Genomic DNA, 288,358 nt, shown 5'->3' with positions numbered 1-288,358 from the left:
CATCACACCCCCTCTCCTCCATCAACTCTGTCTACACCTCATCACATCCCCTCCCCTCCATCAACCCCAACTGCACCTCATCACACCCCTCCCCTCAATCAACTCCATTTAACCTCATCACACTCCCCCTCCATCAACCCCATCTACACCTCCACACCCCCTCCCCTCCATCGACTCCATTTAACCTCATCACACCCCCTCCCCTCCATCAGCCCCTTCTACACCTCATCATACCCCTCCCCTCCATCAACCTGTCTAGACTTCAACGCATCAACCTCACCTCCATCATCTACACCTCTTGACCACAATCTCCATTAGTACCGGAGTACCAAATGTCTGCGTTCCTAGCCCACCGCTGTACTTACTTTACACCTATAACTATGTGGCTCGGTATGACGACAGCACCATCTGCAAATTTGCCAACTATACCACGGTAGTGGGTTGAATAAAGGAAGGGGATGAGACACTATGCAGGAGGGAGATTGAAAACTTGGCTGAATGGGGCACCAACAACAACCTCACACTCAATGTCACCAAAACCAAGGAACTGATTGTTGACGCCAGGAAGGGAAAACCAGAGGTGAACAGTCCAGTGATCATTGGGGGATCAGAGGTTGAGAGGGGGAGCAAATTTAAGTTCTTGGGAGTCACTATCTCGGAGGATCTTTCCTGGACCCAACACATTAATGGCATCATGAAGAAAGCCCATCAGCACCTCTCCTTCCTCACGAGTTTGCGGAGGTTTGGAATTACACCAGAAACCCTGGCAAATTTCTACAGAGGTGTGGTGGAACGAGTGCTGACCAGCTGCATCATGGTCTGGTATGGGGATACTAAGACCCTTGAGTGTAAATCCCTGTAAAAGGTAGTGGACACAGCCCAGGACATCACAGGCAAACCCCTCCCCACCATCAAAAACATCTGCAGGGAACACTGCTGTCAGAGAGCAGCAGCGATCATCAAGGATCCACACCCCCCAACATACACTCTGTTCTCGCTGCTGCCATCAGGAAAGAGGTCTTGGTCCCACGAGACTCGCCCCACCAGATCCAGGAACGGCTGCTCCACCTCCACCATCAGACTCCTCAACGACAAACTCAGTCAGGGATTCATTTAAGGACTCTGTGCACTTTATTGATTTTTGTACTCTCTGTATTGCACAATCAGTTTGTTAATATTTCTTTATTTGGTTACATGTACATGTATCTTCTTGAGAACAGTAGTAATTCGGCCTGGCCCACAGGAAAAAGGAAAAAGAATCTCAGGGTTGTATGTGATGTCATGTATGTATTTGACAATAAAGCTGAACTTTGAACTTTGAGAATTTGTTGTCATGAACATGTAACAAAATGTGTTGCTTTGCAGCAGCATCACAGGTGAAAAATTGCTTTAAATTCCATTTTTAAACAAATAATTTAATGCAAAGAATAAAAAGTGAGGTAGTGGCTGTGGTTCACAGTCTATTCAGAAATTTTGTGGCAGAGGGGAAGAAGCTGTCCTGTGCCGCTGAGTGCTCACCTTCAGGCTCCTGTACCTTTTTCCCCGATGGTCACAGAGTGAAGAGGGCATGGCCTGGGTGGTGGGGGATAGAGGCTGCTTTCTTAAGGCACCGCCTCTTTGAGGCCTTTGGTATGTGGGGATGGAGGTGTATATTGATTGGTTGTCCATAATAAAGATGAGGCTTGAAAGTGGGATGAAGCAAAGGGGGAGTTATTGAGGGTGAGGACTCTTCATACCTAGAAGAAGGCCTCCAGGCCCAAAACGTCATCCATATATCTTTACCTCCTATGGACCGTGCGAGACCTGCTGAGTTCCTCCAGCATTTGTGCGTTTTTATTCCAATCTCAGCGCCTGCATGCTTTCGTGTTTCACTGCAGACAGGAAGTGCAGAATCTTCTCAAGTGACCCCACAAATGGGAACAGTCATCACACGACGATCTTATTCTCTGCAGAATGTAGCCTGGTTTTTATTTGCAAAGATTTACAAAGGCATTGACAATTCCAACACACAGGAATGCCCAGAATTGGCTAATCGGGGAGGTATTTGGGTTGTGGTATTATGGAAAGAACTTTAAAATAAATGAGTTAACAATTGTATTAACAGTGCAGCCACAGGAACGCTCTACAAATGTGTTGAGAGTTTGACTACTGACATCAAAAACTGTCCTTCCCAAGCTGGTACGCTTGTGGAGGAATTGAGAAGTTATAGAGAAGCTCTTACATTAAACTCTTCACACAAGAACAGTGACCCATATGGAATAAAATTTCCCAAGGCACTTCATAAGGATATTACCAAAAAAACTGACTCTGATCCATGGAAGAAGGGATATGGAGAGGGGACCAACATCTTGATCAGAGAGAGGAGAGAGGAGTAGGATAAATCAATTCAGGAATGGTGAATCAGAATCAGAATTTATTGTCATGAAGAAGTCATGAAATTCGTTGTTTTGCGGCAGCGTCACAGGGCAAACATTCATATTATAACCATCTTACAACATTACTATAAAAAGTAAAAATAATAGTGCACGAAAAGTGAGGCCGTGTCTTTGGTTTATTGATCATTCAGGAATCTGATGGCGAAGGGGAAGAAGATGTCCTTGTGCTGTTCAGTGCTCGTCATTAGGCTTCTGTATCCTTTTCCTGAAGAGAACATGGCCTGGGTGGTGGTGGGGGGTGGGGTTCCTTGAGGATAGAGGCTGCTTTCTCAAGACACCACCTCATGTTGATGTCCTCGATGGAGTGAAGTCTGATGTCTGGGATGTCGAAGGCCGAGTTAACAACCCTCTGGAGTTTATTCTTGTCCTGAGAGTTTGCGCCCCAGTACCAGTCAGTGATGCAACCAGCCAGAATGCTCTCCTCGATACACTTGTAGAAGTTTACAAGAGTCTTCGGTGATGTACCGAATCTTCTCAGACACCTCACAAAGTCTAACTGCTGGCGAGCCTTCGTTGTGATTGCATTGACGTGGAAGCTCTAGGACAGATCATCGGAGATGTTGACACCCAGGAATTTGAAGTTCTTGGCCTTCCCCCCTACTGAGCCCTTGATAAGGACTGGGTCGTGTTCCCCGAATTCCTCCTTGGTTTTGCTGACGTAGAGTGCAAGGTTGTTGCCATTACACCATTCAATGAGCTGATCTTTCTCCCTCCCGTACACTTCCTCATTGCCATCTGCGATTCTGCCGACGACTGTGGTGTCATCGGCAAACTTGTAGATGGCATTGGAATTGTGCCTGGCCACACACTTGAGGGTGTACAATGAGCAGAGCAGTGGGCCAAGCACGCATCCTTGGGGTGTGCCTATGTTGATGATCAGTGAAGAGGAGATGTTGTTTCCAATTCATACTGACTGTGGTTTTCCAATGAGAAAGTCAAGGATCCAGTTGCAGAGGAGGGGTACACAGGCCTAGAGTTGTAACTTCTTGACCAGCACTGAGGGGATGATGGTGTTGAAGGCAAAACTGTAGTCTATGAAGGGCAGCCATATATTTGAATTGCTGTTTTCGAGGTGATCCAGAGCTGAGTGGAGAGACAGTGATATCGCATCTGGAGTGATTGTGACCATAGGCGAATTGCAGCAGGTCCAGATCTTTGCTTAGGTACGTGTTAATTCTGGCCATGATCAGCCTCTCAAAAAAGTCAGAATTGGAGGAGATCTGATATCTTGGAGAGCGGTTGGGCTGGCGGAAAGCAAGACCATGGTTAAATTTAAAAAAAAGGATTATGAATTTTCAGATTGGGCTGTTGCTTACTGGTTGTCAGAATTGATCACCAAGCACAGAAGGGGTCTTGGGACTTGGTGTCAACTAGGAGACGAGCAATAAAATTTGGATGAGCTCATTTATGAATTGCAGTAAGATAATAACTCAGCCTTCTCAATTTCAGACACACAAGGCAAGTTATTTTTAAGTTCATTATTTTAGCAGTTAATTCACAGGACTGAGGCATGTTGTCTCATTCCTAATTAACCCATTTCTAAGCATAGCTGAGATGCTGGAGTTACGTATAGATTTCAGATTGATTGTCAGAGGACATACATGGCATCACATCCAACCCTGAGATTCTTTTTCCTGTGGGTGAAGCAGAATTGCCACTTATTGGTAGAAACCAAAAAAATCTGTTCACAAAGTACACATGTAAACAAGTAAAGAAGTGTGAACCAACTGAGTGTGCAAACATAAAAGTCCTTAAATGAGTCCCTGATTGAGTTTGTCATTGAGGAGTCTGATGGTGAAGGGGGAGCAGCTGTTCCTGAACCTGGTGGGGCGAGTCTTGTGGTCCCTACACCTCTTTCCTGATGGCAGCAACGAGAACAGAGCATGTGCTGGGTGGTGGATCCTTGATGATCGCTGCTGCTCTCCGACGGCAGTGTTCCCTGTAGATGTTCTTGATGGTGGGGAGGGTTTTGCCTGTGATGTCCTTGGCTGTGTCCACTACCTTTTGCAGGGCTTTACACTCAGGGGTATTGGTGTCACAAGATCACAAAATAAAGGAACCAAAGTAGGCCATTTGGCCCATTGAGTCTGCTCTGCAAATCCACCCTGAGCTAAACTGTTCTCATGCCAAATTCTGGCCTTTTCCCCATATCCCTTGACACCCTGACTCATTAGATACCTGTCAATCTCCCCTTTAAACTCCCCCAGTAATCAGGCCTCCACACCTATATGTGGGAATGAAGTCCACAACCCTCTGGCTAAAGAGATTTCTCCTCATCTCAGTTTTAAATGGATACTTTCTAACTCTAAGAAGGTGCCCTCTTGATCTGGACTCACCCACCAAGGGAAACATCTTATTCACATCGACTCTGTCCGATCCTTTCAGCATTCCAAATGTTTCTATGAGATCCCCTCTCATTCTTCTATATTCCAATAAATATAGTCCAAGAACTTCCAAACATTCTTTATATGTTAGCCCCTGCATTCTAGGAATCATCCTGGTAAATCTTCTCTCCAACATCAGTACACCCCTTCTAAGATACTGCACACAGTTCTCCAAACGAGATCTCACCAGTGCCCCAAAGAGCCTCATTAATACCTCTTTACTCTTATACACTATTCCCCTTGAAATGAATGCCAACATAGCATTTGCTTTCTTTACTGCCAATCCAACCTGGTAATTATCCTGCACGAGGGCCTCCAAGTCTCTTTGTACTTCTGAATTTTGAATTTTCTCCCCATCCAAATAATAACCTGCCTGTTTATTTCCTATTCCAAAATGTACAACCGTTCATTTCTTAACATTGTATCTCATCTGCCATTTCTTTGCCCACACTCCTAAACTGTCCAAGTCTCTCTGCAACCTGTCAGTTTCTTCAACCACTTCCTACTCCACCACCCATCTTAGTGTCATCTGTAAACTTCGCCACAAAACCATTCATTCCATAATCTAAATCATCAATATACATTGTAAACTGAAGCGGCCCCAACACCGACCCCTGTGGAACACCACTAGTAACTGGCAACCAACCAGGACAGAATCCGTTTATTCCCTCCCTTTCCTTTCTGCCCATCAGCCAATGTTTCACCCAATCCTGACCCCCTTACATAAGGCTGGGTAATTGTAGCAAATGTCCTTTCCATCCAAATTGACAAGGATTAACATGAGTGGATCATATGGGTTTTTACCACAATTCAGTAAAGTGGCAACTCTGGAGGAAGCTAGACAGAGAGAGATACACGCCAGCGATGGTAGGGAGTGCAGGCCATTACAGGCTACAAAGCGAGGGAGAACACTATAGATGGCTGTGATGCCTCACTACCCGATAAGCTGAACACCTTTTATGCCCACTTTAAGAAGAACCAACAGTGCCTACTAGAATCCCTGAAAAGGCTGAGGACCCTGAGACATCTGCCTCTGAGGGATTTTCAACTCCTCATTGCTGCAGTCAGAGGTTCCCAACTGCTTCAAAAGGGCATCAATCATCCTGGTGCCCATGAAGAGTAGCGTGAGCTGCCTCAACGACTCCCGCCCAGTAGCACTAACTTCTACTGTGATGAAATGCTTTGAGAGGCCGGTCGTGGCCAGAATTAACACGTACCCAAGCAAAGATCTGGACTCGCTGCAATTCGTTTATCGTCACAATCGTTCCACAGTAGATGCAATATCGCTGCTCTCCACTCAGCTCTGGATCACCTCGAAAACAGCAATTTGTACATTCAGCTGCTCTTCATCGACTCCAGCTCAGCCTTCAACACCATTATTCCCTCAGTGCTGGTTTAGAAGCTACAAACTCTAGGCCTCTGTACCCCCCTCTGCAACTGGATCCTTGACTTGTTCATCAGAAGACCACAGTCAGTACAAATTGGAAATTAAGCTTCCTCCTCACTGATTATCAGCACAGGCGCACCCCAAGGATGCGTGCTTAGCCCACTGCTCTGCTCATTATACACCCATGACTGTGTGGCCAGGCACAATTTCAATGCTATCTACAAATTTGCTGATGGCACCACAGTTGTTGGCAGTATCACAGACAGCAATGAGGAAGTGTACAGGAGGGAAATAGATCCGCTCATTCAGTGGTGCAACAGCAACAACCTTGCGCTCAATGTCAGCAAAACCGAGGAGAAGATTGTGGACTTCAGAAGGAAGTCAGCGGAACACAACCCAGTTCTCATCAAGGGCTCAGTAGTGGAGAGGGTTAAAAACTTCAAATTCCTGGGTGTCAACATCTCCGATAATCTGTCCTGGAGCCTCCATGTTGATGCAATCACAAAGAAGGCTCACCAGCAGTCAGGTGTCTGAGATTCGATATGTCACCGAACACTCTTGAAAACTTCTACAGGTGTTCTACAGGTGGAGCGCATTCTGGCAGGTTGCATCATTACCTGGTATGGAGGCGCCAACTCTCGTGACAAGAATAAACTCCAGAGGGTTGTTAACTCAGCCTGCAACTTCACAAGCACCAGACTTCACTTCATCAAGGTCATCGACATGAGGTGGTGTCTTAAGAAAGCAGCCTCTATCCTCAAAGACCCCCCCCCCCACTCCCCACCACCTAGACCATGCCCTCTTCACTCTGCTACCATCGGGGAGAAGGTACAAGAGCCTAAATGAGCACTCAGCGGCACAAGGTCAGTCTCTTCCCCTCCGCCATCAGATTCCTGAATGATCAATGAATCACAGACACTGTCTGACTTTTCATGCATTATTATTTTTATTTTTTATAGTAATGTTGTAAGATGGTTATAATATGAATGTTTGCGCTGAGATGCTGCCGCAAAACATCGAATTTCATGACTTGGGGTGGATTTGAACTTGCGATACTTTTTAATCAATATATTCAGAATCAGAATTTATTTTCATGAACACGTGTCACAAAATTCGTTGTTTTGTGACAGCATCATTGTGTATTACAGATGTTATAAATTACATTTCCGTAAGTACATGATTTTTAAAAAAATAGTATAAAAGAAGGGAAAAAGTGAGGTGCTGTCTGTGATTCATTGTCCGTTCAGAAATCTGATGGCAGAGCTGTTTTTGTACCATTGGGTGCTCGTCTTTAGACTCCTGTACCTCTTTCCTGATGGTAGCAGTGAGAGGAGGCCACGGCCTGGGTGGTGAGGGTCCTTGAGGATTGAGGCCACTTTCTTGAGAGACCACCTCTTGTAGATGTCCTCGATGAAGACTGATGTCCATGATGGCACAGACTGAGTTAACAACCCTCTGTAGCCTTTTCTTATCCTGTGCATTGGCACATCCAATTTGCAAGAGTCTTTGGTGACATCCTGAATCTCCTCAAACTCCTCACAAAGTCTAGCCGCTGGTGAGCCTTCTTCATGATTGCATCGACATGGAAGCTCCAGGATAGATCCTCAGAGATGTTGACACCCAAGAATTTGAAGTTCCTTACCCTTTCCACTGCTGACTCCCCCCCCAATAAGACATGATGAGAATGCAGCCAGCATTGATTGCCCATCTCTAATTGCCTGGGAACTGAGGAGGCAGTGAAGAGTCAAGCACATTGGTGATCTGGATTCAGATGCAGGCCGATAGGTCAATAGTAAAGTAGAAGGGTTTTTAAAACTTTTACTGTATCAGTGACAAGGCTTTTTTTTCATAATTCCAGGTTTATTTCATTACTTGAATTTAACTTCCCCAGCTGTGATGGTGGAAATTTGACACGTCCCTCGATCAATGGTCCAGAAAGTCTGGCTGCTACTCCAGTTACTTAGCACCACATTGGTAGAAACCATCTCTGGATGCTAGTCCAGCAACTAAATTACTCCTGCCTTGTCCCATTGCTTGAGTGAGTCAATATTTTGTCAACCCAATACAGTTACGGTCCTGGTGTCAGAAGCCTAAAATGTGCAGAGGCCAGGGTGAGAAAACCAACTCTCTTGAGACATCAGTTCAAGTGTTTGTGGCCCCAGTCCACATCTCTTTGCATTGATGTCTCAAGATAGTTTCATCGGTTCAATTGGGAGGGCAGAAAAACAATGGAAGATTTTTTTTTTTAAATTTTTTATTTTTCACACCATAAATCACATTAATCATGATACACACTTTTTCCTTTTCACACATATACAGTGCCATTTTCTCCCCCCCCCTCCCTCCTCCCATCCCACCCTCCCTACCTCCCCCCTCCCGTCCATTTAAGGTACAAAATCTAGGATACATTAAACCAGTCAGACAATATTGTCATTCAATAAAAATACACCAGAAATTCCACTGAGTCCATTCTTTTCATTTCCTTTTCCTTCCGTTAACTTAGGTAGTGATTGTCCCCAGTAGGTTTTCGCTATTGTGTTTCATGTAAGGCTCCCATATTTGTTCGAATATTTCAATATTATTTCTTAAACTATATGTTATTTTTTCTAATGGAATACATTTATTCATTTCTATATACCATTGTTGTATTTTCAAATTATCTTCCAATTTCCAGGTTGACATAATACATTTTTTTGCTACGGCTAGAGCTATCTTAACAAATCTTTTTTGTGCATCCTCCAAATCAATTCCAAATTCTTTGTTTTTTATGTTACTTAGGAGGAAGATCTCTGGATTCTTTGGTATATTGTTTTCTGTAATTTTATTTAATATCTGATTTAGATCTTCCCAAAATTTTTCTACTTTCTCACATGTCCAGATTGCATGAATTGTTGTTCCCATTTCTTTTTTACATCGAAAACATCTATCAGATACTGTTGGGTCCCATTTATTTAACTTTTGAGGTGTAATGTATAGCCTGTGTATCCAGTTATATTGTATCATACGTAACCTCGTATTTATTGTATTTCTCATCGTTCCAGAGCATAACTTCTCCCATGTTTCCTTTTTTATCTTTATATTTAAATCTTGTTCCCATTTTTGTTTAGTTTTACCATTTGTTTCCTCATTCTCCTTTTCTTGCAGTTTAATATACATATTTGTTATAAATCTTTTGATTATCATTGTATCTGTAATCACATATTCAAAGTTACTTCCCTCTGGCAAACTCAAACTGCTTCCTAATTTATCCTTCAAGTAAGATCTCAATTGGTAATATGCCAGCGCTGTATCTTGAGTTATATTGTATTTATCTTTCATTTGTTCAAAGGATAATAATCTATTTCCTGAAAAACAATTTTCTAATCTTTTAATCCCTTTTTTCTCCCATTCTCTAAAGGAAAGGTTATCTATTGTAAAAGGGAGTAACTTGTTTTGCGTCAATATTAGTCTTGGTAATTGATAATTTGTTTTATTTCTTTCTACATGAATCTTCTTCCAAATATTGAGTAGATGATGTAATACTGGAGAACTTCTATGTTGTACCGATTTTTCATCCCATTTATATAATATGTGGGAAGATTTTTTTAATGTCAATTTAAAGCAAGAACAAAGTTTGTCTGTAACCCCTCCCGCCCCCTCCCCATTTACATTTGTAACAAATTGGGCTTCCAGTGAAGAGAAATTGTTCAGTTTTCAGACATAGAATCAGTCAGGACTAATCAAAAATACCCTACAGTCCTGGCCACAAGATTAAGCAGGGAAGGAGCCTTTGCTTGATGTAATCCATGCTATATCTTTGCCCTTTGACTTGTTTAGATATTTTCCACATCACGAATGGGATACAGACTTTGTCACTGAAACACCACTACGTGATGTGCATATTGAAGGGCTCCTCATTTCTTTCTTGGCTCTTCAGAGAACTTGATGGGACTCTTGGTGATCTGGTGCCCCACCCTTTCAAAGGTATTTTCAGTGACCCAAAGGGAATTAATGCTCTCATTGCCAACAAATGGAAAAGTAAATTACTAACAATGCAAGCCTTTTCAGCTTTATTGGTGGGTCTTCATAATGGAGTTTGAGGACACCAGATGTGTGGACAAGCACTGGAAGGAGAGGGTTAGACAGATTGCACTGGACAAGAAATTTTTTCAAAATGTTTGCTTCCTGAAAAACAATTGGTAATTATGATCGAAACTTCAAGCTGAACACAGAGAATTTCAGATTTTCTGTATCACGTAGGAAGTTGGAGAAAGAGAAACATTAAGTGAGCTTTTTTTGAATTCAGGATGTTTAATTGCATAATGATATTGAATCAGAATCAGGATTTATTGTCATGAACAAGTCCTGAAATTCAGGGATTTGCGGCAGAATCACAGGGCAAACATTCAGATTATAACCATCTTACCACATTACTATAAAAATAAAATAAAATATAATAACAATAAAAGTGCACGAAACATCAAAGTGAGGCCATGTCCGCGGTTCATTGTCCATTCAGGAAGCGGCTGGCGAAGGGGAAGAACCCATCCTTGTGCTGCTGAGTGCTCGTCTTCAGGCTCCTGGACCTTTTCCCCCGATGGTAATAGAGTGAAGAGGGCACGGCCTGGGGGGGGGGGGTCTTTGAGGATAGAGGCTGCTTTCTTATTGAGTATTTTATTTGTGATTTTCCAAACTTAAACTCAAGTTATCAATCGTATCAATATTAATGTCGACAACATCAACATTGATTAAAGTTTTCAATGATAAATTCTGTACAAGGTTTTCTGTAGAGTTCAAAGTTTTTCTACCCCCTTCCTTTCCACCCCCCCCCCCCACCCCCTCACCTCTCCATGTTTAACATTTAACACTTAACTAACCACACTTACACACAACATTCAGGACATTCACAACAAAGGTGTGAAACATATATCAGGGGTTTATGGGTTTGTCACGTCATGACATCCTTGGAATGTTGAGGATGGAGCGGAGACAGTGCTGATGGAAGCGTTCTAGGAGCCTTAGGTGATGCCGGTAGAGGACCCATGATTTGGAGCCGAACAGGAGCGTGGGTATGACAACGGCTCTGTACACGCTGATCTTTGTATGTTTCTTCAGGTGGTTGTTTTTCCAGACTCTTTTGTGTAGTCTTCCAAAGGCGCTATTTGCCTTGGCAAGTCTGTTGTCTATCTCGTTGTCGATCCTTGCATCAGATGAAATGGTGCAGCCGAGGTAGGTAAACTGGTTTACCGTTTTGAGTTCTGTGTGCCCAATGGAGATGTGGGGGGGCTGGTGGTCATGGTGGGGAGCTGGCTGATGGAGGACCTCAGTTTTCTTCAGGCTGACTTCCAGGCCAAACATTTTGGCAGTTTCTGCAAAACAGGATGTCATGCGCTGGAGAGCTGGCTCTGAATGGGCAACTAAAGCGGCATCATCTGCAAAGAGTAGTTCACGGACAAGTTGCTCTTGTGTCTTGGTGTGAGCTTGCAGGCGCTGTCTCCGCTCCATCCTCAACATTCATTGGAATGACTTCATCACTAACATCGAAGTACTCGAGCTGGCAGAGTCCACAAGCATCGAATCCATGCTGCTGAAGACCCAACTGCGTCTCCAGAATGGAGGACCATCGCCTTCCCAAGATTGTGTTCTATGGCGAGCTCTCCACTGGCCTCCAAGACAGAGGTACACCAAAGAAGAGGTACAAGGACTGCTTAAAGAAATCTCTTGGTGCCTGCCCCATTGACCACCGCCAGTGGGCTGATATCGCCTCAAACCGTGCATCTTGGCGCCTCACAGTTCGGCGGGCAGCAACCTCCTTTGAAGAAGACTGCAGAGCCCACCTCACTGACAAAAGACAAAGGAGGAAAAACCCAACACCCAACCCCAAACAACCAATTTTCCCTTGCAACCGCTGCAACCGTGCCTGCTTGTCCCGCATCGGACTTGTCAGTCACCAACGAGCCTGCAGCAGACGTGGACATATCCCTCCATAAATCTTCGTCCACGAAGCCAAGCCAAAGAAGACATCCTTGGAGTGTGCCTGTGTTAAAAATCAGTGAAGAGGAGATGTTGGTTCCAATTTGTATTGACTGTTTTGTCAAACTTTTAGGCCAGTCAAATTAACATTACGTTAGTTTGACGGACCTAAAATGCTTTGCCACTGATTTTTGTTTGTACTCAGTACCTGATCTCTCTCATGTCAGTGTCCAACGATAGTTGGCCAGCATTGATGGATTCCAGTTGCCCTGATACCGATTTACCAGGGTCGCAATATCCTGGTGAAACCTTTCACCGTGTTCATCACTGACGGCACCAAGATCAACCGGGAAGACGTCCAAGTGCGAATGCAGAAAATGAATTTTCAATGACAGGTTGCACTTCGTGCTTTTATATGCTTGATACTTCAAATATAAATCAAATATGATTTAACATATGACAGGAAATCACAAAACTATGTTATATCTCAAAAATGGTACGTGATAGGAAAATTATAAGATGATTTTCATGATTATCAGCCCAAAATCCATACAATACACCCAAAAGTGTTCAGGAAGCAAAATCTTTGTTGTCCAGATCAACAGTTACCTTTTGCCATTTGTGAGGGAAGAATTACCCACTGATGTTTTTTTCCCCAGTGTGGGACAACCCACAGCACCAAGGACCTTCAACTCACACTAGCTTGTTCATTGATCACACTGGCCAATTCCACTTTGTGTTCCCTGTCCCAATGCATCACAATGAAAGGAAAACTCTGCTGGCTTGGTTACAAAATCTATCATCTATTTTGGACAATGGCATGGGGAGCACAAAATGGAATTGCCCTGTAAAATCTGAGATTTCAACATTCGATTAATTAATGAGGATCACACTTTAATTTTTTAATGTTTCATTTTAATTTTATTGGCAGCACTGCACTACAGCCATTAAAACCCCAATTTCACCCAAATTAACCAACAACCCCGGTATGTTTTTGAAGTGTGGGAGCAAATCAGATCACCTGGAGGAAACCCAAGCAGACAAGGGGAGAACATACAAACTCCCTACAGCCAGCGCTCGATTCAAACCCAGATCGCAGACGCTGTAAAAGCGTTGCAATAACCGCTACACTAACCGTGCCATCCCCTTTGCTTTTATACTCTAGTCCTCTCAAAGTGAATGCTAAATTTGCATTTGGCTTCCTTGACACGTACTCGACTTGCAATTTAACCAGTGGAGAATTATGGATAAGTATGAAGTGATGTGTTTCTAGCTTCCTGCACTTAGCAAAACTGTGAACATTTAGAGTCTGTCTATCTTTTGTATTTGTTGACTCTTTTTAATTCAAAATATGTACACAATTTTAGTCTTTATTTAATGAAGTACCTGTTTGACTGCAGAAAGTAAGAATTTTGGTGCATAATGTTAAATTTAAATTAAATTTAGACGTAAAACATGGCAATAGGCCCTTTTTCAACCCACGACCCCGTGCCGCCCAATTTACACCTCATTAACCTACAAACCCCCCCAGTACGAATCAAACATTGGGAGGAAACCGGAGCCCCCGGGGAAAACCCACACTGATGTGGGGAGAACGTACAAACACCTTACAGACAGCGCCGGATTCAAACCCCGGTCGTCAGCACTGTAACAGAGTTGCGCTAACCGCCATGCCAACCGCGCTACCTTGTTCATGACAATAAACTCGTTATTGTACCCCAGGAACACAGATATGTCTCCGAGCCCCTGAGTAGATCTCATTGCCTGACTTGCCTCTTAAAATAAGTGATATTGTTCATGAGATAAACAATATTGAAATAATACTGAAAATAAACAGCTTTGTAAGGGGTAAGCCCTATGAGATTAAATGTTGGATGAACTGTCTGTTGGAACAAATTTTGGTCGCTCCTTCGAATACAAAACGGCAGCATTTTCCTCAAATCCTGAACAACACGTGCACAAATGCCAATATTATTTGGGTTTCTGTTGAAATAGCTTGTACCACAGTAGATGAATTTAAGAAGCAAGCCCATTTTTAATCCACTGAGATGAGCCAACATCCATTTTAAATGTTCATTTTCTCAATAGCAACTGTGCTAAGTTTGACGGTTTTCCCCTGGTTGTTTTAATAATATTTTTGTAATATAGCACTGACATCATTAAGGCAATCTGATAAGTTGTTCAATTGTAACTTCCATTTAGAACATCGAACATTCCAGCAAAGTACAGGCCCTTTGGCCCATGATGTTGTGCCGACCCACACAACAAACAAAACCTTCCCTACTCACACCCATAATCCTTCTATTTTTCCTTGCATCCGTGTGTCTGTCTAAGAGTCTTTTAAATATTCCTATTGTTCCAGCCTCCACCACCAATGCATTCCGGGCGCCCGCTATTCTCTGTGTAAAAAAAAACGTGACCCTGACGTCTCCCCAAAACTTTTCTCCCCTCACCTCAAACAGATGTCCTCTGGTACTTGCTGACTGTCTACCTTATCCATGCCTCCCATAATCTTGTAGACCTCTATCAATTTGCCTCTCATCCTTCTACGCTCCAAATTGAAAAGTCCCATCTGTGCTAATTTTGCCTCATAAGACATGTTCTCCAATCCAGGCAACATCCTGGTAAATCTCCTTTGCATCCTCTTCATAATTTACTGATCCATCCTTCTACTTCTTTATCTCAGTCATTTATAAAAATCACAAAGAGCAGGGGTCCCAGAACAGATCCCTGTGAAACTCCACCAGTCACTGCCCTCCAGGCAGAATCCTTCCCATCCACTACTAATCTCTGTTTTCTCCAGGCAAGTCAACACTGAATCCACACAGCCAAGGTTCCATGGATCCTTTCTGAATGTTCCTGTCATTGCCCCAACAAACCATCAGGGTGTCTATCTTGCATCCTATCTGTACCTCTAACTATTAAATCCTCTATCACTCCGCTCTCTTTTTCTCTCTCCCCTTTGGAGCCTCACAGCCAGGGTCAATGCCAGAGACCCCGTCACTGCAGCTTTGTCCTACTAGGTTGTTTCCCTCCCCCTCCCCCCAACAGTATCCAAAGCAGCAGACTTATTATTGAGAGGAATGGACACAGGGGTACCCACCTGCTTGCTTTGACTTTCCCTCTCCTGCCAGGCACCCAGCTCCCTGCCTCCTGCAGCTTTGATGGGATTCAGTCGGCTTCACCGATCAGTATTTTAATTCAGTCCCGTCACAGTGCTTGCATCTATCCTGCTCATGGTTAGATCCTGGAAGTCATTGTCTGTAAAGGTGGTGAAAGCAGAATCAATTGGAGCTTTCAAAGTGAGCAAATATTCATAAGTCAACACTAAAATGGGAAACTGATTTGAATAGAAAGATAGATGAAAATGATTGGAGGAACTTAAGTGAAGACAATATGACTAAGGTTATGTACCGCACAGATGGCAGTCTCTTCAATCTGAGGCGCCTGCAAGCTCACACCAAGACACAAGAGAAACTTGTCCGTGAACTACTCTTTGCAGACGATGCCGCTTTAGTTGCCCATTCAGAGCCAGCTCTTCAGCGCTTGACGTCCTGTTTTGCGAAAACTGCCAAAGTGTTTGGCCTGGAAGTCAGCCTGAAGAAAACTGAGGTCCTCCATCAGCCAGCTCCCCACCATGACTACCAGCCCCCCCCACATCTCCATCGGGCACACAAAACTCAAAACGGTCAACCAGTTTACCTATCTCGGCTGCACCATATCATCAGATGCAAAGATCGACAACGAGATAGACAACAGACTCGCCAAGGCAAATAGCGCCTTTGGAAGACTACACAAAAGAGTCTGGAAAAACAACCAACTGAAAAACCTCACAAAGATAAGCGTATACAGAGCCGTTGTCAAACCCACACTCCTGTTCGGCTCCGAATCATGGGTCCTCTACCGGCTTCACCTACGGCTCCTAGAACGCTTCCACCAGCGTTGTCTCCGCTTCATCCTCAACATCCATTGGAGCGCTTTCATCCCTAACGTCGAAGTACTCGAGATGGCAGAGGTCGACAGCATCGAGTCCACGCTCCTGAAGATCCAGCTGCGCTGGGTGGGTCACGTCTCCAGAATGGAGGACCATCGCCTTCCCAAGATCATGTTATATGGCGAGCTCTCCACTGGCCACCGTGACAGAGGTGCACCAAAGAAAAGGTACAAGGACTGCCTAAAGAAATCTCTTGGTGCCTGCCACATTGACCACCGCCAGTAGGCTGATATCGCCTCAATCCGTGCATCTTGGCGCCTCACAGTTTGGCGGGCAGCAACCTCCTTTGAAGAAGACCGCAGAGCCCACCTCACTGACAAAAGGCAAAGGAGGAAAAACCCAACACCCAACCCCAACCAACCATTTTTCCCCTGCAGCCGCTGCAACCGTGTCTGCCTGTCCCGCATCGGACTTGTCAGCCACAAACGAGCCTGCAGCTGACGTGGACTTTTACCCCCTCCATAAATCTTCGTCCGCGAAGTCAAGCCAAAGAAAGAAATGTAAGGTATAGATTAATACAGTCTAATGTTTTGCATCAATTATATCTAACCCCTCAAAATTAAAGAGATTTAACTTAATGTCTTCAGACTTATGTTTTAGATGTGGTAAAGAGATAGGCACATTTCTTCATTCGACCTGGATCTGTCCTAAAATCAAGACCTTTTGGATACGTTAAATTATTTCTGGAAAAAGTATTAAAAGTTAAACTTCCATTTGATCCAGTGTTGTTTTTATTAGGAGATATTAAAATGATTGGTCAAAAATTGAGATTGACCATGTATCAAATTGAATTTTTACAATTAGCTTCAGCTGTAGCTAAGAAATGTTTAGCTAGTAAGTGGAAGTCTGATCTGGTTTTGGAATGCAAAGTTGGCATAAAATGAAATCTTGCATTCCTCTTGAAAAGATAACATATAATATGAGACAAATATAATTTTTTCATGAAAGTATGGAGCCCATATTGTAAAATTGTTGGCTTGAAGGTTTGAGCTCTCAGTCCATTCTGGTGATGATTCTTGGTTCCACGGCCGAGGCATTGACTTCGATATGTAATTGATGATCTCCTTTTCCTTTCTTTTTTAGGGGGTAGCTTAGGGGAAGGAGGGTGGGGATTAGTGAAAAGGGGAAGGGAGGTTGGGGGGGTGTGTGGTTTCTAATGTTATTCACATATATTTTTTCTATGTATGAACTTTATCAGATTTTGATGTAATTGTGGTTTCAGAATTTTAAAATAAAATTTTCCAAAAAAAAGTGAGCATGGTGGGGTGGGGGGGGGGGGAGATAATTTACAGAGCCACGAGGAAAGCGCGGGGGAATGAGACTGACTGGATTATCCTCCAGAGAGATGATATGGACTTGATGGTTGGCCTCCTTCAGTGCCATAAGATCTGAGATTTCAGATTTATTGTCAGAGTACATCACATACAACCCTGAGCTTCTTTTACCTGTGGGCCAAGAAGAATTACCACTAAGTGGTAGTGAAAAAAAACCCTGTACTCAACATACACATGTAAATAAATAAAGAAATGTAAACAAACTGACTGTGCAATACAGAGAGAAAAAATCAATAAAGTGCACAAGTCAGAGTCCTTAAATGAGTCCCTGACTGAGGTTGTTAAGCAGTCTGATGGTGGAGGGGGAGCAGCTGTTCCTGAACCTGATGGTGCGGGTCTTGTGGCCCCTAGACCTCTTTCCTGATGGCAGCAGCGAGAACAGAGCGTGTGCTGGGTGGTGTGGATCCTTGATGATTGCTGCTGCTCTCCAACGGCAGCGTTCCCCATAGGTGTTCTCGATGGTGGGGAGAGTTTTTATTAGTGTTGTCCTGGGCTGCATCCACTACCTTTTCCAGGGTTTTACGCTCAGGGGTACTGGTGTCCCCATACCAGACTGTGATGCAGCCGGTCAGCACACTTTCCACCACACTTCTGCAGAAATTTTCCAGGGTTTTTGATGTCGCACCGAACCTCTGCAAACTCCTGAGGAAGTAGAGGCGCTGACATGTTTTCTTCACAATGTTATTAGTGTGTTGGGTCCATGAAAGATCCTCCGAGATAGTGACTCCCAAGAACTTAAATTTTCCCATAAGGGTTCTATGATTCAGGAAACGTATGGTCTTACCCCAAAAAAAATTGAAGGAAGATAACTTGAAAATTGCTTTTAAAAAATGTTAAAGCTAAACACAATTCAGTAATTGTTTGACATTAGAACATAAGAAATAGGAGCAGGAGAAAGCCATTAGTCGAAGGATATATCTTATCGGCAAGTCATGTGCATTTATCACTCATGGCTTTGTGTACAGTTTGCTTTTGCATCCTGTATGATCAAATTGCTGATTTCATCTATTTGGCTGTGGAGTGGATTGGGAAAAAGAAACAGACGTGTAAAGCAAGTCTTCAATCAGGGAAGCACAGATGAATCAGAGAGCTGGTTAATATCCTCCCTGGTCCATCATGATCCAATATGTAATGGGATACAATACAGTAAACACACGAGGCTGGAGAAACTCGGCAGGCCAGACAGTGTACTTTATGTAGCAAAGATAAAGATACATCACCAACATTTTGGGTTTAAGCCCTTGAAGTTTTTTTTAAGTTTTAAATTTAGACCTACAGCATGGTAACAGGCCCTTCTGGCCCACGCCGCACAAATACACCCCATTAAACTACAATTCCCGTACATTTTTGAAGGGTGGGAGGAAACCAGAGCCCCCAGGGTAAACCCAAAGAGACACAAGGAGGACATTAAAAACTCCTTACAAACAGTGCCAGATTCGAACCCAGGTCACTGGCACTGTAACAGCATTGTGCTAACCGCTATGCTAACCGTGCTGCCCCAAAAGTGTTTTTTAAATTTAGACTTATAGCACAGTAACAGGCCCTTTCAGCCCACGAGTCTGTGCTGCTCAATTCACACCCCATTAACCTACATCCCCGGTATGTTTTGAAGGGTGGGAGGAAACCAGACCCCCCCCCCCACCGGGATAAACACGCAGACACGGGGAGAACGTACAAATTCCTTACAGACAGCACGGGATTCAAACCCCGGTCCCGATCGTTGGTGCTGAAACAGCGTTGCACTAATCGCTATGCTGACCATGCCATCAAGGAATGAGCAAAACGTAGGCAGGCACCTGAATAAAATGGTGCACTTAGGGGCAAGGGGAGGAGCACAGACCCACAGGTAATAGGTGGATAAGGAAGGGAGGGCACACCAGCAAACAGGGGGAGGGGGGATGGCTCTGTTAATAGAGAGGGAAAGGCGTAGAGATCTGGAGGAAAGAAGACAGAGGGATGGGGAAGAGAGGGACAATGGGGAGTGGGTTAACAGAAACCAGAGAGGTCAATGTTAATGTGATCTGGATAGGGAGTGGCCAGACAGAAAATCAGGTGTTGCTCCTCCAATTTACAGATGGTCTTGGGGCCATGGACAGACATGTGAGTTTGGCAGTGGGGCACTGAATTGAAGTGGTCAGCCACTGGGAGATCCCTGTCACTGATGTGGACAGAGTGAAGGTGCTCAGTGGTTGAGAGTGAGGTCAGTGACCCCAGAAAGAGGATTGGATTGGACGAACTGACCCATAGTGGCAAAGGTCTTGCACTGAGGAATCCGCTCAGGCTAGGTCTTGTGTTGAACTCTTCTTAAATTCTATCGAGTTAAAAACTAATTTTCTTCAGGCTTTTCTCTTACGACTAACCCTCATCCCAGGAATCTATTCTCTACTTCTTTCGGTACAAAGACCAAAATTGGCGCAATCTCACCAAGGCTCTGGCAACCTTGCCAAAACTTCCTCACACTGTTTTTAATCCCCTTGTAATGTCTTACATTCAACCTTCCTAACTTTGTTGCAAATGCCAAGTTTTACATTCTCTGATTCATGAACCACTGCCCCGCTGTGGACTATTTTACCTTCTGGTGAATAAACTTCACAGTTTCTGACATCTTATTTCCATTTGCCTTCAATCCACCTGTCTCCCTTTATGTCCTGCTCACAGCCTATTTGCCCAACAGGGCTTGTACTGTTACCCACCCTTTCAGCTTCAAGGCAGTTTGATGCCCCTGAGAGGTGCATTTTTGGGGGATCCTGATGAGTTTCGGTTACAAGAGACAAGTGTGTTCCCTATCCACTGGACTGGCTATCACATCACAAAGAAGGCTCGCCAGCAGCTATATAATGAGAGGTGTTTGAGGAGATTCGGTACATCACCAGGTGGACCATGGAGAACATTCTGGCTGGTGGCATCACTGCCTGGTATGGAGGCACCAACTCTCAGGACAAGAATAAACTCCAGAGATTGTTAACACGGCCTGTGACATCACAGGTACCAGACTTCACTCTACCGAGGACATCAACAAGAGGCGATATCTTAAAAACGCAACCTCTATCCTCAAAGACCCCCTCCACCACCCAAACCATGCCCTCTTCACTCTGCTACTATCGGGAAAAAGATCCAGGAGCCTGAAGACGAGCACTCAGCAGCACAAGGACAGCTCCTTCGCCTCTGCCATCAGATTCCTGAATAATCAGTGAACCAAAGACATTGCCTTACTTTTTGCGCACTATTATTTTTTATGTTGTAAGATGATTATAATATGAATGTTTGCCCTGTGATGCTGCGCAAAACACCAAATCTCATGACTTGTTCATGACAATAAATCCTGATTCTGGTTCTGGCTTTACAAGACTAGGTCCCAAAGAGTTGCTTTTTCTACGATGAAACAACATGAAAATATCTGGAACTAAAATTTGGAAATGTTCTCAGCGTAGAGATTAGTGCAGGATGAATTATCCACACTATCACATCCCATGATCTCAACGTTTAAGGCTCATGTTTCCTTTTATTGTCATGTAGTAATGCATGTATCATACATGATATACTTCTGCCTGCTGTAAGGCAAAGTTGTCATGAGCATTGTCCGACGGCCCTAACAATAGGAGAAAGAGAAGCGAGAGAGGGTCCCTTTGAGGCACTGAGTGTCCGTGGATTCGCTACCAGCATTCCCATGGCTTCTGCAGCAGCCCAGACCCCTGTTCAAACCCTCAGCAACCCGAGCTACAGTTCCAACACTTCTGACATGATGAGGAAGCCTTCAGTGCTCAGGGCCTTTCGGGGGCCCTTCTTGCCCTAAGCCACCCTCTTGAATCCCGGTTCTGATACCTAGTTCCTATCAGCCAGACTCCAGCAGCCCGCAGCATGTGTGAGCCCTTCATCCATTGAGTCCCTCGCTGGTCCGCTGCCATAGGGTCGTCGCCACTGCTTCTCCTTCTCAATGGGGTGCGGGTGTTCTCCCCATTTCTGGTGCCCTCCGCTGGACCGCAGTTCCCACGGATTCTACAACACCCCTCCCCCCCAACCTGTGGTACGATGCCCAGCACTTCTTGGGTGCAGGCCCGTGATGCAGATCCATCACAGGCCAGAGAGCAGAACCCTGCACCAAACAAAATGCCGACGTCGGACTGGAAGTTCCTCAATGGCAGAAAATGCATCAAAGTCGCTTTGGGGGATGCTTCAATCAATCCACTTCTCACTCTTCTAAAGAATGTCCTTCAGCCTTGCCCCATCACACAACTCCCTCATTTCAGCAATCAACTGAGTGAACTTTCTCCGACTGTCTCCAAAATAAATACAGGTGCTCTTCAACTTAGGATGGGGGTTACATTTTGAATAACCCATCGTAAATGGAAAAATCGTGAGTCGAATACCGCACCTTCCGAACGTCATAGCCTAACCGAACCTTAACAGCTGGGCAAATTTATCTAAAACAAAGCCAATCTTTTTAAAAATAATTTTATTTAATATAAAACCATTTAACAAAAATATCACAGTATTTGAAACTTAATCCAAATACTTGTGGTATTTTATATATAAAGAAGGGAAAAAATGTAAAAAAAGAAAGAAAAACTTCCTCTAAATCCCCCCTCCCACACCTCTCCCCAACCCTCTAAAAACTAAAAAAGAAAGAAAAAGAAGAAAAGGGACAAGAAAACCACAAGACTTTCCAATACTTTTAAACTTTTATATATATATATATATATATATATATATATATATTTATTTATTTATTTATTTATGCATGTATATGTATATTCATAGGAGAAAGGGAATGTTTGAGATTCATCTAAATTTTAATACCAATAGTTTGTAAATATGGGCTCCATATTTCACAAAATATATATTTCTCTCTTAAATTGTAAATAAGCCTATCTTATAATTAAATGTTGAATACCTTTTATTCCACACTGAAAAAAACAAGTTTTAATCATATAATATAGCGCCAGCCACAGTTTCTGTAAAGTCACTGTGGACATGAAGTCTCTGCTTATGCAGAGCTCTTGAATTTTAAATAAGATGTCTTTTGTGAAGTGTTACTGAGATGTCTGCTTGTGAAGTGTATCTAAACTAATTCCCCCACAATTTATACCTTTTAAAGACATATTTAATCATAATTTTATTAACCCAATCTGTAACAATGGGAAATTATGTCCCACAAATGTGATTGAGTTTTATTGAAGGGGATGGGCTGGACCAGGGCAGTGGATGTAGTCTGTATGGTCTTCGGCAAGGACTTTGATAGTGTCCTGCACAGTAGGTTTGTTCAGAAGGTCAGATTGTGTGGAATCCAGTATGTGTGGACCAATTGTATTTTCCCAGGGGATTCTAAATATAGCGGACGTGGGCTTAAGGTGATAGGGGAAAGTTTTATAACGGACCACTTCCCTGGCTTGCCATCTGCCCGCCCCTCCCATGCTAGCAGATCCCATGAACCGCTAATTAGATCTCTTTGCTCCCATCTCCCACAACTTCCTCGACTGCACTTCCTCATCCCCTGTCCCCTGCAGGGATTCTATTCCCTTCTCGAAATTCCTCCGTCTCTGCCACATTTTGTTGCCAAGATGAAGTCTTCAAGTCCAGATCACCTGAAACGTCTGCCTTCTTCCACAAACATGGCTTCCTCTCCACCACTGTCAACTCAGCCCTCACCTGCATCTCCTCCATTTCCTGTTCATCTACCCTGGCCCCCTCTGCCCCCAGATGCAACAAACATAGAATCACTCTCATCCTCACCTACCATCCCACCAGCCCCCATAACCAACACATTATCCTCCGGAATTTCTGGCAATTTCTACAGGATCCCTCTCCCATCTTCCTCTCTCTGCCTTCCGTAGGGAGTGCTCCCTCCATGACTCTCTTGTCCATTTATCCCTCCCCACTGATCCCCCCCAACACCTTCCCCTTTAGTTGTAGATGGTGCCACACTTGCGCCCACAGCTCCTCCCTCACCATGGTCCGAGGACCCAAACAGGCCTTCCAAGTGAACCAACACTTCTCTTGTGTCTCCACAAGAGTGATCTACTTCATCCGGTGCTCCCTTTGATGCCTTCTCTACATCGGAGAAACTGGGCGCAGACTGGGAGATCGCTTCGCTGAGTGCCTTCATTCCGACTGCACCAGTGACAGGGACCTCCTAGTGGCTATCCATCTCAATTCTGTGTCCCACTCCCATACAAGGCCACCCATATACTGGAGTAACAACACCTGATTTTCTGTCTGGGCACTCTCCAGCCGAATGACATTAACATCAACTTCCCCGGTTTCTGCTCACCTGCTCTCCTTTCTCCGATCCCTCTGTCTTCTTTCCTCCAGCTCTCCACCCCCTTCCCTCTCCAGTCACAGAGCCATCACCCTCCCCTGTTTGCTGGTGACCCTCCCTCTCTTCTCCACCTATTACCTCCTGCCTTTGGGTCCATGCTCCTCCTCCCCCCCGCTCCCTCCTTACCTTTTTATTCAGATGCCTGCCGACATTTTCACATACCTTGATGAAGGGCTCAAGCCTGAAACGTCAGTTCTGTATCTTTATCCTTGTTATATAAAGGACACTGTTTGACCTGAGTTTCTCCAGCCTTATGTTTTTACTTTAACCGTGGTGTCTGCAGACTTTCATGTTTTACCTCTGGGCTGGAGAAGTTTGCTGCAGTGCACACTGAGATCAGTAATTAAGAAAACGATCGTTATTAAAATGTGATTTAATGCCATGTGTTAAATGTTTAAAACGTGTAAATGTGTTTTTGTAGTTTTTAATGGAGACACGTGAGACCGCAGATACTGGAATATGGAGCAAAACACACACTGCTGCGGAAACTCAGAGGCAAAGCCGGATTCAGACTTGGTGAGGCCCTTCGAGGCCTCTTGTTAATAAATTATGCCAGAAGGTCTAACAAAACTTGAAAACATATATTTCAATTATTTAATAGCAAGGCAGAACAATATAAAATAAATGTGAAGCTCTAAACAGAAAGTTTTTGCGTGGGCGAAACACACATATACATATCACACACAGAAAGTATGTTACGAGCCCAGAGGACCCCAAAACCCAGCAGCAATAGATATTTACCAAGACAAATGGTTACTTAAACAAAAGTTGCTTTTAATTATCTTTAAGCACGACAGTAGAATCAAACTTTAACTTATCTCTATTGACTTACTTAACCTAACTTTGCCGCCTTCTAATTCTAAGCGCACGTGTATGCAATATGTGTGTAAGTTCAGAAAAGTTATTTAGTTCACAGTCCAATCTCACTTCTCATTCCTCCAAGTTCACTGGTTGCAGGCAATTCTTATATTGTGCACAGAATTTAACATTTATGAATCTTCACCAGTCTTTGGTGCTTGAAAGGTAAATGGTTATCTCTCAGGAAGGTTCTTGTCAGTTTTCAGAGAGAGATTTGTTGCTCGTTGGACACCCACAACTGATTCCTTCAGATCAGCCACTTCAGTGTCTTGCCAAAGAAACTTACCTCATCAGGGTTTTCCAGATGATAACCTCTTTCTTTCAGATCATCACAGAGTTCCTTTTTGTTTCTCTTATTCCAAGTGAAACATTAGACAGCCAGTCCTCTCCTCTTGCATGGGCTTTGACCAGGCCATCTTCCAAAATAAGGGGCTTTCCATAAGCTTGCCAGCTTGTTCTGTCCTGTCCCAGCTGCTGTCTGCTGGCTGTAACACTGAACAAGTGATCTCTCTGTGTCTCTCCCTCTGACTCTCTGAGAGAAAGCCTATTTGACTCTCTCTGCTTGCAAAACCACATGACCCTCTCAGAACAGCAAGTTCTCTTCCATACATAGCGACTCAGACATGCTCTTTCATCTGTTGCCTTTTGTAAACAACAATCCATTAGTGAAGTCTCTTGAGCACTCTTCAAAGCTCTTGCAAAAGCTCTGGTGCCGACACATCTAGCATGGGGCAGAGCTCCAGTATTTTAAACAAGATCTGTTTTAAAATGTTTGTATGTAACCTACTCTAACAAACATTTCCGCTACGAAAGGAAAAGGGGGAGTTGTGACCACCAGTCGTCTGAAAGGACATTCGCTCTGGAGGTAACTCTTCAAGGTTTTGCGAGTTTGCGGCCATCTGTCTCTCAGTCTCTCCCACTTCATTCATAATCACTTCCTTGCCTCAGTTTATGAGTCTTCATGTCAACACTGGAATTTCTAAGACTGACTTTGGAATAACTTTCCAGAATTATGCCTAAGCTGTAATGGTTTGGGTATCACACACACACACACACACACACACACACACACACACGCACACGCACACACACACACACACACACACACACACACACACACACGCAATTAAGTAGATTTGCGCATAGTTGGGGATAAGTTTAGATAAGGTGTTATATTGTTAGTAATTAATAATAAAAATATTATTTTAAAAATAATACTGTCTTGGCGATTTTCTGTTACTGCTGGCCTGTGATGTAACATAATTCTATCTCCTTCATAACAGAAAAGGGTCAACATCTCTGAAGATCTGTCCTGGAGCCACCATGCTGATGCAATCACAAAGAAGGCTCGCCAGCAGCTAGACTTTGTGAAGTGACTGAGGAGATTCGGTATGTCACCGAAAACTCTCATAAATTTCTACAGGTGGACCATGGAGAGCATTCTGGCTGGTTGCAATCACTGTCTGGTACGGAGAGAGGAAATCTCACTGAATTCTTTTGAGAGGGTTTGATAGGCAGATCCTGAGAAGCGGCTGACTTTGATTGGATAGTGAGGAACCAGGGCTTCGTTTAAGGGTGGATTAGTTTAGCTAGAGATAAGGGTTTTTCTTTCACTCAGAGGTTTCTAAATCTTTGGAGTTCTCTTCCATTGGTGGTTGTTTGTTGAGTAAATGAGTGCTGATGGATTTCAGACATGAAGAGGTTCCGTATATATTCGTGAAATAATCCACCCAAATATCTAGTGTTTTCTGTGTGACTCGTGTAAATGTCGACCCCCCCCCCACTAATTTTTAGCCCTGACCGCTCGCTGATCTGAGCTCCTGACACCCTGACTGTGGATCCTCACCCCAGCTATCCCCCCATCCGAGCTCCTGACACCCCGACCACAAACCTTCACCTCAGTCGCCCATCCACCAGAGCTCCTGACACCCCAGCCGTGGATCCTTGCCTCTACCGGCTGTCCATCCTAGCTCCCGATGGCCTGACCGCAGATCCTCGCCCCAGCTGCCTGCCCATCAGAGCTCCCGATGCGCGGCCTCCTGCTCACACGAGCTCCCAACGCCCCAACTGCCCGCCCATCCGAGATCCCGACAACCCGACCAAGGATCCTCATCTCCACCGCCCACCTACCTGAGCTCCTGACAACCCGACTGCGAACCGTCACCTTGGCCACCTGCCCATCCAAGCTCCCAACAACCCAAATGCGGACTGACCACCAGGCCATCCGAGCTCTGGACGCCTTGAACGACGCAGTTACCTACCGCAGTCAAAAGTAGTATATGTGTAAAAGTCAACCCCCACCCCACATTTGACCTGAAATATTGGTCCAACAAACTCGACTATGACATGAGTATACACAGTATCAGGGAATACTGGGATCAGATTTGAAGAGCTGAATAGCCTACACCTGCTTCTACTTAAGCCTTTTGCCTCACAGAATTGCATCTAAAACGACACAAGGAGGCATTTTTGATCTCAAACTTGAGAAAAATGTCTCTTTCCCTGGTCCCTCCATTTCCCCACTTTTTTTTCCTTAACATTTACAATTGAAACTTGATGAATGCACAGGATTTGCTAACGAGTTTTATCCTTGGATCAAAATTTTGCTTGGATGGGGATTTCCATGAAAGCTGCAGATGAAGATAGCCAATTTGCAAATATTTGCTCCAGAGTCCATATCATCATTCTTGTATTCAATCTAAACAAAAATAATATAAACATTTAACAAAAACATACATTACACCAAAATGATTAGACTCTTGAACAGTGCTCCTGTTTCTGTATCTAGTTTGGCATTGAAGAGTCTGTGTTTAGTATGTTGACATAAAGAACACATGTGTCAGGCAACATTTTATTCTTTAGTTGAAATTGAATTCTATATGAGTTATTGGGACATGCTTTGGTGCTTTGAAATTCGGTTCTTCAGTTCAACATTCAGCAGATAGAGTCTTTTCCTGTGCAGTAATAGAGTATATTCATCATGTTGAGGAACTTTGGGGGACATCCGATGCGCTCATGATTATCCAACTGCACGAAAACCAATAAGGTCGGGTCAGATACAGCAATGAGCTCTCTGAACCCTTCTCCATTAACAATGGCGTGAAGCAAGGCTGTGTTCTCGCACCAACCCTCTTTTCAATCTTCTTCAGCATGATGCTGAACCAAGCCATGAAAGACCCCAACAATGAAGACGCTGTTTACATCCGGTACCGCACGGATGGCAGTCTCTTCAATCTGAGGCGCCTGCAAGCTCACACCAAGACACAAGAGAAACTTGTCCGTGAACTACTCTTTGCAGATGATGCCGCTTTAGTTGCCCATTCAGAGCCAGCTCTTCAGCGCTTGACGTCCTGCTTTGCGGAAACTGCCAAAATGTTTGGCCTGGAAGTCAGCCTGAAGAAAACTGAGGTCCTCCATCAGCCAGCTCCCCACCATGACTACCAGCCCCCCCACATCTCCATCGGGCACACAAAACTCAAAACGGTCAACCAGTTTACCTATCTCGGCTGCACCATTTCATCAGATGCAAGGATCGACAATGAGATAGACAACAGACTCGCCAAGGCAAATAGCGCCTTTGGAAGACTACACAAAAGAGTCTGGAAAAACAACCAACTGAAAAACCTCACAAAGATAAGCGTATACAGAGCCGTTGTCATACCCACACTCCTGTTCGGCTCCGAATCATGGGTCCTCTACCGGCACCACCTACGGCTCCTAGAACGCTTCCACCAGCGTTGTCTCCGCTCCATCCTCAACATCCATTGGAGCGCTCACACCCCTAACGTCGAGGTACTCGAGATGGCAGAGGTCGACAGCATCGAGTCCACGCTGCTGAAGATCCAGCTGCGCTGGATGGGTCACGTCTCCAGAATGGAGGACCATCGCCTTCCCAAGATCGTATTATATGGCGAGCTCTCCACTGGCCACCGTGACAGAGGTGCACCAAAGAAGAGGTACAAGGACTGCCTAAAGAAATCTCTTGGTGCCTGCCACATTGACCACCGCCAGTGGGCTGATAACGCCTCAAACCGTGCATCTTGGCGCCTCACAGTTTGGCGGGCAGCAGCCTCCTTTGAAGAAGACCGCAGAGCCCACCTCACTGACAAAAGGCAAAGGAGGAAAAACCCAACACCCAACCCCAACCAACCAATTTTCCCTTGCAACCGCTGCAATCGTGTCTGCCTGTCCCGCATCGGACTGGTCAGCCACAAACGAGCCTGCAGCTGACGTGGACTTTTTACCCCCTCCATAAATCTTCGTCCGCGAAGCCAAGCCAAAGAAAGAAGAATAGAGTATATTCAACGTTGATAGACATCAGGGTTTTTTTTTAAATCATTGAGACAAACCACCCAGTCCCACTGCCTTCAGTTATGTGCAGGCTTTAAACGAGCTGTTAAAGGTGGTTTTATTTAAAAATATCACGACCGCAGGGTCTGCGTCCAAGATGGCGGCACCTATGATCGGCAGCAGCCTCAAGGGGTTGCAGTCCCTGGGGAAGCAGGGGACCAACGCAGGGCACCAGAAAATAAGAGCACCGCGACCCCCCCCCCATTTGAGAAGGAGAAGCAGAGGAGACAACCCACGGGATGGTGACCACAGCGGCAGACCAGCGAGGGGGTTCTGCGATTGAAGAGCCACACAGGCAGCGGGCTGTTGGAGACTCGAGGCAAGGAATCCACGCAGGCTACGGGCTGCAGTCTCCAGGCAGTGGGCAGCTGGAGATTGGCTCGAGAATGGCTGAAGGGGCACCTGGTATAGTGTTGTAGAACAGAGGGATCTGGGAATGCAGTACATAATTGCCTGAAATTGGTGTCACAGGTGGATAGAGAGCTTTTGGCACATTGGGTGTTTATAAATCAAAGTACTGAGTACAGGAGCTGGGATGTTATGGTAAAGTTGTATAAGACATTGGTGAGGCCAAATTTGGAGTATTGTGTGCAGTTTTGGTCACGGAACTACAGGGAAAATATCAATAAGATAGAAAGAGTGCAGAGAAGATTTACTAGGATGTTGCCTGGACTTCAGGAACTGAGTTACAGGGAAAGAACAAACAGGTTAGAACTTTATTCCATGGAGCGTAGAAGAATGAAGGGAGATTTGATAGAGGAATTTAAAATGATGAAGGGGATAGACAGAGTAAATGTAGGTGGGCTTTTTCCACTGAGGATACGTTAGATACAAATCAAAGGACATGGGTTAAGGGTGAAAGGGGAAAGGTTTAGGGGGAGCATTGGGGGGACTTCTTCACACAGAGTGGTGGGTGTGAATCGAGCTGCCAGTTGAAGTGGTGAATGCAGGCTCAATTTTAACATTTAAGGAGAATTTGGACAGGTACATGGATGGGAGGGGTATGGAGGGCTATAGACTGGGTGCAGGTCAGTGGGGCTTTGCAAAAAATGATGGTTCAGCACAGACTAGAAGGGACAAAGGGGCCTGTTTCTGTGGTGTAATGTTCTATGATTGCATGGTGCTATGGAACTGGGATGTGAGAGGGTGCTGAAAAGCGTCCCTGACTGTGTTGGAAGTTCAGATCTAGAGCTCAGGTCGCCGATGGTTTGGACTGGACTCTGTGTGGCTGCGGGGGCTGTGGAAGCACTGGAGGCAAATCTACAGATACTCAGTGACTCTGGGGGGGTACCTCTCATTTGCTTCTCTTCCTCTGACAGTAAGAGGCGCTTCAGGCAATTTCGGCCGATGGCGAATCTATTTGCTTTTTGTACAATATTGCACTGTCTTTATTACATGACAATAAATTAACCTTGAATCAAACAGAAGATAAGAAGTTTGGGCAGGAAAGTAGACTGAGCCACAGGTGCCTGCCTGCTTTTTTGTTTATACCTTGAGGAAGGGCTCAGGCCCAAAACGTCAGTTATATTTCTTTACCTCCTATGGACACTGCGAGACTGGCCGAGTTTCTCCAGCATTTACTGTGTGTTTTTATGACAATCACAGTATCTGCAGACTTTCACTCCCACTGAGCTACAGGATTAACTGCAATTGTATTGAATGGTGAAACAAGTTCATGGAGCCTAATGGCTTTGACCTGCTACTATTCCTTATTGCCGTACGCTATCCTGATCCTGATGGAGGGTCTCATTCGAAAACATTCACCATCCCTTTGCTTCGACCTGCTGGATTCCTCTGGCAGTCTCTTTGATCCAGATACCAGCATCTGCAGACCCCATGCCTCTTCTTAAAGCATCAGCTCTCTGCGATATCAGACCAAAGAGACTCTCTGTCCAAAATTCTCCTCCGTGGATGATTCTGGCCTCCAGGAGGACACTGGCTCACCACCACCACCTAGTGGGAGTTAGCAATCATCAAAATTCAAATGGCATCTATGAATTTGCAGATGAAACCACAGTCGTTGGCAGAATCACAGACGGCAACAAGGAAGTGTACAGGAGGGAGATAGATCAGCTCATTGAATAGCGTTGTAACAATAACATTAGTAAAACCAAGGAGATGATTGTGGACTTCACGAGGAATTCAGGAGAACACGACCCAGTTCTCATCGAGGGGTCAGCAGGGGAGAGGGTCAAGAACTTCAAATTCCTGCGTGTCCACATTTTCAAGGATCTGCAGCCTCCACTTTGATGCAATAATGTAGAAGACTCCACCAGCGTCTATACTTTGTGAGGAGTTTGTACACCTCTGAATGAAATACCTCTGAAATGAAATGCTCATGCAATTTTTAAGAACAGAAACTATTACCAACAGTGTCCTGGTCGAACCACAAAGAATGTTTTTTTTAAACTTTATTTATTCGTTCAAAATACAGATAGTAAATAACATATACAACAATAAACCAAAAACATGAACATTATATTTTATAGAAAAAAAAACAAAAAAAGAAAGAAAAAAAAAGAACCACCCCCTCCCCCTCTTCAGCCAGCTCTCCTAAGGAGAGTCATAAAGAAAGGAAAAAAAAAATTAAGGAAAAATTAAACATACATATTAAAATCTAATCAACATAAATCGAAATGTAAATATTCTGAATATAACAACCACTTACTAATAAAAAAGCTATAGTTATCACGCGAAACATATATAATTTTTTCCATTATTAAACAGTATGACATCTCATTATGCCATCTATTAATATCAATCATATTTGTATCTTTCCACATACTAACAATACATTTTTTCTCTACAAATATTGATCAGCAGCCTGAACTGATTAGAGGCAGAAAGTTATTAATGACAACTTTATCAGTACTGCCGCACCTTGAGAGGATTTAAAGCAAGTTGAAATTTATCTAATCCCAAACCTTTCAGAGGTTACAAACTGTCCAATAAAGATACTATCAGATCTAAAAGTATTTTAATCTTATACAGATTTGGATTTATCCCAACCCTTTTTATCCATACCATCCTATAATATTTAATACATGAATACATTAATACATAAGAAAAGTCTCAAATTTAATCATTTCAGATAAAATCATATCGCTACCAAACACACGTTTTTACCAAAGATCAAATTTAAAAATAAAGAAACAAAGAATTCTTATCAATACCATAGCTGTCCCTCATCATTACGCTTAATCGAACTGTTTAAACCTCGAACATTAAAAGTAGCAAACCTCAACTTTAACATATCTACTAATATTACTAAAGTCCAATAATATCTTTATATAAAAACTCAAATCATCGTATATAGGCCCTCCAATAGGAGAAAAAAAATCACAAAGTAAAAGCTAGATAAAATAAAAATAAAAAAAAGAAAACAAATAATTAACAAAAGCCCCCCCAAAAAAAAACTACCAAAAGGTAGTAATTCCTAAACAAAATTTGGGTGTGGATCACCCACCAGTGGCTGATGACTAATAGAACCTAGAACAAATCTCTTCCTCCCCAGCCGAACAAAAAAAAATAATCTCAAAATATCATAATAACATAAAAAGTAAAATAAGAATAAGAAGATTCTGCTATTCATCCAAGAGGTTCCAAACTCAAAGATCCCATTTCAAAAGGAGTTGGACTCTTTCCATTCCAATTTTTCCCATTTCTACCATTTCTTCCATTTCCAGAATAACCAGATTTTTCTTTAGGAGACAATGGTGGACTACGTCTTTGTCCTCTTATATCAGGCAATGAATAAGCAAAAATCATTGCTTCTTGATCATCCTCAAAAAACCGAGATTGATAGTCTCCATAAAACACCTTCAACACTGCCGGATAACGAAAAGTAGACTTATAACCTTTACGCCACAAAACTTCTTTAACTGGATTAAATCGACGTCGATATTGAATGACCTCCTGACTCAAATCAGAATAGAAAAAAACTCTGCTGTTCTGAATCAATAACGGAGTTTGTCGTTTTCTCTCATTTTGCACCGCCAGTCGAAGTATTACTTCTCTATATAATTAATAAATAAATAAATAAATACATAATTCGAACATCGATTTATTACAGGTCTCGGTGACTGACCAGGTGATCTCCTTAAAGTTCTGTGAGCTCTTTCCAATACCAAGCCTTCAGAAAATTTTTTTTGCCCTATTACTTGTGGGATCCAATCTGTAAAAAAATGAAGAGGATCTCATCCTTCCATACCTTCTGGCAAACTGACAATTTTCACATTATTCCTTCTACTTTGATTCTCCAAATAGTCTATTTTCCTCTCTAACTCCTTCTCACATCCTTGCAATTCTCTAACGGAATTTTCAACCTTCAACACTTTTTCTGTATTAGAAGCCACTTGTTGTTGACATTCCAAAAAAGCAGACTGAAATTTTAAAAATCTTCACAAGATGCCTCTACACGTGTTTTAAATGTATTCAATTCTGAATTTATCCTTTGAGCCAACTCATTCATTATAGGTTGAATGACAGCATTTAACTGGTTACTAATTCAGAAAAGCTCAGCCCTCCTTTCTCTAACATAGTGGCAGAACCAGGTAACTGCAGCTCCTGCTGCAACTCAACAACAGGCAGTTTAACGGTCTTACTGCGGGTCTGGACTCCCAGCGACGGCACCCCGACTTCCTCAGGGGGTCAATGCTGGTCTCCCCCTGCAGCTCGTTTTTTAAAAAAATCACGGAAGAGGTCGAAATCTTCAGGTTTGAGCATTGCCAGAAACGCTTCAGACAATGGAGTCATCTTCCTGCGTGCTCCCTCCGTTAAAATCGGCAGGCTGCCAGAATCGGGATCCACTACATGGGAACACGCACCTTCTTCCAGAGAATGGGTAATTCCAGCGCTATCCTTCATTTGGTGAGTAGTAGACTTTTTTTTTCAGCTCCCACAGGCAGGCTTTGTAGTTTAGGCACTGGAGAAATTAAACCTGAGGCTGTAGCAAGTTGTTTAGGCCCCAAATCTTCAGTACTTTGAAAATGTAACTTCTTCTGCACTTGAGGTTTAATCTTTTTACCATTAATGGTCATAATAATTCCTTAATACTTTAAACTAAAATTTAAGAAGTTTAAACTTGAAAACAAAGGGTTAAAAAACGGGTACTTAAAAGTCCGGCCAGAGAGGTTGAGATTACACGTCTAGACTCTACACCATCTTGCCACGCCCCCCACAAAGAATGTTAAAGATGGATGAAGGTTGACAGGATGATTCACTATTTAAAGAAGCCTTTCAAATGTTCTGGGGCAACATAGTAAGACCACTCACAACCATGTTACCCTGGATTATGGATGATTAAGGCTTTGTTGTGACACCCACGTGTCGTACACTAGGTTAGACCACATCGGAAGAAGATGAGCAAGCTAGTTGCTTTTTAAACAAATCTCTGGTGAGACCACATTTGGAAGATTGTGTTCAGTTCTGGTCACCTCATTATAGGAAGGATGTGGAAGCTATGGAGAGGGTGCAGAGGTGATTTACCAGGGATGTTGCCTGGATTGGAGAATGTGTCTTATGAGGCAAGGTTAGCAGGGCTGGGACTTTTCTCTTTGGAGTGAAGGGAGACTTAATAGAGGTCAACAATCTTCTGAGAGGCATAGATAGGGTGGACAGTCAGCACCTGTTTCCCAGGGCAGGAATGGCAAACATCAGAGGACATCTGTACAAAGTGAAGGGAGCAAATTTGTTTTTTTTACACAGAGTAGTGGGTGCCTGGAAGGCATTGCCAGCAATGGTGGTGAAGGCTAGAACATTAGGAGCATTTAAGAGAGTCTTAGATACATGGATGGAAGAAAAATCGAGGGTTATGAGGTAGGGAGGGTTGTTATTTTGAGGGGGTAGGTATATGTGGGTCAGCACAACATCTAGGGCTGAAGGGGCTGTACTGTGCTGTAGTGTTCTATGTAATCCAGCACTTTCGTAGTCACCCTTCCTAATACTCAAATTTTATTGCAGATTTATTACTTGAATTTAACTTCCTTAGCAGCAGTTTTGAGATTCGAATTCATGATTCTGCAAGCCTTTGGAGACTTTTCAACCTCATTATCACTGTTGTCCAGTGTTACCTTACACATGTGCTAATCTTCATATTTGAACATAATATCATAGAATGTGAAATAAGTTGAAGCAATCTAAGAACATTCCTAAGTGCCCAATTCGTCACAGTAAAAATTCTCTCTCTGCATTGGCATCTGCCATCCACAAAATGCATGGGAGTTATTCACCCAGGTTACTCTGACAGCCCCTCCCAAACCCACAACCTTTACCTTGAAGCAGGACAAGAGCAGCAGGTGCATGGGAACATAGCCCCCTGCAAGTTACCCTCGAAGCTTTCACACCATCCTACCTTGGAAATATGTCACTGTTCCTTCATTACCATTGGATCTAAATATATTCGACAACAATATTTTTCAAAAGGTGTGCTTCCTGAAAAGAAATTGTGGATTTTGATTATCAACTTCAAGGCGACAAACAAATATCATTTCAAATTTGCTGTATCACGTAGGAAGTTGGAGAAATATTAAATTAACTTTGATTAAATTTAGCATAATCACATAATGATGCTGACACATTGTGTCAGTTCAACTGACCTAAAAATGTTTTGTCGCTGATTTTCATTTCTACTCAGCATCTGATGCCTCTCATGTCAGCGTCCAACAATATATGGCCAGCATTGATGGATTCCAGTTGCCCTGATACTGCTTTTCCATGGTTTAAATTTTCATACCTGGCGACGGCAACCCCCATCCTTGCTGTCTTGAACCAAGTCATTCTGCTTTTGTTTTTGACAAACCTCAGTCCCTCACCAGGTCATTTAATTCTGGCTGTGTTATCAGATGAGGATAACCAGGCATAAACGGTTCAACGTTTGGATCAGTGACATTTTCCACATCTGGTTGTTGCATTGTGGCATTTTCGTCTGCCTCATCTGCTCCATGTCTCTAGTAGCTTCGGATCTGCAAACTGTCATTGTGCGACACTGGTCTCACTGCTGAAGGCAGATTGGGGAATCCAATAGATTTCTTATTTTTAGCAGAGAAGCCAGATACATCGGCCAGACAGAAGTAACAGTGTGTCACGTGATCCTTCTGTTCTCACCATATCTTTGGGACTGCAAATGGCATTAACTTCCGAGTACCTCTGAGCCAAGCACTCAGGTTGACTGCACATGTTGCACAACAAATGCGAGGAGCCCAGGGTTTGTCTTGGTCACCAATTTTACAACCAAAGTAGAGCTCATAGGCTCTCTTAATGTGCAGTATACACACCACAAATGTAATAGAATGTATCACAGCAGTTGCAACATTGACAAGACATTTCTGCTGTATTGAATCTTCCTGAAGACAATTAATGCTGTTGTTAAGTACACTCACTCTGCTATTGCCTAAGGAAAATGTGCATCAACATGCATTCGATCTATATCAATATAATGCACAGCATCTATACATGTGACCTGCTTTTATGGTCTGCCTGCATCTATCCTGATCAGGCCTAAGACAACATTTGCATAGCACTTGCACCAAGTTCATGCCCAGACATGCTTGGACTGACCAAAACAGCTTGCTTGTGAAATCCAGTCTCAGATATGATGACCATGAAAATACATTCGGTTGCCCAGTTTTTAAACTATACACTTGTCCGTGCATTTTGTTCTGACTTCAAATATCGCTGCTGTGTCCATCCAGGTACCAGAATAAGTATGGTCACTGCAGTAGAAAACTTGAAATGCTCTTTGTGCAGAAGATCTCTTCCATCCTAGAAACTGCTGCTGGAAACAACAGTGGGTGAACACTGAATGCATTGGTACAATATTCTGTCATTGAGCTACCCAGTCATTAAGATTTTCCATTAGCAACCAAACCATGTGAATACCCACTTACTGATATCACCAACAGTCATCAATATCTTGATGTTTTGAGGCGGTTGAATCCACTGGATGTTTTGGCTTCCAAACTGTTCCCATCTCCTGTTTGGATTCATCTTGGATTCAATTTAATCAATCCTTTCTTTTTCAATCTTTTTATTAAAACATATTATAAGTAAACAAGACATGAGGAGAATAGAATCCAGAATCGAATAGTAAAGCACAGAAACATCACTATTTTGCAATACTTAATACAATGTATAACATTATAACATATTGAACAATATTGTCCCTTTCTCCTCAATTTAGAATATTCAAAAAAGATTTTAAAAATTATTGTTAAAATCCCATCTAACCTACCAAAATAAACAATAAAAAAGGCTGGGCAGCCTAAACTGAGAATTCCCACCACAGATCAATACAAACTATCTATCTAGTCCTTGCCAATAAAAAAACACAACAGAAATCCAAAACAGTCTGGAAGGTAAAGTCAAAATACAGATGAACATACAAAAATAGTTTATAAAAGGATACCAAGTCTCTTCAAACTTAACAGAGGTATCAGAAGAGCAAGTTCTAATTTTTTCTAAACTTAAACATGACATAATTTGAGAGAGCTATTGCATCAGAGTCGGTGAATTAGGATCTTTCCATTTAAATAAAATGGCTATTCTGGCCAACAGTCCAGTAAAGGTGACCACCTGATGGGCAGAGGTGGGAACTCGACCCACCTCTGGAACTAGAATTCCAAAAATAGCCGTCAATGGATTGGGTTACAAATACCCAGTATAATCGACAAAGCCTTAAAACTATCTGTCCAATACTTCTCCAATACAGAACAAGACCAAAATATATGCGTTAGTGTGGCCACTTGTGAATGACCTCATTGGACAGATTAGGAATTGAAATCTGTACAGGGGTATTCATTAGCTTCCTTATTGGAAGCTGCTCTTCCTTTTACAATTTCTAAGCTTAGTAGACATACCTTTAGTTCAAAACTTAAACATACATATTATGGATTTGGTTTCAATTTTGCAATTTTTTTTATTTAAATTTTTTTAGTTTATCTCGTACTAAAATTTTTCTCATCATCTATAATGGATTGAACCACTTATTTTTGGAAAAGCAAAGGAATTGTCTATTTTGCGGATCTGTTTATAGATGGATGTTGAATGTCTTTCGATATAATATCTAACAAATATAATATCCATACATCATATTTTTTTTAGATATTTCTAAGTTAGAAATTTTTTATTACCTAACTTTCCTATATGATATCAACCTGATTTGGTTGATACTCTTTTTCATTTGAATCCTTCCCATAAGAGTTTAATCAGTAATATTTACATTAATTTATTAAAATTGCAATCAATCGCTAATGATAAAATTAGAGGCACTTGGGAATTGGAATTTCAGTCACTTCTCCTGGAGGAACTCTGGGAAAAGATTTTTTGAATGGTTAATCATTATGTGCTCGACATGCATTGATTCAGCTTAAAGTGGTGCATTGAGATCATAGGTCTAAAGATCAATTGGCCTGTATCTTTCCTAATGTTAGTCTTATGTAAGATAGATGTAAATCAATTTAATCAATCCTATAGCCAAAAACTGCTTTCAAACTAACAAGGCCCTATTTCCCTCACATTTTTCTTGATGTCAAAGCACAAAAAAAGCCTCAGAATCACATAACAGTCTCCTCATTCTCTGTTCCCAAGCTGATGACTGGGTAATATCAAACAGTCTATTTGCATATAATTAGGAATAACCAGGGATGATGCTAGCTTTGAAATATAACAAGACATTGAAGTAAATTATATACAAGCATGATCATTGTTTGGAGAGAATATATTTTCTTTCTAAACTTGGAGAATGTTGTAGCTTTGTGAGGTTTTTCTAATAGTTTTGATTATTTAAAGCATAGTATTCTTTGATTGCATCTTTCTGTTTATTGAAAGTTTTACTCCGCTGCATATTTTTGGTAAAGAAACACATTCTTAGCAGTACTTTACTAAGTGAATTCATATAAACCATACATAGAAAGCCCAAAATTGTTATTTTTAAAATGTTAATCAGTCCATCGTCGCTTCAGGATTAGACATTGTCTTTCCCGAAGATGAGAAGCATACACGGAAAAATTAGAAGGCCATGAAAAATGTTTGTCCCACAAAGCAACCACAGTTTTATCAGATGTTCCTGTCGTTTGAGAAGTAATCATCCTGCACCAAAATTAGAAACAGATTTGGGTTCAGACAGAAGTTTTCGACCACAGCAGAATATTTCAATGGCCAATTCCATGCCATATAAAGAGATGGCTTGAGTCTCACCAACAAAGGTTTCATGTTGAAAGATGAGTTCATTATTATTAACTAGATCCCTGTACTTTGTTGGTAGAGTATAATGACCTTGATCATTGATCTTTTTAAAAAAAATTTAAATGTACAGCACAGTAACAGGCCCTTCTGGCCCACGAGCATGTGCCGCCCAATTACACTCCATTGATCTACAATCCCCGTACGGTGGGAAGAAACTGAAGCTCCTGGGGAAAACCCACACAGACATGGGGAGAATGTACAAACTCCTTACAGGTAGTGCTCAATTCGAACTCGGGTCACCCTAACCCTACTGTAATAGCGTTGCGCTAACCACTACGCTAACTGTGCCGCCAATTAACTACCACCAAAGCAAAGCAATCAAACTCCTGAAAGCTTCCCTGTAAACGACAACTGCAAACAATTGTTTTCTTACAGGTCCCCATTGGAATTAATTTTAACTGTGCATATTTGCAATGGTTGAGGTGCAAAAGTATCTTTCTTCAAGCTTTTGTTCCATTCAGAAGGTGAAGGCCAGAGGATTGGTGACATTACTCTGCAGTGATTTTCCCTCAGGCCAATTATTAGGTAGATCAATCAGAAGTGGAGTGGTAGGGGTAGGGTGGGGAATGGATAGGTGAAGGTGGGGTTGGCGCTGAATGGATGGGAGGGTAGTGAGGGAGGTGAAGGTGGGGGTATGGGTTGGCATGGTGGTGGAAGGAAGGCAGATCAAAGTATTCTCAGGCATGACCCTTACAGCTCCTGGACCCTTTTTGCTTTTTTTTCACTCATGCTTTCTCTTCTTCACAACTCTCTTTTTCTCTCGTGAGTGCGCACACACACACACACACACACACACACACACACACACACACACACACACACACACACACACACACACACACACAATATCATGGATTAAGATGCATACATCAGCTTGCTCTTTATCGACTACAGTTCAGCATTTAACACCATCATCCCCTCAGAAATGATGAGCAAACTCCAAGACCTAGGACTCAACACCCCACTCACAATCAGTGAGGATTGGTAGGAACATCTCCTCCATTGGTACTGGAACAACACAGGGCTGCATACTTAGCAGTACTGCATTCTACTCACTATACACCTACGACTGTGTGGCTCGGTACGACAATAACATCATCTACAAATTTGTTGATGATACCACGATAAAAAGGAAGAGGATGAGTCAGCGCACAGGAGGGAGATTGAAAGCTTGGCTGAATGGTGCACCAACAACAACCTCACCCTCAATGTCACCAAAACCAAGGATTTGATTGTTGACTTCAGAAGGGAAATCCAGAGGTGGACGATCCAGTGATCATTGGGGGATCAGAGGTGGAGAGGGTGAGCACATTTAAGTTCTTGGAAGTCACTATCTCTGAGCATCTTTCCTGGACCCAACACACCAATGGCATCGTGAAGATAGAACGTCAGCGCCTCTACTTCCTCAGGAGTTGAGAACAATAGAATACAGGCTCTTCGGCCCTCAACATTGTGCCAAACCATATATTCCTTTAAAAAAGTACTAAACCCTCCTTACCCTGTAACCCTCTATTCTTCTTCCATCCATGTTCCTGTCTAAGAGTCTCTTAAATGCCCCTAATGTTTCAGCCTCCACCACCATCCCCGGCAAGGCATTCCAGGGACCCACAACTCTCTGTCTCCTCTAAACTTTCCTCCCTTCACTTTGCTATTCCTGCCCAGGGAAAAAGGCACTGACTGTCCACCATATCTATGCCTCTCAGAATCTTATCAACCTCTATTAAGCCTCCTCTCCTCCTTCTATGTTCCAAAGAGAAAAATCCCAGCTCTGCTAACCTTGCCTCATAAGGCTTATTCTCCAGTCTAGGCTACATCCTGGTAAATCTCCTTTACATCCTCTCCATAGTTTCCCCATCCTTCCTATAATGAGGTGACCAGAACGGAACACAGTGTGGTCTCACCAGAGATCTGTAGAGCTGCAACATGACTCGTGAAATCAGTCCCCCTATTAATGAAGCTCAGTATCCAATAGGCCTCCTTAACTATCCTATCAACCTGCCCGGAGACCTTGAGAGATGTATGGATTTGAACCCCAAGGAATGCAAGGGCTAACATAGGAGGAATACTTAGCGGCTCTTCGACTCTATTCATTGGAGTATAGAAGAATGAGAGAGGATCTCAGAGAAACATTTCGAATGCTGAAAGGATTGGACAGAGTCAATGTGAATATAATGTTTCCCTTGCTGGGTGAATCCAGGCCAAGAGGCCACGGTCTTAAAATTAGAAGGTACCCATTTAAATCAGAGATGAGGAGAAATTTCTTTAACCTTAGGGTTGTGGATTTATGGAAGAATTCGTTGCCACTTACAGCTGTGGAGGCCCGATCATTGGGGGATTTTAACAAGGACATTGATAGGTATCCAATGAATCAGGGTATCAAGGGATATGTGGAAAAGGCCAGAAACTAGATATGAGAATGGTTTAGCTCATGGTGGAGTTCTGGAGTAGACTCGATGGGCCGAATCTTGTGATCTCGTGACTGGCTCATGAGAACCAGGTATCGGTATTTAAGAAAGGTGCTGAAGGCAAGAAGGGCTCCCAAAGGAAGGTTTCCTCATCATGTCGGAGGTTTGGGTTGCTGATGGATTCAACTGAACTGGAATTTTGAGCGGCTGCAGAGGTTGTGCAGGACTGCTGGAGGCAAATCCACGGGCACTCCGTGACCCTTCCGCTGACTGTAATGCTAATGACGAATCTTTGTCTAGACAAAAGGCAATTTCGTGTCATATTGCACTTCTGTTTTATTACATGACAATAAATGGCATCTGACCTGATCCGATTTGCCCACATGGTTTACACGTTCTGCCTATGCACTATGTGCCCCAATTATTCCTATCTTTTGACACGTCAAGGCTCAATAATGGGTGGTAATCAAAAATAAATGAACAAAATCTATCCTGTTCAGGCGCATTCTATTGAAATAACGATTATTTAATGAAAAGTATCTTCCAGTCTAATAGCAACAGGTTGTGGTATTCAGGAAAGATCAATCATAGCTATACTTCAGATTAAGACTTCCTCCCACTTCAAAGTTCCACTCTTAAATGCCTTTACAATGTGTTTTATAAAAATAGAGTTAAATTTCCTGTAAAGTTATTATGACTGGCACCAACTTCATAAGGGATGACATAGCTTGTGTAAAGCTCTTATCAAGCCAGAATCTATGATTAGTAACATGCCAACCATCTGTTTTCAGAGTTATTAAAAGTCTCTCTAATACTTTAATCATTTGGCTTGTTTTTTTTAATTCTGTGCGGGAATGAATTTCGTGCTCATCAACAGATTACCCAATAGTGACTGTAACTTGCCTTTGTTGCTAAAAGACCAGCCACAAATAAATTGCAGGCAAAGATGATCTAATCAGCTCAGAGGACTGTTGAGGTGAGATAACAATTAAAAGTGATTGGCCTTACCTGAATAAAAACTGGCTTGTGTTACGAGTTTTTTTAAAAAATATGATTCATTCATCCTCATCATTCATCAACAGACCATCACGGAAACAGGTCATTTGTCCCACCAACCAATGACACTGATTCCATTGTATTCGCTACACCAGGGCTTCCCAAACTTTTTAGCTCACGGAACCCTTTGAGCGAGCACTTGGAAATGCCAGAACCCTAATTATCATGTACAGTTTGCAATACTTGGTATATTAAAAAAGTAAGAAAGTAAATAACTTGCCATTCTCCAAGTTGAAATTATTTGGGAGGAATGAAATTGTTTCTTGTCGTCACAGATCGTTGGGCACAATATTACACCATTGAATCCTTATGCCAGGAGTGGCATCAAGTCAATTTCTGTATTTTGTTTTCGATCTATGGTTCATAATATTGCACATGTGGAACATCGGTAAAATATGGCCAGCTCCTTCGTCGGCTTCGTGCCAGAAGAATTTGGATTCTTGTTGGTTAAAAATGATGTGCAGGCCTGGCATCTGCACTGCTGACATCAGGCGTCATGTCGCTTTTTTTTCTGGGAGTGGAGTGCACAGTTTGCTACTGTCCCAGAAACAAATTGAATTAAGGACAGAAGAAATAAGTAAATAAAGAAAACAGATCTCACATTTTATACCCTGTCACTTCCATGAAACCCACTTTGGGAAACCCTGCTCTACATGTTCTCATCAACTCCCTCCAGAGATTACTACCCACCTACTGAATAGGAGCAATTTACAGCAGCCAATTAACACACCAGTCAAAACATCTTTTTTTAAATTTTATTTTATTTACAGCATGGTAGAAGCCAATTCCAGCTATTAAAACCCGTGCCGCCAATAACATCCAAATTAACCTGCAACCTGGTACACTTTGAAGGGTGGGAGGAAATCGGAGCACTTAGGCTAAACCCATGCAGGTCAGAGGGAGAATGTACTGTTACAGGCCCAGTGGACCCCAAAATCCAGTAGCAATAGAAATTCACCAAGACAAATGGTTACTTAAACAAAAGTTACTTTTGATCAAACTTTAACTTATTACTCTTAACTTAACCCCCTTCTAATTCTAAGTGCACGAGTATGTAATGTGTGCTTAAGTTCAGGCAAGTTCTTAGATTCACAGTCCAATCTCACTTCTCACTCCTCCAAGTTCACTGTTATCAGGCAATTCTTAGACTGTGCACAGAATTTAACCTTGATGAATCTTCACCAGGCTTTGGTGCTTGAAAAGTAAATGGTTACCACTCAGGAAGGTCTAAAGGTCTCCCCACCTCTCACTGGCAAGAGGTTCTCACTAGTGCCTTACACTCCATCCGCTCCCTCCTATGTACTGCAACAAATGCCACCCCCCCACGAAAGGATGTTCCTTTTCCCGAGGAAAAGGAACCAGCATGGCTCACCGTCCCTGGCCCCGTCCTTTTGCGACGCCACGTCCGACACTCAAAGAACGACCCCTTGGTCAACCGAGTGACTCTACTCCACGCGAACCCGCATTACGCCTACGTTGAGTTCCCAGACGGGCGGGAGGACATTGTTTCGGTGCGGGACCTAGCTCAGGACGCAGTAGGCCCAGCAACCCCCCCAACCCGACCTTCCCCAACTCTTTATTCCCCAAGCCCCGTGCCGGAACAGAAGGACCAACAGCACCCCAACGACCCGGGCCACCCTGCCGACAACACGGCTGGGGAATTGAGCGAAGGAGCGGTCGCACCCGACGACCCCGCTGGCGACACCACTCCAGCGACCCAAATCCCAGCACCACGGCCAGCACCACCCCAGGGTCAGTTCTCCAAGAAGGGGTGAATGTGATAGTACAGACCTATCATCAATGTATATAGTTACAGTATCTAGAGTGTAATGATTGTGCTTACAGCGATTGGCTGAGAGCTTAGCCATGCCTACTGTCTGGGCCTTAAAGGGTTGTGTCCCAAGCCAGGTCGTATCATTCCGGACTGGTCAGCCACCTATGAAGAGCTCCTGTCTTTTGCTAATAAAAGCCTTGGTTTGGATCAACAAGTCTTTGGTTCTTTCGACAAGTTCTACAATACAGCCAGCCATCTCCTCTTGTATGGACCACAAGAGCTTTGAACTAAGAATTCACAACCTGTCTTCAAAATGGGGTTTCAAACAAGCTTCCAAAAGCCGCTGCAGAAAACCAGCAGTTTCTCTCTCTCTCTCTCTCGCTCTCTCTGTGCTTGCAAAACCACATGACATTCTTAGAACAGCAAATTCCACTCAGACACAATACGACACCGGACCCGATCTTCTGAGTTCGTTCATCTGTTGCTTTCCAAAACAATAATCCATTACTCCACAGCATGTCCAATTAACACCTGCTCATGAAGTCCTTCAGCAAAGCAGTTTCCATTGTCTTTACAAAGGCACTGGGAGCCTGGACTGTTTGGCTTGAGTAGAGCTCTGATATTTTAAATGAGATCTGTGTTGTGGAGTGTTAGTGTTTGTTTGTGACCTCCACAAAAAAACCCCCACGATTTATCTCCTTTAAAACATATCTATATACAATATATAATATAATATAATCCGTCACAATACAAACTCCTTACAGACAGCACAGGTTTCGAATCCAGGTTGCCGGGACATGGGGGGGGGGGGGGTGGGGGCAAAGCAGCCATAGGGAGAAATTCCATACACACAGCTTTGCATTACACAGGACAATGAAGATTTTCCTTCCTGAACACTTTTGGGTATATTTTATAGATTTTGAGCAGCTGATCATGAAAATCACCTCAAGATTTTCCTATCACATAGCTTTTTTAAAAGATATAACCTATTTTTGAGATTTCCTGTCATATTTTAAGTCAACTTCAAGCAAACAAAACCAGGAAGTGCAACATGTCGTTGAAAATTCATTTACAACTGGAATCCATCAATGCCGGCCAACTATCGTTGGACACTGACATGAGAGGCATCAGATGCTGAGTACAAATGAAAATCAGCGGCAAAACATTTTTCGGTCAGTTGAACTGACGCAATGAGTCAGCATCATGATGCGATTAAACAGGTTAAATTCAATCAAAGTTCATTCAATGTTTCTCCAACTTCCTACATGATGGAGCAAATCTGAAATTATCTTTGTGTTCAGCGTGAAGTTGTCTATCATAATCCCCAATTTTTTTTCAGGAAGCAAAACTTTTGAAAAAAAATTGTTGTCCAGAGTTATTTGTCTGTATGTGTGTTATATCTGATTGTGTTGTTTGCATGTTTTTACACCAAGAACCAGAGAATACTGCTTTGTCAGGTTGTACTTAAACAATTGGATTATAATAAACTTGAGCTTAAGCAACACGATTTAAATATTTAAAGGAATCAATTAATGGAATGATATTGACTGTGAGACCGGTTGAGGTCCTCCAGCATTTCTGTGTTTTTAATGCAATTAGTTTCGACAGACTTGCATGTTTCACTGCAAAATTACAATGCCCAACCAGTACAGATAGGCTTTGATACCCCTCGCCTAAACAGATTGATGGGCAGAATCTCAGTGTCCCATTACATGGACAGTCAACAAAGAAATTGCCAGAAATATTCAAAAGGAAAAGCCACTTCAAAGTATTGTCCAACAATTTTGAAATATCGGCTGATTCATAGATGAAACCATTTCTGTTTAACAAGGTGATCAGTGCTGTAACATTTTTCTAAGTGCTTTTATACACGACAGAACTCAGGGGTTTGACAAAAATCCAATGAACCAGCTGAAAGCAAAATGCAGTTCAGACTTTGAATGAGGTGAAGGTTTCTGATGAAGTGGTCAAGCCTGAAACGTTGGTTCTGTATCTTTATCTTTGCTACATAAAGGGCACTGTTTGACCTGCTGAGTTTCTCCAACGTTTTGTGTTTTTACTTCAACCACGGTGTCTGCAGACTTTCGTGTTTTACTCTTATTAATGGTAGCTAATTTGTATATTCATGTAAGGAGGAATGTTTTTTTTTTCTCTCAGAGCTGTGTATCTCTGGAATACTCAACCTCAGAGAGATTTGGAGAATCTGTCAAGGAAAATAATCACAGCTGTGCTCAGGCAGGACAGACCAGAGGGCTCGTCTACTGAGGCCATATGGGTGCAGCTGAGGAACACGAAAGGTGTGACCACACTCATGGGGTTGTATTTTAGACCGCCCAATAGTCAACAAGAAATGGAGAAGCAAATGTGTAGAGAGATACCAGACAGCTGCAGGAACACAAGGTTGCAATAGTGTGGCAGCCCTTCGCAGCTCCCCCGCGGGGCCTCACAAAATGAAGGACGAACACGACAATCCAGCAGGCTGCACGAGGCCTGCAGCCCTGCCCTCCAATTGGCCACAACACAAAAGAGCTGGACTGGCCTATCAGGGAAAGCGGATCACAAACACACTAATTAGTGCTGAGAGGGTTTTGACCACGCCCCTCAGCTTGAGAATAAAAGCAGGGCTGTGAGGCCAATAAACCTCATTCTTTCTGGGAACAGTGTGTTCTTTCTGAGCTAACCTCCATGCAGCTATAACTTCTCCTGCGCTATAGGATCCATAGAGCCATAGCTTGTAGCAGCTAGCTACAATAGTAGATTTTAACTTTCCACATATTGACTGGGACCCCTATAGTGTCAAAGGGTTGGATGGCTTGGAATTTGTCAAATGTGTTCAGGAAAGTTTTCTAAATCATTATTTAGAGAGAGTGCAATACTATTAGGGAACGAGACAGGACAGGTGACAGAAGCATGTGTTGGGGAACATTTTGGGTCCAGTGATCATAATGCCATTAGTTTCAAGTTAATTATGGAGAAGGATAGGTCTGGGCCTTGGATTGAGATTCTAAATTGGAGAAAGGTTAATTTTGAGGAAATGAGAAAAGATCTAGAATGCTTGGAATGGGAAAAGTTGTTGGCAGGCAAGGATGTTCGAGGTAAATGGAAAATCTTACAAAGGAGAAATTTTGAGAGGGCAGAGTTTGTATGTTCCTGTCAGGATTAAAGGCAAGGTTAGCAGGTATAGGGAACCTTGGTTTTCGAGGGATATTTGGGATCTGATTTGGAAGAGAGGTGTGTAAACAGGTATAGGCAACATGGAGCAAATGAGGTACTTGAGGAGTATAAAAAATGTAAGAAAAACCTCTATATTAAATTCCATCTGCCATTTTTCAGCCCATTTTTCCAGCTGGTCCAGATTCCTCTGCAAGCTTTGAAAACCTTCACTGTCCACAATGCCTCAAATCTGCAAACTTGCTGATCCAATTTACCATATTGTCATCCAGAAATCAGGAAGGCTAAAAGAATTCATGAGGTTGCTTTGGCAGATAATGTGAAGGAAAATCCTAAGGGTTTCTACAGGTATATTAAGCGCAAAAGGATATTAAGGGACAAAATTGGTCCCCTTGAAGATCAGAGTGGTCGGCTTTGTATGGAGCCAGAAGAGATGGGGGAGATCTTAAATTTTTTTCTCTTCAGTATTCACTCATGAATAGGGCAGAGTTGTGGGAAGTAAGTAAAACAAGCAGTGAGGTCATGGAACCTGTACAGATTAAAGAGGAGGAAATACTTGCTGTCTTAAAGTAAATAAGGGTGGATAAATCCCTAGGGCCTAACAAGATATTCCCTCGGACCTTGAGGGAGGCTAATGTAAAAGCTGAAGGAGCTCTAGCAGAAATATTTAAAATGTCTTTAGCCACGGGTGTGCCAGTTAGTCAGGAAGGTTCAGACATTAGGCATTCATGATAAAGTAGTGAACTGGATTCAACAATGGCTGGACGGGAGAAGCCAGAGAGTATTGGTGGATGATTCCTTCTCAGACTGGACATCTGTGACTAGTGGTGAGCCTCAGGGATCGGTGCTGGGACCATTGTTGTTTGTCATCTATATCAATGATCTGGATGACAATATGGTAAATTGGATCAGCAAGTTTGCAGATGACACTATGATTGGAGGCGCTGTGGACAGCGAAGAAGGTTTTCAAACCTTGCAGAGGAATCTGGACCAGCTGGAAAAATGGGCTGAAAAATGGCAGATGGAACTTAATGCAGACAAGTGTGAGGTGTTGCATTTTGGAAGGACAAACCAAGAAAGGACATACCTGGTAAATGGAGGGTACTGAGGAGTGCAGTAGAACAGAGGGATCTGGGAATACAGATACCTAATTCCCTGAAAGTGGTGTCACAGGTGGATAGGGTTGTAAACAGAGCTTTTGTCATATTGGCCTTCATAAATCAAAGTATTGAGTATAGGAGCTGGGATGTTATGGTGAGGTTGTATAAAACATTGGTGAGGCTAAATTTGGTCACCTATCTAGAGAAAAGATATTAATAAGATAGAAAAAGTGCAGAGAAGATTTACTGAGGAAATGAGATACTGGGAAAGGTTAAACAGGTTAGGACTTTATTCCTTGGGGAGAGATTTGATATTTAAAATTATGAGGGGGATAAACAGAGCAAATGTAGGTGGGCTTTTTCCATTGAGTGTAGGTGAGATACAAAACTAGAGGGCATGGGTTAAGAGTGAAAGGGGAAAAGTTTAGGGGGACCATGAGGGGGAACCTCTTTACACAGAGAGAGGTATGAGTGTGGAATGAGCTGCCAGCTGAAGTGGTGAATGTGGGCTCAATTTTAACATTTAAGAGGAATTTGGACACGTACATGAATGGGAGAGGTATGGAGGGTAATGAAGTGGGTGCAGATCAGTGGGACTAGGCAATAAAAAATGGTTTGGCACAGACTAGGAGGGCCAAAGAGACCTGTTTCTGTGCTGTAGTGTTCTATGGTCATCAAATATTTTGAGAGGAGAGATGAAAAATTTTGGACTCCAGGATTATCCAGTGATATGTAGGCAAGTGAAGCTGAGGCCAAGATTCTCTCAGAAATGATCTTACTCTGTAGTAGAACAGAGTCGAGCGGCAGGTATGGCCGACTCTAGCACCAGTTTCTTAATATTTTTATGTTCTCACCACGCAATGCTCTGCAGGGTGGTAACTTGCCCAGTTGCGTGACAGCACCTTTTGCCCATGGCAGATTGAGGGACTGTGCCTCAGAGCAGGTATGCACTTGCAGGAGAGGTGGGGCAAAGACAAAGGAGAGTCTCCAAATGAGATCTGGACGTGACACGAATACTGCTGTCATGTCAGTTGACAGGAACAGAGTATTTCACTAAAATATTATACCTTTTTGACAGGATATCATCTTCATTACAAAATACTATCAGTCAGCTAAGGATATATTACAAAGCATGAGTGGGTTCTTTATTGGAATTGAGCTTGTATACACACTTGTGTCTGTCTCATTAATATCCACAATGGCCCTAAACCATCTTTTTGTCTGAATGGCTCTTTGTACTCGACCCCTGACCAATGGCCATCCATTGTTGTTGACATCTTTAAAGGCAATGCTGGACATGTCACAGGCACAGGGTTAATTTTTTTTAAGTCTCCTTTTGAAGCTGAGAATGAGTAATAGAATGCCATAAACCTGACACAACGCCCCAGAGACTGCTCTAGGACTTCCAGCTGTTTGATCTTACAGACTTACCTGTGGTTAGACACAGGCTCATTCTATTGTGGGAAAGCATTGCAGAGTCTCCTGGTTACGGAATACAAATTGCTTTTGATTATCGGTGGGGGACAGGGAGTGGTTAAAAATGTGAAAATCGGCCCTTTGTTGTCAGCCAGCGCATTTTAATGTTCACCTTCAGTTTTCAGGAAATTTGCAGATCAGAATCTCTTTCTATTGTCGCGAGATTGTGTTAACAATTGAAGGCAAGTGGAGGAAACGCTGAATGCACTTTGAATTTAGGAGCAAGGAGGTTCTGCTCTAACTGTACAATGTTCTGGTGAGGCCGCACCTGGAGAACTGCGTGCAATTCTGGTCTCCTTACTTGAGGAAGGATGGACTGGCTTTGGAGACAGTGCAGAGGAGGTTCATCTGGTTTATTCCAGAGATGAGGAGGGTTGGCCTGTGTTGGAATCTAGGGGTTAAAACAGTATGAAATAAATGATTAATCAATAAGTTTATTTGTACTGCATGAGTCAGGGAAAGAGGAATGTGGCTAAGTGGCTGTCACAGCATGGAGCAAAGTTGGCTGAACAAAATTGGCTGCTCCCAAGATACAGGGAGAGGATATGCATAAAACGATTTAGGAGGAATGCTCAGGGAAGTAGCACAGGAGACACAGGCCAGATCAGAACAAAGAATGGCCCGCAAGAATCAAAGGGAATGGAAAACCAGTCTAGGAGGAAGATTAAGGCACGAGGAGGTGTTAAAGAGAACAGCAGAAATTGGCCAGACAGGGACCGAATGGTGATTAGAAATATCTGGGGATGAATTAATTTCAGATCTAAACAACAGGATAGTCTGGCCTGGAGGATTAACATGGGAATGCTACACCCCAGAAATCTGCAAAACAGGAGATGACTTGTGATAACCCTTATGCAAAAAGATCTAGCAGGGAAAACAACTTTTGTTCTGTGTGATAAGATTGACCTATATAAACTGTGCCAACTGGACAATAGGGGTCAGTCTCGGGGAGTAGCTCACTGGCAGGTGACCTATGAACTAACAGACTGACCCAGAGCTCTGTTAAGTTTTATTCTTGTGCTGTGTAATAAATTGACTGTTGAACCGAATACCTTCTCCTATCACTTCATTCAAAGAACGCGCTGGACTCAGACTACACATAGACTAAATTAAGAGTAAGTTAAAGCCAGAGTCCAACAATTTGGTGACCCCGACGTGATGAAGATGGAGAAGTGACGGAAGAAAAGATACGAAACACCGGTCGATTGTGGTGTGATGATAACAGCAAGTGACCATTCAACAGAGTGAGGTAAGCAGACGCCTGTTCAAACGAAGTTCTGCTATTGGCAAAGATAAAATTGTGTGTTGTCACTACTCTGCAAAAGACCTAGTTAAAGACAAGAATAAAACAAAAGGAGGTTGGAATCCCTCTACGGAGGTTGAGGTCCCTCTAGGAAAAGGAGGTTGGAATCCCTCTACGGAGGTTGAGGTCCCTCTAGGAAAAGGAGGTTGGAATCCCTCTACGGAGGTTGAGGTCCCTCTAGGAAAAGGAGGTTGGAATCCCTCTACGGAGGTTGAGGTCCCTCTAGGAAAAGGAGGTTGGAATCCCTCTACGGAGGTTGAGGTCCCTCTAGGAAAAGGAGGTTGGAATCCCTCTACGGAGGTTGAGGTCCCTCTAGGAAAAGAAGGTTGGAATCCCTCTAAGGAGGTTGAGGTCCGGTTGGAATCCCTCTAAGGAGGTTGAGGTCCCTCTAGTAGAACGGGGTTGGAGCCCCTTGTAGCAATCTCGAGAGGTAGATTTAGACACTTGGCCAAGTAGTATAAGGTGTATTGTGTTATAGTTATTTGTTTCTATAGTGTGTAATAAGTATTTGTTTAAGAATCGTGTACCATAGTAGTGTATAATAAGTATCTGTATAAGGTGTATTGTGTTATAGTTATTTGTTTCTATAGTGTGTAATAAGTATTTGTTTAAGAATCGTGTACCATAGTAGTGTATAATAAGTATCTGTATAAGGTGTATTGTGTTATAGTTATTTGTTTCTATAGTGTGTAATAAGTATTTGTTTAAGAATCGTGTACCATAGTAGTGTATAATAAGTATTTGTTTAAGAATCGTGTACCATAATAGTAATAAGTATCTGTATAAGGTGTTCGGCATTTAACTGTTTTTTCATGCACGCTGGTATTGTTGCTGTGTATATCACTGTATTACTCTCGATGTTTTAAGTACTTCTGAAAAAGGGGTAGCAGAGGTTACAGATTGTACTGTTTTACAGGGTAGAGAGGGCATAGAGGCAAGGTATTTAGAATACGGACCAGGGAAACACAGTGGGGATAGGCAGTCACACAGTGAGGCACCTGTGTACACAGACTAACCGCAAAACAAACAATGTACATTTCACACAAAGGGGGAAACTAACAAGCTAACCGCAAAACAAACAATAGACACTTCACACAACCACGAGACACATAATCCCCCACCTGGCTCTCTCTCTCTGATCATCCCTGAAGGGGAACACCTGTTTTCAGGGAGCTGCTGGTCATCTGGTGGTTATAATAACGTGGAAAGGAGCGAAGTAGAGTGCAGGGTGTCAAAATCCTACCAGGAGAGAGAGCCAGGGAGTACGAGGTCTAAAGGGATTAAAAAATCGGAACAGAGATGGAAGGAGTAATAAGGGAGATAGGGCAAGAGTTCGGGGAAGACAGAGGAGTTCCCCCATCTGTAGACAGACAGTGGGAAAATACAAGGAATCAATTACTGGGAGGATTACCGAAGGGAGAGAAGGACAGGCTAGGGAACGGTACGAACAGATTTGGAAAGAGCTGCAGAGTCAGGGGAAGGTACCACGAGGGTTTGAAAAAATCCGGCTGTTACTGTACTTAGGAGAAGCAGAGAGGGAAGCATGATCACACACAGAAGACAGGGTCAGGAGAACCCTCGCTTCCCTTTGGGATATGCGTTGCGGGAAAGGGGGGAAGTACGGCTTCCAGAAAGATATAGACAGATGCCGCTAATTTATGAGGGTCCGCAAATTGGGGAAAGGTATCAACCCTTCTCATTCACTGACATGAATTGTATTTTGGACAAAATGCCACCTCCGACTGAGGGAGGTGGAGCGTGGATGGGAAAGTTCTGCCAAGTTACGATGGGACATAAGATAGCCATAGGGGATTGGAGAGCATTATTGGGGAAACAGCTTGGGCTGTGGGAGATTCAGCAGGTAGAAATGATCGCAGGAATCACTAGGTGCCTCGATGCTGAGCCATTTGCCAACCATGTTACGGCAATAGGAGGGGCAATGCGGGATAAGTTTCCCGTTTCCCCCCGGTGTCATGCAGTCCCTGACCTTTTCCATAAAGGAGGATGAGGAGATCTCTACTTTTTTGAGTCAGTGTAAGGAGTATTGGACCAATAAAGCAGGAGTACACCCGGCCGCAGATCCCTTGCAGACTACTCTCTTTAGGGCGGCAGTAACAAGCGGACTGCCAGCTGTTGTGAGGGAGACGTTAGATAATAACCCTGATATTCCTGGCTGCTCGAATGAGCAATGGGAAAAACATTTGACCCATCACCTGAAACGTTACAGGGCTAAGCAAAAGGAGGACAAACAAACTACGGAGTCGGCACAAGTGCAACTCCTTAAGCTTCAATTAGCAGAGGCTAGGCAAAAGGCGAATGAGGAAAAAAAGATTTCCTCAAAGGGTGCGAACCAGATGATTCAGCAGCCACCGCAGCCACCACAAGGGAATGATACTAATTGGCACCCGGCCCCATATTGGGCACCGGGTCCCACCGATGGGGGCAGAATGGGAGGTCCAATGGGGGGATTCCGAGTAAGAGGGAGAGTTCGGAGTGCTCCACGAAGGCAGCCAGCCGTATGTTTTGGATGTGGTCAGCCAGGACACTTGAAGAGAGACTGTCCCCTAGTTTGGGAGCCTCGGGACCCGGGGGCAAGGGGCTATGGACCACCACAACAGGAGCCTTGGGTCCAGCCCCAGAGATCGTCAGTGCCACCCCCGGTACATCAGGCACCCTATGCGGCTCTAGCTCCGAGGAGACAATTCCCTTTGCTGACAGAGGAGGAGCAATATTGCCCACAGTGACGGAGCCCGAGTACCCACGAGCAGGCTAGGTTGGCAGACCCTTTCCTGCAGATGAAAGTCATGGACATGAAAGTATCGTTTTTAGTGGATACAGGAGCCAGGTTTTCAACACTCACTGGCGCTGAGTTTCAAGATAAAACATCATCCTCTAGCGTCCAGCTGATAGGGTTCTCGGGTACACCAGAAAATCTGCCGTTTTCTACACCACTAGTCACTTCTGTGGCAGGACAGACTTTTACACATCAGTACATTTTGTCAGCCAGGTGCCCTACCAATCTTTTGGGCAGAGACTTGTTGTTCAAGTGCGGAGCATCCATCCTTTGTGGACCCGACGGAATAGAGGTCACCTTTCCAAATGGATTTTCTATGAACTGTTCAGTAACTACACTTCATTCCGGTTCTCAAATGTTGTTGGCAGCAGCTGGAGGATCCGTGTCTGAGGGACAATGGGCTGACATTTACTGGGGGCTGCTGGAAACAGAGGACCCACAGAAGGTAGGGCTGCTAAAGTTGTATAATCAATGGAAGCCGTGGATTCAGACGTTACACCCGTATACCCCTCCCTCGGACCCTCCCCATATGACCCTCTTTTACGATAGGGATGGGGATGAAATGTATCAGCATGCCTTTTATGAAGAGGTAGAGGGCAGGCAATGGGAAATTAATTCGGACTACATAGTGATAGGAAAGGAGGGAGTGGCCGCTGCGGTGGCACTGACATCTGAACAGCTGGAATGGTATGAGATGGCAGGTGAGGCCATTCCTCATGTCACCCTTGCAATTGGCACTACTCATCAGGCAAAAGATTTGGGACCGATGTGTCGGAACTTGAAGTCCCTAAGGGACTGGTCTGACACCCAAATACCGACAGTGCCGTTCTCCTCATCTGGTCAGGCATACAGAATTTTGTCTCCGACACATGATCAAGTCCTCCTTGAGCATAGACAGATTGAACGCTTTCATGGTAGAGAGAAGATGGATCACCCCGACTCGGCCCCTATGCTAGATTCTCTCCCTGAGAACCTGTGGTCAGTGGGACCAGCAGATGTGGGTTTTTGTCAGCAGGTTGATCCCATAACCTTCGAACTGTCAGATTACACCCCTATTTGGCAGATGCAGTATCCCCACAAACCTGAAGCTGAGGAAGGTTTGGCAAAGACCATTGATGGCCTTATGTATTCAGGGGTGTTGGAACATTCGCGTTCTAGTTGGAATACACCCATTTTACCGGTTCCTAAACAAGACACGGGCAAATATCGGATGGCCCATGATTTAAGGCGCATCAATGGTATTGTGAGTACACCCACAGTTCCAGTACCTAACCCATATACTGCCATGACTGCTTTAACCCCCAACCACAAGTGGTTCTCTTGCATAGATTTAGCGAATGCTTTCTTCTGCTTGCCGCTGGCAGAACCATTAAGAGATGTGTTTTCGTTCACGTATAGAGGTAGAAAGTTGCGGTATACTAGGCTTCCACAGGGCTTTATTTTATCTCCAGGGATTTTCAATCAGGTGTTGAAAGAACAGCTGGGGGGGCTAGCACTGCCAGGTGGGGTAGTTCTGATCCAGTATGTAGATGACATCCTATTAGCTGCACCTGATCCCACTTCCTCTTTGGAGGCCACCTGCCTCCTGCTGGCGCAGCTGTTCAAGGCAGGCTTTAAAGTCTCTCGCTCAAAGCTGCAATGCTGCAGGCAGGTGGTCACCTTTTTAGGGAGAATGGTCTCAGCGAAAGGCACAGGGATTTCCCCTGCACATCAAACAGCGATACTACATCATACAAAACCAAAGACAGTTAAAGAGATGCTTTCGTTTTTGGGTTTGTCAGGTTATAGTAGGCAGTTTATCCCATCGTATGGTGAATTGACACATCCACTGCGAACTTTGGTGAATGAGCAGGAGATGAGGAACCTGGGAGCTACACTGGATTGGACTGCACAGGCTGAGATGAGTTTTATTCTATTGAAGCAAGCTCTTACAACAGCTACAGATTTGGCGATTCCAAATTATAAACTACCTTTCTTTTTGGATGTTTCTGAAAAAGCACACACAATTGATGGTGTTCTTTTTCAGAAAAAAGGGGGTGGAAGATGTGTGCTCATGTATGGGAGTATCACACTAGACCCAACGGAAGACAGACACCCACCATGTACAAGACATGCAGCAGGAGTAGCAAAGATTCTACAAAAGGTGGCACACATAGTAATGGGACATGGCCTGACAGTATTAACAACACATAGTATTGTAGCATTTGTGAGCTCCACAGCATTTACAATGACTTCGTTAAGGCAGACGAGACTAGAAAAGATCCTGAATGCTCCAAATGTTACGTTTACCCATGAAGGCATTAACATGGCAGAAAATAGTGGAGAGGATGAACCAAACAATAAAAGGTAAGATCGGGAAAGTACAGGCACGGACCAAACTAAATTGGGTGGATGCGTTGCCTCTGGCATTAATGTCAATAAGGAGTTCGGTAAGTTCTGTGACAGGATTCACTCCATATGAACTACGAACGGGGCACCAGTTCCCGGGACCGGGAGCCGGAAGTCAGACTACGAAGAATGAGGTAAGTTCAATGGGATGCAAGCTGTATTATGATAAACTAACGGCTCTGGTGTCAGATTTTTCACAACAGGTCACAAGTCCCAACAGAGAAGGGGAAACACCGATACCTTCAGTCGCGGAGTGGATTCTGCTAAAGGTCATCAAGAGAAAGTGGTCGGAGCCCAGGTGGACAGGACCCTACCGAGGGGTGGAGAGGACGTCCCACGCGGTTCGACTACAGGGAAAAGGCGAGACGTGGTATCATTGGAGTCAGTGTGCAGCCACGGACCCACCAGCACGGACACTGGAACAGATTCGTACGGCGGCGACTGAGAACCTGTGAGCAACTACGGACTAAGAACTTTCTGAACGGGTCCCTTTAAAGAACATATTGGACTCCGGGGACTGTTGATGGTAGAATCTATTGTTGTTTAAAAATCGATGACAATGGGCAAGCAGTAAAGGAGATTTCTTCAGGTATTCGCAAATTAGCTCACGTCCCGGTTCAGACCTGGCGACCCTTGGGCAGCGAATGGCTGGGAAATTTGTTCTCTGGAGACTGGGGATGGATACATACTATAGTGCTAGTTGCTGGATTTGTGGTTTTGGCGTTGATTCTGATCCCATGCATCCTTCCCTGCCTCCAGTGCCTCATTCAACGAGCGCTGTCACAGAGAGACATCCCCAGACCCCAAGGCATGTATTTGTCCCTACTGCCCTCTCAAGAGTGTAATGATTACAAGGGATCAGAAATGCCAACCCTGGCATGTAACCCGGATTTCTCTATCTAATAAGTTAACTGGTGGTTGGTCTCATTTTCATGAGACCAAAAGGGGGACTGTTGGAATCTAGGGGTTAAAACAGTATGAAATAAATGATTAATCAATAAGTTTATTTGTACTGCATGAGTCAGGGAAAGAGGAATGTGGCTAAGTGGCTGTCACAGCATGGAGCAAAGTTGGCTGAACAAAATTGGCTGCTCCCAAGATACAGGGAGAGGATATGCATAAAACGATTTAGGAGGAATGCTCAACTGAAGGAGGTGGGAAGTAGCACAGGAGACACAGGCCAGATCAGAACAAAGAATGGCCCACAAGAATCAAAGGGAATGGAAAACCAGTCTAGGAGGAAGATTAAGGCACGAGGAGGTGTTAAAGAGAACAGCAGAAATTGGCCAGACAGGGACCGAATGGTGATTAGAAATATCTGGGGATGAATTAATTTCAGATCTAAACAACAGGATAGTCTGGCCTGGAGGATTAACATGGGAATGCTACACCCCAGAAATCTGCAAAACAGGAGATGACTTGTGATAACCCTTATGCAAAAAGATCTAGCAGGGAAAACAACTTTTGTTCTGTGTGATAAGATTGACCTATATAAACTGTGCCAACTGGACAATAGGGGTCAGTCTCGGGGAGTAGCTCACTGGCAGGTGACCTATGAACTAACAGACTGACCCAGAGCTCTGTTAAGTTTTATTCTTGTGCTGTGTAATAAATTGACTGTTGAACCGAATACCTTCTCCTATCACTTCATTCAAAGAACGCACTGGACTCAGACTACACATAGACTAAATTAAGAGTAAGTTAAAGCCAGAGTCCAACACCTGTGAGGAGAGATTGAGTCATCTGGGACTGGACTCGCTGGAATTCAGAAGAGGGGATCTTATAGAAATGTGTAAAATTATGAAAGGTATAGATAAGATAGAATTTAGTAAGTTGTTCCCATTGGTGGGGGTGACCAGAACTAAGGGACATAGCCTCAAGATTCAGGGGAGTAGATTTTGGATGGAAATGAGGAACTGCTTTTCCCAGAGGGGGGTGAATCTGTGGAATTCTCTGCCCATTGAAGCAGTGGAGATGACTTCAGTAAATATGTTTAAGACAAGACTGGATAGATTTTTACATTTTAGGGGAATGAAGGGATATGGGGAAAAGGTAGGTCGGTGGAGATGAGCCGATCATCAAATCAGCCATGATCACCTTGAAGGCAGAGCAGGCTCAATGGGTCGGATGGCCGATTCCTGCTCCTATTGCCTCAAAGTGTAACTCAGTGGTTTTCAAACTGCTCGCCTAATCTCACATCCCACTTTAAGTAATCCCTATGCCATAAGGTGGGATGTGAATGGGAAGGGAAGGTTGAGAATCACTGCTCTAGACCCAATTGTTATTGAAATATTTTGCTTGAGATAAATTGTCATTGGCCCATTTCCTTTGGAGTTCTGAAACTGAACACATAACGAGTCAATCAGGTACAATTAAAATAGTGGTTTTCAAACTTTTTCTTCCCATCAACATCCCACCTTAAGCCACCGCTGACTAATCACAGAGCACCAATGGCATAGGGATTACTTAAAGTGGGATGTGAGTTTAGGGGGTCAGTTTGAAAACCACAGCTTTATAACTCTCACCATGAGTTAATAGTTTTGGTCGGACAGAGCTGATATCTTTTCCAAGGATTCACGTTACTTGTTGTTCAAAATAGCTGCCTTAATTAGTACAAATGATTAATTATACCAGTGGTTGTCAAACTTTTTCGTTCCACACACATTCCACCTTAAGCAATCCATATGCCACAGGTTTATGTGAGATAAAAAGAAAACAAAGCTATTACTTATCTGTGCTGTGGCTTCCCGGGGGGCAGTAGGGACTCTGTTGAGAATGGGTTGTCTCGAGCAGGAGTATCCAAAGTGGTCAATATCAACCCCTGGGGATCGATGGGACTATCAAAGGGGTCGAGTAAATGCCAGGCAGTTGAAAAGGGGTCGATAATGCCGGGGTGGGGTCAAATGAACTTTTGCGGTGGAATGCAGGGGTGGATCAATGAAAAATAGCACCTATGGTAGGGGTGGCCAACTTCTTGTGAGACCAGGCCTTGGTGGCCACCATGTTGTATTTGGCTTAGGCCTTTGAATAAGTTGAAAACGAACGGGAGGACAGACTGAGCATAGAAAAAAGATGTATGTATTCTTTGTACCTCTGGTAGTTCTGCCACCACTCCTGTTCCGCCCTGTCCATGCCTGGGGAATGATGAGGGATCAAGTATTCCATGAAATGGTCGATGGTCTCAAATGTTTGGGGACCCATGGCCTAGAGCAGGGGTATCAAACTCAAATTCACAGAGGGCAAAATTAAAAACTTGGACTAAGTCGTGGGCCAAACTAAATATTTATTGAAAATTTTCAACAACATCTGCATGTTTTCTCTTCTTTCAACATATGTAATGTTAAACTTTTTCTTATTAAAATAAATGTTTAATAATAGTTTTAGTTAAACTCTTTCCAGAAGAAGCATTAACAAATGAGAAATAAAATATTCAATAAATAATATTTCTCTATAGCCTTTAAGCTCCTTTTAAATTTATTTTTTTCCACAAGCCAACAAGTCAAAAAAATAACAACTTGCTTCAATGAAAATCCAATCTTTCAACTATGAACAGTCCAAAGTGAACCAAAGAAAATATTAATCCAAGCTTAGCTTGCTCCACGGTGATTTACTCTGATGCACCTGGGTCTAAACCAGATACTTGGCATCTCTTCTTAGATGCAAGTTCATCAAACTCTGGGGTCAGAGTTTGCCTCCCACCTGTCTTGAAAGGCCCTGTTTTCTGTCTTTCGTTTGGCCATTTTCCGTAAGGGGTTTATTACATGTGAGTTGGGCGACAGGTCACAGATGCTGATGAAAGTAAAGAGAGGAGGTGGGGGCGATTAGCGGGCTGACGGCCCGGCGCCAACGCATTTGCAAAGCAGTCTGGGATTTGTAGTATTAGCTGTGCATGCGCTATACTGGCGCAGCGGCCAGCGGGCCAGCTCTAATACATATTTGATATGATCTTGCGGGCCAAATATAATTATATCACGGGCCAAATTTGGCCCGCGGGCCTGAGTTTGACATGTGTGGTCTAGAGGATAGAATACCATTTGGCTGGTAAATGCAGGGGAAGGCCATGGATCTGCAGACATGTTTGAATCCCACTAGTAGCTGGGGCATTTAATTTCAAGAAATTACGTGGCTATACAGTGGCGCTGCTGATTCATGGCACCAGTGACCTTGTTTGATCCTGATATCCGGTGCGAAGTTCACCTGAACTTCCTGTGATTGAGTGGCAGGCCAAAAAGGCTGCTGGGTAGGTGAGTGGTAGGAGAAACAGTGGGGAGTCAACAGACATGTGGAAGAGAGTAGGTTACAGGAAAGGTACAAGGACTGCCTAAAGAAATCTCTTGGTGCCTGCCACATTGACCACCGCCAGTGGGCTGATAACGCCTCAAACCGTGCATCTTGGCGCCTCACAGTTCGGCGGGCAGCAGCCTCCTTTGAAGAAGACCGCAGAGCCCACCTCACTGACAAAAGGCAAAGGAGGAAAAACCCAACACCCAACCCCAACCCACCAATTTTCCCTTGCAACCGCTGCAATCGTGTCTGCCTGTCCCGCATCGGACTGGTCAGCCACAAACGAGCCTGCAGCTGACGTGGACTTTTTTACCCCCTCCATAAATCTTCGTCCGCGAAGCCAAGCCAAAGAAAGAACAGGAAAATAAGTGGAGAATTTTTTTTAAATTTAGACATACAGCACAGTTACAGGCTATTTCGGCCCCACAAGTCCATGCAGCCCAATTTACACCCAATTAACTAACCCACACCCCTGGTATCTTTCAAACGGTGGGAGGAAACCAAAGCTCCCAGGGAAAACCCACGCAGACATAGGGAAAATGTACAAACTCCTTATAGATCGTGCAGGATTCAAACCCCGATCGTTGATGCTGTAAAGGCATCGCACTAACCACTATGCCAAGCGTGCTGAGGATAAATAGGATTGAAGTGAGTGAAACATGAAAGGCTGCAACCGCTGTGATTGTCGTAAAAACAGAAAGTTGCTGGAGGAATTCAGCCATTCTCTGTAGTGTGGATTGTGGAGGGTCTTGTGGCCTCTCCGTCTGGAACCTGGTTGGAATGTGGATTTTGGAGGATCACGTGACCTCGCCGGGCAGCCTGAGATCGGAAGGACCTTACCTGCCAATCAAGGGTTAGATCTGCCCACAGGTGAGGCTGATGGGTGATTAGTCCTCGCCCATCATGTGGACTGGCCCTGCATTGAAAAAGCCACATGTGGAGCCCACTCATTCTCTTTTGCTACTGCCTTGAGGCCATCACTGAACTTCAGGCTGCAGGGCAATGGGCTCTAGCCATGGGCAATGTGGGAGACCAGGTTCATTTGATATAGTTGTTAGTTGTAATTACTGTTTATTAGTGTGCTGTGACTGCTAGAGATAGAAAGTGAAAGGTGGTGGGTATTGTGTGTTTAACCCTCAGTTCTCAATCAGGAGTTGAGAATGTTTAGAGTGACTTGTGTAGTTATTTGTGTATTATTGCTGCATATGTCAGTCTGTGAATAAAAAAAATGAATAAAGACCACTGTTTGTTAATAACACATGTCCAGCCTTGATTCTCTTTGAGCCCATTAAACCTATTCTGAACGTAACAGTCTCACAGCATCCATAGGAGGTAAAGATATAAATATTGACATTTCAAGCCTGAGCCCTTCTTCAAGTAATTGGATTGATGGGATTGCTGGCAAAGACATTGCTGTGAAGAAATATGGAAAAATAAATTAATTTGGAAATATGAGGTGACATGAGTTAAGGCCATGAAACCGTATTTAAACACCCAATTGGTTCCCTGATTACCTTACCTGTACAGAGATTCCAGAATACAGTAAAATCCCTGTTATCTAGAATTCAAGTAACTGGCAAAATATTGCAGAAAATAAATAGGTAAAAAATACAAAAGTTTAAAATTGGAGCCCCCCTAGCAGTTAGTTTGCCAATCTATGCAATACGCAATCTCAAGCAACTGACAAATTCACTTATCTGGCATCTACCAATCCCCATAGGTGTTGGATTCCGGGAGTTTTACTGTGTGTGTATGTATGTTGCGTTGTCTCCGCTCCATCCTCAACATCCATTGGAGCGCTTACACCCCTAATGTCGAAGTACTCGAGATGGCAGAGGTCGACAGCATCGAGTCCACGCTGCTGAAGATCCAGCTGCGCTGGATGGGTCACGTCTCCAGAATGGAGGACCATCGCCTTCCCAAGATCCTGTTATATGGCGAGCTCTCCACTGGCCACCGTGACAGAGGTGCACCAAAGAAAAGGTACAAGGACTGCCTAAAGAAATCTCTTGGTGCCTGCCACATTGACCACCGCCAGTGGGCTGATAACGCCTCAAACCGTGCATCTTGGCGCCTCACAGTTTGGCGGGCAGCAACCTCCTTTGAAGAAGACCGCAGAGCCCACCTCACGAACAAAAGGCAAAGGAGGAAAAACCCAACACCCAACCCCAACCAACCAATTTTCCCTTGCAACCGCTGCAATCGTGTCTGCCTGTCCCGCATCGGACTTGTCAGCCACAAACGAGCCTGCAGCTGACGTGGACTTTTTACCCCCTCCATAAATCTTCGTCCGCGAAACCAAGCCAAAGAAATATATATAAAGACTTTTAACGGGGAGGGATGGAAAATACATGCTGGCTTTGCATCATGTTGAACAAAAAATTAAAATTATGGGCAAAATTAATGTGGTAGGGAAAATGAAAATGTCTTTTCCTCGACACAACAAGTTGGCATGGTCCTGAACATATTGACTGAGAGGGCAGTGGAAGCAAATTCAATGGGAATTTTCAGTGGGGAATAGAAAGGAAATTTTGCAAATGTGGGATTCATTGAATAACTACTTTAAGGAGCTGGCACATTCTCAAAGGGCCAAATGGTCTCCTTTATGCTGTCCCTCACTTTCAGAACATCTATCAATTCCTTCTTATTTCATTGATGTTGTTCAGCATTGGTCATTTGAATTTCAGGAAAGTGTTCAATGATTTTTTTCCACTATCTACTGTTTATTTCCCCCTACAAACTAACAGTGACAATAACAGGTATGTATATCCAGGTTTACGAAAGTAGAGCATTCCTATGAAACCATTCATAAGCCAAAATAGTGTAAAGCGAAAACCCATTCACTACTATGGAAGGCTATTTTTTGAAAAAATGAAAGCCCATTTAAATTTCTTTTGGATAGTGAACACAAGTTTCTTCATAAAAGCGAATTTTCGTAAGGCGAGTATTCGTAAAGCGGGGTAATACCTATACTCCAAAAGGAATTCACTGTATCTGAAGTGCCGAAAGAGGCATTATGCAGGCAAAAGTTCTTTCTCTTTCATCTGAAAGCTTTGTGCAATCCATTCCCAGACCTTGACCCTTCGAGCTGAGGTAAGTTTGAGAAAAGACTTTGAATTTCCTGATACTAAATGTGAAATACAGTACTGGTGGCAACAAAGCTGAGAGGAGTTGAAGGTGATGAACTCAAATCGGACCTTGTTACAACTTTGGACAAAAGAGCTAAATTCCAGAGGTGAGGCACCTGACATCAAGGTATCACTTCGATAGAAAGCCACAAGCTTTTCTTCCAAATACAGCTTTGAAGGGTCAGCTCAACTTAATGGGTCATTCCATTTGCTGACCTCCTCTCTTTGCTGTGAGGCAAGATTTCACTTTCACGTGGATTGTGAAGCATTTCTGTTCCATATATTCCGATACCACCTGCAAGTTATCGGCTGTCTTCGCCCTTAAGGTACAAATTTCTGGCAGCTCCCAGTTACAGTGTGTCGAATGCACTGAACATTACAGTCTGAGGAAGTCCCTCTTCCTGTATTTATCCAGTTCCAGTGAAAGTCCAAAAATCCAGACCACCTGGGAATCCAGACTCTCAACCCTTTTAAATTTAGTGGGCTTTGTGTGTGTGTGTGTGTGTGTGTGTGTGTGTGTGTGTGTGTGTGTGTGTGTGTGTGTGTGTGTGTGTGTGTGTGTGTGTGTGTGTGTGTGTGTGTGACCGCCACAGATGCACAGTGGCAGCAAGTCATCTGTCATCTTATCATAAAGAAATTCATTTGTACACTGTATTTTTCTTTTACAGTTCATTTTTAAACATAATTTCATGTATTACATGCTCTTTTTTGTAGTCAAAAATTTAATGTTTACATTTTTGTCAAGTGTTGACTTTATTTTTCTTTAAAATTGCTTGTTTTGATAAATGAAGCATGCTGTATTTGTTGATGAATAAACTATCAAAATTTACATTTTCATCTTTATTACTCCTTAAATTTGAATTTTAGAAGTACTACCCAATCCTCAAGCTGTCTGGATTTTCGGACTTTTACTGTGCTTGACTTTTACACTGAAGATTCACCTTGGATCATTGGGGGATCAGAGGTGGAGAGAATGAGTCACTATCTCGGAGAATATTTCCTGGACCCAACACACTAACGGCATCATGAAAGGACGTCAGTGTCTCTGCTTCCTTAGGAGTTTGCGGAGGTTTAGTATAACACCAGAAACCCTGGCAAACTTCTACAGAAGTGTGGTGGAAAGTGTGCTGACAGGCACAGTCTGGTATAGATACCCCCGAGCGTAAGGCCCTCCAAAAAGTAGTGGACACAGCCCAGAACATCACAGCAAAACCCTCCCCACCATCGAGAACATCTATAGGGAACGCTGCTGTCGGAGAGCAGCAGCGATCATCAACCACCCTGCACACGCTCTGTTCCCGCTGTTGTCATCAGGAAAGAGGTGTAGGTGCCACAAGACTCGCAACCCTAGGTTCAGGAACAGCTGCTCCTCCTCCACCATCAGACTCCTCAACAACAAACTCAATCAGGGACTCGTATAAGGACTCTTACTTGTGCACTTTATTGATTTTTTTTCCCTCTCTGTATTGCACAGTTTATTTACATTCATTTATTTGTTTACATGTGTACATTTGGGGTTTTTTTTGCATTACCAATAATTCTGCCGCAGGAAAAAGAATCTCAGGGTTGTATGTGATGTCATGCATGTACTCTGACAATAAATCTGAAATCTGCTGGTGATGTTGCAATACCATGTACCATCCATCTGCAGCTGGGTCATCGAATCCAAAATCTCTATTACTACAGCTCTGAATCTAACTCAGGATTTCAGGCCAAATTGGGCGGCACAGGTGGCGTAGTGCACACATGTCAAACTCTGGCCCGCGGGCCAAATTTGGCCCGCGATATAATTATATTTGGCCCGCAAGATCATTTCAAAAATGTATTAGAGGTGGCCCACTGGCCGCCGCGCCAGTATAGCGCATGCACAGTAATACAACAAATCCCAGAATGCATTGGCGTCAGCCTGCTAATCGCCCCCACCTCCTCTGTTTACGTTGCAGGGTCTCACTGTGGACTCTGGTTTTGGGGCCTGGCTGGTGTCAGGGGAAGCCAAGGCCGCTTCCCAGCGCCCGGAACCGGAGGCCTCGGGCCTGACCTCGCCAGGACCCTTGCCCACTCCCCCTCCCTGCTGCAGGCTGATCCGCGACTCACGGTGACAGAGCCGCTGATCCGCCGAGATGCCACCCTGCAGCGAGAGCCGATGCCCCCACACTGTCGTTGTCCAACCCGATCGCCCGCAAACCCCGCCCTCCCGCACACAGGCCTGAGTAAGTATTATGAACTTTAATCTCAGGATAAAACGATCTTCCAATAGTTTCATGTCACAGTGATAAATATATTCCTGGTTAAAAATGGTCCTGCACCTGGATACAAGCTCATTAGGCATAAAACTTGAAAAGCATGTAAATCAAAGGATATCTGTACCAATGAAAAAAGGGCATGGCAAATAACCCTGCTAGAGTTCATGCCCTCAATCAGTCACCCATTTGATTGTTTCAGGAATCATGTTATTCTCCCACATTCTCAATAGCCCTCAGATTTTACTATTCCACAGCACACTAGCAACATTTGACAAATCCTCTATAGAGAAATATTATTTATTGAATATTTTATTTCTCATTTGTTAATGCTTCTGGAAAGAGTTTATCCAAAACTATTATTAAACATTTATTTTAATAAGAAAAAGTTTAACATTACATATGTTGAAAGAAGAGAAAACATGCAGATGTTGTTGAAAATTTTCAATAAATATTTAGTTCGGCCCTCGACTTAGTCCAAGTTTTTAATTTTGGCCCTCCGTGAATTTGAGTTTGACACCCCTGGCGTAGCAGTTAGTGCAATGCTGTTACAGCGTCAGCAATCGGTGATGTGGATGGGTTTTTATTTATTTATTTTTTAAGACTTTATTTAAAATTTTTATAACATGAATCAATAAAGAATTACATTTAAAGAAAAATAGAAAAATTAAAAAGATATGATTACAATATTACATCAGAAAACTACACAAAATAACCCCCCCCCGTTAATTGTAACACAATATTAATAGTCTAACTTAAAATTAGTCTAACCCTCCCCCCAAAATAAAGAGTGAAGAGTTAATAAAATTGACAATATTATATATGAAAAAAAATACCCACTTACAAAAAAAGAGATAAAACTTAACCTAAAAAAATTCTAACAACAAAAAAAAATTGTCAATACTAAAATATCACACTTAAACATATATTTAAATCAAACTTAAATGCATATAATTAGCAAACGGAGTCCACTTTAACTTATAAAAAGACATCTTATCCTGAATTGAGAAAGATATCCTTTCCATAGTCAAACAAAATTTCATTTCCAAATACCACTTATCTAAAGTTAGTATATTTCTATCTTTCCAAATAAGTGCTATACATTTCTTAGCCACAACTAAAGCTAAATAAATAAATGAAATCTGATAATCCTCTAAACCTAAATCGATTAATGATTGCATGTTCCCTAATAAAAATATATCGGGATCCAATACAAGATGGATATTATATAAACTGTTAAAAACAGATTGAATACCTTTCCAAAACTGTTGCAATCGATCACAAAGCCAAACAGTATGCAAAAAAGTCCAACTTACTAAAACCAAATTTTTAAAATTTCTCCGGCGTTAAATATAGCTGATGAATAAAATTATAATTAATAATCGATGGTCTAGCATTAATTAATTTCCAAATACTATTCTGACAAATTTCCATCCAAGCTTCTTCAGCTATTTTATGTCCTAAATCTTTTTCCCATTTCAACTTATCTTTATCCCAGTCTTTTTTACTATCAATTTCTTGTGAAATACAATACAGATCAGATATATATCCCTTTTTTGGTATTGAAAGTACATATTCTTCAAAACTAGATTCAGGCAATAAAATCATATGTCAACCACATAACTGTTTTACAAAAGATCTTAATTGATAATATACAAATATAGAATTTGCACTAATACCATATTTCCTTTGTAATTCGTCAAAGGAACAAAAACAACCCTCAGAAAAACAATCAGATAAATTTTTTATTCCCTTCTTTTCCCATTGTTTCAAAGTGGCATTGGAGACCGTAAAAGGATCAAGATGATTATTATATAATGGCAATCTTCCAGAATATATATTTTTAAGTCCCAATTTTTTAAGTTTACTTGTCCATAAATTCAATAAATGTTTCAATATTGGCACATCATAAGTTTGTAATAAATTTTTATTCCATCGAAACAAAAACTCATGAGGAAATTTTTCTAAAATAACCGCCATTTCTATCTTTACCCAACTAGGTGGGTCGTCCATATTCATTAATGCACTAAGAAATTTGAATTGAGCTGCTTCATAATAATGCTGAAAATTCGGTAATCTTAAACCTCCAAATTGAAAATCCCACATCAATTTTCTCATTGCTACTCTCGGAAATTTTCCCTTCCATAAGAATTCTCTAATCACTTTATACAAATCCTTAAAAAAACTTTTAAAAAAAAAATAGGGAATTGATTGAAACAAATATTGTATTCTAGGAAAAATATTCATTTTTATGGTATTAATCCTCCCTAGTAAACCCAAAGGTAGATCCCTCCACCTAATCAAATCTAATTTAATCCTTTTTATTAAAGGAAAATAATTAATTGAACATAATTCTTGAAATTCTGTATTAACATTAATTCCTAAATATTTAATTTGTGTAGTCCACTTCAAATTTGTAATATTTTTATATACTGAATAATCACCTTTACAAATTGGTAAAATTTCACTTTTAGCCCAATTTACTTTGTAACCAGATAATTGGCCATAAATTTCTAAACATTCTTGAATTGCAAATATCCGGATCCACCAAATATAATAAAACATCATCAGCAAATAAATTAATCTTATATTCCTCATTCAGAACTCTCATACCTTTAACATTTTCATTTTGACGTATTAATTGTGCTAAAGGTTCAATAACTATAGCAAATAAAGCAGGTGACAATGGACATCCTTGTCTAGTAGATCTTGTCAAACTAAAAGATTCTGAAATTTGGCCATTAACAGCAATTCTAGCCTTCGGGCTATTATATAAAGCCTTTATCAACCCAATAAATGAAGAACCAAAACAAAATTTCTCAAGTACTTTGAACAGAAACTTCCATTCCACTCTATCAAAAGCCTTTTATGCATCCAATGAAACCACTATTGGATAATTCAACTGAAATTTAGATTTATTTATCAAGGTTATTAACCGTAAAATATTATCTGACGCATACCTGTTTTTTATAAATCCCGTTTGATCACCATGTATAATTTTAGCTACAATTTTATAATCTACATTTAACAACGAAATTGGTCTATAAGAAGAAACCTGTAAAGGGTCTTTATCTTTTTTTGGTATAACCGTAATTATTGCGTTAGAACAAGACTCAGGTAATTGAAAAGTATTGTAAGTTTGTTGTAATACATCCTTATAAATAGAAGATACATCAGCATAAAAAACTTTATAAAACTCTATAGAAAACCCATCTTCACCAGGTGCCTTTCCATTCGGCATGTCTCTTATTGCCCTTTCTATTTAATCTTCTGTAAAAGGTTTATCTAACTCTTGTCTATCTTCTTGATTCAATTGTGGCAAGTTAATATTTTCCAAGAAAGAATCTATTGCATCTCCAGTTACATCTTTACATTCCGAAGTATACAATTGTTTATAGAAATTACAAAATTCCTCATTAATCTCCTTTTGATTAAAAGTAATACCTGATTTCTTTCTAATCGCTGGTATAATCCTAGATAATTGTTCCTTTTTTAATTGCCATGACAAAACTTTATGAGCTTTCTCACCCCATTCATAAAACTTATGCTTAGTTCGATTCATTAAACATTCAAACCGATATGTTTGTAATTCATTATATTTAAATTTTAAATTAGTTAACTGACTCTTTTGCGTTTCGGTAGCATGTTTTTGAAATTCTTTTTCAGTAGCAGTTATCTTTTCCTCTAAGTCTTCAATCTCTTTAATTCTCTCCTTCTTTACTTTAGAGGCATAACTGATAATTTGGCCTCGCAAAAAAGCTTTCATTGCATCCCATAAAACAAAATGACTACAAACAGAATTACAGTTAATACCAATAAAAATTTCAATTTGCTGTTTTAAAAAACTAATAAATTCTGGTTTTTGCAATAGCATAGTATTAAATCTCCATCTTGAAGCTTTCTGAACATCTTGTGAACTCAAATATTCTAATAATAATAATGAATGATCCGAAACCAATCTAGCCTTATACTCCACAGATGTAACGGATGGATTTTTATTAACAAATTCCATATATGGTTCCCAAATCTTATAAAAACTCCCAATCTGATTCTTTAAATTATAAGTACTTTTTTCTAATAGTATACAATTTTGTATTTCAGTGTTCCATCTGTCCATCATTATAAAATTTCCGCTTTTCCACGTCACTGCTACACATTTTTTTGCTACTGCTATTGTTATATTAAGAAATTTTTCTTGAACCTTTGGCAGAGGTGATTAGAAGAGATAATGAGATTGAGGGTTTGTGGTGGTGCACAGCCTCATGGCGACCCAGCCCTGCTTGTATCACCACATGGCGGGGCAGCCATGGGGAAATGGCATTGTCAGAGGTTTCTCTCTGACTCCAGCATCCCTTCCAGCACACACCCTGGGCAGCGATTATGACATTACAATGCACCAGGTGACTGAGCTCATGCTGCCCTTAAAGGGACGTGCTGAATATGAATATAAACAGTCGTTAACGAGCTTCAGTGTGGTGGCAGTGATTTACTTCAGCTCCTCAGAGCGCCACATTGATGACCCCGAAAGGCCCAGACGACCTTCTTGATGGACGCGGCAGAGGTTAATGCTGTAGCCCTCAAACTTCCCCCTTTCTGGCCACATCACCCACAGACGTGGTTCAGCCAAGCGGAAGCACAATTCCACCTCCACAGCATCATGGCTGATACCACCAAGTTTTACCATGTTGTGGGCACCCTCGATCAGGACACAGCGGCGAGGGTGGATGATATCATCCGTCGGCCACCAGTGACCGGAAAGTACACAGCCCTCAAGAATCTTCTCCTGGGGAAGTCTGGCCTCTCACCCCAGCAGCGGGCGTCCAGACTCTTACATCTAGACGGGTTGGGGGACCGCAGCCCCTCAGCCCTCATGGACGAACTGCTGGCCCTGGCAGAGGATCACGAGCCGTGCTTCCTCTTCAGACAGATCTTTCTAGAACAGATGCCAGAGGACATTCGGCTCCATCTGTCTGAAAAGGACTTTTCCGACCCCCACAAGGCAGCAACCCGGGAAGGTGCTCTCTGGTGAGCGAAGCAGGAGAACGAGGCAACACTCAGCCAGATCTCCAAGCTGGTGCCCCATCGTCAGCAAGGTTCCCCCAAGGGCAAGCCCGAAGCCACCCAGTCATCGTGGTGCTTCTACCAGCAACGCTGGGGAGCTAAAGCCCGCAAGTGCCGCCAGCCCTGCAATTACCAGGGAAACGGCCAGGCCAACTGCCGTTGATGGCTGCGACGGTTGGCCACGTGAACAGCTTCATCTACATCCAAGACAGATCCACAGGCCGCCAGTTCCTAGTTGACACAGGGGCTGAGCTGAGCATCCTTCCCCCCACAGTGCTGGAAACATGGACTCGAACCCCCGGTCCAACCCTGCGGGCTGCCAATGGTTCTACAATCAAAAACCTTTGGCACTCATAGGGCACAGATACAGATCGGGGAAGAGAAATTCACTTGGAGGTTTGTCCTGGCCTCGGTGAGCACAGCACTGTTGGGGGCTGACTTCCTAAGGGCACACAGCCTGATGATGGACGTGAGGAGCAGGAGGCTGCTCAATGCCCGCGCCATCTGCTCGGTGCTCCTGGGCACAGCAGACAACGCCAGATCGAAGATTGCCACAGTCGCTGCCGCCAAAGACGAATTCGCTGGGATCCTCAGTGAGTTCCCTGCCATCCTGGAGCTTCACTTCGAAATCGCCTCCCCCCGGCACGGAATATTCCATCATGTCTCCACACAAGGCCCCCTGATCCACACCAGGGTTAGATGGCTGCCACAGGAGAAACTGAAGCAAGCCAAGGAGAATTCTCCAGACTCCAGGAGTTGGGCATCGAACAGCGCTTGGTCAGTGCCGCTACACATGGTCCCGAAGTCATCGGGAGGTTGGAGGCCCTGCGGAGACTACAGATGGCTGAACGATGCCATGACTCCAGACAGGTACCCAGTCCCCCATATCCGTGACTTCGTGGCCAACCTCCACAGCGTGCAGTTCTTTTCAAAGGTTGATCTGGTGCACGGATACCACCAGATCCCAGTCCACCCCGATGATGTTGGAAAGACCACCATTATAACCCCCTTTGGACTGTTCGAGTTTCTTCGTTGCCGTTCAGCCTGAAAAACGGCGCCCAGACATTCCAGCGCCTAATGGATGCAGTGGGTAGGGATTTGGACTTTGTCTTTATCTACCTAGACGCCATCCTGCTAGCCAGCCGCACACATGAAGAGCACAAGGCCCATCTCCGTACCCTGTTCGTCCGGCTGGCAGAATTCGGCCTCATGGTCAACAAGGCCAAATGCCAGTTCAGGAAACAAACTTTGCAGTTCCTGGGACACACCTTAACAGCATCTGGGTCAGCTCCGGCACTGGAGAAGGTGGCAGCCATCCAACATTTCCCCAAGCCTTCCTCCCTCAAAGGGCTGCAGGAATTTGTGGGGATCGTGAACTTTTACCATCGATTTATCCCCAACACCACCTGCATCATGCGCCCTCTGTTTGCGCTGATAGAGACGAAGGAGAAGACCTTGGCCTTGTCGGGGGAGGCAGACAAGGCTTTCGCAGCAACAAAGTGGGCCCTTGCTGAGGCGACTTTGTTAGTGCACCTGTGCCCGGAAGCACACACGGCACTAACGGTCGATCCTTCCGCCACGGCGGTCAGAAGGTTGCTCGAACAGTGGCTGGACGGTCAGTGGCACCCACTAGCCTTTTTTCAGCAGGCAGTTGCGGCTTCTCAAAATCAAATACAGTGCATTCGACCAGAAGCTCCTGGCCATCTGCCATTTTCGAGGGCAGGACTTTTACCATCTTTACCGACCACAAGCCCCTCACCCAAGCATTATCGATGGCCAAGGACCTGTGGTCAGCCAGGCAACAGCGCCACCTGTCCTACATCTCAGAATTCACAACGAACATCCGTCACAGGGTGGGTAAAGACAACGTAGTTGCTGACGCGCTCTCCTGCCCGGCCATCAGCATGCTAGCTCCCGGTCTTGACTACGCACTGCTCGCACAGGCCCAACAGCACAACGCCGAAACCCAGGCTCTCCGCACCACAGTATCAGGGCTCTAGCTTGAGGACATCTGCCTCCCCGATTCTGCCCAGCTGCTGCTCTGTCATACCTCCACCAGCTCACCGCACCCGGTAGTTCCACAGGACTGGTCGTCAGTTCCATCCACAATCTCACTCACCCCTCAATAAAGACTACCGTCCACATGGTGGCTCAGTGATTCGTCTGGCACGGCCTCAAGGAGGTCGCAGCACTAGCCCACAACTGAGTCCGATGCCAGACCTCCAAAGTCCACATTTCGACCCGGCACCGCGAAGGTTCTAACATATTCATGTAGATGTCGTGGGCCCCTTGCCGGTGTCCAGGGAGTCGCGGTACCTATTCACCATAGTGGGCAGAGCTACCAGGAGGCCGGAAGCCATCCTGGTCTGTGAAGCATCTGCAAAGACATGTGCTAGAGCCCTGGTTGGCCAATGGATCGCTCGTTTTGGCGTGCAGGCGCATATTATGAGCGACAGGGGTGCTTAATTTACCTCTGCCCTATGGTCACAGCTGGCGAGGCTTTTAGGGGTAACACTGCACCACACCACAGCCTACCACCCACAGTCTAACGGGTTGGTAGAGAGGTTCCATCACCTCTGGCCTGATGGCCAGGCTTTCCGGCCCCAACTGGGTGGATGAGTTGTCCTGGGTCCTCCTCGGAATCAGAACAGCGCCCAAGGAGGAGCTGCAAACCTCATCAGCTGAAATGGTCTATGGCGCACCACTCTCCCTGCCAGGGGAATTCTTCAGCCCGCAAGCAGAGGCCACGTACAGTGAAGGTGAGCGGCTCGCCAACCTCCATAAATGCCTGGGCAACCTGACCCCGCCGCCCCCGTTGCAGCACAGCACCCGACCGTCTCATCGGCCCAAAGAACACGATGTGGCACAATTCATCTTTGTCAGAAGGGGACCACAGAGAGCACCGCTGCAGCGGCCTTACGAGGGGCCATACAAAGTTCTCCGCCGGTCAGGCAGAACTTTTACTTTGGTCGGGGGGGCAGGGAGGAATTGTTTACCGTGGACTGCTTGAAAGCCACCCACCTAGACTTATCTCAACCAGTCCAGTGATTATGATGTCACAATGCACCAGGTGACTGAGCTCATGCTGCCCTTATAGGGATGCGCTGAATTTGAATAATTGAATAATTGAACGACCATCGGTGTGGTAGCAGTGATTTACTTCAGCTCCTCAGAGTGCCACAGGTTTTAAGATAAACGATAAAGAACATAAAATCAGTCTTTTTGCAGATGATGTAATATTATATCTTACAAACTCTGAAAGTTCATTAAAAAATGTAAATGTTTGATTGGCAGAGTATCAGGTTATACGGTAAATAATGACAAAAGTGAAGTAATGCCAATGACTGAGACAGATTACACTCAAGTTAAGAAAATGACAAAATTTAAATGGCAGGAGACGGTCAAGTATCTAGAAATTAATATTGATAAGAATTTAAATAATTTATTTAAATTAAATTACATACCTCTATTGAAGACAATTAAAGAAGATGGAAGGACTTGCCAATTTCTTTAATAGGAAGGATAAATTGTGTGAAGATTAATATTTTTTTTCCTAGAATACAATATCTATTTCAATCATTACCAATTTTTGTACTAAAAATGTTTTTTTCAAGATTAAAATAAAAGTGTAAGAAGGTTTATTTGGCGAGACAAAATGCCTAGGATGGCATTGGAAAAAAAACATGGAAATATGACCAGGGGACTACAATTGCCTAATTTTAAAAATTAATATAAAGCAGCTCAACTTAGATTTTTGTCCTCCTGTTATCAGACCGATGAAAAGACAGCAGGGGTACAAATTGAAATAAGAAAATAACTCTGAGCATATTTTGTATAAATGGCATGAACGACTGTTGAGAGGGAAATTGATCCACCAATTTTGAAACATATACTTAAGGTGTGGAATGGAATACATGTAGATAGGGGAATGAAGAATGATCAGTTGGCTAGAAGGTTATGAAAGCAAAATCCTTTGATTCCTTTTACAGTTAATAATGTTTATTTTGACATTTGATATAATTGCAGAATAAAAAGGATAAAATTTTGTTTTTTAAGTTCTTTTTTTAACTTTTGACCAATTGAAAGGTATTTACCAAATAATACTATTTTTTCTTATTATCAGCTCAAATCATATTTTAAAAGAAAGTTAAGAAGTCTGGTGATTCTCTGTCTAATGTCTGAGGGTTGCTATTCAATCCATATCTTCACAATTTTTACAAGTCAACCTTGTTTAGAGGGAGGGGTTAGATTAGATTTAGTTTTAGGTTTTTTTGTTTTCTTTTTCACTTTTTTTTACATTAACTTAAAATAGGGTTTAAATATGTCACAGATCCCCAAGAGGTGTTGATTAGGCTCTGTGGGACACTGGTGAGACCTCATTTGGAGTTCTGTGTGTAGTTTTGGGCCCATTATATTATAAGGGAAGTAATGATGTTGGAGAGAGTACAGAGAAGATTTACGAGGATGATTCCCGGAATGCAAGGGCTAACATATGAGGACCATTTATCGGCTCTTGGACTGTATTCATTGGAGTATAGAAGAATGAGAGAGGATCTCAGAGAAACATTTTGAATGCTGAAAAGATTGGACAGAGTATTTGTGAATGTTTCCCTTGGTGGGTGAGTCCAAAACAATAGGACACAGAGTTAAAGGGGACCCATTTAAAACAGAGATGAGGAGAACTTTCTTTAGCCACAGGGTCGTGGATTTGTGGAATTCGCTGCTACATCCAGCTGTGGAGGCCCGATCATTGGGGGAGTTTAAGGAGAAGATTGATAGGTATCCAATGAGTCAGGGTATCAAGGGATATGGGGAAAAGGCCGGAATTTGGAACCAGATGTGAGAACAGTTGAGCTCAGGATGGATTTGCGGAGCAGACTGGATGGGCCAAATGGCCTACTTCTGTTCCTTGATCTTGTGATATCATTAAATAAGACAGAATTTACCCTTTGTTTAGATAAAGTTTAGTTTAGTTTTGTTTAGTTTAATTTAGTCTTATTTATTTTCTATACAGAACTATTTTGGAATATGTTATGAGAAAGAGATAGATGGTTAATTACCACATTGATCGAATGTAATGCTTTAAAGAAATATTGTTAAATAAACAAATATGAATAAGTTTTTGATTTACATTTAAATTAACTTGTGATATGTATATGACATGACCTGCTGTTTGTTATATTAGAAGATTTTGTATTTATATGTTAAACTCAATAAAAATATTTTAAAAAGAAAAGATTTATGAAGGCCAGTATGCCAAAAGCTCTCTTTACAATCCTATCCACCTGTGAGGCCACTTTCAGGGAATTACGTATCTGTATTCCAACTTGAATCTGAACTAAATAACTTTTCTATGGACCCTTTTGGGTCCTGCTAATAACATAGACCTCCAGTTATTTTCTTTTCACTGAGGAGTCACTAGTAATACAGACAAGTCATGTCCAACAAGCCCCCACGAACAGCAACAAAGTGTTGCATTTTGATTGTGGGATAATTAAAAGCATTGGGAAGAACTCAGGATCAGAATTTATTGTTATGAAATTTGTTGTTTTGCAGGATTACAAGTGCAATAATTGCTATAAATTACATTTTTTAAAATAAATAAATTAGTGCAAACAAGGAAGGCAGGATTATTCAGGAATCTGACGGCAGACGGGAAGAAGCTGTCCTTGTGCCGCTGAGTGCTCACCTTCAGGTTCCTGTACATCCTTCCTGATGGTAGCAGAGTGAAGAGGGCGTGGCCTGGGTGGTGAGGATCCTTGAGGATAGAGGCTGCTTTCTTGAGACACCGCCTCTTGTAGATGTCCTCGATGGAGTGAAGACTGGTGCCCGTGATGGCGCTGGCTGAGTTAACAACCCTCTGGAGTCTTTTCCTATCCTGTGCATTAATCATACTCTGTGTCAAAAATGCGTCTCAGATTTGAGATGGCAAACATGGGGTTCTTCTCCTCTGAAAGTTCACGCTTCTGAAAGTGCAGAATTCCCTGATCATTGCACAAGTCGCTGGCCTGACTCTTGAGCCTGTACTCTTCTGACTTACAGGCAAAAGTGCAAACTACTATGCCAGTATTAATACAAACCAGCATATGATAAAGCAGAAAAATACTTGCAGTGTGTTCACAATTACAGGGGCGATCGAAATTTCAAAACGTCAGGTTGTGAAGAGGACTGACTCCGTGCCTGAATTGAGCTGATGAAAGTCTGCATGAAACAGGGTGGCAACATTACCCTCAAATGAGGGGCTTGCTGAAATGAGGGTGGGGAGTCACCTATAGGACAGACAGAACAAGGTCAACAAATGTCATTCTTACAACAGCATCAGTGAACGGACAATCCAAATACTCATAATTGACCTATAGGTCAGAACGTCATGACCATGACTGTGCGGCCAAGCACAATTCCAATGCTATCTACAAATTTGCCAATGACACCACGTTCATCAGCAGAATCACAGGCGGCAATAAGGAAGTGTACCGGAGGGAGATAGATCAGCTCATTGAATGGTGTCACAACAACAACCTTGCAAAACCAAGGAGATGATTGTGGACTTCAGGAGGAAGTCAGGAGAACACGAACCGGTTCTCACTGAGGGCTCAGTAGTGGTGAGGGTCAAGAACTTCAAATTCCTTGGTGTGAACATCTCCAAGGATCTGTCCTGGAGCCTCCATGTCAATGCAATCATGAAGAAGGTTCACCAGCAGCTAGACTTTGTAAGGAATTTGAGGAGGTTCAGTATGTCACTGAAGACTCTCATAAACCTCTACAGGTGTACATGGAGAGCATTCTGGCTGGTTGCATCACTGCCTGGTATGGAGGTGCCAACTCTCAGGACAAGAATAAACTCCAGAAGGTTGCTTACTCAACCTACAACATCACAGTCACCAGACTTCACTCCATCGAGGACATCAACATGAAGTGGTGTCTGAAGAAAACATCCTCTATTCTCAAGGACCCCCCCCCCCCACCCAAGCCATGCCCTCTTCACTCTGCTACCATCAAGGGGAAAAAAGATACAAGAGCCTGAAGATGAGCATTCAGCATCACAAGGACAGCTTCTTCCCTACTGCTATCAGATTCCTGAATGGATAATGATCCACAGACACTGCATCACTTTGATTTTTCGTGCACTATTTTTATTTAGTTTTGTACGGTGGTTTATATGAATATTTGCCCTGTGACGCTGCCACAAAACAACAAATTTCATGATATGTTCATGGCAATAAATTCTGATTCAGATTCTGAACATCAGGGATCTAATTGCAAAAGTAAACCTCTGACATTCACCCTAAAACAATTATCTTGCTCTGAGAATAAACCTTCAAATGTTCAAACCTTCAAATATACTTTCCAACATTCTCTCTAAAATCACCATACTTTGAGGTCCACAAAAAGAAAGGTGATGCCTATTTTTGGATGAATCATGTCTTTTCCTTGCCATTGGATACATGGCTGTTTCCATTTTAAGTCAACCATGAAAATAATCCATGAGCTAACATCGCACAGAGCAACAGGTAAGGCAAATGGGTATGGGTGAGTGTGAGATGAGCACTCCAAGTTCCCCAATCTGTCCCTATTATGATTTTTACACATAAGTAACAACAAATTCCCGTAATAAATTTGCCTACTTACCTCTGGAGTGGCCATTCACACAGTCTGGGTGCTTACACTGGAGTTGCAGTGATTTCGGAGGCTGGACGTTTGAGGTGGGAGTAGGTTGTCCCCATTGCCCGTGCACCTCCCGTTCCCGTGGGCGCCCACTGTAACCTTCGGTGGTGGAAAGGTGACTCAGCTCCCAGCACCTAGTAGGAGAGAAGCAGACGGTGGCTGGCTCAATGCGGGAGCAATGGCTGTCTTCCTTACCCATAATTCCCGCATGCAGCTGGAACCGCTCTGCATAACCCTGGCTCTGGCTCCTGCATTGACTGATGCTCCTGTCAACTCTGAGTTTGGCAGCACTGCACCCCTGCTGTCATGTCGGGAGTTGGGGAGGGGGGTGGGGGCGAGGGGTTGATGGATGGGAGGGGATGGGAGGGGGGTAAACAGCAGGCCAGGACCAGGAGTGAGACTGTCAGGCATATTCAGTAGCCCATTTAGGGGTCCTAGAGGAAAATTAACAGGATGGAATTTAGCAAATAAATTCCATCAAGACATTTTTACAATGCCAGTGCAATGGGAAATTTGCACAAATTTTCTCTCTCTCTCTCTTCCCTTTCCCCTCTGACTCCTTTCTCCCAGCTCTGCTTCCACAGAGCCCCAATTCCCCTCCTCCAGTCAATTCTCACCTTTCCTCTCTCCTGTCCTCCTATCCATGTCCATGGCAATTAACACCCTTTGTCTTTTGGTCTGTGCTTCTCCTCCTGCTCTTTCTTCCCTTCTCCCCAGCCTTTTTATTCAGACACCTGCCTGCTTTTTGCTCAGACCTTGAAGAAGGGCTCAGGCCTGAAACATTGCTAATATATCTTTACCGCCTATGGACGCTGTGAGACTGGCTAAGTTCCTCCAGCATTTCTGCGTGTTTTTACTACAAACATAGCATCTGCAGTCTTTCGTGTTTCACTTCATGAAGTATTGTAGAGAGTGCTCCACAGTGGCAAAGCATTGTGGGGGAGGTGATTGAGGGGCAAGTGAGTACCGACAAGGTGGCACAGTGGTGGCAATGCTGCTAAATAGAAAATTAATGTAAAAATGTACAGTGGCAGAAACATACAGATACGATACTAAGGGTGAGAAGAGACTTTGAATGGTTTTGCTTTTGTAATTCATTTATTAAGAATAAAGTCTTTTTTTGGCTTTAAAAAATTTGAGCTGCTGCCTCACAACTCCAGAGACCCAGGTTTAATCCTGACCTTGGGTGCTGTCTTTGTGGAGTTTGCATGTTCAGTAAAGGTAGGTGGCAAGAGAATGAGGGGGAATCCAAATCAGAATTAAAATCAGGTTTATTGTCATGAACACTTGTCACAAAATTTGTTGTTTGTGTCAGCGACATTGTGCACTACAGGTGCAAAATTGCTATAAATTACGGTTCCGTAAATACAATATTTAAAAATAAATAATTACCGTTAGTTCAAAAAAAGGAAAAAATGTGATATAGTGTTTGTAGGTTGATGGGCATGTGAAACTGGCTGAAGGAGTACCAGGTATCAGAAATGGGATGAGAGAGGTTGCCGAGGGCGCTGAAGGGTTGCTGATCACGTCATAGGTTCAAATCTGGTGCTCAGGTTTGGACTGGACTCCATGAGGCTGTGGTGGTGCTGGAGGCGAATCCACGGACTCTGAAGGAACTCTCTTTTACTCCTCTTTCTCTGACTGTAAGAGGTGCTTCAGGCAATTTTTGCCGATGGCAAATCATTTTTAGGTCATTTGAATGAAGGCAATGTGTCAGCATCATTATGCAATTTCCCAGCTTCCTCTGTGATCCAACAAATCTGAAATGATCTTTGTGTTCAGCTTGAAGTTGTCTATCATAATCCCCAATTTTCTTCAGGAAGCAAAGCTTTTGAAAAAAAATTGTTGTCCAGTGTAATTGGTGATAAAGGACTGATTGATATCCTGCACATGTCGGTATGTAACCTATAACTCTGTTTCATGGGGACAGACCTGTAAAGATGTTAAGATTCACCCTGGAAGGAAATTTTAATTTATTTAATTAGTTTTGCTTTGCTTTGATAATATTGAGTTATTGTTAGAAATATATATTTCCAATATTAAAATAGATGTACAATGCCGTTGCTTGCCACAAGCTAAAGCAGATAGATTTTCACTATGCTACCTCTGAGTGATCGAGAACACCAAGTTCACAGCCGACCAGCAACTTTAACATCAGACAATATATTAGGCCAGTCAATCAATAGACTTGCATTTATGGGCATTGATTTTCTATTCTTAATATCTACATGTGAAATATGTATCCATCTTAATCTTATGTTTTTTTAGTCGCTGCTCAGCATTGTGGGATGGAGAGTTAAGTAAGATCTTTGTGTGAAGGTGTTCAACATGACATCAGCCTGGAATACTTCCAGGGCTAATTTTAAGGCTTTGTTTTGGACTCCTCTCTCCACTCCATCAAAACCTGCTGCTTAGTGTGCCAACATCACACAAAACATCTTTCCTTCTTCCCAGCCTTTTAATTCAGGTGCCTGCTTGCTTTTATATGTTTTTTTAAATATAATTTTAGACACACGGCATGCTTACAGGCCCTTTCAGCCCATGAGCCCGTTGCACCCAATTGACCTACAACCCCTATTAAGTTTTTGAATGGTGGAAGGAAACCGGAACTCCTAGGGAAAACCCACACAGACACAGGAAGAATGCACAAACTCCTTACAGACACCACGAGATTTGAACCCTGGTCGCTGGCACTGTAACAGCGTTGCACTAACTGCTACGCTAACTGTGTCACCCTTTAAATTTAGACGTACCACACAGTAACAAGCCCTATCAGCCCACAAGCCCATGACGCCCAATTACACCCAATTAACCTACAACTCCCGGAACATTTTGAAGGGTGGAAGAAAACTGGAGCTCCTGGGGAAAACCCACGCAGACACAGGAAGAACGTATAAACTCCTTACAGACACTGAGGGATTCCAACCCTGGTCCCAATCGCTGGCACTGTAAAGGTGTTGCGCTAACCGTTATGCCAACCAGGCCACCTTTTTACTCACACCTTGAAGAAGGGTTCCAAAATGTCGGTTAGATATCTTTAACTCCTATGTATGCTGCAAGACCTGCTGAGTTCCCTCCAGCAATCCTTTCTCTGCTCAACATTCAAGCATCTGCAGCTTTTGTGCTTCACACACAAAAATACAGATAGTGGGAGAAAACTCTTCCTTCTACAATCCATTATTAAGGTTTGAACCTTGTTATGTAGATTTTATGCATCTGTCACACACCATCCAAATTTTATTAGTTAGCCCCATTTTAACTAACATTTTCTTTTTTGGTAACATTTTATTTATCATTTTAAATATATTTAACAATTATACCAAATACAAAACATCAAGAGAACCCCCTCCCTCCACCCTCTATATGTCCTATTAAACAGAGAAAGACTGAAAAAAAAATGCAAAAAATCCCATTGTCAGTGCTTACAGTAAAACATATGGAGATACGATAATCCCACAGTGTTAAAACCTTTACAGAAGTTTATTGGTTAGCCTGTAATCCTATGATGGTGCCAGTGAGGGTGCCTATATGCTCTAATTAAGGCTGTCAGATTTTTAGGAAGGTGTTATATCCCTTCCTGAGATTGTATGTGACTTTTCAAGTGGGATGCTCTGTACTTCCTGGCCACACATAAGGCAATTTCTGTGAAATTAATTAGAGAATTAGTTAGTGATCTACCCACCATTGGTAGAGTTTCCCAGAAGACAAAGCTGTGGGTCTACTGGGAAGGTGACTCCCGTGATCTTGGTTAGGGTGTTTAACTAACATTTTCAAGAGTTTAGATAAACTTCACACATCGCTCAAGTTTCTAATCATTGAGTTACCGAGTGCAATGCTGCCTGGTAATGCGAGTGTGTTAACCTGTTCATAAACACAATCTCAAACCATCTCATTACACACGGAAATGTACATATCTGTGCTCAAGTGTACAGAAATCCTATCATAGATCTGTGTTCTCTGCCTTAAAACAAGCAATAGAGATGACTGAAACACAAAAGTCTGCAGATACTGTGATTGTAGCTAAAAACACAGAAATGCTGGAAGAGCTCAGCAGGTCTTACAGCATCCATAGGAGGTAAAGATATACAAAAATGCTGGAGGAACTCGGAACTTGAAGAAGGGCTCAAGCCCGAAACGTTGGTAATATATCTTTACCTCCTAAAACCTGCTAAGTTCCTCCAGCATTTCTGTGTTTTTAATAGGAGATGACTGCCCATTGCTTCATGCCCCTGGTGAACCATTAAAAAAAAAGAAACTATTAAATCTCACAATTACCCTCTAGCCCCCAGCAGATAATGGAGTCTTCTTATTTTACCTGAAATTAAGAGGAAGAGAGAATAGGTGGAAGGAGAGGGAAGCATTCGAGCAATTTGACTTATGTTAAGGACGATCAGGCTCTTCATGTTGAAACAGAGAGTGTGTAGGCTTTTGCAAAGTTTGTGCTGTGCCAGGGGAACAAAAGAATCTACTGTCTTGACAATACGAGGCAGCGCTCTGGAACTGGTACAACTGAACAAGTATTATTTTTCCCTCAGGGTGGTGTTGCCAACGCTTATGCACTTCACCTGACTTCAGCCAAGGGAGCTTTGAGGTGGGGCCTACTTCTGAAAATGTCAATTAATGTTTAAACAGCCAGTATCTCTGAAACATATTGTGGAGTTCAGGGGAGACAGGGCATAGAGCTCTGCAATCCCGATGCATCAATCATTTATCCTGCATTTCACCCACTGCAAGTACTATGTTCACAAACTTAAACAGGTAAACCATACATGTTGAGATCGCGCTTGTAACTTTGTGAAATGCTTTACGTTATCAAACAAAGAAAATGTTGATGGTGGGCCACCAGCGGGTAGTAAGCCACTTATTTTAACGGTGGCCATCGCCCTAAGGAAGGAATTACCACAGTGCTGCTGGAGAAAGAGTTCAAGGATTAATCGTTGTTAAGACTTTTCACAGAGCAAATCAAAATAAACTTTTTCTGCAGGTCATCTTGAAAGGGTGATTGAATAATAGCTATTCAAAGGTGTTAATTACTTTAACGGGAGCAATATGGGCAGTGCTTCCCAACCTTTTTCTTTCCACTCACATCCCACTTTAAGTAATCCCTATGCCATCAGTGCTCTGTGATTAGTAAGGGATTGTTTAAGGTGGGATGTAAGTAGGAAGGGAAGGTTGAGAATCATTGCTCTAGAACCAATTGTTACTGAAATCTTTTGCTTGAGAAAAATTGTCATTGGCCCATTTCCTTTCGAGTCATGAAACAGTGCACATAACGAGTCAACTAGGGACGATTAAAACAGTGGTTTTTAAACTTTTTCTTCCCACCCACATCCCACCTTAAGCAATCCCTTACTAATCACAGAGCACCGATGGCATAGGAAGTACTTAAAGTGGGAAGTGAGTGGAAAGAAAAAGGTTGAGAATCACTGGGCTAATGGAACCCTATCCTAAAATAATAATAAGGTTCACGAGGATGACTCTGGGAATGAAAGGGTTATCATTCGAGGAAAGTTTGACAGCTCTTGGCCAGTACTCATTGGAATTTAGGAGAATGAGGTGGGGGGGGGGATCTCACTGAAACATTTTGAATGTTGAAAGGCGTGGACAGAGTCGATGTTGGTTCCAGCGATGGGAGAGTCTAGGACGAGAGGGCACAACTTCAGGATTGAACGGCGTCTCCTTAGAACAGATATGCGGAGGAATTTCTTTTGCCAGAGGATGGTAAATCTGTGAAATTTGTTGCCATAGGAGGTTGTGGAGACCAGGTCATTGTGTGTATTTAAGGCAGAGATAGATAAATTCTTTAAAAGTTACACTGGGATTAGCCAGTCCTCCCTAACCTGCCTCCAATTGGTTCAGTTAGGGTCGTGACAGGTGCCAAGAAGAGGGACCATATCACCCCAATTCTGGCCTCCCTCCAGTGGCTGCCGGTACAGCTCAGAATCGACTTCAAGCTGCTGCTATTTACATACAAGGCTCTCAACAACCTTGCCCCCCACCATATCTATGATCTGCTTATGTCCTACTCCATTCCCAAGCAGCTACTGCAGGACTCCTGGCTGTTCCACACATTAAGTGCACACAAAGGGGAGACCGGACCTTCGCAGTTGTGGCCCCAAAACTGTGGAACAGCATTCCTCTGACCATTAAACTAGTCCCCTTCCTCAACTGGTAAAAACGTACCTTCTGCCATTGGCATTTGTACATTCCTAACCTCCAACAGCACTGCAATTGGGGTCTTAATGCCTTAATCTGTTGTTCTGCAAGTAGTTGTTCTAGTTTCAATCGATTGCCTTGGCTTGTACAACCCTTTGGTCAAATACAAGTTGAAAAAAATGGGCTATATAAATAACAAACTTGAACTTGATTAGCCAGGGCATCAAAGGTTATAGGGAAAGTGTCGGGCAGTGGGGCTGAGTGGGGAAATGGATCAGCTCATGATTAAATGGCGGAACAGCCTCGATGGGCTCCTTTGTCTTCTGGTCTTTCTTAATAATGAAATGAATAAAATGAAATAAGGACATAAAAGATAGAAGCAGGAGTTGGCCATTCAGCAAGATAACAGCTGATTGTTTACCTCTACACCAGTTTCCTGTTATATCGACATAGTGATGGACATACCAATGTTAGAAATCTATTGATCTCAGTTTTGAATTAACTCCATGACTGGGACTTCACAGCCCTGAAGCAGAGGATTCCAAAAATTCACCACCTCAAAGTGAAGAATGGCTCTTCATTTCAAATTTTGTGGCTTGGGCTTGCACAGATTTTATGATGGTGACCCTGAGGTCAAGAGAAACATTCTCTCCGAATCTACTTTGTGAAGCCCTCTGAAATGTTTTGCACATCTCTTTCTTCTAACCTCCAGAGCCGTAAGGTACTGAATCTCTCAGATGAGAGTTGTGCCATCTCAGGAACCAATCAAGTTGCTGCATTGCTTCTTTAGCAAATATATCTTTATTAAAGATACCACAATTGTACACATTTCTGCAGGAGGGGAATCAATAAAGTCTAATATGTTGCAATAATAATCTTTAGTCTTGCATTCAAATCCTCTTACAACAATAGCCAACATAATATTTGTCCTCCTAATTGCATTTTAGCTTTTAATCACATTAATCCTTGCAACGAATCAGACAAGCAGTGAAGTGAAACACAGAAGTCTGCAGACACTGTGACTGTAGTAAAATCACATAGAAATGCTGCAGGAACTCAGCCGGTCACGCAGCATCCACAGGAGGTAAAGATAAACTACTGACATTTCAGGCTTGAGCCCTTTCTTAAGGAATAAGCAAAACACAGAAAAACATCTCAATAAAGACTGGAGAGTAGAAAGAGAAAGGGTGAAGAATGTGACTTCCAAGTGAAGCAACATTTCACTTGTGAATCTGCAGGGGTCGTCAACTGCACCCGGTGCTCCCGTTGTGGTCTCCTCTTCATCGGAGAGACTGGACGCAGACTGGGAGTTCCCTTCGTTGAGCACCTCGGCTCTGTCTGCCATCAGAGCAAGGATCTCCCAGAGAACTTAAAAGAATCTCAGACGATCTTTCCTGAACCCAACATACTAATGGCATCATGAAAAAAGCATGTCAGCACCTCTAGTTCGTCAGGAGTCTTTGGAGGTTTGGTATAACATCAGAAACCCTGGCAAACTTCTACAGAGGTGTGGTGCAAAGTGTGCTGACCGGCTGCATCGCAGTCTGGTAATGGGGACACCAATACTCCTGAGCCTAAAGCCCTCCAAAAAGTAGTGGACATCACAGGCAAAACCCTGCCTGCCATCAAGAACGTTCCCATCGGAGAGCAGCAGCAATTGTCAAGGACCCACACCTCCCAGCACATGCCCTGCTGCCATCAGGAAAGAGGTCTAGGAGCCACAAGACTCATTCCACCAGGTTCAGGAACAGCTGTTCCCCCTCCCCCATCAGACTCCTCAACTACAAACTCAATCAGGGACTCAGTATTGTTTGTTTATTTTCCTCTCCTCTTTGCCTGGCACAGTCAGGTTATTTACATTTATTTGTTTACGTGTGTATGCATCCTCTTGAGTACAGTTTTTAGCACTACCAATTAAAAAATAATTCTACCAGGCCCACAGGAAGAAGAAGCTCAGGGTTGTATATGATGTCATGTATGTACCATAAATCTGACATCTGAAATAAATGTTTGCACTGCAAAACAATGAATTTTGTGACAATGTTCATAACAATAAAGTGGTATCAGGCTCATATGTTGAAAGATAAATTGGCCTGTATTTTTTTTCTAACATTAGTCCCATTTGCAATAGATGTAAATCAGCAGTGATGTCTCGAACTCGTATGTTTGGGTCATGCCCGATGTTGGAGAGGTTTTTTGCCAGCTATATTGAATATCGGTTTGCAACCTAACCCATTGATGGCTCTTTCTGGAATTTTACTTCCAGAAGTGGGACAGGTTCCCACGTCCACACATCGGGTCGTAGCCTTTTCTACTTTGTTGGCGAGAAGAATTATCTTCTTTAAATGGAAAGATTCTAACCCACCTGCTTTGACTCAAGGGCTCTCTCAAATTCTGTCATGTTTAAGTTTAGAGAAAGTTAGGAGTCGTACATTTGATATTGCTGTTAAATTTGAAGAAACTTGGTGACCTTTTAGAAATTATTTCCACATCACTTAGGATTATCTTCCCTTCCGGACTATATTTTATTTCTTTTCTCTTTGTTGGTGAAGACCAGACAATTAATTTTAGGAAAGGCTGCCCAGTCTGTTATCTTTTTTTTAAAGATTAGGTGGGGCTTTATATAATAATTTTTTTCTTTATTGACAATTTCAGTTTGAGGTGACAAGAACATATTCGTTAACTGTAGTGTTATGCAATATATCATATGACAACATAGTGATTTTTTTTTCCTTTTTTGATCTGTACTCCTATTCTCCTCATGTATTCTTTACCTATCATATAATTAATAGAAAGAAAGACAACAAATTCTGATTTGACTCACATAAGGGGATGTCATGCAGTAAGCGTTGCAGCCACAAGCAGCCTGTGCTGCCCAAATGATTGACATGTGGGAGGTCCGCTGAGTGACATGGTGACGCATTTCCGGCGGCGGCGGTGGTGGCGTCGGAGTGACGGTGAGCGGCCGTTCCAGAGGGGGAGGAAAGGTGAGCGGCCGTTCCAGAGGGGGAGTGAATGGAGACGGGTACCGCGACTCGATGAGCCCGGGGAGGGAGGGAGGGAGGGGTTGTGGGCGCTCTGCTGCTCGACCCGCCTCCCTCCTTTCTCTCTCATACTCGGTCGGGCCGGAGCTGCCAACTGAGGCAGGCTTTAGCCTTCACTTTTGCGGCGACTCCTGTGAGGGGTGGCACAGGGTGGGGTGACCATATTCTTGGGAGAGAGCCATCCGCTTACATCAACCATCAAGCCTTTATATTGGGCGTCTTACCTCGCAGGCTCGAAATTCTCGTGATTTAATTGCACTTCCGTGTTGTATGATGCATCTTTTTTATTTCCTTGTTTCCTCAAATGCCATTTTAACCTCAGAATCAGAATTTATTGTCATAAACGAGTCACGAAATTTGATGTTTTGCGGCAGTATCACAGGGCAAACGTTTTAGATAAACCACCGTACAAAATTCTAAAAGCATGACAAGGAAAAGTCAAAGTGAGGCAGTGCCTCTCAGTTCATTGATCATTCAGGAATCTGATGGCAGCGGGGAAGAAGCTGCCCTCGTGACGCTGCGTGCTCGTCTTCAGGCTCCTGTGCCCTTTTCCCCTGATGGTAGCAGAGTGAAGAGGGCCTGGCCTGAGTCGTGAGGGTCTTTGAGTAGCCTGGAGTTTTTCCTGTCCTGAGCATTGGCACCTCCATACCAGACAGTGGTGCAACCAGCCAAAATTTTTTCCATGGTCCACCTTTTCGAGAGTCTTCAGTGACATACGGTATAGCCACTGGCGAGCCTTCTTCATGATTGCATCAACATGGTGGCTCCAGGACAGATCTTCGGTAATGTGGACACCCAGGAATTTGAAGTTATTATCCCTCTCCACTGCTGTCCCCTCGATGAAGACTGGTTCATGTTCTCTTGTTTTCCTCCTGAAGTCCACCATCATCTCCATGGTTTTGTTCACATTGAGGACAATGTTGTGTGACACCGCTCAACCAGCTGATCTATCTCCCTTCTGTACGCTTCCTCACTGCCGTCTGTGATTCTGCCAACAACCGTGATATCATCGGCAAATTTGTAGATCGCATTTGAATTGTGCCTGGGTGTAGAGCAGTGGGCTGAGCAGGCCTCCTTGAGGTGGGCCTGTATTGATCATCAGTTGGGAGGAGACATTTGTCATGATAATGAATATGTATCAGATGTACCGGAAGTCACATGGTATGAGGGAGAGATAAGAACACAAGCAGGAGAACAAAGGAAACCGGAGAATAAAGCCACTGAGAAGTTTACCTGATAAACTTGTGTTTAATGTTTTATTAACTTCACATTTCGGGCCACAAATGTGACATTGGTGACGAGGATGAAAGAAGCTTGAAGAAAATTAAAGACTAAACAAGATTACAGAGGATTACAGACAACTTCAAGGTGATAAGAATTTTCTCTGTGACTCAGTACTTTTGGGGCTGGAATATTTCCTCATGGCTGGGGCAGACTTTCTAACGCATAGTGGAATTGCTCATTTTGACCCGACTGGTGATGCAAGTACTGTAAGTGTGAAGTGGAAGGCATGGCTGGAAGAATTTGAATCCTACGCCGACAGTCGTGGCCTATTTCTAAATACCGGTACAGTTGAACAAAAAGCTCAGAGAAGGGCGTTACTTCTTTTCACTGCTGGACCTGCAGTTCGGGCAACATTTAAGACACTTTTGAATACTGGAAGAAAGGATGAGTACCGGAAAGCGGTAGATGCATTAAATGCACACTATGTAGTGACACCGAATGCTACATTTCAACGCCATTTGTTTCGGAGAAGATGGCCAGACAATTGCTCAGTACGTGACAAGACTACGCCAGCTAGCTGTTGGATGCAATTACATGCCAGCTGATTTGGACAACCAATTATTGGATCAAGTCGTACAGCACTGTAGATCAGATAAACTCAGAAGACGTCTACTGGAAAGAGGGAGTGAGTTGGAACTCACCGATGCTTTAACCATTGCTGCTGCATTAGAGGCTGTTGAAGGGCAATTTCATACCATGACCCTGAAAGACAACTCAAGCCAGCAAATTAAGAGGCTCTCACATCGCCATAATCAGCCAAGATATACGTCGACACAGGATGTGGAGTGTTATCGATGTGGAAACCGAGGTCACTTTGGAAAAGACCCATATTGCCCGGCCAAAGGCAAAGTTTGCAGAAAGTGTGGAGGTAAGGACCACTTTGCAAAGAAGTGCAAAAGCAAGTCCAATGCAGACCAGAAGAGGAAGAGTACAACTTCCAAAGGCAAAGCCTGGGGGAAAGGAAAGTATCCTGGAAAGAAAGATACCATTCGCCAGATAGACGGTGACGATGATGATACCCAGGAGGAACAGAGTTGTTACCAATTTACGTTGAATGAAGTACGTCATGAGAAGGTCCCAGTGATCATTGGTGGAGTGACAGTTCAGGTCATTGTAGACTCAGGCAGTGACAGTAATGTGATTGATCGACATTTATGGGAGAAGTTGAAAAGGAAAAAGATCATCTGTACCTCAAAGAAGTGTTCCAAGAAACTGTATCCATACACAGGAACCAAGCCATTGCAGACCATTGGATGTTTTACTGCAACTGTTGAAGCTGGAGATAAGTACACCGAAGCAGAGTTTATGGTCATAGAAGAGAGGGGAGAACCATTGCTGAGTAAAAGCGCAAGACCTGGCAATACTTCATATTGGAGCTTGTGTCAATTCAATTCAGTCATACGAGGATATGAAGCAAGAATTCCCCGCAGTCTTCCAAGGAGTAGGAAAGCTGAAAGGTCGACAATTGAAGCTAGCGGTAGATGAAACGGTCAAACCCAAGGCACAACCAATGCGCCGAACTCCGTTTGGACTTCGTGGGAAAGTCGAAGCCAAAATTAAAGAATTGATCGAACAAGACATTATTGAACCGGTGGAACATTCAACACAATGGGTCAGTCCCGTAGTGATTGTGCCCAAACCAAAGGGTGACATAAGACTATGTGTTGACAAGAGAATGGCCAATGAAGCTATAATTAGAGAATGACACCCTATACCAACAGTAAGATATTCTCAAAAATTGATCTGAAATGGGGCTATTATCAATTAGAGCTGGATCCAGGTTCCCGAGATGTAACTACATTTGTGACTCACTGTGGATTGTATCGTTACAAGAGACTATCATTTGGAATTAATGCAGCTTCGGAGATCTACCAGTATGAAATCCATCGAGTGATTCAAGGCATTCCTGGAGTTGCCAACATTTCTGATGACATCATAGTCCATGCACCAACGAAGGAAGAGCATGACAAATGGTTGAGGCGTGTACTATCTAGACTACAGGAGGCAGGCCTTACCTTGAATGGAAACAAGTGCCAGTTCGGTGTGTCAGAAATGGACTTCATGGGACACAGACTTACACGGGAAGGACTAAACCCTGCAGAGGCCAAGGTGAAAGCTATTGCAGAGGCACGTGCACCTCAGAACGCAACAGAGGTGAGGAGTTTCCTGGGATTGGTTAATTTTTGTGCAAAGTTCATTCCTAATTTCGCTACAGTGGCAGAACCACTAAGGAAACTAACCAGGAAAGGAGTACCATTTCATTTTGGATCTGAGCAGAAGAAAGCGTTCACAGCGCTGAAGCAAAGCCTGACAGATGTAAAAACTCTTGGATATTACGATCCGGCGGCATCAACCAAAGTCATAGCGGATGCCAGCCCGGTTGGTTTAGGAGCTGTGTTGGTCCAGATGCATGATGGAGGACCAAGAATCATTGCCTATGCCAGCAGATCGTTATCAGATGTGGAAAGAAGATACTCTCAGACAGAGAAAGAAGCACTCGGACTTGTATGGGCCTGTGAGAGGTTCCATGCATATTTATACGGCATTGAATTTGAACTCATCACAGATCATAAGCCATTAGAGGTGATCTATGCACCTAGATCCAAACCATGTGCCAGAATAGAGAGATGGGTACTCAGACTACAACCCTACAAATATAAAGTAATCTACATTGCAGGGAAAGCAAACATTGCAGATCCGCTGTCCAGATTGGTGAAGGATGGAGGTCCACAATCCAAGTCAGAATTGGGAACAGAAACAGAGAGCTTTGTACGCTTCGTAGCTATTCAGGCGACACCGAAAGCTGTGACTACGAAGGAAGTCGAAAGAGAATCCGAACGTGATCCAGAACTCATGGAAGTAAGAGAATGCATACAGAGTGGACAATGGGACAAGTGTACTCACAAGGCTTACATTCCCATTAGAGACGAACTTTGTTGCATCGGACAGTGTGTATTGAGAGGTTGCAGATTGGTGATACCGCAAAGATTGAGACCGAAGATCGTATCCTTAGCGCATGAAGGACACCTAGGTATTGTTGGTACCAAGCAAAACCTCAGGACCAAGGTATGGTGGCCAGGTTGTGATAAAGACGCAGAGAAATTTGTTAAAACTTGTCACGGATGTCAAATCACAAGTAGGAGTAATCCGCCAGAACCGATCCGGAGTACGCAACTCCTGACAGGACCGTGGATCGACGTAGCTGTTGATTTTCTTGGACCTTTACCGACGGGTGAATCAATTATGGTAGTGATAGATTACTACAGCAGATACTATGAGTACGTGGTGTTGAAGTCCACAACCACTGAAAAAACAATACAAGCGTTAGCAGAGATATTCGCAAGATATGGATTACCTGTTACATTATACTCTGACAATGGTCCACAATTCATTTCAGAGACATTTGCGGAATACATGAGGACCACAGGTATCCACCATCATAAAGTAACTCCGAAATGGCCGCAAGCCAACGGAGAAGTAGAGAGACAAAATCAGTCCATTGAAAAACGATTGAGGATTGCACACTCCGCACAAAAATGCCAGAAATAAAGGAAATCCGAGACGACCAGGAGATGAGGGACCACGATGCTGAAAAGAAAGGTGCAGCAAAGCTGTACACAGATTCGAAACGTGGAGCCAAGTACTCAGACATCATGCCAGGAGATAATGTTCTAGTGAGGCATGAAACTGGTGGTAAGCTAGACACACCTTATTACCATCAACCCTATACTGTCGTATCCAGAAGTGGCAGTATGGTGACAGTCAAGTCTCCGACTGGAGTCCTGTATAAGAGAAATGTATCAGGTGTAAAAAGGTACCAGTCCAGAGATACATCGAGTGAAGAGGTTGAAAGGCCAATACGAGATGCTGAAACTGAGAGACCTGATGATGTTCCAGAGGCAGTTACCAGCACTCCTGATGTAGTGACTAGAGCGCCAGAAACACCCGAAGCCGTGGCGAGCAGTATTCCCGACGCTGAGAGTGAACAACCGAGAAGCGACGACAATATTGCAGGCAGGCCGAAGCGAAACCGGAAAGTGCCCAAACGATACGAAGACTTTGTGCCATAATTTTAATAAGAACTTTGGGACAGTATTTAATCTTATATCATAAAGTGCATGTATGAGTGCTGTAGGAAGTAAATTTTATGTAGTTGAGTTATAGTATTACCATTAGTTACGATGTTTGTATGTTTCCGAGGGATATTGGTAAGTGAAGGTAAAGTTTATTTCTGATTAAAGGAGGGATGTCATGATAATGAATATGTATGAGATATACCGGAAGTCACGTGGTATGAGAGATAAGAACACAAGCAGGAGAACAAAGGAAACTGGAGAATAAAGCCACTGAGAGAAGTTTACCTGATAAACTTGTGTTTAATGTTTTATTAACTTCACATTTCGGGCCACAAATGTGACAACATTGTCCAGTAATGATTCATTCTTGTGTGCAGAAAGGATGTTTTATTTTGAGGGGGGATTTATGGAATGTGAGACGTTGGCAGCCAAATCATTTATTCTCATTGAAAATAGATTCTTGCACCCCTGATTGAATTCAACCCAACAGTACTATTGCATTGGGAATGCTAGAAATTAGGGTCATGTCCATGTGAGGTGTGATTGGGGGAGAACACTTAAGTAAATGATTGCAATTTATCGGCTGTCATGATGGTGAAGAAGATGAATGCATGGGGTTGTGAATGGGATGCCAATTTGGTGAATTCATGTCATGGTTAGTGCTGAACTACTTGTGTTGAAGCTGCACTCTTTCAGGCAAGTGAAAAGTAGTCTATTATGCTCCTTTGCCAGATGGTGGAAAGACCTTGGGGTGTCAAGAGGCAAGTTATTTGCCTTGGGCTATTACAGCTCTGATCTATTGTGGCCACAGTACCTGCGTGGCTGGTCCAGTGGAATATTCTGGACAATGGTGAATGCCATTGATAGATGGATAACTGCTCTTTGGAAATGGTCATTGGCAGTTTTGTGGCACAAATCTGATGTTTTGGTTGCCACAGTATTTGTGGGCTGGTCCAGGTGAGTTTTTGTCAGTGACGACCCTTGGATTGTTGGAATTCTTGACATGAATGCTTTGCATTCAATGTTATTAAATGGTCTTGATGAATATGGTCATTGTGACTTTGTGGCATGAATGGTACAGTACTTACAACACAGACTTTGAATGTTATCAACGTCTCACTGTGTGCCGATACGACTATTTGCTGAGTTGTGAACGGAATTGAACTTGCTTTGTTTGCAGTCTTTGCAGTAAATGGATAAAATCGAGACTTGTACATAAAATTACTATGCGTAGGAAGAGTGCTTGTGCTGCTCAGACTTGTATGAATTTATCTTGCTCTTGTGCAATTCCCAGGTTTTCAATTGCCTGTGGGCAGGGTCCCAGTGAAGAAACATTTTGGCCTGCTAAGTTATGATTTCTAAGATCCAATAAAGGTACTGATGTTTTCTGACTGGCCTGAATGTTGTGCTTTGTTGGCAATAGAACAAGAACAAAAAATGGACATCAGGGCCTCCAACTTGAACTGCATTTTGTTTTGGAGCTAAATGGTGATTACAATGCAGCTGTATACGGAGTCGTTTGGTACGTCACATGTTGCTGTCTGTCAACTTTTTCTTAAGTTGGATGAAAACAAATCAACATTACAGATTTCAAGTGTAGTGGGGTCACATTATTGAACCTATGATATTGCTACTTGTTTTTATCCCTCTCTTCCAGTGCACTGGATTATTTGACATTTTGCTCTACCATTTGTAGAGTTGAGCTCTGAAATCTTGTTCAATCATCACTGTGTTTGCTAATGTAAACTAGTCTCTGGTTAAGCCGTGTCTTTTCGTTTAGTTTAGCAATACAGCACAGTCACTCTGGCGCTCCTGGCGCACAAGCCCCGACTTCCCAATTACATCCATGTGACCAGTTAATCCATTAACCCTATAGGAAGCATAGGAGCAAACACGGGGAGAATGTACAAACTCCTTGCAGACAGTGCCGGATTCGAACCTGGGTTGTTGGCACTGCAACAGTGTTGCGCTAACCACGCCACCCTTATTGATGTCAAATCCTTCCATCCTCTTGCCTACTGTTTTTACAAGCTGCTGTTCTCTCTGAAAATTGATACAACAAATTATTTATCTTCATTTGAAATGCCGGCATATCAGGTTTCAGTTTTTTTGTGGCCATTAACCACCCCCCCAAGTCATACAATTCGAAAAGGATATGCAACAAATCTTAATTTTCTGCACAGCAAGAAGCAAGTCTAAGAACCATAGAATGCTACAGCACAGAAAACAGGCCATTTGGCCTTTCTAGTATGTGCTGTCCATTATTCCACTAGTCCATTGACCTGCTCCCATTCCAGAACCCTCCAGATCTCTCCCATCCATGTATCTATTATCAATTTATTCTTAAAACTCAATATTGAGCCTGCATACACCACATCAGGTGGCTCATTCCACACTCCTCCCACTCTTTGAGTGAAGAACTTTCCCCTAATGTACCCCCCCGAACCATCCCCCTTCAGCTTAAAACTATGACCTCTCCAAGTGCAGAGAAGATTTACTAGGATGTTGCCGGGTCTTCAGGAGTTGAGTTACAGGGAAAGATTAAACAAGTTAGGACTTTATTCCTTGGAGAGAAGAAGAATGAGGAGGCTTTTTCCACTTAGATTAGGGATTGGGGAAGATGAATACGAGAGGTCACAGTTTTAAGATGAAAGGGGAAAGGCTTGGGATGGGGGGGGGAGGAAATAAGCATTTGAATCTCAATATACCTGCCTGTTGGAATTTTCTGTAATTTTTATGCAAAGGAGCATTAACAGCAACTAAAGAAAAGAAAGTTTTTTTTTTAAAAAGTACAGTTCAACTCTGATTATCCAAAATGGCTGGGAGTGGGCCTATTTCAGATAAACGTTTTTTCGAAGAACTGGCCATTTTTAAAAATCCGCCCAGTAGCAACAGCAAATCACTTAATAACAGTGTTTAAACAGCAACAAGGGAAGGCTTTTTAAGCACTAAAATAATGTTTTCATTCTCACCAAAAAAAATGTTGGCAGCCGTCACCGCCAATCACCACCAAGGCCCAGCTGCTGCCAGCAGCCCGACGTCCCTGGTCAGTTTGGCTCTAAAAACATTTCTGATAAGCGGTCTCTGATTTGTTTCAGATATCCTCATTTATCCAAAAAAATGTTTAAATTCCAGATAATTGAGGATTTGGGAGTTTCCAATTTTGGATAGTTGGAGTTGTACTGTAGCATGATTCTTTTCTCCTTCCAACTTTTGAGGACCAGCTCTTTCATATTGCATCCTTCAGATTAACTCTTGCCTCCAATAGTCTGTCTGCAATAATATTATAACCATTACGTGCATTCTCCAAATTATTCTTGAACGAGTCGAGTACTGAATCCTTTCCAGCGTACAGAGGAAGTTTTAATAACTGCATTATTGAACTTAAATACAAGAACATAGAATATTCCTCGTACCGCAAAAACACACTTTAATCCTTGCAAAACTCTGTATTTAACATTCTGGGCAAAGACAACAGAATTTCTGAGCTTTCTTGTCTGCTTAAAGTTCATTAAATTTCATTGAATATTTTCTTGTTGACTCTTGTGTTTAAAGGACAGTTGTTTGTTCCTAGCAAAGCTTTTAATTTTGAGAAGCGTCAATCAAGTCAATCAGAGTACTGGATCTGTAATGATTGCATTAATTGGTCGATGTTTTTGCAAGGTTTTTTAACCTCTTCTCTGCTGCAGGTATCAAGTGCGTGACCATGGGGGGATTTTTTTCAGCTTTTGGTTTCTTAATGGGGAAGAAGGAGATGCGACTTCTCATGGTTGGCCTGGATGCTGCTGGGAAAACCACCATTCTTTACAAACTTAAGCTTGGAGAGATTGTTACCACAATTCCTACCATTGGTATGTCCAGTTAATCTGACTTTATCATTGAAGAATCACTAATACTATTATTTGTAATAATTATTAACCCTTTGGACTCTGGGCATTTTTAACCCCTCATAATATATACTCTGGACTGGGTCCACGTGTAAACTACAGTATGAACCAACTGGTGGTTGGGTGTAAAACCAGTCCAGAAAACTAGGACACGGAGTATATGCACTTTTTGATTGTCCTTGGGACACAGTCCAAGGGGTTAATGCTTAATTATTGCATGGTTTCAACTTTAAGAATGCAAGATATTTTGCAGCATGTAACTTCAAGTTTATTGTCATCTGACCATATATACATACACAACCAAACAAACAGCATTTCTCTGGACCATTGCCCACATGCAATGCACAGTACATAATAATCACATACAATAAAAGTCCTAAACTCCGGACTGCTCGGGGATTGGGTCAGCCTGGATTCTCGGAAAAAATGTTAAAATTTAAATTTAAGGAGAATAAAGATGACCAGATAAATTTTCATTTTTTATTAACAAAACATGTTTTCATATAAAGTACAAAAAGAAACAAATAAATCATTTCCGCAACTTCTGTGCATCTGTGGAGCTTGCACATGCACGCACATAAAAGCCCACTAAATTTTAAAAGTTTGAGCATTTGAGAAGTCAGATTCTCGGATGGTCCAGATTTCTGGCATCCAGATTTTTGGACTTTTACTGTACATGTATAAAGATATAATTTGAAATAAATGTAAATATTTTGGGATGATTTACTCGGTTACAGGATACTGTTCATCAATAAATCTGAATCTCTCATCCTGAGGGAAGAAGCTATTTCCCAGCTTGGCCATTCTGATTTTGATGCTCCTGTACCACCTCCTTGATGGTAGTGGATCGAAGATGCTGTATGCTGGATTGAAAGGGTCCTCAATCATTCTTTAAGCCCTATTTATGCAATGCTCACGGTAAATGATGTCAATAAAGGGAGACCCCAGTGATCCTCTTGTGTTATTTGATGTTTCTAGTCCAGGGGTGGCCAGCCTTTTAATTTTTAATTTAGACCTCTGCAGCTGAAGTACCTTAAAGTTACTTGTATAGAAAAAGATTTGGACATGTTTGAGTCAGTTTCACTGTGGGCTGGAGATTCGAATTGTTGAATAATACTAAAGAAACCTACTGTGGTCTATCAGGCTTTGAGAAAGAGGAATTGAAATATATTAAAGATAGAAAGCTTCAATTTATAAAGTTGTGGGGTCATTTCTTAGAATTTTATTATAATTGGAAGAATTAAGAATTATCGTGTGCTCTGGAGATTCACTGTTTGATGTCTGGAGTCACCATTGGATCCACATTTTTGTTTTTATTATATAAGGTAACTGATTAGAATTTAGGTTTTTTTCTTTTTATTTTACTTTTTTCACTTATTCATCTACTTTTTCTTTGAGCGCTTACATGTATACAAATGATTTATGTGCTTCTTTTCTAAAACTGTAAATTTGTTAAACTCAGTTTAAAAAGAAAAAGGAAATGATTAAACATCTCAGCCTTAAGGTGATCAATAAACTCCTCATGATTTTGGTAACTGTAAGTTGTTGATATCATATTACAAATTTCAATAGTCCCATAAAACCCATGCTTTTACTCCTACCTTTCCAGGTTAAAAGAATAAATTCCATTTCCCTCCTGAATAACGTCTTCAGTGGTGTCTAAAGGCCTTCAGTGGGTTAAGTTTGGTATAGTGTTACGTACTAGATCAACAGTAATGGTAATAACCAAGATAATGGTTTTGGTAAAGCAATTTTTATTATTATTAATACCATAACACTTCTTACTTAACTCTAAACCTAACCCCACTATGTGCAAATGTGTATGTATGTGTGTGTGTTAAAACCCAAACCATTACAGTTTAAGCTTGTTTCGAGAGACCATTTTAAAGTTCGGTCTCAGAAAGCTTTAGTGTTGAAACTCAGACTTTACTACTGTTCAAAAACAATATGGAGTAAGTGTGAGGCATTAGATTTCTTTAAATCGTTGCTCAAAACAATAATTAAGTGTTTTGAAACATCAAGTCATCAGACCTTTAAAACTCACACATTTCTTTTGTCGAGTTGTTTTCAGTGCAATGTTTCTTCATAGAAACGATTTTTCTCTTTCTTGTGTGGAGATTTTGGAATCTGTGTTCCACATGATAAATCTGTCCTCTTCCAAAGTGACAGTGAAGTGGCTATTTTCTTCCACGATGACTTCAGAAACCCAGTCAAGGGCTACATGAAATGGCTGTATGAAAATAGTTATATTAGAATCTTTTCCAAAGAGACAGGAAATTGGCTAAATTCTTCAAAACCACATTTCCAGTGTTCCTCCTTTTCATAAGGAGAACTCAAGCCGTCTTTTGTTACTGCATTTCAATCCTGTCTTACTTGCAGGATGGTCAAGCCCCTTCAATCCTATGTTACCTACAAGATGGACAGGCATCTTCTGGTTTCAAAATGTCCCTGTTTTCAGTAATATGTTTCTCCAAAATGTCTCTGACATCATTTATGTCTTTGAAGTTCATAATGCTTTCTTCAAAAATATGAATCATGAGCCAACGGACGCCCTGGCCTGTCTGTTACCATTGCATTAAAAGTCTTGCTTGTTTGAATAGCTACCTCTGAATTTCCATTCTAACAACATAAGTAAATTAGCAAAGAGTCTATAATTTAAACAAATGGCCTCCTTGAGCAACCAGAAGTTCTTCCTGAGTACTTCATTTTTATGGCTGTTTGCACAGCTTCCACTGAATGAATCCACAGACCACTGGTCTTCAAGATCTGCCAGTTTCCATTTCAAAGAACTCTGAGAGTAATTGTGTTTGTAAAATGTAAATGTTCCCTGTCCACACAAAAACTAACTTTACTAAGAAATATAAAATAATATTTTAACTTTAAAGATTAATATTAACACGCATCCGTTACAATAGTGAGATGGCTTCAATTTTTGTTTTCCTTGAAGAATGTCTTGTACAAGTGCTGATGTTGTTTAATACTCAGCTGAACAAAGTGCTGAATGCTTCCCTATAGAGAGCAAAAGGCTGATTAGTCAATCAACTTCCTGGAGGACAACTGTTCCTTACTTGGACAGCATCCAGCAGTCCCTGCTTTAATGCAGCTGCCGAAAGTTTAAGATTCGCTTACCTGTTTGTGTCTCGTAATCATTTTAATAAAAATGTGTGTGCTTTTAAGGAAGTCTGCAGAAGTGGTGACAAACATCTGGTTGGGCGGACTCGGTGTATTCAGTAAAAGGAGGGGAAGTGAATTGCATAAATGGGTGATGAGCTACCTTTCTTCTCAGGTTTTAACGTTGAAACTATGGAATATAGAGGCATAAGCTTCACTGTGTGGGATGTTGGTGGCCAAGATAAAATTCGACCACTTTGGCGTCATTACTTTCAGAACACGCAAGGTAAAAAAAAAAAGTGACTTTTTTTCTTATAATCTGCATTTTTTAATTTCACAGCTGCTTCCATTTCTGGATGCTCATTCATGCCATTTAAAAAGTTTGGGAGGGCAAACTTCCTTGATCTAGTCTAGTTTTAATCTATTATCTTGGGCATCAAGTGGACACTGGTGTTTTAGGTTCTGGGTTTAAAGGCAGCCAAGACTGCTCTAAAAGTGAGAAGTTATCTACTTTGTTTCCTAGTTAGTTTTGCAAATCAGAGAATGCTAGTGGGCAACTAAATCAGTATTTTGTTTTGTATCTCAAAGGGGTTGGAATACAAAAGATGGAAAATTGTTCTTTGTAAGGTCTTGGATGGGCCTTTTCACAAATTGCTTTCTTAGAGCACTGTACCTTTTAAAGGTTATATTGACCGTGGAAATTGTGCTGCAAACTCAGTGTGTTTGATGCTTTTTTTTAAGCTTTATAGTATTCAGTGTTTGGAGAAAATTCTCAATTCCAGAAGAAATTGTATAGTAACAAATGACCCAGTTCTAACTTGAAGTACTTAATCCATGGTCTGAAAGTCTAAAACTCTCCTTGCATCCTGCCCAACCTCTCTCCACCTGGCTATTCATTAAGCAAGGGTATTGAGGGAGATGAGGGAAGGTCAAGTAGATTACATTTTTAAATTTAGACACAGCACAGTAACCGGCCCTTGAGCCTGTGCCACCCAATTGACCTACAAGCCCTGATAAGTTTTTGAAGGGTGGGAGGAAACCAGAGCACCCAGAGGAAATCCACGCAGACACGGGGAGACGTTCAAACTCCTTACAGACAATGTGGGATTCGAACCCCGATCCTGATCGCTGGCACTGTAACAGTGTTGTGCTATCTGCTAAACTAACTGTGCCGCCTCGGTTTCCTCCTGCAAATATGTTACCTTTATTGAAATAGTCTGGAAGTGTTTAATCGTTAACGATGAAAGAATAGTGCACACTCTGCTTTTTGCCAATCTTGAATCCATTTTAACACTTCAAAGTATTACAACACAGACGAGCATTCAATCTACCATGTTTGCATTGAAGTAAACTGAAGTACACATCTACTTTGAATGGAGAAAGGGCTTCAAGGTGTTGAATGATGACTTCTATATTTTAAAAAATGACTTATTTCTTCTTGTACTTTGCCTACAACCCTTTTTTAATTCTCTGCAATCTTTGCCCGTTTTGCTGTGCATTTTACTGATTTTGGGGAATTGAGTGCAGAAAAATTAACTGGAGTCTGAGATGTTGTGTTCACTTTTATTTTTCTAGGGTTGATATTTGTCGTTGACAGTAATGACAGGGAACGTATAAATGAGGCACGCGAGGAGCTAATGCGCATGCTCTCAGAAGATGAATTGCGTGAAGCTGTGTTGCTTGTCTATGCCAACAAGCAGGTAAATGAACTATTGTGAGGTAGTTTTAATCAATTTCAGTGGAATGATTTTACTGCTGTCATTTAGCATTTTTGAAGTGGAAATTGCAGATTTTGTCTGATCCTGTATTGCAGTGGTGATGACTCTGAGCAGTATTTAAATGAAGCAAACTTTTCGAGCCTAGCTCGATGTTTCACCCCAGGTGCAACAACTAAGCCTGACTTTCCCTCTTGGGCGCACCATGAGTCATTCCTAGCGGGCTCATGTTTATCTGTATCTGCTGCCTCGCAAGTACTGCATTCCAAAGTACAGCATTTGCAATTTGGCGCAAAATGTCACTAAAATGTTTTACTGTATTTTAGTTTGTCAGTTTCTTGCACTCTAACTCGGCAAACCGCTAAAATGAGCAAATGTCTTTTTCCACTTGCAAAGTGGACTGCCTTTCTTGAAATGGTTTTGAAGTGTTTCATCGTTAACAATGAAAGAATAGTGCACACTCGATGCTTTTTGCCAATCTTGAATCCATTTTGACAATGAAGACTTCAGGGTATTACAACGCAGACAAGCATTCAATCTACCGTTGACTGTGGCAGAACTATCCAGGTCATCATATGACTTCCTTCCAGTTACTTGTCTACTTTTTAGAAAGTTGCCACTTCATCATCTTCCACCATCTCTTCAGACAATGCACTCGAGATCACAGTTCCACAACCTAAAAGTTAATAATGTTCTCTGCTTCTTGCCAGTCACTTGCATCTGTCTGCTGATAAGCCTTCTGTTTGGAAATGGGTTTTATTTGCATGTGTTTTGTGCATCTCAATTATATCTTAGTCCTGAAAGTTAAAAGGAAGGTGAGCAATTTCAGCTTCTCTAATCTTATCTCTCAACTCCATTAAACGTGTTTCCTCTCCAAGGTGCCTTTAAATTGGACATGCTACTCCACCTGAGATTTAACCAGTTAATTACTTATGCCAAACATTGCATTCGTATTTTATACCTCTATAAACTCAAGGACCCTGTATTTCTTTTTAGTTATTGTGCTACACTTGGGTGCCACCCTGATGACTGTTTCGTACATCCACTTTTACTTAAAGTTTATATTGGCATTTCTCATTCTTCTATCCTCCATTAGTTACTATATATTTTTAAATGTGACATAAAAAGGATGTTTTAATCTTGGAACTTTTAGGATTGGAGGCAATCTTGCGGCTTCTTGTGAAGCAATATAATCCTGAGGTATAAATGTTGCCTCTTCCTCCTAGGATCTTCCAAATGCAATGAATGGGGCTCAAATCACAGAGAAACTGGGCCTGCACAACCTGCACGATCGAATTTGGTTTGTTCAGGCCGCCTGTGCCACCTCTGCTGATGGTCTCTGCGAAGGTCTGGATTGGTTAACCGAGCAGTTGAAAAAGAAGTGATGACTGATTACCAAGGATTGTGTAATTGGAAAGAATTGACTGGATGAGGTGAATCTGGCTGCACTGACTTTTTTAAAATCTTCATTTCCTTGGGGTGTGGTGGCTTCTGATTCGCTGAATTGAATTTGGGATCCAAGCTAAACTGTCCTTTGACAGTAGTCTCTCTCCCAAGACTCGTCAAAGGGCTATTGTTTGCTTCAATATAAGAAACTAGAACTAGAAACTGGACCTGTGCTGAAACTTTTTAAAAAATGCATCAAGTTGCATTTATCACATTCCAATAAAAATGGCACATTTTGCTTGTGTTAAACTGCACAGTTTAAGTACTGGGACTCCTGTTAGTTCCGTTCATTTCTCCATGATTTTCATTGTTGCTAGCTTCCCTGCTGTACATTGTTCTGGGTATGTTTTACAATGTTTAGTGCATAGCCAGTGATGGAACAGGTACTGTACAATTGAACTAATTAAACACTTTACTCCACCAGTATCTTTGCATGGCTGAAATTATAAAATAACATCTTTTATGGCAAAGCACTGAAATATTGATCAGATATTTGATACTTGGCCGGAAAAGGTTTCCAAATGCTTTTGCACCATTTTACTGAAAGGATCACTTGTTTACAGAATGATTGAAGGTACTAGATACCTTGTGTGAAGCCACAGTCATCTGTGATAACGAGTGATTAGGTGTGAATGGGGAACCCTGCTGCCATGTGCTTGGGTAGTGGTACATGTTTGTCAAGTTTTAAGGTAATTGGGAGAATTCCATTTTAAATTTAGATATACAGCACAGTAACAGGCCATTTCGGCCCATGAGCCTGTGCTGCCCATTTGCATCAAATTGACCTACAACCGTGTGTGTTCCACCACCCCCCCCCCCATACGTTTTGAACGGTGGGTGGAAATCGGAGCACCTGAGGACATGTGGAGAACATACAAGCTCCTTACAGACAGCACTGGATTCGAAACCCAGACCCGATCGCTGCCGCTGTAGCATTGTGGTGCTTCAATCCCTTTGTTACTGAAAATGATAAACATTTCATTCAAAGCAATGCAGTTTCTAATTAAAAATTTAGACCAAAATGACATAGTCTATATAACATCCCAGATCTTTTACTAAGGGATCCAAGTTTGTATAAAATTTGATGAATTCCTCACTGGTTTTTAGTTGAAGATTACTGCACAAAATGTCAGTCTATGGAAGCTGCTGTATAACCTGAAGCCTTTGTAAAATTGTCAGAAAGCATCCAATTTGAGTTTTTTTTCATTCCTCCAGTTGCAACAGGAAAATATTTTAACTGCAGTGTTCATGCACATTTCTGAGCTCATAGAAAAGCAATGTAACCCAATAAAGCTTTACAAGTGCAAAGATTCGAATTTGATTTTTTTTTTTGTTTTCGTTAAGCTAAAGAAATTAATATTTAAGGGGGGACAATTAGATTCTTCCTCTTGGTGATGGAGAACTGTGGGTCAGGGCTACAGAATGGATGATTGGCTAGAGAGTACATACCAACAACCATTTGTTCAGATTGTCTGCAAGGCTCGAGGACAGTTTGGTCCCCACAATATGGCGCCAGACATTTTGGCCCACCCACCCCATTCACTGTCTGTTGGCCGATTCTGTCCCACCGCACTGCCTGAACCGCTGGCGTTGCAGAAACTCCCTCCCCCTAGGAAACCACTCCCCTGGCAAACAGGGGTTTTTCTTAGCTTATAGCGATATATTTCAATTATTAAAAACATTTGGGGAACATTCAAAAACAAGGGCTTTTGGTAAATGATGTTTTATTACATATAATTGAATAATTATTTGTATTATTGATTATTTGTATAACAATAAATCCCAAAATGTTGTTTTCCTCTCACCACAGATGCATACTGACCAAAGGCCCTTGTTTTTTATTGTTCCCCGATTTTTAAAAATAAGTTAAATATATTGCTATAATTTACAAAAAGCCCTTGTTTGCTGAGGAGCAGTTTCCTGGGGGGGGGAGGGGGGGGGGAGCGTTCAGGCAGTGCTACAGCACTAGGCAGTGTGGTGGGACCTTGGCCAGCACACAGTGAGTAGTGTGGAGAGCTGGGCCAAAATGTCCGGGGCCAAACTGAGGGAGCCAAAATGTCTGCAATTGAATACCAGTACAGACCATGTATTGGTGGCTTTTTAAACTGATAGATTCCACCTGGAGCACATTAAATATTTGAAACTCTCATCGCTAACGACACTTGAAACCACAGCAATTTTCTGCTTTCAATTTTAAAAATCTTGAACTTTGTTTATACTTAAAAATTATTAGTCTTGAGGAGTTTTGAGGTTAAGATTTAAGTTTCAATTTATCATCTTAGTAATAAAACAGTGACCTATTACATGAAATTTATTTTTGCCTGCTGCAAGCCAGACAGATTTGCCACTGGCAGGAATTGCCTAAGTGCCTTATCCATTCAAAAGCTTGGAGCTGGTGGCAATCACTGGACAACAAGTGGCTGATAAAACTTAAATTGGACAGCATCTGCAGAGAGTACAGTTTGTTTCCTTCAATGGATTCCTGAACTGTTGAGTATTTGCAACATCTGTTTTGGATTTTTGGGACCCTCCGTATTGCTTTTGAACTGTAAGTGAATTTTATGCAAATTTCTTAATTTGAAACCCCGCCCCCCACTTTTTTCCCCATCAAAACCATGGCAGTCCATTTGCAAGAAAGAACTTTGCAATTTTTAATGGATTTATTGTTCGCATTAAGTGTTTGTGTTGAGTAGACAATGTTGTCATGATGCTTTTGAAAAGTGGCTTAACGTTCAGGCCATGCACCAAGAGGAAAGCACACTTCCAATTCCTTGGCCAAAACAATTTTATGGCCTTGTAGTTGTGGCTCTGTCTTGGTCGTTCATGCCACGCTATTAAATTCTCTTCTCTGTTCGACTCTGATTTCAACTGTGCAAACAGGGAAATCTCCGCGTTGTGCCCTTTTTGGAAAGGTAAGGCTAGCAGACTGAATGCTTCCATTGATTTGTGCTGCTCGACTATAACTTTCTAGACTTGATTTGATCACTGTTCAGAAGCACAGTATTGTCACTTAGCAGTTACGTATCACTTTTTTAACCTTTTCTAAATTGCAAATCTCCCTTTTACTGTCAGCATATTGAACCTGTGCTCTTTGCTTTACAGTACCTACGGGGATCACAAATGTTGGATATGTGAATTTTCTGGTTGACTGAGACTCACTCTTACAATGCCTAACTAGTGCATCTACATTAAAAAAATACACCGTTTAAATGACAGTGCAAAATGTAAAGTTCACTTTAATCAGGTCATTTCCGTAGCTTTCAAAATTTAAATTTGAATCTCGGTCGCTGTCGTTGAAACGTCATTTACTTTTGCAGTTTTAAACTTTTATTTAAAACTTTATTTATTCTTATTTATTTTATCAATTTTTTTTTGCTGGTTGAGTTTCTGGTCTATTGAGTGCTGGATAATGTGGATTTTACTGTATATGCAGTTGAAGGTTGTTACAGGCCCAGAGGACCCCAAAGCCCAGCAGCAATAGAAATTCACCAAGACAAATGGTAACTTAAACAAAAGTTACTTTTAATTTTCTTTAAACATAAAAACAGGATCAACTAACTTATTACTATTAACAACCTAACTTAACTCCTTTCTAGTTCTAAGCGCACGTGTATGAAATGTGTGTATAAGTTCAGGAAAGTTCTTTGATTCACAGTCCAATCTCACTTCTCACCCATCCAAGTTCACTGGTATCAGGCAATTTTTATACTCTGCACAGAATATAACATTTATGAATCTTCACCTAAATGGTTCATCAGCAATCAATGCTGGAATCCTCAAGGCATTGTGGGTTTGAATTCCAGTCAACTTGAGGGGGATTATTGCTTTAGTTTGCTCAGATGGTTTTCACTGTGGTTTTGCATGGTAGTGTTAGGGGGTGATAAAGCGAGCCTTGAGAGGAGCTGGCTAAGCCGGAAACCTTTCTCTTGGGCTCTCGCCACCACTAATCCTACTTTTCACTAATCCAGCTCATTGTAACAGATGAGTGACAGGAGTGCTTGGAGAGCTTTGCCCCACCAAGGTTCTCCTTGATCAGCTGTTGGGTTCTAATGGTGCTTGTGTCTGTCCCTCCCTGATACAAGCAGAGGGAGACTGAGCAGGGGTTGGGAGCCACTCTCAGCTTGGCCCCATTCAGGGCAGTCGTTGCTCGTCTGTCTGTCTCACTTTCAGCCTGTGCACATTGTTCCAAGTGCCACCTCTTCACATCACGTGTCGAAGTGGTATTGACCCAGACAGTAATCACATTAGAACACGAGAGGATTCAGCCGTTCTGTCTTTGCAAATGCACAGCAACTGACAGTGGTATGTAAGCAGGGAGAGTGGGGAATCGCTGCATTTTCTAATCGAGGAAGGAGTGCACAGAAGACCAGCATAAATAAGGCAGCAGCTGTCCCTGTGGAAGAATAGTTTGGATTCCTATCTGGTTGCCATGGGGGTGTAGCTCATCCTCGCACTGTTCCTCTGACTTCCCCGAGATGTTTGAACCTGCCCCTTGCTGAAAATGTTGCTTAGATGAGCTGGCACTGAAACATGAACGAAGCAGTGTAATCCTGCGAGATCCGGGTGTACTTTGAATCTTCCACTCGTTTCGTTCTATTTTGTCATTCCAGTGATGGAAAGCAAGTTCCCACATGTTTATTTGGAGGTGTTACCAATAATGTTGGAAGTTGCTGGAGCGAATTAGTGCAGTAGGAACTTCATCTGAGGAAATGCATTTACAACTCTAATTTTGCACAATCAGGAATGGTTTCAAATGTCTTGCTGAAGTAGACAAGACGATTGCCTTTGCAGTGACAGTTATTTGAGTTTGCGCCTTGACGCGTCGATTATCGATTTGTGCATTGTTTGCTAAAACCTTCCACCTCTGCACGCTTGTGATTTATTGAGACTAGTTGCATTGGCAGTTGGTGAATTCCTTTTCCCTCGACTGGTCATTTGTTATTTGGTCATCCTGTTGTGGAACTTTGCGCCAATTGGTTGCTGCTTTTCTCACAGGCATACACAAGGAATTTGTGAAATAATGAAAACTTCTTTTATGAATATAACTCATTAGTTGTCTTTCCTCCACACATCTATGCACCAAGCGTGCACCAGGTTTGAAGAGCTTGTTTTATGTTTACCCATTGAAACTTGGTGACTTTGATAATGGAAATAACAGGGTTACAGGAAAACTCTGAAAATCTGGACTGCTCGAGGATTGGGTCAGTCCGGATTGTCGGGCAGTACTTTTAAAACTCCTATTTAAGGATAAATAAAGAAGAGATGAACATGTAAGTTTTGGTAGTTTCTTCAATAGCGAATACCACGTGCTTCATTTATCAAAACGAGCAGTTTTAAAGAAAAATAAAGTCAACTCTTGTCAAAAAGTATGCAATGCTTGAAATTGTTTAAAAATGAACAATGTAAAAGATAAATACAGTATACAAATGAAAGCAGAAGTTATTTAATTCAAAATATTTTTTTTAGCTTATTAATGAAACTCCTGAAATACAAAATATTTATTCACTTCTGCGATTTCTATTGTGTCTGCTGCTATGGCTGTTTGTTGCCGCTGTGCATCTGTGACATGTGCAAAAGCCTGCTAAATTTTAAAAGTTTGAAAGGTTTTGAAAAGTCTAGATTCTCAGGTGGTGCATCTGGATTTTTGGATGTCTTGGAGTAAGGCATAGTAATGGGAAGTTGTTCACTGGTGTGCAAGTTTCTCATGGGGTGGAATGGGTGGTGTGGTGTTAAGCGCAGTGTCTTTACAGCGCCAGCAAACAGCACTGGGGTTCGAATCCTGCGCTGTTCGTAGGAGTTTGTACCTTCTCCCCGTGTCTCTGTGGGTTTTCCCTGGGGGCCCCAGTTTCCTCCCACCATTCAAAACATATAGGGGGTTGGAGGCCAATTGGGTGTAAATTGGGCGGTATGAGCTCATGGGCCAAAAAGGGCCTGTTACCGTGCTGTGTGTCTAAATTTTTTTTAAATTAAAAGAAATTCTCTTCTTTCGCTATTTTTCTACTCTAGCACATTTGCCTAGAGGAATAACCATAATTGAACTAAATATGCCATATATAGACGTCACTTAATTATTTAGCTCGTGAGATCTCCCATTGTAATGTTATTGATTTTGGTACACTACTGCCTTTGGTTTCAAAATGGATCACACAACATCACAGTACTTTTTTGATCTTAATGAATGCTTGTATGGGGACTGGCCTGATATCCTTGTTGACAGCTAGAGTTTGATTTCATCTTGGTTCTTCACTTTAAACTTTTTGCAACATATTTACTTAGCTATATTTTTGTTTGTGGGGGGGGGGATGGTAGGGAGAGGAAAATGGGTTTCAATCCAAATGGATTTAAGCATATCCTGCATAATGAGTCCTTTCACTTGATGTCACTGGACATAACATTTTTTCCAAAAGGTTTGCTTCCTGAAAAAAAATTGTGATTTATGATAGACAATTTCAAGCTGAACACAGATTTCAGATTTTCTGTATCACTTAGGAAGTTGGATAAACATTAAACATGCTAAATTCAATAAAAGTTAATTTAATCGCGTAATGATGACCTAAAAATGTTTTGCTGCTGATTTTCGTTTGTACTCGGCATCTGATGCCTCCTTTGTCAGTGTCCAACAATAGTCGGCCGGCATCGATGGATCCAGTTGCCCTGATACCGCTTTTCCATGGTCGCAATGTCCTGGGGAAACCTTTCACCGTGTTCGTCACTGACGACACCGAGGTCAGCCGGGAAGACGTCCGAGTGCGAATGCAGAAAATGAATTTTCAACGACATGTTGGACCTCATGGTTTTGAAACATGTCAATCAGTTGTTTGGTGCTCTGTAGTTGCCTAGAAAATTCTCAAACATGCCTAAGGCAACATTTGCATAGCACCTGCACTGACCAAAATAGCTTGAGACTTAAAATAAATGACAGGAAATCACAAAATAGGTTGTATCTGGAAAAATGCAGTGCATGATAGGAAGATTTTAAGGCACCTCCATATTCCAGGGCCCCAACAGGCCTTTCACGTGAAGCAACACTTCACTTGTGTATTTGCAGGACTGATTTACTGCATCCAGTGCTCCCTTGTGGCCTTCTCTATGTTGGAGAGACTGGGTGCAAATTGGGAGATCACTTTGCTGAGCACCTTTGACAGTAACCAGGACCTCGCAGTAACCAACTAGTTCAGTTCTGTGTCACACTCCCATATTCACATGGCCTTATGTACTATCCCACCAAGACCACCTGGAAATTGGAGGAACAAAAGTGTTCAGGAATCAAAATCTTTGTGGTCCAGTGTGTTCTAAGGCATGTTTTCCCAGGAGCACAGATCAGAGGCGAGTGCTTTGAGTAAACGGTGGACGTTGACCAGTTACGGCTCCAACCTATTGAGAATGTGATCCAGCTATCAATTTGTGAATATGTTGGTGTCAAAAATATCCTTGCTTTATTTGACTGAATCTGATTTTGATGTAGCCTCTTCTGACTTCATCTTTTGTACCGCTTCCTCTACCTGGCCAGGACAAATGAGGATTCTTCTGTGAAATTCACCCCACGCTGTAATAAAACAAACAGTAGAACCAATTAAGTAAGATATACAGCACTGTAACAGGCCAATTCAGCCCTACAAGTCCATGCCACCCAAATTATACCCCATTAACCCACACCATGGAATGGTTTTGAAGGGTTGGAGGAAATTGGAGCCCCAGGAGAAAAAGAAAATGTGTATCGCAGTTTCTTTATTCAGCCTTGTTAAAGGTACCAAGAAAGAGTTCAGTAACTCATTCTCTACACTGAGCCCCACTCAAAGCATACTGAGTGTTCATCCCACTTTTGGGCAGGGGTCTGTGTGAGGCCCTTATGAGTTTCACACAGCTGGTGATTCTTGTTTATACTGTTACAAATTTGTGTTGTGTATTGGCCTATGTGTTGTATGGTTTTATGTTAAAAAGTGACAGTTTGCCTTAGAGAGCCCAGGTGAAGGTGGACTGCTGAGAGTGTGGGAGACGGACTGAGCATGTGCAGAAAATTCTCTAAAAATTTCTGGACTTGGATGATAAACCACCACTGGGTGGTGGAGTGGAAGGAGGCACAGAGCATTAGTCATGGTCTGGAAGACAGTTTAGAATGTTTGGCATTTTAAAAGAGATGAACATTCCGAAGGCAGCCAGAAGGATCCGGACCAAGCCAGTGGTTCCTCCTATCTCTGCAACAACACAAGACAATCTCTCTCTCTCTCGTAGCATCAGTTTACCAAACAAACTGAAGTTTTATTAACTTTGCTTCAGTTGAGATGAAAGTCTTGTAAGACTTGTGTGTTTTGTGTCTTAAGATTTTCTGTGGGCTGGTTGGAAATTTAACTTTGACTTTGATTACATTTTTTTATTTAGGCTGGGGAATTTATTAGTTTTACACTGTTATATAAATTTGCTTAGTGACCAGTGGGCAATGTTATAAAAGGGGGGATTTTTGTTAAAATTGTTCATCTTTTCCCCTGTGTGATATGGCACCTTCTTTGTGGTTGCTGGTTTGATCTTGTAACAATACAACAACATGTTCCCTTGTGGTGTCTGGAGACGGCTGGGAAATGTCAGGGTGTCCTTACTCTTGGTTTATTTACATGATTACATGCTTTGTGGTGTCAGTTACTATCTCACTACAGCAAGGGCAAGGTCTTTTTAGAAGGCAATTACATTCCCACCCTGTTACAAGGCAACCACTGTAATTTCTCACCTATCAAAAAGCTTATTGAAAAATGCAACATTGATCTTCAGGTACATCAGATTTATTGTCAGAGTACACTCATCGCATACAACCCTGAGATCCTTTTTCCTGCGGGCGAGGCAGAATTACCACTTATTGGTAGTGCAAAAAAAACTACACAACGTGCACCTGTAAACAAATAAAGAACTCTAAACAAAATGTGCAATACAGAGGAAAAAAAAAACTCACCTTGCTGCACTAATCAGGGACTTCACCGACGCACAAAAGGGTTGTATGTACTATTCCAAAAATCACTTATTTTGAACTAGGATAACTGAATATATTTGGTATCTTTTTTTAATTCCATCAAGTTACCATTGTGGTTTTTACAAAGTATCTGTTTGCCTGCAGAAAGTGAGAATTTTGGGGTGTATGTAAATTGAAGAACTTCATGAGAGTAGTGAATCTGTGGAACTCTGCTCAAGGAATGAGAGGCTTCCTATTGAATGTATTAATGACAGGTAGATTTTTGAAGAATAGGGGAATTTAAAGTTATGGGGAAAATGTGGATAAATGGATCTGAGTCCATGGCCAGGTTAGCCATGATCTTATTAAGTGATGGAGCAGACTTGTTGGGCTGGGTGGCCAATTCCTCTTTCTGGTGCTCTTGTGATGCTCCAAGCCTGTGGCCTTGGATAGTTAAAGTTTGTATCTCAACGTGATGCAGTTATAAACACTCTTTGGCATAGTACGTGTTCTGCATCAATCAAATACCAGATAATCTTTCCTTAAGATCAGGGCCTGGAATTGCCACTCTTGGATGACTGATTAGAATAAAATAATTACAAATTAAACATGTTAAGATTAGCCACAGAAATGCTGCTATGTCAAGCGACAGAAATAAGTTTCAGTGCAAGTCTAGGTTCAGCAATCTTTGGCTATAGTTTTGTAAAAATGTGCTAGTGAATATTTGCCAGACTGAAGCTGCCTGCAAATTGGAGGAATAACACCTTGTATTCCATCCAGGCACCATCCAAACGGATGGCATCGACTTCTCTAATTTCCATCTCCCCTCCCCCACTTCTTTCCCCCTGTCTCCTTTCTTCTGCATTCATGGAGCCACCCCCTCCTTGATCAATTCTCACCTCTCCTGTCCTCTTATCCAAGACCAAATATCATCTTTTGTCTGTTGGTCTGTGCTCCTCCCTGCTCTTTCCTCTCTCCAGCCTTTTTATTCAGGCATCTATCTGCTTTTACCTTGTACCTTGAAGATGGGCTCCGGCCCGAAACGTTGGTTATGTGCCTACGGATGCAAGACTTACCGAATACCTCTGGCATTTGTGTTTTTACTGCAATCTCAGCATCTGCAGACTGTGTTTCACTATAATGAATGTTTGCTGACCATTCTCTTTAGTGTGTGGAAATATATAACCATATAACAATTTACAGTACGGAAACAGGCCATCTCGGCCCTTCTAGTCCACACCGATTTACATGAAACTCCACAAGTTCCACCTACCCATGCCCACGCCCATAACCCTCACATCCATGTACTTATCTAACCTCCTCTTAAATGACAGAATGGCCCCTGCCGCAACTACCTCTTCCGGTAGATCATTCCACTCAGCCACCACTCTCTGAGTGAAGAATCATCCTCTTATATTACTCCTAACGTTTTGCCCCCTAACCCTTATAACCCCTTGTTCCAATCTCCCCTACCCTCAGGGGAAAGAGCCTATTCACATCTACTCTATCTATTCCCGTCATAATTTTAAATACCTCTATGATTACACTTTAGTCGTATTTTGACTGAATCTATGGACATGGTGGACAAATGCTGTAGCGTGTTGAGATTTTCTGACGATGTCACTTACAAGCACGATGATTGTAAGATGTCGTCCAGAGAGAACAAATGCCTGAATAACTAAGAATAAATTAGTTCTCAGATCTGCTGCAAAGTCGATGGAAAGACTTCAGAGAGAAGACACCTGCAGGAAGAAAATGAAAATGAGCACAGCGTATGAGATTGTGCAGCAATTTCTTCAGAACCTCGTGCACCTCAAAATCAGAGGTTTCATTGGAATAGTTATTCAACAAAATTGACACTTAAGCCACAGGAGCTTGAGGATGATATTGAGTTTATTCTGGAACACGTAAATTTTATTTACTGCTGATGTCCTATGGAGTTTCAAGGAGTTTTTATTGGTTTCCCTTTCGAAACAAGCAGAGAAGGCATTTGGCTTATCCAGAAGGGCTGTAGGATGAGATGGAATGCAAATGTCACTTTTTTGATATTAAGGGAATCCAAAGGATACGTGATTAGTCGAGCCTGAGGTAAAAGATCTGCATGAACTTATTGAATAGTAGAACAAACATAAGGGGCCAAATGGTCTACCCGTACATTTACTTTGTATGTTTTTATAAGGAGCTATTAAGGCAGATAATAAAAGGCTTGGTTAAAAAGAAAAAAGGGTTTGCACGAGACTTTAAAAGGAAGGGAGAAAGATGGGACGGTTTGAGGACAGAACTCCAGAGCCCAAGACTCTGGCACCTGAAGGCACGGCTGCTAATAATTGAGTGGTCAGCAAAAGCAGAGCTCTCAAAGTTGTGGAGCTACAAGGTATGTTATTAATTGGATTTTGAATGGATCCTGAGATATAATTCTTTGCTTATTATTTACTCCATCCTTTCTGGAAAGGAACGTTTACACCTGGTATGCAGAAGGTTGAGTTAAATTTAAGGGAAATCGAGAATTGAGATGGAAGTGGGATTTTCCTGAGGAGAAAGGCCCTATATATGTTTGTATGGGATAGAAGATGTGCAGCAGTTATCTGCAAAATTGATGTTTGTTGATGATGTAAGATCCAGAAGACCAGAGTAATTGATGGTAAAGGTTCTGAGGGCAGCAAAAGGTAATAATATGGCATTGATGGGAGAGAGTGGCCTTTGTGATAAAGCTCTTAAAGAATCCGTGATCAGTGTCTTTGGTGTCTTTTGACTGTAGAACGGGCAGCATGGGTGCACCAGATAATACTACTGCCTTGCAGCTCCAGTGACCTGGATTCAATCCAGTCCTTGGGTGTTGTCCGTGTAGAGTTTGCATCTTCTCCCTGTGGCTGCGTGGGTTTCCCCAGTGTAGTTTGGTTCCCTCCCGCGTCCTCAAGATGTGCAGGTTGGTAGGTTAATTGGCCACTGTGAGTTGCCCCTGATGTGCAGGTGAATGATAGAGTCTGGGAGGAGTTGATGGGGGGGGGGGGAGGGGGAGGGGGAGGGGGAGGGGAATGCTCTTTCAGCCACCAGAGACTCAATGGGCCAAGTGGTCTCATTCTCTATGATAAGAAAATGTGGGATGTCACCATTTAATCATGCAGCCTTTTGGGAATAGTTAGGATGAACATCTTGGATAGTTTACATGGAACATGTTGATTTCTTTTGTATTAACCTCCTTCAGCGGTAGAAAATTCACAAAATTCCCATCAGTACCCACCACCTCCTTCCTGAAACCTAGTCACACTTTTAGTGGCTTCCCTCTTTATTGAAAGAGAGGGTGTGGGGCCAAAGAGGAGAAAGGAAAGGAAAAAAAAAAGTAACTGGCTGATAAGGCAAGGGAGAATCCCAAGTGATTCTATTTAAATTGAGGGCAAAAGATTAACTACCGATAGAATAAGGCCCCTGAAATATCAATGTGGTCATTCACAGTAGATGCTAAGTGACTATTTCTCACCTGTAGTTACTGTGGAGGAAGACATAGATGCTAGAGAAGTTGATAAGGATGTTTTTTAGAGAGAATATTACAGCATCCTCTTCTTATGCGGTTGATATGTCACCAGGGCCCAGCCAAGAGTATCTTAGCACATTGAGCTTGGGAAGAAATTGCAGGGACACTAGTTGGGGTAATTGTTTTTGAAGAGTGGAAAATCTTGGTATGACATGTGCCTTTATTGAAGAAAAGCTGCAAGGGCAAGCCTGGAAAATGCAAACCAATGTCAGTCGTGGGTATGTTATGGGGTGAGGGAATTCTGAGAGACAGGATCTCTATGCATTTGAAAAAGGCAAGGATTGGTTGATGATAATCAGCATAGCTTTGCGCATGGGGAAAATGTCTTTTTTGAGTTTTCTGAGGGAATTAACCAAGTAAATTGATTGGAGGGCAGGGTGATTAGAACTTTGGCAAGGCCTTTGAGGTCCTGCATGGTAGGCTGGTCCAGAAGGTTGTATGACAGGATCCAAGGTTTGGTGGTAGGACTTTGGATTGCAAAGGAGGGATGTTTTTCAGATGGGGAGGGGTCTCTTAAAAATGATGCAGCACAAGGATTGATGCTGGGTCCACTATTGTTTATTTTCTTAATGGTTTGGATGAGAATGTGGTTAGCAAGTTTGGGCATGACACTAAAATTGGTGGTATGATAAGGAAAGTCCTCTGACCTCAATGGGATCTCAACCAACTGGGTAAGTGAGCCAAGCAATGATAGACAAGAATTAAACTGCGAGGTGCTGCATTTTAACAAGTCAAACCAAAGAGGGACAAGGGTAGGGCCCTGGAGAGTGTCGTAGAACAGAGAACAGGGGGTACGAGCACATAGTTTCTCTGGGATGTTGCCTGGATTTCAGGAACTGAGTTACAGGAAAAGGTTAAACAGGTTAGGTAGGGCTTTATTCCCTGGGAGCGTAGAAGAATAAGGGGAGATTTGATAGAGGTATTTAAAGTTATGAGGGGGATAGACAGAGTAAATGTAGATGGGCTTTTTCCACTAAGAGGAGGACAGATACAAATGGTGACACAAGTGGACAAGGTGGTGAAGAATTCATTTGGCATGCTTGTCTTCATCTGTAAGAGCACTGCATACAGGAGTTAGGATGTCACATTACAGCTGTACAAGTTGGCACATTGGCCTTCATAAATCAAAGTATTGACTATAGGAGCTGGGATGTTATGGTAAAGTTGTACAAGACATTGATGAGGCCAAATTTGGAGTATTGTGTGCAGTTTTGGTCACGTAACTACAGGAAAGATATCAATATGATAGAAAGAGTGCAGAGAGGATTTACTGGAATGTTGCCTGGATTTCAGGAACTGAGTTACAGGAAAAGGTTAAACATGTTAGGGCTTTATTCCCTGGGAGCGTAGAAGAATGAGGGGAGATTTGATAGAGGTATTTAAAATTATGAGGGGGATAGACCGAGTAAATGTAGATGGGCTTTTTCCACTAAGGGGAGGTGAGATACAAACCAGAGGACATGGGTTAAGGATGAAAGGGGATAAGTTTAGGGGGAACTTCTTCACACAGAGAGTGGTGGGAGAGTGGAATGAGCTGCCAGCTGAGGCGGTGAATGTGGGCTCAATTTTAACATTTAAGAAGAATTTGGACAGGTACATGGATGGATGAGATGTGGAGGGCTATGGGTGCAGGTCAGTGGGATGAGGCAGAAAAATAGTTTGGCACAGACTAGAAGGGCCTGTTTCTGTGGTGTAATGTTCTATGCTTCTGTGTTGATTAGAACATGCTTGGTGTGCTGTGTGTAGTTCTGGTTGGCCCAATTAGAGGAGGGATGTTACTAAACTGTAAATGATCCTGAAAAATATCATGAGGCTGCTATCAGGGTTGAAGGACGAGTTTCAAGGAGAGAATGGAAAGGCTTGAATTTTTTCCCTGGAGAATAGGAGGCTGAAAGGGATCAAACCATGAGGGTCATAGATAAGGTGGCGAGTCAGTCTTTTCCCAGGTTGGGCATGGGTTTAAGATGAGGGGGAGGGAAGATTTGAACGAGGAAACTTTTTTTTCCAGAGGATGGTGCATGTATAGAATGTGCTGCTAGAGGAACCATTAGAGCTGATTTAAAAGACGATTAGACAGCTCCAAGAATGGTAAAGATTAAAAAAAAGAATGGGAAAGATTTGGAGGGATGTGGACCAAATGAAAGCTGGTGAAAGTAGCTCAGGTAGGCAGTCAAGTTGGCCGAAAGGGTCTGTTTTCATGTTGTACAGTTCTGACCTAACTCAGTACATCTGTAATAACATGACTCCATAGATATTGGCCATCTGCCAGATCACTTTTTGCTCCTTGTTGCTATTTACAGCAGATAGTGAAAATAAAAGAAACCATTGCTCTCAGGCAGACAATGAAACCTGGAGTTTTCATTGGCCAACACCATTTTTTTAAAAAAAGGTTGTAATATTCAAATACAGTAAAACCCCTGGTATCCGGAACCAGGTGCCAGATCACCGAGTTTTCTGGTTGCTTGAGACTCTTGCAATACCTAACTAATAATTTTATTAAAAATAAACAGTTAAAAGACAAAAATATTACACTGAACAAGCTTCACTTGCATGAATATATAAACCTTAAAGCATTTTACTTTATTTTCAGTCACATACTTTGAAAATACTTTTAACCGTCGCTGCCTCTGCAGGTTCCTCCCCCTCCACAGAACCCCCCCACCACAAGCATAGATAAGGAGACACTGTAAGAGAGACACCCCAACAGCAAGCAGCATCAACCAGCTCTTCATCCCGGGCGACACCATTGCGACACAACTTTATTCAAGCAGCCCTCCGCTGGCTGAATATTTGCTCCCATCTTCACCAAAGGTTTGTGTTAGTTCAGAAATGCTTACTTTTACAATAATAAACTTTTATTTACATTTTTTATGTATTGTTTATTTTAATTCAATCTATCTATTTATTTATTTAATGCCCTTTTTTGCTGGCTGCTTAAGGTTGCTTGAATTCCGGATAACAGGGATTTTGCTGTATTTCTGAACTACAAGAGCACTGTGTATTTTTTTCCCCTCTCACTGCCTCCACCTTCCCCCATCACTACACCTCACTTCTCGTAAGATCATTTGTGGAGTATTTAACTCTTGGTACATAAATGATTTGGTCTTAATACAGATGCTTTGGATTTTGAACAAATTCATCATCTTTATACCAGTTAAGTTTACAATTATAGTATTTTTTTTTTACAAATACCCATTTGGCTGCAGCAGGTAAGAATTTTGATGCATATGTACGTTGTACAATATGTATGACAGTAAACTTGTTATCATTATTAAAATGATCCAATATGTATTCTGTAGTGGTTCAACTGCCTTAAACATTATAACACTGTATTGTTTTATTTTACCATCCATTTCTCCTAGACCCTACCTAATTCTCCTCCAGAAACTGCGCTGTTGAAATATTAAGTTCCCAATCCTGTCGGATGCATCCCACAAAAATGAACGTGAGCTGACCTTTCCAATCACCTACTCAATAATATATAGTATACTGCAGAAAAAAAATTGGCACAATAGCCCTGCAAGATCTCGACAGCCACGTGTCATCAGTTTGAATGTGAAAGCAAAGCCTCTGCTCACCTTGCCATCTCAAATTGTATCTCTACTCTGGGATCAGGAGTGCAATATCTGATTTGGAGGCTCACTGTCACTATAACAAAATAATTCTTATCCTCTGATTACAGAGGGTTACGTGATTATCATTCACCTGGTCTTGTGCCTTTTAACCCTTGTGAAACACCATGATGTTGTAGTGCAGTACTGGTGTCATTCAGGGCCATCTCCTTTGACTTGCTGTCATTGCCCACATCGCATCTGTCCACTGCTGCCTGTTGATTGGACAGCATTTGCAACTCTAAATTCATCGCCCTTGCAGTTCTTCCAATTCCTGCCTCTATCTCTCCTTCCCTCTTTCTTCACTGTTCTTGTTTCTGGAGTCGATTCTAACACTGGGATTCCCATCAGCACCCCAATGCTGGAATGATCAGGGTGTCACGGTGGGTAATTGATCTAAATTAGTCAGCTCACGAGGGGTGTTATTGCTTTAGTTTGCTCAGATGGTTTTCACTGTGGTTTTGCATAAAGTGAGCTGGCTATACCGGAAACCTTTCTCTTGGGCTCTCGCCACCACTAATCCTACTTTTCACTAATCCAGCTCATTGTAACAGATGAGTGACAGGAGTGCTTGGAGAGCTTTGCCCCACCAAGGTTCTCCTTGATCAGCTGTTGGGTTCTAATGGTGCTTGTGTCTGTCCCTCCCTGATACAAGCAGAGGGAGACTGAGCAGGGGTTGGGAGCCACTCTCAGCTTGGCCCCATTCAGGGCAGTCGTTGCTCGTCTGTCTGTCTCACTTTCAGCCTGTGCACATTGTTCCAAGTGCCACCTCTTCACATCACGTGTCGAAGTGGTATTGACCCAGACAGTAATCACATTAGAACACGAGAGGATTCAGCCGTTCTGTCTTTGCAAATGCACAGCAACTGACAGTGGTATGTAAGCAGGGAGAGTGGGGAATCGCTGCATTTTCTAATCGAGGAAGGAGTGCACAGAAGACCAGCATAAATAAGGCAGCAGCTGTCCCTGTGGAAGAATAGTTTGGATTCCTATCTGGTTGCCATGGGGGTGTAGCTCATCCTCGCACTGTTCCTCTGACTTCCCCGAGATGTTTGAACCTGCCCCTTGCTGAAAATGTTGCCTAGATGAGCTGGCACTGAAACATGAACGAAGCAGTGTAATCCTGCGAGATCCGGGTGTAGTTTGAATCTTCCACTCGTTTCTTTCTATTTTGTCATTCAAGTGATGTTCATTTGGAGGCGTAATTAACAATTTTTTTGGTGGCTAAAAATGTGTGGAATAAAGTGCCTCCCACAGTCTTTCTAAGAGGAAGGAAGGGGAAGCATTTGTATAACTCCTTGTCACTTCTCCCAAGTGTCAATCGTTGGCTGTGTGTTAGATGAGCAGCCAGTGTTTTAAATGCTAGTATGGCAACTATTTTTCCTTGAACATGATCGTTGTGGGTTCAGGGGAAAAAAATGAATGAGCTAAGGTTACTCCTTACTGTTCTTTGACTTGTGGCATTCAATCGTCACGTACTTCAGGGGTCAGTGCTGCGACACTCTTCATTATTTGTTCAAATAGGAACTGGAAGTACAATTTCAAAGCTCTGTTTTATTTAGTGGTATTTCTTTTTGGCTTGGCTTCGCGGACGAAGATTTATGGAGGGGGTAAAATGTCCACGTCAGCTGCAGGCTCGTTGGTGGCTGACAAGTCGGATGCGGGACAGGCAGACACGGTTGCAGGGGAAAATTGGTTGGTTGGGGTTGGGTGTTGGGTTTTCCTCCTTTGCCTTTTGTCAGTGAGGTGGGCTCTGCGGTCTTCTTCAAAGGAGGTTGCTGCCCGCCGAACTGTGAGGAGCCAAGATGCATGGTTGGAGGCGAGATCAGCCCACTGGCGGTGGTCAATGTGGCAGGCACCAAGAGATTTCTTTAAGCAGTCCTTGTACCTCTTCTTTGGTGCACCTCTGTCTCGGTGGCCAGTGGAAAGCTCGCCATATAACACGATCTTGGGAAGGCTATGGTCCTCCATTCTGGAGATGTGACCCACCCAGCGCAGTTGGATCTTCAGCAGCGTGGATTCGATGCTTGCGGACTCTGCCAGCTCGAGTACTTCGATGTTGGTGATGAAGTCACTCCAATGAATGTTGAGGATGGAGCGGAGACAGCGCTGATGGAAGGATTCTAGGAGCCGTAGGTGATGCCGGTAGAGGACCCATGATTCGGAGCCGAACAGGAGCGAACAGACAACGGCTCTGTACATGCTGATCTTTGTGTGTTTCTTCAGGTGGTTGTTTTTCCAGACTCTTTTGTGTCGTCTTCCAAAGGCGCTATTTGCCTTGGCGAGTCTGTTGTCTATCTCGTTGTCGATCCTTGCATCTGATGAAATGGTGCAGCCGAGATAGGTAAACTAGTTGACCGTTTTGAGTTTTGTGTGCCCGATGGAGATGTGGGGGGGCTGGTAGTCATGGTGGGGAGCTGGCTGATGGAGGACCTCCGTTTTCTTCAGGCTGACTTCCAGGCCAAACATTTTGGCAGTTTCCGCAAAACAGGACGTCAAGCGCTGAAGAGCTGGCTCTGAATGGGCAACTAAAGCGGCATCGTCTGCAAAGAGTAGTTCACGGACAAGTTTCTCTTGTGTCTTGGTGTGAGCTTGCAGGCACCTCAGATTGAAGAGACTGCCATCCGTGCGGTACCAGATGTAAACAGCGTCTTCATTGTTGAGGTCTTTCATGACTTGGTTCAGCATCATGCTGAAGAAGATTGAAAAGAGGGTTGGTGCGAGAACACAGCCTTGCTTCACGCTGTTGTTAATGGAGAAGGGTTCAGAGAGCTCATTGCTGTATCTGACCCGACCTTGTTGGTTTTCGTGCAGTTGGATAATCATGTTGAGGAACTTTGGGGGGCATCCGATGCGCTCTAGTATTTGCCAAAGGCCTTTCCTGCTCACGGTGTCAAAGGCTTTTGTGAGTTCAACAAAGGTGATGTAGAGTCATTTGTTTTGTTCTCTGCACTTTTCTTGGAGCTGTCTGAGGGCAAAGACCATGTCAGTCGTTCCTCTGTTTGCACGAAAGCCGCACTGTGATTCTGGGAGAATATTCTCGGCGACACTAGGTATTATTCTATTTAGGAGAATCCTAGCGAAGATTTTGCCTGCAATGGAGAGCAGCGTGATTCCCCTGTAGTTTGAGCAGTCATATTTCTCGCCTTTGTTTTTGTACAGAGAGTGGGAGGCGGCAGCCCCAGTCCGGGCACAGGGAGAGCAGCGGCGGCCCCGGCCCCGGTCCGGGCTGAAGGTAGGCAGCGGCGGCCCCAATCCGGGCAGGAGCAAGGGGGAGGCGGCGGCCCCGGCCTCGGTCGAGTGAGGCAGGCGGAGGCCCCGATCTGGGCAGAGAGTGGGAGGCGGCGGCCCCAGTCCGGGCACAGGGAGAGCAGCGGCGGCCCCGGCCCCGGTCCGGGCTGAGGGGAGGCGGCGGCGGCCCCAATCCGGGCAGGACCAAGGGGGAGGCGGCGGCCCCGGCCTCGGTCGAGTGAGGCAGGCGGAGGCCCCGATCCGGGCAGAGAGTGGGAGGCGGCGGCCCCAGTTCGGGCACAGGGAGAGCAGCGGCGGCCCCGGCCCCGGTCCGGGCTGAGGGTAGGCGGCGGCGGCCCCAATCCGGGCAGGAGCAAGGGGGAGGCGGCGGCCGCGGCCTCGGTCAAGTGAGGCAGGCGGAGGCCCCGATCCGGGCAGAGAGTTGGAGGCGGCGGCCCCATTCCGGGCACAGGGAGAGCAGCGGCGGCCTTGGCCCCGGTCCGGGCAGTATGGACTGACCTAAGAGGGGAGGCAGACCCCTCCAGCCTGGGTAAGAAACCTGCATAGGAGAAGGTCACTCCGATATAAAACCTACGACCCAAGGACCTCGCTGCCACGTCCCAGCTTGCTTGGCCACAGCACACGAACCATGGGTATAAAGGGTGGGGCCAGTACTGCGCGCACTGCACTCCACCTCAAAGCTCCTTTGCGCAGGCCCAAGGACAGGTCCACGTCCTCCCCCTCAAAAGATACTCACAAACTCAAGCTAGCATGCTGGAACATCAGAACCATGCTAGACAAGGCTGACAGCCACCGACCTGAACGTCGGTCTGCCCTCATTGCACATGAACTCCTCAGACTTGACATCGACATAGCCGCTCTCAGTGAAGTCCGCCTGGCAGAAGTAGGCAGCCTCCAAGAACGCGGCGCGGGCTACACACTCTACTGGTCTGGCAAGCCTTCGGATGAACGACGCCTATCTGGTGTAGGCTTCATGGTCAAGAACTCCATTGCCTCCAAACTCGAAAACCTCCCGACAGGCCACTCGGACCGAATCATGTCCATGCGACTCCCCCTTCAAAACAAGCGTTGCATCACCCTCATCAGTGTCTATGCTCCAACCCTCCAGGCGGAACCATCGGAAAAGGACAAGTTCTACACTGACCTGCGCAACCTCATCCAACGCACCCCTACACCCGACAAGGTTGTCATCTTTGGCGACTTCAACGCTCGCGTTGGCAAAGACTCAGAAACCTGGCCAGGAATCCTGGCCAAGCATGGCGTCGGAAAGTGCAACGACAATGGGCGCCTCCTGTTGGAGCTCTGCGCAGAACAGCGGCTTGTCATTACAAACACCCTTTTTCAGCAGAGGGACAGCCTTAAGACTACCTGGATGCATCCCCGATCCAAACACTGGCACCTCCTGGACTACATCCTGGTGCGAGAAAGTGACAAACGAGATGTGCTCCACACCAGGGTCATGCCCAGCGCGGAATGCCACACTGACCACCGGCTGGTTCGCTGCAAGCTCAACCTTCGCTTCAAGCCAAAGCCCAGGAACAGTAAAGCCCCCAGAAAGAGGTTCAATGTTGGAAACCTGCAGTCAGACGAAGCGAGAGGAAACCTCCAGGCAAACCTCAAAGCAAAGCTCGACGATGCAATCCGCCTCACGGACCCGTCCCCTGAAACCCTCTGGGACCAGTTGAAGACTACCATACTGCAGTCCACTGAAGAGGTACTGGGCTTCTCCTCCAGGAAAAACAAGGACTGGTTCGACGAAAACAGCCAGAAAATCCAGGAGCTGCTGGCAAAGAAGCGAGCTGCCCACCAGGCTCACCTTACAAAGCCGTCCTGTCCAGAGAAGAAACAAGCCTTACGTCGCGCATGCAGCCATCTTCAGCGCAAACTCCGGGAGATCCAAAATGAGTGGTGGACTAGCCTCGCCAAGCGAACCCAGCTCAGCGCGGACATTGGCGACTTCAAGGGTTTCTACGAGACTCTAAAGGCTGTGTACGGCCCCTCACCCCAAGTCCAAAGCCCGCTGCGCAGCTCAGACGGCAAAGTCCTCCTCAGTGACAAGATCTCCATCCTCAACCGATGGTCAGAACACTTCCAATCTCTTTTCAGTGCCAACCGCTCAGTTCAAGATTCCGCCCTGCTCCAGCTCCCTCAACAGCCCCTAAGGCTAGAGCTGGATGAGGTCCTCACCCAGGATGAGACATATAAGGCAATCGAACAACTGAAAAGTGGCAAAGCAGCAGGTATGGATGGAATCCTCCCCAGAGGTCTGGAAGGCTGGCGGCAAAACTCTGCATGTCAAACTGCATGAGTTTTTCAAGCTTTGTTGGGACCAAGGAAAACTGCTTCAGGACCTTCGTGATGCCACCATCATTTAGTGGTATAATTCACACTGAAAAGACACACCAATAAACTGGGTGTGGAAATGGCACTGAATTTCTGATGTTTTTCTTTCACTCTCTCCCCCCCCCAACCTTCTTCCCTGTATTCACCAGCCAGCTCCTCCTTCTCTTCCCCCCCCCCCACCCTTTTATTTCTGACCTCTACCCTCTTTCCAAGTCCTGAAGAAGGGTTTTGAGCCCAAAACTGTCCCATTGCCTTCCATGGATGGTGCCTAACCCACTGGGTTCGTCTGGTATTTTTTGTGTTGCTATAAGGTGGTCATTGGGGAAATAAGAACCCAACTTGGGTGAAGGAAAAGAGGATCTAGAGATAAAGATGCATTAATCAAGTTTTTAAAAAAAATAAAAAAAAAATTCAGGGAAGTAGGATTGATTGGACCACACTTGGAGTACTGTGCACAGTTCTAGTGTTGATATCACAACTCAAAAGATGGGCATGGAAGAGGGTTGGTTGCTGTTTTGGGGAAATCAAGATTAATGAACATGAAACAGTCCTTGATCCATCCAAGAAAGAATTCAGCAGAAATTTCTTCAGCTGGAGAATGATGAGAAGGTGATTGCGGTGAATGTTTTGGTAACAGGTTGATACAGGGTACAGAAGATAGAATGAGTGAAGTGAAACAGGTGGCTTGTGTGTTGACAGAAACAGGCCATTTGCCCCAAAAAGATGTACACTCCATGTCAAATACCGGTCCAACTTTTTGAGCAATGCTCTTGTCAATTTTCATGACATTTACATGAGTTAAGTTTTCAAATTGCTCAAGGATTTCCTGTGCTTAAAGATCCATACAGCATGGTAACAGGCCTTTCTGGCTCGTGCTGCCCAAATACCCCAATTAACCTACAGCCCCAATACATTTTTGAAGGGTGGGAGGAAACCAGAGCCCCCGGGGGAAACCTGCGCAGACACGGGGAGAACGTACAAACGTCCTTACAGACAGCGCGGGATTCGAACCAGAGTGGGTGGCGCTGTAATAGTATTGCGCTAACTGCTGCTGCTAAGATAGAACTTGTAAAGCACCAAACAGTTGAGCCATGAACAAAAGTGGGAAAGTAAGTTATGAAGAGGGTATGAGGCAGCTTCACAGGAATATAGATAGGTTAAGTGAGTTGGCAAAGACCTGGCAAATGGAGATAAATGTAAAGTAGTTTATTTTGGCATGAAAAAATATTATTGAAACAATGGATCTGATGCCACTTGTGTCAATGTCCAACAATAATCAGTCAGCATTGATGGGTTCCAGTTACCCTGAGACTGCTTTTCCAGGGACGCAATGACCTGGTGAAACCTTTTGCTGTGTTCATCACTGACGGCACCGAGATCAGCCAGGAAGGTGTCCAAGTGCAAATGCAGAAAATGAATTTTCAACAACATGTTCCACTTCAGGGTTTTGTATGTTTGAAGTCGACTTAAAATATGACAGGAAATCCAAAAAATAGGTTGTATCTAAAAAACTTATGGGCGGCACGGTTAGCGCAACACCTTTCCACCGCCAGTGATTGGGATCGGAGTTCTAATCCTGTGCTGTCTGTCAGGAGTTTGTACGTTCTCCCAGTGACTGTGTGGGTTTTCCCCGGGAATTCTGGTTTCCTCCACTGTTCAAAATGTATCGGGTGGGGCGGGGGGTGGTTGTAGGTTAATGGGGTGTAATTGGGCAGCGTGGGCTCATGGGCTGAATGGTCTGTTACTGTGCTGTATGTCTAAATATTTTTTTAAATTAATATAGGAAAATGTTATGGTGATTTTTTTGTGATCAGCAGCTGAAAATCCATAAAATGCACCCATAAGTGTTCAGGGAGCAAAATCTTCATTGCCAGTTCTATCAGTGATGGGGTTTATTCTGAGGGGAATTACATACAAAAGTTGGAAGGCTATGCTTCAGTTGTTTAGGGCATTGGTGAGACTACCTCTGAAGTACTGTGGAGAGTATTGTCTCTTTATTTAGGGAAGGATGTTAATACATTGAAAATAATTTGGAGGTTCACCAGACTGAGGCCTGGAATGGACAGATCGTCTCATGAGGAACATTTGCTCTGATGGAGTTTGGGATCCCTGGCCAATTTCCCAGAAGTGATTTGGTTCTGCCTGTGCTTTGAGTGGTCTATTTCTTTAGCAAGTGCAGCAAAGAGCAAAATTTCCAAATGAAAACTCGTTTTAATTTGGACAAGTCTCTCCAAACGGAACTCAAGACAATGAGGGAAATGAGGTCTACTTCATTATTCTTGTATGATGTAACGTGCAGGGTTGTGGAAGATGAGCTGGATGAAATTATCTTTTTTCATCAAGAGGTTCCTCTATTTTAGAACAGATTCCATTATTCAAGCTAATAAAAAGCTTTGCATTGAGCACTTTAAAGCCTTTAACCCTTTGGACTCTGTCCATTTTTAACCTTTCATAATACATACTCCGGACTAGGTCCATGGGTAAACTACAGTAAGAACACCAGTACAAACCAGCTGGTGGTTGGCTATAAAACCAGTCACAGAAAACTGGGACACGGAGTCCAAAGGGGTAAGAAGTATTCAGAGATATACAGAATGTATGTGCAGGGTAGTAGCAGGTGGAGAGAGCAGTACAATGTGCATTTGCTGTCTTTAGGGCAACCGTCTGAGAGTGATTTCTTTTCCATCCAAGGTTTACCCTTGCATTTCTTATCCCGTGCCGTCATACGATCATTGAATACCCATTTGATGGACTGGCAGAAGCATTCTCTCTCCACCTGCTGGCTCACATCAGACATTGTCGAGACCATTTGTGCACTGGAAACAACTTGTTCGTTCAGCATCCAATAAGGAAAACCTTTAGGCACTACATTTTCCAAGCTCCTAGAATAAAAGTAACTGGACTTTGTAAGTAGTTGGGTTTTTTTGAAGTCATGGCTTGCACTTGCCTAGGATTAAAGTGAGGGAGAGTTACGCAGGTCATCAGCCTCACTCTCTCGCTCCGTCCTATCTGGACCCAGTGGCAAGACATAGTCGAGACCAGCAGTGTTCTGTGTGTGTGTCTCTGTGCCCTCTTAGCACTCCACAACACATTTGCTGAGAATCGCCTTTCTTCCCCGTTGAACCAGTGATGGTTTCTTCCGCACAGTCCGCTGAATCCAGGCTTCACACGCAAGGTAGACAGGCCCTGCTGAGTGTTGTGGGTCCACGGCAGTTCTTGCAGTGTGCTCGCAAGCCTCCCTACCCATTGCTGGGTATCCTCATCTGCCTTTGCAGCCGTTGGGAGATGCCTTCTTTTCTGCCGTTGGGATGATCACCTAGTGGTGTAATGACCCCACCCTCTCACTTGTTTTTTCCCGCTAGCTGAAGCGGTTTCCAGGGTGTGGCACGAGGAACCAACAAGTGAGAGATTTGGGAGATGAGTGAGGTCCAGTGACGCCTACCATCCCCACCTTGGTGTGGGGCAGCTATCAGCACCAAAGTAGCCCCTCTCCTCAGAGCACAGAACATTACAGCACAGAAGAGGCCTTTTGGCCCACAATGTTGCACCGACCTATATATTCCTACCAAATAAAATATTAAACCCCCCCCTACCTCATAACCCTTTCATCCAGGTGCCTGTCTAAGAATCTTTTAATTGCCCCGAATGTTTCAACCTCCACCATCACCCCTCATAAGGCATTCCAGGCCCCCACAACTCTATGGTGGGGGGAGGGGAGGTTGAAAACCTGCCCCTGATGTCTCCCCTAAACTTTCTTGTCCTCTGGCGTTTGCTACTCCTGTCCTGGGTAAAAGGTGCTGGCTGTCCACCTTATCTGTGCCTCTCATTATCTTGTGGGCCTCTATTAAGTCTCCTCTCATCCTTCTACACACTAAAGAGGAAAGTCCCAGCTCTGCTAACCTTGCCTTATAAGACATCTTCCAATCCAGGCAACATCCTGGTGAATCTCCTCTGCACCCTCTCCACACCTTCCACATTCTTCCTGTAATAAGGTGACCAGAATGGAACACAATACTCTAAGTGTGGTCTCACCAGAGTTTTGTAGATTTATGCATAATGCATTCCTATATCCTGAAGCACCAAGAAATAATTTGGCAGCTTGAAGAGCAACACCTCTCTTTTGCTTCTCTTTTACTGTAAGGGACGCTTCAGGCAATTTATTTCTGCCAATGGCAAATCTGTCTGCCTTAAGGCAGACAGATTCTGTGTAATAGTGAACTGTTTTTATTACATGGCAATAAATGAATCTTAAACCTTGAATAGTGGTTCGCAGAGAAAATGTTACCATGTGCATGGGGGAACATTGCCACCTGATGGAACGTTAGTGTCTAGCAAGTTTTTTTAAAGAAGAATCTCTGCAGTGCACAAGTTCTGGAGAAACTCTGCAGATCACGCAGCATCCATAGGAAGTAAAACACAACCATTATATCAAGCATGAACTATTCCTTGATGGAGGTGGAGGAAGGGGGGGGCGGGGTGGGAAACAAGATTCTGTTTGTTAACTCAATGACCATGGCGATCATCAATGGCATGTGTGCTGAAAGGTTAGTTCTCGGCTAACACGAACCACGAAAAAGCGATATCAGGGCAACTGGAATCCATCAATGCTGAGTACAAACTAAAATCGGTGGCAAAGCATTTTGAGGTCAGTTGAACGAACGCAATGTATCAGCATCATTACGCAATTAAACATAACAAATTCAATAAAAGTTAATGCTATGGAGCTGTCCATTGCAAGATTCAGTAGTCTCCATGATGGGTCCAGTGTGCTCAGAGATGGAGGCCAGGGAGGTATTGGCAGGAGATCAGAAGGGTTTGGGTGTGTAAATTCAACAAAATAAACTTTAGTTTGATTTTTTTTAGGAAAAAGGACAAAGAAATTAGAGAAAAAATATGGGGATGCGGTGAGGCTGGGAGAAGACTCAAGGATTCGAAGCAAGGGTATAGTGCTGATTGGAGGTCATTTCCTGTTGGTGTCCTATTTGTCAGGGATTTGCTGTGGAGCTGCCTCCAAAGGCATTCAGGTATAAGGTATGTTCGCTAAATGTCATTATTTGTAGCATTGTGGTTAAACCACTAGACTGTTATCTGCAAGACTAATTATATGGAGATTGCTGTTCAAATCCTATCAAGGTAGTCAGGGAATGAATATTAACAGTGCAACATTATTACCGCACCAGCCACCCAGGTTTGAATCAGGTGCTGTCTGGGAGGAGTTTGTACCTTCTCCTCACGTCTGCATGGTTTTCCCTGGGTGCTCCAGTTTCCACCCACCGTTCCAAAGATTTTCGGAGTTGGTAAGTTGACTATTCACGCAGGTTGTAATTGGGCGGTGTGGGCTCATGGGTCGAAAGGGCCATGCTCTATCTCTAAATTCAAATCAAATTAAAATACTTCAGTTAATTAAGTCAGCGGTGGACTCTGCGCTGGTGACATTGAGATGACCAAATTACTGAATAACCCATCTGATTTACAAATGCCCTTTAGAGAGGGAGACCTGCCTGGTGTGGCTTGCATGTGATTCCAGGTCCAGAGAGGTGTGATTAAAATCAGAATCAGGATCTATTGTCATGAACAAGTCGTGAAATTCGGTGTTTTACAGCATAGGGCAAACACTCGTGTCGCATGTGATTAAAGTCCATGTTCAAGATTTGATTCAAGCATATTTGTATACATAGGTTTGACCATGTGGAAATTACAGCACTCTCTGTACATAGTCCCCTTGTTTCAGGACACCATAATAATTGGGACATAGCAATGGGATGTATATCATCATGTTCAGTACTTTCTTGCATATCCCTTGCAGGCAATGACTGCTTGAAGTCTGTGATTCATACACACCACCAGCAGGTGATACTCTGCCAGGCCTCTACTGCAGCCATCTTCAACTCCTGCTGGTTTCGGGGGCTTCTCCCCTTAAGTTTTCTCTTCAGCATATGGAAGATCTGCTCAATTGGATTTAGATCAGTGACTGACTTGGCCATTCGAGAATTTTACAGTTTTTATCTTTGAAAAACTCTTTTTGTTGCTTTAGCAGTCTGGGGTCATTGTCTTGCTGTAGGATGAAGTGCCATCCAATGAGATTGGAGGGATTTGCACAAACAGGAGCAGATGTTTCTATCCATCTCAGAATTAATTTTGCCGCTGCCACTAGCACATCACCTCATATGTGAAACATTGTGTTGTGGCCTGGACACGTCTGGCTGCCACAGATACTGGGGCACTTATCCTCATTGTTACAGAATTCTGTGTTGTGTATTGACCTATGTGTTGTGTGGTTTTATGTTAAAAAGTGACAGTTTGTCTTAGAGAGCCCAGGTGAAGGTGGACTGCTGAGAGAGTGGGAGACGGACTGAGCATGTGCAGAAAATGATCTAAAGATTTCTGGACTTGGACGATAAACCACCACTGGGAGGTGCTGTGGAGTGGAAGGAGGCCCAGAGCATGAGTTATGGTCTGGAGGACAGTTTAGAATGTTGGGATTTCAAAAAGGGATGAACATTCTGAAAGCAGCCAGAAGGATCCGGACCAAGCCTGTGGTTCCTCTCTACAGCAACACAAGGCAACTTCGAATTTTATTTTCTCTCTCTCTCTCTCTCTCTCTCTCTCTCTCTCTCTCTCTCTCTATGTTTTGTGTCTAAGTTTTTCTGTGGGCTGGTTGGAATATAACTTAGACTTTAATTACCTATGCTATATTTAGGCTGGGGAATTTATTAGTTTTATACCGTTATAGAAATTTGCGTAGTAACCAGTGGGCATTGTTGTAAAAGGTGGGATTTTGAATTAAAGTTTGAAGGTGAATTTTTTGTTAATAAAGTAATTGTTCATCTTTACCCCTGTGTGATATGCCTTCTTTGTGGTTGCTGGTTTGATCTTGTAACATAATTTGGGGATCGTCCGGGATCAAAGCAATTTGGAAGCTTTAGGGGCGACTGACTTGTGCTTAGTTATCGATCGTCTGAGTTTGACTCAACCTCCAGCTTGAAATTAAAAATAAACGGTGAGTGAATAAATCACCAACAGAAAAAAACCAGCAACTATGAATATTGACCAGTTCATAGTGAACCCTTCAGTGGTTAATTTAGAAATGGCTAAAAAGTCAGAACTGATGGTTATAGTTGGCAAGTTAAAACTTCTTACAGTAAGAACTGGGACGGGGAAAAAAAAGGAAATTGCCTGAAAGATTGTTAAGCACTATGTAGGAAAGGGTATTTGAAGAAGCTGCATTAGAACAGTTTCCAAAGGAGAAAACTTCAGAGAAAGTAAAGTTGGCTTTGAGAAAACTAGAGTTAGATGAAAAAAAGAGAGGCAGAAAGGAAAGCCAAACGGGAAGCAATAAGGCAGGTAGAAATGGAGGAGAGAGAGAAAGAACAGAAGCATAAGCTCGAACTGGTTAAATTAAAGCTGACCCTAATGCATGTGCTGGTCAGTAGAGAAGTGAGGTTAGTTCCTCCATTTGAGGAAGTTGAAATAGACCAGTATTTTCAGCATTTTGAAAAAGTAGCTGTAAATTTAAAATGGCCACCAGACCAGTGGTCACTCCTGCTATGAAGTGTTCTTAAAGGGAAAGCCCAACAGGTGTATTCATGTCTCACGGTACAACAGCAGCTGATTATGAATTTGTAAAGCAGGCTAAACGCCAATCTTATGAACTAGTCCCAGAGGCTTATAGACAAAAGTTCAGGAGTTTAAAAAAAGCAGCAACCCAATCTTACCTGGATTTTGCTTATAGGAAGGTTGTGTGTTTTGATCGGTGGTGTGCCACAATGAAAGTAGAAAATAACTTTGATTTATTGAGGGAAATCATTCTGATTGAGGAGATTAAAAATTGTGTTCCTGACGATATTCAAGTGTACTTGGCAGAGAAAAATATAAAAACTTGGCAAGAATTGACTAAATTTTTAGAGGAATATGCTTTAACCCACGAGTCTAAGTGGACACCAGGGAAAACCTTTCAAAGGAATACTGCTGATAATCCAAGTAGAGTAGAAAGAAAATCTAAAAGTGAGGTTAAAGGAAGAGAAATGGGTGAAGGAAATTTTTTTGAGTGTTATTTGCCACTATTGTAAGAAACCAGGGCACATAATAGCAAATTGTCCTGTACTGAAAAGGAAGAAAGAGAAAGGGGTGATACCAACTGCCTGTGTTCAGAGTGAGAAAGTTAGGGATATTTTTAAACCATTCAGGTTTCATTTTGGTTAAAGAAGGATCCAGTTAAAATCCTGTGGGATACTGGAGCAGCCTAATCGCTTGTATTAAGTAACGTTTTGAATTTTGGTGAGGAGTCTGATAATGGAGATGTGAATTTAATTAAAGGCATTGGTGGTGAAGCAGAGCCTATACGTTTACATAGAATAGTAATGAAATCAGACTTAGTTAATGGCCCGGTTACGAGGGATAAGATCAAGTCTGCCGGTGGATGGAGTTTCTCTTTTGTTAGGAAATGATTTAGCAGAGGGTAAAGTCATACCTGCGGTGAAACTCACAAGTAAGCCATTGGTTTATGAGTCCAAAAAGGATTTGGAAATTACCCTGCATGTGCCATTACTAGAGCCATGTCAAGAAAAAAGGTAGAGGTAGAGAAAGTATGTGATGATCCTGTAGTGGAGGCAAGCATTGAGGACCAACCTAAGGATCCAGCTTTGCTGTTGTCAAGAGAAGAATTAATAGCTAGACAAAAGCATGATCCTGATCTTGCTAGGATAAGAGAGAAGATTCTGTCTAACCAGGAAATTGAAACTGTGCCAATAGGTTACTTTGTTCAAGATGGAATATTGATGAGAAAGTGGAGACCACAAGTGATACCTGCCAGTGAAAACTGGGCTTTAGTAAGGCAACTTGTAATTCCCAAAACTTACAAGAATGAAATATTAAAGTTGGCTCATAGTACACCTTTAGGAGGTCATCTTGGAGTGAAGAAGACGGTAGAAACAGTTTTATTGGCCGAAATTAAGAAAGGATGTTGTGAACTTTTGTAGAACCTGTCACACTTGTCAACTGGTGAGCAAACCTAATCAAGGACCACCAGTGGCACCTTTACAACCCATCCCTGCTTTTGGGGAGCCCTTCTCAAAAGTGATTGTGGATTGTGTTGGCCCATTGCCAAAAACCAAAGCGAGAAATGAATATTTGTTAATACTCATGTGCACAGCTTCAAGGTTTCCAGAGGCTATTCCCCTGAGAAACATTAAAGCAAAGATGATTGTGAAGGCTATGCTAAAATTTTTCACACTGTTTGGCCTACCAAGGGAAATTCAATTGGACCAAGGGAGTAATTTTATGTCTGGAATATTTCAACAGGTTGTGTATGAATTGGGAGCCCATCAAATTGTGTCATCTGCCTATCACCCTGAAAGTCAAGAGGCCTTGGAAAGGTTCCATTTAACTGTGAAAAATATGATGAGGGCTTATTGTGTGGAAAATAATAAGGATTGGGATGAAGGAATCCATTTGTTATTGTTTGCTGTTAGACAACTCGGGCGTCTCTTGGCTTTAGTTCATTTGAGTTGGTGTTTGGTCATGAAGTCAGGGGTCCATTACTATTGTTGAAGGAACAGTGGATACATAATGATATACAATCAAATCTGTTGGATTATGTTTTCAAATTTAAAAACATTACATCAGGCTTGCGATTATGGCAAGGAAAAATTTAAAAACTGCTAGGAAAAATGAAAATTCGGTATGATCAAAAAGCAAAAATTAGGGACATTAAACCTGGCGACAAAGTATTGGTTTTGTTTCCAATGTACTCAAACCCTTTGAGAGCTCAGTTTTCAGGACCATATAAGGTGAAATCAAAAATTAACCAGGTCACCTATGTCATTGAGATGCCTGATCGTCGAAGAGAGATACAGGTCTGTCATGTGAACATGCTTAAACCTTACTTTGTGAAAATGACAGGAGGGAATTAAGAGAGTGAGCTTTGTTATATATAAAGATTAAAATCTTTTCTGGGAGGGCTGGATGGGGAAGAATAACAGTCACTGCGAAGTCGGTTGATGCTTACGAGCAGGTTCGCAAATCCAAATGAAGAGGGGAGATGTGGTTGCCCGACAAGGGACAAAGGGCAACTCAGAGAGGGGAGGGACTATTGGGGTTAAAGGAATTTTAGATATGGGAACAGTGGAAATATTTTATGTTTTAGAAATGTTGTCTTATAATGTGTTCAAAAAAAGAAAACTGAAATGGATAAGAAGGGAAGGTGGTGATGAGGAAACGGAAAGGAAAGATAAACAAAGTATGAAATGGCTATGTTGAACTATATGACTTTAAATATTAATGGAATACATAACCAAATCAAAAGGAAGAAGCTGTTAAATTTACTGAAGAAAGAAAAAATTGATATAGCGTTCGTGCAAGAAACACATTTAACTGAAGTGGAACACAAGAAATTAAAGAGAGATTGGATAGGACATGTAACAGCAGCATAATATAATTCAAAAGCCAGAGGAGTAGCTATATTAATCAATAAAAATGTACCAATCAAAATAGAAGAGGAAATAATAGATCCAGCAGGGACGTATGTAATGATAAAATGTCAGATATATTCAGAATTTTGGAATTTACTCAATGTATACGCACCTAATGAAGAAGATCAAAAATTTATGCAAGATATCTTTTTGAAGATCGCAGATACGCAAGGGAATATACTAATAGGAGGGGATTTTAACCTTAATTTGGACTCAGACATGGATGAAACTGGAAAAAAGACTAACAGAAAGAACAAAGTAATCAAATTTATAATTAAATTGATGCAGGAAATGCAACTTTTGGATATACGGAGGAAACAACACCCAAAGGAAAAGGAATATTCATATTATTCGAGTAGACATAAAACATACTCAAGGATAGACCTATTCCTGTTATCAGCCCACATTAAAGGAAGAGTTAAGAAAATGGAATATAAAGCTAGATTGTTATCAGATCACTCACCCCTGTTATTGGCAATAGAGCTAGAGGACATCCCACCAAGAATGTATAGATGGAGATTAAACTCCATGTTACTTAAAAGACAGGATTTTAGAGAATTCATTGAGCGACAAATTAAAATGTACTTTGAAATAAATACGGAATCAGTGAAAAATAAATTTATACTATGGGACACAATGAAAGCATTCATCAGAGGACAGATAATAAGTTATGTAACTAAGATGAAGGACTACAATCGAGAAATAGAACAGTTGGAAGGGGAAATAACAAATACAGAAAAAGAATTAGTAATAAAGGAAGATAAACTAAAAGAAGAGAATTGACAGACAAGAAAATAAAATATGAAACACTACAAACATATAAGGTGGAGAAGAACGTAATGAAGACAAAACAGAAATATTATGAGCTAGGAGAAAAAACGCACAAAATACTAGCGTGGCAGCTTAAGACAGAACAAACTAAAAGAACGGTATTGGCATCAAGGAAAAAGGACAAACAAATTACATATAACCCAACGGAGATCAACGAAAACTTCAGGGAATTCTACGAACAATTATATCAAACTGAAAACGAAGGGAAAGAAGACAAAATACATGAATTTCTAACTAAAATTGAACTACCGAAATTACAAACAGAGGAGCAAAATAAATTAATAAAACCATTTGAAATAGAAGAAATACAGGAGATATTAAAAAAACTACCGAACAATAAAACACCGGGAGAGGATGGACTCCCAATAGAATTCTATAAAACATACAAAGATTTATTAATTCCTCCTCTCCTGGAAGTAATGAACCAGATTGAAAAAACACAAAACATACCAGATTCATGCAAAACAGCAATAATTACAGTAATACCAAAGACGGGGAAAGATCCACTAACACCAGCATCGTATAGACCAATATCTCAACTTAACACAGATTAAAAGATAATACCTAAACTATTAGCAAACAGATTGGCCAACTGTGTACCAAAAATAGTAAAACTAGATCAAACTGGATTTATTAAAAAAAGACGAACAACGGACAATATCTGTAAATTCATTAACTTAATCCATGCAGTACAAGGAAACAAAACTCCAACAGTAGCGGTTGCTTTAGACACAGAAAGCCTTTGACAGAGTAGAATGGAATTATTTATTCAAAGTACTACAAAAATTCAACCTACCAGAGAAATATATTAATTGGATTAAAGCATTATATAAGGGACCATTAGCGAAATTGACAGTAAATGGATATATATCAAACCAATTTAAATTAAGCAGATCAACAAGGCAGGGATGTCCACTATCTTCCTCACTGTTCGCGTTACCTATAGAACCACTAGCAGAACTGATAAGAACAGAAAATAAAATACGAGGGATAAAAATAAAAGAGAAGGAATTTAAAATCAGTCTATTTGCAGATGACGTTATAATATACTTAACAGAACCAGAAATATCAATAAAAGAATTACATAAGAAATTGAAGGAATATGGAGAAGTATCGGGGTACAAGATCAACGCAAATAAAACTGAGGCAATGCCAATGAATAATGCGGATTTCACAAAGTTTAAGGAAGAATCACCATTTAGATGGCAAACACAAGCAATTCGATACCTAGGTATACAACTAAATAGTAATCTCGGCCATCTATATAAACTAAATTATCAGCCATTAATGAAAAAATTACAAGACGACTTAGAGCACTGGAAAGACTTACCACTAACACTGATAGGAAGGATAAACTGTATTAAAATGGACATCTTCCTATTTCAATCATTACCAATTCACCTAACAGAGAAATTCTTCAAGGAGCTAAAGAAAATAATAAGGAAATTCTTATGGAAAGGGGGGAAACCGAGGATAGCAGTAGATAAATTAACAGAATGGTACAAACAAGGAGGCTTACAACTACCAAACTTTAAGAATTATTATAGAGCAGCACAATTAAGATACCTCTCAAATTTTTATCAAACAAGGGAAAAACCAGATTGGACCAGATTAGAGCTAGATAAAATAGGGGAGAAGATACCTGAGCATATACTCTATAAGTGGGATGAAAAATTAGTGCAACGTAGGAATTCACCAGTATTACACCATCTGCTCAACATTTGGAAGAAGATTCACGTAGAAAGGAATAAAATAAATGATCAACTACCAAAATTAATATTGACACAAAATCAACTAATCCCTTTCACAATAAATAACCTTTCCTTCAGAGAATGGGAGAGAAAAGGGATCAAAAGAATAGAAAATTGTTTTTCCGGAAATAAATTATTATCTTTTGAACAAATGAAGGACAAATATAATATAACTCACGATACAAGGTTTGCATACCACCAACTGAAAACCTACTTGAAGGACAAATTGGGAAACAGTCTGAGGTTACCAGAAGGAAGCAATTTTGAATATGTGATTACAGACACAATGATAATCAAAAAATTTATAACAAACATGTACATCAAACTGCAAGAAAAGGAGAACGAGGAAACAAACTGTAAACCTAAACAAAAATGGGAACAAGATCTAAACATAAAGATAAAGAATGAAACATGGGAAAAGCTATGCTCCGGAACCATGAGAAATACAATAAACACGAGGTTACGTATGATACAATATAATTGGTTACACAGACTATACATCACCCCCCAAAAGTTAAATAAATTGGACCCAACAGTATCAGACAGATGTTTTTGCTGTAAAAAGGAAACGGGAACAACAATACATGCAATTTGGACATGTGAGAAAGTGGAAAAATTTTGGGAAGATCTAAACCAGATATTAAATAAAATCACAAAAAGCAATATACCAAAAAACCCAGAAATCTTCCTTCTAAGTAATATAAGAAATAAAGAATTTGGACTCGATTTGGATGGAGCACAGAAAAGATTTGTTATGATAGCCCCAGCTGTAGCAAAAAAATGTATTATGTCAACCTGGAAATTAGAAGACAACTTGAGAATACAACAATGGTACATAGAAATGAATAATTGTATTCCATTAGAAAAAATAACATATAATTTAAGAAACAACATCACAATATTCGAACAAATATGGGAACCATACATGAAACACAATAGAGAAATCCTACCATGAACCTCCACCACCTAAAATGACAGAAGGAGAAGACAATGAAATGAACTGACTCAGTATATAAAAGTAAAAGATAAAAATTTCTTGTTTATTTTATTAAGTGACGACATTGTTTAACAGATTTAATGTATCTTATAGATTGAACTTTGAATAAATGGGAAGGGGGGAGAGGGAGGGAGGGAAGGGAGGGGGGAAAAGGGGAGAAAATTACACTGTATATATTCAAGAGAAAAATGTCTGTATGTATCTTGGTCAATATGGTTTATAGTGTGAAAAATAAAAAAAATTTAAAAAAAAGAAAATGACAGAGGAGGACACTAGGATTCCAACCAAGGTTCTAATTATAGAGGAAAGTAAGGAGGAGTTAAGTTTTGGGGAAGATCATGGAGCACAAAAAGTGATAAGCCCCAGGCTGGAAAATTCTATAGTTTTGCAAATCTTAGACACTGTAGCGGTGGCTACACTGCTCCTGCAATAATACACACAACCAGACAGGTTGAGCTCAGTGAGCAGACTAGTTTATTGCAGGCTGCACTTATACTCCCAGCCCGGACCTGGCCGAGAACCACCCTAGAGGTTGCTGACGTCACCCGGGCGTCACGTGGTCCCCAAGCATGGGTTTCTGAGCCCCGAGCTGGAAGGAAGGGAAACCCCCAATGGCGCCATTTTGCCCGGCTGCCCCGCCGTGTGGCTTACAAGTGGGGCCAGTTCACCTGCCTTGTGGTGAGCTGCCACAACACCAAGTTAATGCATTTGACTAAATCAGAAAGGGAAGAAATGAAGACATTACTTATGAAATTTAAGGATATATTCCCAGATGTTCCAAGAAGAACTACTGTGGCTTGTCATGATGTGGAGGTCAGTGATGCTAAGCCTATTAAGCAGCATTCTTACCGAGTTAATCAGGAAAAGAGCAGATTGTTGGATCAAGAGGTGGATTATATTGCTCAAAAATGACATCATCTGAAAATCAAGTTCAAATTGGAGTTCACCCTGTGTTCTGGTGCCTAAACCAGATGGCTCAATTAGGTTTTGTACAGATTATCGAAAGGTAAACATGGTGACAAAGACTGATGTGTTCCCTATTCCCAGAATAGATGATTGTATAGATAAGGTGAGGAAGGCTAAGTTTCTTACAAAGATTGATCTCTTAAAACGATACTGGTGTGTTCCTTTGACAGAGAAAGGCAGGGAGATTTCTGCATTTGTTACACCTTCGGGTTTGGATGAGTATAATGTTATGCCTTTCGAGATGAAAAATGCACCTGGCACAATTCAGAGAATGATTAATGCAGTAATTCAGGGTTTAGAGCACACAGGAGCCTATATCGATGATTTAATAATTAGTAGGATACATGGGAAGAACACATGCTTGAATTAGAGCAGTTATTTCAGAGACTGGTAGAAGCACACCTCACAGTGAATTTGCACAAGAGTGAGTTTGGACATGCCACTGTAATTTATCTGGGTTATGTGCTAGGACAGGGACAGCTGGCACCAGTTAGAGCGAAAGTATTGGCTATCACTGTGTTCCCTATCCCCAGTAATAAAAAAGCTCTTGGGAGATTTCTATGCATGATTGGCTACTATCATCGATTTTGTAAAAACTTTGCAGAAATTGCACTCCCATTAACAAAACTACTTGGAAAGAATGAAAAATTTATCTGGTCAGATGCATGCCAGGAAGCATTTCAGAGGTTAAAGGCCATTTTATGCCATCAGCCTGTACTTTTATCCCCTAACTTTGAAAAGCCATTCTGTTTACCCGTGGACGCCAGTGACAAAGCAGTTGGTGCTGTACTGTTACAGAAGAAGGATGATGATGGAGCAGAATATCCTATTTCATACTTCTCAAAAAAGTTTAACGACCATCAACAAAATTATTCAACTATTGAGAAGGAATTATTAGCGCTTGTTTTAGCATTGCAACATTTTGATGTGTATATTTGTACTGCTCAAAAACTGTTAATAATATATACTGATCATAATCTATTAGTTTTTCTGTCTAAAATAAAAAATAAGAACAGACGGTTATTGAATCTAATCACATACTTACTGTAAAAAAAGGAGTGTTTATTTTATTTACATAATACTTCCATTAATTGTTAAAAATGTGTTCTTGTGGACCAATTTTTTTTTTTCAGCAGGGGAGGTATTCCAGAGTTCTGTATTGTATATGTGTTGTGTGGTTTTATGTTTAAAAAGTGGCAGTTTGCCTTCGAGAGCCAAGGTGAAGGTGGACTACTGAGAGAGTGGGAGACGGACTGAGCATGTGGAGAAAATAAATCTAAAGATTTCTGAACTTGGACGATAAACCACCACTTGGGGTGCTGTGGAGTGGAAGGAGCCCCAGAGCAGGAGTCATGGTCTGGAGGACAGTTTAGAATGTTGGGATTTCAAAAAGGGATGAACATTCTGAAGGCAGCCAGAAGGAACCAAGCCCGTGGTTCCTCTCTCTGCAGCAACACAAGACAACTTTGAATTTTGTTCTCTCTCTCACTCTCTCAAAGATTTTTTGGCTTCAGTTTACCAAACAAACTGAATTTTATTTATGATCTTTGCTTCGGTTGAGATCAAAGTTTTGTGAGTTGTGTGTTTTGTGTCTAAGCTTTTCTGTGGGCTGGTTGGAAGTGTAGCTTAGACTTTAATTACATATGTCATATTTAGGCTGGGGAATTTATTAGTTTTACACTGTTATAGAGATTTGCATAGTAACCAGTGGGCAATGTTATAAAAGAGGGGATTTTGAATTAAATTTGAAGGTAATTTTTTTGTGATATGCCTTCTTTGTGGTTGCTGGTTTGATCTTGTAACATCATTGATGACGTAACTGCTGATGGCCAGTAGCAAAATGAATTCAGAGGTAGATAGAAACATCTGCTCCTGTTCGAGTAAATTCCTCCAAGCTCATTGGACGACACTTCATCCTACAGCAAGACAATGATCCCAAACAGACTGCTAAAACAACAAGACTTTTTCCAAGCTGAAAACTGGAAAATTCTTGAACGGCCAAGTCAGTCACTGATCTAAATCCAAATGAGCACGTCTGCCATATGCTGAAGAGAAAACCCAAATGGACAAGCCCTGAAGCCAGCAGGAGCTGAAGGTGGCTGCAGGAGGGGCCTGGCAGAGTATCACCAGAGAAGATGCTCCTGATGTGTATGAATCACAAGCCGCTTTCAGGTGCTCGGATGCAGATAATGTGCCGGCAGACGCGGCTGGGGAAGTGCATCCTCTGTTCAGGTGGCCACGGAGAAGACGCTTTTCTGTCACCTGAAGGAGAGCCACATCCGAGCGAACGCCAGCTCCTGTTGACAATGCCTATAGTCCCACTGCTGCTTTCAGGTGCAATGGGGGATTCTCCGAGCCAGAGAATATACCTACAGGAGGAGGGTTAGGTAAGTGAACCTCCTGGCCGGGTTCTCCACTTCCAGGTGGGCACCTGACAGCCGCATTGGGGTAGAATAGGCGGCTTTACAGTCAGGGTATTCTGGCCACCTGAAAGCGGCTACACAGACTTCAAGCAGTCGTTGCTTGGAAGGGACAGGCAACAAAGCACTAAACATGACGACTTTAATATACACACAATTGCTATGTCCAAAATATTATGGTGGCCTGAAATGAGGGGACTATGTATAAAAAGTGCTGTGATTTCTACATGGTCAAACCTAAATGTACACAAATAACCTTGAATAAAATCTGGAATGTGCACTTTAATCACATGTGAATTGTTTGATTACGGGGGTGTCTTTGTCCCGAACATTATGGAGGACGCTGCGAGGCCGGCCGAACCCCTCCAGCATCTACCTCGCTGGGTTTTTAACCACTGCCACCTATTTCTGGCTTTGATCTCTCTCAAGTGCAACGTGGAGCATCGACCAGGCGTTTTCGAGGGGGCTGAACCCACCCCCACCCCTTTCCAATCAGCCCAGCAACCGGGCCAGTCCGACCATGTCGCCGCGACCTGCCGGAGGAATTTCTTGCCTGCCATTCCGGGCCGCCCGTCTCCTCCTCCTCCTCTGTTCCTCGGTCGGGATTTGCAGGCAGGAGCTGAAAGTGGGTGAGCAGGTCCCCACCCACCCACCCACCTTGAGCTTTGAATTGCTTGAGCAGCCGGGACCATTTCCAACCTGTATTGTCTCTCCCAACAGCTGAAGCCAGAGCGATGTTCCGAGCTGTCGGAATCCTCACTCCACTGTAAGACGCCCACCTGTTCTCGCCGCCTTCCCGGATCTGACCCGGGAAAAGGTTCCACGCGTGGAGCCGGCGAGCCGTGGTGACAGGAACACGCCAGCAGATAGTTCCCCCCTCCCGGGTGCGGTTTAAAAGCAGCCGCCGCGCTTGTTGGAGGGAGGGAGACGTTGGAATAGAGGGGGCAACGATAATAAAACGAGAGGACGTCCGTGGTTAAAACTCTCCTGTCCTTCAAACCAATGAATTCGGCTGAGATTAAGTGGGAGAAAACGAACAACGTGCACGTTAGGAATTCGGGGTCTCCCCTTTTTGCGGGACTCGAGTTGTGCAAGAAACTTTACCTGGAACTCGCACAGAAATGGCCAAGTGATTCGACGGGGAGCTCCCTCAAAACGAGAACCCAGTTGAAGGGACTTTGTTTTGTTAAATGATTTTCATTGAGTTTTTTTTAAATCAGAAAAACGAACCAAAATGCAGTAAATCAGTTGCAATGAAACTTTTGGAGATGAACAAATGGTCTGGTAGCAATACGGCTGAATTCTAAATCCAATAAATGGTGATGCAGCCAATATTATAAGAGATAAGTACGAAAAAATTCAGACCCACAACGATCCAGGTTAAACTTCAGGTTGTGTGTCGCGTTAAAGCCGAACAAGCGGCCTTAGGGGATCCATATACCAGCTCGGCCAGCGCCGTTCATCATCGCACCGAATGAGTCGGGGAGCTCGAAATGGGACCCAAGTCTTAGCAAGAGAAATCTCCAGATTTAAAAAGGACATTATATCTAATCGCCAGTGATGATGTGGAGGTGGCAACTCCGCTTTCCGTTTGAGCAGAAGGGCTCTTCTTGTTAATAGAGCGGAGAATGCTCTCGCCCAGTGGTTCTCAACCTCCTTCTTTCCACTCACATCCCACTTTAAGTACTCTCTCTGCCATCGGTGCTCTGGGTTTAGTGAGGGATGGCTTAAGGTGGGATGTGGGTGGGAAGAAAAAGGTTGAAAACCACTGTTTTAATCGTCCCTAATGGACTCGTTATGTGCACGTTTCAGAACCCCAAAGGAAATGGGCCAATTTCCAATCACTAACTATTGGGTCTGGAGCAGTGATTCTCAACCTTCCCTTCTCACCCACATCCCACCTTAAGCCATCCCTCACTAATCCCAGAGCACCATGGCATAGGGATTAATTAAGTGGTTTGTGAGTGGAAAGAAAAAGGTTGAGAACCACAGCAAATCTCTTTGATTAGAAGATAAAATAATATTTACATCTTAAAAAAACAAATAGTGCAATTACTGGACATGGATCTAAAGTGATCCTAAATATATATCATGTCTTTGAGTAAATTGTAACTCAAAGAGTTCATTTATAAAATTTGGGTCAGGAAGAGTAGGAAATGTCAATCACCGCTGATATTTATTCTGAAGTCCTTTTTTTGACAATTTCAAATCAATTATTATGTCATATATCTGAAAATATGTAGAAATCTAGATTCAATAAAAGGTATCTTCAGGACACTAGAAATAATAGGGGCTTAGCCATACCTACTTTCCATTTTTACTACTGGGCTGTAAACATAAGAAATTGTTACTTTTGTTTCATCGTGAAAAGACAGATGAATATCTTGATTGGATTGAGATGGAATTGAAGTCCCTCAGAAGTACCTCCCTGTGGGTGGTATTGGGGTCATGTTACCTATCTCTATTCAAAAATTGACAAAGAACTTAATAATGAAAATTATTATAGAGCCACACAATTAAGATACCTATCAGATTTTTATCAAACAAGGGAAAAGCCAGATTGGACTAGATTAGAACTAGATAAAATAGGGGAGAAGATACCTGAACATGTATTATATAAATGGGATGAAAAATTGGTACAACGTAGGAATTCTCCAGTATTACATCATCCGCTCAATATTTGGAAGAAGATTCATGTAGAAAGGAATAAAACAAATTACCAATTACCAAAACTAATACTGACGCAAAATCAACTAATCCCTTTTACAATAGATAACCTTTCCTTTAGAGAATGGGAGAAAAAAGGGATCAAAAGAATAGAAAATTGCTTTTCAGGAAATAAATTACTATCCTTTGAACAAATGAAGGATAAATATAATATAACTCAAGATACAGTGTTGGCATACTACCAACTGAAATCCTACTTGAAGGACAAATTGGGAAGCAGTCTGAGGTTACCAGAGGGAAGTAATTTTGAATATGTGATTACAGACACAATGATAATCAAAAAATTTATAACAAACATGTATATTAAACTGCAAGAAAAGGAGAATGAGGAAACAAAAACTAAAAAAAACTAAACAAAAATGGGAACAAGATTTAAACATAAAGATAAAGAAGGAAACATGGGAGAAGTTATGCTCTGGAACTATGAGAAATACAATAAACACGAGGTTACGTATGATACAATATAACTGGATACACAGGCTATACATTACACCTCAAAAGTTAAATAAATGGGATCCAACAGTATCTGACAGGTGTTTTCGTTGTAAAAAGGAAATGGGAACAACAATTCATGCAATCTGGATGTGTGAGAAAGTGAAAAAATTTTGGGAAGATCTAAACCAGATATTAAATAAAATCACAGAAAGCAATATACCAAAAAACCCAGAGATCTTCCTCCTAAGTAACATAAAAAACAAAGAATTTGGACTTGATTTGGATGGTGCACAAAAAAGATTTGTTAGGATAGCTTTAGCTGTAGCAAAAAAATCTATTATGTCAACCTGGAAATTAGAAGATAATTTGAGAATACAACAATGGTATATAGAAATGAATAAATGTATTCCATTAGAAAAAATAACATATAATTTAAGAAATAATATTACAATATTTGAACAAATATGGGAGCCATACATGAAACACAATAGAGAAAACCTACCAGGGACATCTACCACCTAAAATGACAGAAGGAGAAGGAAATTAAAAGAAATGACTCAGTGGAATTTCTTGTTTATTTTTATTGAGTGACAACATTGTTTGACGGGTTTAAAGTATCTTAGATTTTGTACTTTAAATGAATGGGAGGGGAGGTAGGGAGGGTGGGATGGGAAAAGGGAGGGGGGGGAGAAAATTACACTGTATATATTTGAAAAGAAAAATGTATGTATCTTGATCAATGTGGTTTATAGTGTGAAAAATAAAATTTAAAAAAAAAATAACTTAATAATGACACATGGACTGAAGATTTGGAATCAGTTCAGAAAATGTTTCAGACATGAGATTTATAATATCTAATTATTTATTTCAACCAGCTAGTTTAGATGCTGGTTTTCAAGAATAACATATATAAATATATATAACTCTAAATTAGGCCGCACCAACGCCTTATACAATCTCAACAATGGAATTTTTTAGGTAGTAATAGTTTCAAGGATCTTTTTATACAACAAAATTTTATATCTCTTCAGCAATTGGTGATGATATTTAACCTATCAAGTAGACATTATTTCAGATACTATCAAATTCAACATTTTGTTCACTTAAGGTTTTCAAAGCCTGCAGAGGGAACTGGACCAGTTGGAAAAAATGGCAGATGGAATTTAATGCAAACAAGTATGAGGTGTTGCATTTTGGAAGGACAAACCTAGAAAGGATGTTCATGGTGAATGTTCGAGCCCTGAGGAGTGCGGTAAAACAGAGGGATCTGGGAATACAAATACACAATTCCCTGAAAGTGGTGTCACAGGTGGATAGAGTTGTAAAGAGAGTTTTTGGCATATTGGCCTTCAAAAATCAAAGTATTGAGTATCAGAGTTGGGATGTTATGGTAAAGTTGTATAAGACATTGATGAGGTCAAGTTTGAAGTATTGTGTGCAGTTCTGGTCACCTGACTACAGGAAAGATATCAATAAGATAGAAAGAGTGCAGAGAAGAATTTCTGGGACTGAGTTAGAGGGAAAGGTTAAACAGGTTAGGTCTTTATTCCCTGGTGTGTAGAAGAATGAGAGATTAGATCGAGGTATTTAAAATTATGAAGGGGATAGACAGAGTAAATGTAGGCCGGCTTTTTCCATTGAGAGTAGGTGAGGTACAAACCAGAGGACATGGGTTAAGAGTGAATAGGGAACACACAGAGTGGTGGGAGTGTGGAACAAGCTGAGGTGGTGAATGTGAGCTCAATTTTAACATTTAAGAAGAATTTAGACAGGTACATGGATGGGAGGGGGATGGAAGGCTATGGACTGGGAGCAGGTCAGTGGGACTAGGCAGAAAAATAGTTGGGCACAGACTAGCAGGGCCTGTTTCTGTGCTGTAATGTTTTATGGTTGTAAGAGAGCATGTTTCCTACATTGCAAGTGATTATATTATTCAAGAAAAATTTATTTTGCAAGAGTCACGTGATGGAGTAGTGGCCGGTCGGAGTATACCAGCCCTCTCCAGAAAAAGAGGAAAAAAAGTGACGAAAAAGCAAAGTCCCAGACACACAAATCACAACAAATAAAAAATAAAGGTGTAGAGAAAATGGCACCAAAGAAAGAAAAACCAAAAACAACAGGAAGAAAAGAAGAAGGAAAGATGCTGGAAGAGAAAGGTGAAGGCCTTACCTGCATGAAAAAGCAGGGATCCGCCGTGGAAAGAGGAGCCTGCTCCCCGAGGTTAGTGGAGACCCAGCAGGGTCGCAACCCAGTGACAGCGGGACTTCAAAAATGGCTTACTGAGCCAGAGGTGCGCAACTGCGCATGACAAGGAGAACACCAATGGGAGGAGGGGACCAGCTGTGGAGTCAAACTCCACAGCACGAACAGCTGAGAGATGCCTGACAGCAGGGCTCCCAGCTGGAAGATAAAGAAAGCAACGGGAATGGGAGGGGTGAGAATGAAAAAAGGAAACTAGAGACACAACAGATAACCAACCCAGAAGGAGAGGACCAACATCAAGTAATCATGGGGGAAAAAAATATCCAACAAACTGAGTCAAGCAACTCAACAAGAAAGTCAAAAGAGACACAGATACAAGGAAGAGAAATAGAAGACACAAACCCAAGAGCAGACACAGAAGGAGAACACCAAGCTCTGCACAGAGGAATAGGAGGTAAAATGAATGGACAGTACATCGGTTAAAAAAAAATTTCAAAAACAAATGAAAGCATTAAAAGAATGGCTGACACTAGAATTTAGTGAAATGAAAAGAAAAATTAAAAGTACAGAAGAAAAAGTGAGTAGAATAGAGCTGGTCATAACAGATTAGAAAATGTGGAGGAACATGTAATGGCGGTAAAAATGGAAGTGAACGACTTAAAAAGAAAATTGGAAGAAAGTGACAAAAAAGTTAAAGAAAAACAGGAGTTGTTAGCTCAGAAGATGGATATAATGGAAAACTATAGTAGACGAAACAATATAAAGATAGTGGGCCTTAAGGAAGATGAAGAAGGCAAAGATATGAAAGAATTTATAAAAGAATGGATCCCAAAAGTCCTGGGAATGCCAGAAATGCAGGAAGGAATGGAAATAGAAAGGGCACACAGAACATTAGCCCCGAAACTACAGTCACAACAAAAACCAAGATCCGTTTTAGTAAAATTTCTGAGATACACGACAAGAGAAAATATATTGGAGAAGGCAATGAATAAAATTAGAGAAAACAAAAAACCACTGGAATACAAAGGTCAAAAAAAATTTTCTACCCAGACATAAGTTTTGAGCTCCTAAAGAAGAAGGAGTTTAACGCAGCAAAATCGATCCTATGGAAGAAAGGCTATAAATTTATGTTAAGATATCCAGCGGTGCTTAAAATAGTTAGCCCGGGGCAGCAAAACAGACTGTTCTCGGATCCGGAGAAAGCACGAGAATTTGCAGAACGCCTGCAAGACAGAAAGAGAGATGAAGAGACGTAACAAGAATGAAGAATGCCGATAAACTACATATAAAGAAGTAAAAATAATGAACAAGTAAGAACTAAAAGAGGGAAGAAAAGGGAAGTAAGGGAGAAGGGGGAGAAAAAGAAAGAGGAGGGGTTAAAAATAATTTTAAAAAGAGAAGAAATGAGGGGGAATTTTGTTGTAATGTGAAGATGAAAGTCTTTTTTGGAGGGGGTTGGGTGGGAGAGAATAACAGTCACTGTGAAATCAGTTGACGCATGCAAACGGGTTCACAGTCCAAATGGAGAGGGGAGTTGTGGTTGCCCGTCAAGGGACAAGGGGTGACTCGGGGGGGGGGGGGGGGGAACACTTGGGGTTAAGGGAATTTTAGATGTGGGAATGGTTGAAATATTTTATGTTTTATAAGTGTTGTCATACAGTGCGTTTAAAAAAAGAAAACTGAGAAATGGAAATGGAGAAAAGGGGAAAGGTGGTGGTGAGGAAGCAGAAATGGGATGTAAACAAAGTATGAAATGGCCATGTTGAACTATATTACTATAAATATTAACGGAATACATAACCAAATCAAAAGGAAGAGGCTATTAAATTTACTGAAAAAATAAAAAAATAGATATAACATTCGTGCAGGAAATGCATCTAACTGAAGTGGAACACAAGAAATTAAAGAGAGACTGGGTAGGGCACGTAACGGCACCATCATATAACTCAAAAGCCAGAGGTGTAGCTATATTAATCAATAAAAATGTACCAATCAAAATAGAGGAGGAAATAATAGATCCAGCAGGGAGGTATGTAATGATAAAATGTCAGATATATTCAGAACTCTGGAATTTGGTCAATATATATGCAGCTAATGAAGAGGATCAAAAGTTTATGCAAGATATTTTTTGAAGATTGTAGACACGCAGGGGAATATATTGATAGGAGGGGACTTTAACCTTAATTTGGATTCAAAGATGGATAAAACTTGTCAAAAGACTAGCAGAAAGAACAAAGTAGCCAAATTTATGGTTAAATCAATGCAGGAAATGCAACTTTTGGATATATGGAGGAGACAACACCCAAAGGAGAAGGAATACTCATATTATTCGAGTAGACATAAAATATACTCAAGGATTGACCTGTTCCTGTTGTCAGCCCATATCCAAGGGAGAGTTAGGAAAACGGAATATAAAGCTAGATTGTTATCTGATCACATCCCTGTTATTAGCAATAGAACTGGAGGACATCCCACCAAGAACATATAGAAGATTAAACTCCATGCTACTTAAAAAACAGGATTTTAGAGAATTTATTGAGCGCCAAATTAAAATGTATTTTGAAATAAATACGGAATCAGTGAAAGACAAATTTATATTATAGGATGCAATGAAAGCCTTCATCAGAGGGCAGATAATAAGTTATGTAACTAAGATGAAAAAGGACTACAATCAGGAAATAGAACAGCTGGAAAGGGAAATCTTTCTCTTTGGCTTGGCTTCGCGGACGAAGATTTATGGAGGGGTAACGTCCACATCAGCTGCAGGCTCGTTTGTGGCTGATAAGTCCGATGCGGGACAGGCAGACACGGTTGCAGCAGTTGCAAGGGAAAATTAGTGGGTTGGGTTTGGGTGTTGGGTTTTTCCTCCTTTGTCTTTTGTCAGTGAGGTGGGCTCTGCGGTCTTCTTAAAAGGAGGTTGCTGCCTGCCGAACTGTGAGGCGCCAAGATGCACGGTTTGAGGCGATATCAGCCCACTGGCGGTGGTCAATGTGGCAGGCATCAAGAGATTTCTTTAGGCAGTCCTTGTACCTCTTCTTTGGTGCACCTCTGTCACGGTGGCCAGTGGAGAGCTCGCCATATAACACGATCTTGGGAAATAGTAAGTACAGAAAAAGAACTAGCAACAAGGGAAGATACAACAAAAAGAAGAGAATTGACGGACAAAAAAATAAAGTATGAAACACTACAAACGTATAAGGTGGAGAAGAACATAATGAAGACAAAGCAGAAGTATTATGAGCTAGGAGAAAAAACACATAAAATACTAGCCTGGCAAGCTAAAAGAACGGTATTGGCATCAAGGAAAAAGGACAAACAAATTACATATAATCCAACAGAGATCAATGAAAACTTTAAAGAATTCTACGATCAATTATACTGAACTGAGAACGAAGGGAAAGAAGACAAAATAGATGAGTTTCTAGCTAAAATTGAACTACCAAAATAGCAAGAAGAGGAACAAAACAAATTGATAAAACCATTTGAAATAGAGAAGATACAAGATATATTTAAAAAGATACCAAACAATAAAATGCCTGGAGAGGATGGACTCCCAATAGACTTCTATAAAACATTTAAAGAGTTACTAATTCCTCCTCTCCTGGAAGTAATGAACCAGATAGAAGAAACACAAAACTTGCCAGATTCATGTAAAACAGCAATAATTACAGTAATACCAAAGACGGGGAAAGATCTACTAACACCAGCATCGTATAGACCAATATCTCTACTTAACTCAGATGATAAGATAATAGCTAAACTATTAGCAAACAGATTGGCCGACTTGTACCAAAAATAGAAAAACTAGATCAAACTGGATTTATTAAGAAAAGACGAATAACAGACAATGTTTGTGAGTTCATTAACTTAATCCATGCAGTACAAGGAAATAAGATGCCAACAGTGGCTGTTGCTTTAGACGCAGAGAAAGCCTTTGACAGAGTAGAATGGAATTATTTATTCAAGGTATTACAGAAGTTCAACCTACCAGAGAAATATATTAATTGGATTAAAGCATTATATAAGGGTCCAATGGCGAAGGTGACAGTAAATGGATATATATTGAACCAATTTAAATTAAGCAGGTCAACTAGGCAGGATGTCCAATATCTCCCTCACTGTTCGCTTTAGCAATAAAACCACTGGCAGAACTGATAAGAACAGAAAATAAAATAAAAAGGGTAAAAATAAAAGAGAGGGAATATAAAATCAGTCTATTTGCAGATGACATCATAGATACTTAACAGAACCAGAATTATCAATAAAAGAATTACATAAGAAATTAAAGGAATATGGAGAAATATCGGGGTACAAGATCAACGCAAATAAAAGTGAAGCGATGCCAATGAATAATGCAGATTTCACAAAGTTTAAAAAAGAATCACCATTTAAATGGCAAACACAAGCAATCCGATACCTAGGTATTAGACTAGATAATAATCTAGGCCATCTATACAAATGAAATTATCAGCCATTAATGAAGAAAATACAAGAAGACTTAGAATATTGGAAAGAATTACCGCTAACGTTGATGAAGAGGGTAAATTGCATTAAAATGAATATCTTCCCAACGATACAATACCTATTTCAATTGTTACCAATTCACTTAACAGAGAAATTCTTCAATGAGCTAAAGAAAACAATAAGGGAATTCTTATGGAAAGGGGGGAAACCGAGGATAGTGTTAGATAAATTAACAGAATGGTACAAACAAGGGGACTTACAGCTACCAAACTTTAAGAATTACTATAGAGCAGCACAATTAAGCTATCTATCAGATTTTTATCAAACGAGGGAAAACCCAGATTGGACCAGGTTAGAATTAGATAAAATAGGGGAGAAGGTACCATAACATATACTTTATAAGTGGAATGAAAAACTGGTGCAATATAGAAGTTCACCAGTACTGCACCATCTCCTCAACATTTGGAAGCAGATTCACGTAGAAAGAAAAAAAACCAAATTACCAACTACCAAAATTAATATTGACACAAAATCAACTAATCCCTTTCACAATAGATAACCTTTCCTTTAGAGAATGGGAGAGAAAAGGGATTAAAAGAATAGAAAATTGTTTTTTGGGAAATAAATTATTATCTTTTGAACAAATGAAGTATAAATATGGTATAACTCACGGTACAATGTTTGCATACCACCAACTGAAAACCTACTTAAAGGACAAATTGGGAAGCAGACTGAGGTTACCAGAAGGAAGCAGCTTTGAATATGTGATTACAGACACAATGATAATTAAAAGATTTATAATAAACATGTACATCAAGTTGAAAGAGAAAGAAAATGATGAAATAAGCTGTAAACCCAAACAAAAGTGGGAACAAGATCTAAACATAAAGATAAAAAATGAAATATGGGAAAAACTATGCTCCGGAACTATGAGAAATACAATAAACACGAGGTTACGCATGATACAATATAATTGGTTACACAGGCTATATATCACACCCCAAAAGTTAAATAAATGGGACCCAACAGTATCAGATAGATGTTTTCACTGTAAGAAGGAAACGGGAACAACAGTACATGCAATTTGGGCATGTGAGAAAGTGGAAACGTTTTGGGAAGATCTAAATCAGGTATTAAATAAAATCACAAAAAGCAACATACCAAGATCTTTCTTCTAAGTAATACAAGAAGTAAAGAATTAGGCCTCAAACTGGATGAAGTGCAAAAAAGATTCATTATGATAGCCATGGCTGTAGCAAAAAAATGTATAATGTCAACTTGGAAATCAGAAGAGAGCCTGAGAGTAAAGCAATGGTACATAGAAATGAATTCCATTGGAAAAAATACCTTATAATTTAAAAAAAAATTAAGTCACAGTATTCAAACAAATTTGGGAACCGTATGTAGAACACAACAGAGAGGGCCTACCACAGACCTCCACCTCCTAAAATGATAGAATGAGAAGAAGACAAAATGAACTGACCCAGTGTGTAAAAGTAGATGACACAATTTTCTTGTTTATTTTCATTGTGTGATGACATTGTTTAATGGTTTATTGTATTGTATATGTTTTCTTATAGAAAAGTATATATATGTTCTCATAGTGGGTGGGGAGGGGGTTGGGAAGGAGGGAGGGGAAAGGGGAGAAAGTAACACTGTATATTCAAGAGGGAAATGTTTGTGTGTATTTTGATTAATATGGTTCATAGTGTGAAAAATAAAACATTTAATAAGAAGAAAAATTTCTTTTGCCATGGTCGGTACAAGTGATTGTTAAGTTTATATTAGTAATTTCTTAACCTTTTTTTTACTTATGCCTGTTGGATATTGAATATCACTTTAAAATATCTGCCAATTCCATTAGTGTTTGATACAAAATAAATATTAAATGGACCAAATGTTATGTTATCAGAAATATTGACTGTGGTTCGAGGCTTTAATGCTGGAAATCATCATTTTGGTGAACATTGGGAGGGTCCCCAGTTTGTGTCAATGGCGGGATAATTGAATGTCATGTTAGATGCTTCTGGCATTGACAAGACTATGACAAAACCCCAGAGTGTTGTTCTGTGAGTGCATATTGGAGAATTGATATGCTTTCTTTCCTGCTCTGTTACTTAGGGCAAACTGGAAGATGGGACCCGTGTTTGATCATTATTTGATCTGAGATCCTCTGGTGGTGGAACTGGGCAAAAAAATGGTTATTCCAGGTAAAATGTGACATTCTGACCCTGGAATAAAAACCATAACTCCTCCCAGAGTTACAAAGATTCAAGAATGAGGTGATCACTTGCTCCTTTCTATCCTATAAATTTAACCCTCATGAAAATAATGTTGACTTCAATCCATTAACACAAATCTTCATTGAGATGTGATTGTGATCAGGAGGTTCATTGTAATTCAGGTATTTAACTCAGTGCTAATTCTGAAACCATTAGTGAAAATGGACTTCAAATAATTTGTAACTGATTTTATTTCTGCTCGTAGGTTTGGAACAGGGTCTTCTTGACATGTGTGTTGGGTAAGTTGAATTGCTTGCATCACTCGTGGTACAAAGTCCCATTTGAACTCGAGTGTGGTTAATGGCAAAGCCAAATAAAAATGCAAATGCTGTAAATCTGAAATTGCTGGGAATAGCAGATCAGGACAACACCTGTGGAAAGAGAAGCAATATTTCAGGACACTGTTAATCTGAAAAGTTAATGTTCAGTACTTTCCAGTACTTTCTGCTATTACGCTGTTAATTTCAAGGTCAGTGACTTTAATAAGCACCGCCAGTCCTGTGCATGAACAAGTCAAGCTCTGATCTCTCCCTCTCATACACCCCTCACCATGATGGTGGTCTAGAACAATGAAGTAACTCCAGATGGGAAAGTCATCTTGAAAAGTTCAAGTTTGACTTTGTTCTGTCTTGAATATAAGAGGTTCTGTTGGTGAAGTGATAATGCAATGCTTTCTGATCATTTGGATGATCCTTTTGGGCAATTTACAATTATTTTACAGCAGGCAGTAGATGATTTGCATAATTTGACTTTGGGAGCCTGCTGGCTCTTTCTGGCAGGGAAAAGTAACTTTCTAAAAATGACATTGAATATCACAAATTGTATATGCTGTATATTGAAAGACTGCATAGAATCCACAATTTCTACAAGCTTCCTGTCAGGCGTGTCCTGTTCAGAAATGCAACACTTTAATCACAAAAGGTTGGTTTGCAGGTGCAGCAGGCGATCAGGAAGGCAAATGGAACGTTGGCCGTCATTGCTGGAGGGATGGGATTTAGGAGCAGGGAGGTTCTGCTGTAACTGTACAAGGTCCTGGTGAGGCCGCATCTGGAGAACTGCATGTAGTTCTGGTCTCCTTACTGGAGGAGGGATGTATTGACTTTGGAGGGGATGCACAGGGGATTCACCAGGTTGATTCCAGAGATGAGGGGGGTTGGCCTATGAGGAGAGATTAAGTCGCCTGAGACTGGACTCGCTGGAATTTAGAAGTATGAGGGATCTTATAGAAAAGTATAAAATTATGAAAGGCCTACATCAGATAGAGGTCGGTCAGTTGTTCCCATTGGTGGGGGAGATCAGAACTGGAGGACATAGCCTCAGATCCAGGGCAGTAGATTTAGGACGGAGATGAGGAGGAACTGCTTTCCCCAAAGGGGGGTGAATCTGCCCATTGAAGAAGTGGAGATGACCTCAGTAAATAGATTTAAGACCAGGTTGGATAGATTTTTACATCATAGGGATGTGGGGAAAAGGCAAGTCGGTGGAGATGAGCCCATCATCAGATCTACCATGGTAACATTGAATAGTGGAGCAGGCCCGATGGGCCGGATGGCCGACTCCTGCTCCTATTTATGTTGCTGTGTTCTTACTGCAACACCCACGCCAATGTTACAGGTTTAAAAAGGCGAAACTGGAGGATTTTGAGGTTGCAACATTTGATATTTGATGGCTGCAGGAAACCCACTCCTGAATGTATTGTTGCTCAAGCCATCCAGAACATCATCCTGTAATACTGGTTGTCTATTATCTGAAAAATAATTTAAAATTCAATTTGCACACAGAGTGGTGACAATAATTGATTATATATTCTGTGGTTTGCAAGTGTCAGCCAGTTGAAGACAGCAGCTGACTTGAGTATGAACACAATGCTTGGTGCGCATCTCGCAGACTATCAGACCCTTGTGTGACAATCACTTCCCAATATATGCCAAAGTTTCTGTCCTCTTCCTTGGTGGAGTTCAGTCCCTTGGGCATTGTTCACTCACCCAATCTCTGTGCTTTAGTCTGGACTGACGCTGACATTCTGACCCACACTCTTTCTGGGAAGAGTTACAGGTTGTGGAAAGGTACTTTTGATTTCTCTTCCCTGGCCCAAGGACGCTGAGGCTAACTCTGCTGGCCTTGCTGATTTGCATTTGTTAGTCATAAACTAACTTATCAACTGAGCAATAGTGTAATAAAGCCGTAGAGTCCTCCAGCACGGAAACAGGCCCACAGGCCCTGCTAACCTTTGCTGCACATCATGCTCTTCAACTTGAGAATAATGGATGTTTAACACATGATGTGAAAATTATTATGTTCTTGTAGACAAACTAACAGGTGTTTTTGTTCAGAGAAAAGAAAGTTAACTATTCCAAGCTGGCGTATGGGAAAAGAGGCTTCCATTCCAGTTATGTACCCATTTCCATCTCAGAACCTTAGAACAATTACAGCACAGAAACAGGCCACCTCGGCCCCTCTAGTCTGTGCCAAACCATTTTTCTGCCTAGTCCCACTGACCTGCACCCCACCATAGCCCTCCACACCCCTCCCATCCACGTACCTGTCCAAATTCTTCTTAAATGTTAAAATCAACCCTGCATTCACCACTTCAGCTGGCAGCTCGTTCCACACTCCCACCACTCTGTGTGAAGTTCCCCCTCATGCTCCCCCTAAACCTTTCCCCTTTCACCCTTAACCCATGTCCTCTGGTTTGTATCTCACCTACCCTCAGCAGCTGACCTACATTTACTCTGTCTATCCCCCTCAATTTTAAATACTTCCATCAAACCTCCCCTCATTTATTTACGCTCCAGGGAATAAAGTCCCAACCTGTTTAACTGTTCCCTTTACCAGAACTAACCTTTATCTGTTGTTTAACATTTCTTTAAATTAATGGCACCACTGGCTACATTATTTTGGGCCACTTTGAATTTAAATAGCAAGTTTTAATAGAAATGATTGGCAGTATTTATTTCCCAGGCAATGATAGAATAGTTTAAAAAGATTCAAAACAGGTCTCTGAAATGTCTGTGATTTTTTTTATTTTTTTTTTTTTTTTATTTTTCACACCATAAATCACATTAGCCATGATACACACTTTTTCCTTTTCACACATAAACAGTGACATTTTCTCCCCCCGCCTCCCTCCTCCCAACCCACCCCCCCTATCCATTTAAGGTATACAATCTAGGATACATTAAACCAGTCAGACAATGTTGTCACTCAACAAAAATACACCAGAAATTCTACTGAGTCCATTCTTTTCTTTCCTTCTCCTTCCATCAACTTAGGTAATGATTGTCCCCGGTAGGTTTTCACTATTGTATTTAATGTAAGGCTCCCATATTTGTTCGAATATTTCAATATTATTTCTTAAACTATATGTTATTTTTTCTAATGGAATACATTTATTCATTTCTATATACCATTGTTGTATTTTCAAATTATCTTCCAATTTCCAGGTTGACATAATACATTTTTTTGCTACGGCTAGAGCTATCTTAACAAATCTTTTTTGTGCATCCTCCAAATCAATTCCAAATTCTTTGTTTTTTACGTTACTTAGGAGAAAGATCTCTGGATTCTTTGGTATATTGTTTTCTGTTATTTTATTTAATATCTGATTGAGATCTTCCCAAAATTTTTCTACTTTCTCACATGTCCAGATTGCATGAATTGTTGTTCCCATTTCTTTTTTACATCGAAAACATCTATCAGATACTGTTGGGTCCCATTTATTTAACTTTTGAGGTGTAATGTATAGTCTGTGTATCCAGTTATATTGTATCATACGTAGCCTCGTATTTATTGTATTTCTCATCGTTCCAGAACATAATTTCTCCCATGTTTCCTTTTTTATCTTTATATTTAAATCTTGTTCCCATTTTTGTTTAGTTTTACCATTTGTTTCCTCATTCTCCTTTTCTTGCAGTTTAATATACATATTTGTTATAAATCTTTTGATTATCATTGTATCTGTAATCACATATTCAAGGTTACTTGCCTCTGGCAAACTCAAACTGCTTCCTAATTTATCCTTCAAGTAGGATCTCAATTGGTAATATGCCAGCGCTGTATCTTGAGTTATATTGTACTTATCTTTCATTTGTTCAAAGGATAAGAATCTATTTCCTGAAAAACAATTTTCTATTCTTTTAATCCCTTTTTTTTCCCATTCTCTAAAGGAAAGGTTATCTATTGTAAAAGGGAGTAACTTGTTTTGCGTCAATATTAGTTTTGGTAATTGATAATTTGTTTTATTTCTTTCTACATGAATCTTCTTCCAAATATTGAGGAGATGATGTAATACTGGAGAACTTCTATGTTGTACCAATTTTTCATCCCATTTATATAATATGTGTTCAGGTATCTTTTCCCCTATTTTATCTAATTCTAATCTCGTCCAGTCTGGTTTTTCCCTTGTTTGATAAAAATCTGATAGGTATCTTAATTGTGCGGCTCTATAATAATTTTTAAAGTTTGGCAGTTGTAAGCCTCCTTCTTTATACCATTCTGTTAATTTATCTAGTGCTATCCTCGGTTTCCCCCCTCTCCATAAAAATTTCCTTATTATTTTCTTTAACTTCTTGAAGAATTTTTCTGTCAGTTGTATTGGCAATGCCTGAAATAAGTATAATATCCTTGGAAAAATGTTCATTTTAATACAGTTTATCCTTCCTATTAGTGTTAGTGGTAAATCTTTCCAATGCTCTAAATCGTCCTGTAATTTTTTCATTAGTGGATAATAATTGAGTTTATATAGTTGGCCGAGATTTTTGTTTATTTGTACACCTAGGTATCTTATTGCCTGCATTTGCCATCTAAATGGAAATTCCTTCTTAAATTTTGAGAAATCCGCATTATTCATAGGCATTGCTTCACTTTTATTTACGTTTATCTTGTAACCCGACACTTCTCCATATTCCTTCAATTTCTTATATAATTCTTTTATTGATAGTTCTGGTTCTGTTAAGTACACTATAACATCATCCGCAAATAGACTGATTTTATATTCCTTGTCTTTTATTTTTATTCCTTTTATATTATTATCTATTCTTATCAATTCTGCTAGTGGTTCTATAGCTAACGCAAACAATAAAGGTGATAGTGGGCATCCCTGCCGCGTTGACCTGCTTAAGTTAAATTGCTTTGATACATGTCCATTTACTGTCACTTTCGCTAACGGTCCCTTATATAATGCTTTAATCCAATTAATATACTTCTCCGGTAAACTGAATTTTTGCAATACTTTGAACAAATAATTCCATTCTACTCTGTCAAAGGCCTTCTCTGCGTCTAAAGCAACTGCTACTGTAGGTGCTTTATTTCCTTCTACTGCAAGAATTAAATTAATAAATTTACAAATATTGTCTGTTGTGCGTTTTTTTTTGATAAATCCAGTTTGGTCTAAATTTACCATTTTCGGTACATGCTCTGCTAATCTGTTTGCTAATAGTTTAGCTATTATCTTATAATCTGTGTTTAGTAAAGATATTGGTTTATATGACGCTGGTGAGAGTGGATCTTTCCCTTGCTTTAGTATTACTGTAATTATTGCTGTTTTACATGAATCTGGTAAGCTTTGTGTTTCATCAATCTGGTTGATTACATCCAGGAGGGGCGGAATTAATGTCTTTAAATGTTTTGTAGAATTCTATTGGGAATCCATCATCACCTGGTGTCTTATTATTTTGTTATTTTTTTATTATCTCTTGTATTTCTACTATTCCAAATGGTTCTGTTAATTTATTTTGTTCCTCTATTTGTAGTTTTGGTAGTTCAATTTTAGTCAGAAATTCATCTATTTTCCCTTCTTTCCCTTTGTTTTCAGTTCGGTATAATTGTTCATAGAATTCTCTAAAGTTTTCCTTAATTTCTTTTGGATTATATGTAATTTGTTTGTCTTTTTTCCTTGATGCCAATACCATTTTCTTAGCTTGTTCTGTCTTAAGCTGCCATGCTAGGATTTTGTGCGTTTTTTCACCCAGTTCATAATATTTCTGTTTTGTCTTCATTATATTCTTCTCCACCTTATATGTTTGTAGTGTTTCATATTTTATTTTTTTATCCGCCAATTCTCTTCTTTTAGTTGTATCTTCCTTCATTGCTAATTTTTTTTCTATATTTACTATTTCCCTTTTCAACTGCTCTGTTTCCTGATTATAGTCCTTCTTCATGTTGGTTACATAACTTATTATTTGCCCTCTAATGAATGCTTTTATTGCATCCCATAGTATAAACTTATCTTCCACTGATTCCATATTTATTTCAAAATACATTTTTATTTGTTTTTCAATAAATTCTCTAAAATCCTGCCTTTTAAGTAACATGGCGTTTAATCTCCATCTATACATTCTTGGAGGGATGTCCTCTAGCTTTACTGTCAATATTAAGGGTGAATGGTCCGATAGTATTCTAGCTTTATATTCTGTTTTTCTTACTCTATCTTGCATACTAGCTGATAACAAAAATAGGTCTATTCTTGAGTATGTTTTATGTCTAGCCGAGTAATATGAATATTCCTTTTCTTTTGGGTGTTGTTTCCTCCATATATCCAAAAGTTTCATTTCTTCCATTGATTTAATTATAAATTTGGTTACTTTGTTCTTTCTGTTAATTTTTTTCCCAGTTTTATCCATATTTGAATCCAAATTCAGGTTGAAATCCCCTCCTATTAATATGTTCCCTTGCGTATTTGCTACCTTCAAAAAGATATCTTGCATAAACTTTTGATCTTCTTCGTTAGGTGAATATACATTGAGTAGATTCCAAAACTCCGAATATATCTGACTTTTTATCATTACATATCTCCTTCCTGGATCTATTATTTCCTCTTCTATTTTAAATGGCACATTTTTACTAATTAATATAGCCACTCCTCTTGCTTTTGAATTATACGATGCTGCTGTTACATGTCCTACCCAATCTCTCTTTAATTTCTTGTGCTCCAATTCAGTTAAGTGTGTTTCTTGCACAAACGCTATATCAATTTTTTTCTTTTTTCAGTAAATTTAGCAGTTTCTTCCTTTTAATTTGGTTATGTATTCCATTAATATTTAAAGTCATATAGTTCAACGTAGCCATTTTATACTTTGTTTATCTTCCCTTTCCGTTTTTCCATCATTACCTTTCCTCCTTTTCCATTTCTGTTTTCTTATTTTAAACCCTTTATAAGACAACATTCCTAAAACATCAAACATTTTCCTTGTTCTCCTATTTAAAACTTCTTTAGCCCCAATCTCCCCTTCCCCTCCTGAGTTGTCCTTTATCCCTTGTCGGACAACCACATCTCCCCTCTCCATTTGGGTTTGCGAATTCACTCGCAAGCGTCAGCTGATTTTGCAGTGACCGCAACTCCTCCCCACCCAGCCCCCCCCCAGAAAAGATTTCACTTTTCATATGTAACAAAGGTCACTCTTTTAGTTCCCTCCTTATTCCCTCTATTCCATTTCCTTCCCTTATTAATTCTTGTCTATACTATCTATATTTTCCTCTAAATACGGATACATTCACGTATGCACCTTATACATATACACACTTATACCTCTTTACTCACATACATATAAATCGTGGTCATTTTTACTCTCATTACACGTCTTCATCCCTCAGTCTATTTTGTAATTGTTCTGCAAATTTTCGTGCTTCTTCTGGATCCGAGAATAGTCTGTTTTGTTGTCCTGGAATAAATATTTTCAATACCGCTGGATGCTTTAGTATAAATTTATACCCTTTTTTCCATAAAATCGCCTTTGCTGTATTGAACTCCTTTCTCTTCTTTAGGAGTTCAAAACTTATATCTGGATAAATGAAGATTTTTTGCCCTTTGTACTCCAGTGGCTTGTTGCCCTCTCTTACTTTTTCCATTGTCTTCTCCAGTACCTTTTCTCTTGTAGTATATCTTAGGAATTTTACTAAAATAGATCTTGGCTTTTGTTGTGGTTGTGGTTTAAAGGCCAATGCTCTATGTGCCCTTTCTATTTCCATTTCTTGCTGTAGTTCTGGACATCCTAGGATCCTAGGGATCCAATCTTTTATAAACTCTCTCATATTCTTGCCTTCTTCATCTTCCTTAAGGCCCACTATCTTTATGTTATTTCTTCTGTTATAATTTTCCATTATATCTATTTTCTGAGCTAACAGTTCTTGTGTCTCTTTAACTTTTTTATTAGATTCCTCTAATTTCTTTTTCAAGTCCTCTACCTCCATTTCTACTGCTGCTTCCCGCTCTTCCATCTTGTCCATTCTTTTTCCCATTTCTGATAAGGTCATATCTATTTTATTCATTTTCTCTTCTGTATTGTTTATTCTTCTTCTTAAATCATTAAATTCTTGTGCTTGCCATTCTTTAAATGACTCCATGTATTCTTTAATAAGAGAAAGTATATCCTTTATCTTGCCTTTCCCTTCTTCTTCTATTTCACTGTACTCTTCCTCTTCCTCTTCTTCTTCCTCTGGGTTGGCCATCTGTTGTTTCTTTGTTGCCCTTTTCTTCTCTTCTTTCTTGTTTTCGTTGTCTTCTATGTTCTCCTCTTGCTGCAGGTGTTCTGCAGCTGTCATTGCCGGCTGTGGAGATCGACTCCCCAGCTGGTCACCCCTCCCGTCGGTGTGTTTTTTTTCATGCGCGGTTGCGCACTTTTACTCGGCTCAGCAAGCCATTTTTGTAGTCCACTTTCTACCGACCTGAGGGAGGGGGTTTCTCTCTCCACCGCGGGCCTCTTCGAACAGGTAAGGCCTTCTCCTTCTTCCTCCGTTGTCTTCTCTTCCTCTCTTCTTACCGTTGATTTCGATTTTTCTTTTTTTGTCGCCATCTTCTTTCCACCTTTATACTCACTTTTCTTTAACTTTTATTTCTGTGCCTTTGTGTTTTCCTTTGTTTTTTCCAACTTTTCTGGAGAGGGCTGGAGTTCACCGTCCGGCCACTACTCCATCACGTGACTCCCCCCTGAAATGTCTGTGATTGAAGATTTTTTTTTAAATTAAAATTTAAGTAAATTGAAAAGTTAAAGATTAAACGAGGTAAAGGAGGACGATCTGATTAGGTGACAAGGAAATTAAGATTTTCGGCTTGCTGCACACACCACATTCAAATGAATTTTCACGAGCCAAGATGCATTGATCGAGGCTGTTTTGCGTGCAGACCAGTAAGAACACACGATGTGCAAGTGCAGAGTTGGAGCGTATGGAGCAAAGGCGATATAATTTTATTATTTTGAGGTTCATTCCATTTCCAAGGGAAGCAAGGAGACGGTGAGATGAATTTTGATCTCAATACATTTAGAAGAGTAGGAGCCCGATCGTGTACAGAATGAATACATTGGAGGGGCAAGATCAGAATATTTCGAGGAGTAATCAACATGGATGTACACAAGATTACAATTGAGAGAGATCCAGCTTCTATTAAATTGCAAGATTATTTTTCCTGCCTTTCTGCAGAAATATGGACAAGCTGGAAAAGTGGGTTTTTTAAGACATTCAGGACGATGAACAGGCCCTTCCAGCCCACGTGCCCCCCAAATGCCCCCAATGAACCTACAACCCCCAGTACATTTTGGAGGAAACTGGAGCCCCCGGGGAAAACCCACCCAGATGCAGGAAGAAAGTACAAACTCCTTAGACAGCGCCGGATTCGGACCCCAATCGCTGGCGTTGCAACAGTGGTGCGCTGTCACCCTGAAACAAGGAGTTTTGTTTATGCTTTATGTTGTTGAGTGAAAAGACAGTGATTGCCTCCAAAAGAGAGAGCAAATCTTTTTTGAAACCACAGGAGTTTGAGATGGTGAGGCCTAGATGACAACAGAAATCGACTGACAAGACAGTGAATTGAGTGCTCAAGCTTGGTGTCAGAACCACAAAGAATCTCCCTCCTTTCTACTTGTGTTTACACAACTGCAATGTAAATAGTGTCTCGCTGTGTCCACAGGCGGCTTCCAGAATTTTGGTGTGTTTTACTACAATCACGGCATCTTCAGACTTGCATGTTTCACCCCATATGAATGGATATTGTGCTTAGAACGGTTTTCTGTGTTGCAGGAGACTCTGTACCGTTATTTGAGGCAGAGTTGGTGACATTAGTGAAGTCAACATATTGGTAGAAGTTGGTCAACAATGTGATCCCAATAATCATCTCTGGTCTTCTATGTTTGATAGGCTATTACCTATATTCAAAAGGAAACACACCAAAACTCTCCAGACAAAAGGCCAAAGAGGAAAAAAAGAGGCAAAGCAAAAAATAAATAAAATTTATGCAGAAATTATTTTGTTTTTTTTGGTTCAATAAAATTGCTTTGTTTTTTTTTCTCCCCACATTATATTTCCCTCTGATTCTGGCAATGATTTCTGTGCACGATCTCTTTATTACAGACCGTTTATCATCGCCACCAAGTAATATTCACTGGTTCAGACATGCAATGTCCCTTCAACTCTCCACATCACAGAGAGGAACAATGTTACCGTAAGGTAGCTGTGTAAAACATGTACTTCATAACACTTCTGTAATTGAGGGCCATTCCTATAATCATACTTGCAATAGCTTGTGATTTTAAAAGTCCATTGATTTTCTTTCACACAGGAAAAGGAAAGGCCAAGATTACTTTTTATTTAAATGATGGTGGTATACTCACTGTGGAATTCTGAATTGTGCTGCAAAGGTGAATCAGACACATTAAAGATATTTTTTTTAATTAAATTTTTAATTTAAACATTCAGCATGGTAACAGGCCATCTCAGCCCATGAGCCTGTGCCATTAACCTACAACCCCCGGTACGTTTCGAATGGTGGGAGGAAACCAGAGCCCCCGGGGAAAACCCATGCAAATACAGGGAGAACGTACTAGATCCTTACAGACAGCGTGAGATTCGAACCCTGGTCCCGATCACTGGTGCTGTAAAGCGTTGCACTAACTGCTACGCACACCGTGCTGTCCCAAATTAATTCTCAGACTTGTACCTTGGTGTATTTAAAAGCAGAGGTTGATAGGTTCTTGATCAGGAAGGGTATCAAAGATTATGGGGAGAAAGCAGGAAAATGGGGTAGTGGGGAAAAATACATCAAATGCAATTTGAATGGCAGAGCAGAGTTGATGGGTTGAATGGCCTAATTCTAGCCTTACATCTCATGGACTTAGCTACTTTGGACATTAAATAACTTTTAAATGGTTATGATACTGTAAGCTATCTGCTGTGTTTCAATGGTTATGTGCGTACTCTTTCTGGAGACGAATCCAGACACCCAGTGTCTCTGAAAGGACTCTGCTTCTTTCTCCTATTGTTGGTGCGCTAAGCAATGCTTATGGCAGACAAAAGTTGAAGCATATCATGAATATTCTATTTTTAATTTATTATTACTTAAAAAGAACCTTTGAACATATATCTGGACTGTTTGACAAATGATTCTTTAATGTGTAATAAATAATGAATCCAATCAGGTATGTTGATCTTGTGCTTTGTAATTAGATTGTCTGGTCATAACAAGTCAGGCATTGATCAGTAAAGTTAAAGGACAGACACATTTGCAGACGAACTGGAGAGATTGTTAGACTGTGTGATCAACAACATGTGCAGCCTCAATTACGTTATAAACTGGCTTTGAGGCTACAGATTCGATCACGGTCATGTTTTCTTTCACATTTGTTTTGTTGTTGATCACGATGAGTGGGTTCAGATTTGACAGGATTTCTTCATTGACTGAGATTCCATCCAAGTATTGTTTTAGGAGTTGCCGAAGTTTCCTGTTCTCTTGTAGCAAGGCATGTTTCTCTTGTTCTAAAACCATCTGATCTAAGAGAACCTTATTATAGCGCTTCCAGAATTGCTCGAGAGCCACATAGTCGGTCATTGTCTTCAGAGAGAGGAGAAAAAAAAATAAGGAAAATTCCCCCATTTACCATGCAACAAGAACCTGGCAAGAACAATCTCTGGGAAAATTCCCAGATCCAAACCCAATTAAGATCTTTTGTTTCAGCCAAAATCTCAATTACGTAACACAAACTAGAACCCAGTCTAAACATTTTGAATAAGTAGTCCAGCAATAGTATAGGAACTGGGAAGTGATGGTGCAGCTGTTTAAGACATTGGTGAGGCTGGGTTTGGAGTATTGTGTCCAGTTCTGGTCTCCAAATTATCGAAAGGATATAGATAAGGTGGAGAGGGTGCCGAGAAGATTTATAAGGATGTTGCCTGGCTTACAGCATCTAGAGTACGGAGAAAGATTAAGGAGACTGGGACTTTATTCATTGGAACGTCGACGGCTGAGAGTGGATTTAATAGAGGTATTTAAAATTATAAAGGGAATAGATAGACTTGACGTAAATAGATTCCCCTGTGAGGGCAGGGGAGGTTGGAACAAGAGGGCATAAGTTAAAGGTGAGGGAGCAAAACTTTAGGAGAAATGTTAGAGGATGCTTTTTCACTCAGCAAGTGGTGGCAGAATGGAATGATCTTCCAAAAGAGATAGTTGCGGCAGAGTCCTTTCTGTCATTTAAGAGAAGGTTGGATGTGTACATGGATGTGAAGGGGGTTGGAGGGTTATGGGTGGAGAGCGGGACGGGGGAGTTAGTGGAGTTGTTCAAGTGAACTGCCACGGACTCGAAGGGCCGACATGGCCTGTTTCCACGCTGTAAATGGTTATAAGAACCAAAATCTAGGTTTCACAACTTACCTCAGCCAGCTCCTCACATGGTTTTTTGATCATTAGAGCTTGAACCCTTTTCTCTTCGTCTGGGGTCAGAGAACAGGCATAGAATGGAAGAACTTTCTCTTCTTCCGTTTCCAGTTTCCTGCACATTTCTGCCATTTTCAGAATGTGTTCACCCTAAGAAGATCAGAGATGTGAGCAAAAATAGCAAGTATTTCAACTTCAAAAAAATTGCATTTGTCAGGACCCATTCAAATTGGCTGTGATATTCTTCTAGGCTTTAATAGAACAGAGGAAGGACTTTGAGGAAGTCTAGGACACTCACTGGTAGTCTCTCCTCAAAGGACAAAGCCTTAATAGCAAAAATCAATGCAGTGGATTGACTCACATGGATTCCAAGTCAATTAGGTATAGCGACCTATGACTGTACCTTAACACAGATGCTCTTCAGTACTTTGATAGCAGCATTACTCTCAAGGGTCAGTTTGGCAAGATGCTCATGTTGGCTTGCTCGGATATCATTCATCTGGCTTTTCTGCATGAGAAACTGCTGTTTAATTGCCTCCTTTTCATCTCGTAGTTTCTTGTTTTCTGCCTCACACTTTTGTGAATTGGCCACTATCTTAATCTTCAATGCTCCTATTGAATTCTATCAAAAATATAATGGTCAGACTTCCAATTACTGATGTAAACAATGAATTAAGCCAATACCTAAACAAGGCCAGGGCAAGTATCACCGTGGGTAAGTCAGAAGACCAAGTGAATCAGCAAACAGTGATGAGGTGACATCAGATATGAGTTAAATGTAGATTGTAGGAAATCAGAGAAAGAGTGAAGTAAAGGGTGAACAATTTTTGAAGTGGAAAACTGACAAGTCCAGTGGAGAAATTTTATACATTCCTTCTCCCAAATGTTACCAAAATACTTGGGATAAAGTTGTAAGAGCTTGCCACACAATTTTCCATCTGCTATGAGTTTGAAATTCCCAATACATGAAGCACCATGCACACCCAGTTCCACAATCTTTCATAAAACCCACCCCAAAGTTTATTAGGGAAGGACATGGCATATTTGGAGCCCAGATGGCACTGCAGAGAAGGTTCTGAAGCTCATAGAAGCTGAGAGGGACCAGGAATTTGCAACAGAATGATGTCATTAACATCAAAATAACTGTCAAAGAGGGATACAAATCCAGTCTCTGTCCACACACACACACACACACACACACACACACACACACACACACACACACACACACAATCAAATTACTCTGCAACCACTATTGTAAAGTACTGACAGATTTAATCACACCTACTTGCATTTTCTGCATCTTTTTCATTTGTGCTTCAATCTCTTTTGCACTCTTCTCATCTCGTGCCTTCAGAGTTTCAAATGCAACTTTCCGATCCTCGGTGGCATTGATGTAGTTCTTTAGTGCAAGCTGGAACTGCAGCCACAGGTCTTTCACTAACCCTTCCAGGTGAACTCGGAGTGAATGCTTCTCCTCCAGGCTCTAAATGCAATAAAGACACATTTTTCTCATCAAGTGCCAATGTGCTGCTTGCTGAAGTAATTTGGTGTGAGAATTTTTTTTTAAATGGTTCTTTTCAATATTCCAAACTCGAGTTCTGCTATAATTTCCATGATAGTAATTCTAATCAATTTCTTGAAGAGGAATCAGTTTTAATTCCTAAAGTGAACGTCAGCACTAATGAAATCAGCCTTCCTAATGAGGTTGCTCAAGGTGTATGTTCATGAAAAATCTCAAGAAAAAAGACATTTGTCCAGCAAGGAGATCTGAAATAACCTCTGACAGAATTTGATTAGGGGTGGGGGAAGTTAGGCTCGAACTCAAACCAGACGACAGGCAAGATGGCCAGAAGATTAAAAGAAGTGAAGAACAGAAGAATTTTTAATCCTGTAACACAGGCACAGTGACTGAGAAGCTGGAGACAGTCGATTCTATCTAGAGGGGACAGGAACTACCTAGATCAGTGGTTCTCAACCTTCCCCACCCCAACTTGCATACCATCTTAACTAATGTCTTACTAACCACAGAGCATCTGTAATGTGCTATGCCATAGGTCTCTGTGATTAATAAAGGATGACTTAAGATGGTATGCAAGAGGAAATAAAAGGATGAGAAGCACTGGCCCAGCTCACCCGGTGTTTTTTCAGCCCAGTTAGTGCGTTTGGTTGCAGAACTATTACTAATCACTGGGGACTTGCCGCAACTGAACAAACAAAACCTTTGTTGCTTCTATCAGTTGAATTATTTGTCAACTGCTAGAAGACATTGATATGCCATAGACATCGACCAGTCAAGTATTATACAAATACAGGGCTTTTATTAACAGACTATGTTCTCCCAGAATCACAGTGCGGCTTTCGCGCAAACAGAGGAACTACTGACATGGTCTTTGCCCTCAGACAGCTCCAAGAAAAGTGCAGAGAACAAAACAAAGGACTCTACATCACCTTTGTTGACCTCACCAAAGCCTTCGACACCGTGAGTAGGAAAGGGCTTTGGCAAATACTAGAGCGCCTCGGATGCCCCCCAAAGTTCCTCAACATGGTTATCCAACTGCACGAAAACCAACAAGGTCGAGTCAGATACAGCAATGAGCTCTCTGAACCCTTCTCCATTAACAATGGCGTGAAGCAAGGCTGCATTCTCGCACCAACCCTCTTTTCAATCTTCTTCAGCATGATGCTGAAACAAGCCATGAAAGACCTCAACAATGAAGACGCTGTTTACATCCGGTACCGCACGGATGGCAGTTTCTTCAATCTGAGGCGCCTGCAAGCTCACACCAAGACACAAGAGCAACTTGTCCGAGAACTACTCTTTGCAGACGATGCCGCTTGACGTCCTGTTTTGCGGAAACTGACAAAATGTTTGGCCTGGAAGTCAGCCTGAAGAAAACAGAGGTCCTCCATCAGCCAGCTCCCCACCATGACTACCAGCCCCCCCACATCTCCATCGGGCACACAAAACTCAAAACGGTCAACCAGTTTACCTATCTCGGCTGCACCATTTCATTGTATGCAAGGATCGACAACAAGATTGACAACAGACTCGCCAAGGCAAATAGCGCCTTTGGAAGACTACACAAAAGAGTCTGGAAAAACAACCACCTGAAAAACCTCACAAAGATTAGCGTATACAGAGCCGTTGTCATACCCACACTCCTGTTCGGCTCTGAATCATGGGTCCTTTACCGGCATCACCTACGGCTCCTAGAACGCTTCCACCAGCGTTGTCTCCGCTCCATCCTCAACATTCATTGGAGCGACTTCATCTCCAACATCGAAGTACTCGAGATGGCAGAGGCCGACAGCATCGAATCCACGTTGCTGAATATCAAACTGCGCTGGGTAGGTCACGTCTCCAGAATGGAGGACCATCGCCTTCCCAAGATCGTGTTATATGGCGAGCTCTCCACTGGCCACTGAGACAGAGGTGCACCAAAGAAGAGGTACAAGGACTGCCTAAAGAAAGCTCTTGGTGCCTGCCACATTGACCACCGCCAGTGGGCTGATATCGCCTCAAACCGTGCATCTTGGCGCCTCACAGTTCAGCGGGCAGCAACCTCCTTTGAAGAAGACCGCAGAGCCCACCTCACTGTCAAAAGACAAAGGAGGAAACACCCAACCCCAACCAACCAATTTTCCCTTGCAACCGCTGCATCCGTGTCTGCCTGTCCCGCATCGGACTTGTCAGCCACAAACGAGCCTGCAGCCGACGTGGACTTTACCCCTCCATAAATCTTCGTCCACGAAGCCAAGCCAAAGAAAGAAGAAGATAACCACCACTAAACTGGCCAGAGGGAAAGCATCTCCATCTGTTATACCAGTCGGGTGGAGTAGCTCTACAGCCATAGCCAATAGCAAGCAGTCAGTATAATAGGCCCCCCCCCCATTACATCATCACATTCATTCACACCCACCCCCCCAAATTGTCCAATTCTAATAATACAATAATGGTAAAAGCAAAAGTTAAAAAAAAATTACGGAAGATCATGGGTTACAAACAGAATTAATGAGAATACATAGCAAAAAACAGGCTGTGTGCCTGAGATAATACAGGGTGACTCTACTCATTGTAATCATAGCTAAGATTAGGAATGGTCATAACAGAGCCTCTGTGGAGGCTTTGAGATTTGTGTTGATGTTCGCAAGGGACAGATGGAGGAGTCTTATCTCTAACCGAAGGACATATGTTGCCAGCTGTGGGAGGGAGTGGAGAACGCGAGGAAACATTCCCATGTAGAGGGTATTGTTCCTCAAGTATTTCTCGTGATGGGGAGGGTAGAGAAGGAGTCAGGTCAGTGGAAGGGTGAGCAGGCTGTAGACCAGGCGAGACTAGATCCCTAAGGGAATCAGTGTCCTTTCTTCCATCAGGAAAAATAACATGAACATACTGCAGATTAGCATGAAGCAGTTGAAAACGCTCAACAAGCGGGTCAGCTTTCATGGGTCTAACATGTTTTCTTAATAAAACCTCTCCATGCTTAGGTAGCCAAGGTCGATCCAGTTTTCGATTTTCGAGGGAAAAGAGAAAGACGTTGGTGAGGAGTCTCATTGGGTGGTGGTAGATCCATGAGTGGTTTCATTCTCTCTGGGTCAGGGCTGATCTCCCCTTTACTCACTGCGTAGCCTAGTATGGCCAGGCATTTAGTGCGGTATACACACTTGTCGTCGTTAAGAGTTAAGTGCAGATACTTGGCCACCTGGAGAAATTTTTGTAAGTTCCGATTGTGATCATTAAAGTTCTTGCCACATAGAGTGACATTGTCCAGATAAGGGTAGGTGGCTTGCAAGTTATGAGGGTCTACTAGCTTATCCAAAAGGGACTCTTTTAAACTGAAAAAGTTTGCCATCTGCCTCAAAAGTGGTAAACTGCCTTTCACCTTTGTGAATAGGCACCTGATGATCAACTGATTTCAGATTAATTGTGGAATATATCTTGTATCGTGCAATCTGATTTACCATGTCTGAGATACGAGGCAGGGGATAAGCATCTAGTTGCGTAAACCTGTTTATAGTTTGGCTGTAGTCCATGACCATTCTATGTTTCACACCATTTTTGATGACTACAACTTGTGTCCACCAGGGACTTGTACTGGGTTCGATGATTTATCCTTTCACTCAACGTCTAATCTCATCCTTAATAAAGAGTCTGTCCTCTTTACTATAGCACCTACTCTTTGTAGCTACAGGCTTACAATCTGGGGTTAGATTGGTAAAAAGACGAGGAGGTTTCATCTTTAGAGTTGATAACCCGCAAACCGCTTCATGGGGTACTGTGATCGATGGTAATGGGCCGTTAAATGCCAATATGATACTTTTCATTTGGCATTGGAAATCTAATCCTAAAAGCATCGAAGCGCACAGACCGGGGAGCACTTGTAATGTGAAATCTGTTTATTCATTTCCCTGGACCTTCAGGGTTATTTTACAGCAACCTGTAATGTTTCGTTTTAGTCCAGAACGAGCCATAGAAATTTTGCGCTTAGACAGATACAAGGTAAGATTCAGGGCGCTAGCGGTCATAGGGTGAATATAGCTGTCAGTACTGCCCGAATCGAACAAACAGTCAATAGGTTCCCCGTTTACCGTGGAATGCTTTAGGTCGTGGGGTCCATCTTGATTAATCGTCACGGATGCCAGAATAGAGTCTCCCTGCGGCGACGATCTGTTGGAGTTCGCCACATCGCTGGCTGTTCCATTTCTGATTTCAGAAGAAGTAGAAGGAGAAGAGGGAGAAGAGCAGATGGATCATTGGCTCTCCAGGTCAACACAGCAGTGTTGCGGCGGCCCCCCTGCTTATTAGTAGCGCTTGAGCACTTCTTCTTCTTACTCTTCAACTCATGGCATGAGCTAGGCGAGGACTCGCCCGCATGGCAGGCTCTGGCCCAGTGCCCTCGCTTTCCACAGTTGGCACAATTGGCTTGCTGTGCGGGGCGCCGAGAGCAAACGTGCAGCGCCAAACCGCAGAAGTAGCATCTTCTGTAGCAGCTTTTATGCTGTGGTTTAGTGGCACTCAGCAGTGGATCGTCGCTGCGGGTGGGTCTTGGGGGTGCCACTTCAGCAACTCTTTCTAAAGGGCTTTAGCACTTTGTAGTGCAGACTTAAGGATCTTCGCTTGTTGTAGACCAGCATTAAAGGTCAGGATCAGGGTCTCCAGTAAACATTGCCTAATATACCCCAACTCCAATCCACTTATGAATGCGTCCAGCATCAAAGATTCTCAGCGGACTACAGCTGTGACAGCAGCGCAAGCACAGACTCTGGACAGCCCTTTTAGTGCGAGCGCTAAAATATCTTCGCTCTCTCTGGCTTGTTGGTTTTGAGTGGGAAGCTGATGTCTTGCAAACAAAGTGTTTTGTAGCAGATCATCATAGGTTATAAGGAGATTCAGTGCATTCTGGAAGACAGCTGTCTCCCGAACCACGGAGTAGGGTACTTCTCCGAGGAGAGCCACATGATGGTCCATCTTCGTTGCGTCTTGCACAACATTGTTCACTTGCATGGATGCTTCAAACCACTGGAGCCAGTGGTGAAACATTTCTCCAGCTCGGGTGGCATCTTGATCTATCTCGAGTCTTCCAGGTTTTAGGGAAGTATCCATGATTTACAGTCTGTTAATAAAATTAATATGCCATAGACATGGACCAGACAAGTGTTATACTAATACAGGGCTTTTATTAACAGACTATAACCACCACTAAACTGGCCAGTGGGAAAGCATCTCCATCGGTTATACCAATAGGGTGGAGTAGCTCTACAGCCATAGCCAATAGCAAGCAGTCAGTATAATAGCCCCCCCCCCCCCCCCATTACATCATCACAGACATGAAGGGCACATTTATTTTGAGCTCTCTGTGAGTGTCTAGTTTTCAATTGTAGTGACATGAAATAACCTCAAAAACACATGCGTCTAAATGTATTCCATTAGAAAAAATAACATATAATTTAAGAAATAACATTACAATATTTGAACAAATATGGGAGCCATACATGAAACACAATAGAGAAAACCTACCGTGGACATCTACCACCTAAAATGACAGAAGGAGAAGATAATGAAAAGAACTGACTCAGTGGAATTTCTTGTTTATTTTTATTGAGTGACAACATTGTTTAACGGGTTTAATGTATCTTATATTCTGAACTTTAAATAAATGGGAGGGGAGGGGAGGGGAGGAGAGAAGGGGGGGGAGTAAACGACACTGTATATATTTAAGAAGGAAAATGTATGTATCTTGATCAATATGGTTTATAGTGCGAAAAATAAAAAATTTTTAAAAAACACATGCGTCCATCATTCTGAATTGGGGACATTAAGATAGCCGTTAACATATTAGATACCAACCCATGCAAAAGGTAGTGAACTCAGCCCAGGATATCACAAGTAAAACCTTCCCCACTTTCGAGAACATCTGCGGGGAACGCTGCCATCGGAGAGCAGCAGCAATCATCAAGGACCCACACCACCCAGCAGACGCTCTGTTCTCGCTGCTGCTGCCATCAGGAAAGAGGTCTAGGAGCCACAAGACTTGCACCACCAGGTTTAGGAACAGCTGCTCCCCCTCCACCATCAGACTCCTCAACGACAAACTCAATCAGGGCCTCATTTAAGGACTCTTGCACTTTATTGATTTTTTTCCTTTTTGTATTGTACAGTTTGTTTACATTTCTTTATTTGTTTACATGTGTGCGTTGAGTATAGTTTTTTTTTTGCACTGCCAATAAGTGGTAATTCTGCCTGGCCCACAGGAAAAAGAATCTCAGGGTTGTATGTGGAGTCAGGAATGTATTTTGACAAGAAATCTGACATTTCCTTTTAAGAAGTGACAAATTACAGGGTAACTTTACCAGCTGTTTAGCGGCCTTGCCCCTGGCAGGGTGTGCTCGAAATTTGGGAGTGTGTCTGTCTACAATTGCTGACCCCTTTGAAATCAATTTCCTTGTTGAACCATGAAGACTCAGTCCAGAGTCCTTCTAGAACCCTGAGCTCAGGAAAGTTAACTGTGTCTGTGATCTAGATCCTGATTGATATCTGATGAGCCTCACTGTAAAGTGATCAAGTCCACACATTTCGAGGTAGCAGATCTGAACTGCTACTCCGACAGTCCAATGACTCACCAACGCTTGATATTGGATCTCACACATGAAGCAAGGCTGTCTCTTCAAAAGCGGATGGTGGAGCATTTGCTACTTTAGCAGTTCTGCAATAATGGAGAGACCCAACAAACAAAAACCTGAGACATTTGACTCCCAGGATTTAATTTATAGAACAACTATTCAGCCATTATTCGTATATTTCCTGAGTTCAATCGCATGGTATCCACACTATTTGTCAGTGTCCAATTTTTCTTACCTTATTAAGGAGGTCTTCCCTTGTGCTGTTAAATTCTTGCCGTGCATTATTTGAGACCTCAGCAAAGATCTGGTCCATTGCATAAATGACATCCTCCAAATTGGTCATTTCCTCCTCATGCTGTGTAATCATCTGTTGTCTGTGCAATGGAGACTGACTTCAACAATTACAATTACCACTTTATTAACCATAACATAAAAATAAATCACTTAATTACGCTTTGCTTGTATCATTCAAAGACGACAATGCCAATGAAAAACAATTCATCTTCTCTAAATTGAAACAATGTGCAGACACTCTGAAAAGATTTACTATTTCCAAGTTGGAGAGCCACCTGCAATGTGCTGCTAGGGGATGTAGTGGAAGCAGGTATGACAGCAACGTTTAAGAAGCACTTTAAACAGACACAGGAAGAGGCAGGGAATGGAGGGAAAAGACCATTTGCAGGCAGATGTGCAGTATAAATCGAGATCACTGCACAGACATTTTGGGCCAAAGGGCCTGTTCATATGCTGTAAGGTTCTATTATCTGTACGTTAATAACAACTAGGGGAATGATTGCATGGTATTTTATTTACTGGACTAGTATCCGGAGCTATTGATCTGGAAACAGGCTTACATCCTACATGGTAATTAAGAAATTTAAATCTAGTTAATTATATTAAAGCAAATTTAAAAACTAACACCAGAAATGTGAAAGTCCTGGACTGTTATAAAAGATGTTCATTAACATCTCTTAAGAGACTCATTGATATGTGACTCCAGACCAGCTAATATGGTTGACACTATGAAATGGCCAAGAAAGCAGCTAAGTTCAATAAATGTGGGGCTTGATAGTGAAGTCCGCATCTTGTGAACATCTCAAAAAGTACTTTGCGTCCCAAGCTTAGCATCGGTACAAGCTCACGTTGGATACTGACCTCTCGATGTCAAATTCTTTTTTCAATGATGCCAAGTCTGCCTCAAACTCATTCTCCAGTGAGACCAGTCTACTCCGCTGCAGATCCACCAACTTATCTACATTCTGAAAATGGTTATGCATGGCTGTTGCATACTGCTTCTCTGCCTCTTCCAAATTCTTCGTTAAACCCTGCAGGAAGAGGCACGAGAAACACATTCGTGGGTTCACCAATGCTTCAGTAAATGTAACTCAGTTTAAACATTGTTCTTTGGTTTGGAGTTCTACTGCCCCACACTGACAGAAACATTTTACCACAATATTGGACCTGCAGAATACAAGTTTGGCATCTCTGAAACACGGTCTCAGTGGAAGCATCAATGCAAAAAGTACTTATGGGACTTCCCAAAAGAAAACGCAAGAAATGTCAAGTCAACTTCATTGTCTGCCAATATAAAAGCACAACCTGACATAACATACATAAATACAAACAGTACATATGCAGGCAGGACAAGTACACAAATAAATAAATATTGTTTCATCAATATGAGAGTCTTGGAGGGTTATTGTGATCAGTTTCTTGGGTCGTTCACATTCTCACTGCCCGTGGGAAGAAGCTGTTTCTCAGCCTGGTGTTGCTGGCTCTGATCCTCCTGGATCTTTCCAGGTGGGAGCAGCTGAAAGATGCTGTGTGCAGGGTGGAAGGAGTCCTCAATGATTTTCCATGCCCTCTTCAGACAATGATCCTGGTAAATCATGTTGTTGGAGGGGAAGGGGGAGGGAGGGAGACTCCAGTGATCCTCTCTGCAGCGTCCGTACCCCACTGTGATGCAGCCGGCCAGGACACTCTCAATAGTGCTTCAAAAGAAGGTTGACGTGACGGTGGCCGGTAGCCTTGCCCGCCTCAGTCTTCTCAGGAAGTACAGTCGCTGTTGCGCTTTCCTGACAAGTAAGGAGCTGTTGAGTGTCCATGATAGGTCACTGGTTAAGTGAACTCCAAGGAACATGGTGCTCTCCACTCTTTCCACTACAGAGTTGTTGATGTATAGTGGAGGGTGGTCATTCCTGGTCCTCCTGAAGTCCACGATCATCTCCTTCATCTTGTCCACGTTGAGACTCAGGTTGTTACTCTCGCACCATATCACGAGATTTTCCACCTCTTCTCTGTTGGGCAGCTCATCGTTGTTGCGGACGAGGCCGACGACTGTTTGGTCATCTGCAAACTTGATGACACTGTTGGAGCAGGATCTGGTAATCCAGTCGTGGGTCAGGGGCATGAACAGGAGCGTGAGGTGCACCAGTGCTCAGTGTGACGGTGCTCGACATTCTGCTACTGACCCGATAGTGAAATGAATGGTAAAATATTGGCCATGAATTGCTGCATAACATTACCTGTGAAAGCACACTGTACCAGCAATGTTATTAGGGTTGCTCGTGTGCCTCACAATCCAATAGGAAGTGCAAAGGTTCTGTGTGTGTTTATATGCACTTGCCAACCAGCAGTTGCTCTGTCTAATTAATGAGGAGTGAAAGCATGCAACTGAGTGGCAAGTTTGCAGAAGACATAAAAATTGGTGGAGTTGTAGATAACAAAAAAGATTGTCTAAGGACATACTGGGCAGATGGAGTTTATTCATGACAAGTGTGAGATCAGGCACTTAGGGAAATCAAATTCTGTTATGATATATAAAGTAAATGGAAGAGACCTCAGGAACACTGATGTACAGAGGGTCCTTGGCATGCAATCCAGAGTTCGCTGAAAATGGCAACACAGGAGAGTGAAGCGGGCATTTAGTATGCTTGCCTTCATAGGCTAAAGCAGGGGTGGCCAACCTTTTTAGACATACAACATGGTAACAAGCCATTTCAGCCCATGAGTTCATACTAAGGGTGTAGGTTAATTGGACGGCATGGACTCATAGGCCGAAATGGCCTGTTACCTTGTTGTACATCTAAATTAAAAATTAAACAGTTGGCCATCCCTGGGCTAAGGTAATGAAAATAAAAAATGGGATGCTGTGTTGCAGTTGTACAAAACATTGGTCAGACCGCAGATGGAGCATTGTGTACTGTTCTGGTTATCACACTGCAGGAAAGATGTGGTATAACAGAGTGCAGAAGAGATACATCAAGATGTTGCCTGGAATGGAGGGCTGTGGTGTTAAGGAGAGATTGGACAGGCTGGGTTTATTCTCACTGGAATGTAAGAGGCTGATGGGTGACCTTACAGAGGTTTATAAAAATATGAGCGACATCAATAAGATAGCTAGGCAGAATCTTTTTCCCAGGGTAGGAGAATCTAGAACTAGAGGGTGCAAGTTGAGGATGAGAGAAATTTAAAAGATATCTTAAGACTAAGTTTTTTGCACAGAGAGTAGTGGCTATCTAGAATGAGCTGCTAGAAGTGTACCAGGGGTTGTAGGTTAATTGGGTGTAATTGGGCAGCAAGGGGCCGTGAGCCAAAAAGGCCTGTTACCGTGTTGTATGTCTAAATTTTAAAATTAATTTTTAAAATTTAAGAGATTTTAGGAGCAGATACAATTACAATGTTTAAAAAGCATTTGGACAGGCACTTAGATAGGAAGGTGTGGAGGGATATGAGCCTAATTGAGATTAGCATGGCTATTTATCACAGTCGACATGTGGGAGGTGGGCAAAGAGGGCCTAGTTCTGTGCTGTTTTTGTGCAAGTTTTACTGTTTCTCCTTGTTCAACATTTACAGAAGCATTTCACAGTAAACTCAGCTAAGGACAATGGTGATTTCTGCTCTCACCTTGATGACACTGTCTTTCCGATCTACAATTCTTTCAAAGGTTTGACTTAAGATCTCAATGTCCTTCCGTAGGTCTGAAGCTTTTGCCTCTCGCATCACAGTCCGCCACTTCTCGTTGAGCTTTAGCGTGTTGAGACGGGTGCTGTGCTCTTCTTTGGACAGTTTATCCTGTTGGATGAAAGCAGAAAGGGCAAAATAAATTTCACCAGAAGGGTGAGACCTAAACCATAAAAATAAGAACAATGTAACAATATGTAAAGAGGAGGCTGCTGTATATATGGCAATCATTGGGCCACATCTTTCAGTAGTAATGATGGCAAAACTCTCAATGTGAAACTGGCAGCAGGAATTTCTGAAGAGAATGTAGTTTAATGGTAAATCTTGAAGATGCTACCAGTGGTTTAGCTTCCTCTACAAGCAATTTGCATCCCTCTTCACTGTAATCAATGGAAATCATTTTAAGTGACATAAATTCCAGGCATTTACAAAATAATCCTGCACCATTAAAATCCTATTCCTCGTTGCTGGAAATTTTTTAATGTTTAACCTTTAAAAAAAATCAGTTTTCAGCTGTCCCTTTGATGTTTACAGATATGTATTCCAATTCCCTCAGATTTTTTTTTCAAAATATTAATAACTTTTCAAATTATTCTTTTAAAGCTTCATTTGTGATTTATAGATGTTGATAATTCATGTGTGTATGTCCTCATCTTCATTTAGTACATCATATATTTTAAAAGTTAATTTGAAAAAAATGTTTTATTTTGCTTCCTGAAATGTTGACTATGAGAAACCTTTAATGTGATTGGCTGCTCAGGCCAGCTGCTGAACACCATGAACCTTTTAAAGAAGATAAATTTGCACCTCAGAGATCATTATATCCATGTGGGAGCTTCCTTTGAAGTCAGATGACGAGCACCATCACCTTGCTATTGACTGCAAATTCCAGACAGTAGATTGGCTTGTGATTATCAGAAGATTCCTTACTTGTTACTTGATATATGTTATTTGAAATGTTTGTAGCTCCTGACAAGCAAGTCATTTTTTTTTAGACATGCAGCGCAGTAACAGGCCCTTCTGGCAAATTCCTTACAGACAGCGCCAGATTCGAACCCCATACGCTGGCAGAAGTTGGCCCATCAGCCCATCAAGTTCGCTCCTACATTCTCATCATAAACTGATCCATCCTCCCAATCAGCCCCACTCCCCAACTTTCTCCCTCTAACCCTTGATGCCCTGACTAATCAAATACCTGTCACTCTCTGCCTTAAATACACCCAACAACCTCACTTCCACAGCCACCTGTGGCAACAAGTTCCACAGACTCATAACCCTCTGACTAAAAAAATTTCTCTGCATCTCTGTTGTAAATTGATGCCCTTTTATCCTGAAATTATGCCCTCTTGTCCTAGAGTCCCCCACAATGGGGAAAAAAAACTTTAGCACCTACTCTATCCAGGCCTTTCAGCATTCGAAATGTCTCTATGAGGTCCCCCCTCATCCTTCTGTACTCCAACGAGTCTAGTCCAAGAGCCGATAATTTTTCCTCATATACTAACCCTTTCATTCCTGGTATCATTCAAGTAAATCTTCTCTGAACCCTCTCCAATGCCAGCACGTCTTTTCTCAAAATCGGTGCCCAAAATTGTACACAGTTCTCCACGTGAGAACTCACCAGTGCCTTAACATTACATCCTATGTTCTTACATTCTATCCCTCTAGAAATGAACGCCAACATTGCATTCGCTTTCTTCACCACCAACTCAACCTGGAGGTTAACCTTTAGGGTATCCTGCACAAGGACTTTGCACCTCAGAATTTGAAATATTCTCCCCATCTAAATAATCATCTGCTCGCCTATTTCTTTTACCAAAGTACACGGCCGGACACTTCCCAACATTATATTTCATCTGCCCATTCTCTTTATTTCTCCAGGTCTCTCTGCAGCCTTTCGGTTTCCTCAGCACTACTTCCCCTACCACCTATGATCAAATAATACTTATACCCAGAAGTAAAACACGAAAGTCTGCAGACACCGTGGGTTGAAGAAAAAACCCAATGCTGCAGAAACTCAGCAGGTCAAACAGTGTCCTTTATATAGCAAAGATATATAACCAACATTTCGGGCTTGAGCCCTTCATCAAGATATGAAAAATGGAGGCAGGTGTCTGAACAGAATGGTGGGGGGAGGGGCAGGGGAGGAGCATGAACCTAATGGTAGGAGGTAATAGGTGAATAAGGGAGGGATGGCATGCCAGCACACGGGGGGGGGGGGGAGTTGGCTCTGTGAATGGAGAGGTAAGGGGGTGGAGAGCTGAAGGAAAGAAGACAGAGGGATGGGGAAGGGAGGGAGAACAGAGAGGGGCTAGCAGAAATCTGAGAAGACTATGTTAATGCCATCCAGTTAGAGAGTGCCCAGACGAAAAATCAAGTGTTGTTCCTCCAATTTACAGATGGTCTTGGTGGGATAGACAGACCCAGATCCGTTTTCCATTTTCACACTTAAACCACTGGTAGATGCAGAACTCTTAATAGCTTGCCAGGAGCTTAGCTACAAAACAGGTTTGCAATCTAAGTTGCTGTCTTTGCTCACAATCATACTGTTTCCTGTAGCCTGACATTTACAATACTGTGTAGCACTCAGAGATCAAGTGCATTGTGTGGTCAATCCTGCAAAACAAGGCACTTTTTCCCCTAGAAACAGACCACAATACAGGTGACAGACATATGTGACCTCAAGAATTTTTGAGCACCAGTTAATGTGCAGATCGATTTATAAACTTCATCAAAAAGCTCAAAAGAAATTAATTGCGTTTCTTTAGTCAGGGGGTCATGAGTCTGTGGAACTTGTTGCCACAGGTGGCTGTGGAAGCGAGGTTTTTGGGTGTATTTTAGGATAATATGGTTCACAAAAATACTGAGACACCAATGGAACACACAGTGACATCTGAAGACATATTAAGAAAATAATAGAACCCAAATATGAATAACAGCCAACTATTCTTTTTAATTCTAAAAGAGCGCCCATGATCACATTGGATAGCAGAGCAGGCTGGATGGGCCTGATGGCCAACTCTATTTGGTCCAACTCCAATTCTCACTGCCTGAACTTTTCTTCTTACAATACTTGCAGGAGGCTTGTGACTGAAATCTACTCCTAGTCACCGACTCCTACAGCTTTGTTATTACTCTGCCTCCAAGTTCAATTCTTTAGAAGATTCTATTACATTCCTTGGTTTCTTTTTCTCTATTAGACTTCTTTGGTCAATCCACAGTTTCAGTTCACATTGTGGCTACTAAGTTTCTGAACTGTATTGATTCAAAAGGTAGACTGACCACTTCTTTCCATAAATGCTACGTAACCTGAGTCCATTCAGCCCCTCTACAAGAGCAGGTCAGGTGCTGTGAATGACTTTCGTACCATCTACAAGCCACAAGTCAGTGGAATGGTTGCTAAATCAGTCCAGTTTTCTCATTGTGTTTAAGAAGCTCTACACTACCCAGGACAGAGCAGCATCTGCTTGATCAATAACCCATCCACCAGTGCACAGTGGCTGGATTGACTACCGTCTTCAAAATGCAAGGAAGGTTCTCACCTGGGCTACTTCAAAAGTACCTCCCAAACAACTTTCACCATGAATGACAAATGCAGCAGGGGCAGCAAAACCCACCACCTGCAGGTTCCCCTCAAAATTACTCCGCATCCTGACTTGGAAACATACCACCATTTGCTGGATCTAAACTCTCCAACAAAACTATGGTAGCATCCTTGGAGTTCACTTAACTAGTGACCTATCATGGACACACAACATCTCCTCACTTGACAGGAAGGCACATTAGCAACTACATTTCCTGAGAAGACTGAAGCGGGAAAGGCCACCATCCACCATCATGTCAACCTTCTACAGGAGCGCTATTGAGAGCGACCTGGTCAGCTACATCACAGTGTGGTATGATTGCTGCAGAGACATGGATCACAGGTCAATCCACAAAACCATAGAGTGGCAGAGAGGATCACTGGAGTCTTCCTCCACCCCATTGACGTGATCTACTGGGACCATTGTCTGAAGAGGGCACGGAAAATCACTGAGGACCCCCTCTACCCTGCACACAGCATCCTTCAACTGCTCCTGTCAGGGAAGAGATCCAGGAGGATCAGAGCCAGGACCACCAGGCTGAGGAACAGCTTCTTTCCATGGGCAGTGAGAATGCTGAACGACTAAAGCACACATGTCAAACTCTGGCCCGCGGGCCAAATTTGGCCCACGATATAATTATATTTGGCCCGCAAGATCATATTAAATATATATTAGAGTTGGCCCGCTGGCCACCGCGCCAGTATAGCGCATGCACACTGAAGGTGAAAATGAAGACGCCGGAGGTGTGGAGGGATCTCAGAGTCCCGAATCCCGGGGATCGGAGCGCCGCACTCAGCCCGCCCGGCTCCCGGACACACAGACGCGGCTGGAGTTGGGGACCATCCTCACTGGGTCTGCGCTTCAGCGGCGACGCCGGACCGAACGTCTCGTTGGCGATGCCTTCCCCCTCACTCCGTGCGCGGCGGACCCTGCCTCCCGCTCCCTTTGTTGGAGACGAGCCCGGCGCCATGGGATCGCAGTTTAATCCCTCTCCAACCATGGGAGGGGGGTGGGAGCAACGCGCTCTTCTCAGCCAATTCCTCCATCGCCCCGGATGCCGGCGTTTCAACGGGGGGTTCGGGTGCCTTCGTCAGGCGACCGACCTGTTGGTCCAAGACAAGGGGAGAGCGTACAAACTCCACACAGACAGCACCTGAACTCGGGTGAACGTGGAGCTGCGACCCCACATTCCACATCAGGACTGTGTGTAAGATTGGGAGCAGTGAGATGGAAGCTTATTTTGTTCCTGTGATTTAAGCCTTTCTTGGGGTGGGGGGGGTCCTTCTCTGACCACTTGCCTAACAATTAACCTAATCAGATGTGGAGTTACCACAATACAACAGTTCTCAACCTTTTTCTTTCCACTCGCGTCCCTGTGCCATTGGTGCTCTGTGATTAGTAAGGGATTGCTTAAGGTGGTCTGTGGGTGGAAAGAAAAAGTTTGAAGACCACTGCTTTAATCATCCCTCATTGACTCGTCATGTGCACGGTTTCAGAACGCTAAAGGAAATGGGCCAGTGACAATGACAATGAAAGAGTTTATCCAAAACTATTATTAAACATTTATTTTAATAAGAAAAAGTTTAACATTACATATGTTGAAAGAAGAGAAAACATGCAGATGTTGTTGAAAATTTTCAATAAATATTTAGTTCGGCCCTCGACTTAGTCCAAGTTTTTCATTTTGGCCCTCCGTGAATTTGAGTTTGACACCCCTGGACTAAAGGAACTGTTCACACTAACCCTCCGAGACTCTCATATTCATAAAACAATATTTATTTGTATAGATGAAATACTTCTCCTGCAAGTGTATTATGTCTGGTTTTGTGCCTGCGTGTTTTGCACCGAGGACCGGAGAATCAGGTTGTACGTGTGCAATCAGATGACAATTAACCTGACTTGACCTGACATCTCCACTAGAAGGACTGCAGTGGTTCAAGAAGTTGACTCACCAATACCTTCTCAAGGAGTGATTCAGGATGGGTAATAAATGTTGTTCAGATCCCAGGAAACAAACAAAAATGTATAAAACTGTCTTATTTATTGGTAAGTGGGGAAAGGTCACAGGCATTAATGCCTTTTAGATTCACAAGATTTCCTGTTCCTTAGCAAAAGTAAGGCTGATAAGAATTGTTCAACCACTCATTGGAAAAACATTTAGATTTGAAAGCAGGGAGTACCTTTAAGAATTGACTCAGCATGTCTTCTTTCTTCTTTTGCATCTTTGCTTCTTCTAGCATCTTCTGCTGCATGTGTAACAAATACTCCTCCTCACTAATTTTGGCCAATTTCTTACTCCCTTTTTTCAGCATGGTGATTTAGTTCAAAGATTCCTGAAGAAATAAAAATATTACCAGCGAGAGAAAAATACATGACCATCCATTTAAGGCCCTCCTTGGGAATACAATCCATTTATTTCAACTTAGTGCTCTAAGTGTTTACAATAAGCCAACCACAAGAAAAAGATTTCCGAGCACAGTTATCTTGATAATTAAAATCTATTATATTGGCTACTTTGGACACAACAAAACCCTACAGAGATATTGGCAGTAATTAAGTCCTCTGAGTGCTCATCTCCAAAGCCATTGGTAATTGCGGAAATGAATCAGAATTTATTGTCATGAGCATGTGTCCACGAAATTTATTGTTATGCGGCAGCATTACAGGTGCAAAAATTCCTAAAAATTAAATTTCTAAAAATCAATAAATGAGTGCAGAAGATGAGAAAGTGAGGGAGCGCCTGTGTTCATTGTCCATTCAGAAACGTGATGGCGGAGGGGAAGAAGCTGTCCTTGTGCCACTGAGTGCTTGTCTTCAGGCTCCTGTACCTTTTTCCTGATGGTACCTCGGCTGCACTATTTTATCTGATGCAAGGATCGACAACGAGATAGACAACAGACTCGCCAAGGCAAATAGCGCCTTTGCAAGACTACACAAGAGTCTGGAAAAACAACCACCTGAAGAAACACACAAAGATCAACATGTACAGAGCCGTTGTCATACTCACGCTCCTGTTCGGCTCCAAATCATGGGTCCTCTACCGGCATCACCTACGGCTCCTAGAACGCTTCCATCAGCACTGTCTCCATCCTCAACATTCATTGGAATGACTTCATCACCAACATCGAAGTACTTGAGATGGCAGAGTCCGCAAGCACTGAATCCACGCTGCTGAAGACTCAACTGCGCTGGGTGGGTCACGTCTCCAGAATGGAGGACCATCGCCTTCCCAAGATTGTGTATATATGGCGAGCTCTCCACTGGCCACCGAGACAGAGGTGCACCAAAGAAGAGGTACAAGGACTGCTTAAAGAAATCTCTTGGTGCCTGCCACATTGACCACCGCCAGTGGGCTGATATCGCCTTCAACCGTGCATCTTGGCGCCACACAGTTCAGCGGGCAGCAACCTCCTTTGAAGAAGACCGCAGAGCCCACCTCACTGACAAAAGACAAAGGAGGAAAAACCCAACACCCAACCCCAACCAACCAATTTTCCCTTGCAACCGCTGCAACCGTGCCTGCCTGTCCCGCATCGGACTTGTCAGTCACCAACGAGCCTGCAGCTGACGTGGACATTTACCCCTCCATAAATCTTCATCCGCGAAGCCAAGCCAAAGAAGAAAGAGCAGAGTGAAGGGGACCCGGCCTGGGTGGTGAGGGTCCTTGAGGATAGAGGCTGCTTTCTTGAAACACCACCTCTTGTAGATGTCCTTAATGGAGCAAAGACCAATGCCCATGATGGCACTGGCCGGGTTCACAACTCTCTGTAGCCTCTTCCTGTCCTCTGCATTGGCACCTCCATACCAGAGAGAGATGCAACCAGTCAGAATGCTCTCCACCGTACACATATAGAAATTTGCAGGAGTCTTTGGTGACGTACCAAATCTCAAACTCGTAACGAAATATAGCTGCTAGTGAGCCTTCTTCAAGATTGCATCAACATGAAGGCCCCAGGATCAACCTTAATCTGTCTTTTGAGCAACACACACTTTGGAGCCCCTGCAAACAATACCCTGACTCAGATACACCCAAGAAATAACCGAGTTTCCAAGATTTTTGTTCTTGTGAGCAAAATGGAAGATCAGTCAATGGAAGACAATGCTAAAAGAACTCACGTTTGCAGATGACACAACAGTAGTTGGGTTCATCAGCAACAATGATGAGTTCCACTGCAGAGAAATGGTAGAAAATCTTGTGATATAGTACAAGAGTAACAATGTGAGTCTCAACATGGACAAGATGAAGGAGATGATCGTGGACTTCAGGAGGACCAGGAATGGCCACTTTCCACTACATATCAACAATTCTGTAGTGCAGAGAGTGAAGGGCACCAAATTCCGTGGAGTTCACTTAACTAGTGACCTATTGTGGACACAGAACATCTCTTCACTTGTCAGGAAGGCACAAAAGAGATCACACTTTCTGCGAAGACTGAAGTGGTCAAGGTTACTGGCCACCATTAAGTCAACCTTCTACAGAAGTTCTATTGAGAGCGTCCTGGCCAGCTGCATCACAGTGTGGTACAGTTGTTCCAAAGAAATGGATCGGAGGTCAATCCACAGGACCATAAGAGTGGCAGAGAGGATCAATGGAGTCTCCCTTCATCAATGTGATCTACCAAGATTGTTGTCTGAAGAAAGCACACAAAATCATTGAGGACCCCTTCTACCCTGCACACAGCATCTTTCAGCTGCTCCCCTTGGGAAAGAGATGCAGGAGGATCAGAGCCATGAGGTGCACACAATAATCACATTGACACTGCTTTGATTACCAAAACCCTGAGCATTACTGATACACAACTTGGCCAGGTTCCAGATACAGGAGCCTTTATTGGGAAATCTGAGGAGGAGCCAAGGGAGGGGTTAGGGAAGGCCAGGTAGGTTCGGACTGGGCAGTCCATACATCTATGCAAATACCTTTCACCACAAGCCAGCACCACCAGGCTGAGGAACAGCTTCTTCCCACGAGGAATGATAACGCTGAACGACCAAAGGAATTGCTCACAGTAACCATCCGAGACACTCATATTGAAACAATATTATCTGTATAGAAGAATATTTGTCCTACATATGAATTGTTTGTCTGTCTGCATATTTTGCACCAAGGACCGGAGAACACTCTCGGGTTGTACTTCTGCAATCAGATGGCAATAAACTTGATTTGATACTATCTTATCAAACAAGTCAGTCGTTATCAAGTCTAGTCGTTAACAAGAAGAAAGGAATGCAGTTAGCTTCTCCCTTCCAGTCAATATTTTAAAATGGACAACCCTAGATGATAAATGGTATGCATTTATTTGCCTCTCCCATAATAAACCAAGTGCCAATCCTCCTCTTACCAATGCTTGACTTTCCCAAATCAGCCCCTCTGGAATTTCAAAGAGTTGAAAGCCGAAATTGGTCAGGCATGTGGCTTTTGGATGGGAACTAAGCCCCTGCTCCCCTACAACATTACAGTACAGAAAAAAGCCCAACCCTTCTAGTCCATGCTGTACTGTAATTCTGCCTAGTCCCACTGAACTGCACCCAGTCCATGGCCCTCCATACCCCTCCCATCCATGTACCTGTCCAAATTCTTCTTAAATGTTAAAATCTAGCCCGCATTCACCGCTTCAGCTGGCAGCTCGTTCCACACCCCCACCACTCTCTGTGTGAAGAAGTTCCGCCTAAACTTTTCCCCTTTCACCCTTAACCCATGTCCATTGGTTTGTATCTCACCTAGCGTCAGTGGAAAAAGCTGACCTGCATTACTCTGTCTATCTCCCCTCATTCTTCTATGCTCCAGGGAATAAAGTCCTAAACTGTTTAACCTTTCCCTGTAACTCAGTTCCTGAAGTCTGGGAAAAATCCTAGTAAATCTTCTCTGCACTCTTTCCAGCTTATTGATAACTTTCCTGTAGTTAGGTGACCAAAACTGCACACATTTGGCCTTACCAATGTCTTATAGAACTTCACCATAACTTCCCAGCTCCTATAGTCAATAGTAAATCACAAAATTATGCAGACACCGTGGTTGAGGTAAAAACACACACGGCAGGAGAAGCTCAGCAGGTCAAATGGTGTCCTTTACGTAGCAACAGCAAAGATACAGAACCGACGTTTCGGACTTGAGGCCTTCATCAAAGTTAGGGTTAGGGCTTAAGGTCAAAACATTGGTGATGTATCTTTACCTTTGCTACATAAAGGACACTATTTGACCTGCTGAGCTTCTCCAGCCGTGTGTGTTTTTACTCCTGGGCTTGGTACTTTCATTTATGAAGGCCAAGATGCCAAAAACTCTCTTTACAACCCTGTCCACCTGTGACACCACTTTCAAGGAATTGTGTATCTGTATTCCCAGATCCCTCTGTTCCACCGCACTTTTCAGTGCCCGACCATTTACTGTGTATGTTCCTTCTTGGTGTGTCCTTCCAAAATGCAGCACCTCACACTTGTCTGCATTCAATTCCATCTGCCGTTTGCAGCTGGTCCAGATCCCTGTACAACCTTTCTTAAACTGGCACCAGGAACCACAGAGGTGTCAACATGCAGCAAACGTTATTGTTGAGGTCAAATCAAATCACAATATGAAAAAAAGGCACAAAAGCTGCCATATATTTTGCAAATAAAAGGGAGGTTTACAAAGCAGGTGGCAATGGGGAGGCCCTGCTTATTAAGACGCCAGGGCCTAGAGTTTACCCCGCAACAGTTCGTGATCTCCGGCATTGTGGGATCTTGCTGTGCATGCGTTCTGTCTCCCCTCCCAGCGCGTGAAACACGTTGGGGCCGTCCTGGGAGAGCAGGGAGAGGCGCTACGGTAATGCAAGCCAGCCTTACCTCAAGGGGCCGCCTCGCCGTTCCTGCCTCGGCTTCTCCAGTCGGGCGAGGTAACCAGGACAACGGCCGACAAGATGACGACCGCCTCGGTCCCTCGTCCACAGCGACACCCTCAGGTCCGGAGGGCACCCCATCCCTTCATTGCGTGCAGTCCCCTCAGATTGGGGGTGGGGGTGGAGAAAAGTGCAATCCTTGCATGTATGGTTTTTTTTAAAAAATACAATAGGAGACTAAATTGTTCTGCTCAAAAGCAAGGTGATTCAGATCATTAAATCAAAGCCAACAATGAGAAAATAAATCACAGCCTGACAAGCACAAACAATATTTCTAATTTACTTTCAGGGCTGAGAATAAAGCAGCAAATAATTTTATTTTGTAAAACTGGCCAAGAGCATGTGAAATTATGGCATCGGAAACTGCAGAGGTGCCTTCGTGGAGATAATGCTACTTCTGGAGTAATCTAGCAAAAGTTATCATGGGGTTTCAACTAAAACTTACAAACCCAATGATTCAAAAATTAATACAGACACATAAGAAACTAACTGCGTGCACAGAACTTCGATTTGGCTGTACATAAAGGTTAGCCAGAATAAAGATGAATGGGTCGATCAAACCTCTTGGTTACACTGCTGTTGGTTACTGAGATTGGTTTTTTTTTCATTTACACAGTGACAGGCCCAGAGGAGCCCAAAACCCAGCAGCAATTGAAATTCACCAAGACAAATGGTGACTTAAACAAAAGTTGCTTTTAATTATCCTTAAACATGAAAACAGGATCAAACTTTAACTTATTATTATTAACTTAACCCCCTTCTAATTCTAAGTGCACGTGTATGTAATATGTGTGTAAGTTCAGAAAAGTTCTTTGATTCACAGTCCAATCTCACTTCTCACTCCTCCAAGTTCACTGGTTCTAGGCAATTCGAATGCTATGCACAGAATTTAACATTTATGAATTGTAATGCGTGTCAAAAGAACCAAAGACTTGTTGATCCAAACCAAGGCTTTTATTAACTAAAAGACTGGAGCATATCACAAATAGGTCAACCAGTCCAGAATGACCTGGTCTGGCTAAGAGCAGTCCTTTAAGACCTGCCAGTAGGTGTGGCTACACTCTCAGCCAATCACAATCATCCTACACTACCATGTGTACATATGTACATATACACATTAGTGATAGAATCTGTACTATCACATGAATCTTCACCAGGCTTTGGTGCTTGAAAGGTAAATAGTTACCACTAAGGAAGGTTCTGGCATCTGGAATTTTATTGCTCATTGGACACAGACAAACTGATTCCTTCTGATCAGCCACTTCAGTGTCTTGCTGAAGAAACTTGCCACATCAGGGTTTTCCAGATGATAACCTCTTTCTTTCAGGTCACCACAGAGTTCCTTTTCTGTTTCCCTTATTTCAAGTGAAACATTATGCAGCCAGCCATCTCCTCTTGTATGGACCACAAGGGCTTTGAACAACCCATCTTCAAAATGGGGTTTTTCCACAAGCTTGCCAGCTTGTCATGTTCCAGTCCGAGCTGCGGCTGCTGAACTGTAGAACTGAATTCTCTCTCTCACTCAGAGAAAAACCACATGAACCTCTTAGAACAGCCAACTGAATTCAGACAAACTGCAGCACCGGACCCGATCTTCGGGGTTCATTCATCTGTTGCTTTCCAAAACAATAATCCATTACTCCGCAGCATGTCCAATTATCACCTACTTGTGAAGTCCTTATAGGCATTCTTCAAAGCTTTTGTAAAGGCACCGAGAGCCTGGCCCGCCTGGCTTGTGCAAAGCTCTGGCACTTTAAATGAGATCTGTTTTTAAGTGTGTAACCTAACTAAAAACCCCACAAACTATCTTCCAAAAACACATCTATACATAATATAAAATATAACATAATCCGTCACAAGACGTATAGCGCAGTAACAGGCCCTTTCAGCCTACGAGTCTGTGCCGCCCAATTACACCCCATTAACCTACAACCCCAGTACATTTCAAACTGTGGGAGGAAACCAGAACCCCCGGGGAAAACCCACGCAGACACGGGGAGAACAAACAAACTCCTTCCAGACAGCACTGGATGCGAACCCCAGTCCCGATTGCTGGTGCTGTAAAGGCGCTGTACCAACCACTACACCAACCGTTGATGCACAACAATCAGAATTATTGTCAGAGGACATACATGACATCACATATCACCCTGAGATTCTTTTTCCTGTGGACCAGGTAGAATTACCACTAATTGGTAGTGCAAAAAAAAACTGAACTCAACGTACACATGTAAACAAATAAAGAAATGTAAACAAACTGTGCCATACAGAGAGAAAAAAGAAAATCAATAAAGTGCACAAGTAAGAATCCATGAATGAGTTACTGATTGAGTTTTTCATTGAGGTGTCTGATGGTGAGGTGGGGGGGGGGTGGGGTGGGGGAGCACCTGTTCCTGAACCTGGTGGCACCTACACCTCTTTCCTGATGGCAGCAGCGGGAACAGAGTGTGTGCTGGGTGGTTGATGATCGCTGCTGCTCTCCGACGGCAGGTGCTCCCCGCAACTATCCTCCGCTCACTGCACCTTCTGTCAACTTAAGAATACCCTCACCTTAGTGTCCCCCCCCCCACTCTTCACCAAACCCTATGCCGAACCTGCACAATGGAGCAGGAAGAGAACACAGAAAACTTCTCAGAAATGCAAGATCCATTAAAAAGAGGAATTAAACAAAATTAGCATTATTTAAAAAGTAGAAATTAATACAACTCAAAGATATTGAGTTCAGGACCTGATAATAGATCCTTCAGGACCTGATAATAGGTCACCAAGGAAATAATAAATGAGTGCCCTCAGCCCTACTCCCCTGCATTTTGCCCCCTCGAAGAATTTTTGAGGGACTGAAATGTGGCCACCTGGAATGTATCTCCAGCACAATAGATCTAGATGTTCAAGTTTATTTTCCTCTGATTGTACCAATTCAGATGAAACAGCGTTTCTCTGGACCACAAAAAAATATACAATTTAAATAAATATTTATAAATACTTGGGATGGTTAATTTTGTTAGAGGATACTGTTCGTCAATCTAAATTAATCTTTATTTGTTCATTCTGTGGTTCTGTGGAGCTTGCACACAGACACGCACAAAAACCTGTTAAATTTTAAAAGTTTGAAAAGTCCGGATTCTCGGGTGGTCCAAATTTCTGGAGTCTGGATTTTTGGACTTTTACTGTATATAAGATATAACTTGAAATGAATGTAAATATTTTGGGATGATTTATTCGGTTACAGGATACTGTTCATCTATAAATCTGAATCTCACAGCCTGTGGGAAGAAGCTATTTCCCAGCTTGGCAGTCCTGATGTTGATGCTCCCTTGGGTTGAAGATGCTGTGCGCTGGATGAAAAGGGTCCTCAATAGTTCTTTGAGCCCTATTTAAGTAATGCTCCCGATAAACATCGTCAATAGAGGAAGGGGAGACCCCAGTAATCCTCTCGGCTGTTTTAATGATCCTCTGTATAGACTTCTGGTCTGATGCTTTGCAGCTACCGTCCCACACAGTGACGCAGCCAGACAGGACGCTCTCAATTGTGCTCCTGTAAAATGTTGTTAGGGTGGGGGCTGGTGGCCTTGCCCTCCCCAGCCTCCTGAGGAAGAGTAGGTGCCCTGCTCCTGACTAATGAGCTGTTGTGATATTCCTTCAAATGTAGCAGCCAGGAGGATACTTAATTGAGAGGGAGGTAAACAGAATGGACCTTCTTCCTTCAGTAGAGATGGTGATATCTAGTTGCCATTGATTTAAGGTGGTAGGGGTGGAGGTCTGGGAAACAATTACACTGGATAACAAAGATTTTGCTTCCTGAACACTTTTGAGTGGATTTTATAGATTTTTTTGCACTGCTGATCATGAAAAATCACCTTCAAATTTTCCTATCAGGTACCATTTTTTTTAGATACAACATATTTTTGTAATTTCTGTCATATTTTAAGTCGATTTCAAGCATACAAATCACTGAAGTGCAATGTGTCGTTGAAAATTCATTTTCTGCATTCACACTTGGACTCCTTCCCGGCTGATCTCAGTCAGTGATGGACACAGTGAAAGGTTTCACCAGGAAATTACAACCCTGGAAAAGCAGAATCAGCGCAACTGGATCAATGCCGGCCGACAATTGTTGGACTGACACACGAGGCATCAGATGCCGAGTACAAACGAAAATCAGCGGCAAAACATTTTTAGGTCAGTTGAACTAACGCGATGTGTCAGCATCACGATGCGATTAAATTAACTTCGGTTGAATTTAGCAGGTTTATTGTTTATCCAACTTCCTACCTGATACGGCAAATCTGAAATTATCTTTGTGTTCAGCTTGAGGTTGTCCATCATAATCCCCAATTGTTTTTTCAGGAAGCAAACCTATTGAAAAAAAATATGTTGACAAGTGTAATTTAACTTGGGGATCTGGAGCCCAATGCCTGGTGGAGGCACAAACACTCTTGGAATGGCAAACGTATCTGGATGAACACCAGAATAATCATAAACTACAGGGCTGGGAAGTGAGCAATGGAAAATCCATCTCAGACCAACATGGACACAATGGGCTGAGTGGTGTGCTGTGTGGGAAAAGGATATCTGCTTCAATGGAAGCAAAAGATTGTGAAGGAGTTTCTCCTTGTTCTCCCCCTTGGATATATCAGTGAGAGGGTGTGAATGTTTTGATTATCATGCAAAGTAATTTGTGGATTAGTATATGGAAGCTCGAAAACAGGTAGCCAAACCATGGCTCGCGGACTTTCGCCTAGGCCCTGGCTGCCGCCTATCCATGCTCCTGCTGCCCCAACCACAGACTCTCACCTAAGCCCTGGCTGCCCACCCATCTTAGCTCCCTATGCCCCAAACGTGGACTCTCACCTAGACCCTGGCTGCCATCCCATCCAAGTACCCGAAACACCTCCCCACCCAAGCTCCCAACACCCCAATTCTGGACTCTCACCTTGGTCCCAGCCTCTCACTTATCCAAGCTCCCGACACCCTGGCTGCCCTCCCATCCAAGCTCCTGATGCCCCAGCGCCCCGACTGCAGACTCTCGCCCCAGCCAGGCTGCCCGTCTATCTAAGCTCCAGATAGATGCCTCGAATGACACAGGTACTTACCGCAGTCAAAAGTAGTGGGCGTGTAATAGTGTTGACTCCCCCCACCCCTAAATTTCATCCTAAAAATTTGTTCACAAAATTCAACTATTATACAGTAGGTGCACTTTTTGATTATTGAAACTAGTACAAGGTAGTTTAACAAAATCTGCATGTAAGAGTAAAAATGTGCATGTAATATTTCTTTGTCTTGCGGCTCTCAAACATCTTTTTCCATCTTTTTATTGGTTTTAATATATGCAAAGCACAGGGGTACATAGGGTACTAATGAAGGCATTAATATTGAGTTCCATGTATCAATGAACAAGGTTCATATAAACCCATTTTATTACATAGAAAAAAGGGAAAGAGAAAGAACCCCACCCGATGAGGGCTGATGGCCACGTTAAGGAGTCCACTATTAATAATAACTATGGGGTCATGAAAAAAATCTCCAAGTTTTGAAAGTGACAGAGAAAAGGACCTCAGAGAGAAAGAAAGTTGAGACCCACTGCAGTAGTAGAAGACCTCATTATTTCTAGAGACAGACACACCATTACATCCGACAGTCATTAAGTATGAGCGGGAGGGTTAGCATCTTCCCATCGCAGCTTAATGGCCGATCTAGCCACAAGGGAAGCAAGTATTAAATCCATTGGCCCCACTCACTCCAAAAATAGCATCATACAGGCTAAGACAGTGGTTCTCAACCTTTTTCTTCCCACTCACATCCCACTTTAAGTAATCCCTGTGCCATCGGTGCTCTATGATTAGTAAGGGATTGCTTAAGGTGGGATGTGAGTGGGAAGGGAAGGTTGAGAATCACTGCTCTAGACCCAATTGTTACTGAAATATTTTGCTTGTGAAAAATTGTCATTGGCCCATTTCCCTTTGGAGTTCTGAAACCATGCACATAACGAGTCAATGAGGGATGATTAAAACAGTGGTTTTCAAACTTTTTCTTTCCACCCACATCCCACCTCAAGCAATCCCTCACTAATCACAGAGCACCGATGGCTTAGCGATTGCTTGAGGTGGGATGTGAATGGAAAATAAAAGGTTGAGAACCACTGGGCTAGGGGTCAAGTTAATATTAAGAACTAATGATGAGGTGGGAAATACCCCTTGCTTGTGGCTCTCAAACATCTGAAGTTTATCGTATGAGGCTCTGACGTTAAGCAGGTTTGTCCACCCTTGGCCTAAAGGCACCAACTTCACGCTGTAGCAAATTACAAAGAATAAATCAGATTTATTGATTAAAAGCATATTATTTGTCAGAATGCTATTATTTAATTTTAATCATTAGTTGGTCCCTTCAGCTTCAGGGACCACTTTGAGGTTTCTTCTTCGAATAACATTCCCAATTAATTCTGTACCCCAGGGGAACGTGACTCAGAAGTGTCCTACGAGCCTAACAGTACTTCCTGTCCACCAATTATTCCTTTAAAATCACTTAATGATCTGTGTTTGAAGTGGCAGAACCCATTATGGCTTTTAAATCATTCTTCTTAATACTTAAAGAAGCTTTCCTATGTTAAACACACTTTAATTGCCGACTCCCACCCCACCACCCCCTCCCCCCCTTTTAGTTACACACGTCTCCCCCTGCAGAATTCAAGAAGATGGTTTAAAAAGGCAAGCGGAGGGTGTTTGTACATTCGGAGTCCAGGATCGTTGCTGCTTTCTGCTCCCTGCCATCCAACTGCCTCCGTCAATGGAAGGCAAACGGTTCCTCCTCGTCTTTTTCTCATTGGCGAGCTCCCTCGGAATGACCACGGGCAGCGAAGGAGGAGAGCTCAAGCCCATCCACCAGGCCAATCACGAGCTCCGTCTCCCTGCAAGAGCTCAAACTGCTGCGGTAAGAACTTCACTATTCTTCTGAAGTCCACCAAATAAAAGCTACAAATGCTGCAAATAATCGAGTGAATGTTGGAGAAAGCGAATAAATTGTAGATGCTGGATGTGGGGAAAATAAAAACAAAAAAATGCTGGAAACACTCCACGTCTGTGTTACAATCTAACCTGCTGAGTATTTCCAGCAAATTCTGCTGGAATCATCAGTTCCATCCCGAAATATTAACTGTCCATTTTTAACCTTTTATAACATCTACTCTGGACTGGGTCCATGGGTCAACTACAGCATGAATATCAGTGCGAACCAGCTGGTGGTTGGGTATAAAACCAGTCCTGGAAAACCGGGACACGGAGTATACTGTAGGTGCTTGTTGGTCGTTTCTGAAAACTGGGTCATGGAGCGTGAAGGGTTAACGGTTACTGTAAGCATTCTCTGTGGCTTTTTTAAAATTTCAACTTTCAAGCATCTGTGGGATTTTGCTTTGTTTTTTTTTACAAGGGCTGTGATAACACAACGTACTCAATGGAAATGTATTCTGTCAGGAATCCAGAAGTAGACTTCCAATGTAGTTGTAACTTTGTTACTCAGGAACCAACAATTATGAGTTGAAGAACAGACTTTTGACTGGTTTCTCACCCCACAGATGCTGCGCGATGCATTTTATGGGTTTAAAGTTTCATTCTCCAGCCAGCTGGTGCCAAGGCGTACTCCCACTCAGCTTCAAACTCATTTTTCTTCACAGATTGAAAGCCACAGTCCCCGCTATTCAGAGGGGAGAAGAGGTTGGAGACAATTTGGTCCATTCTCCCAGCTCAAACTGATTTCACCCCCCACCCCCGCCAACATGGCTGCCTTCTTGGAGTTGGACATACAACCAGAGAGCACTAGAGCTCAGAAACAGGCCCTTCAGCCTTTCTCGTCTGTGCCAAACTATTATTCTGTCTACCTGCACCCAGTCCATAGCCCTCCATACCTCTCCTATCCATGTACCTGTCTAAATTCTTCTTAAATGTCAAAACTGAGCCCACATTCACCACTTCAGCTGGCAGCTGGTTCCACACCCCACCACTCTTTGCGTGAAGAATTTCCCCCGAATGTCCCCCGCGCAAAACTTTTCCCCTTTCAACCTAAATCCATGTTCTCTGTTTGTATCTCACCCAACGTCAGTGGAAAAAGCCCATCTACATTTACTCTATCCATACAAGAAAAAAGGTTGAGATCTATACCTATCAGCAAAACAATATAATCACAGCTACGCCCAGCCCTGCACTGACCCAATGGCACACAGTTTGCACAAGGGGCAACCAGAAACTTCTCACCAACATTACCTTCTGGCGTCCCAGTGCAACTGACCAAGATATAATACTGGTCAGGCCACAACTGAAGTATTGTGCCCACGTTCCAGTCACCACACTTTAGGAAGGATGTGAAGGCCCTTGTAGGTTTGGAGATTTACTGGAATGATTCCAGGAATGAGGGGATTTCAGATACAAGGTGAAAGTGGAGAAGCTTGGAGCCGAAAGGATTGACAGGAGATTTGATAGAAGCGAACAAGACCTTAAGGGATTTCGATAGGCTGCTCATATTTGCATATTGTTCAAGGTCAAAGGAGCACAGATTTGAAACGTGGGGCATAGAAACAGGGGGAGTGCAAGTAAAAAAAAATGCAATGTGTATTTAGAATCTGGAATTTGCTGCCTGAGCGGGAAAGAGTTTTAGGGACATGAGAAAAGAGTATATAGTCTAAATTTTACATTTGGACAGACAGCACGGTAGCAGGCCCCTTTCAGCCCACGAGCCCTTATCACCCAATTGACCTACAACCCCCCGGGTCGTTTCAAATGGTGGGAGGAAACCAGATTTCCCAGGGAAAATCCACACAGACACGGAAAGAATGTACAAACTCTTATAGTCAGCGCTGGATTCGAACCCTGGTCCCGATTTCTGGCGCAGTCACAGCGTTGCACTCACCTCTATGCCAACAGTGCCGCCTAAGAAATAAAGTTGAAGAAATAAAAAAAACATGATGCTGGAGAAACTCAGCAGGTCACACAGTGTCCGTTATGCAGCAAAGATAAAGATACATCACCAACATTTCGGGCTTGAGCCCTTCATCGAGGTTTGGACAAAATGTCGGCAGGCGTCCAAAAAAAATGATGGGGGCAGAAGGAGGAGCACAGTCCCACAGGGTAGGAGGTAATAGGTGGAGGAGGAAGGGAGGGCAGCAAACAGGGAGAGGAGGGGATGGCTCTATGAATGGATAGGGAAGGGGGTGGAAAGCTGGAGGGAAGAAGGAAGAGAGAATGGGGAGTGGGGTTAGCAGAAACCAGAGAGGTCAACGTTAATATTATCCGGTTGGAGAGGGCCCAAATGGAAAATTAAATGTTGCTCCTCCAATTTACAGGTGATCTTGGTTTGACAGTGCACAAGACCATGGACAGACATGACGGGGCGGGCGTGGGGTGCAGAGACTGGGAGATCCCTGTCACTGATGCAGACAGAACGAAGGTGCTCAGCAAAGCGATCTCCCAGTCTGCATCCAGTCTCTCCGACATAGAGAAGGCCACATGTTGAAGAACTATATCTTCAACTATATAATTGAAGAAATTATTTATTAAACAAAATACATTTCTATTTCATTTTGCATTGCACTCCTCTTCAGTTCTGAAAGCCCTCAGTGCGATCAAAGGTGAGGAGTATATTTGCCTGCACAGAGAGGCTGACTGATTGCTTGAGTCTGACTATACGCAGGATGAGGACGGCAACTCTGCACGAAGACTGGATGGTGCTGGCTTGCCGAGCTCTCTGGTGAACTCTCTCATTCGTGTCCCAGACAAAACTGGCAGAAACCCTTCATTTGGATTCCGGCCACAACGGTAAGTTGTCTGGGTTGGTTCGTTTCAAAACTCTCTCAGTAACATGTGGCTGCCACCACCCTTCCCTCCATTTAAAAAAAAGAAAACTTCTGACAGACTATTTGTAAGTTTGATGGACTTTTAGTTCTTTTGGGGAAGGAAAGTTAAAAATACATCTGGGGGGCAGTCGATTGACAACGGCAAATGGTCAAATTCAAATGATTAAATTGTTGGAATTAAAAGTTAGTGACCATAATGTAAAAATCTACAAAGCACATAATGGGATTGAGAGGCCATTCAACCCTTCAAGCCTACCCTGTCATTCAATATGGGCGTGGCTGATCTGCTCCAGGACTCCTCAGTGCCAGTTCCTCGTGGCCCTCAATTTTCCACTTCAAGATTTCACAGTGATCCAGCCTCCACAATCCTCGAGGGGAGGGTGCTCCAGCGAATTCACCAACCTCTGTGAGACAGTCCTACACCCTTCAGATTTAAAGTGACATCGCTCTCTGGGCCCTGCAAGGAAGGAAATCTGCAGCCTTAACCATTTCTGGCCTGTATGTGTTCCCTGTCCCTCAAATTCCAGCCACTCCACCTTCTCTGAACACCACTGTACCGTGAGCCTCGATTTCTGGCATTGGGCCCCTCTATCTCTTTATTTAAATTTTAACTTTAGATGTACAGCACGGTAACAGGCCCTTTCGACCCACAAGCCCGTGCCGCCCAATTAACCTACAACCCCCCAGGTACGTTTTGAATGGTGGGAGGAAACCAGAGCCCCCGGGGAAAACCCACGCAGACACGGGGAGAGAATGTACAAACTCCTTACACAGAACGTACAAACTCCTTGCAGACAGCACGGGCTTCAAACCCTGGTCCCCATTGCTGGCATTGTAACAGTGTCATCCTGACTGTTCATTTCTCTGAATAATCGGAATGATTTATTATTTCTTCCTTGGCTCAGCGTCATTTTTGAACGGTATTATTCCAGTCAATCAAAATGGGAGGATCTACACTGCCATAGCACAGTACAGCACTGAAAGAGGCCCCTTCGGCCTTTCTAGTCTGCATCGAACCATTTTTCAGCCTAGTCCCTCTGACCGACACCCAGTCCGTAGCCCTCCATCCCCCTCCCATCCACGTCCCTGTCCAAATTCCTCTTTTTCGCCATCACTTCTGCTTTGTTTATGAATTGAATTTTGTGCCTTAGGTTTGGCCGTAAAGCTCGAAGAACCTCAAATTACAGCACCGAGCCTCAAATCCACTCCCGGGGATGGGACATCATTCCGCCACAGTTTCGAAGCATGACAGCACCACAGCGTTTCGGAAAGAGGAAATAACAGAAGTGGATGCCTGTTTAAAAAAAACAGTTCAGAGCCTCCCAACAACAGGCTCAACTTAAATATTTGTCAATTAAATACGTCCGCCAACTGTGGTGATCGAAATAAAATTTATTCGTTTGTGATCACCGTCTTTCTGAACAGGTTAAATAAAGGTGATAATGAGAGTCACTTCTTGGAAATTTTATTCAGAAAGTGACCCTTGCAAGTTCTTCAAAGAAATGATTTCTTTTTTAAAATTGGTCTTACTGTATTTCTCTATTCCACGTGTGAGGAACTCCGGATCTACTTGCCATGGCTGAGATCATCTAATGGCTCCGTCATTTCCTTCCCCCACCCCCGGCACAATGCAAGGTGACAATTCCTCCAAACAGCATTCATTGCAAACTCTTGCGGTTACTGTTTCTCGCCCTCGTCATCTTCGACGTGAAACACACCTACGACTCCAGTCTCAAACTTCCCTTCTGTGCCCCCACCCCTCCACCACGAGGACTCGTGGTGAACAGTTGGCTTCAATTCTGCCAGCCTTCTCTCCAGCCACCACCGGTTCCTAATCAGTTTTCCACTGGTATCCCAGTTAACCACCCGTGCAGTGTCCCAGGATAGGAAGCCCCCTTTGTGCCGTTTCCACAGGGCCATCCTTAACTGGGACACTATTTGCTTTTTCTCTGAACGCACCCATTCCCGGGGATCTAAATGTTCTCCCTTCAACTGGAAATGGGTGATTTTCTGCTGTCCCTTTTCCATTTATATAATCGGCACGCTGGAGTCGGCTGACACTGGGGATATGTGTAGGGGTCGAGGCTGTGAATCCTCAAAGTTATTTGATGCCAGCATGCCGATTGATTTAATTTTCAACTGTACCCTATCCCAGTGAATTCCCATTAATTCCTGGACGAGGTGCCAATGGAAAAGGGCTATTGACACTCCGTGCCTTTGCTATGGCACCTAAAATATGTTAGTTTGCATGAGTACAATGGTGGCAACCACCTCTACATCACCGCAATCTCTCTCCACTACTCTCCTGTCTTCGTGCTGTCATATTGCTTGATAACAGTAATATTATAGAACTAAACAGCACAGTACAGGCTCTTCCAGCCTTGATGTTGTGCCGACATATATTCCAACCAGAAAAAAATACTACACCCTTTCTACCTCGCAACCCTGTATTTTTTCTTCCATCAGCCTACTGCAGGGGGAAACACCTGTACCTGCAGGAGTGTAAGGAGACAGGACAACACCTGGCCGGCTGTCAATCAGTCGGCCCCACCTGGTCAGGTGTCAATCACCCTCTGGGATATAAGCCTGCACCGGCCTCCCGAAGCCTCACTCAGAGTTACTGCAGCTACAGCCAGCCTGGCTCTGTGGAAGTCTGTGGATTAAAGCCTGTTGTACAGTCTTTACCTTGTGTGTGTCTGATTCTGGCTAACAGCGCATCACAATTTAATCCACAAAATTTTCCCACGGCTGCCATGGAAAAACTCCTGAGCACGGGAAGCCTCGAAGTCGACCCACGCCACCTGGAAGCCCAGACACACTTCAAGATCTGGCATCATGCGGTTGAGGCAATCATCGAGGCACACGAAGGTGGCATCCTGGACTCAGATCGGAAGAGGTTGGTCCTACTCCGGTCAAAGCTGGGTCCCCACGCCTTCCAGGTAACCAAAGGCTGCTCCACGTACAAGAGCGCAATGGGCACTCTCGAGAACTTGTACAAGCCACCCATGAATGCGGTCTGTGCAAGGTACCTCCTCAACACCCGAGCCCAGCAACCCGGGGAGATGGCTGAGTCTTACCTGAGACACCTGCAAGAGTTGGCCCGACCGTGTTTGGCTGAACCCAGGGTAGGTGCAGAGGAGGTTGAGAGGCTGATCTGGGACACCTTCGTCCGAGGGCTATGCTCGAGGGCCATTCAGCAGAAGCTGCTGGAAGACAACATCTACGCCCTAACCAAGACTGTGGAAATGGTCCAAACCCTGGAAGCAGCAGCCCTGCACATCGAAGCTTTCGATTCCAGGTTCCCCCAGGATCCCTCATGGCCCTCTCACACTGCAGCTGCAGCCCCAGAGTGATCTGGGGAGGAAATCCTCACTGCGGCAGGTGCCCGGCGCCCCTGTAAGTACTGTTGGTCCTGGTGTGGGTCAGACCGATGATCGCGCCAAAACTGCCCGGCTAGGAACTAGTATTGTTCCCGATGCAGCTAAAGTGTACCTCTCAAAACCAGCCGGCAGCTCAGTGACCCTCTATGACCCATCCCCTCCCCTGCGGACCCCTCCGTGTGCGCATGATGGGCGGTGCCATTATCCCCGCTACAACTTCTGCCTTCTACGACTTCGACGGTGCAACATCCAGCCCCGCCACCGACTGTTGCAGTGTGTGCCCCGAGCACCTGGACCAGCCCCTCGCCAGCGCTGCTCTCCGAGAACTACAGTGACGTCACTTCCGGCTAATGGTGTGATGTCACTTCCGGCTGACGTAATGACATCACTGCTGCCTGCCGCGATGACGTCACTTCCCCGGCGCAAAGAACATGGCTGGGGAAGGAGGTCAGCCATGCAGCGGGCCCCCAGGTGCCGCCGCAATCTTGGGCCAGGCAGCGGCGGAGACGGAGGGCCCCCGACGACGTTGAGAACAACGTGGTCAACACGGGTAGTGACCAAGCTGCCCTACCGACACTCCCCATGCTTCTGGGTGCCAACAGCTGCCGCAAGCCGCACCCCACGGCCAACGTCGACGTGGTCAATACTGGTGATGACCGGGCTGCCCTATCAACGCTCCCCAAGCCTCCATACGCTACCGCATGCCGCACCCCATGACTGATGTCGACCTGCTCAACACAGGCGATGACCAGGCCGCCCTACCAATGCTCCCCACACCTCCAGACGCCATAAATCACTGCGCAAAACCGGAGAGCGATGACTCCGACTCTGAGATGGTCCTGGTCACCACCACGCTGACCAGGGACATCTCTCACAACCTCGGGCGCTCTATGATGGATGTACAAGTCAACGGGCAGGTAACAAAGTATCTGTTCGACAGTGGCAGCACCGAGAGCTTCATTCACCCGAGTGTGGCAGCACCGAGAGCTTCATTCACCCGAGCGTGGCCCACTCCCTGAGATTAAAAGTCCACCCAACCACCTGCTCGATCGCCCTCGCCGCCAAGGATAAGACTGTTGGTACCCTTGGGCGTTGCTTGGCCGATATAACTGTGGGAGGGGAGACTTACACAGGGTTCAGGCTCCTGGTCATGCCCAAACTCTACGCCCCAGTTCTCCTGGGCCTAGATTTCCAGTGCCATATGCAGAGTGTCACCCTTGCCTTCGGGGGGCCCCAACCTCCACTTACGTTACACAGCATGCCAACCTACCAGCCTCGGCCAACCTGCGGCCTCTCCACACTGCGCATCACCCCACCGGTGCTCTTCCCACATCTTGCGCTAGGCTGCAAGCCAATCGCTGCCAGAAGTAGGCGCTATTCATCAAGGTGGAGGTGCAGCAACTCCTGGTGGAAGGTGTCATAGAGCCCAGTAACAGCCCTTGGAGAGCCCAAATCCTGGTGGTCAAAGGGGGAAGTAAGCAGAGGGTGGTCGTGGATTGCAGCCAGACCATTAACCGGTACATCCAGCTGGACACCTACCCCCGCCGAGGATCGCCGACATGGTCAACGAGATAGCCCACTATCGGGTTTTCTCCACGATTGACTTGAAGTCGGCGTATCACCAAATCCCCATCCACCTGAAGGACAAGCCCTACACCACCTTTGAGGCGGATGGGCACCTGTACCAGTTCCGCCGAGTTCCCTTTGGGGTCACGAACAGGGTCTCCATTTTCCAGCAGGAGATGGATCGCATGGTAGACCGGTACAAGCTAAAGGTGACGTTCCCGTATCTGGATAATGTTACTATCTGCAGCCGTGACCAGCAGGACCACGATGCTAACCTGGAGAAATTCCTCCAGACGGCCGGGGAGCTGAACCTCACTTACAACAAGGAGAAGTGTGTTTTTAGCACCAGCCGCCTTGCCATCCTGGGGTACATCGTGGCCCATGGAGTCGTCGGCCCAGATCAGGAAAGGTTGCGCCCATTAATGGAGTTACCTCACCCCCTACACTAAAGGCCCACCGCAGGTGCCTTGGCCTTTTCTCTTATTACTCGCAGTGGGTCTCTCGCTTCTCGGACAAGGTCCACCCACTGACCCAAGCTACAACTTTTCCCCTCCCACCCGAGGTACAGGCAGCCTTCATCCGCATCAGGCAAGACATCACGGACCCCACAATGCAGGCCGTGGATGAGGACTTCCCCTTCCAGGTGGAGAGCGATGCCTCCGAGGAAGCCCTCGCCGCTACCCTCAACCAAGAGGGGCACCCCATCGCTTTCTTCTCCAGGACCCTCCACGGCTCCGAGCTAGGGCATTCTGCCATTGAAAAGGAGGCCCAGGCGATTGTGGAAGCGGTCCACCACTGGTGCCACTACGTGGCCAGCAGGAGATTCACCCTCCTCATGGACCAGCGGGCCAAGGCGTTCATGTTTAACACTACCCACAAGAGCAAGATCAAGAAAAACAAGATCCTGCGCTGGAGAGTCAAGCTGACAACCTACAGCTACGACTTCCAGTACCGCCCCGGGAAGTTTAACAACTCCCCCGATGCCCTCTCTCGCACCTGCGCATCTGTGCACGACGACAGGCTGCAGGCATTGCATGAGTCCCTCTGCCATCCGGGCGTCACCAGGTTGTATCACTTCATGATGTCCTGGAACCTGCCGTACACCATCAGGGACGTCAGGGACATGACCGAGGCCTGTCGGGTCTGCATGGAGTGCAAACCCCATTTCTTCCACCCAACCCAAGTCCATGTTGTAAAGGCTACTTGGCCTTTCGAGTGTCTCGGCATGAACTTCAAAGGGCCCCTGCCTTCCATGAACCAAAACGTCTACTTCCTCACGGTAGTGGATGAGTATTCATGCTTCTCTTTCGCTATCCCTTGCCCGGACACCTCCACGGCCACCGTCATCAGGGCCCTGGGGAAAATCTTCATGTTTGGCTACCCTGCCTTCATCCACAGCGACCGGGGCTCTAGTTTCATGAGTGACGAGTTGCTCCAGTACCTGACGGCAAGGAGCATCACGACCAGTCACACAACGAGCTATAACCCAAGAGGCAATGGGCAAGTGGAACGCGAAAACGGGGTGGTCTGGAAGGCAGTCCTCCTGGCTCTCAGATCAAAAGGGTGGACCGTTGAATTCTGGCAGGACGCCCTGCCCAAGGCACTCCATGCCATGTGCACAGCTACCAACAAGACACCTCACAAACATCTGTTCTCATTCCCCGGGAGGTCGGCGACTGGAATGTCACTCCCAGCATGGGTCACGTCCCCGGGACCAGTGCTTCTGGGTAAGCATGTACGGACACACAAGGCCGAAGCCCTGGTGAAGCAGGTTTGCCTCCTTCATGCAAACCATAACTACGCTTACATTAGGTTCAGCAGTGGCAGGGAGGACACCGTCTCAACCCAGGGACCTGGCACCAGCAGGAGCACCCACCATACCATGCCACCCTCCAACCTAGGACGACGCTGACCGGGCATACATCCCCGTCCCCAGGCAGCTATGGGGCACGCAGGACCTCCTTGACCACCAGGGGCCCACTTTAGCCCTGGGAGATGAACCTGCCCCCCCCCCACCCATCCAATACGACTCTCATACGTCGACCTCGACCCATCCAGCCACCCCTCCACGTGTCACCACACCAGTAACACAGACCCCTGCCGCCAGCCCCCCCACTTCCCCTCCAACCAGTGACCAGGAGCCAGTCCTATGATGGTCAGAGATCCCGGCAGTCACCGAACCATCTCAACCTGTAAATATTGTATGTGTATAGTGGGTACGATTCCTTGTTACTACCCCGCCCCAGGACAATTTTAAAGGGGGTGAATGTGGTGGTACACCACCAGCCTACTGCAGGGGGCATCTCTGTACCTGCAGGAGTGTAAAGGGACAGGACAACACCTGGCCGGCTGTCAATCAGTCGGTCTGAAGGGATCAGGCCCCACCTGGTCGGGTGTCAATCACCCTCTGGGATATAAGCCTGCGCCGGCCTCCCGAAGCTCACTCAGAGTTACTACAACTACAGCCAGCCTGGTTCTGTGGAAGTCTTTGTGGATTTGTACAGTCTTTACTTTGTGTGTGTCTGATTCTGGCTAACAGCGCACCATAACGACTGCCTGCCTAAGAATCTCTCAAATGCCCCCAATATTCCAGCCTTCACCACTGCCCCTGACAAGGCATTCCAGGCCCCCACAACTCTCTATGTAAAAAAAAAACACCCCTGACGTCTCCCCTAAACTTCCCTCCCTTCATTTTGTACAGACGTCCTCTGGTGTTTGCTGATCCTGCCCTGGGAAACAGGCACTGACTGTCCACCCTATCTGTGCCTCTCATAATCTTGTGGACCTCTATCAAGTCTCCTCTCATCCTTCTATACTCCAAAGTGAAAAGTCCCAGCTCTGCTAACCTTGCCTCAGAAGATGTATTTTCCAGTCCAGGCCACACCCTGGTAAATCTCCACTGCCCCGCTCTCTATAGCTTCCACATCCTTCCTGTAATGAGGTGACCATTACTCTAAGTGTGGTCTCACCAGAGATTTGTAGAGTTGCAACATAACCGATCAACTCTTGAGTGCAATCCCCTGACAAATGAAGCCCAACATCACATAGGCCTTCTTAACTATCCTATCAACCTGTGTGGTGACCTTGAGGTATGATGGATTTGGACTTCAAGGTCCCTCTGTTCATCCACACTCTTAAATAATTGACCATTAACCCTATACTCAGCCTTCTGGTTTGTCCTTCCAAAATGCATAATCTCACTCTTATCCAGATTGAATTTCTTCTGCCACTTTTCTGGCCAACTCTGTATCCTCTTGTAACCTTCGACAACTTTCAGCTCCATCCACAACTCCTCCAACCTCCATATCAGCCACAAACTTACTGACCCATCCTTCCACCTCTTCATTCAAGTTATTTATAAAAATCACAAAGAGCAGGGGTCCATGAACAGATCCCTGCGGCCCCTCCACTAGTCATCGACCTCCAGGCAGAATACTTTCCTTCCACTACTACTCTCTGCTTTCTTCCTACAAGCCAATTGTTTTTATCCACACAGCCAAGGTTCCACCGATCCTGTGCCTCATGACTTTCTGGATGAGTCTCCTGTGGGGGACCTTGTCAAATGCCTTGCTAAAATCCACGTAGACCACATCTACCACCCGACCCTCACCAATTTCTTTTGTTACCTCCTCAAAAATCTCAATTAGACTCGTGAGGCACGGCCTTCCCTTCACAAAGCCATGCTGACTGTCCCCGAGGAGACTGGACTTCTCCAAATGCTCATAGATCCTTAAAAGGTTTGCACACCACTGATGTAAGACTCACCCATCTAAAATTCACAGGATTCTTCCCATCGCAATTTTTTTAAAACAAGGGGACTACGTTCCAGCTGATTCTTGGCGAGCCCCAAGTTCTTGCCACACAGTCTCTTCCATTACTACTGACCACATCTATCAACCAGCTCTTAAAACTGAAGCAACAGTGCCATAGACATAGAAAACTTACAGCACAATACAGGCCCTTCAGCCCACAAAGTTGTGCCGAACACATCCCTACTGTAGAAATGATTAGGCTTTCCCATAGCCCTCTATTTTTCGAAGTTCCATGTACCTATCCAAAAGTCTCTTAAAGGACCCTGACTTATCCACCTCCACTATTGTTACCAGCAGCCCGTTCCGCGCATCCATCATACTCTGCTTAAAAATACTCGACATCTCCTCTGTACCCACTCCCCAGCACCTTAAACCCATGTTCTCGTGGCAACCATTTCAGCCCTGAGAAGAAAGACACCGACTATTTACACAATCGATGCCTTTCATCATCTTAAACAGCTCTATCGGGTCACCTTTCATCCTCCACAGCTCCAAGGAGAAAAGGCCGAGTTCACTCAACCTGATTCAAAATGCATACTCCCTAATCCAGGCAACATCCTTGTAAATCTCCTCTGCACCCTTTCTATGGCTTCCACATCCTTCCAATAGTGAGGTGACCAGAACTGAGCACAGTACTCCAAGTGGGGTCTCACCAGGGTCCTATAGAACTGCAACAATACCTCTCAGCTACTAAATTTAATTCTATGATTAATGAAGGCCAGTACGCCGTATGCCTTCTAACCACAGAGTCAATCTGTTCAGCTGCTTTGAGTGTCCTATGGACTTGGACCCAAAGATCCCTCTGATCCTCCTCACTGCCAACAGTCTTATCGTTAATATGCCATCATGTTTGACCGACCAAAATGAACCACTCCACACTTATCTGGGTTGAACTCCATCTGCCACTTCTCAGCCCAGTTTTGCATCTTATCAATGTCCCACTGTAATCTCTGAAAGCCCTCCACACTATCCACAACACCCCCAACCTTTGTGTCATCAGCAAACTTACTAACCCATCCCTCCACTTCCTCATCCAGGTAATTTATAAAAATCACGAAGGGTAAGAGTCCCAGAACACATCCCTGAGGGACCGACCTCCATGCAGAATATGACCCGTCTACAACCAATCTTTGCCTTCTGTGGGCAAGCCTTGAGTGTTCTTGAGACATGGAGCTATCCAGCACAGGAACAGGCCCTTCAACCCAGAGACTCCATGCTGACCATCAACAACACATTTACACCAATCCCATAATATTTTCCCCACATTTACATCAACTCCCCCTTGATTCTGCCACTCACCTACACACTAGGGGCAATTGAGAGGTGCCAAGTAACTTACCAATTAGCACATGGTCATGGAGGGAAGGTACGAACTCCACACAGATAGTGCCGGAGGTTAGGATTGAACCGGGGTCTCTGGGGCTGTGAGACAGTGGGGTCAACCAGCTGAGCCACTTGCGCTGCTCCATCCGGAGGTGAGCATTGGACCATGCATCAATTACACCTTGTTTCCACCTTTGCGGCATCACCGGGCAACATCTCTACTCCATGCTCCAGTGCAGCATCACGGCACTCAACCCATCATCACCAGTCTCAGTACAGTCAGTCCACTTGAGAGGTTTTGAACCCAGAGGTTCCAGCACTCTGCCACTTGTGTACTGACTCCTGAAGTCGAGGTGGACCTAAGTCAAACAAAGTGGAGCATTGGCAGCATTCCAACTCCTTCTGCAAAACTTTTTTTCTTTCTTTGGCTTGGCTTCGTGGACGAATATTTATGGAGGGGTATGTCCACGTCTGCTGCAGGCTCGTTGGTGACTGACAAGTCCGATGCGGGACAGGCAGGCACGGTTGCAGCGGTTACAAGGGAAAATTGGTTGGTTGGGGTTGGGTGTTGGGTTTTTCCTCCTTTGTCTTTTGTCAGTGAGGTGGGCTCTGTGGTCTTCTTCAAAGGAGGTTGCTGCCCGCCGATCTGTGAGGCGCCAAGATGCACGGTTGGAGGTGGTGGTCAATGTGGCAGGCACCAAGAGATTTCTTTAAGCAGTCCTTGTACCTCTTTTTTGGTGCACCTCTGTCTCAGTGGCCAGAGGAGAGCTCACCATAGAACACGATCTTGGGAAGGTGATGGTCCTGTTGCTGCCGCCGCCAGAGGCCCGAGGTCCTGTTGCTGCTGCCGCCGGAGGCCCAAGGACCCACTGCCGCCCAGGGGGCCCGAAGTCCTGTTGCTGCCGCCGCCGGAGGCCCGAGGCCCCGCTGCCGCCCGGGGGGGCCCGAGGTCCTGCCTGAGACCACCTGAGGTAACGGCTGCATCGCGGGGAGAGACATCCAGCCAAGATGCTGCCCGACCACCGAACACAAGCCGCCCGCACAGCCCAACCGTTGGCAGCCGAGCCCCAGGCCGGGAGCGGTCAATGAGAACTGTTTAGTGTATCTCAGAGTTTAATACACACCTCTGCAAAATTACCCTGACCCAAAGCACGGATGGCGTAGCAGTTAACGTAATGCCTTTACAGCATCAGTGATCGGGGCCGGGGTTCAAATCCCATGCTGTCTGTAAGGAGTTTGTACGTTCTCCCCGTGTCTGCATGGGTTTTCCCCAGGGGCTCTGGTTTCCTCCCATCGTTCAAAATGTAACGGGGGTGTAGGTTAATGGGGTGTAAATTGGGCAGCATGGGCTCGTAGGGCCGAATTGGCCTGTTGCTGCGCTGTATGTCTAAATTTAAATTTAAAATTTCAGATTTATTGTCAGAGTACATACATGACATCATATACAGCCCTGAGATTCTTTTTCCTGTGGCAGAATTACCACTTGTTGATAGTGCAAAAAATAAATTGTACTCAACGTAAACACGCAAACAAAGAAATGTAAACAGATAACGAATGTAAACAAACTGATTTTGCAAAACAAGGAGAACAAAAATAAAATTAATAAAGTGCATAAGTATGAGTCCTTAAATGAGTCCCTGATTGAGTTTGTCATTGAGGAGTGTTATGGTGGAGGGGGAGCAGCTGTTCCTGAACCTGGTGGTGGAAGACCTGTGGCACCTAAACCTCTTTCCCGATGGCAGCAGCGAGAACAGAGTGTGTGCTGGGCGATGCGGGTCCTTGATGATCGCTGCTGCCCTCCGATTGCACCATTGCATGTAGATGTTCTTGATAGTGGTGAGAGTTTCACCTGTGATGTCCTGAATACCTTTTGCAGGGCTTTACGCTTCGGGGTATTGGTGTCCCCATACCAGACTGTGACGCAACTGGTCAGCGCACTTTCCACCACACCTCTGTAGAAATTTGCCAGGGCTTCTGATGTCGTTCCCAGCCTCCGCAAACTGAGGAAGTAGAGGCGCTGATGTATCAGGGAGTAGGATTGGAAACATATCCTCTTCGGTGTGCGGAGACTTTCCCATCCTCTTTCTACATAGGGTGACGTGGTTAGCCTAGTGGTTAGCGCAACGCTGTTACAGAGCCAGCGATTGGGTCCGGACTGGAGCTCGAATTCTGCGCTGTCTGTTAGGAGTTTCTACAGTGTCCCCGTGTCTGCGTGGAATTTCTCCAGGTGCTCTGGTTTCCTCCCACCCTTCAAAATGTACCAGGGGTGTAGGTTAATTGGGTGTAATTGGGCAGCACAGACTCGTGGGCTGAAATGGCCTGTTACCGTACTGTATGTCTAAATTTAAATTTAAACTTTAAATTGCCTGTGATGGGGGGGAGGGGGGAGAAACACTCTCAGAAAGGGAGAGGTTTAAGTTGCCCCTCAAACTTTTTCTACTTGGAGAGAGGTCTGGAATGGTCTGCAAGAGAAAACTGCAGGAGCGGGGACATTCGGACAGAAATACTGATAGGAAGGGTTGAAAAGAACATGGATCAACACAGGCAAATGGGACCAGGGCAGAATGCAAACATGGTCAGTATGGAGAGGTTGGGTCGAAGGGTCTGTTCCATGCTGTTTGACTCCAAGTCAGGCATCCATTTGGTAAAACAAATGCAGGAAACACTCAGAAGGTCAGGTAGCATCGGTCGGTGACCTTTCTTCGATTAACCAAGGGCTCATCTCCCAGACTGTCTGGCTGCTCTTGTGGCCATTGAGTAGCAGAGTCATGGCACTAAGGGGTCGCCATCACTGGCAATGTGTCCCAAAACAAGCTCAACTCTCTTGGTTTTTAATTTGAAAAGGAGAATGAACCCAAATGCTTCTCAACGCCAACAGAGCACCAAGTGCCTTCTGGAGAATTACAAGAGGCGCGTGGCCACACGAGATGAAAGCAAGGTCAAGCTGCCTTGGATGAAGATCTTCGATGGGATTCCGTGACTGAGGAATCACATGGTTATTCCAGCGGCCCTGAAGATTGGAGTTTTGAGGCTGACATGCAGGTTTGTTCTTCATAATTGTTTTGATACATGAAGTTGGTTGAAAATATATCAAGTAAACACATTCACTCCTGACCAGAATCAAAAACACAAGCTACATCAGCTTTGACACGAGGCTGGAGAGACTCAGCAGGTCAAACCGTGTCGTTTATGTAGCAAAGGTAAAGATACAGAACCGACATTTCAGGGTTGAGCCCTTCGTCAAGGTCTAGGAAAATGTTGACAGGCACCCATACAAAATGGTGGGGGGAGGGAGGGGCAGAGGGAGGAGCACAGACCCACAGGGCAGGCAGTAATAGGTGGATTAGGGAGGGAGAGTACAGCAGCAAACAGGGGCTGGCTCTATGAATGGAGAGGAAAGAGGGTGGAGATCTGAGGGAAAGAAGACAGAGGGATGGGGAAGGGAGGGGGAATGGGGAGTGGCTGGTGGAAACCAGGGAAGTTGATATTAATGCCATCCAGTTGGAGAGTGCCCAGACAGAAAAATCAAGTGTCGTTCCTCCAATTGACAAGTGGTCTTGATGGGACCATGAGGCCATGGACAGACATGTGAGCATGGGAGTGGGGTGTGGAATTGAAGTGGTCGGCCACTGGGAGATCCCTGTCATTGACGCAGACAGAGCGAAGGAGCTCAGTGAAGCGATCTCCCAGTCTGCGCCTAGTCTTTCCTATGTACAGAATTTTGCCTGGATGCCTGTCGACATTTTTCCAGACCTTGATGAAGGGCACAAGCCTGAAACATTGGTGATGTACCTTTGCTGTATAAAGGACACCATTTGACCTGCTGAGTTTCTCCACCATCAACCACGGTGTTTGCAGACTGTCGTGTTTTACAACACCAGTTTTGAAACTGGAGAGATTGGCAGAGAAGAGGGAAAGCAAAATTGCTAAAGCATAATGACATGGGGTGTCTTTGTTGAATATATTCACTTGAAGGCATTAGCAATAAAAGGTGAGCCAACATGGGGCGATTTGGAAAAATGTAACAGGTTGCCACAGTTCAGGGGCTTGCACAGGACCATGCATATCAAAAATCACATTTGTTTTGGATGGTCGTTGGAGGTTTGCCGCCACCCTGCTACTGCATGTGAAATTAATATTATTCCTGGGGGGGTGGTCAGGCACAAAATATACTCACTGGTTTAAGTTGTAAACATTTGCAATGGTTTTAATGGTCCCACCAGAAATTGAATGACTCATCCATTTTAGTTTGTCACTGTGTCAAAACATCAGGACACAGATTAACGTTCATCTCTCCCCACGGAACACAAGTTCAAACCCATAATAACTGATTTGTCCTCAACAGCATCCATTAATAGTTCTTAACCTAAGCTGTCGAAAGTCTCTTGCACCTTTTTGTAAAAATAGTATTGGAAATCATTAAAGCTAATTGGCACTTACACACTGGCGAAAGATGCTAAATCCTTATTGAAAGCATCTCGATGTTGAGTAAATAGAGTCAGACCGTCACAGTCCTTCACCCCACTGGGGACAGAGGGCCAGGTCTGTATAACCATTAAGCAAAATGAGCATGTGCTTGGGGCACCAGGGGAAGGGAACAACACGGAATTTTTTTTCCCCAGTGCTGGATGGACCATGGTGCAGCTGAACTCGGGCCCCACAAATAGGGCACCCCCCCAAACAATAAGTTGAAAAAATTGTATATTCTTTGGCTTGGCTTTGCGGACGAAGATTTATGGAGGGGTATGTCCATGTCTGCTGCAGGTTCGTTGGTGACTGACAAGTCCGATACGGGACAGGCAGGCACGGTTGCAGCGGTTGCAAGAGAAAATTGGTTGGTTGGGGTTGGGTGTTGGGTTTTTCCTCCTTTGTCTTTTGTCAGTGAGGTGGGCTCTGCGGTCTTCTTCAAAGGAGGTTGCTGCCTGCTGAACTGTGAGGAGCCAAGATGCATGGTTGGAGGCGAGATCAGCCCACTGGCGGTGGTCAATGTGGCAGGCACCAAGAGATTTCTTTAAGCAGTCCTTGTACCTCTTCTTTGGTGCACCTCTGTCTCGGTGGCCAGTGGAGAGCTCGCCATATAACACAATCTTGGGAAGGCTATGATCCTCCATTCTGGAGATGTGACCCACCCAGCGCAGTTGGATCTTCAGCAGCGTGGATTCGATGCTTGCGGACTCTGCCAGCTCGAGTACTTCGATGTTGGTGATGAAGTCACTCCAATGAATGTTGAGGATGGAGCGGAGACAGCGCTGATGGAAGGATTCTAGGAGCCGTAGGTGATGCCGGTAGAGGACCCATGATTTGGAGCCGAACAGGAGCGAACAGACAACGGCTCTGTACATGCTGATCTTTGTGTGTTTCTTCAGGTGGTTGTTTTTCCAGACTCTTTTGTGTAGTCTTCCAAAGGCGCTATTTGCCTTGGCGAGTCTGTTGTCTATCTCGTTGTTGATCCTTGCATCCGATGAAATGGTGCTGCCGAGGTAGGTAAACTGGTTGACCATTTTGAGTTCTGTGTGCTCGATGGAGATGTGGGGGGGGGGGGGGGGGGCGGGGCTGGTGGTCATGGTGGGGAGCTGGCTGATGGAGGACCTCAGTTTTCTTCAGGCTGATTTCCAGGCCAAACATTTTGGCAGTTTCCGCAAAACAGGACGTCAAGCGCTGAAGAGCTGGCTCTGAATGGGCAACTAAAGCGGCATCGTCTGCAAAGAGTAGTTCACGGACAAGTTGCTCTTGTGTCTTGGTGTGAGCTTGCAGGCGCCTCAGATTGAAGAGACTGCCATCCGTGCGGTACCAGATGTAAACAGCGTCTTCATTGTTGAGGTCTTTCATGACTTGTTTCAGCATCATGCTGAAGAAGATAGTAAAGAGGGTTGGTGCGAGGACACAGCCTTGCTTCACACCATTGTCAATGGAGAAGGGTTCAGAGAGCTCATTGTTGTATCTGACCTGACCTTGTTGGTTTTCGTGCAGTTGGATAACCATGTTGAGGAACTTGGGGGGGGCATCTGAGGCGCTCTAGTATTTGCCAAAGCCCTTTCCTGCTCACGGTGTCAAAGGCTTTGGTGAGGTCAACAAAGGTGATGTAGAGTCCTTTGTTTTGTTCTCTGCACTTTTCTTGGAGCTGTCTAAGGGCAAAGACCATGTCAGTAGTTCCTCTGTTTGCGCGAAAGCCACACTGTGATTCTGGGAGGACATTTTCGGTGACACTAGGTATTAGTCTATTAAGGAGAATCCTAGCGAAGATTTTGCCTGCAATGGAGAGCAGCGTGATTCCCCTGTAGTTTGAGCAGTCTGATTTCTCGCCTTTGTTTTTGTACAGGGTGATGATGATGGCATCACGAAGGTCCTGAGGCAGCTTTCCTTGGTCCCAGCAGAGCATGAAAAACTCATGCAGTTTGGCATGCAGAGTTTTGCCGCCAGCCTTCCAGACCTCTGTGGGGGGGGGGGGGATTCCATCCATACCTGCTGCTTTGCCACTTTTCAGTTGTTCAATTGCTTTATATGTCTCTTCCCGGGTAAGGACCTCATCCAGCTCTAGACTCAAGGGCTGTTGAGAGAGCTGGAGCAGGGCAGATTCTTGGACTGAACGGTTATACTTAATATAGTTGTGGAGCCTGGAAGAAAATTGAATTTTTATTCTATTATTTCACATTCAGCACTTATTGAGTGTTAATGTCTTGTCAGTCAGACAATGGAAGGGTTGGGGGCAACCATCGCTGGGCTGCGTTTAGGGCATCAGTTGGTCTTAATCCGGCCCTGGATCCAGTTCTGGGTTGAAGATTCCAAATTGGGGATTCTTGGTCTGGTGATTTGGAGAAGAAAAATTGACATTTTAATCTTGTTTTCAATTATTTCAGTGCTTTAATTGTGTGTGATTAATTATTAACATCATTCTTTAAATATTTTTATTAAGTGTCTCTGAATTTCAGAAACAGTAAAAGTCCGATCATTGGGATGCCACCATGGCCCTGACTCACTGGGTGCTTATTCCTCCCACACATTCTGGGTTTGCTTGCAAAATTTATGATACTACTGAGGCATTGCTGAAAAGAAGTGAAGTATGACTGGAAATAACATGCAATAGTTAGTTGGAACATAAGAAATGGGAGCAGGAGTCAGCCATCCGGCCAGTCAAGCCTGCTCCTTCATTCAATAAGATCATGGCTGATCTGATGATCATCTCCACCTACCTGCCTTTTCCCCATATCCCTTTATTCCCCTACTATGTAAAAATCTATCCAACCTTGTCTTAAATATATTTACTGAGGTCACCTCCACTGCTTCAATGGGCAGTGAATGCCACAGATACACCCCCCTCTGGGGAAAGCAGTTCCTCCTCATCTCCATCCTGAATATTGAGGCAATGTCCCTTCGTTCTAGTCTCCACTACCAATGAGAACAACTTACCTACCTCCATGCCTTTCATAATTTTATATGTTTCTATAAGATCCCCTCTCATTTTTCTAAATTCCAGCGAGTCCAGTCCAAGCTGACTCAATCTCTCCTCATAGGCCAATCCCTCATCTCTGGAATCAACCTGGTGAACCCTCTTGGCACCGTCTCCAAAGCCAGTCCATCCTTCCTCAAGTAAGGAGACCAGGACTGCATGCAGTTCTCCAGATGTGGCCTCACCAGGACCCTGTCCAGCTGCAGCAGAACCTCCCTGCTCCTAAATCCCATCCCTCCAGCAATGGTCATCGTCCTTTTTGCCTTCCTGATCACCTGCTGCACCTGCAAACCAACCTTTTGTGATTCATGCACAAACCCTCCCAAGTCCTTCCGCACGGCAGCTGCTGCAATCACTTACCATTTAAATAATCATCTCATCTTCCATTTTTCCTTCCTCACATTTGCCAACATTGGACTCCATCTGCCAGACCCTTGCCCACTAACTTAACCTGTCTATATTCAAGGCACCTTCTTGAAGCCGTTTTTGGTGAGCTCCAGCACATAAAAAGTTAGCACTGCACCCCTGGATTCACGACACTCCGTTCCCTCTTCCAGATCGTTTATGCATATTGTGAGCAGTTGCAGGCCCAGCACTGACCCCTGCGGCATCCCCACTCCCCATTGATTGCCTACTAGCATGCTTGATGACGGAGTTTTATTGGACATTTACACACTCAGAAAAAAATACCATTTGGTTTTGACAACTTGGGGGTCTGCCACCACCACCACCCCACCAACACACAACCCCTGCCTCTCAAGCCTCTCAGTGTTGCAGGGGCAGGTTATAGCACCATGCTGCCCAAGCCCTACTTAGCTTGTGGCACATGCTCTCAGGTTGGCTGGCTGAATGCAGGAACCAGTTCCCAGTGAGATCCAGTGGAGGTGGAAAGCAGAATGTATTCCTGATTTCTCCCAAATGAAGGGCCTATGCTGGGATGTTCTATGATGTTCAAGGAGTTACTGAACAACATACAGAAGATATATCTATTAATATTAAATATATTAGCCATTTGACAAAAGAATATTTACCATAGTACATATAAAAGTTGACCCTCTTTTTTGCCCCTTCCCACCCGCCCATCTATGCGCTCGACGCCCCGACTGCCACCTCTCACCCAGGCCCCAGCCACCCGCCCTCAGAAGCTCCAGACGCCATAACCGCGGACTCTCACCTAGGCCTTGGCAGCCCATCCGCGCTCCCAAAGCCCTGAATGACGTGGGTATTTAGCACGGTCAAAAGTAGTATAATAGTCAACCCCCTGAAAATTGGTCCACAAAATTACACAAGTATATATGGTAAGAGAAAAGAATTGGGTTAATCAACTTTGTGTGATTACATACCTGAAACACCAATAATATTTCTTTACCTCCTATGGATGCTGCGAGACCGGCCGAGTTCCTCCATCATTTCTGTGTTTTGACTACAATCAGAGCATCTGCAGACCATAGTGTTCCACTCCAGAGGTTCATTGTCCATTTAGAAATCTGATGGCGGAGGGAAAGAAGCTGTTTTTATACAACTGGTTGTTCTATCTTCAGATTTCTGTACCTCATTCCTGATGTTAACAGTGAAAAAAGGGCGGGGATGCTTGATGTTTTGCGGCAGCATCACAGTTCAAATATTGATATGAACCCCCTTACAAAAAATAAACAAAGAAAGTGCACAAAAAAATCAAAGTGAGGGAGTATCTGTGGTTCATTGATCATTCAGGAATCTGATGGTGGAGGGGAAGAAGCTGACCTTGTGCCGCTGGGTGCTCGTCTTCAGGCTCCTGTACCTTTTCCCCGATGGTAGCAGAGTGACGAGGGCATGGTCTGGGTGGTGGGGTCTTTGAGGATAGAGGCTGCTTTCTTAAGACACCACCTCCTGTAGATGTCCTCGATGGAGAGAAGTCTGGTGCCTGTGATGTCGCAGGCCGAGTTAACAACGCTCTGGAGTTTATTCTCGTCCTGAGTGTTGGCACCTCCACACCAGGCAGTGATGCAACCAGCCAGAATGCTCTCCACGGTCCACCTGTGTGAAATGCCAAATCTACTCAAGCTCCTAATATAGCCACTGACTATATCTGTAAAATTATGAGGGGGATAGATGATCAGAATCTTTTTCACCCCAGGACAGAGGAGTCTAGAACTAGAGGGTGCAGGTTTAAGGTAAGAGGGGAACAACTTAAAGGAGAGCTGAGGGCCAAGCTTTTCTTAAGCAGAGTGTGATGGTTATCTTGCACAAGTTGCATAAGCAGATAAAATGACACAGTTTAAAAGGCATTTGAACAGGAACATGGAAAGGAATAGAGTACAAGGATACAGACCCAACGTAACAGGCCCTTCCAGCCCACAAATCCTTCCCGCCCAATTACACCCGATTGATCTCCACTCTCGGTGCACTTTGGAGAGTGGGAGGAAAATGACGCAGACATAGGGAGATCGTACAAACTCCTTTCAGACTGCACGCAAGATGAGCAAGAGGGGGCTGTGGAGCTAACTCTCCAACTTGTTACCCTCAACCCTCGACTCCCAACAATCAGCCTGATGGCCTTGGATACATTCAGCGACTCTGCACTCACAGCTCTGGGGAGGGGGGGGGGGGTGGAGGGGGCGGGAAGAATGCCAAAGGTTCACCACCCTCAGGGAAGAAAATTTGACCTCATCTCTGAGAAAGTAGATTTCGAGTATAATGAAAATGTAAGTTTAAAATTTTTAATTTAGACATACCGTATAACACGGTCACAGGCCCTCTTGGCCCACAAACCCACACTGCCCAATCACACCCCATTGACCTACAACCTCCGGTACGTTTTCAAAGGGTGGGAGGAAACTGAGGCCCCCAGGGAAAACCCACGCAGACACAGGGGGAGAAAGTACAAACTCCTTACCGATTGCATGGGTTTTGTGAGAGATGGGAAAATTGATCTAAAATTATGAACATAGAAGAAACTAAAGTTCATCAGTAAATGGCTGTAACCAGTACAAACAGGATAAGCTTGGGGGTTAGGATGCAGGAAAGCAGAGTCAGCACGATTAACATAAGAATCTTCTAGTCTTTGTGACAAGACCATAAGACTAAGATAAGGAGTGGTAAGGAACAATAGAATGTAGGAAGTTGAGGTAGTCTGGATCAGATAAGGGTCTCCTAGCCCTGGACATACCAAGTCCTACATATATAATTAGCTAACCATACACAGATTTATACATATGAAATTAGCCAACCCTAGATAGAATGAGTCAACTCTGCATATCAAGAGACTGTAGCCCTGAGAATCAGGAAGGTGTGAATAAGGACAATGACATGAAGGGACACCGACAGGATACCCCTGGTCCTCCAAGTGTACTGAAACTGCACGTAGGCAGGAAGGATTACCTATGCCCAACCCATCCAGGGGGCAGAAGAATGTAAGGGGGGAGGGCACTCTGATACTGAAATTGACTGTATAAAAGTTGGGTGAGCCCCAGTGTGTGTGTGTATTCCCAGGGTAAGGGGAAGCACCCAACTTTGCATTGTTGTAGTAATAAATGTTCTTTGTTCTCAATTTTTGTCTCGAGCAATTTCTTTAAAGGTACTTTAATTTCTAACAGTTTCGAACCCCAGTCCCAATTGCTGGTGCTGTAACGGCGTTGCGCTATGCCAACTGTGCTGCCCCAATGGAATTGAATTTAAAATATAGCTTAAAATGGTGGCTGGAAGTGAAAGGGCCTTTATGTCCATTCCTTTCTTGTCACAAATTTGGAAACTGATAAGAAGCTCCATATTTGGTAGAGTGGTGTGAGACTAACTGGTGAATTCCGACAGAATATTAAGGAATATGCACTTATAGGAAGTCCCTTCAAATGTTCCAGAAACTAGAGATAAGAAATGATAAATTAAGTGATTTTGTAAGCCAGACAGGACCAATCAAGTACAAGCTACTGGATTCTCACCAATTATATGGCTGTTTTCTCTGGATCCCTCCAGTACAGAGCTGGTCCAAGAACATGCTAAAGGCCATTGCACGGGGTACCGATTGATTGGTGCATATGACCAGAGCCCTCCACCAGTAAAACACGAACATCTGCAGACACCGCGGTTGAAGTAAAATAAACACACAAGGCTGGAGAAATAAGCAGGTCAAACAGTATGTAGCAGGGATAAATATACATCACCGACGGTTCGGGCTTGAGTCCTTCCTCAAGGTGCCCTCCACCAGCTCTCGAGAGGCAAGTTTCGAAGGCTGACTTGATGGTTTTTAGGCGGGGGTGGGAAACTAAACATAGGGCCTACAGGAAAGCCTAGTGACCAGGCAGTTATTGCTGTCACCCAAGACAGATGGCTGCCTTTTAAGGTATTGCTTCCAGTTTCCCTCCTAAGATAGCTTCCCAGGCTAAGTCTTCTTGCTTGGGCACAGTGTTGGCCCATCCTGAGCAATCCTGTACCGTCGTAGACTGGTCCGTCCATTCAGGGAATAAAAACCATGTATCTAGGCCAGGGCCTGATCTACCATCCCAAGAGAGGGGTTCTGTTGGTTGCCTTTCTTCCCCTCAACAAGGCAGTATTTGGCAGGTTGGGTTATTAATGCTCGTTTGTTTAAAGACACCATATACATTCAGATTTGGGCCCTCGGTTCAGTTTTTTCCCCCTCTGCCAAAATATCAGTCCTTCCCCTGCCACGAAGCTTCAGAAGAAGCTGGTTGATCTCTTCTGGGTGAAGAGGAATCATTGGGACTCTGCCACAGTCTCCCGATGGGATGGCTGTTGCTCGTGTCCATCTGTAGTCAAGTTTATTGTCATCCGATTGTACAAGCACAACCTGATGATAGCGTCTCCGGTCCTCGCTGCCAAACACGCAGACACACACCCAGATGTAACACACATACAGACAATACACACACAGGACAAGTATTTCATCTATACAAATAAATAAATATTGGTTCATGTGAGCAGTTACTTGGGTTGTTCACATTCTCACTGCCCGTGGGAAGAAGCTGTTCCTCAGCCTGGTGGTGCTGGCTCTGATCCTCCTGGATCTCTTCCCTGATGGAAGCAGCTGAAAGATACTGTGTGTGCGGGGTGGTTTCAATGGTTTTGCGCACCCTCTTCAGCCAACAATCCTGGTAGATCACATCAATGGTGGGGGGGGGGGGGGAAGGAGAGGGAGACTCCAGTGATCTTCCCTGTCCCTCTTATGGTCCTGTCGATTGACCTCTGTGTAGTGGAAAAGTAGTCACACGAGGAGCATCCTCCCAGATGGAGTTTCCAGTTGCAAGCATCAGCTCCAATGCTCTGAAGGAGCTGCTGATCTTTGACTGGGACCTTTGGAGATGTTGGTATATGGTCACCTCACCTCCTGGCAGAAGGTGAGGAGCAAGGGCTGCTGGGGCTGCCAGAGGGACCTAACATTGGAAGCCACACATCACTGGGGACCACAGCCAAAGGCAGCAGTCCCATCATAACATGGGTCGGGGGGGGGGGGGGGGGGTGGGGTTCCTGAGCATTGGAGCAATTCTAACTAGGCTGACCCACACGGCTGGAATTGCTCATTGCACCCATTCCTGAATCCCTCCCTGGGAAGCCATTCCTGCACACTCTTAGAAATGCCCTCTCTGGTGTTCCCCAGGAGGCTCGTTCATTTCCTCACCCTCAGTGGTTTGCTCGTCTGTCTGCCAGCAAGAGGTTGGGTGGGGGGGTCTTCGTGGAAGTCCTCCCGTTGACAGAAGAAACCTGGGGACGAGTGTTCCAGATCTGTGCCACAAGGTTTTAAGTTGGTTCCCAGAGTCCCGGGCTACCTGTTGCTAGAGACCGTGCCCACTGGTTGTCACCCTGCTTCTGTTCGCAAGTACCATTTGCACAACTTCAGCACTTCTCCCGATCTTTGGCAGGCCTGCGTGGGGACGGAGACAGCTTTGTCGGGAATCTTGTCATCAATCCGCCACTCACGGGACAATCCTAATTGACCTCCCCAACTCGGTCAGATTTGATCGCCCCACTCAGGCCCCAGAATCCTTCTCGGGGTTCGGCCAGACACAACTTGAGCCACCTCTTGGAAACGCCCATTGGTTTTCCTGCCGCAGCTGCTCCTGCACACTTGCCACCTCCTCGCCCTCGCTTGCTGCACGGAGGGACTGGCAGAACAGGCTGGCCGTTGAAGGTGGGGGGAGGGAAGCGTGGTCCCCTCCCTGTATACACGATTCCCCACCCCTTTCCTTAGGCAACTTAGGGTGGTCAGTGTTGAATGCAATCAGCCCAATGCCTCAGACTTCAAAGCAGGTTCAAAGACTCCGAAATAGCCTGGACGAGTCAGTGTGTACCTACCACAGAGTTGCAACCCTTGCTCCTCAGCACATTCTCAGTACGTCCCACATTTTTTCAAGCCCGAAATGTCAGTGATGTATCTTTACCTTTGCTACATAAAGGGACACTGTTCGACCAGCTGAGTTTCTCCAGCTTTTACTTCAATCACGGTGTCTGCAGACTGTCACGTTTTATTTCTTGCTCCTCAGGAGCTGGTTCGCTCCTAAGTTTTGAGCGCTGGGTGTAACAGAAAGCGGGAAGAACCCCTCATTGATCTGCACACAAATAGTCACCCTGGCTGAGCCCACAAGTCATGGCAGCTACCCATGCGTTCCTGTAGAAAGCAGTATCCATGTGTTCGCAAGATCAGTGAGCACTTCAGGGGCATCCTGGCCAGAGGATTTATTTGACTGAGGTTTTCCGTTATTTTATTTAAAGTTATTTTGAAATATACCACCCCGCCCCAAAAAAAATCACAAGACTTGGTTTAAATACCAAATAAAAGGGGAAAATAAACACAAATTAGATAAAAGAAATAATCAGGTCAGTCCCCGGGTTACCAACGACCACTTACCGACAACTTGTACTTACAAACTACAAGCGTCTTCAGCAGTTTGTGAGCTCGAGGAAGAACGCCATCCGGCATTTTAAGTTGTATCAGTTATTTATCCTTGTAACCATGCCTTCAAAGTATAAATCTGATGCAAGACAAGCTCCCTGATGCCTACTTCAAGAAATTTGACTAACTGATGCTAAATAAGAACCGTATGTTCCTGTTCCGACTTACCTACAAATGCGACTTAAAGACAGGCCTTGGAGATTATAATGAAGCTGCTTTATTAATGAATCATACTGTACTCAAATGACTTCCTCTCTGCTTTTATGGCCACGTTTTCCAGGACATCTTGAGGGAAATGTTAGAAATTAAAGTACCTTTAAAGAAATTGCTCGAGACAAAAATTGAGAACAAAGAACATTTATTACAACAACAATGCAAAGTTGGGTGCTTCCCCTTACCCTGGGAATACACACACACACTGGGGCTCACCCAACTTTTATACAGTCAATTTCAGTATCAGAGTGCCCTCCCCCCTTACATTCTTCTGCCCCCTGGATGGGTTGGGCATAGGTAATCCTTCCTGCCTACGTGCAGTTTCAGTACACTTGGAGGACCAGGGGGTATCCTGTGGGTGCCCCATCATGTCATTGTCCTTATTCACACCTTCCTGATTCTCAGGGCTACAGTCTCTTGATATGCAGAGTTGACTCATTCTATCTAGGGTTGGCTAATTTCATATGTATAAATCTGTGTATGGTTAGCTAATTAGATATGCAGGACTTGGTACTTCTGTCCAGGGCTAGGAGACCCTTATCTGATCCAGACTACCTCAACTTCCTACATTCTATTGTTCCTTACCACTCCTTATCTTAGTCTTATGGTCTTGTCACAAAGACTAGAAGATTCTTATGTTAATCGTGCTGACTCTGCTTTCCTGCATCCTAATCCCCAAGCTTATCCTGTTTGTACTGGTTACAGCCATTTACTGATGAACTTTAGTTTCTTCCATGTTCATAATTTTAGATCAATTTTCCCATCTCTCACAATCCTCACTTTTCTTTTAGATCAGTAATACTGATCTTTCACCATGATCAGTGTTACTGATCTTTGGTTACTAGTGTCAGTGTGACTGATCCCCCCCCCTTCCTCACTTTTCTTTTAGATCAGTAATACTGATCTTTCAAGTGTAAGGTGTAGTTTTACCCAGCTGGTCAATAACCGAAATGTAACACCTGTGTAAAGTCTTTAGGTAGGGGAGCACCATGAAGGTCAGAGTAGCGAGTCCAGCTGCTTATTAGGGTTGTGAGTATCAGGCTCCAGTTCTCAGTAAAGAGTCTAGTCCATCCCACATCAGTCCGAAGTTGCCACGTCTGAACATGGGCATGGGCAGATTCACGTTGAAACATTGAAGCAGTGTCTTTTAACCACCCGACTTTTGTAAGCATTGTCCTGACGAAGTCTGTGAGAAACGCTGCCTTCAGCAGCGAACGAGTAGCAGTAGTCAGGCGGTTCCGTTGAATTGTGGCTAGTATCTGATGTCCTCTTCAGCCCCGAACCCTAGGGCCACCGATCTCCGACGGCTGTTTGGAGCCTGATATTAAAGTGTCAAGCAGCTCACGTTGTTGGTAACTGGTGCTCCCCTTCACGGGGTGATGAAAAGAGACCAAGCTGGGGGGGGATTGTTTCTTGTGATTTAACTGTGTGTTGCAGCTTGTCTGCTAACATTAGCATATGTATCATTGAACTTGTGAGTTGCAGCCTGTCTGTGTACATTAGCATATGTATTAACTCTCTCTCTCTGCTACATGTACAATCCTGACTACCATTCTGTCTGTCTTTGTCCCACCATGTCTTTTGTGCTATCGCCTCAAAACTCCTGTCTTTAATACCTGTGTAGGCTAAGATACAAATTAAATGTACTCCACTAAAGCTGTTCAGTTCCCCTGGTCCGTATTGGAATCCCTTGTTAACCCATATCCCACTATGACTATACATTAAATCTATGCCCTGTCTACATTCTAAAGGAGCACAATTGTAACCTCTGCTGCCCCTATTCCAGGAGGACTTAAAACATAGCGAGTACTGAAGTGACATATCCATTTAACGAACAATATTTCAAAAAATGAATAAACAACAATAAATGTAAAACCCATTAAAATACGGCAATAAAAATACAACAATAACTGTATAAACCATTAAAATACGACAATAAAAAATACAACAATAACTGTATAAACCATTAAAATACGACAATAAAAAATACAACAATAACTGTATAAACCATTAAAATACGACAATAAAAAATACAATAATAACTGTATAAACCATTAAAATACGACAATAAAAAATACAACAATAACTGTATAAACCATTAAAATACGACAATAAAAATACAACAATAACTGTATAAACCATTAAAATACGACAATAAAAAATACAACAATAACTGTATAAACCATTAAAATACGACAATAAAAAATACAACAATAACTGTATAAACCATTAAAATAGGACAATAAATGTAACATTACGGCACTTTGTCACGGCGCAGTGTAAGTTTCAGGTCTGAAGGATGAGGGACTGCACGCCAGGTTGGGGGTTGAATCTGTGTGTCGTGATGTTGTGGTTCAGAAGCTGGTTTAATTCTTTGAATGTGGGTCCAGCCTTTCTCTCTTGTTCTTACTGCGGTGTCTGTAATTAAAAGTACACAGAAGGGACCATCCCAGGCAGGTTTTAGTTGATCCTCTTGCCATGCTTTTACATATAACCAATCATTAGATTTTAATAAAATGAATAACAATCTGACTTTCCTTTGTGTTAGTGTAAAAATTGTAAAATGAAACACAAACCATATTTGCATGGGTTTTGAATATGTTAGACCTTATTAAAATGCAGTTGGAGCTGCTTGTCTGTATGGGGCACAACCCTCCAATTTGTTAGAGTACATAACAGACATTGTAGCACAAGAGCCTCTGCAAGAGAACTTGAAACATATTCAACCTTTAGTTCTGCCTTAAGTAAAATGCCTTGTGCCACAGCTCACAACCATATTCCATATAATAATCAAGAAATATTGGTGCCATGCCAATTTCTCTGTACCATGCCAATTTCCCAGTCCTGAAGCTGGGACGTAGTGAATAGTATCAGGTACAAGATCTGTGAGTAATTAATGCTATTATTATTCCTATGCGCCCAATTGTTCTGAACGATGCCACCAATGTAAATCATATTCCACCTATTGCAGTACTCACACACCACCATAGACCAGTTCGCAGGTTTATTTCTCCATTAAGCTGAATCCAGTCGCGCAGGGTTTACCTCCGTGATTATTTACAATGTAACTTCCGCACTACCGGATTTAAATATAAACCTGATGAATGGGGAAAGTTATCATGAATTAAATAACAGCGGCAATACAGAGAAATTGTGCTGAGGCATTAATTTCACTCCGGAGGAAAATGCACCAGAGAAATGAATGATTAAACTTCTAGGAATCCCCATAGGAATCCCCAGAGGTATCTTTATTCTTCAGAGGTGGGTGATCTTTAAACTCACGGACCTTGACTGCTGAATGTGTAGAAGAAATACCTCTAACTGCAAGACAAGAGCCTGAAGCCTCAATTTCAAGTGCCACAGTGCACTTAAAGGGACATGCACACTCCCCCTTCAACTGGCTGATCCAGCCACTTTACACATCAGATCCTTTCTTTATCTTACATACACTTAAAATAAGATGTGTCGAACTCACCCTATTTGCGCAAACATTTCTCCCTGCAAATGTTATAACATCACAACTCTCAGGTACTCCCTGTGCAAAATCACATTTGAATACAATTTATTTCATAAATTGGAATTAACTGGTAGTTAAATTTGCTAATTCTACAGTATTGAAAAACGATCATTTATGACATTTAATTTTTAGCATGAATTTTAATCAATATTGGTCAGTGACTGAAGTGGGAAGTCGAGATTTATGAAATTATCTCTGGTCTCTACTCTCCCACTCCCGACACTTCTCCCAACATTCAGGAGCTGGCACACAGTCCCTGCCTTTTTCATGTTACTCATCTACTATTCCTTTAACTGCTTGCATCAAAATGTTAGCCTTTGCTTTCTGCTTATCCTCAGATGTCTGGACAAATGCTTTTTGTGTGATCTGTAGAAGCTGGGTTATTCCCTGCTCATGCCAATTTTCTGTCTTTTGTAATTTTCTCCTAATGTCTGGGGCTGAGTTGGTAACAAAACCTGTTAGTACCAATTGTTCCCCTGCTGGGGATTCTATGTCGAGACCCCCATATTGTATATATATTTGGTCCCAAAAATTGGTCTAACTGTTCGGCACATCCCTGGGGATCTTCTATCAGGGAGGTCAGTTCTTTCTTAAAGTTACGCACTTCAGTACTGGTCAGGGGCACATTTACGAAACCGAGACCCTCTCCCATGGGAACTTCCCGCAGTGGTCTCATCCAATTGGTTTCTGGCTTATTAGGTCTGGGTTCCTGCTCCCTGGGAAATGAATCAAAGGGTTCTGCCCTTTCTTCCTGAAGAGTCTCACGCTGTTCTGAATTAAAGTTACCTCTCTCTCCTGTCAACAGAGGTGGTAATCGAGTGCTTTGTGAGCAAGTTATCATACCACTCCTGCTCTCTTCTCTCTTCTCTAGTGGTGGGGGAGGTGGGGAAGGTGCAGAAGGGTAGGTCATAGGAGGGGAAGGAAAGATAGGAGCCGGCATAGGAGGAACATAGGGTGGAGGGAGGGAATGTAACACATCCCAACCCTGTGATTCAGGGACAAAAGGTTCCTCCTCTCTCTTATCCCTGAATTCTTTCTCATTCAAAACCAGCTGTTCAATGGATCCCTTGAGCCAGCAGGCTGCATATTCCCTGCTCTCAACATTGTCTTTCTGGTTTTGATAGAGCCATAGGTTCAAAGCTTTACACATCCATTCATCCTCGGATCCGAATTTTGGCCAGTACACGGAGCTCCCTTTAACCGGGTATTTAACCCATTCAATACAACAATACCTGACCATTGTCAGTTTCTCTTTACCACGGGTCTTTCCTGTGCCCCACTCAGATAACATCAACCCAAGCGGGCTGTACGTAGCTATCTGGTGTTCACATCCTGTACCAGGACTCTCCTCCTTGCTACCCATTATTCCCATGCTTATAAACAAGTAAAATACTCTTACCGAGTTCTAGTAGTACTGCTCTAGTGCGCTTCCTTCCGTCGTTTGTTCTCAATGCCTCTTCTCGGATATCACTCGCTTCTTCCACTGACCATGCACCCGTCGCCCGTGAGTCCAGCCGAATCAGCCGGGGTGCACCTACTCTCGTCGTCGGGGTACTCTGTCAGTGGAGGGAGTGTGATCCCGGACGAGCCCCCATTTGTTAGAAATTAAAGTACCTTTAAAGAAATTGCTCGAGACAAAAATTGAGAACAAAGAACATTTATTACAACAATGCAAAGTTGGGTGCTTCCCCTTACCCTGGGAATACACACACACACTGGGGCTCACCCAACTTTTATACAGTCAATTTCAGTATCAGAGTGCCCTCCCCCCTTACATTCTTCTGCCCCCTGGATGGGTTGGGCATAGGTAATCCTTCCTGCCTACGTGCAGTTTCAGTACACTTGGAGGACCAGGGGGTATCCTGTGGGTGCCCCATCATGTCATTGTCCTTATTCACACCTTCCTGATTCTCAGGGCTACAATCTCTTGATATGCAGAGTTGACTCATTCTATCTAGGGTTGGCTAATTTCATATGTATAAATCTGTGTATGGTTAGCTAATTAGATATGCAGGACTTGGTACTTCTGTCCAGGGCTAGGAGACCCTTATCTGATCCAGACTACCTCAACTTCCTACATTCTATTGTTCCTTACCACTCCTTATCTTAGTCTTATGGTCTTGTCACAAAGACTAGAAGATTCTTATGTTAATCGTGCTGACTCTGCTTTCCTGCATCCTAACCCCCAAGCTTATCCTGTTTGTACTGGTTACAGCCATTTACTGATGAACTTTAGTTTCTTCCATGTTCATAATTTTAGATCAATTTTCCCATCTCTCACAGAAATGACAACCCTCTAAATTCAACAAGATCAGAGCTGACCACACGCCTTCAATGACACATTCTCACTTACCAGCAGAAACGTTTCAGTGAAATTCCCTGCTTCCTCCCATCACATCTTGAACCAACAGTTTACTCACTGAGCATTTGAGGAAGAGCTCAAGAAACTCGTGACCCTCCAAGAGAAACAATCTTGCCTTATCTTTGTCTGAAACTGGTGAGCCCCTACCCTGCCCCCCACTTCCCCTGTTCTAGAGCTCTCCAACAAGGAGCATCTTCTCCACCCTGTCAAGATCCATTGCCTGCTTCAATCAAATGAAATATTGGGCTCCGGAGAAAGCACAAGGAGGTGGAGGTTCAGGCTCCCTCAGCCTTGTTTGGAGTAGAATTAGCATTCATCATTCAGGTGCCTTGCCGTTCTGCGTGGGCGACCATGTCTTGATCTCTGACCCTCCGAATTGTGGTTGTTGCCTTTGTGGAAGGCTCCGTCTTTGAGCTGAGACCATAGTTGATGTTGAGTTTATGTTTATACAAGGGAAAAATACGGACGCAGTTCCCTGTTGCCGACTTCAGTTGCAGAGACCGTACTGGACAGGTAACCCTGCCTATTGATTAGCAGATTCATCTGCCCAGCATTTTTAGTTTTACAACCATCAATTCTAATCTGTAGAATCTGCTTGAATTAGCAGATGGTTCTTATTCCAATGGCCCAGTCTGACTTTCAAACCAAGTATCTTCACTGCAATTTTCAAATCCCCCACTGAACCTCATCTTAAACTAATGTAAATGTTTGATCATTTAAACAGCGGGAAAAAAAACGTCCATTAACAAAGGATGGATAGCTTGATCGTCACTTCACCAGTCTGGTCCGAAATGATATTTAAAAAATTTAATTTAGACATGCAGCACGGTAACAGGCCCTTTCAGCCCACCAGCCCATGCGCCCAATTACACCCCAGTGACCCATTGTACATTTTTGAATAGTGGGGGGGGGAACTGGAGCCCCCAGAGAAAACCCACGCTGACACAGGGATGACGTACAAACTCCTTACAGACAGCACGGGATTCGAATCCTGGTCCCGATCGTTGGCGCTGTGAGTGTTGCGCTAACCACTATGCCAACCAGGCTGCCCAAGATGCCTTCTCTTTCCCAGAAACAGTGAATTGCTTGGCTTCTAAGGCAGACTTGCTGTTGTATGCAGTTAACAAGTTTTGGTGTCAATAGTGAACCATAGTTTTCTGTTGGGCAGGATCAAAAAAGACCTTGAATTACATACAAGGGGAGTTGAAGTAGTCTTTTTTTAAAAACCTGCCTATTTCCTCCCATTTTTTTTTTAATTTTTTTTATTTTTCACACTATAAACCACATTGATCAAGATACATACATTTTTCTTTTCAAATATATAGTGTCGTTTTCTCCCCCCCCCCTTCCCATCCCACCCTCCCTACCTCCCCTCCCATTCATTTAAAGTTCAGAATCTAAGATACATTAAACCCGTCAAAAAATGTTGTCATTCAATAAAAATAAACAAGAAATTCCACTGAGTCAATTCTTTTCATTTCCTTCTCCTTTCGTTAATTTAGGTAGTGAATGTCCCCGGTAGGTTTTCTCTATTGTGTTTCATGTAAGGCTCCCATATTTGTTCAAATATTGTAATATTATTTCTTAAATTATATGTTATTTTTTCTAATGGAATACATTTATTCATTTCTATATACCATTGTTGTATTCTCAAATTATCTTCTAATTTCCAGGTTGACATAATAGATTTTTTTGCTACAGCTAAAGCTATCCTAACAAATCTTTTTTGTGCACCATCCAAATCAAGTCCAAATTCTTTGTTTTTTATGTTACTTAGGAGGAAGATCTCTGGGTTTTTTGGTATATTGCTTTTTGTGATTTTATTTAATATCTGGTTTAGATCTTCCCAAAATTTTTCCACTTTCTCACATGTCCAGATTGCATGAATTGTTGTTCCCATTTCCTTTTTACAGCGAAAACATCTGTCAGATACTGTTGGGTCCCATTTATTTAACTTTTGAGGTGTAATATATAGCCTGTGTATCCAGTTATATTGTATCATACGTAACCTCGTATTTATTGTATTTCTCATAGTTCCTGAGCATAACTTCTCCCATGTTTCCTTCTTTATCTTTGTTTAGATCTTGTTCCCATTTTTGTTTAGTTTTACCATTTGTTTCCTCATTCTCCTTTTCTTGCAGTTTAATATACATATTTGTTATAAATTTTTTGATTATCATTGTGTCTGTAATCACATATTCAAAATTATTTCCCTCTGGTAACCTCAGACTGCTTCCCAATTTGTCCGTCAAGTAGGATTTCAGTTGGTAGTATGCCAACACTGTATCATGAGTTATATTATATTTATCCTTCATTTGTTCAAAGGATAATAATTTATTTCATGAAAAGCAATTTTCTATTCTTTTGATCCCTTTTTTCTCCCATTCTCTAAAGGAAAGGTTATCTATTGTAAAAGGGATTAGCTGATTTTGCATCAGTATTAGTTTTGGTAATTGGTAATTTGTTTTATTCCTTTCTACATTAATCTTCTTCCAAATATTGAGCGGATGATGTAATATTGGAGAATTCCTATGTTGTACCAATTTTTCATCCCATTTATATAATATGTGTTCAGGTATCTTTTCCCCTATTTTATCTAATTCTAATCTCGTCCAGTCTGGTTTTTCCCTTGTTTGATAAAAATCTGATAGGTATCTTAATTGTGCGGCTCTATAATAATTTTTAAAGTTTGGCAGTTGTAAGCCTCCTTCTTTATACCATTCTGTTAATTTATCTAGTGCTATCCTCGGTTTCCCCCCTCTCCATAAAAATTTCCTTATTATTTTCTTTAACTCCTTGAAGAATTTTTCTGTCAGTTGTATTGGCAATGCCTGAAATAAGTATAATATCCTTGGAAAAATGTTCATTTTAATACAGTTTATCCTTCCTATTAGTGTTAGTGGTAAATCTTTCCAATGCTCTAAATCATCCTGTAATTTTTTCATTAGTGGATAATAATTGAGTTTATATAGTTGGCCGAGATTTTTGTTTATTTGTACACCTAGGTATCTTATTGCCTGTATTTGCCATCTAAATGGAGATTCCTTCTTAAATTTTGAGAAATCCGCATTATTCATAGGCATTGCTTCACTATTATTTACGTTTATCCTGTAACCCAACACTTCTCCATATTCCTTCAATTTCTTATATAATTCTTCTATTGATAGTTCTGGTTCTGTTAAGTACACTATAACATCATCCGCAAATAGACTGATTTTATATATCTTGTCTTTTATTTTTATTCCTTTTATATTATTATCTGTTCTTATCAATTCTACTAGTGGTTCTATGGCTAACGCAAACAATAAGGGCGATAGTGGACATCCCTGCTTAAGTGAAATTGCTTTGATATATATCCATTTACTGTCACTTTCGCCAATGGCCCCTTATATAATGCTTTAATCCAATTAATATATTTCTCTGGTAAACTGAATTTTTGTAGTACTTTGAATAAATAATTCCATTCTACACTGTTACAGGCCTTCTCTGTGTCTAAAGCAACTGCTACTGTTGGAGCTTTATTTCCTTCTACTGCATGAATTAAGTTAATAAATTTACAAATATTGTCTGTTGTTCGAATTTTTTTAATAAATCCAGTTTTATCTAGATTTACTATTTTTGGTACATAGTCGGCTAATCTGTTTGCTTATAGTTTAGCTATTATCTTATAATCTGTGTTAAGTAAAGATATTGGTCTATATGACGCTGGCGCGAGTGGATCTTTCTGTCTTTGGTATTACTGTAATTATTGTTGTTTTGCATGAATCTGGTAAGCTTTGTGTTTTATCAATCTGGTTGATTACTTCCAGGAGGGGAGGAATTAATAAATCTTTAAATGTTTTATAGAATTCTATTGGGAATCCATCCTCTCCTGGTGTTTTATTATTCGGTAGTTTTTTTATTATCTCTTGTATTTCTACTATTTCAAATGGTTCTGTTAATTTATTTTGTTCCTCTATTTGTAATTTTGGTTAAAAATTCATCTATTTTGTCTTCTTTCCCTTCGTTTTCAGTTTGGTATAATTGTTCGTAGAATTCTCTGAAGTTTTCATTAATCTCCGTTGGATTATATGTGATTTGTTTGACTTTTTTCCTTGATGCCAATACCATTCTCTTAGTTTGTTCTGTCTTAAGCTGCCACGCTAGAATTTTGTGCGTTTTTTTCTCCTAGTTCATAATATTTCTGTTTTGTCTTCATTATGTTCTTCTCCACCTTATATGTTTGTAGTGTTTCATATTTTATTTTTTTATCTGCCAATTCTCTTCTTTTAGTTGTGTCTTCCTTCATTGCTAATTCTTTTTCTATATTTGCTATTTCCCTTTCCAACTGCTCTGTTTCCTGATTGTAGTCCTTCTTCATCTTGGTTACATAACTTATTATTTGCCCTCTGATGAACGCATTCATTGCGTCCCATAGTATAAACTTATCTTTCACTGATTCTGTATTTATTTCAAAGTACATTTTAATTTGTCTTTCAATTCTCTAAAATCCTGTCTTTTAAGTAGTATGGAGATTAATCTCCATCTATACATTCTTGGAGGGATGTCCTCTAACTCTATTGTCAATATCAGGGGTGAGTGGTCCGATAATATTCTAGCTTTATATTCTGTTTTTCTTACTCTGTCTTGCATGCGAGCTGATAACAGGAATAGGTCTATTCTTGAGTATGTTTTATGTCTACCCGAATAATATGAATATTCCTTTTCCTTTGGGTGTTGTTTCCTCCATATATCCAAAAGTTGCATTTCTTGCATCGATTTAAATATAAATTTGGTTACTTTGTTCTTTCTGTTAATTTTTTCCCCATTTTTATCCATGTTTGAATCCAAATTAAGATTGAAATCCCCTCCTATTAGTATGCTCCCTTGCGTGTCTGCTATCTTCAAAAAAATATCTTGCATAAATTTTTGATATTTCCTCCCATTTTGAAGGCACGCACCTCTTGGTGAATGTGCTTCTCTGGTGCCTTGCACACACGCTATTGATCGTGTGCAAACCTCTGAATCTGCAAGATATTCTAGCATGGACGTGCTTGGTACCACTTTAATTTGCCTTTACAATTTCACCTTACGAGATGTAAATAAGGAGCTGAAATGTGGTCAATTGAACTTTACTAGCAATAGCTCGGCTGAGATCAGCCGCATTCCTGATTTGAACAAGGTCAATGCTCAGTGAGTAAACTCAGCAAGCCAACAAGTAGTCCACTGTTGGTTCAAGATGTGATAAAAACATAGAAAATAGGAGTCGGCCATTTGCCCCTTCAAGGCTACACTGCCATTCATTTTGATCATGGCTGATCATCCACTCAGAACCCTGTTCCAGCTCTCTCTCCATACCCCCTGATCCCCCTAGTCACAAGTACTAAATCTAACTCTCTCTTAAATATAGCTATGGAACCAGCCTCAATCACTTCCTGCGGCAGGGCATTCCATCAATTCACCACCCTCTCAGTAAAAAAATTCTTCCTCATCTCAGTCCTAAAGGACTTCCCCTTTATCCTTAAACTGTGACCCTTGGTTCTAGACTTGCTCAACATTGGGAACAATCTTCCTTCATCTAGCCTGTCAAATCCCTTAAGAATTTTGAACGTTTCTATTAAACCTCCTCTTAATCGTCTAAACTCCAGCGAGTACAAGCCCAGTCGTTCTAGCCTTTCTTCATATGCAAGTCCCGCCATATAACAGTTTACAGTGCGGAAACAGGCCATATCGGCCCTTCGAGTCATGCCGGTTCACTTGAACAACTCCACCAGCTCCCCCCTCCCACTCTCCGCACATAACCCTCCAACCCCCTCATATCCATGGACACATCCAACCTTCTCTTAAATGACAGAAAGGACTCTGCTGCAACTATCTCCTCTGGAAGATCATTCCATTCTGCCACCACTCTGAGTGAAAAAGCCACCTCTAACATTTCTCCTAAAGTTTTGCCCCCTTACCCTTAACTCATGCCCTCTTCTTTCAACCTCCCCTGCCCTCAGGGGAAAGAGTCTACTCATGTCTAGTCTACCTATTCCCTTCATAATTTTAAATACCTCTATCAAATCCCCTCTCAGCCTTCTACATTCCAATGAATAAAGTCCCTGGTATCAATCTGGTCAACCTTTTCTGCACTCTCTCCATGGGAATGATGTCCTTCCTCAGATAAGGAGACCAAAACTGAACACAATACTCCAGGTGAGGTCTCACCAAGGCCCTATACAACTGCATCAATACCTCTCTGCTCCTGAACTCGAATCTTCTTGATATGAACGCCAACATACCATTCGCCTTTTTTACTGCTTGCTGCACCTGCCTGCCCACTTTTAATGACTGATGCACAGCGACACCCAGATCTCTTTGCATCTCCCCTTTTCCTAATTGGATACCATTAAGATAGTACTCAGCCCTCCCATTCTTTCCTCCAAAGTGGATAACCACACACTTATCCACATAATAATGCATCTGCCATGCATTTGCCCACTCACCCAACCTGTCCAAGTCACCCTGCACACTCTTAACAGCCTCTACACAGCCTACAACGCCACCCAGCTTCGTGTCGTCTGCAAGCTTGGAAGTGCTGTTTTCTATTTCCTCATCTAAATGATGAGTGATAATTATGAACAATGTATTAAATGTAGGCATGTAGGCATTCCCGCAGACATGTTAATCAATGTCAATGCACTGACACTGGAATGATGGGTAGAGAGATATTATACTGTGTGCTCGTCAACCAAGATCTGTCAGACAAAAAGAAACTGAAAATATGGGAAATCAAGAGGGTTGTTCTCAAGCCAAGAGTTGCTTTTTCCTTCCACAGGGGAGAATAGTTGGCCTAGTGGTTAGTGCAACGCCTTTACAGCGTCAGCGATCGGGACCGGGGTTCGAATCCCACACCGTCTGTAAGGAGTTTGTACTTGCCCCCTGTATCTGCGTGGATTTTCTCCGGGGGCTCCAGTTTCCTCCCACCGTTCGAAACATACCAGGGGTGCAGGTTAATGGGGTGTAAAGTGGGTGGCATGGACTTGTGGGCTGAGATGGCCTATTACCGTGCTGTATGTCTAAATTTTAAAAAAATTAAATATCAGTGAAGTAGTTGAATGGCCCGCTTCTAACAGAACACCCAACTGCAAATCTAAATAGGTCATATGCATTAAATGGTAGGCTATTGAGATGTGCAGAGCAACAAAGGGATTTAGGAATGATGGTCAATAGTACCCTCAAGCCTGATACTCAGGTAGATGGTGTGGTGAAGAAGGCATTTGGAATGTTGGCCTTCATCAATCGGAGTATTGAATTCAAGAGTAGGGAGGTTATGATGAAATTGTACAAGGCATTGGTGAGGCTAAATTTGGAGTACTGTGTACAGTTTTGGTCACCAAATTATAGGAAAGATATAAACAAAACAGAGAGAGTGCAGAGAAGGTTCACAAGAATGTTGACAGGATTTCAAGGTTTGAGTTACAGGGAAAGGTTGTGCAGACTAGGGCTTTTTTCTCTGGAGCGTAGAAGATTGAGAGGGGACTTGATAGAGGTGTTTAAGATTTTAAAAGGGACAGACAGAGTAAACGTGGATAGGCTTTTTCAATTAAGAGTGAGGGAGATTCAAACTAGAGGGCATGGTTTAAGATTGAAGGGGGAGAATTATAAGGGGAACATGAGGGGAAATTTCTTTACGCAAAGGGTGGTTGGGATGTGGAATGAGCTTCTGGCAGACGTGGTCGAGGCGAGATCATTGGTGACATTTAAGGAAAGACTGGATAGTTACACGGAGAGGAGAGACTGGAGGGGTATGGACCGGGTGTGGTCAGTGGGACTAGGAGGGTGGGAATTTGTTACGGCCGAACTGGCCTGTTCTGTGCTGTAAGTGGTTATATGTATTCACTTTCTCCAAACACAGATCCTTCATGCATTTCCCAAACACACTCGCGCTCCTGGGATAAACAAAACCTCCTCAAAGCATTGCAGAGTACAAAGAGTGCAATTTATGGGAGAGGGAAATACATCATTGGTAGCTCTGCAAACAGAAGAGATTATGTAAACGTAAAACATTAAAATCACGAGAAATGTCAGTGAAAAGAATTTCCTGCACCATTAAAACTAAATCAGAGCACAGCATCTAGATAATGCTTTGCCTTGAATCACATTTGCTGGGCAAACTGTGCGCTCAGAGATAATCTATTCCAATTGGGGGAAGGTGTGGCTTTACCTGCACCTGAGGCTCTGGTCCTGCACCAACACCAGGGGGAAGAAAAAAAATAAAATCGATCCACACAGCAACTGCAACAACAAAACTGAGGAACACCCAACTGCATCAGTTTGGATTCCCTCCCCCACCCCACCCCCAATTTTCAACCAGTTAGTATAATTGCCTTAATTTGAATCTAACTGTTTTATGCCACAGACTCGCATTAGTTGACAATGTCACTCATATCGTTTTGTGCCCTCACAGCAAGTAACTCGAACTCAACTCTCCTCAGTTGCAAGAAATTTGAATCAAGACCTCGGCAGAAACCAACTTACTGTGGGAACAGGTCTCCCTTCTAAATCTCTCTTTGCATTTGCCTCTCACCATCGCTTTCCACATCCCACCTCAAGATGCAATTGGCCTTCCAAAAGAGACGAACTGAGACACAGTGTCTTATCCAAGTGACAAATGGGTCCTGAGACTGCAAGTACCAGTGAGGACAGTGGGCAACAGATCCTCTCCTTGCCTGATATACACATTTTCTACAAAGGGTGACTTGATAGCAAATGCCATTTGAAGCAAAGGTTACAGGTCAGCCAAGAGCAGGGGTCTCCAAAGTAGTTGATATTGACCCCTGTGGGTCGATGGGACAATCCAAGGGGTCAATAAATGCCAGGGGATCAATAAACGGCCAGGGGGTTGAAAGGGGGTCAATAAATGGTCTGGTGGGGTGGAGGGGGTCGAATGAACTTCTGTGGTTGAAAGCAGGAGCGTGTGTAAGGAGGGGTGGCTAACCTTTTGCAAGAGCTGGCCATGTTGTATTTGCCTTTGGCCTTGTAATAAGTAGAGAATGAAGGACTGATGGAATGGAGAAGAGGTTTGCATCCAACAATCCCTCCCATTCAGTGCTGCCACACCCCCCCACCGGAGGATTCCATGCCTTGGGGTCCATGAGGGATCAAGGATTCCATGAAGGGGTCAATGGTCTACAAAGGTTTGGGGGCCCCTGGCCTAGACTCCCTGTGGACCTGGTCCAGCATCACACTGGCCAATGTTTCACTATCCATAGGCCATTTCCTACATTACAATAGTGACTGCAGTTTAAATGAACCATTTTAGGTATACAGCCTGAAGTCACGGGAGTGCTATAGAATTTTCAGAACTTTTACTTCACTGGAGGAGCCTCAATGATATTTAAATGAAAGGTCTATGTTCACTAGACAGCTACAAAGTCTAATGATGTTGGGCCTGTTTTGGGTGCGATTCTAATTCATAGCCCATCAGCATAAATAAGGTGGGATTATAAAGCACACTGTTTATAAGATCTTCTGTAGAACACAAGTACAGGTGTACCCACTTTACAAAACTAGAGCATTCCTACAGAACCTTTTGAAAGCCGAAATGGTGTAAAGAGACGAAGCGATTACCAGTGGTCTCTGCGGGAAAAATTTGAGCATTCCCAGACCCAAAAAATAACCCACCAAATCATACCCAAATAAGACTCAAATCCTAAAATAACATTAACATTTATTAAAAGCAGGAATTATATGATAAATACACAACCTATCAAGTATAAATTTATATTTTGAACCTTCTAATGTGCTCCGTTCAGAGCACCCCCCCCCCCCACCAACGTGCTCAGTGCCGCCACTGCCAGCCTGGACATACGTGGAACACACACCTGTTCAGTACACTGGTCCATAATGGGGGTGGGGGGTGGTTATGACAGGAACCCTCGTGACGCTATTGGGTGGAAGGTACAGGAGACTGGGATGTAGGAGAGAGAAGAGGATCGTCTATCTATTGAGATCTCATCATATTTCTCGGGGAAGGAGCTGCTCAGGGTGCGCACACAGCCTCCAGAAAGGCTCACTGCTTTTGTAAAAGCGAAAATTCTTTCTTAAAAGCAAACACTGGTTTCTTGGTAAAAGTGAATTTGCACAAAACAGGGTGTATCTGTATAGTTAGCTGCCTTTTGTGCAGTACAGAACAATTGCTTTTACTGTGACATATGGTCACTTTGTAGTGCATGTCCTTTAATCTCCGGACCACAAAAGTTCCAAAAATGTTAAAGAATATTTCAAATAAGCTTAATCATACATAATTGAACCAAAATAAAAATGTCACATGTATATCTGTAGCTCATGCACCTGACAGCTGGATAACGAGTTGCAGGGATATTGACAACCACCTCTCACAGTGATGGGGCCAGTCTTTCTTTGAAAGGAGCAATCAGCAGCTTCCCAATGCTCAACCAACCTTGTCAAGATCAGGCCTTGTTACTAAGGTTGCCAGCTGGGCGGATTTCACGCTCAATTGGACTAGTTTTGGAGATCGCCACACAATGCCACAAAGCGATGGGACACACAGGCGCAAGGAACAAGTGCCGGTAAATGGGATACCCGATTGCTGGCATGGTCAGAGGGGGGCCAAAGGGCCTGTTTCTGTAGTGTGACAGAATGACGCCATTCAGACAGAACTATGTCCCACATCTTTAGGTTAATTACTGATTTTTAAATGTTAAAAGACACCACTGTAATGGGCCCTTTCAGCCCACAAGCCCATGCCACCCAATTGACCTATGACCCCCGGTCCATTTCAAATGGTGGGAGGAAACCTAAGCCCTGGGGAAAACCCACACAGACACACCCTCCAAACCATGATCTTGACAACAGATGAGTGTCCCAAGTTGGGTCCATTAAAAACACCATGCTTTCAAGAAAAATTGGATTAAAAGAATCACAGCAGAGCCAACAGCCCTGAAGCAATCCTATTGAACTATAGTAAACATACTGGGCTTAGTACTGGTATTTGGAAAAAAGTGAGGTAAAATCTGTTCCCCAATGACAGTGGCAAGTTGGCCAACCTATGAATTAAAGACCTATGGGTGGTCCATGTGGGAGAACACCTTAAAATGATGAATTTCCTTCCAATCCCTGTCTTCTCCCGGACCGCACCACATTTCGAAACCTTAATATTCAAAAAGGCACCTGGTTACAGACTGAGCAGCAAGGAACTTTCAGTCAAGTGCACGTCTTGTGAAATTCAAGTTGTTGATTTTAAAAAAATACTTCAGTTTGAAAAAAAAAGAAAATAGTGCTGGTCGGATGAAGAACGACATCGTTCAGCAGTGGACTCATTTTCCTCCAGCCATTATTTTCAGATACTGCAGTGCATTGTGAGCTGCGTTGGCACGGGCACAATCCCTTGTTGAAGCAGAGCCATGGCAGACGGTGGTGGGCTGGGTGGATAATTCCACTAAACAGTGGTACAGACCACTCAAGCTCAACTCTTCTGGAAAGAAAAAAAAACACACACATCACAGAAAACACTGGCATCTCAAAAAAGTGTACCAGCCAGAACAGAATCAGTCTTCTCCCAATTTCCCTTCTCTCATACTACATCAACCAGCCACGCTATTCCCCAAAAGCTACAAATTACCACCACGGAGAGGAGTGGGAGAAATGAGATTCTAAACTGTGTACAAACTTATGAAGGATGAACTGAAATAATAGTGAATAACGAAGAATTGTAGAGTACTGTATATGCCGTTGTATAGGACGATTCTGTACAGGACAATCCCGGAATTTCCACCCAAAATGTTGGTTTTGAGCGAAACGCTTTGAATAAGATGACCCCCCTCACCCAAAAAATCTGGCACTTACGGCTGACCAGTGGATGCTGTTAAAAGCCAACCCCAAAATTTTAATAACAAATGACCATTTAAAGGTATAAATTGAATTTGAATATTTTAAAATAAACCACTGTTGGCTCCTGTAAAAGGCCATTTAAAGCCTGTACAGAGCCGACAGCAGTCGGACTGGACAGATGGACCCCCACGGAGGAGCGCTGAGACTTCTCAAATAGCTAACGGGGCATGCGCAAGGTTGCGTCGGAGCCTATGGGAAGAGACTTTGTCAGCAAGGTAAGAATTTTAGACTCCTTGTATAAGACGGGCCCCAATTTTAAAGTGAAAATTTTAAGCTTCGAGGATCGTGCTATATAATGGCATATACAGTAAATAATGGACTGAGATCAAACTTGAGTTTTCAATGACTCCAGATTTTTGTTAAACAATCCAACAAGCACAGCATTCCTACAGACAAGAGCAGGAGGTTCTCTTTGATGCCAGTCAAGTCAAATTAACTGATCAGTCATCTCACTCAATGTGTGGAGTTATTGCTGGATGCAAATTAGCTGCATCATCTGACCATGTGAAGGTCATATTTCAATTGAAGCACTTTGAGATGTTTCAAAAATGCAAAGAGCAAATGTACTCTTCAAATTAACAGATTTTTAAAAAACTGATAAAAATGTACTCATATACTTAATGAACAAAGTTGTATTTTAAAGATTCTGATGGATACAATCTCAAAATATACAATGGGTGTGCCTTAATTACATAATCTTACCAGAACTACTAATCTTGAACAAATAAATTGTGTAGAACAAACTCCATTCACTGAGGCATTTAGCCACAGGTGACTTACCAATGTCCAGGTAACTAACTTCGAACCGCTGCTCCTCTGCCAAATCCCTCAGCATCTGACAAAAGTTGGAGTTGACAACACCAAGTGGATGACTTTTGAGGTGCATAATCCGATCTCCAACAGAATTCCGGAGCGAATCCCATGTACAGCCTATGTTCTTGCCCCTTGGACAATCCAGTTTGCTGTTAAGCAACTGGAGAGAAAGAGAGCAAGAGGGGCAGTGATAGCGAGAAAAAGTGAGTGAAGATGTGCATAAGCTTTACAATCTCCCCTTTCACCCACCGTCCCCATGAACAGATTTTAAGGACTTTAGAAACAAAATTTTTAAAAACGGATGGATACGTTGATGTGTACAAACTGGTAATGATTGGTTGGACTGAATGCTTTGCAAATGATGTAAGAAAGGAAAACTCCCCTGCACCAACTAGCAGAGAATCAAAGTGGCTTCACACAAAAAAAATGGCCAAGAGCTAGAATAATTATTGAGAAACGGAAGGAGAGGGCGATTCGCTCCTTGGTGACCTGCTTGGATATTCATTAAGAATATTGACCAACTTTTTTTTGCTTCATTGCATGGATCTGCAGCATCAACTGTTGAGTGGCCACAGGTGCCTCAGCCATCAGCTCAGCCCAACGACAGGGCCCAGTTTTGCTGGGGGGGGGAGGGAAAGAGGGGGATAGGGAAAAGAGAAAATCAAGAAACATCTCCGAGCCTGCAACAGGTCAGGACTCCCCCCCACCCCCCACAGCTCTGCCTTCCATCAGGCCTTACAGGGTATTCCGGAGCCCAGATGACTGCAGGAATACAGGGACTGTGAGCAGCAACTCCGGATTGTCGGCACTGTTCCCTCCAAGCTGTGTGCGTGCACACACATGTTTTGCAACCAGTGACCAAAGGATATTAATGTGCACACAAAAGGTTAATTACCCAAAATATAATTACTAACCTTAACTAAACACGTTACTTCATAGAATGCAATCATACTTGTGTTATATTAAAACATGCTAATACAGTTTGTGCTGAGAGACAGGTTGTGCCAAAATTATCTTGGAACAGTTTCAAGTTTACATTTGCACAAGCATTCAGTGCACACATACTTTTGTCATAGGAAAAAAAAACTTGCACAACGTAAGATTTTTGCGCAAAATTAGAGGGAACATTGGTCGTCGGTTCATTGGTGTATTTAGGAGGTACAGGCTCGTGGGCTGGAAAAAAACTGTTACCGTGGTGAACATTTCAATTTAAATAGGAATCCATTTGACATTTAGCTGAAGATTACTGGACTTATAACTCAGGTGCCTGGACTACTAATCCACTGAGGCAAAGTTCAAGCACCATTATGGTAGTTGACATTTTGAGTTCAGTTGGAAATGAAATGATGAAATCAGTAAAAGTCACTACAAAGTAAGTGCAGGGGTTGTGGGTGGGTGGTAGAGAGAGCCCAGCAGGTTGAATTAACGTCCTTGAAGCAGGAAATACTACGTGATTTGGATGCTGGCCTGATATCATTGGACAACGAAGATTTTGCTTCCCAAACACTTTTGGGTGTATTTTATGGATCTTGGGCTGCTGATCACAAAAACTAAATTAAAATGTTCCTATCACGTGCCACTTTTTAAAGATATAACCTATCATTGTGATTTCCTGTCATATTTTAAGTCTATCAGTATATCGCCCACAAAGGAAAATGTTTTGGTCAGTCCAAGCCTGCCTGGACATATTATTTAAAGGTGCTATGCAAATGTTGTCATAGGTCAGGATAGATGCAGACAGGCTATAAAAGCAGCCCACATATGCAGATGCTGTGCATTACATTGCTAGAGATCTGACGCATGTTGATGCGCATGTTCTTCAGGCAATAGCAGAGTGAGTCTACTTAACAACAGTATTTATTGTCTTCAGGAAGATTCAATACAGCAGAAATGTTGCAACAGCTGTGATACATTCTGTTACATTTATGGTGCATATACACTGAAGGCTCAAAGACGCAGCATGACTGCACTTATTAAGAGAGCCTATGACCTCTACTTCGGTTGTAAAATTGCTGACCCAGTTAAACCCTGGGATCCTCACATTTGTGGCGCAACATGTGCAGTCAACCTGAGAGCTTGGCTCAGAGGTACATTATGTGATTAAATCTGCTAAATTCAATAAAATTTAATTTAATGTTTCTCCTTATGTGATACAAATCTGGTTATCTTTGTGTTCACCTTGAAGTTGTCAATCATAATCCTCAATTTTTTTTTCCAAGTAAGCAAAAAATTGTTGACTAGTGTATTTTCTGCTCTGCGACACACCACACATAGACTACTTAGCTGGATTTGAAGAGGCACAGCACAGCATTCAGTTGCATCAAATTAGGACAACTGTCAATAACAGTGACTCTGAGAATATGTAAAAGGAAATGACAGATAACCCCCAGCATTGGCAACAGCTCCCAAAATGTATAAAATCCATCGTCAAATCTAAACGCTGTGCGCTGGACAGTTTTCTCCCCAGCCACCAATTCAGTTTTCAACGTCGGTTCTGACAGCAGGAAAAATCTCCAACCCCCATGGTTTAAACTTGTACTACGGTAGCATTGGAGGCACATCACCACAATCAGATCAGTTAGCCCACCTAGCGCGCGGCACAATTAGCGTAGGAAGGCAGCACAATTAGCGCAACACTGTTACAGCGCCAGAGACTGGCATTCGAATCTGGCGCTGTCTGTTCTGTAAGGAATTTCTATATTCTCCCTGCGTCTGCGTGGGTTTCCTCCCACCGTTCTAAACGGACTGTGGGTTGTAGGTCAATTGGGCGACAAGGGCATGTTACCATGCTGTATGTCTAATTTTTTTTAAAAATTATTTTTAAATTATAGAAACTGGTGCTCCATCAGCAATGTTGACACTTACTATGGAGAACTGGTCATCTTCCAACTCAACTTCATTCCCATCCCTCTGATCCACTGGAACGTCATGGATCCTCGCTAACATCTTGGCAGCAGCATTGCGTTTTGCCAGCTTTTTTGAAGTCCCGCTTCCTACAACAGACAATGACAGTACAAATGAATGGACTGGTCTCTCACACACACACACACACACACACACAAAATTCATTTTACATTTCTTTCTGAACTATGGTAAACTAATGCAATAAGACACCCACAAAATGGCTGCAACCTCACAGCTGATATCATGCATTAATTATTCAGGATAATTGGTGAAAATGTTTCAATTACGTGCATTCCAATACCATCCCCACATCAGTGTCTTCTCGATGGCACAACCATGATGCTGGACACTCAATATTTTGAAGCTTGCCAGTAGCTGCATTGTATTTTTGCTGGAGATAAGATCATTGAATCCAGTCTTCAGAGTCATAGAGACAAAGCATGGAAACAAGGCCCTTCAGCCCACTAGTAAAAACACAGGAGGAACCCAGCAGGTCTCACAGAATCCATAGGAGGAAAAGATAACTAGTGTCTATATTGACCACATTAAAAAAAAATTCTTCCCACATGTTCATCAATGCTCTCCTGATTGATTCTACACCTCAATTAAGGGGCCACTACCAACCTGCTCATCCTCAGGCTGTGGTGGAAATCAGAAGACCTGGAGGAAACCCACGCAGTCACAGGGTGGATGTGCAAACTCCACACAGACAGCCTAGGCCAATGGAGCCATGAGGCAGTAACTCGATTAGCTGCACTGCTGTATCACCCTACATCCCAAGAGGTGACAAATTCAGAATACAGCAGTCAGGGTGGGTAGACAAAAAAAAATAGACACTTACCTGCTGATAGATCAAGTTTGCATCTTCAAATCTAAAACTCAATGGATTTTTTAAAAAAAACACCTATTTGGCAGATGATCATTAAGCTATAGACTATGAATGGTGTGAAAGAACCATTTGCTAACAGCACTTGAGGTGTCGAGAGCAGCCATTCTCAACAGGGGCCCCTTGGGGGCCTACAGCACATTAAAGTAAAAGCCTGGTTTTCTTTTCACCTCACGTGACAAATATTTTTTGTTTTTTTATGCAGTCGGTAGGAGAGAAGTACGGAAGAAACCAAAACTTGACTGCTTCACAGGGAAGGGTGGCCCATAGACTTTGAGCAGAGTCGTAGGAGAGGCACAATTGTTGGCACTCTCCTCCCATAGTTAAGAGAGCGTGGATGGGTGAAATGGATTGTGAAGTTCAGTGGATGTTTCCCACTCAGATCACAACAACTTATCTTGCTGTATCATAACTTCAAAGTCTGCAACACTCAACATAAATTAACGGCTTTGATTTCTGCCTGTAATCAAATTTGTTTGACTTAGCCAATTGTTCAAATTTGGTTAAAGTTGAGAGAGGGAACCAGGAGGGTGCTGAGGGCAAGAAGGGCTCGGGGGTGGGGGGGGGGGGGGGGGAGAACCTCAGGCACTAAAGGCTTCCTGATCGGGCCAGAGTTTTGGATCTGGAACTCAGGTTGCTGATAGATTGAACCGGGGTGGGGGGGGTGGGTCTGTGCAGCTGCAGGAGCTTTGGAGGCGTAACCATTCAGACTCAGTGACTCTGAAGGGGCTCTCTTTTCCTTCTCTTTTGCTGTTGGGGCAATACTAAAGGTGACTTTGTCTGCCTGACAGCAGGCAGAAGAAAATTTTGTGTGATATTACATTTTCAGTATTATTACATGACGATAAAGAACTCTTGATCATTACAGCAAAAATTGTACAGCTCACAGTACCTGCAAACTGATACATTGCATTAAAAGTCTTCCTGCAAAAGGTTAAAAAAAATTAAGAACAGCCAAAATATTTCCAAAGTCGGTGTTCATTTACCCCACTTACTGCTGGACCCTCTCACTATTGTAATGAGTGTGGCACAACTGTCAAAATATTAAACAATGGTGTAGCTTGACTCATTCCAAGACCTGGGAGTTAACACCCCACTATGTAATTGGATCCTGGATTTCCTCACCTCCAGACAACGATCAGTGGGGATTGGTAAGTACATCTCCTCCACAATCTCTGTTAGTACCGGAGCACCACAGGGCTGTGTTCTTAGCTCTACTCATTTTACATCTACGACTGTGTGGCTCGGTACGACAATAACACCATCTACAAATTTGTCAACGATACCACGGTAGTGGGTTGTATAAAGGAAGGGGGATGAGTTAGCGTACAGGAGGAAGATTGAAAACTTGGCTGAATGGTGCACCAACAACAACGTTTCACTTAATGTCACCAAAACTAAGCAGCTGATTGTTGAGCAGGAAAGGAAAGCCAGAGATGTACAATCCAATGATCACTGGGGGAATCAGAGGTGGAGGGTGAGCACATTTAGGTTCTTGGGAGTCACTATCTCGGGGAATCTTTCCTGGACCCAACACACCAATGGCATCATGAAGAAAGTACGTCAGCGCCTCTACTTCCTCAGGAGTTTGTGGAGGTTTGGAATGACATTGGAAACCCTGACCAGCTACATCATGGTCTGGTCTGGGGACACTAATAGCCCCGACTGTAAAGCCCTGAAAAAGGTAGTAGACACAGCCCAGGGCATCACAGGCAAAACCTTCCCCACCATCGAGAACACCTACGGGGACACGCCGTCGGAGATCAGCAGCAATCATCAAGGATCCATACCACCCAGCACACGCTCTGTTCTCGCTGCTGCCATCAGGAAAGAGGTGTAGGGGCCACAGGTCTTGCACCCCCAGGTTAAGGAACAGCTGCTCCCCCTCCACCATTAGATTCAACAACAAACTCAATCAGGGACTAATTTAAGGACTCTTACTTGTGAACTTTATTGATTTTCTTTTTTATTCTCTCTATTTTGCACAATTTGTTTACATTCATTATCGGTTTACACTTCTTTATTTGTTAACATGTATACTCTGTGTAGTTTTTTTGCACAACCAATAAGTGGTACTTCTGCCTGGACCACTGGAAAAGGAATCTCGGGGTTGTATGTGATGTTATGTATGTACTCTTGACAATAAATCTGAAATAAATCCCACAATGCACAAGCCACTCTATCAATTGTGCACTGAATCGTTGAAAGAATAGTTGTGCTTTGTCCTAAATAGCTACTAATCTGTAGCTCTGTATGGTCCCGCTGAAGTACAGCCTCTCTCCGACTTACGTCCAAGTTCCGTCCTGACTGACTGGTCGTATCTCGAAATGGACACAAGTCAGAAGCATGTAGAAGTCGTAAATCCTCCTTCATATTGGTTGATTACCATCATTTTCAATTCCAAATCGAGTGTCTTTCTCGGCTTCTTGCCAGATCTATCCACAGGGGTTTTCCTCTTGCTCATCATCTTCTTTGGTGAGCTTATCGCGCCTACGTCATTATCGTATGCACACAGCCGTTTTTTTTTCCCTGGTCATATGTATGGATGGTCACAAGTCGCATAGGCCGTAAGTTGGAGAGAAGCTCTACACATCCAACTCCTTTCTACGATTACGTTGAGTCAGATTCCACCAACATTTCAGGGGAAATATTCCAAATCTCACAGCTCATATGATGGAGAAAAACATGTTCTCTTCTCTGGTATTGCTGCAAATAATTTTAAATCTATGCCTACTACTCTGACCCACTTTCGAAAGGAGCTCGTTCAGTAGTTCTTAACCTTTTTCTTTCCACTCAAATCCCACTTTAAGTACACCCTCTGCCATTGGTCCTCTGTGATTAGCAAGGGATTGCTTAAGGTGGGATGTGGGTGGGAAAGAAAAAGTCTGCAAACCACTGTTTTAATCGTCCCTCATGGACTCGTTATGTGCACGGTTCCATGACTCCAAAGGAAATGGGCCAATGAGCATTTTGCTCAAGCAAAAGATTTAAATAACAATTGGGTCTAGAGCAGTGATTCTCAACCTTCCCCTCCCACCCACATCCCACCTTAAGCAATCCCTCACTAATCCCAGAGCACTGATGGCATAGGGATTACTTAAAGTGGTCTGTAAGTGGAAAGAAAAAGGATTTTCCATCTTTTCAGTTAAAAATCAGAATTTATTGTCATGAAGACGTATCACGAAATTTGCTGTTTTGCAGCAGAATTTTTGTGCATTGCTGGTACAAAAATTGCTAAATTACATTTCCATGAATACCATATTAAAAAAAATTAGTGCAAGAGAAAAAAGTGAGGTAGTGTCTGTGTTCATTGTCCATTCAGAAATCTGATGGCAGCGGGGAAGAAGCTGTCCTTGTGTCATTGGGTGCTTGTCTTCAGGCTCCTGTACCATTTCCCTGATGGTAGCAGAGTGAAGAGGGCCTGGCCTGGGTGGTGGGGGTCCTTGAAGATAGAGGTTGCTTTTTTAAGACACCGCCTCTTGTAGATGTCCTCAAAGAAGTGAAGTCTGGTGCCTGTGATGTTGGAGGCTGAGCTAACAACCTTCTGGAGTTTATTCTTGTCCTGAGCATTGGCACATCTGTATCAGACAGTGATGCAACCAGCCAGAATGCTCTCCACGTTCCACCTGTAAAAATTTGCATGTCTTTGGTAACATATCGAAAATTCTCAAACTGCTAACGAAATATAACCGCTGGCGAGCCTTCTTCACGACTGCATCGACATGAAGGCCCCAGGATAGATCTTCAATAATGTTGACACCCAAGAATTGAAAGTTGCTTACCCTCTCCACAGCTGATCCCCCACCACCAATGAGGACTGGTTTACGTTCTCCTGGTTTCCCCTTCCTGGTCCACAATCAGTTCCTTAGTTTTGTAGTGACACCACTCAACTCGTTGATCTCTCTCAATTCTGTCGGCTTGAGAACCTGTGGCTCTGCTGACATCTGTGATGTCATCAGCAAATTTGTAGAGAGCATTGGAATCGTGCCTAACCACACAGTCATGGGTGTAGAGAGAATAGAGCAGTGGGGAGAAGACGTTGTTACCGATCCACATTGACTGGTTTTCCGATGAGGAAGTCAAGCATCCAGTTGCAGATTCCTAGGGTTTGAAGCATCCTGAGGGGATGATGGTGTTAAAAACTGAGCTGTAATCGATGAAAACCAGTCTTAAAGATCTCTATTCAGTCAAGGGAAGACAGTTTGAACCCTCCAACCTCTCCTCACAACTTCCTTAGTCAGCGGGCTGGGAAATCTTTCTTCTTCTTAGGCAATATCTTGTGATCACAAGATATAGGAACAGAAGTCGGCCCATCGAGTCTGCTCTGCCATTCTCATCATGAGCTGATCCATCCACCCACTCAGCCCCACTCCCCGGCTTTCTCCTTGTAATTCTTCATGCCCTGACTAATCAAATATCTGTCAATCTCTGCCTTAAATACACCCAACGACCTCGCTTCCACGGCCGCCCGTGGCAACCAGTTCCACAGACTCGTGACCCTCAGTGTCTCTGTTTTAAATTGACACCATTTTATCCAGAAGTTGTGCCCTCTTGTCCTAGAGTACCCAACCATGGGAAACATCCTCACCACATCTACTCTGTCCAGGCCTTTCAGCTTTCGAAATGCCTCTATGAGATTTCCCCCCCCCCCCCACCCCCTCCTTCTGTATCCAACAAGTCCAGTCCAAGATCCGACAATCGTTCCTCATTTACTAACCCTTTCGTTCCAGCTATTATTCTTGTAAATCTCTGAATCCTCTCCATCTTTTCTCAAATAAGACTCCCGAACCTGTACACAGTTCTCCAAGAAAGGTCTCACCAGTGCTTTATAGAACCTCAATGTTACATCCCTACTTTTATATGCTATCCTCTAGAAATGAACACCAACACTGCATTCACCTTCTTCACCACCGACTCAACCTGGAGGTCAACCTTTAGGGGATCCTGCACAAGGTCTCCCAAGTCCCTTTGCACCTCGGAATTTGGAATTTTCTCCCCATCTAAACAATAGTTGGCAAGTCTCTTTCTTCAACCAAGGTGCACAACTAAATACTTTCCAAAACTGAATTTCCTCTGCCATGCCTTTGCTCGTTCTCCTAATCCATCCAAGTCTCTCCTCGGAGGACTTTCTTCCACTTCAGCTCTGTGGTTTCTGAGATGACCGAGGAGGCCAATGTGCGACCCACTCACTCCTGGCAAGCGGATAGCTTGGGAAGGGGTGTATTTCTTCTGCTGCTTGCGCTACCTCACTATTTCTAAGACTCACCTGGAAACACCAGAAACCTTTTCCCCATGAGCAAAAACTTCAAATACAAACTTGATATGCAAGATGCAAAAGGAAATAGCATTGTGGCAGGATGCATTGTACAAAGTGCTCAAGTCACTTTGCTGCAAAGCATTTTGGAACCCGAGCAATCACTGCCAAAATGGAGGCAGGTGAAAACTTGGCACGCTTCCACAAATCACAGTCGAGGGCAGGACAATTGTTAATGAAATCAGACGGTCGTTAATCAATGGTGTTGGGGATAAAGGGGGGGAAAGGGAAAAAAAAGATGGATACGTGGAGTCAGGCCACAATCTCACCGAGCGCCAGAAAAAGCTACATGGCGCTTCTCCTTGTTCTGATGCCACCGTGTCCTTGCAAGTGACACATGCAGCCGTCCTTCAGCAAGCTCAAAGAGGAATTTGATACTGCTTAGTTGACGTGTGATCAGTTCCAAATAACAGGGCAGAACAGCAACCACAGGCAGCAGAGTGCCTTCATCGATAACGTATAGAGGAAAGTGTAACAAAAATGCTGACATTCTTCAGAAGATGTGGTGGATTCATACCTATCTCCAAGAATTTCTCCACTCTGCAGGTCATGGTGAACTCTTTCCTATGGGCAGGACCCGATTCCTGAGTCACTGTATATTCTGGTAGTCTCCATCCTTTCTGAACCACTAGCTCCTGGGGGGGTGAAAAAAAAGGGCCCACACTAAGCAGAAGATTACCAAAAACACACTGTCTCTTCTACATGTCCAAATACGTTCACCCACAATTGTCCTGGGTTCCAAATCAGACCCACTTCCAACTAGAAACCTCCCAAAAACTCTACAGCACCTATCAAAGTGGTTACTTCAGCACCATAACAAAACGTACTGCACAACCCTGCTCTGCTACACAGCTTCATTCGACAGAGGAGAAGCACATCGGGTTAAATACTGCTTCACTTTATCCATATCACAAACAGTGAACACAAACATTAGAGACCCACCCCCCCCCAAAAAAAAACTAAAATCTCTTGTGTATCAAGTGACCAGAGTCTTGCTTTTCCCATGACCTCAAACAAAAAAGGCACAATCACTTCAACACACATTGGCCAACGTACTTGGGACACTGCACTGAATTCTGGACTCCGTATTAGTAAAAGGATATAGTGGGACTGGGAAAGATGCCCCCGATATAAGGGAACGGCACCAGAATTAATTATATACCTGTCAGAAAAAACTTGACAGGCTGGAGTTTTCTCTCTGAAACAGAGGGGTGAAGAGTAGTCCATTGGAGATCTAGAATTACAAAAAGTTTTCATCGGGGAGGGAGTAAAGAGTCGTCAAAACTGGAGTTTATAAATGCAAGGTAAATTTCTAATGAATGCGACAGACATTTCGGCAGAAACTTCATTCCAGAGTGGTTAAAATGTGGAACTTAATGTCACAAGGCATGGTTAAAAATGTTAAGGGGATACCTAGATAAACACAAAGGGAAAAGAATGGATTAAAGAGATGAACAAAATAAATGAGAATAGTTAAACAATGGTACAGAACTTTTGGACTAACTGGCTTGGAACACAAAATATATATTCAATTCGGGGCTTGGGGGAGGGTGGGGGAGAAACAAGACCACAATACCTGTAGGGCCCCCACAGGGTTACATTCTGCCAGTTGTGCAGAGCTGGAGCTTTTAGATTCGTTACCAGAGATTCTGGAAGAGAAAATAAGAATAGAAACGTCTGAGGTACCAATTTGTAAATATTCTGCACAACTAGACTGAGCACATGGAAACAAGTATTCTACGAAAAAGGTATGTTGTAACTCCGCACTGTTGAACATTTCGAGTTGAATGGAAAGGGATCACCTTTGAAACGAAAAACTGCCTTCACATACCACCTTATCATGACGGTTTCTTAAGCGCTTCACGTGACTCATCATGAGAATTAGCGACAGGTGTGCAGACAAATAAAGCAGCTACTTTGCGCATCGCAAAATCCGATAAGCAGCAAAGAAACAAATGTTTTTGGTGGTGCTGGCCAGGACGACCGGAAAATCCCCTGCTTGCTTCCCAAATAGTACGGAGGGACTTTTACAATCCCTATACACTTTCTATTTAAAAAAGGGCAATTCCAACTATCTCTTGGAGAGTGATCATCATTCTAAAAGCCCATTCAATGGCATAACAGTCAGAATATGTAGGTTAATGCCTTGAAGAGCACTGTAGATTACTGCATTTTATTCTGATCTACACCTGAGACCAGCATGAATACTTACAAATATATTACAACGGTTCCAACAAAGTAAAACTTTCAATAGATTCTCAACTAAATACAGCTGTAATATTTAGGGCAGTGATTCTCAACTATTTTCTTTCCACTCACATCCCACTTTAAGTAATCCCTATACCATAGGTGCTCTGTGATTAGTAAGGGAATTGTTTAAGGTGGTAAGTGAATGGAAAGAAAAAGTTTGAAAACCACTATTTTAATCGTCCCTAATGGACTCGTTATGTGCACGGTTTCAGAACTCCAAAGGAAATGGGCCAATGACAATTTTTCTCAAGCAAAACATTTCACTAACTATTGGGTCTAGAGCAGTGATTCTCAACCTTCCCTTCCCACCCACATCCCACCTTAAGCAACCCCTTACTAATCACAGAGCACCGATGGCAAAGGGATTACTTAAAGTGGGATGTGAGTGGAAAGAAAAAGGTTGAGAACCACTGATTTAGGGTGATCAAACATGCACCAAGGGAAGACTGTGAATGAGTGTCCTTGGAGGACTAAAGGTCTGTTTCAGCCTGAAACAGTAACAACATTTAACCACAAAAATGTTCATGTCAAATTTATTGTGTCGTTTCTAGTCCTAACAGACCAAACCACTGAAATGTTTGTGTCCGAGGTCCAAGACACAATGGAGAAATAGTCAACCAATTGAACCTAGGTTTTGAATGCACTCAGAACTTCAAACCCATCCTCATTGTTTCAGAACAAATAGTTCAACAGTGTATTACAATAAAGCCCAACAACAGTGCCTGCCATAATGTTTGGGACAAAGAAATGTTTTTACTTTATTTGCCCCTGTGCTCCGCAGTTTTAAATGTGTAACAAAATAATTAACGTGATTAAAGTGCATGTTTCCAGATGTTATTCAAGGTTATTTGCATACTTTTTGGCTTGACCATGTAGAAATTACAGCACTTTTTATACATAGTTCCCTCATTTCAGGGCCCCAGTACACTCTTCCTTTTTAATGATGTTCCAAACAGTTGATTTTGGTCATCCTACAATTTGGGCGATGTCTCTTACTGTTTAATTCTTGTTTTTCAGCTTCATCGTGGCTTCTTTGACTTTCATTGGGACAGCTCTGGTCCTTGTGTTGAAAAATGGAACTACAGACTCCAAAGGTGATCAGAAGGCTTAGAAGCAAGTCTAGCTCTCTTACACCTGCACCAATGAAGCAATTAAATGTACTTGAGTACTCATAAACACATGTGAGGCCAAATGTCCTAAACATTACGGTACTGTAATTTCTACATGGTCAATCTCAAATGTATACAAATATCCTTGAATAAAATCTGGAATGTCCACTTTTATTACATGTGAATTGTTTGATTACAAATTTAAAACTATTGAGCACAGTGGCAAATGAAGGAAAAATGTGTCCTTGTCCCAAGCATCATGGAGGGCACTGTATGTATATTTATTGACAAAATGCCTTTCATAAAATGTTCAGATGACTCAAAGTCCCAAATTTATCCCTTGGCCTGTACAGAGCCAGATCTCGGAAGAAAAGTAATTTATGGCCACATAGTGCCATTCTCACATCTTTCACAAATGTTCTATGCTCTTCTTATATGAGCCGGCTTTGAAACGCAGTGACTTATGTAGGCAAATGCAGCAGCCATTTTGCGCATAGCAATATTCTGCAACCAGCAATGAGAGGAGTCAATCGAATTTTGGAGGTATTAATACAGGGAGACATTTTGGCCATTGAACGTGGGTGAACTTTGTGCTCTTAAATTTTGGAAAAAAATACTTATGCTGAACTAATTTTCACGTCCACTTCAACCAATTGGAACACACAGGCTGTTGGCTCACTGTCTCATCAGAACAGCACCTTCAGATTGGCACAAAGTTTTAACTAGGGCAGCAAAGAGGAGCACAACAATTTATTTTTGGGGGGGTGGGGAAAAGATGGGAGCAGAGGAGGGAAAATAGCCGTCACAAGATTCCTGCTCATGATCAGAAGCCAGTGTCCTCTCTGCTGAAAGTGCAGGTGAGTGAACAATAGGGATGCAAGATGGTGGACAAGGAGAATAGCTGCGACATCCAACATAGTCAGAGGATCGCCCTGAAAAAAATAAAATGACTGGGCGATAACTAGAGAGTTGACTGCACCTGTGGAATGGTTTCCCTGCATATGTCACTGCCTTTAGGAGAGATGGGCATGGGAGAAGGGCAGTAAAAGGACTGAACATCACCGTTACATGATGGAATAGAAAGGTATTTCTCGGTGCAGTTAGCTAGCCACGTACTTGACTCCATCCAACATAGGCTCCAACATGTTTCCTCCCTTTAGTAATTTCAGGGCAGCTTCTGCTGCCTTGTGCTTTGCTGCCTTTTTGCTAGGCCCCTGACCTGAGGGTGGAAAAACATCAATTAAAACACAGAGTAAATGTCACAAAGCAGGAGCAAAACACAGAACACCCAGTTTCAAAGGCCACTGGCCCCAAAACCTCATTGGCGAAGTGATTAGATCAGATGCGATGGGCTGACTTGCTTAATTCTATTCCCGTCTTATGGCCTTGTCGGTCAAATTCAAATAGCTAGTCTCAAATCATATCAATTTGGATCCATTTTAAAAGAGGAACATTTTCTAGATGTGTCAAGTTTGTCTTTGCTGCACTCAACTGAATTAGAATAGTAATGTCAAGCTCCACCAGTACGGAGCATTAAGCATTAAATATAGGCCAGTACAGAACAGAGGGATCCCCGCATAAAGGGATCAAACTCCACTTTCAGACCTCATGGTACTAGAAGAAAATTCAATTCCTCCCTCCCTGCCACTCTATTGGCGTGATCCACCGGGATCATTGTCTGAAGAGGGCTTGCAAAATCGTTAAGGATCCCTATCACCCCGCCCGCAGCATTTTCCGGCTGCTCCCGTCAGGAAAGATACAACAGCACCAGAGCCACCATCAGGCTGAGGAACCAACAGGCTGAGGAACCACCAGGCTGAGGAACCACCAGGCTGAGGAACCACCAGGCTGAGGAACCAACAGGCTGAGGAACCAACAGGCTGAGGAACCACCAGGCTGAGGAACAGCTTCTTCCCACAGGCAGTGAGAATGCTGAACAACCAAAGGAACTGCTCACACTAACCATCTGAGACTCTATTTATTCAACAATATTTATTTATTTTTATACATTATATATGTACTGCAAATGAATCGTTTGTCGGTATGCGTTATGTCTGTACATGCATTTGCATGTTTTTGCATCAAGGACCAGAGAACGCTGTCTCATTGGGTTGTACTGGTACATTGCAATGATAATAAACTTGAATAAAAATTCTTTCCTCAACCAACAACCCCCGCAAATACTCAAGGCTGTTTGTAGGATATTAACATACACAAAATAGATGCTGCGAATATTTATTTCGTGAGAATCCCATCATTTCAAAGAAGATGCGTTTCTTTTGGTTTGCCATTGCCAAATGCTGGGAAAGCAGTTCACATCTGGCACACCACGCCCACCTTCAATACGCAAATGATTCCATGTACTGTCATCTCATTTGAAAAGGAACATCAGTCTGGGGTTAAGAAAGGGTAGAATACCACACTAATTAAAAGCTTTTGTCGATCCAACAAATTAAGAAACCTTTATCAGAAAGAGTGGCGAGAATGTGGAACTCTGTAGCACAAGAAGTTGTTGAGGCAGTTACATGTGTACATTTACCAACTGTTCTTTTGGAATCAAGTAAACATAGGAGAGGAATAAATGGTTTTGTTGATAAGATGAGATAAAGGAACCATGTGGAACAGAAACTCTGGCATGGAACACGTGGTTTCTGTGCTCCAAACTTGATGTAAAGACTCTGGTTTCAGATTATCAGCTCACATCCTGCTGAAGAGCATTCATTACAACTTTCCTGTCTGGAAAGCAAACTACTTTGGATTGGTAGCCACCGCACTGACCAACACTGGTATTTTTTTCTAGGTGTCAATATTGAAATCAGTGTAATGATTCCATCAGAATATTCTGTACTAGCAATTTCAAATCGGTACAGACATGGTCAACATCACTGTCTTCTGTATGTTCATATTGCTGGAAGCTTAAATCAGGTTGTTTCAAGTGCAACATAATATGAACAGTGAACAGTGTGTCTAGCTGAAAAATATTAACCTTGAAATTGAACAAAAACAATTAGTCAGCTAAAATTAGTCAGCCACCAACAAAACTAAAATAATATTTCAGGTCAACAGAATGTCATCAAAACTGGGAAGAGCTTGAAATCAAACATGGTTTAAGTCACTGAGAAAAGGGAGAGATAGAAAGAACAATGTGGGGATCTCTGTGATAAGTTTGAAAACCACTGCTTTAAGGTTTCCAACTTTTTCTTTCCACTCACTTACCACCTTAAGTAATCCCTATGTCATCAGTGCTCTATGATTAGTACGGGATTGCTTAAGGTGGGATGTGAGTAGGAAGGGAAGGTTGAGAATCACTACTCCAGAAGCAATCCCTTACTAATCACAGAGCACCGATGGCATAGGGAGTACCTAAAGTGGTATGTGAGTGGAAAGAAAAAGGTTGAGAAGCACTGCCAATGTAATTAAAAGCAAAATGCTGGAGAAACTCAGCGGGTCAAAGTGTACTTTATGTAGCAAAAGATAAAGATACATAACCAACATTTCAGGCTTGAGCCCTTCATCAAGGTAACTGCAGACACTGAGGTTGAAGTAAAAAAAACTGCTGGAGAAACTCAGCAGGTCAAACAGAATATACAGCAAAGATACAGAAACCAATGTTTCAGGCTTGAGCCCTCCATCAAGATATGGAAAAATGTCAGCAGGTGCCCGAACAAAATGGTGGTGGTGGGGGAGAAGGAGCATGGTCTCAAAGGGACCATGAGTTTCCCCAGCATCATGTTTTACTTAAAGTTATTAAGGCAGGTAGTGTGATTTATCTGCAATATTTAGGTCCAAGCAGTGGAATGTCATACTGCAGAAAAGGCAAGAAATGATAAAGAAACATGGGAAAGGCCATGGATTTGCAGAAGAGCTCAACAAATGAACAAAAGAATACAATATTCAAACAAATAAGGAAATTATAAATTATAGGATTAATATAAAAACACATTAAAAGAAAATTCTGCAGTTTGGCAGGGGTAGGAGGCAATCGAGAGACAATAAACAAAAAGGTTAAATAAGGTAACATTTCAAAATACAAAGCGCTACTGAAACACCTTCTGCCAGCTCTAAGCGATTTTCACAAAATCATTTAACATAAAGTAACAGAACGTGGAGATGCAGGTCCCATAATCGTTGAAATCATATCCCAATTTTGGCACGAGATGGACCAGAAACCACATTTCCCTTTAATGCTGGTAGCCCCTTCATAATGATTCCAATAAAAAAATGAACATTGAACATTAACTGACAAAGTGTACAACTTGATTCTCTGCACAAAGCATCACAAACTCCCCCACCCCTTGAAGGAATTACCAAGTGAAGAACTTGAGACACAAACCTGTGCAGTTAATATCGCCGACTGTCACTCGGAAAGTGAAATTGGGTTGGTGGGCCTGGCCCTCAGCTTTCAGCAGGTCATACACCGGTGTCTTTCCAATCCTTGTTCCATACTCCTGTAGTAAACTAATAGGTGTCTTCCCAGGATTTGAGGCCAGCATTTGCTCAATACTGTAGAATAAAACCAAAACAGGTACATTAGACTTAGATAGATGAGGAAGTGGTCAGAGGGATCAATGACTGTCATATGTTGTTTTTAAAAATAGCAAGGCAGTGGCCCCAAGATTTGGAGGGAAAAAACAGGACCCAAGAGTAAAATGTTAACAGCAGCTCACATTGAGATGGGAAGGGAAGATGTCTCAGCAGCAGATTAGTGGAGATCAGAGGGAGAGTAAACCTGGGGTTCAACAAAATAAATATGCAAACCTGCCAAGATGAGTGCACCTCCCACATAACTCAAGCAGCTCAACAACATCCAATGCAAAGTAGCTCTCTTGATTAACACCTTGAATGTTTACTTGCAACCTGCCATTGCACCCAAGCAACACACCAGGGTTGCTTGTTCATGCCGGCAGGGTGCACCACCTACAAAATGTACTGCAGTCACATGGCTTGGTTACTGTGATGGCATCAAGTTTGCAGATGACATAACAGGAGTCGGTCTTGTCAGCAACAACAGTGAGTCGCACTTTGGACAAGAGGTGGAAAATCTCGTGACGTGGTGCAAGAGGAACAATCTGAGTCTCAACGCGGACAAAACGAAGATGATCGTGGATGCCACGAGGACCAGGAATTACCACTCTCCACTACAAAACAACTATGGAGTGGAGAGCACCAAGTTCCTTGGAGTTCACTTAACTAGTGACCTATCGTGGACACTCAACATCTCCCCATTTGTCAGGAAGGTGCAACAGTGACTTGAGAAGACTGAAGTGGCCAAGGCTACTGGCCACCATTATGTCAATCTTTTATAGGAGCTCTATCAAGAGTATCCTGGCCGGCTGCATCACAGTGTGGTATGGTTGCTGCAGAGAAATGGATCAGAGGTAGCAGAGACGAACACTGGAGTCTCCCTCCCACCCATCAACATGACCTACTGGGATCGTTGTCTGAAGAGGATGCGCAAAATCATCAAGGACCCCTTCCACCATGCACACAGCATCTTTCGGCTGCTCCCATTGGGGAAGAGACACAGGAGTAGCAGAGCCAGTACCATCAGGCTGAGGAACAGCTTCTTCCCACAGGCAGTGAGAATGCTGAACGACCCAAGGAACTGGTCACACTAACCATCTGAGGCTCTCATATTCAGGAAACAATATTTATTTGTAGAGATGAAATACTTGTCCTGCATATGCATTGTTTGTCTGTATGCGTGTTACGTCTGGGTTTTGCACAGAGGACCGGAGAACACTGTTTCGTCCGGTTGTGGATATGCAATCAGATGACAATAAACTTGATCCCATAACCTGCGACTACTCCCACCCAGAAAGAGGGCAGCAGATCCAAGAGAACACCACCACTGGCTGACTCTATCCCCCTCCCCCTCAAGACACATCCCATCCTGATTTAATTCATCATTGCTGGATCCAAATTCGGGAATTCCTTCCCCAAAATCACCTTCATCAGAACAACTTCAAATTTTGAGGTGGCAGCTCACCACCACCCACTCAAAGGCAAGAAACGTTGCCTTTGGCAATGATAAACCACCTCCAGGAAAATGAAGAAGCACCAAAATGTGAATCTTTTGAATAAGTCGACTTTAGAAAGAATGTGATGGGGTTGTGGGAAGGCAGGCGAAATGGTTTAATGCAAGCGAAATAATCAAAGTTTCGGATTAGGACAAATTTTGGAGAGGATGGGTACAAGATGCCATATAAATTTAACCCAGTAAGGGGAAGGGAGACACAATAGAATGAACATCGAGAATATGCAGCTTTTAAAAAAAATTTTGAAGTAAGCTTTATTGTTGTAATGAAGCAGTCACAAAATCTTGCATTCTTAAATTCTGGATGGTGGAAAAGACAACGTTGAGAATACATTAGACCGGAAAGATCTTATGAGGTTAATTAACGGAGAACAACTACTCCATTCTTGTTTGTGGGGGGGGGGGGGGGGCCAACATTTCTACTTCAACTAAAATTGAAGAAACATCATTGTGTTCATTAGCATTGTTTTTAAAACAGGCAATGAACAGACGGCACAGTTTAATTTGAGATGTCAGTAAAGTATTGCTGCTACCTTAATAATTTGGCAGTAACATTACATTATTTGACAGACTCCTTACAGGAAGGAAGCTTTGGAGAGGGTGCAGAGGAGATTTACCAGAACATTGCCTGGATTGGAGAATGTGCCTTATGAGGCAAGGTTAGCAGAGCTAAGGAATACATTGCCAGGGGTGGTCGTGGAGGCTGAAACATTCAGGGTATTTTAGAGACTGTTCGACAGGCACGTGAATGAAAGATTGTGTGAAGTATGGAGGTGCCAATGCTCAGGACAAAAAAAACTCTAGGTTGTTAACTTGGCCTGCGACATCACGGGCACCAGACTTCATCCATCAAGGATGTCTACAAGAGGTGGGGTCTGAAGAAAGCACCCTCTCTCCCCAAGAACCCTCCGCCCACGCCATGCCCTCTTCACTCTGCTACCATCGGGAGGGGGGGGGAAAGAAAGGTCCAGGAGCGTGAAGACGAGCACTCAGTGGCACAAGGACGGTTTCTTCCCCTCCGCCATCAGTTTCCTGAACTCACTCTGACATTTTCATGCACTATTTTCATTTATTTTGTCAGGTGGTTTATAGAAACATCTGCTGCAAAACAACAAATTTTGTGGCATGTTCATGCTAATAAATTCTGATCTTCCCTCACTGAAGAAGATTTCATCCTGAATGTAAAAATTGCATCAAATCCTTTTCCAAGGTGATTTTAAACCAGGCAGAATAACTGCTCTATGTTTGAATGATGAACCACTGCTTTACTTTGGACTTTTCGTGCACTCTTTTTATTTAATCTGTCAGGTGGTGGATATAAATGTTTGCACTGGAGATCTATACGGGTCTGCACAACTTTGTGGGCCGAAGGGTTGCGATGTTCTAACATTTTAACGCTGGCAGGATAGGTCGCGTCAGGTGTACAAATGGAGCAGGTGCTGGGGTCGACTTCCCGAGACGACGCGTGGGGGGGAGCAACGCTCCCTTGAACGTGGCCCGGCTGAGGACGAACAAAGAGCACAAGGGGCGGGCGGGAAGGAAAGAGGGGCGGGTCGCATCGGCCGCTCCGCCCTTACCTGGGACAGCTGGAGTTCTTCTTCGCTGCAGCAGCGGCCCGGTCCTCCGTCATCCCAGACAACCCCGCCGCCGACGCCGACGACGACGACAGTGACTCGGACTCCTCCACCGTCCCGCAGATGCGTTGCCTAGCACGCAAGCCACTGCGCAGGCGCGGGCCCGCTCGCCGCTCTTCCGGGTCAGGGAGGTCAAACGGCGGCGAAGTGGACAGGCGAGGTGCGAATCTCCTCCACAAAGTACTGTAAGCTCATGCAACCTTGCTATTGGCAAAGTTCGCATTGTAAAACCCTTTCCCCTTCAAACTAATCTATACTTTCTACAAATTGCTATTTTTCCAATTTATTGTTCACACTGATTCCTTTTTCCTGATCAAAACAGTGGAGTGAGTCTGGGTACATTTGACTGCTTTCTTTTTAAAACGTTTTTATTGAGTTTTATAATATAAACTTCTACTCCATACGGTCACTCTTATGTACGGTGAGACAGATATATTTTATATTATATTTTTTGGAAGATAGATTGTGGGGTTTTCGGTAGGTAACAGATACAAACACTTCATAACAGATCTCATTTTAAAATGCAAGAGTCACGCACAAGGTGGTGCCGACAAGTCGGTAAAGACTGCTGGAGATTTTCACAACGAGGTGCAAATGGAAGGGCCCATCTCAGGAAATTGATTGATTTTGAGAGTCGTCAAGCTGCTTTGTGGATGACCTTTGAGGATGCTGTTTTGGGACGGTCATGTGGTTTTGCAAAGAGAGAGAGTCAAACAGGATTTTCTTTGTGAGAGAGAGAAACTGCTGGCTTTCTGCAGTGGCTGGGAAGCTTGCGGGGGAAAAAAGACAATTTGAAGACAGGTTGTGAGTTCTGGGATTAGCCTGTTCAAAGCCCTTGAGGTCCATACAAGAGGAGATGGCTGGCTGCATAATGTTTAGCCTGAGATAAGGGAAACAGAAAAGGAACTCTGTGGTGGCCTGAAAGAAAGAGGTTATCATCTGGAAAACCCTGATGGGACAAGTTTCTTCAGCAAGATACTGAAGTGGCTGATCAGAAGGAATCAAGTTGTGTGTGTCTAATGAGCAACAAATCTCTCTCTGAAAACTGACAAGAACCTTCCTGAGCGTAACCATTTACCTTTCAAGCACCAAAGCCTGGTGAAGATTCTGTGCACAGTATAAGAATTGCCTGATACCAGTGAACTCGGAGGAGTGAGAAGTAAGATTGGACTGTGAATCAAAGAACTTTTCTGAACTTCTGCACCCATTAAAGAAAATTAAAAGTAACTTTTGTTTAAGTAACCATTTGTCTTGGTGAATTTCTATTGCTGCTGGGTTTTGGGGTCCTCTGAGCCTCTCACAATGGCCACTAACAATATGCCTCATTAACATATGTTTGCCTTCCCCAAGAAGTCTATGTCAGGGACTACACTGCCCACCTGGCTGACCTCCTGGGAATTGGCATGCCAGGGAATTTAAGATTGATCCACTGGTTGAGAGGGTCCACCTACTCCACGCAATTCCCCAGTGCACCTACGTGGCCTTCCCCGATGGGCACGAGGACACTGTCTCCATCCGGGATTTGGCACCATCGATCAGCCACCAACAGACACCCCCACTGCCATCTTGGGGGTCCTTGAACCTGCTGCTGACCACCCTCCACTCCTGACAACTGTTGTCACCCATGATGCACCAGCACCACCCTCTCTCCACCTGTCCCTTTTCCCCCCCCCCACAGGGTGAACTATAACTGGTGACGACAGATCTGCCACACAAGCAGCCCAGGGCGCCACAACCATTACTATGTCGTTCGCTGAAGCAAAGGAGACCCCCTGACAGATTGGACCTGTAAAATACGTGTATATATTTGCTTTGTTTCCCCTCACCCCGCAGGACTTCTTAAAAAGGAGGGGTGAATGTGGTAAACCACTGTTATACGGTGATTGGCTTCTGCCGGCGGGACCCGCCTCCCGAGACCCATCCTACCCATGACGCCTCTGCATGCTCCCCAAGTCTTCCTGCTACAATCAGTCAATGAGTTTAGTTGCTGCTCCAATCTGGAGTCATTAAAAGCCTATCAGTTTCACAACCTCAGGCTTTTGTGGTAATGGATGGTGCATTACAGAGTATATAATACTGTCTTTTTTTCCCCCTTCTCTTTCCCTCCCTCTCCCCACCTCAAGATGATAAATCAACACATACTAGTTACAAAAGAAAATAAAACACATACAGAATAACAATGGATACAAACGCATCACAGAAATAATCCAAAGGCAAGTCAAGAAGATATCCGAGCAACTGGGTGTAAACACAAAAAAAATACTTGGGGCGTGAAAACTCGGTCTCAGTGATTTCTTTGATCCTGGCATTCTGGGACTGGCGCAAACTTTACCATCTTGGGGGGGTGTAATGTTCCACAAGTACGGCTGCCGCATTTCAACAGATGTGCCATTCCTCCTCAGATTGTAGGTGATTTTCTCCAGGGGAACACAGCTCCAACGTGTGGTACTCAGCTGGCAGTCAGATTTCCAGGTCACTGCTATACATTTCCTGGCCACAGCCAAGGCAACTTTTACAAACTGAATTTGATATTTGTACTTGCATCCAAAATTCAATGAGATATTTAACCAGTCATCTCATATACATGCAAAGAAAATCAGAAAGAATAATAACAGCGTTAGCCAGTTGTCTATTCATATGAACAACAAAGCAATTAACATCTTCTTAATGTACATAATTAAACCCATTTACCAAATTATTTGGGTAAAAACAGGATTTAAAAAAACCTATAAAAATAAGCTAACTACCCCCTCTTATCAATGCTAACGTTAGTTATACAAAAGGAAGTTTGGGATCAGATAACGACCACCAGGCGTCGAATGGCAAACTCCTGGACTCCAAGTTCTTAATTCCTCCAACCAATAGTTTTCCAAGAATGGGCTCCACATCTTTACAAATGGAAACTTTCTATCTTTAATATTGTATCCAATTTTCTCCAAGTTTAAGTCAGACATTACATCATGTCACCCCTGTGGATAGGTAGGTGAAGAATCATCTTTCAATTTCAATAAAACTGCTCATCTGCCCATCAGTGTTGTAATGAGAGTGGATCTATATCTGTGATACATATACATTCAGATTTATTGTCAGAGTACATATATGACATTACATACAACCCTGAGATTCTTTTTCCTGCGGGCCAGGCAGAAATACCACTACAAAAAAAAACAAACTGTGCTCAATGTAAACAAATAAAGAAATTATTGTAAAAACACAATGCTGGAGAAACTCAGCAGGTCAGACAGTGTACTTTATATAGGAAAGGTACATAAGTAACATTTTGGGTGTGAACCCTTCATCAAGGTATGAACAAAATGTAGGCAGGCACTCAGACAAAATGGTTGGGGGGGGTGGTGAGGGGTTCAGGGGAGGAGCATGGTCCCGCAGGCAGGAGGTAATAGGTGGATAAGGGAGGGCAGGCACAGCAACAAACCTACACCTCTCTCCTAATGACAGCAGAGAGAACAGAGCGTGTGCTGGGCGGCCTGGATCCTTGATGAGTGCTGCTGCTGCTCTCCAACGGCAGTGTTCCCTGTAGATATTCTTGATGGTGGGGAGGGTTTTGTCTGTGATGTCCTGGGCTGCGTCCACTAACATTTGGAGGGCTTTACGCTCAGGGGTATTGGTGTCCCCGTACCAGACAGTGATGCAGCCGGTCAGCACACTTTCCATCAGAACTCTATAGAAATTTGCCACGGTTTTTTGTTGTACCAAATCCCCGGAAACTCCTGAAGAAGTCGAGGTGCTGACATGCTCTCCTAAACAAAAGTATGCTATACCAACTTGTTATTTCCAAAGTTCACATTCTAAAACATCACTACCCCACTCTCCCCCCATAAGCCAAAGATCTTTACCCTTCGCTCCCCCTCCCACTCTATTGAATTCACCTCTTTTTACATAAATTGTTATTTTTCTGGGAATTTTTCAGTTACTCTTGAAACAAAAACAACAGCCACGCTCTTGCTCCTGTTAAAATGTGTAAAATAGGTTTAAAAAAACCCAAACCCCCTTGTCAGAAACCAAAACGTTTTGGAGCACAGAGTAAAATCCTTGATAACGCAAATTGTAGTGTAGAATATTTGAGGCAGCACATTGCAGAAATGAAATGGAAGAAATGCCCCATCACCCTGATTACTCTCTTCTCACTGCTACCTTCAAGCGGAAGGTGCAAATCTATGAAAGTCTAGCACCTTTAGGTTCAAGACGGGGTTTTTTTTCCACCCCAACAACCATCAGGTCTCAAACTTACCTGTCCAACACTAAGCCTAATCCAGGGCTACTCTGGAACCACCAAAGAAAACTGTCAGCACTATTGAAACATCACTTTTTATTTTGCACTAACTACAATTAAACACGCATCTCTCCTTTTGCATTCATTATCTTTCTCCCCTACCCCTCCCCCTCACTGGTCTTGGCACATCATGGTAATTACATTTATATCATTATTGATGGTGTACCTTGCAACCCGTGTGCGTGCAGCCAGTACATTGTGTACTTACCCATATGGCAATAAACCCTTATGCTTGTACGTACTTGTGGGTGGCAATGTGCTGGTGGGGGTTCTGGAAAAGACTAATACAATCTGAACATTAAGTTCTGAAGTGAGCCCCAACATCTCAAACACATATCCTGAACACCCTAATAGCATTAAGACTTCAAAATATTATGAGCCCAGAGGAGCCCAAAACCCAGTAGCAATAGAAATTCACCAAGACAAATGGTTACTTAAACAAAAGTTGCTTTTAATTATCTTTAAACATAAAAACAGGATCAAACTTTAACTTGTTACTATTAACTTAACCCCCTTCTAAGTGCATGTGTACGTAATGTGTATACAAGTTCAAAAAAGTTCTTTGATTCACAGTCAAATCTCACTTCTCACTCCTCAAAGTTCACTGGTATCAGGCAATTCTTATACTGTGCACAGAATTTAACATTTATGTATCTTCACCAGGCTTTGGTGCTTGAAAGGTAAATGGTTTCCGCTCAGGAAGGTTCTTGTTTGTTTTCAGAGATTTGTTGCTCGTGGGACACAAACTGATTTCTTCTGATCAGCCACTTCAGTGTCTTGCTGAAGAAACCTGCCCCATCAGGGTTTTCCAGTTGATAACCTCTTTCTTTCAGGTCACCACAGAGTTCCTTTTCTGTTTCCCTTATAGCAAGTGAAACATTATACAGCCAGCCATCTCCTCTTGTATGGACAAGGGCTCAATGAAGCAATCTCCCCGTCTGCATCTAGTCCTTCTGACGCAGGAGGCCAAAAACCAAAAGTAAGTCAGTTTTAAAATAGGATCCGAATTGAAAAATATGGATCTAAAACAGCTTCTGTATTTACAGGACTGCATAAAAGCAGATGGCCGTGTACATATAAAACAATAGTTAAAGAAAAAGACTGAAGTCTGTTGAAATGAATGTCATATACAATTTAGCTTTTATGGGTAAATGCAACAAACATCGTCTTTACGAAAACTTTCTGCACAATACTGCACAGTGTGAACTGTGAGGCTGTGTCAATTTATAGACGGTTTGCTTACATCTGACTCGTGAGGCCCATCTTATCAGTGACGTTTCTCTTTCAGTAACTCCTGAAGAGAACATAAAAATAGCTGATACAAATAGAAGTCTTAATTTAGTGTATATGGAACACAAATAAATTTAAATTTAGACATACAGTACAGTAACAGGCCCGTTCGGTCCACAGAGTCCATGGTGCCCAATTTACACCCAATTGACCTACACCCCCAGTACATTTCAAATGGTAGGAGGAAACCCCACACAGACACAGGGAAGACCTACAAACTCCTTGCAGACAGCACAGGATTTGAACCCAGGTCGCTGGCATTCCGCTAACCACTATGCCAACCGTGTCATCCTCTCACCAGTATTTTTTTTTTAATTAGTGTTCAGAAGTGACACTCTATCCAAACCAGTGAGCAGATTTCATTTCTCAGTCGGTTGAAAAGGGTCCAATGGCAAATTGATCTAGATTACGGAAGCATCTCAAATTTTGGAGAATTTCATTCAAAGATTGGCTAGTGTGAGGAATAGAACATTTCAGATTCAAATTTATTGTCAGTGGGTTTTCCCCGGGGGCTCCGGTTTCCTCCCACTGTTTAAAAACATACCGTAGGTGTAGGTTAATTGGGCGGCACAGACCAGTGGGCCGAAATGGCCTGTTACCGTGCTGTATGTCTAAATTTTTTTTTTTTAAATTCACATACAACCCCGAGCTCCTTTTCCTGTGGGAACAGCAGAATTACCACGAATTGGTAGTGCAAAAAATAAACTATACACAGGGTAAACATGTAAACAAATAAAAGAACTGTAAACAGATAACAAATGCAAACAAACTGACATGCAACACAGAGAGAACAAAAAGAAATTCAATAAAGTCCACAATTAAGAGTCCTTAAATGAATCTCTGAGTTTGTCATTGAGGAGTCTGAAGCCCCTTCTCCACTGGCACCTTGTGGAAAAAGAAAACTGCCAGCACACTGGCGTCAAATGACATCATTTCACGCTGGGGATTAACCACCTCAACCCCTACTCATATCCCCGGCATTTGCTGATAAAAACCAGTGGAAAAAGGGACAGCAGAAAGTCACCCGCTTCCAGTTGAAGGTAGAACACTCTGATCCCTGGGGAGGAGTTGTGTCCAGGGTAAGGGCGATCCAGTGGACATGGCACAAAGGGGGGTTCCCATTCCAGGACACTGCACAGCCAATTAACTGGGATGCTAGTGGAAAAAGGAGCTTGATGGTGGAGGGGTAGCAGCTGTTCCGGAACCTGGTGGTGTGCGTGCGAGTCTTGTAAAATCAAGGATATTAAAGGTCGCAGTTGAGGCACATTTTCAGAGCAAAACAGATGGAACTTTGGTCTGGTTTTAATCGTGCTGTGCCTGCCCTCGCAATGCTCAAAATAGAAAGTGTTCCACCCCACATCACTGTAATACAAAATGTATTTCTAGTAATAACTACTTTAAAAGCTGAAATTAAGTTCAAAAGTTTATTTTATTATCATGTAATAATACATGAAAAATGTAATATACATGATATACTTCAACGTTTGTCTGCCGCAAGGAAAACAAAGGGTCGCAATCAGCATTGCCCGGCGCCCCTAACAATAGGAGAAAGAGAAGTGTCCCTTCAGGGACATGGAGTATTTGTGGATTAAATCGGCAAAAGTAAACCATTACAAATTTAAACTCATTTTGACCAGAGCAAAAAGTTATCCACAGCTTAATACAACATTGAACCCCAGTCCCAATCGCTGACACTTACCACCACAGAGAATGGAGGACCCATTTTCTTGTGTTCTCAATCACTTTTAGAGTATGGCTGTTCAACATTAGAAAAAGTGTAACTACATTTTCATTTGACAATAGTTAACTCAACCTGTATAGCTTCTAACATAAAAAGTCAGATAGAAAGAAACTTGAATAAGCGCGCGCGCACGCACGCACACGCAAAGAGTGGAGTTGACTCAAGTAGAAGTTAATTTAGCAATGATTCAGGAAGAATAATGGAAGTTGCTCCATTGGATGTGAACAAATGCAAACTGAATACTAATTCATCGAACAGCAACATTCATGTACAACAGATAAATGCAAAATAAGAAATGACCTGGCCCCAAATTGACATTTTTAAAAAAAAATCTTGATTGAAAAATTTGGGTTCCATTTTGGATTTTTTTTAAAAAGTAAAATCCCCAGCATCAATGTGGATTGGTAGATGTAGATAAGTGAAATTTCCAGTTGCTTGTTGCATGATTGGTGAACTAACTGCTGGGGGGAGGGGGGCACCACTTTTAAACTTTCATATCTTTTACCTATTTATTTTCCGCAATTTTTTTTGCCGGTTGCTTGAAGCTGTCGGTTGCATGCATTCTGGATAATGGGATTTTATTATATAGATATTTTTGTAAAAATACTGTGGGTAACCTATCAACTCTTCACAATTTACGATTACTCTATTACCAGGAATGCTAAGTTCTAAAAGAATATATTATTAGCAGTGTGGCTCCAAGTGGAGTGAAGGAGAATCCTGAAACAACTCATGGACCCATTTCTGGGGTATTAAAAAAATTCTCTGCCTGTAACTGAGCAAAGAGTAAGTGAAATTTTTTAAATTTAAATGTAATTTTAAAAAACAATTAGACATACAGCACAGTAACAAGCCCTCTCGGCCCATGAGTCTGTGCCACGCAATTAACCTACAAATGTTTTAAACAGTGGGAGGAAACCTGACCACCCCCCCCCCCCGGGAAAACCCACTCAAACACAGGAGAACGTACAAACTCCTTGCAGCCAGCTCAGGGTTCAGAGAACGTGCAAACTCCTTGAAGCCAGCGCAGGATTTGAACCCCAGTCCCAATCGCTGACACTGTAACAGTGTTGCGCTAACCGCGCCACCCACAACTTCAAAATAAATTCCACAATATGCCCCAGTCAGTATGAATTTGAAACCACCATTTTCCGTAGAGTCATCAAAATCAGCTTTGCTTTAAAAGAAAAATGACAGCATTAAAACTGCCATTTTAAGACATCCGAGACAGTCAGAGGCTCTGATTCGAGCAAAGGTGCAAATATTGCATGAGCAGCACATGCCAGTCAATACAACCTGGTGGAGGTGGTCTCTCTAGAACCACGTCATTTATAAGTTGTGCTTTTATTTGATTACAACAATGCAAGAGTAGCTATGAACTCCACAATTCAGATTTAATAGCAGTGCCCATTGCGCGCAGGGTTTTTGTCAGTACAAATGTACCTTTAATTGTTGCAGAGGAGAGGACTAAGGAAGATAGTTGGAAGAGCAGAGTACCGATTTCCATTGTACACACTACCCGTGTTATGGGCAAAACAGGCAGTGGGTCATGATTTGCCCTCTAATGCATCATCTACCCATGCATCAAGAAATGAGAGATGGGTTTAAAAAAGTGTCTATTTAACTCACTCACACTCATTTTGAGTGCCTCAAACTTTTGGGGAGAGTCCGTTTCTCCCCCCCCCTCATGAATTCTGCAAGGGCAAATTTCTGTTACCCACATTGTCCAAATGCAGGGGTTGCTTGTAATAGTCACTTAATCCTAAAAACCTCTTAATTTGGAGTTATAAATGTTCCAGACACTATGCAGTTTTTTTTTTGGGGGGGGAACATTTTCAAGTGTCCATTGCATCATTTTTAAATTGTGGACACTGGAAGCAAGTAACAATAGTTGTCAGAGTAGATGCTTCTTGCACAAGAGGTGTGGAAAGGATGGGAGGATTAAAATGCTTCCCACTTTTTTTCTGACCTGCACATATATTAGACAAACAGGACTGGAATTAAAATGGCAAATCACAGCTTTGGATAACAATGAACACACTTCATGATTTATGTAACCTGAAGTAGGCGAACTTTGTCACATTAAAGTGTCTATTATGCCAACATTGAGTTTTCATACATGTACATCTTCACGGTACCTGGGCATCAAAAGGTTTAAAATATTAACATGTATGCTGGCAAGGTAATGGACAGTTTGAGAGTTGATGTGAACCTTTGCCGTACATCTTTTTGAATTTGTTTGGAAACCTCAGCGCTAGCATTAGCAAGTTACCAGTGGCACATGTACATCATTTCCATTCTTGAATTTTTCAGCAGTTGATCTCAGATTGACTTTTATTTTCTTCATCTTCTACCCACCCTCCCCTCCAGGTAATCAAGTTGAAGGAGTTTTTCCTCCCCGCCCCCCATTTCCTCATTCAGGTCAAGCCCACATCACAACTGGTTTCTTTTTGGGTGACTCAATTGGTTGTTGGGTGATGGAGGAGTTGGCGTTTCCTGATACATTATTCACCATCGAGCTCGACTTGTAGATTCATCCTGGCCATTCTGGGAAGGCTGCAGCACATCTGTGAAGTTAGAAACCAGATTACTTTTTTTTGGAAAAAATGATCCATGTATGGATACCACCTGCCACCCAAATACACCAATTTCCAAACAACCCCTGTACGTTTTTGAACGGTGGGAGGAAACTGGGGCACTTCAAAAAAAAAAAAAAAAAACCCAGAGAGACACAGAGAACGTAAAAACACAAGGCTGGAGAAACTTAGCAGGTCAAACAGTGCACTTTATGTAGCAAAGATAAAGATACATAACCAACGTTTCAGGGTTGAGCCCCTTTCATCCAAGTACCTTGATGAAGGGCTCAACCCAAAAACTTTGGTGATGTAATACCTTGATGCTGCGTGACCTGCTGAGTTTCTCCAGGACTTCTGTGCATTGCCCCCTACAACCCCAGCATCTACAAACTTTCCTGTTTAACTTATCAGCCCATGTCTGAATATCTTCCAGGTCTTGCTGAATAAGGAAGCGTACAGGAGGGAGATAGATCAGCCCATTGAATGGTGCAACGACAACAACTTTGCGTTCAACGTTTACACATGATATTGCTCATCACCAACCAAGTGCCATTACTGCCAGGAGGAAAGCAAGGAATTTGGAGGACAGGGAATATTCTTTATACAAATAGAACACAGAGAACATTGCAACTTGCACCTTGTTGACAGCATCTCACGGCCAGAGGCAGTGAGGCCTGGAGCTTCATTTCACCTGCAGCACCATGTATGATTTTGGTCTCCCTAGCAAGCACTGCAGCATCGATTCTTTAGATCAATTCCTGGAATGAGCAGAGGGTCAAGATAAAGGGTCAGCTATTGAGGTGATGGAGGTGTAATTGCTTCCCTCAGAGGGTAATGAAAAGTGGGATACTTTACCCTCTTCACCCCCCCCCCCACACCCCCTCCCCATGGGGCTGTGGGTAAATCTGTACATATTGGAGATGAAAAAAATGAGCACCAAGTGAATCATGAGAGGAGAATCCAGGAGGAAACTGGATTCAAGATAGATCAAAGGATGTCCAATTCTGAAGCCTTATTATTCGTTTTCTTCCCTGGCAGTTTTTTTTTTTAAATTCCAACTCAAACTTAGGGCGGCATGGTTGGCCTAGCGATTTGTGCCACACTGTTACAGCGCCAGCGCCCCAGGTTCGAATCCTGCGCTGTCTGTAAGTCTGTACTTTCTCCCCGTGTCTTCACATATTTTCCCCGGGGGATCCGGTTTCCTCCCACCCTTCAAAACCATACTGGGGGTTGTAGGTCAATTGGATGTAATTGGGTGGCATGGGCTCGAAAGGGCCTGTTACCATACTGTATGTCGAAATTTAAATCATGTAATAAAGCACCGTCATATTTAAAATGTAGCACCAAAGAAATATGTAATAGAATCTAAAGTTTGTTCAATGGTCTTGCAAACCATCTTTCTCCTGCTTTCTTCACTGGTCCAAAGACAAAAGAGTCTATTTCTGATTGCAGCAAGCAGTGTCTCACCTGAAGATGCACTTAGCAACAGTACTTACCCATTGGTTGCACTGTGCGGCTATTGTCTGGGGTCTTGACATCCACCGGAGCTCTCATCCATCTGCTGGCTCGATATGCAGCCATTTCTTCCAGATTCCTCATGACTGTGATGGAACCCTTCTGAGGCTGGGCTGGGGTGTTCACTTCTGCACTCCTGCAGCCAAACAATGGAGAGTCATCAAGGCAGACACGAAGCTACATATCCACGGCTGCAATGCCAGCTTAAGCACCACTCTGCATTAGTGACAAACAATTCTTTTGTTTACAAGAACTACTTCTGCTGTACATTGAAGTCCAAAAATCCAGATCACCTGAGAATCGGGACTCTCAACCTTTTTAAATTTAGCGGCTTTTGTGTGCGTGCATGCGTAAGCGCCACAGATGCACAGCGGCAACAGCGACCCCGTTTAACACAGATCGTCAAAATATTATGAGCCCAAAGGACCCCAAAACCCAGCAGCAATAGATATTCACCAAGACAAATGGTTACTTAAACAAAAGTTGCTTTTAATCATCTTTAAACATGAAAACAGAATCGCACTTTAACTAAACTAACCTAACTTAACCCCCTTCTAATTCTAAGCGCACATGTATGCAAGTTCAGAAAAGTTCTTTGATTCACAGTCCAATCTCACTTCTCATTCCTCCAAGTTCACTGGTTGCAGACAATTCTTATACTGTGCACAGAATTTAACATTTATAAAGTTCATCAGGCTTTGGTGCTTGAAAGGTAAATGGTTACTGCTCAGGAAGGTTAGTGTTGGTTTTCAGAGAGAGATTTGTTGTTCCAGGACATCCACAACTGATTCCTTTTTAATCAGCCACTCCAGTGTCTTGCTGATGAAACTTGCCCCCTCAGGGTGTAATGATATGATTGTATGTACTACAGGCATAGGGTGGCCCGCCCTCCTGATGACATCCTCTCCTAGACTCCTCCCTGGACTCCTCCTCTGTGACCCAGGCCATAAAGGTCGAGTCTCCTCTTCCTCTCCTTATTTCCCTAGCTTGGACCCGGGCCAGCAGTCTCGTGTGTAATAAAGCCTATCGTTCCCCTCAGTCTTTGTCTCTGTGATTTTTGGAGCAACTGGTAGCATCCAACACAGGGTTCTCCAGATGATAACTTCTTTCTTTCAGGTCACCACAGAGTGCCTTTTTGTTTCTCTTATTCAAGTGAAACATTAAACAGCCAGTCCTCCCCACTTGCATGAACACAAGGGCTTTGACCAGGTCATCTTCCAAATGGGACTTTCCACAAGCTTGCCAGCTTGTCCTGTTCCAGTCCCAGCTTCTGTTGCTAGCTGCAACACTGTAGAAGTAATCTGTGGGTGTGTGTGTCTCTCCCTGAGAGAAAGCCTGTTTGACTCTCTCTCAGCTTGCAAAACCACATGACCCTCTTAGAACAAGTTCTCTTCCAGACAATCTGCAGCTCCAATAAGATCTTTGATTAGTTGTCTTTTGTAAACAACAACCCATTAGTGAAGTCTCTTGAGCACTCTCCAAAGCTCTTGCAAAAGCTGAGGTCCCGATATGTCTAGCATTAGCAGAGCTCCAGTATTTCAAATAAAATCTGTTTTAAAGTGTTTGTAACCTACTCTAACAAACCTTTCCCAATTTATCTCCCAAAAACATATCTACACTGTCACAGTATCACAAAGAAATTCATTTGTATACTGTCATTTTCTTTTACAATGTTAATTCTTTAACAATTTCATTCATTACACCCTCCTTTATTGTCGTAAAAAAAATTGTTTACATTTTTGTCGTGTTGACTTTATTTTTCTTTAAAACTGCTCGTTTTGATAAATGAAACATGCTGTATTTATTAATGAATAAATTGTCAAAATGTACCTATTCAACTCTTCTTTACTACTCCTTAAATTTGTATTTTAAAAGTACTCCCTGAGAATAGAGCTCGAGCAGTCCGGATTTTCGGACTTCCATTGCAGAGCTTGCAGTTGGGCCAAACCACAGGATTTGGAAAATTGACCATCATGCGTTAATTCAATGTTCCTGCTGTGAAATACAGTGTGGGTGTTGCTGGCAAGGCCAGTGTAGCGACCACTATCCATAAAAAAGCTGCTCAGAGGCTAAGTGGACTCTTTACTTTGATGTGTTCGAGGAATTCTCGATGAAGTCCAGATGAGTTTTAAAAATGGTTTATTAGTCAACACAAAAGGACTCATAATGTCCGTGATAACGATCAATCTCCTCGGTAACAGTCAACAGAAAATATCAGAGCCTCAGTCACCCGCCGTCTCTTCCGCCATTGCAGTCAATGAGAGCTAACCAACTGCCAACCTCCCAAAACCCCCACGCATTCGCCAACTCCCAGTGCTCGTGCACTGGAACAAACAGAACTCGCGCAGCCTTGGGACCCTGCTGACAGCCTAACCGATAATGGTAAACAACGAGCCTTTGGCTCTTACAGCCAGCATTTATTGCCCATCCCTCATCGCTCTGGAGAAGACTGCCACCTTGAACTTTTGCCGCTCCTCTGATGAAGGTAACCATACATAGTGCAGCTGTGGAGGGAGTTCCAGGAGTTAGACTCAGTGATGGAGAACAAGCAGCATGTGCATCTCCCAGTCAGGAAGGCAAGAGGGATGGATGGGTACCTGCAGATTGCAGAGTTCCTTGGGCTTGATATTTCTGGGTTGTAGAGATTGCGAGTTTGGGGATGCTGTTGAAGAAGCCGAGACGAGTAACTGCGGTGCAATTTGTGGGTGGCCATGGTCCGCCAGTGCAGAGAATCCACATTTAGGATGGGGGGGTGGGGGTAGGTACCAAGTGGTCCACTTGCTCCCGGATTGTTGCTACAACCACTCTAATCCAGGCAAGTGGAAACTGGTGTCAGCTTCATCTCAACAATGCCAATATTGACTGCAGCCTTCAAGAGGCAAGCATTGCCCCTTATCAAGTTGCTCCGTAACCCCTCCACGTGCCTTCTGACCAGATATTTACTTCAAAATCATGAGTGTGCAGGCAAATACAATAGCTAGTCGATGAAACAGCCAGTTAATATGGAGATTTTGGGGCAAATATTAGTGCAAAACAGTGGGGTTGACGGGAAACGACCCTGCTCCCCTCCCTGGGGAAAGCCCACGCAGTCACAGGGAGAGAACGTACAAACTCCTCATAGATAGTGATAAATTCAAACTGGTACAGCACTGCGCTGACCGCTATGCCCAGTTAATTTAACACAGGAGAGGGTTGACAACACATTTGAAATGAAACACAGGCATGCAGAGCACCTACCTGTCGGCTGCAACAACACCACTGTGGCTTACAGAACGTTTAACCTATAGTGTTAAAACAAAGGGGGAAAAAAACAAACAAACACAAGTTAACCTCTCATGCTGAAAAGCAGAACTCTTTCCACTACAATGAAAATTTGGAGGAACCCTATGCAAAATTCTGGGGTTTAATCCACCCTCTTGTCACACTGCAGGTATATTTTTAGGTCAGACCGGCGAGAAATTTACTTTTGTCCAATTCAACACCCTCAACCAGAACAGAGCCTCGGTTAACTAAAATATAACCTGTAGGTGCAATCCTACACTTAGAATGTTGTTCTGACCTCTCCATCTACCCCACTCCCAAAGCTCAGTGAGAAAGCAATCAAATATTCTTTTCAGGACACAGCACACGAGTGCATCAGGTCTACACAACGCAGCAGCTCTGGGCTTGCACCCAGAGCAGCAAGTTTGAAGTTGGGCCAAAGGAAAAGGCACATCCCAGAAGGATCAATCATTTTCCCCAGAAAAGGTCAAGAATAAATAAAGCCTGTCGCAAGACACATCACACAAAATGCAACTTACCCTCAATCAGCAAGGGATGGAGACATAAATCGGTAAAATTAAGTCCGCTTACCCTGCGAAGAGGTGTGGAAGTGACACGAGGAGCAGGGGATTCAGGGGACAAAAGCAGCTCAGGGGAGATCCTCAGACTTGCTATTTTCATACAGTCCTCCAGGGTATTTATAAAGGTGTTGCAAGTGGCTTTAAGCAACGAAGAAGCCTCGTCCATTTTCTGAAAGAGAAACACTCAACTATACACTTGTGAAAGAACTCGAGAGTTGCACACAAAGTGCCCACATTCTCAAAGAATCCGAGACAGTGACAATGTAATTGGAGTGGACAACTGTTCTTCCACCCCCCCACCACGCCCACCCCCACCCCCCCAAAACTGAAGGCAATGCCAGAGGACTGGAAGGTTACTAATCTGGTGCTGTTGTTGAAAGGGAGAAGGGAATAAGATGAAGTACAAGGTCAATGTCAATTTGAGGAAATTATTTGAAAAAATGTTCAAAAGGATAGAAAACTGAACAGTACAAATCAAAGACGGCCAGCTGGATTTGTGTTGGCACAACGCCTTTACAGCGCCACCGATCTGGACCAGGCTTCGAATCCCGCGCTGTCTGCAAGGAGTCTACATTCTCCCCATGTTTGCGTGGGTTTTCCCTGGGTTTCATCCCACCTTTCAAAACATACTGGGGATTGTAGAGCAATTGGGTGGCACGGGCTCGTGGGCCAAAATGGCCTGTTACTGCGCTGTACGTCTAAATTTCTTTTTTTTTAAACCAGCTTAACCAGTTTTGTTGAGAACGAGCCATAATGGCAGATATTTGGTGTGGTGAACAGATATTTTAGGTGTTGGACGAGGATCTGTAAAACACAGGATACAAGGGAAATTTAGACAAACATCAGGCACAGTAACAGGCCCTTTCGGTCCACGAGTCCGTGCTGCCCAATTAACCTACAACCCCCCTCGGTATATTTTGAAGGGTGGGAGGAAACCCGGGGAAAACCCACGCAGACACGGGGAGAATATAGACTCCTTACAGACAGCGCGGGATTTGGACCCTGGTCCCGAGCGCTCTAATAGGTTTGCTCTAACCATTACACTATCCGTGCCAATCTACATAGAAAATTGAAGGTTTCATTGAAAGTTGATTCAGGTGAGGGCGGGGGGGGTGGGTTGGGGGAGGAAAGTAAAGGTATTTTTTTAAACTTTATTTAAAATTTTATGACATGAATAAAATAAAAATTACATTTAAAGAAATAATAAAAAATAAGATAATAAAAATTAGAATACTACATCATTAAACTACACAAATTAACCCCCCCAATAATTATAACACAACATTAATCATCTAATTTAAAATTAGTCCAACCCTCCCCCCAAAATAAAGAGTGAAGAATTAATTAACAATATTGTAAATAAAATAGAAAAAACCCCACTTACAAAAAAAGGATAAAACTTAACAAAAAAAATTACTAACAACAAAAAAAATATCAATACTAATACCCTTAAACATATATTTAAATCAAACATAATGCATGTATTTAACAAATGAAATCCACTTTAAAACTAAGTTCAAATATTAAAATCATATATCAACCACATATCTGTTATTCAAAAAAATCATAATTAATAATACATAAATACAGAATTTCCATTAATACCAAGTTTCCTTTATAATTCATCGAGAGAACAAAAACATCCCTTAGAAAAACAATCAGATAAACTTTTTATTCCCTTCCCCTCCCCTTATATAAAAAAAGAAAAAGAAAAAAGTTCAAACTCTTATAAAATTCTCCATATTCTTCATTTATAACATCTTCAAAATTCTCTATCGAAATTAACTTAATTTTATTAAACTCTTCTCCCTCAATGTATTTGTACTTAATTTTCTTCTTTTTCTTCTTATCACCTTTCCCCTCATCTTCCTCTTCATCTCATTCAACATCCTCAATTTTTGACTTATTATCTTCTGTGACATCATCCTCTTAAAAAAGAAAGAAAAAAGAGAAACCCCCCCAAAAAAAAAGAAAAAGGAGAGAAAAAACCTCCTAATTCCCTCTCAATTACAATCATAAAACAAAAAGAGTTTAAAAAAAATTATTTATTTAAAAAATAATAATAATAAAAAACTTTCACTTCTTAACCCAAAAATTAAAAAGAAAAAAAAACAGGTCGGAGGTCACAACTACCTCCTCCTGTTTAAACCGCCCAAAGCGGTAACTCCCCCAAAATAATGAGATAACTCACAGGTAGCTGATGACTTCTGGAAACTAGTGCCCACCCAGTTCCCTCTCCCAACTCTCATTTCATTAAACTATCATCATTATTTAAACTATTTAAACTCTTCTCAAAAAAAAGATAAAAGATTTATTTTTTTTAAATCAATGTTACCACTTCGTTCACCATTGCTTCCATTTCTTTTAAAAAACTGGATCCCACCTTACATCTCTACTCTCTTTGGAGACCTTGAAGGACTATATCGTTCCTGAAACTGCATGATTGGTAGAGACTGAGCAAAGTCCATAACCTCTTTAGGATTGTCAAAGAACTTTGGCTGATTTCCATCCTAAAAAATCTTCAGTACTGCAGAATACCTGAATGTTCCCTTATGTCTTTTTTTCCACAACCGTTCTTTCACAGAATTAAATTCGTGTCGTTGAAACATAATTTCTTGACTCAAATCTTGATAGAAGAAAACAGGATTATTCTGAACCATCAAAGGAGATCTATTTTGCTGGGCATTTCTAATAGCCATACGTAAAATTGTCTCTCGGTCACAATAGTTTAAACAACGGATCAAAACAGATCTTGGATTCTGTCCTGAAAAAGATTTTCTTCTTAAAACTCTATAAGCACGTTCCAGTATTAAACCTTCAGGGAATTTATCCTGTCCTAACACTCGTGGAATCCATTCAGTAAAAAATTTTCTTGGATCTGGTCCTTCTATGCCTTCTGGCAAACCAACAATTTTCACGTTGTTCCGTCTAGATTGATTCTCCAAATAATCAACCTTTTTTGATAAATTTTTATTTTGGATCTGCAATGTTTCAATTATTCTATTTTCATCTTGCAGTTGATCCTGTGCATCGACTAAACCTTGATCACACATTTCAAATCTTTCAATGGTTTCAAGCTTAAAAGCTCCATTAATGACTTCCGCCATCGGATTAATCTTGGAAATAAACAGGTTCACAAAATTAGCTAAGTGACTCGATACAGAATATATCTTATCTTCAAGATCCTTAACAGACATTTTTCAACAGAAGTAGATTCAGGCATAATGGGGTCTTGCTGTTCCTTAGAGACCACGGGATCTTCTGTCCCTTCCCTTAATTTAGTATCTTTTCTAGCAGGTTGACTTCGTATAAAAATCCCTCTCAAAGTCCCCCCAGCAATGCCAGGAGACTGAAGATCAGGGTTATCTTTAAGCCAAATCTCTTTAATCATCTTCACTGAATCGATGTCTGGAAGAACCGTTGTAATTGAAGATGCATTTTGCAGCGCCACCACTGTAGCAGTCGAATGACAACTCTTTAACTCTCCAGCTGGTGGCGCCCCAGCTGATTCAACTGTCAAAGCCTCAGCAACAACACCTGCAGTGGCCACCGTGCAAAACACTGGCACCCGTCCAGCCCCTTGTTCTGAAAGCTGTTGAGTGCGACCTTCAGAGAGCCTCACCGGCTTAAAACGAAGCTTCAATGCCGAACTCTGCACGTCCTCCTCTGGATCCATTCTACGTTGAGTCCTGGCTTCTTGTAAACAAGTAGGCTCAGACAATTTCGGAAAATGTAGATTTTTAACAGTCTGTTGATATTTTCTTTTTTGCATATAAACCATTAGGCACTAATCCAACACCTCTTATTATTTATAAACTTTTAAAAGAACTTTAACGGGCACTTAAAGACAAAACAATAAATCAGAGTCAGGAGAGGTCTGGAAGGCACGTCTGTTCCCTACGCCATCTTGCCACGCCCCCCCAGGAAAGTAAAGGTTGACAGGAATTTAACAGAGCGAGGGATGTTTACACCGAAGTAGCAACCCCTTGCATTTCAGGTTCTGTAGGAGGTAACGATTAGCCAGATGGTTAACCTAACGCTGTCCCAGTGCCAGCGATGGGGACCGAGGTACAAATCCCCCACTGTCTGTAAGGAGTTTGTACGTTCTCCCCGTGGTCTACATGGGTTTTCCCCTGGGGCTCCGGTTTCCTCCCATCATTTGAAATGTACCGGGGGGGGCAGCACGGGGTCGTGGGCCGAAAGGGCCAGTTACCGTGTTGTTGGTCTTAAAAAAAAAGTTCACAAACAACACCAGTGCAGTTATAGCAAGGAAACTAAACTGCAGGAAGGAATCAATGGACTGGTTAGGGAGGAACAGAAAGGGCAAATGGAATTCAATCCAGACAATTTGGGAAATAACACAACGGAGAGGTCAAACAATCAAAAGACACATGGAATGAAAGACAGAAAAGCAGGAAACAGAACAAAAAGTGACATGAACTTCCATTCAAACAATGGTGAAATACAGAAGAAACTAATGACCAGCTGGCATCTACACAGCACTGCTGGTCACTTCACATAGTGAACGTCGAGCTCTGCCTTATTTCCAAATTAATTGATGGAGATTTGGCAATATAGGTAGTCCTCAACTTATGATGGGGTTACGTTCCGGCGGCCCCATCACAAGTCAAAAAAGGGTGGTGGGATCAGTGTGGGGACTCATACAGGGCTGTGGGGAGAAAGTGTAATAGTGGGATCAGTGTGGGGACAGATACAGGGCTGTGGGGAGAGAGTGGGGCAGTGTAATCAGTGTGGGGACTGGTACAGGGCTGTGGGGAGAGACCGAGGCAGAGGGATCAGTGTGGGGATTGATACAGGGGTGTGGGGAGAGAAGGGGCAATGGGATCAGAGTGGGGACTGATACAGGGCTGTGGGGAGAGAGCAGGGTAGGGGGGGGGGATAAGTGTGGAGTCCAATACAGCGCTGTCAGGAAACAATGAGCCTCGTAGCCTGGCCAAAATTTGAAGTACATTACTGATTTGAAACGATTTTTAAAAAAAAAATCATGTCGGACCATCGCAAGTCAGGGACTATCTGTACCTGCATCACAGGCAACATAGAGAGATTGTACAAACTTTTCAAAAGTGGGCCATCTCTTAAAAAAAATCAGTTTTATAATGACATTTGCATTTGTAAGTGCAACATTGCAAGCTATTTTTCCTCAAAATAGAGGTTGTAGCTTGAATTTCATTTTAACTTAATATCCAATGCTTCTCAACCAGTGGGCCATGGCTTGTTTCCATGTGGGCCTTTAAAATGTTCAAAAAAGTACTATAAATTAGATAAAGATGTGTTTCTTACAGAGCTGCCTTTGTCTCAGACATTGCCACTAGTGGCATGTTAGGCCGGAAGCCAGGTGGGCCTTAGACCGAAAAAGGTTGAAAACCACTGATTTAGACATCCTGCACGGTAATAGGCCCTTCTGGCCCATGAGTCCGTCCTGCCCAATTTACACCCCATTGACCTTCAGCCCCCAGTACGTTTTGAACAGTGGGAGGAAACCGGAGCCCCCAGGGAAAACCCCACGCACACATGGGGAGAAGATACAAACTCCTTACAGACAGCACGGGATTCAAACCCCGGTCACTGGTGCTGAAAGAGTGTTGCACTAACTACTACGCTAACCTTCCCACCCCTTTTGGTTATTCTGATAACAAAAGTGTGCAGAGTTCAATTTGCTCCCAAGATCAGTCAAAATTCACCAAATGCAAGTTGGGGATTTCTGCACACCATCACCACCTCCTCCTCCAATCTGGTTCCACCTTCACCGTAGCAATTCTAGTGAACTCTACCTCCAAACTCAAACTACAGTGCATCATGGGATCTGCACCTTCTCGGCCTGCTACACAGCGAGACAGCGAAGTTTTTGACTGGGCCGTCAGAGGGAGGCTTAGGTGGAGACAGGAAGATCTTGTGATGGATCTTATGAACGTTTATATCTGTGGCTTGCACAATACTTCGAAAAATCAAAGAGCCCTCATCCAATACCTCAATGTCCGGAGAGGATCCATCCTGGATTGGCTGTGTAGATTCCTGGATCTTATGAACCTGCTGCATCAGTAGGTCACAGTATAGTCGAAGTTCGGACATCTTGAATTTCAAAGAATCCTCATTTTCACTGATTTCTACAAGGAATTAAAATATTTAAATGTTACATTTCTTTTAACAATTAAAAATGAATTGTCCTTAAATATGCTTGTTAAACATTTGGGATCTTTAAACAATTAATTCCCTTTACAAGATTCGTGGCTCGGATCTGTCCTGGAGAAGTTCATGATTCATACAGCCTGTTCCTCCGGCACTTGGATTTAATGCAGCATCTTCCCCTGGTGGGGCCCAGCTAACAGAACCACTGCCGCACAGCTCCAGAGTTCTGCGTGGAGTCGGCACGTCCCCCGTAACTACACGTGATTCCCCCCACCGCCCCTCATACGAGTTCCGGTTTCTGTCCGCATCCCAACGTTGGGTAAGTTGGTCGGCTACTTCATTGCTGTAAATGTACCCTCTGTGCATAGGCAAGTGGGAGAATAGTGGGATTGGTGAAAATGGGTGGTTGGTTGAGAAGGACCTTGTGGGACTCTGGGATGTGCGACTGACTTCACGTTATATTAACACTTTACAGCCAATTGAAGCAGCCACTACTGCAACATACAAAATGCAGCAGTTAATTTGCATATGCAAGATCCCACAAATGTAATACACAAACGTGCTGGAGAAACTCAGCAGGTCACGCAGCATTCACAGGTGCATCGGTAAATACCATTAAGCCCAGCTTGCCTCCCATTCCGCCCCCCCATAAAATTTGCAATGCTCTGTGGGTAACTGTGTGCACTAGCTCTCAGCATGGATTTGTGAGGGGAAGGTGGCGCCTCATGAGAAAAGAAATTGCTGAAGGTAGGGAGGTAGATGCAGTCTGTACGGATTAGGCATTTGACAAGGTCCCCCATGTCAGACTTGTTCAGAGAGTCACAAGGCCTGGGATCCAAGGCCTTGGCTGCAGAGAGTAGTGGAGGATGGAAAGTATTCCACCTGGTGATCAGTAATGGAGTGGGGTGCCACGAGGATCCCTGGGACCCCTGCTTTTTATGAATTTTATAAATGACCTGGATGAAGAGGTGGAAGGATGGGTCAGTCAGTTTGTGGATGATATGGAGGTTGGAGGAGTTGTGGATGGATCTGAAGTTGATTGTAGGTTACTAAAGGATATAGACAGGATGCAGAGTTGGGTGGAAAAGTGGCAGATGGAGTTCAATTTGGATAAGGGTGAGGTGATGTATTTAGGAAGGACAAACCAGCGGCTGAGTACAGAGTTAATGGTTGGAAACTTAACAGTGTGGCAGAACAGAAGGACCTTTGGGTCCAAATCCATACTTCCCTCAAGGTCGCTGCACAGATAGCTAAGGAGGCCAATGTTATACTGGGCTTCATTAATAAGGGGATTGAGTTCAAGAGCTGAGAGGTCATGTTGCAACTCTACAAATCTCTGGTGAAACCACACTTAGAGTATTGTGCTCAGTTCTGGTCACCTCATTACAGGAAGCATGTGGAAGGTGCAGAGGAGATTCACCAGGATATGGGATTGGGAAACAAGTCTTATGAGGCAAGGTTAACAGAGCTGGGACTTTTCACTTTGGAGCAAAGAAGGATGAGAGGAGACAACAGAGGTCGACGAGATTCTGAGAAGCATAGCTAGGGTGGACAGTCAGCACCTATTTCCAAGGGTGGGAGTAGCAAACACCAGAGAACATCTGAACAAAGTGAAGGGAGGGATATTTAGGGAAGACATTAGGGGCAAGTTTATTTTACACAGAGTTGTGGGGGCCTGGAATGCCTTGCTGGGGATGGTGGTGGAGACTGGAACATTAGGGGGGATTTAAGAGACTCTCAGACAGGCACATGGATACAAGAAAAATAGAGGGTTACGGGGGAGGGAGGGTTTATATAGGTTGTCACAACATCGAGGCCGAAGGGCCTGTACTGTGCTGGAATGTTCTATGTTCTACATTGCCCCCAAAATAAACGCTCCAGGTAGTCAACTTAAAAAGCTAACCGTGGGGAAAATAGTGAAAACAATGTAGATACTGGATGTCTGAAATTAAAATAAAAAGCTGAAAACATTCAGCGTGTCAGGTTTCATCTGTGAAGAGATCAGCAGTTAAGGTCTCAGATCAGGGCCCTTATGAGGAGAGGTTCGCAGCCAGAAATATACCATTCACTGATGTCATGAAATAATCGTGCCGATAACGCGGATGAACAAAAAGTGACAGCTGTCTGTGGGAAAAAAAGTATTTTAAAAAATCAGTACCTCGTTCCTTCTTGGACCTGCTGTCTGTCAGGCAAGCTTTGGCGCTTCCGAGTGCCACCAGCCATTTCTGCCTCTCTGCCGCATTCACAGCCTTGAGGTAGAAGTACTGCTCTCCTGGGATGACCAGGTCCACCCTGGTGTTGTCCGCGACATACACTAGCAAAAACAAATGCATTACTTCCCTGGTATTGGGGGGGGGGAGGGGGGTGGGGAGGGTATGGAGATGAGAATGGAGGTCTCAAAAAGTTTCCTACTTACACAAATCTCTCAACAAAACCCAATGTCCGCAACAGAAGTGTCTTGGCTCGTTTTCAACAGTGGCAAACCAGGTTCCGGTTGCCTTATGGGAACGAGATCTAATGGGAACAACTCCCCCTCCTCATCACAAGCAATCAAATTTTCCTGCCCATCACAAATCCCCATCTCAAGATAACTAGACCTTAGCCAGGTGGTACCAAGATTTAACAGAGATATTCTTTTTTTTTAAATTTTTTATTTTTCACACCATAAATCACATTAGCCATGATACACACTTTTTCCTTTTCACACATATACAGTGACATTTTCTCTCCCCCCCCTCCTCCCAACCCACCCCCCCCCCCACCCACCCACCCCCCTCCCATCCATTTAAGGTATACAATCTAGGATACATTAAACTAGTCAGACAATGTTGTCACTCAACAAAAATACACCAGAAATTCTACTGAGTCCATTCTTTTCTTTCCTTCTCCTTCCATCAACTTAGGTAATGATTGTCCCCGGTAGGTTTTCGCTATTGTATTTAATGTAAGGCTCCCATATTTGCTCGAATATTTCAATATTATTTCTTAAACTATATGTTATTTTTTCTAATGGAATACATTTATTCATTTCTATATACCATTGTTGTATTTTCAAATTATCTTCCAATTTCCAGGTTGACATAATACATTTTTTTGCTACGGCTAGAGCTATCTTAACAAATCTTTTTTGTGCATCCTCCAAATCAATTCCAAATTCTTTGTTTTTTATGTTACTTAGGAGAAAGATCTCTGGATTCTTTGGTATATTGTTTTCTGTTATTTTATTTAATATCTGATTGAGATCTTCCCAACATTTTTCTACTTTCTCACATGTCCAGATTGCATGAATTGTTGTTCCCATTTCTTTTTTACATCGAAAACATCTATCAGATACTGTTGGGTCCCATTTATTTAACTTTTGAGGTGTAATGTTTCCTTTTTTATCTTTATATTTAAATCTTGTTCCCATTTTTGTTTAGTTTTACCATTTGTTTCCTCATTCTCCTTTTCTTGCAGTTTAATATACATATTTGTTATAAATCTTTTGATTATCATTGTATCTGTTATCACATATTCAAGGTTACTTGCCTCTGGCAAACTCAAACTGCTTCCTAATTTATCCTTCAAGTAGGATCTCA

At 42.9% G+C, this 288,358-nt stretch overlaps 6 protein-coding genes and 1 long non-coding RNA gene across 16 annotated transcripts in view; 4 read left to right on the top strand and 3 right to left on the bottom strand.

The window, feature by feature from the left end:
* The first annotated feature begins 88,170 nt into the window (after window positions 1-88,170).
* Window positions 88,171-104,239, top strand: LOC138747355 (ADP-ribosylation factor 3-like). Of its 4 annotated transcripts, XM_069906470.1 has the most exons (6): window positions 88,172-88,240; window positions 95,081-95,179; window positions 97,347-97,508; window positions 100,831-100,941; window positions 102,231-102,355; window positions 103,597-104,239. In XM_069906470.1, the coding sequence occupies exons 2-6, from the start codon at window positions 95,143-95,145 to the stop codon at window positions 103,753-103,755; spliced, it is 594 nt and encodes a 197-aa protein (XP_069762571.1). In that variant the 5' UTR covers window positions 88,172-88,240; window positions 95,081-95,142; the 3' UTR covers window positions 103,756-104,239. The 4 variants fall into 4 exon arrangements, with proteins under 4 accessions (XP_069762572.1, XP_069762571.1, XP_069762574.1 ...); XM_069906471.1 differs by lacking the exon at window positions 95,081-95,179 and having other exon boundaries at window positions 88,171-88,240; XM_069906473.1 differs by lacking the exon at window positions 95,081-95,179 and having other exon boundaries at window positions 88,191-88,210.
* Window positions 104,240-112,028: 7,789 nt separating this feature from the next.
* npffl (neuropeptide FF-amide peptide precursor like) lies at window positions 112,029-201,494 on the top strand. 4 transcript variants are annotated; one of them, XM_069906475.1, is made up of 7 exons: window positions 112,029-112,109; window positions 130,356-130,523; window positions 154,876-154,964; window positions 155,242-155,275; window positions 196,894-197,140; window positions 199,889-200,013; window positions 201,203-201,494. In XM_069906475.1, exons 3-7 carry the CDS (start codon window positions 154,952-154,954, stop codon window positions 201,330-201,332), a joined length of 549 nt encoding a protein of 182 aa, XP_069762576.1. In that variant the 5' UTR covers window positions 112,029-112,109; window positions 130,356-130,523; window positions 154,876-154,951; the 3' UTR covers window positions 201,333-201,494. The 4 variants fall into 4 exon arrangements, with proteins under 4 accessions (XP_069762576.1, XP_069762575.1, XP_069762577.1 ...); XM_069906474.1 differs by lacking the exon at window positions 112,029-112,109 and adding an exon at window positions 123,057-123,132; XM_069906476.1 differs by lacking the exon at window positions 112,029-112,109 and adding an exon at window positions 123,057-123,132 and having other exon boundaries at window positions 154,876-155,036.
* On the top strand, window positions 164,498-165,250 carry LOC138747330 (peptidyl-prolyl cis-trans isomerase FKBP11-like). The gene is given in 2 exon segments (XM_069906443.1): window positions 164,498-164,699; window positions 165,048-165,250. Coding segments are annotated over 2 exon segments (405 nt in total).
* ccdc65 (coiled-coil domain containing 65) lies at window positions 166,393-190,266 on the bottom strand. Its single transcript, XM_069906457.1, has 9 exons — window positions 190,161-190,266; window positions 185,525-185,677; window positions 179,707-179,874; window positions 176,956-177,125; window positions 176,036-176,174; window positions 168,965-169,162; window positions 168,080-168,298; window positions 167,674-167,826; window positions 166,393-166,854 (listed from the first exon to the last, which is right to left on the bottom strand). The coding sequence occupies exons 2-9, from the start codon at window positions 185,654-185,656 to the stop codon at window positions 166,549-166,551; spliced, it is 1,485 nt and encodes a 494-aa protein (XP_069762558.1). The 5' UTR covers window positions 185,657-185,677; window positions 190,161-190,266; the 3' UTR covers window positions 166,393-166,548.
* Window positions 201,495-240,231: 38,737 nt separating the features above from the next.
* tarbp2 (TAR (HIV) RNA binding protein 2) lies at window positions 240,232-263,474 on the bottom strand. The gene is made up of 8 exons (XM_069906447.1): window positions 263,322-263,474; window positions 260,041-260,210; window positions 256,824-256,926; window positions 253,925-253,997; window positions 252,866-252,983; window positions 246,110-246,237; window positions 243,212-243,404; window positions 240,232-242,015 (listed from the first exon to the last, which is right to left on the bottom strand). The coding sequence occupies exons 1-8, from the start codon at window positions 263,372-263,374 to the stop codon at window positions 241,858-241,860; spliced, it is 996 nt and encodes a 331-aa protein (XP_069762548.1). The 5' UTR covers window positions 263,375-263,474; the 3' UTR covers window positions 240,232-241,857.
* Window positions 263,328-274,616, top strand: LOC138747339 (uncharacterized). Its single transcript, XR_011347432.1, has 2 exons — window positions 263,328-263,563; window positions 273,710-274,616. It is a non-coding gene; the product is annotated as an uncharacterized lncRNA (long non-coding RNA).
* Window positions 268,104-288,358, bottom strand: part of LOC138747338 (pleckstrin homology domain-containing family A member 3-like) — a 42,569-nt gene continuing 22,314 nt past the window's right edge. The window contains exons 3-9 of one of the 4 annotated variants that reach the window (XR_011347431.1): window positions 286,939-287,094; window positions 284,622-284,758; window positions 278,644-278,802; window positions 278,029-278,072; window positions 274,773-274,927; window positions 270,659-273,267; window positions 268,104-270,521 (exon numbers count right to left, since the gene is read on the bottom strand). Coding sequence is in view for 3 of the 4 variants with exons in the window: in XM_069906448.1 (XP_069762549.1) it covers window positions 273,209-273,267; window positions 274,773-274,927; window positions 278,029-278,072; window positions 278,644-278,802; window positions 284,622-284,758; window positions 286,939-287,094 (710 nt within the window). In the remaining variant the exon portion in view is untranslated. Of the gene's footprint in view, window positions 273,268-274,772; window positions 274,928-278,028; window positions 278,073-278,643; window positions 278,803-284,621; window positions 284,759-286,938; window positions 287,095-288,358 lie in introns of all 4 variants that reach the window. The other 3 variants (XM_069906450.1, XM_069906448.1, XM_069906449.1) reach the window with 3 other exon arrangements.

This window comes from Narcine bancroftii, chromosome 12 (assembly GCF_036971445.1).
Source record: "Narcine bancroftii isolate sNarBan1 chromosome 12, sNarBan1.hap1, whole genome shotgun sequence".
Classification (NCBI taxonomy): domain Eukaryota; kingdom Metazoa; phylum Chordata; class Chondrichthyes; order Torpediniformes; family Narcinidae; genus Narcine; species Narcine bancroftii.
This window is presented reverse-complemented; position numbering and strand designations above follow the sequence as displayed.

What these genes read in the sequence shown, in the direction of transcription:
- tarbp2 (XM_069906447.1), bottom strand. Translation starts at nt 263,374, where the DNA reads ATGACGGAGGACCGGGCCGCTGCTGCAGCGAAGAAGAACTCCAGCTGT. An exon ending in GGAGAAATTCTTGGAGATAG is followed by an intron (nt 246,238 to 252,865) that starts GTATGAATCCAC and finishes TGTCTGTTGTAG; the next exon opens with GAAGCGGGACTTCAAAAAAG. An exon ending in AGTTAGTTACCTGGACATTG is followed by an intron (nt 242,016 to 243,211) that starts GTAAGTCACCTG and finishes TTTTCTTTCCAG; the next exon opens with AAGAGTTGAGCTTGAGTGGT.
- LOC138747355 (XM_069906470.1), top strand. Translation starts at nt 95,143, where the DNA reads ATGGTGATTACAATGCAGCTGTATACGGAGTCGTTTG. An exon ending in TACCACAATTCCTACCATTG is followed by an intron (nt 97,509 to 100,830) that starts GTATGTCCAGTT and finishes CTTTCTTCTCAG; the next exon opens with GTTTTAACGTTGAAACTATG. An exon ending in TTACTTTCAGAACACGCAAG is followed by an intron (nt 100,942 to 102,230) that starts GTAAAAAAAAAA and finishes TTATTTTTCTAG; the next exon opens with GGTTGATATTTGTCGTTGAC.
- ccdc65 (XM_069906457.1), bottom strand. Translation starts at nt 185,656, where the DNA reads ATGCTGAAAAAAGGGAGTAAGAAATTGGCCAAAATTAGTGAGGAGGAG. An exon ending in AAAGAATTTGACATCGAGAG is followed by an intron (nt 176,175 to 176,955) that starts GTCAGTATCCAA and finishes TCCATTGCACAG; the next exon opens with ACAACAGATGATTACACAGC. An exon ending in TGAAGAGCATCTGTGTTAAG is followed by an intron (nt 167,827 to 168,079) that starts GTACAGTCATAG and finishes TGATCTTCTTAG; the next exon opens with GGTGAACACATTCTGAAAAT.
- npffl (XM_069906475.1), top strand. An exon ending in CAAGAGCTCAAACTGCTGCG is followed by an intron (nt 197,141 to 199,888) that starts GTAAGAACTTCA and finishes GACTATACGCAG; the next exon opens with GATGAGGACGGCAACTCTGC. An exon ending in TTTGGATTCCGGCCACAACG is followed by an intron (nt 200,014 to 201,202) that starts GTAAGTTGTCTG and finishes TTTGTGCCTTAG; the next exon opens with GTTTGGCCGTAAAGCTCGAA.